The sequence below is a fragment of the Pinus tabuliformis genome, chromosome J, assembly GCF_031772625.1.
Source record: "Pinus tabuliformis cultivar Carrire ecotype Pingquan chromosome J, CPIR1, whole genome shotgun sequence".
Classification (NCBI taxonomy): domain Eukaryota; kingdom Viridiplantae; phylum Streptophyta; class Pinopsida; order Pinales; family Pinaceae; genus Pinus; species Pinus tabuliformis.
In genome coordinates, this window is record NC_142295.1 from 813278041 (window position 1) to 813566398 (window position 288358).

The 288358-nt window shown below is 36.3% G+C and overlaps 2 pseudogenes; both read right to left on the minus strand.

Moving 5' to 3' along the window:
- Window positions 1–48309: 48309 nt before the first annotated feature.
- Window positions 48310–176176, minus strand: LOC149229187 (xanthotoxin 5-hydroxylase CYP82C4-like; annotated as a pseudogene).
- Window positions 176177–189033: 12857 nt separating this feature from the next.
- On the minus strand, window positions 189034–190054 carry LOC149229188 (LRR receptor kinase SERK2 pseudogene; annotated as a pseudogene).
- Window positions 190055–288358: the final 98304 nt, after the last annotated feature.

The following is a 288358-nucleotide window of genomic DNA, read 5'->3' on the forward strand; positions in this document are numbered from 1 at the left end:
ATTGACCCGTTTCAACCACATTTAATAATGTGGTTGTGGATGTAATTGTTGATTGATATACGCCTATCCATTTATACCAACAACATTTATTAAATAAATGTGGTTGTACTAGTATATTTTCAATGTGCTTGTTTTAATATTTATATAAGGAATCAAGATTATTCATTGCCACCTAAAAGATGAATATTATTTATTTTCTTTAGGAGAAGTAAATAAATTACATATGAATAAAGATTCTCGGAAGGCTTTTGAGGAGCATAAGCATGCCCTACTTTCTTTAGTTGTCGCTACTATTGTTGTGGATTGTGAACATGTTCATTCTAGTAAATAAAAATATTTAAAACATGTGGTCTTTTTGAAAATTAGTATAACAACAAGTTAATAAATAAAAATATTAATTTGGAAATTAATATAATTATATTTCTGTTAATATAAATTAGAGATTTTTTCCTATTAATAATTTCTTTTGCTTTTGGTTTTGAAATGTAAAAATATATTTTTATATAATAAAGTCAAAATGTTTTTAAATTTAGAATTATTTAAGAAATTAAAATGTTGTGAATGGTCAAAATTAAAAAACGATTCATTATTTAAAATTTTTATTATGAAAATTGTTTTTTTTTATTACTTTTTTTTTTAAATGAACACACTATATCAATGAAATAGTGATTAATAAATCGTCAATAATGATGAATGAAGTTATATATATATATATATATATATATATATATATATATATATATATATATATATAGTATAATACAATTTTAAACAAGAGTATGATATCTTGTTTTTTAAAATGCACTTTCAATGAAATAAATAAATCAAAACCCTAAAAACTCATTAGACAATGAAACTTTGCGAGCTAAACAACTTCAATTTATAATTCTTAAAATTCTCTTCTAGATTTTGGACAAAGTTGATAAGAAACAAGTGCCCAAAGAAGGACAATTTTGTTTATTGATTAGACTAAACATGTGAGTTCACACACACATATTCCATTTTTATTACATTATATTTAAAGTTGTTATTAATATTAATATTAAAGTTTAATAACTTAATTTATAATATTAATAACTTAATAAGAATTTCCTAAAGGAGGGTGTCCCCAAACAAGCATACCCTCAGATTTGATATGATGCTAGTTAACACAAAAGAGAGTTGTGGATATCACTTTTCTTGATGCATTGCATGCAATCTTGTCATTCCATCGATTAGAAGTGGACACAATATTAATCTACATTTGAATATTGTTGGCTACATAGGCATGTATAGGAGGAATCAGGAGGAAACTTTTATCACATTGGTAGAGATGGAAGAAAATATTCACAATATATAATGCAACTCACCCTTTTATCTACGAGATTAACCAACATCTCCTTCTCCTTGGATGAGTATAGTGAGAAACAAGCGTAGATTCTTAGAGATTTTTCTCAATAATTGTTATGACTAGCTCATTTTTTTCTTGCAACACTAGTAGTATTTTTTATCTTCCCATGTCGATGCATGTCAAATTTTGGTACAAATAGTTTTCTTTTATAATTTTCTATGTGCAAGATGTTCTCATTAGACAAGGTCATACCCTCTTAAAGAATCTAAATTAAGTTACTAGTCTAGTTTTCATTTGGGCTGTGGGGTAGCTAAATTTTTTAGTGTGTGTAATCTTTATTTTCATTTGCGCACTCCCAAAACAATTTTTTTTTAAGGTGTGTAATCCTCATTTTAATTTGCGAAGTCGGACGAAAAAGATTGTTTAGTGTGTGTAATATTCATTTAAGGTAATGCAAAGTGTCTAACTTTAAAAAAAGTTAAAAAGAATTAATAATTCTATTTAAACTTGATGATATAATTACACTTGCTGATATAGTCAAACATAGTTAATATTTGTAGTCAACTTTTATAATCAATATTAAATAGTCAACTATGATCAACACTAATCAACCATAACTTTACCATAACCAACCATAATAAACCTTGTTCATCTATAGTGAATGGTTAATCAACTATATTCAACTATAGTAAATCTTACTAAACTATAGTCAAAATTTTACATATTTTTAATAATATTAAGATATTTTAAAGTACATTTACTAAAATGATGAAAATTAAATAAGATCTCTTTTTTATAGAGTTTAAAATTGTTTAATAATATTGATATTAATATTAATAAATTTTGCCCACGGGGTTTTGGATTGACGGTGAATGGGTGTGCTGTTAAGGCACTCCTTGTGATAAGTCACCTGTTCAAATCCCCCGTGGGTACTTAGGTTAGTCTTAACTAGAAAAAAAAAAAAATATTAATAAATTTTAAAAGAATTTATCAATAACATTAATATTGAAATTTATTAATAAGTTTCAATAGATTTCATTTATAATGTGTAAAAATGTTTAATAATATTGATATTAATATTAATAAGATATTAAAAATTTATTAATATTTATAAATTTCAATAAGATTTTATTAATAATGCATTATATTCAATAATAAATAAAAATCAAAATTTATTTAAGGTTTAATTTTAAATAAGATGAAAAAAATATTTAAAATATTATTATTTATATTCATATTTATAAGGTTTGCTAATAATATTGAATAAATTGTAATGTTTGTATTTAATAAGGTTTATTTAATATTTTAAGACTCTTATATATTTATTCTTAGATATGACTTTTCTTACTTACAATCGTATTTAATTCAATGATGGTTATCTATGGTCATTATGGTAATCCATGGCCAACATGGTCAACCATATTTATCTATAGTTAAACATTAACAACCATGGTCAACAATGTACACCCATAATCAACTACAATTGGCCATATACAACAATGCATATAAATTGACATTGCAATATGACAAATAAATATCAACATGGCAATGCGTGAGGCAAAAATTAACATAACAATATAATAAAAAAAACTTGGCATCATAATGTTGTGAATAATAATTATGTATTACTTGTGGAAAGACTTATTATGTGACTATTATTTATTTATGGTTTGAGTAAAATAATAATGAATGAGAATTTATGTTAGTATAATAATCTTATGAGAAATATGTGATGGCGGGGGTGCAGGCGTTAGGGACAGTCTCCCTAATCTGCCAACAATCTCTTCAACTTCTTCGTCAATTTCCTTTTCTTCAGGCCTGAGCGCATCAGTCATCAAACTTATATTTCATTAAAAAAAAAACCCGCCGTTGAGCCTTACCGTCAAACCGTGGCTTTTGAGGGAATTCTTAAAAGAGATACTCCATTGGAGCCTATGTGCACAACATATATGTATCCACTTTATACATATATATCCAGTGCACATTTATTATCAACAAAGGCTCGTGAATATATATTATATTGACCTTACCATAGGCAAGAATCACGCCATACATATATCCCTGTTCTCTTTATCACTCTCGGTCATTATACACGTATACATCATTTTATATATATCGCACCTCAATTTGAGCTTGGCCGATGTATAATCGAACCGGCGATCTATCAACAATGGCTTCTACTTTCGGACCCGATCCTCCTATAATCAATGGTTAAGATTTCACCAGTTCCGTTGTTCGCAATCACTCCAGCGATGGTCTTCCGCTCCTCCGGACCCGATACTAGTATATGCAATGTTTTAATACTTCGGCGGCTCCACTATTCGGTGGTTGTCTTACTAAACAATTGTTCCACCTCCGAATGCCGGACCTGGCGATACAATTGTATAGCGGTTTATATTAATTCGCCTCCAAGTTTGGAACTCGGTCCCCTGTTGCGATAAGACTCCTTTCGGACGGAAGACTTTGCAATTTGAGCGTATAATTAACAATTTCAACAAACCTCTCTACGCTAATATGCCTCAGAACCACGATGGTAAGGGGATTACGTTTATAAGGTTCTAAATCCACTACAGTCACTTTAAGGAAGTCGCAAGAGGCTTAACACAAACAGAGACAGATGCGCTAATGAAACTCAAGCCAGCATAACCAGAAACGCAAGGAAATGATTTCAATAATTTATATACAGTAGTAGCAACGGAAGGAATTAGAACTATTTAACACCATCTATCTCATAATCTATGCATGCATATACAGAATCATCGATAAGAGACACTGAGAGAACAAATTTTCAAAACAATACTATGGCACTCGCCCCTCTCCTCTGTCTGATGAGAGCTTTGTTGCCATTTTATTTATAATTAAGGATAGGCCCTCTCGTCCTTATCCAATACAAGAAAAGCATGCTTTACAGGTGATTTTAAAGCTTGAAAGCTCTGTTATAAATAGCATGATTTATTGCTAGTTTTTATTCTATTTTTAACTAAGAAAACATAGAAAGTGCAGGCTAAAGGACCCCACTCCCTTGCATGTAAATTTTTTTGGATTTTTGGAATAATTTGGAAGATTCTTCCCCTCTGAGTCACATGCTCCCGCATCAGACTCCTGAGGACAAAATTCTTCATGGGCTCCTGTCCATGAGCTCATCTACAGATTTGCCCAATTTCTGTAGAATGTCTTCTGTAACCCAAGTAGCTTCAGTAATCGGCTGTCCCTTCCATTTCACCAGATACTGGAAATACTCTCGTGCCCTTGTCTTCTTGTATACTTTCTTGTCCAGAATTCTTTCTGGCTGTAAATTCTTGGCTGTGGGTAACTGTTTTACCCAGTCAATCTCTGGAGTCTCTTGATCCTGTGCTGTGTCATCTGCAACTTCATTCTCATACTTGTACAGGTCTGCAACATTAAAAATTGGTGATATTCCCACACCAGGTGGTAATTCAATCTCATAAGCATTTGCAGAGAATTTCCTCAGTATCCTGCATGGTCCAATTTTCTTGGATTTTAATTTATTATATTCTCCCTTTGGAAATCTCTCTTTTCTGAGGTGTGCTAAAACCAAGTCTCCAACTTCAAAATTCATTTCTCTTCTCCTCATGTCTGCTCTGGTTTTATATTTGATGTTGCTGTCCTGTAGCTGCTGTTTCACCTGCTCATGTATTGCCTGCATTCTTGAAGCAAAGTCTTCACCTTCTGCACTTCTCATTTCTTCTTTTCCCAAATTCCTTAATTTAGATATCCCCCTTGGGTGCATTCCATAAACAATATGGAATGGGCTTTGTCCTGTGCTTCTGTTCGGTGAATCATTATATGCATATTCAACTTGTGGTAGCACTTGATCCCACTGCTTTGGATGCTCTGCTGTAAAGCTCCTCAAAAGATTGCCTAAACTTCTATTCACAACCTCAGTCTGTCCATCAGTCTGTGGATGATAGGCATAACTGAAATTTAATTTAGTTCCCAGCTTCTTCCATAGTGTCCTCCAGAAATGTCCAACAAACTTTGAATCCCTGTCTGAAACAATGCTTTTGGGCAATCCATGTAACCTTACAATTTCTTTAAAAAACAAGTTAGCAATATGAGAAGCATCACTAGTTTTATAACATGGAATAAAGTGTGCCATTTTTGAAAATATGTCCACTACCACAAAAATTGAATCATAGCCTCTTTGAGTCTTTGGCAATCCTAGCACAAAATCCATACTTACCATATCCCAAGGCCTATCTGGAATTGGCAATGGAATATACAACCCTGTGTTCTGGCTCCTTCCTTTTGCATACTGACAGACTTTACAATTTCTTACATACTTCTCTACTTCAGATTTCATTTTCGGCCAGAAGTAGAATCTGTTGAGCTGTTCAAAGGTCTTCTCTCTACCAAAATGTCCTGCAAGTCCTCCACTATGCTTCTCTTTGATTAAATTTTCTCTCATTGAACAGTTGGGTATGCACAACTGATTTTTCTTAAATAACAGTCCATCTTGTATAAAATAATCCAGCCACTTGCTTCTGTCCGCTAAAACAGGATTCTTACAAGCCTCATATGCCTCCTTAAAATCTGAATCGGTCTCATATAATTCCTTAAGAAAATCAAAACCCAACACTTGGATTTGACTTTCTTGCAGCAATATATTCCTCCTACTTAAGGCATCTGCAACTTTGTTTGACTGTCCAGTTATATGTTTCAACACAAAATGAAAGCCTTGAAGATATTCTACCCATTTAGCATGTCTCTGGCTGAGTTTTGGCTGCTGCATTATAAACTGCAATGCATGATTATCTGAGTAAAGAATAAATTCCTTCGACATTAAATAATGCCTCCACTTCTTTAGTGCCTGTACAACTGCATAAAACTCTTTATCATAAGAAGAATACTTTCTTTTTGCCTCATTTAGCTTTTCACTGAAGTAAGCTATTGGTCTATCTTCTTGGCTCAAAACTCCTCCAATTGCTTCTGCGCTGGCATCACACTTAACTTGAAAAGTCTTGTTAAAATCAGGAAGAACCAAAACAGGCTTTTCAGTTATTTTCCTCTTTAACAGCTGAAAATTTCTCTCTGCTTCAGCAGTCCACTTGAATGGCTGTTTATCTTTCTTTATGGTCTCAATAATAGGTGCATTAATCTTACTAAAATTCTTAATGAATTTTCTGTAAAAACTAGCAAGACCATGAAAACTCCTTACCTCAAAAATACTCTTGGGTGAAGGCCACTCCACAATTGCTTTGATCTTTTCTGGATCCATTTTCAATCCTTCAGCTGAGATAACAAATCCCAAGTACACCAGCTCTTCTTTAAAAAATAAACATTTCTTTAGATTCAATAATAATTTTTCTTGCTGCAGCTTCTGTAGAACATAATTTAAATGCCTCAAGTGTTCTTCCTTGGATCTGCTATAGACTAATATATCATCCAGATATACGATTACAAATTTACCAATGAATTCTTTAAGGACTTCATTCATAAGCCTCATGAATGTACTTGGTGCATTGGACAGCCCAAAAGGCATCACTCTCCATTCATATAATCCCTCATTGGTCTTAAAAGCGGTTTTCCATTCATCCCCTTCTCTTATCCTTATCTAATGATAACCACTCTTAAGATCTAACTTTGAAAAATATTTTGCGCCAGATAAACAATCCAGTAAATCTTCAATTCTGGGTAATGGAAATTTGTACCTGATTGTAATCTTATTGATGGCTCTTGAATCTGTACACATTCTCCAGCCTCCATCTTTCTTCGGGCTCAGCACTGTAGGCACCGCACAAGGACTCAGGCTTTCTTTAATCAACCCCTTTTCAATCAATTCTTGCACCTGTTTCTTAACTTCCTCATTTTCTGCAGGAGTCATTCTATATGCTGCTTTATTAGGTAGACTTGCTCCAGGAATCAAGTCTATATGGTGACTGATTTTTCGAATTGGCGGTAATTCATTAGGCAAATCATCAACAATAATATCACAATAATTCTCCAGTATTTCTTGAATTTCAATGGGTAATTCAGAAATTTTAGTAGAAGTCAATATCACCTTGGGCTTGCAAATCACAACAAAATTTACCTCATTTTCTTCAATCTGCTTTAAGTATTCCTTCCCTCCAAGCAACAGAGTTTTTGGATCAGTCTTCTGTCCCGGTACATCTTCTTCTTGCAAAGGCAACAATGTATGATTAACACCATCTTTTCCAAACTTGTAGGTGTTTCGCTTCCCGTCATGTATGGCTCCTCTGTCATATTGCCAAGGCCTCCCAAGCAATATGTGACACACGTCCATAGGCATCACATCACAAACAATTTTATCCTTGTACTTGCCCACTTGAAATTCCACTTCACACTGTTCACTTACCAACAGTTGATGTCCCTTTTGTAACCATGACACCTTATAAGGTGTTGGATGCTTCATTGTCTTCAGCCTCAATTTCTCCACTACCTCTGTAGAGACCAAATTATCAGTGCTGCCACTATCAATGATCATCTGGCAACATTTCCCTTGGACTTTGCACACTGTCCTGAACAAAGTTTTCCTTTGTGGCGGTTCAGCAGCCACCTCTTTCACTGGCTTAAGTAGAACTTTATTTACCACCAGAGATTCTCCCCTTTCTGGTGTGTTTTCTTCTTCTACTACCGCTGCCGCTGGTGCTTCTACTTCAGCTGGAGCAACAATTGCATTCCTCTGCTTTGTGTCTGCATTCTCTGGGCACTCAAAAGCTCTATGTCCCAGTTTGTTACACCTGTAACATCTTATTTCTCTGCCTCTTCCTCTGCCTCTTGCATCACCTTCTCTGGGTGCATGCGGGGTTGAGCTACTGCTAGCTCCATCTCTAGGTGCTGTAGATCTACCTCTACCACCTTGACTTCCTTTTCCTCTGAAAGTCCCTCTCCCTTTGGCAGACTGCTTCCTTATGAGCTTTTCCTCCGCTTTCAGCGCTATCTGATAAGCTTCTTCTACTGTTTTAGGAGACAGCAGGCTTATTTCATCCCGAATGTCCATTCTGAGGCCATTCATATATCTAGCTACCTTCTCATCTGTGTCTTGGGCTTCTCCAGCTCTTATACTCACTTTATAAAACTCTTCTGTATATTCTTTTACTGTTAAAGCTCTCTGTCTAAGATTTTGCATTTGTCTAAACAATGTTTGCTGATAATTACTTGGCAAGAACTTACCTCTTAACTTTGCTACCATTCGGCTCCAGTTCTTGATTGGCTACTTACCAAGTTTCTTCCTTTCCACCTGCACACTATCCCACCAGAGCGCTGCATGGCCTTTTAACTTGGTGGCAGCAAACTTTACCTTCTTCTCGTCCTCTTTTTCCTCGTAATCGAAGAATTTCTCCATGCTGTTGATCCAGTCGATTAATTCTTCTGGATTCAATCCTCCTTGATATACTGGTACTAATTGGTTCCATGGCCTGGCTGTGGATTTTAACACTGACTGAAAGAATCTCATCTCAGGAGTAACCTGTACAGCTTCCTCTTCTTCAGCAGCTTCCATTTCAGGCTCACTGACATCTCCATCATCTATATTTCTATCTGAAGTTAATGCATCCACTCTAGCTCGCAGCTCTTCCACTGTTTCCAATAGTTCAGCATTTGCAACAAGTTGTCCTCTTCCACCACGTCCTCGTCCTCTTCCAACTCTGAATTCCATCCTTCTTCTGCTCCTGAGATTCAATTCAATGTCATTTGTGGGCTCTGATACCACTAATGATGGCGGGGGTGCAGGCGTTAGGGACAGTCTCCCTAATCTGCCAACAAGCTCTTCAACGTCTTCGTCAATTTCCTTTTCTTCAGGCCTGAGCGCATCAGTCATCAAACTTATATTTCATTAAAAAAAAACCCACCGTTGAGCCTTACCGTCAAACCGTGGCTTTTGAGGGAATTCTTAAAAGAGATACCCCATTGGAGCCTATGCGCACAACATATATATATCCACTTTATACATATATATCCACGGCACGTTTATTATCAACAAAGGCTCGTGTATATATATTATATTGACCTTACCATAGGCAAGACTCACGCCATACATATATCCCTGTTCTCTTTATCACTCTCGGTCAGTATACACGTATACAGCGTTTTATATATATCGCACCTCAATTTGAGCTTGGCCGATGTATAATCGAACCGGCGATCGATCAACAATGGCTTCTACTTCCGGACCCGATCCTCCTATAATCAACGTTTAAGACTTCGCCAGTTCCGTTGTTCGCAATCACTCCAGCGATGGTCTTCCGCTCCTCCGGACCCGATACTATTATATGCAATGTTTTAATACTTCGGCGGCTCCACTATTCGGTGGTTGTCTTACTTAACAATTGTTCCACCTCCGAATGCCGGACCTGGCGATACAATTATGTAGCGGTTTATATTAATTCACCTCCAAGTTTGGAACTCGGTCCCCTGTTGCGATATGATTCCTTTCGGACGGAAGACTTTGCAATTTGAGCGTATAATTAACAATTTTCAACGAACCTCTTTACGCTAATATGCCTCAGAACCACGATGGTAAGGGAATTACGTTTATAAGGTTCTAAATCCACTACAGCCACTTAAGGAAGTCGCAAGAGGCTTCACACAAACAGAGACAGATGTGCTAATGAAACTCAAGCCAGCATAACCAGAAACGCAAGGAAATGATTTCAATAATTTATATACAGTAGTTGCAACGGAAGGAATTAGAACCATTTAACACCATCTATCTCATAATCTATGCATGCATATACAGAATCATTGATAAGAGACACTGAGAGAACAAATTTTCAAAACAATACTATGGCACTCGCCCCTCTCCTCTGTCTGATGAGAGCTTTGCTGCCATTTTATTTATAATTAAGGATAGGCCCTCTCGTCCTTATCCAATACAAGAAAAGCATGCTTTACAGGTGATTTTAAAGCTTGAAAGCTCTGTTATAAATAGCATGATTTATTGCTAGTTTTTATTCTATTTTTAACTAAGAAAACATAGAAAGTGCAGGCTAAAGGACCCCACTCCCTTGCCTGTAATTTTTTTTGGATTTTTGGAATAATTTGGAAGATTCTTCCCCTTTGAGTCACATGCTCCCGCATCAATATGTTAGAGGATAACATGAGAGATTAATCCCTAACCATCATGAAAAAATAGTTGAAGTTTGTTATGCGTAAGGAGGAAGAAACAAAAAGAAAAATCCTCCTCTTGTCTCTTTTTTCTAGAGGATCTCAACGAGAAACAAGAAAAAAAAATAGATAAGACACATAACACACCCCATTAAAATTTACAAGTGTGGAGAGAAATACCCTGTGGTGGAATTTGTACAAGGTATTGTGGATATAACTATAGCATCTTGGAAACATACCAATGGGAGAGAAAGTATGGTAAACCAAAAGAAGGGTTAGCGCATGCTGCAAAAGGTTGTGGATATAGATAATTGAAATCATTCTTCTTCCTAGTTTTACCTAATAGTTAGAGGGAGAGCTAGAGAGGAACTGAACTTACAAGTCACTTCAAGGCTAGGAGGAATGTGGAAGCTTCTAGCTTATTTATGAAAGGATATAGATAAGTATTAGTACTTGAAGTAGTCAATATAAGCTATGTGGTTAATAATTTGTTGGTAAATGAAAAGTTAAATAAAAGTTATAGTATGAGGTATTTCACAGAATTATATTTGTTTTCACTAACTCTGTGTTGTAAGAAACAAGATATATGAGCCAAACTCAAGTTAGGAGACTTGTTTCTATACATGGAAGTAAAAATGGAGTTATCCATGAACACAAAAAAAGCTCAATTATTAAATAAATAAATAAAAAAGAAAAAACAAAATAAAATATAACCTATATTTGAATGGTAAAAGAAACGTCATTAAAACAGTGACCTCAAAAGCAGTGTTATTAAAAAATAGTGTTTTTTTATTATTGGAAGTAATGACTAAAAAAAAGTATATTTACTATTATAGTAAAGTTATGTCTAGGGTTTTATGCAGAGGTTAGACATATGGAATCCTAAGAGCAATATATCACTATAAAGACTCCACATAGTGGGTGGTAAGCATGAGAAGGCTAGGCCATAGAGAAATGGAGAAATGTTAATAGTTTCCCATTATAAGAATCTATCATGCCTCTACACTAAATAAATAAATATATGCATCTATCATGCTTCTACACTAAATAAATAAATATATGCATAAGTATATGTATATATAGTTATCATAATTGTCATCCTATGTTATTTCTTATTAAGAAAGAAGTATTAAATCTATATAAGAAGTGAGTCTATATAAAAAGAGTCTATGCATTACAATGGAGAAGATACAGAACCAGTAACATAAAAAAATATGATAATATTTGTCCATAACCAAAAACAAAGTTCCTCTATACGAATAACATAAAATTGTAATATCCCATTACCGTAGACATGCAAGAAGTTTCAAGATTATTTTAGTAAATGTAAATATCATATGGACAGTTATAAAACAAGAAAGGGCTCTTTCTACATAAGTTACATGATAGGTTGAAAGCCGTAAATATTTTTTAAATTAAAGTAATCATATTCCATAGCAGAAGACTAAAACAATACATTGAAGAATGTATAATTAAAAATAAACCCTAGGATGGGTTTGGACCTTCAAGTCCTACGTGTATCACTATTATATATTTTCACCACAATATAGACCCTCAGGTCGATGGGCAAGGGAATTAAAAACAAAACCGTTCATACAGTGGAGTAGATAAAGTAAGATTGTGGCCCTTCTATTTTTCTGGGCATGACCTCTCCAATAACGTATGTGAAAACCCCTGGTCTGAGTTACGCTTAACTTTAAACTTTTACAAGTTCTGGTAGCCATGCATGACCTCCGCGTCATGTATGGAAACCAATATAGTATAGCTCTTGAACCTTGTAAAAGAATGGAATATAGGAGGAATTGATACTAATAACTAAATCTATGTGTTGCACTGTTGATGATGAAAGGGCCAAAAACATACATTTGCTAGAATCATAGAAGAGTTATAAGCATATGTATTACAAGTGTAGTTAATGCGAAAGGGAAATATAAATAAATAAATTATGTACCTGTGTATATGTATGAATATTATGTATACATAAGTTGTCTCTTTTCTTTAAAATAAAAGGGTCAAGTGTCTTAGGAAACCAAGCACAAATGCAGCATAAGGAAGAGCCCATCGATAATGGGAACCAAACACAAATGCAGCATAAGGAAGAGCCCTTCGAAGGGTCATGTATTAATAATAAAGGTTTAAAGTATAGTGTGCCAAATTCATATGAAGCAAAGAAAATAAAAGGGATGAAGCTGTCAATTACCAAAGATAATTATTATCAATGATCCGTACAAGCCCTATATGTTATTTTTCGTTGATCTATTATTGAATTTGTCCTTTTAAGTTTTTAAACAAAAATATAAGGAAGAAAGAACTCATAGATTGCATTATTTTATACAATAAAAAAAATCACAAGCTAAGCGAGTATATTGAATAATTTTTACTTTAAAATACGGAGATGTTACACAGTGTAATCAAATGGTGTAACATTGTGACAAACAAAATTTAATGTTCCAATGGGATAAGCAAAAATTTACAAAATAAACATTCAACATCACAATATGATAACCTAAAATCAACATTACAATGTGGCAATTAGACAAATAAAGTTACACCTTCACAAACAAATAACAATGTTACAACTTGATGACATAGTGAAACATAGTCAAGTTTTACAGTTAAATTTTATAGTTAGTGTTTAAATAATCAAGTGTAGTCAACCATATGTATATTATATTCAATGATAGTCAATCATTTTCATGCATAGGCATCCTCGCTCAACCTTGGCCTACCATGTTCAACTATAGTAAAGGAGTGTTAACCATAGTCAACTATAGTCAACCTTACTCAATTGTAATCAAGGTTTAAAATTATTTAATGATATAAATATTGTTGCTAATAAAATTTAAAATAGTTTAATGATAAAGTTTATTAATAAACTTTTATTAATAACATATCATATTAAATAAGGTTTCATAAATTGGTTTGTATTTAATTGTATAAAGTTTATTTAATATTAAATTTTAATGAGGATTAAAAAATTATTATTATTATTATTATTTATAAAATTCATTAATAATATTAATATCAAGATTTTTTAATACTGCTTAATATTTTTATTTAATAAGGCTTATGGTTTCTTTAATATTTAATTGGTACCACAATGTGATGAGCAAAAAAACATAGCATGTGTTGAGAAAAGCATTGACTGTGTGATGAACAAATCTTAGCAACACAATATGAGAGATAATAAATCAACATTGCAATATGACAAACAAAAATCTATGTTGCAAGGTGACAAACAAAAATTCAACATCATAATCGACAACTAAAATCGATATGATAAATAAAGAAATGATGTTAAAATGTGACAAACAAATAAAAATGTTATAATGTGATGACATAGTCTAACATAGTCAACATTTATAGTCAACCAATATAGTCAATGTTTTAATAGGCAACCATGGTCAACCTTACTCAACCATATGTTTACCACAATTAATTACAATCCACCTTTTTAACCTATGCAATCATCCTCATTCATCCTTAGTTGACCATATTCAACTATAGTCAATCCTAGCCAATCTTACTTAGCCATTATGAACTCTACTTAGCTAGAGGAAAAGGTTTTAATTGTTTAATAATATTAATATTAACATTAATAAGATTTAATAATAATACTATATTAGTGTTTATAATAGGGTTCAATAAAGTTTTGATGATGATGATGATGATGATGATGATGATGATGATGATGATGATGATGATGATGATGATGATGATGATGATGATGACGACGACGACGACGACGACGACGATGATGATGAAGAAGAATTATATTTAATATGGTTTTATAATAAGATTTATTAATGTAAGGTTTATTTAATATTTATTTATAAAAAGGTATGATGATGATGATGATGATGATGATGATGAATTATATTTAATATGGTTTTATAATAAGATTTATTAATGTAAGGTTTATTTAATATTTATTTATAAAAAGATATGATGATGATGATGATGATGATGATGATGATGGAGAAGAATTATATTTAATATGGTTTTATAATAAGATTTATTAAAGTTTACATTAATAAGATGAAAGTTTATTTAATATTTATTTATAAAAAGATATGATGATGATGATGATGATTTACTAATATTTATTTATCAAAATATTAATAAAATATGATGATGGTGATGATGATGATGATGATGATGATGATGATGATGATGATTTATTAATATTTATTTATCAAAAGATTAATAAAATATGATGATGATGATGATTGAGTTTTAATACTTATATTTAATATGATTTAAGGTTTAACTAATATTTAAATTTTTCAATATTTATTTTTTACATAATTTATATTGTTTTTTTTGGACAATGTAATTATATTTAACTATTGTTAAACCAACTCAACTATGGTAAATTACGGTCATCATGGTAATCCATGTTTAAGATTATTATCCATATTCATCTATAGGCAAGCATAGACAACCATAGTCAACAATGTTCACTTGTAGTCAACCAAAGTTGACTATAGACAATCATGTTTAAAAGATGACATTGCAATATGAGAAATCATGTATCAAATGAATACCAACGTCAAAACCTAACGAACAAAAATTGACATAATAATGTGATGGACAAAATTTGATATCACACGTGATGAGAAAAAAAATTGCATCACAATGTGACAAACAATAACATGACAAAAAAAGTCAACATTGTAATGTGAAAAACAAAAAGAAAGCTATGGATGGACGTGCTCGACTAAGGTCTACCATAATTAGCTATAGTCACCCATGTCAATCTTAGTCAACTATGGGAAATCATAGTTAATGATGGTTAACCTTTTGTAGACCATAAGTGATCATACTCATCTTCAATCAACCAAAATCAACTATTTTCAACCTTAGTCAACCATGAGTAAGTATGGCCATCTTTAATCAACCATAGTGACTATAGTCAATGACGTTAAAAAATAGTCAACCATTGTTACCATAGTCAATTTGGTAAACCATAGTTAGCAATGGTTGCCATGATTTACTATACTTAATAATGGTTGACCATTATCATCTATGGTAGATCGTAGATAACTATGGTCAACATGGTCCACCATAGTTGAATTTAGTCACCACACAACCACGGTTAGCATGGTTAACGATAGTTGACTCTAGTTGTCATGCAACCATGGTCAGCCATGGTTAACTATAAAATTTAGCTAGCCATGGTCAAGCATAGTCAATGAAAATTAACCATAACCAACCATGGTCATTTATGGTTAACCATAATAAATCTTGGAAAACCATGATGAACCCATGCTCAACATGGAAATCCATGGTCAATCATTGTTAGAATGGTCAAACATGCTCAACCAAGGTCACCATGATCGAACATGCTCGACCATAACCATCCATTGTCAACATGGTTAACCATGATCTGTAATGTAAAACTATGGTCAACCATTGTCAAATTGGTCAAACTATGTTCATTGACGGTCAACATTGTCAACAATGGTTAACATACCCAACTATAGTCAACCATGGGAAACCATGATTAAACCTTAACACCCATGGTCAACCACAATCAATTACATTCTATCATAATCAAGTATATGTAGTTATGGATAAGCATGGTCACTAATAGTCAATTTTGTTGAGATTGCAACAAGATGATGGAGCTTAGTGAAAAGAGTCGCCTTCACTAAGTGGGCCCGCAGGCTATTTTTGGCGCAAGTCTATTTTTAGACTATGTCTATTTTTAGACATATGGATCATGTCTATGGATTGCAGGTTGCTGTTTATGGATGATTGATCAAGTTGGGAAAAAATAGATGGACTTCTATTGATGAAAGTGTGATGAAAAGTGTGAGTGATCAAAGTCTATTTTTAGACTGGCTGTCAAAAATAGAAAAGTCAAATATTACTATCTCACAATAATATTTGGACTATAAACTTAATCTTATTCTCTTGGAGCACTTCAGTTTGAGCTACAGAGGTGGCACATGCAACTGTCAGAAGGAAATACGCTTTTCTTATGAGTCAGTTGAGTTGTTGCATGCATGACTTCAGTTAGAACTCAATCAGTTGAGTTTGGTGGAGTTGATTGTGGAGTTGATGGAGTTGTGTTCAGTTTAGCTTTGTTAAACTGGTTGTATTTAGTCTAACTGGCAAATAGACTAGAGATGAGTTGTGTGAATTAGTTATTAATTAATTCACAAGTTATTAACTCATAATACAACTAATGAATACATCAATTAACTTAGCTGCATGTCAGTGCATGTTCAGTTCAACAGGGACAGGTGGTAGAGAATCAAATTGCTATCAGTTGTGACTATAGTTGTGCACCAGATCTTGCACAATCAAGGGATTGAGTATGCCAATGAGTTTTCTCATGTATTGGCCCACATTATAGCTTGTGCTAACGTCCAACAAAGTGTGAGTGACTATTTTGCAGGTGAAAAACGAGTTTGGTGAGCCATTCTCATCAGTTCTTGAGCAGGTATTGAGCAGTGGAGGCAGGCAAGCAGTGGAAGAGATTTGGAGATCAGATCTGAGCTGTATTGTGTGTAACAGAAGTGGAGATACTTGTGAGAAGTATTATGCTGTGTAATGTTACATGAATCAATCATTAATATACAGATAGTTGGGGTTTTTAGCGAGATGCTTTCCCCGGGATACATACTGTGTTAATGAGTGAATGCTCTTGATGTTTTATTGTTATTGATGCTGCTATATTGATGATCAATGTAGAGGAGCTTATGTATTGTGTATGTATTCCGCAATAGTACATGATCAGGATAATCTCTGTTGAATATGTGTTAAATTATTCAAAATTTCTGCATGGTATCAGAGCTGCTTGATTTGTAGAAGAGATTTTTACAGGATATCAAGCGAGGATTGATCATCAGATCTACTATTCAGGAAGTGTTTACATTCTATTTCTTCAGGCAGAGTCTGTAATCGGGCCAGGTAGCCTCTGGATTCATCCTTCTTTTGGAAGGTGAGATATCCGCTGAATGCCCGTACAGTCAATCTCTGTACGAGAAATATTGTGTTCTCAAGAATTCTAGATCGGAGGCGGTTAAGTTGGTTGCTGGTGGAATTCGAATTTGCAGCAGTGTTGTTGAAATGCCTTTCAACGGATTGCAAATGTTATTCCAAAGCAAGAGCGACCTGGCGCTCAAGGATAAACTCAGAAACAATAAAGGTGAGAATGGATCTTCATCAAAGGTATCTGATGAAGAGAATTGCGCTTTGGCTGCCAAAGAAAAGAAGGGGAAGAACAAGAAAGCTTCTCAGTCTGGTGCGAAAGGCAAGAAGCAGGACATGTCCAAGGTGAAGTGTTTTCACTGTCACCAGCACGGACACTATGCCACAAATTGTCCGCAGAAGAAGAAGAACAAGCAAGCTGCTGGATCTGCAGGGGGAGAGGTCTTAGCTTCTCAGTTTGAGCTTGATTTTTCATTGATCGCATGCTTGGTTTCAAGTGTGATGGGATCAGTGTGGTTCTTGGACAGTGGTGCGTCTTTTCACATGATGGGAGATAGAGATTTGTTCTCTGATATGGAGGACAAAGATCTTGGAGTGCACATCGAGATGGGCGATGATGGTAGATACAGTGCGACCGGTATTGGTACCATTTCCTTTGAGAGGGAGTCTAGTAAACCCTTTGTATTGAAGGAAGTCATGCATGTTCCAGGATTGAAGAAGAATCTCATCTCAGTGGCGATGTTAGAAGACAAGGGGTATGATGTTGTTTTCAGCGAGGGAAAGGCCTTCCTGCGCAGCAAGACAACTGGTGAGACCCGGAAGATAGGGGTTCGAGTGAGGAACCCTTATCAGTTGCATGTAGATGGATGCGCAACAATGGCAGGCAAGGCAGAAGGATTGGTGAGCTAGGATGATGGCGAGTTGTGGCACAGGAGATTGGGTCACCTTCACCATGGAGCCTTGAAGATACTGCAGCAGATCACTACAGGGCTTCCTAAAGGCACACTTGCGCAGTCAGATCAGTGCAAGGGGTGTACTTTGGGGAAGTTTGTGAAAGCCACCTTTCACGAGAAGGATAGTCACGCCACGACGATCCTTGAGAGAATTCACACAGACGTGTGTGGACCTTTCTCAGTTGCTTCGACAACAAAACACAGGTATTATGTGATTTTTGTTGATGATTTCTCTCGTAAGTGCTGGATCTTCTTCATGCAGAAGAAGAGCGAGACATATTCAAAGTTCTATGAATTCAAAGCACTGGTCGAGAAGGAGTCGGGGAAGAAGGTGAAGGCTCTTAGGAGCGATAATGGTGGTGAATACATCTCGGACGAGTTCAAGGATTTCTGCAAGGCAGAAGGGATTCGTAGAGAGCTCATAGCTCCCCATAACCCACAGCAGAATGGGGTAGCTGAGCAGAAGAATAGAACGATTTTGGGTGCTGCACGGGCAATGTTGCATGATCAGGGCCTACCCCTTCACTTGTGGGCGGAAGCATGCAATACAACAGTTTATGTGCAGAACCGTTGTCCTCATAGGATACTTGGCATGAGTACACCCGAGGAGGCTTATTCTGGTAAGAAGCCTGATCTTTCTCATTTGAGGATTTTTGGTGCTAACGTTTACATGCATGTGACGAAGGATGCCAGGAAGAAGTTGGAGCCGACCACAGAGGTTGGGATATTTGTGGGGTACACTGATACACCCCACAACTATCGTGTGTATTTGCCAGACAGTGGTAAAACTGTTGTGCGACGGGATATAAAATTTCAGGAGGAGAAAGCCATGAAGTGTTCGCTTGAGAGGGAGCTACACTTGCATGCAGATGAGGAGCTATTAGTTCCTAAGGATGAGCTTTAGGACGTGGATCAGCCACAGGACGAGGTTCATGGAGTGGAAGAGACCACTCATGCAGCGCCAACCATCAGAGGGCGAAAGCGCTTGACAGAAGCTGAGCGACTGGCTCAAGATGCAGAGAAAGTTGTAGGACCACCTACAGCCCAACGCAGGCAGAGACAGTCACCTGATCGGTACACTGGATACATGGCTCTTATGAGCAAGTGTGTTGTGACTGAGCCATCCTCTTTCGAGGAAGCTGTGGAGGATCCCGCATGGGTAGACGCCATGGTGGAAGAGTATGATTCTATTGTCAGAAACAGTGCATGGGAGATTGTTCCTAGACCGGAAGGGAAATCAGTGGTGGGTTCGAGATGGATCTACAAAGTTAAGCAGGCAGCTGACGGGAGTGTGGAGAAGTACAAGGCAAGATTTGTTACCCGAGGCTTTTCACAGATTGAGGGGATCGATTATGAGGAGACCTTTGCACCTGTCGCAAGGTATTCTTCCATACGGACGATTCTTGCTCTCTCAGCGCAGATGGGATGGCACATTCATCGGATGGATGTGAAGACTGCGTTCCTCAACGGAGTCATTGAGGAGGAGGTGTACATTGAGCAACCCGAAGGCTTTGAAGTCTTCAGCAGCGAGTCGCATGTGTGCAGGCTCAAGAGACCGTTGTATGGGTTGAAGCAAGCACCACGTGCTTGGTACACACGGATAGGCAGCTATTTCACAGGACTTGGATTCTCCAAGAGCGAGGCGGATCCGAACCTATACCAGATTGTGGTGGAGGGTAAGTTGCTTATCATTGTACTGTATGTTGATGATTTGATTCTAACGGGTGATGAGCTGTTGATACTGTCATGCAAGAAGGATCTTGCTACAAAGTTTGAGATGAAGGATTTGGGCCTCCTTCACTATTTCCTAGGATTGGAAATATGGCAGCGTAGTGGTGGACTGTTTGTTTCTCAGGGCAAGTATGCTCGGGAGATACTGGAGAAGTTCAACATGCATGGCTGCAAGCCTATTGATACTCCTCTTCCTGGAGGTTGGAGGAAGGAGGATGCCACTTCGGGAGAAGAAGTGGATGCCACTGTTTATCGACAGTTGGTGGGGTCGCTGATGTATTTGGTCAATACACGACCTGATATATGCTATGCAGTTAACCAGCTTTCACAAGCTATGGTTAAGCTTACCAAGCTCTTCTGGAAGGTGGGCAAGCATGTATTGCGCTACTTGAGAGGCACATCGGGATATGGTTTGTGGTACAGACAGGAGGATGAGGTGAAGCTATGTGGCTTCACGGATGCAGATTGGGCAGGGAGCCCAACAGACAGAAAGAGCACATCAGGAGGGGTCTTCAGTATTGGATCGACAGTAGTTTCTTGGTACAGCAGGAAGCAGAGATCTGTGTGGATGAGGATGATCCTGGTCGAGTTTTTCGGGTCCAAGCACATCAGGTACCATCATATCAGAGATTGTGTGCAACGGAGGATCATGTTACTTTCATACATTCCAACGGAGGATCAGGATGCTGATATTCTGATGAAGGCTCTCACCAGGAGCAAATTCGAGTACCACTGAGGCAGGATAGGGGTTGCTGATAATCCATATCTTGTCGAGAGGGAGTGTTGAGATTGCAACAAGATGATGGAGCTTAGTGAAAAGAGTCGCCTTCACTAAGTGGGCCCGCAGGCTATTTTTGGCGCAAGTCTATTTTTAGACATATGGATCATGTCTATGGATTGCAGGTTGCTGTTTATGGATGATTGATCAAGTTGGGAAAAAATAGATGGACTTCTATTTTTGATGAAAGTGTGAGTGATCACAGTGTGAGTGATCAAAGTCTATTTTTAGACTGGCTGTCAAAAATAGAAAAGTCAAATATTATTATCTCACAGTAATATTTGGACTATAAACTTAATCTTATTCTCTTGGAGCACTTCAGTTTGAGCTACAGAGGTGGCACATGCAGCTGTCAGAAGGAAATACGCTTTTCTTATGAGTCAGTTGAGTTGTTGCATGCATGACTTCAGTTAGAACTCAATCAGTTGAGTTTGGTGGAGTTGATTGTGGAGTTGATGGAGTTGTGTTCAGTTTAGCTTTGTTAAACTGGTTGTATTTAGTCTAACTGGCAAATAGACTAGAGATGAGTTGTGTGAATTAGTTATTAATTAATTCACAAGTTATTAACTCATAATACAACTAATGAATACATCAGTTAACTCAGTTGCATGTCAGTGCATGTTCAGTTCAACAGGGACAGGTGGTAGAGAATCAAATTGCTATCAGTTGTGACTATAGTTGTGCACCAGATCTTGCACAATCAAGGGATTGAGTATGCCAATGAGTTTGCTCACGTATTGGCCCACATTATAGCTTGTGCTCATGTCCAACAAAGTGTGAGTGACTATTTTGCAGGTGAAAAACGAGTTTGGTGAGCCATTCTCATCAGTTCTTGAGCAGGTATTGAGCAGTGGAGGTAGGCAAGCAGTGGAAGAGATTTGGAGATCAAATCTGAGCTGTATTGTGTGTAACAGAAGTGGAGATACTTGTGAGAAGTATTATGTTGTGTAATGTTACATGAATCAATCATTAATATACAGATAGTTGGGGTTTTTAGCGAGATGCTTTCCCCGAGATACATACTGTGTTAATGTGTGAATGCTCTTGATGTTTTATTGTTATTGATGCTGCTATATTGATGATCAATGTAGAGGAGCTTATGTATTGTGTATGTATTCCGCAATAGTACATGATCAGGATAATCTCTGTTGAATATGTGTTAAATTATTCAAAATTTCTACAAATTTATATTAAGCAAAATAAATAATCATTAACAATAACTTTAACATATGTAGCCATAGTCAACCATAATTAACCATTGTGTACTAACCCCCGATGCATGTCAACGATCTTGTAGTGCAACCACATTAGTAAATGTGGTTGATATACATTGGTTAGTGGCATTTTAAACCACTTATACGCCAATAGGAATATGAAAAAAATGTCCAATGCATGTCAATGCATATGGTTATAGCACTAGCAGTTCTATTTTACTTTCCATGTCAATGCATGTCAATGTTTGGGACAACCAACCTATTTTTATAAGTTTCTATGTACAAGATGCTCCACCTAAAGGAGGACATAGCTACCTCAAGACTTTGAACTTATGTTAGGTATGTTTTCCCTTTTTGCAGACCAATATCATAAATTTTTGATTTATGTAATCCTCATTTGACGTAAAGCAAAGTTCCTAACTTAAAAAAATAAAATCATAATAATATTATTTAAAACGGATGATATAATCAAACATAAGGACTTAGTCAAACATAGTTAACCTTTATAGTCAGCCTTTATAAATAATGTTCAATAATCAACCATATGCTTACCATAACCAATGATTGAGAAGTTTTTTCGGCGAAAATCACATCATAATTCATTTGTTGACGCATTTCGAACCAACAAGTGTGGTTCATCGTCAGGACAAGTTGAAGAACCAGATCATGGCAGCGGTTTAAATAGAGAGAGCAAATCATCCAACGGTTATATTTGACCATGAAATGACTATATTTGACCAGGAAATGACTATATTTCACTGGGAAACTGTACTGGACTGAGGGATAGGGATAGGTAAATTCAATAAATTCAAGAGTTAGTTTTGTTATATTTATTACTATATTTGATTAAATTTAACTGTTTATATTTAATGAGAATAAACTAATAATAGATTTATTATTATTATTAAAGCTATATAGATTAAATACAAACTAATATTATTAAATGAAATAATAAGGAAAAATTAATAAGAAAAATTAAAATTGTTTATTAAAGGCTAACCTACTTAGCTAGTTAGATACTAAATCAAAGGACCTAATAGAATTGAATAGGTGGCAATTTCTCATTAAAATTATTTTAAAGTTATTGGGGAACTATTAGTTAAATTCATTATTGAATTCTTATTTATTTATATTAAAGTTATAATGGGATAATTGGCATCATTCTTTAAAATTCTTTTATTAAGGTAAATTTTTTATTATATTAATTATTATACTAACTAACTAAAGCTTAATTTAACTGTATATATTTAATGAGTATAAAATAATAGATTTATTATTATAATTAAAGCTATATAGATTAAATACAAAATAATATTATTAATATTAAATAATAAGAAAAAATAAAATTGTTAATTAAAAACTAACCTACCTAGTTAGATAATTAACTTAATACTAAAATAAAGGACCTACTAGAACTGAATAGGGGGCAAAAATTTATTTTAAAGTTATTGAGGAACTACTGAGAAAAAAATGGCAGTTTCTAATCAGTTAAATTCATTAGTGAATTCTATTTATTTATATTAAAGTTGAAATGGGATAATTAGCATCATTCTTTAAAATTCCTTTATTAAGGTAAAAAAATACTATATTAATTATTCCACTATGTTAATTAACTAAGGCTTAAAAGGATTTTTACTACTTATATAAAAAACATCTTATTCTAAGTAATGTTAAAATAAAATGTTAAATCTTTATTAAAATCAAAGAGAAGAGAAGGACTAAAGGACAACACATAGTCCAGAAGACGAGAGAATATCACAATAAAAGAACAACACAAGGGGCAGGGGACAGTGCGGCGACGAGGGCGGGGGCAGCTAGGAAGAAAGGGCAGGGATCCAACATCTGCTATTCTTCCATCCATCATCCTTATTGAGATAGGTCGGCCTTTTTCCAATTTCTATGGCCTCCCTAAACTTTTGGTGATGAAAAGGTGAAATCTTGGCAATAACACGGGCCTCCTCAATACAAACATGATGCTTAGTTTTTTCCGTGTGTTCTTCTAGGGAGGAAGACCAGGTCCTCCCATGTTTTAGGTCGGCTAAGTTTTCATGAATCCTTTGATTAATAGAGCGCCCAGTCTCACCAATATAGAGGGTCCCACAAGAACAAGGAATAACATATAGACCTTTCATGTCCTTGGGGTCAATGCGGTCTTTAACTGATCTAAGAGAGCTACAGATGGTGTTAAGGGATCTAAAGGAAGAAGGCACATTATGCCTCCTGAGGATTCTCACAATCTTATCAGTGGTCCCCTGGATGAACGGGAGACAAACCCCTCAGACTCGATCCTTATGGTCTTTCTTAACCTTGGGACCTTTGCTGGATTTCAGGAAAGCTTCTAGAAATTGGTGCCTACTATAACCATTATTAACAAAAGCATTAAGGAGATGGGCTTTCTCCCTCTCAAGGCATTTTCATCGAAGATTCGCAGTGCACGGGTCACTAGCATGTTGAGAACACCCAACTTTTGAGTAGGGAAATGATGGGAGCTGGCATGAAGATACTGCTCAGTGTGAGTTTTCTTCCTAAACACTTGGTGGGAGAAAGAACCATCATCACTTTTTGAAATGAGAACATCAAGGAAAGGAAAACATACATCAACTTCTTGCTCCATGGTGAACTTAATGGAAGGGGATTGATTGTTGAGATGTTGAAAAAAGAGATCTAACTCGTCTTGAACATGAGACCAGATGACACCAGTTTTGTCAACAAATCTTTTCCAAAGCTTGGGCAAGAGATGCGGAGAGGCCAAAGCCTTGGATTCAATAGGGATGATGGCTGGAAGATTAGCAGATTTTGGATCCCTACCCTTTCTTCCTAGCCGCCCCTGCCTTGTCTGCCGCCCCTTGTGTTGTTCTTTTACTGTGATATTCTCTTGTCTTCTGGACCGTGTATTGTCCTTTATTCCTTCTCTTCTCTTTGATTTTAATAAAGATTTAACATTTTATTTTAACATTACTTAGAATAAGATTTTTGTTTATATAGGTGGTAAAAATCCTTTTAAGCCTTAGTTAATTAGCATAATGGAATAATTAATATAGTATTTTTTTTACCTTAATAAAGGAATTTTAAAGAATGATACTAATTATCCCATTTTAACTTTAATCTAAATAAATAGAAATTCATTAATGAATTTAACTGATTAGAAACTGCCATCTTTTTTCTCAATAGTTCCTCAATAACTTTAAAATAATTTTTTGTCTCCTATTCAATTCTGGTAGGTCGTTTATTTTAGTATTAAGTTAATTATGCAACTAACTAGGTAGGTTAGCTTTTAATTAACAATTTTATTTTTTCTTATTATTTAATATTAATACTATTATTTTGTAGTTAATCTATATAGCTTTAATTATAATAATAAATCTATTATTTTATACTCATTAAATATATACTTTTAAATTAAGCCTTAGTTGGTTAGTATAATAATTAATACAATAAAATTTTTACTTAATAAAAGAATTTTAAAGAATGATGCTAATTATCCCATTATAACTTTAATATAAATAAATAAGAATTCAAGAATGAATTTAACTAATAGTTGTCCAATAACTTTAAAATAATTTTAATGAGAAATTGCCACCTATTCAATTCTATTAGGTGCTTTGAATAAGTATCTAACTAGCTAAGTAGGTTAACCTTTAATAAACAATTTTAATTTTTCTTATTAATTTTTCCTTATTATTTCATTTAATAATATTAGTTTGTATTTAATTTATATAACTTTAATAATAATAATAAATCTATTATTAGTTTATTCTCATTAAATGTAAACAGTTAAATTTAATCAAATATAGTAATAAATATAGCAAAACTAACTCTTGAATTTATTGAATTTTCCTTTTCCTATCCCTCGGTCTAGTACAATTTCCCCGTGAAATATAGTTGTTTCCTGGTCAAATATAACCATTTCCTAGTCAAATATAACCATTGGATGATCTTCTCTCTCTATTTAAACTGCTGCCATGATCTGGTCCTTCAACTTGTCCTGACGATGAACCACACTTGTTGGTTCGAAACGCATTGACAAATGAATTATGATGTGATTTTTGCCGAAAAATCTTCAATAATAACCAATAATTGTCAACCTTGTTCACCCATAATCATCCTTACTAAACGTTAATCAACTATATTTAACTATAATCAACCATAATAAACTTAATGAAACTATAATCAAAGTTTACCAATATTTAATAATATTAATATGGTAAAAAATACATTTACTAATTTTTAATAAATTTAAATAAACTTTTTATTTTTATATGATATTCCTATTAATATAAATGAAGACTTTAAATGTGTATTAACCACATTAATATCAAGATATATATGATTCAATAATATTTTATTTATAAATTTTAATATTGTTCAACAATAATCAAAAGTTTAATAATAAAATTTATTAATATTCATAAATTTCAATAGGTTTAAATAAAGTTATATTTAATAATTTTTATTTAATAATAATAATAATAATATTATTATTATTATTTATAAGGTTTATTAATAATATTATTATTATTATTATTTATAAGGTTTATTAATAATATTAATACGAAAGTGTTTCTTTAAGATTTATTATATAGTTCAATAAAAATTTATTTATAAAGTTTAAGATTGTTCCATAATATTTATAAGATCTTGAAAGGTTTAATCGTAAAGCTTATTAATATTCATAAGTTTAAATAATTTTGAATAAAGTATGGTATTTAATAACATTTATTTTTTTATAATAATAATAATTTATTTATATATTTCTAAAGTTTACTAATAATATTAATATTAAAATTTTTGAATAAGGTTTAAGGTTTATTTAATGTTTAAGATTTTTTAATATTATATTTTTAATATATTTTCTCAATAATATAATTATATTTAGCTATAATTAAATCAATTTAATGATAATTATTATGGCCATTATGATAATTCATGCTTAATATAGTTAGTCATATTCATCTATAGTTAAACATTAACAATTATGGTTAACAATTTTCAACTATAATAAACAACAAATTAACTATGACCAATCATGCTTATAAATTGACATTACATGTGATAAATAAATATAACCGTTGCAATGTATGAAGTGAAAATCAACATCACAATATATTAAAAAAACCTTGGCATCACAATATCATAAAAAAAATTAGCATTAATTCACGTCACCTTGTGACAAACAAAACTCAATATTGCAATATGACAAATAAAACAATAAATCGAAATATAAAAAACAATATTCTACATCGCAATGTGACAAACAAAAACCCAACATCACACTTTGACAAATTGAAATCAACATCGCAGTGTGATCATTAAAACATTGATGTCACACCTTGATAAACAAATAATAATGTTACAACATGATGACATAGTCAAACACAATTAAGTTTTAAAGTTGACTTTTATACTCAATGTTTAAATACACAACCATGATCAATATTAGTCAACCATATGTGTACTATACTCAACAATAGTCAACCTTGGTTGACCATATTCAACTATAGTCAACCATGGTTGACCATTTTCAACCATAATCAACTTTCCTTAATCATAATTAAGGTTTAAAATTATTTAATAATATTATTATTATTACTAATAAGATTTAAAATGGTTTAATGATAAACTTTATCACGACATTAATATTAAATTTTATTAATAAGTTTCAATATGATTTTATTAATAAGGTATGATATTTATTAAGTTTTATATTTAATAAAATTTAAAATTTATTTACTATTAAAATTTAGCAAGGATTATAAAATATATTGTTATTGATATTAATAAAGTTTATTAATAGTATTAATAGGAAGGTTTTTGAATAAGGTTGAATGTTTATATGTAATAAGGTTTAAGGTTTGATGTTACACTTTGATAAAAAAATAATAATGTTACAATATTATGACATAGTTAAACACAATTAAGTTTTATAGTTGATTTTTATACTCAATGTTTAAATACACAACCATGGTTAATATTAGCCAACCATATGTTTACTATATTCAACAATAGTCAACTTTAGTCGACCATATTCAACTATAGTCAAACCATGATTGACTATTTCAACCATAATCAACTTTCCTTAACATAATTAAGGTTTAAATATATTTATTAATATTGATATTATTTCTAATAAAATTTAAAATAGTTTAATGAGAAGGTTTATCAATATATTAATATAAAAATTTATTAATAAGTTTCTGTATGATTTTATTGATAAAGATATCATATTTAATAACTTTTTATATTTAATAAAAATTTAAAATTTATTTATAAAGATATAATATTTAATAATTTTTATATTTGATAAAATTTAAAATTTATTTATTATTAAATTTTAACAAGGATTATAAAATATATTAATATTCATATTAATAAAGTTTATTAATAGTATTAATATGAAGGTTTTTGAATAAGTTTTAATGTTTATATGTAATAGGGTTTGAGGTTTTTTTAATATTTAGTTATTATCATAATTTGATGAACACAAATTAATATTGTATGTGTTGATTAAAACGTTAACAATATCATCACTATGTAACGAACAAAATTCAATGTCACAATATGATAGAGAAAAAATAACATTGCAATACGACAAACAAAAAATTATATCACAATATTTTAGGCAAAATTTCAACATCACAATATAACAAATTGAACTCAATAACACAATGTGACAAGAAAAGAAATGTTGTAGCATTATGACGAAAAAATCATAATGGTAGAATGTGACGACATAGTAAACTATTATAGCCAATGTTTAAATAGCCAACTATATGTTTCCCATAATCAATGATAGTAAACCTTGTTCACTATAATCATCCTCAGTCAACTTTAGTAGACCACATTCAACTATTGTCAGCCATACTCAACCTTATTTAGTCACAATTAAGGTTTAAAATTGTTTAATAGTATTGATATTAATAAGGCTCATTAAGTTTTTATGAATAATATATTATATTTAATAAATTTTTATAGTAAAATTTATTAAAGTTTATATTTAGCAAGATTTAAGATTTTTTAATATCCAATTTGAATCAAACTAAATGATGATGATGATGATATTTACTATGTTTTAAGGTTTATTTAATATTTAAGTTTTTTCAATATTTAATTTTTAATATAAATTTTATGATTTTCTAGAGAATGCAACCATAGCTAGTTATAGTTAAACAATGTCAATTATGGTTAACCATGGTAATCTATCTTTAACATAGTCATCCGTATTCATTTATACTTAAACATTGACAACCATAGTCAACAATGTTCACCCATAGTCAACTATATTTAACCATACACAATCATATTTAAAAGTTGAGATTGGAATATGACAAATAAATATCAATGTCAAAGGCTATCAAAAAGATATTAATGTCACAATATAATGAACAAAAATTAGCATCACACTGTCATGAATAAACATTGACATCACATGTAATGAGAAAAAAATCGCATCACAATGTGATAAACAATAACCAACATTATAGTGTGACAAATAAAAAATCAACATTGTGTTGTGATAAACCAAAAACAAAGTATGGTTGACTATGATTGAGTAAGGTTTACTATTGGTGTAGGATCATTCTCTATTTCGTATTTATTTATTTAATTTGGAGAATTCTAGAAATTCTAGATATTGCCGAGACTTCTAAAAATTTCTGGAAATTAAGTAGTTAGGATAGATTTCTAGAATTGAGAAGATTTCTCTTAACTTCCTCCAAATATCCAGGAAGGAGTTTTCTCTTTGAAGAATTAGAGAGTTAAATAACCATATAATTTATTTGTAAATCCAAATTTAAAAAGAAAAAGAAAAATGATTTAATAAATGTTATGTTGTTATTATTATTAATTCCTCATCCCATCTCTACCTTAAATTTTGGTATCAGAGCAGAGGGGACTCTCCCTGGATTTTGTGTGCACAGAGAATGAAGGACAAAAAGTGTGTTTGGTTTTACTGCTGGTTATGGTAGGCTGCGTATCCCTGCTACCATTGGCGGTGATATCATATGTGCTGGTATCTTTGTCATTGTTTGTACTGTGGTCGTGGTTGTCCTCTGTTGTGATCGAGTATTGCTCACTGAGCGGTGAAAATGTTTGCCACTATTATTATCATTGTTATTACTATTCGATCTCTGGAGAAGACCGTCTTGCCTGCTTTCCATTTCTGAGGTTGATTGAGGCATCACGGAAATGCAATTGGAAATGTTGAAGGTGTTTCAAATTATTTTAAGGGACGAGTAGATTTTTGCACTCGAATCCCACGTCTCCACCATGCAATTTTGAAGATGTCGCTCACAGTAAAAGAGAGGAGAGAAAACAGAAGAGACCGGAGAACGTGTTGTCCAATCAAGGAATCTGTTCTGTCTTATACCTCAATACTTCACCATAGCTACAGAATATTGAAGAGCAGCGTGGAGATCTGCGTATGATGGTCGAAACCATGCAACCGGGAACCTGTGCAACATAAGTTGAGGAGCAGAAATGATAATTGAATGTGGAACTCTGTGTGAGAAGGATCCAAAAAAACATTATGATCTGGAGCGATGAAACCGTGGGACATTTTCTGTGTGGAGACTGTACGTAGATGTCATGAAGCGTGTTGGCCTTCCTGTGGGTAAAGTCGAGAACAAGAACTACGTAAGAGGATTTATTTTTTAAAATGATAAGCCACTAGTTTTAAAAAAGTGTTCTATAAATAAAACCATATACGTATTAGTGGATAAGAATAAATGTATTGTTTTATATATGTTGGTGCTTCCTATTTAATATTCTAATTGCATATACGTATTTGGTAAAAAGTTTATTATAAAAGTACTTCATTTAATTCCAAAAGGAAGGTGCTTTGTACCTTTATATTATTGTCACTAAATTATTAATTCCAAAAATAAGGTGTTTTGGTTAGAGAATTTAAATTATAAAGTTCCAGAGTTATTGTTTTTAAGATGGCACAAAGAGTTAGAGGAGCAAAGTAGCCAAGTGAACTGGAATTAGTCGAGGAAGACCATTTGCTAACCAAGTCTTACTCGATGAAGTAATACATATTTGAATTAGATTAGATGCATTGGAGACAACACACATAAGAGACGTCGACACTCATGACATCAATGAAGAAGAAGCAACCTTAGAAAAAGAAGTTGACGCTGAAGAAGAAACTCCATAAGAGAATATGGTCAAGATGATCACACAATAAAGCATCAAGCCTCAATTGGAAGCGCCTATGTACGAGGGAAACTTAAATCCTGAATAACTGATCGACTAGATTAGCGCCATGGATAAATATTTTGACTATGAAAATGTAGTTGAAGATAAGAAAGTCAAGTTCACAGTGACCAGATTAAAAGGACATGCTGCACTATGGTGGGATAGCGTGCAAGCTGAGTGGAGAAGTAAAAGAAAAGGGAAGATCACTAGTTGGGATCAGATGGTAGCCAAGCTCAAAGGTAAATTTCTTCCTCGAGACTATCAGTTAAATATTTTTCGACAGATGCAAAATCTCAAGCAGAAATTCATGTATGTAAAAGAATATACAAAATAATTTTATAAATTAAGTATAAGGTATGGTCACGCGGAAGTAGATGATGAAAAGTTAGTTAGATTTTTAACGGCCTAAGATTTGAAATACAATATGAATTAAATATTTTATCTTTGAAAAATCTTGAAGAATCCTACTAGATAACCCTTAACATAGAAGATAAATTGGCAAGGAAACAAAGTCAAAGAGGAAGAGGATGCAGTACAGTAAGGAGTATAGGAAAATCAAGTAGAGGATATTCAAGCAGAAGATTTCCCATTCAAAAAGAAGATGGCAACATTTCACATCAGGCAGAATCATCATCAAGAGAATATTTCAGAGGGCGGAGACCATATCAAAGAGGTAGAGGTAGATATTTTGTGGTAAGATGTTATACATGTAATAAAGTCGGCCATAAATTTGATGAATTTCCAGAAATATCTTCTAGTTAGGGTAGCATACATGTGGCACAAACTGATACATAAAGTGTACAATCCTCTACTCATGAAAATGCACTTGAAACTAGTGTATCCTTAATGATGAAAATAATTTCATTAAAATCTCCTAAAGAAGTAAAGGTATCTACCATAGGAAAACATTGTTCAAAATTATTTGTAAATCAGGAGGAAAATGTTGTAAAGTTATTATTGATAGTGGGAGTACTGATAATCTAGTATCCACAGAAATGGTAGAAAAGTTAAATTTAAGGAAAACTAAACATCCTACTCCCTACAAAGTCTCATGGTTGCAAAAGGGACATTAGATACTATTTAATGAACAATGTGAAGTGGAGTTCTAGATAGGATTCTATAAAGATAAAGTTCTTTGTGATGTTATGCCTATTGATGTGCATCATAATTTGCTTGGAAGACTATGGCAATGTGACAGGAAAGCAATACATGATGGAAGGAGAAACACCTATACTTTTGAAAAGGATGGAGAAAAACATGTACTCTTGCCTTTGAAGAATGAAAAAGCACCAGAAGAAGACCAATCCAAGGTAATGTTACTTAGTGGAAAAGAGTTCCTTCAGGAAATCAAGCAAGAGGAGATAAATTTTTCTTTGATTGGTAAACCAAAAGTAGTCCTCACAAGAAAAAATATGAATGGTCTTCTAGAAGAAATTAAAAATATTTTGAATCAATTCATTGATATTGTAGTGGAAGACTTGCGTGATAAGTTTCCTCCCATTCGAAGTATCAACCTTCATATTGATCTCATTCTAGGTGCCATCCTTCCAAAAAAATAGCCTACAAAATGACTCCAAGGGAGAATGAACAGATTAAAAATCAAGTGCAAAAATTGTTGGATAAGGGTCTCATCTGAGATAGATTAAGCTTGTGTCCTATTTCCAACAATGTTAACTCCAAATGAGGATGGTAGATGGATAATGCGTACATATTGTAGAGAAATAAACAAAATCACAATCTGGTATAGATTTCCATTACCTCGTATTGATGATATTATATATTGTTTAAGTGGTGTTGCATATTTCTCTAAAATTGATTTAAATAGTGGATATCATCAGATCAGAATCAAGGAAGGTGACAAATGGAAAATAACATTCAAAACTAATAATGGGTTATATGAATGGTTGGTAATACCTTTCAGACTTACCAATGCTCCTAGTACCTTTACGATGTTAATGAATGAGGTCTTAAAAGAATTCATTGGAAAATTTGTCATAGTTTATCTTGATGATATCTTAATTTATAGTCAGTCAAAATAAGAGCACCTAAGACATCTTAAGATGGTTTTGAAGAAGTTACAACAAGAAAAATTGTTAATCAATTTAAAGAAGTGTAGTTTCATGAAAAAAACATTATTGTACTTGGGTTATGTGATTTTAAGGAAGGATTATAGATGGATCGAGAGAAAGCGGAGGTCATAATCAATTGGCCAACCCCAAGAAGCATTTCATAGGTAAGAAGTTTTCATGGATTGGCAAGTTTTTACAGAAACTTTATCAAACATTTCAATGGTATATGTTCTCCAGTTGTAGAAATCATCAAAGGAAGCAATAAATCATTCCATTGGACAAAAGAAGCTAATAGAAGTTTCAAATTCTTAAAGAAAAATATTACAAAAAAACCTACTTTAGCATTGCCAGATTTCAACAAGTTGTTCCAGGTTGAGATCAATGCCAGTGGAACTTTAATAGGAGTTGTTCTAAGTCAAGAGGGAATATCAGTCGCCTACTACAATGAAAAACTCAATGAAGGCAAGCAAAATAACTCTTCTTATCATAAAGAATTCTATGCCATCATACAAAATTTAAAAAATGGAGACATTATCTTATGCCAAAAGAGTTCATCCTTTACACATATAATTGACATGATTTACAATACATAAACAATCAGAAAAAATTGACTCAAACACATGTTAAATGGATTGAATTCTTACAAAATTTTACATTTGTTATCACACATAAAAGTTGACATTCAAATAAAGTAGCAGATGCATTAAGCATGATCAATTTAATTCTGCAAGAATTCTGAGTGAATGTCTTACAATTTGATGAGCTAAACGATATGTATAAAGATGATCCAGATTTCAAAGAAGCTTATGCATCTTGTGAAAATCTTGTAAATAAAGATAGAACTCCATGGTTAGATTACATGATATAGTAAGGAATTTTGTTTAAAGGAAGACAATTATGCATTCCAAGATGTTCGATGAGAGAAAATATATTAAAAGAAAAACATAGTGGAGGCTTAATAAGCCATTTTGGGCAAGATAAAACTCTAACACAATTACAAGTATTCTATTATTGGTCTCACATGCAAGAATATGTAAGAATATTTGTTGAAAGATGAAGGATATGTCAATATGAAAAAGGAAGAAGTCAGAAAAATGGACTGTATCAACCTTTTTCAATACCAAATCGACCATGGTACTCTATAAGCATGGATTTTGTACTAGGATTTCCCAAAACACAAAGAGGAAGTAACTCAATGTTTGTTGTTATGGATAGATTCTAAAAAATGGTACAGTTTATAGCCTATAAAAAGACAAATGATGCAAGTAACATAGAAAACTTGTTCTTCAAAGAAATAGTTAGATTGCATGGATTACCTACAAGTATTGTTTTTGACAAAGAAACGAGGTTTGTGGGCTATTTTTGGAGAACTTTATCGAAAAAGTTACAAACCAATATCATCTTTAGTTCAGCATCTCATCCCCAGATTGATGGTAAGATAGAGGTAGTACATAGAAATCTTGGAAATATCTTAAGGAGTTTAGTAAGTTAGCATCCCAAACAATGGGACCAAATACTTGATCAGGCACAATTTGCATAGAATGACTCACCTAACAGAAGCAAAGGATTAAGATCATTCCAAATTGTTTATGAAATGCATCCAAGAGGAATTTATGAGTTAAGGAACCTTGTAAAAAATAATTTAGAAGTGCACATGGTGAAGATTTTGCAGTGAGTATGCAAGAAATGCAGGACCGAGTCAAGCAACAATTACAAGAAAGCAGAGGAAAGTATAAACGAAGAGTAGATCTCAAAACATGACAATTAGATTTTAAATTTGGGGACTTGGTTATGGCACATGTTCGGAAAGAAAGATTTCCTAAAGGGGAATATAATAAGTTAAAATTGAAAAAGATTGGACGATACAAAAGTTTGAGGAAAGTTTCATCGAATGCTTATGAAATAGAACTAACCTAAGGCTTTGGCATTTCACCAATATTTAATGCTTAAGATCTATACCCCTTTAAGGAACCAGTAAATGATCCTAAAGATGCACCTACTAATGATAAAATTCAGTAGGAGAAATAACTACCTTTAGCACTAACAAAGAAGATTGAATCAATCATCGATAAAATGGTGGCTAAAAGGATTAGGAATCAAGAGTATTTTTCAATACTTGGTCAAATGGAAGAATCAACCAGTCGAAGATGCTAATTGGATGAAAATAATAGAGATTTTAAAATATCATACCAATATTGAAGAACTACATAAGCAAAGCATATGAATGTATCTTTTCCTCCCATTTAGTAAGATGTAGGAGCATCCTCTATTTTGTATTTACTTATTTAATTAGGATAATTTTAGAAAATTATAGATTTTGTAAAGACTTCTATAAATTTTTGGAGATTAAGTAGTTGAGATAGATTCATAGAATTAAGAGGATTTCTCTCAACTTCCTCCAAATATCCAAGAAGGAGTTTTCTCTTTGAGGAATTCGAGATTTTTCTTCCACCAAAATAAATAGCCATGTAATTCATTTGTAAACTCATGTTTGGAGAGAAAAATGATTTAATAAATGTTATGTTTATTTTCTTTGATGAATTCCTCATATGGTCTCTGCTTCAACTATAGTGATCCATTATCATCGATATAAATCTTAATCAACCATAACCAACCATGGAAAATCACAGTCAACTACGACCAAACTTAGTAGACCATAAGGAACCATAGTCATATTCAATCAACCAAAGTCACCATATAGTCAACCATGGTCAACTATTATCCACCTAAGCTGAGCATGAGCAACCATAGTCATCTCCAATGAACCATATTAAAAAAATTTCAGCCATAGTCAATGGTCAACCATATTTTACTCTAGTCACCATACAACCATGGTCAACCATAGTCAATGTTGATCAACCATGACCAACCATGGTCATCTCTAGTTGACCCTAGTCAACATTGGAAAACCATGGTGAACCTATCCTTAACATTTGTAGTGCCCACTCTATTTGTGTGACCCTGATATGACATCCTCGATACATTATTCTCTTAGGAACTGAGGTTGAAGATCTAGATGTTTGAGCCTTACTATGAGTTGATGTGATAATAATTATTTTTCCAATTTGATTTTATGATGATATTAATTATGATGGACATCTTCTATGACTATGTCTAATTGTGTGATGGATTCATTATGTGTCTGTTTACATTAGTTTTTTCTCTTAGTTACAAAGATGTGATGATTTCATGATGATGATTTATCATATGAAATTATATTGGTGACTAATATTATGAATCAAATATTACTGATGAGAATTGAGTGTGGCAGGAGACCACCTAGAGGAATTGCATGGGATGAGTGAGCAACCTCTAGATTGGTTTGAATTACATACTATCGTCTTAAGAAGTTTCTAAAGCTCAATTTAAATTTTTTTGTATGAATTCTAATGACATGATAACAACTATAGGCACATGTTAGTTTCTTGGTTGAAAAACTCACACATGCGTGATGGGGTTTTGCAGATAAATGGAACTTCATGAGAGGGGTGGCACAGTGTCCCTAGTCTCACTTGCTAGCACTCATATTGTTACTTCAGTTGGAAGGTGTTGGGATACCTTCACCTTATCCTTGACTCATTATTCTTTGAGGACCTCAAGTTGAGGATCTAGATGTTTGACTCTCACTATGAGTGGATGTGATAATAATTGTTTTTTCTAGTTGATTTTATGATGATAATAATTATGATGGACATGTTTTGTGATTGTCTAATTGTATGATGGATTCATTATGTGTCTACTTACATTAGTTCTTGTTGTCAATTACGAATATGTGATGATGATATCATGACAATGATTTAGCATTCAAAATTATATTGATGACTAATATAAAAACTCAAATATTTTATGGTAATCATTGAATGTGGAAGGAGACCACCGAAACCATTGCATTTGATGGTTTGAATTACATACTATTATCTCAAGAAATTTCTAAAGTTCAATTTAAAATTATGCTATGAATTATAATGATAGGATAATGGTTGCAAACACAAATTATATGCTTGATCGAACGATTCACACATGGGTGATGGGGTTGTGTAGATAGATGGAACATAATGGAAGGGGTGGGACAACATCCTTGATCTTAGCCACTAGCACTCCTACTGTGATTTGGGCTAGAAGGTGTTGGGATACCTTTGCCTTGAACATCAAGGTATTGTGGGGGAAGATCTAGGATTGGGCTCCACAAAAGGATTTTACTGGGGGGAGTGCATCAAGGAATATTACTTGATATACAACACCATTAGTCTCACAATAGTGGGTGACATAGGAGAGGATAATGTTCTCCATCATTGTACCAAGTTTTTCACCTCGTAGTCACTTGATGCTTGAAGGGAAAGTGACATGGCATCCTTGGAAATTCAAGGGAAGTTCTTGAAGGGAACGACCAACTTGGAACCCTTGGAATCGAGAAGAAACTGATTGGTGTGGAACTCTTGAAACTTTGAAGAGAAGTTCTTAAAGGTCATGATCAACTTGACATCCTTTGCATCAAGAAGAAACCATTGAAATATAATGAAGGTTTGATAATCATACAAATTCACATAATGGGGTAAATGAGGTTTTCAAACCAAGGTATTTAAATCAAGAATAAAACTTGGGGTAAAGGGGGAATATAATAAATAAAAATAGTGTACCACTTGAGACGTTTACCCTTCCCATGTTTGGAAGATATTTGTAGATAATGTGCATAAGTGTTCTATAGGAAAAGGGGGGAAGGGAAATAGAGTTAATTAGAAAGATCAATCCTAAAATAGTTTTACCTCACTAAGAAAATAGGGTGGTAAATAAAAATAAATATTAATAAATTAATTTAGAGAAAATTTAGAGAACCCCCATGTGGAAAAATCAAACACAAGGATTACCATTTAAGAGTCAAATTAGAGTTAAACTAGGATGTAGTGGGGTGACCAAATCTGAGACCTATCAATTGACTTAAATAATGAACACAAATTTAGAAGTATAAAAGGGGGATGAAGAGAAAACTAGGAGAAGAAATAGGGAGTCATTTTGGGGTGAGGAAAAATATTAGTTTTGATCGAAAATTTAAGTAAATAATTTTGTAGAGCCTTGGTGAGAAGGTGAGACATGGGTAGGTAAATAATCAAACTTTTGGATTAATCAAAGTTATTTTTCATGCATGAAGTATCAAGTGTCACCTATGAAGCCTCATGTAAAAGAAGGGGTAATATATGGTTAAAGTCACCCTTCCTGCCTTATTGTTGGATGAATGAGATAATGTTAATTTGAAAATGAATATCACTATAATGAATTTGGTATAGTGGAGGTTTTCTTTTGAGAGGGGAACTCTTGAGCAAAAATTTCTCTCTTCCATTGGCTAGCACTTCTCACTATATTATAGCCCCATTGCAGCTCAGGGGTCCATGGGGAGGAAGAGTAGCCAAGAAGAAGGTTGGGAGGTCATTTGGTGAGTTGACAACATTTGGCCAGGGACACTACATCGTTCACACCTATATGTGTACAATCACAAGGGCGCACAAGAATCAATAAAGTCAAGTCAGATCTCCATCCATTTGGTGAATGGTACTTAGGGTTACATAAATTTCCACTACATCTTTATTGTATTGCATTAAATTGTATAATTGAATTATGGGTGTATTGATCATAAAGTGTTATGTGTATTTCATATTGATGTGTCATTTCTTATGTGATTCACCTATAGTAATTGTTCATGGATAAATCAATGTCAAAAGGAAATTCTTAATTTGCCTCATTCATGGTAATATAGTATCTTAGGATTGTCTCTTTATTTCATTAAAACAATCTATAGTGTCTTGTATTCCTTAAATTGTCATTCACCCATGTTGCATGGGGTTAATATAATAATAAAAAAGAGTTTTTGGGTAAATAACATTATAGGTGTAGCCATTACACTTTGTATTAGAGCTTTAGTTCATCGTCTAGGACCTCTGGTAGTGTATACATGTCAGACAGAACTCAACTTCTTTATCCCATGTTATGACTAGTGAACACACTCCCGCCATAAGAAAATGAGGTTGCACCATATGGATGCTTGAAGGTTGGGTTGTTGTACATGACATGTAGAGACAATGAAATATTTGGAAGAAAACTTGCATAGTTGAAAAATGAAAGTCATAATTATCAAGTTTTTATTATTTAAAAACACTTTTATTCCAATAAATTTTCACAAAACGTTTATGTCAAGTAAGTATTCCTTCGCACAAAACATTTGTGTCAAGTATATATATATATTGAGAATAAAGATAAGCTACAATATACAAGCTAAAATCATTCCAAAAAAGTTCAAATAAAAAATTCAAAATAAATATGATCCAACTATTGTCATAGAGAAAGAAGAATAAATTATGTAAATGTGAAACTTGGCTAAGGTTTATCAACAAATACTTTTTCCAAAAGTAATTAATTTTAATCAATTGCAAGGATAAGGAAAAGTAAATTTTTCCTCCTAAGGGAATCAAAGTTATTCATAGTAGATCAAAACAAATTTCTTTAATTTTTCCATATTGCAAAGAGTTTATGTTGTTTTCAGATTAGTGTAGGATATATGCACTGATCTATTTCCTCATCCATTGATATTGTGGCTCAAAATATTCTTGAATTTGCAAAAGGCTTTAAGGATATGAAGAAGTTTCCTTATTTGAAAGATGATTAAGGTTAAGTTTATTCTAGACATTGTGATGCTAAAGAAATGTTTTAGATTTGAATAGCAGGATGAACAAAGACCTAAAACACCCACACCATTTGATTTACAAACTAAGAATTTGACATACTATAGTCATTTTGGGATTTGAAATTCGAGCTACCTGACCTACCATACCACTCCACTTTACGTGATGTCAGTATAATAATAACTCCTATGGTGTATTTTCTAGATGTAATGCTACATAAGGTGCATCCCTTATTATTATTTCTTCTAATTTTTTAATAAATGGCATGAATACGTTTGTATCTAGCATCATGAGTATGTTTGTCCACATTTTTATTAGTCGTGTGTTTATAATCAAAGTTCCCCTTACCTAACGCTCCTCTAACTTTGGTGATGTCTATTCCACTTATGTTTGAGTTAGACCTATATCTAAGCTCTGTTATTACATTCAAGGTGCAATATGGATGCAATATATGGTTCTTCCCATTATATGCACAACACTGAATTCAAGTTAATAAACTATATGCAATCCCTTGTTCTATAGTCAACAAGTATGTGTATAACAATGGTTTCATAGTTAATAACTATATGTGTAATATTTCTTTCAAGATCAATGTCACATGTAATTGGCTCCTCTTCATGGTTTGGTACGCTAGCATGAGACTATGTTTAATTCCTAGTTATCTGCCACAGTGGTCCTACACCCTCACCACACCTCCAACTAGCTCATTACATGTGTCCCAGCCCATGTGAAATAGGTACCATGTCACATGGACCTCACGATGGTCGAGGTGATGGAACACCAACAACCAAAATCTCTTTCTTTTAATCAACGATGTAAAAATTCTTTTCAAACCCTAGTCCTTTGCTTGGTCTACCCTCCTTTCATTTGGTCTATTGTTTTACCACTAGAGTTTAGGGTTCTGCAACAATGAATTGTGGCCTCACCCGCTATGACCACCGCATACTTCTGTTGTCGTCGTTTCCCATTGCAGGGTGTCCATGTTTAAGCCACCCTTGTGCCATGATTTATAGTTTTTCTGGAGTTGAGGTGGCTCGATTCGCTATTCTTATTATGCCTTCGCCTTTTCTACCAATGTCAAAATTCTAGGTTGATATAAGAGAGGTCCCTCAAATTGTTTCAATTTTCACAAGTAATTTTCTTTCTCACTCTCTATAGTGATATACTTATAGGTAAACCCCTTTTTCTTTAGCGTCGTTCTCAGTTTTCTTTTTTTGCATAGGAATGGACACGATAATTGCTACAGGATCATCTTGGGGTTCCAACGACCAGTAGGAATTCACCCTTGGTCTTCCAACTAGTATCTCAGGTAAATAAATTCCCACCTCTATAATCGTGGCTTGCTTGTTCACTCATTTTACAAATTCCTTTACTCTACCAATCATTTTGGGGGATTTTTTGTGAAGGTTTCTCTATAGGAATGAGGCCTTTTTCTATGACCGATACACAGGTAATAGTTATTTTCCTCAATCCTCCAGTTCGTTGGGTATAGATTCTTTGTTAATTTCGATTGGGGTTGTTCCTATTCAATAATTTGTTGTTCGCTGTTGGTTTGACTATTACGGGTATGCTGGCAACATTTCCTTAGCCATATACTATGATTTCCATGGCTTGGATAGCACTAATCGGTCCCTCGTTAATTCCAGGTTGGTTTCCCATGCATGATTCCTCTCTTCCAGGATCTTCCTACCATAGTTGTGTGACTGGGAAAAACCTAGGGTTTTCCTAGGCTAGCTTGCTATTCCCAAAGCTGGGTCTACTGATTATTTGCAAATTTGTTGTTGTTGAAAAGCTTTCTAAATTTTACAGGGGCCAAGAGCTAAGCGCTCGATAAACTCCCATATGTATGTATTGTACTTAAAACTTATGACAGAGTTTGAACCCTTGTTCTAGGTTTTTTTTTTGTACTGTGGATAGTATTTTTTCATGCCCTATTTAACATGGCAAATATTGTGACAGTATCTACTAATGAAGAATTAATTTTATCGTATGTTACGTTGGCATCTTCATTTCATCTCGTATTTATATGATTGTCTTATGTTCTGCTATGTTGAAGGTTGGTGATAAGAGTGCGTCTTTATTTTTAGTTTGTGATCGTGAATAAGTATTTTCTTCGATTGTGTATGAAACTGGCGATAAGAGGGAGCCCTGCTCTTTGGTTTGCTATCTTGAATATATAATTAATTCTTCATTAATTTTATAGATTTGAGAGCTAGGATCAGTGTGAATCGTGCTCTTAGTTTATTAATAACATTTCCTTCAGTATGTTGAGATTTTGCAATGAGCTAGTGGCATATTCTCTTGTCAGTTAACTTGATTCACTATTCACCATATATATATATATATATATATATACTGGTAACTCGTCATACACTAGCCTGCAACATGATTTCTTCTCTGGCTTGTTACTGCTCTTGTTTTCCCCTTTTGACAGTGTTGATTACACTGACCCTTGCTAACTTTAATAATTTTCTCTACACATGGTTATATTGTAATATATAATTCAAATAAGGAATTTCATTTATGTGACTGTGTGTATATCTAAGCATGTTGTGCTATGAAAAATATCTTCCTTAAATTCATGTGTTTTGGGCTTGAATTTCTATAGTCTTAGCAACCTTCTTTATGGGTTTGCTTTGGTATTTTTCTCCCCATTACCACATTTCTTAGGGAGTTTTTTTTGACTACGGTAATCAAGATATTACGTAAACAAATCTACAATCAGTAAATAAAGTTATTTCATAATGAAGTCTACAGTTAATAAGTAGAATTTGATTCCTTGTGATTATCACTAGTCGATAAGGTGAACTACGGTCATTAGCTCGGTATTTTGGGTTTAACATTCTTAAACTATAATAACAGTCTATTACGAATAGGTCACATTCTTCTGCCTATTAATTTATTTTTTTAATGGAATAATACGAGATGGGATTTATTCTAGTAATATTTTGGTTACCAGCCAGGTGAGGATTTGTGTGGCTAGATGGCATAATTTCTCTTGTTTCCACTACCCCTCAAATTAACCTTTTCCACTTGATTGGGTGTTTCCTTTAATGGTTATTGAAACCCTGCATGTCAACTCGCTCCTATTCCAACCCCCATAATCATTCACCTTCTAACTTGGGTCATTTAAAATTTAAGTGATCATGTGCTGATACACTTGGGGAAAGTACTTACCCCTCAACCCTTCGAAAAGTTCTTGTAGTAGGTTCCATTTGTCCATGTAGCAGATCCCTACAATTCACATTTCTTCCCTTTCCTTACCCCTGTGTCTCTAAGCCATGCTATACAGATAGATCATAGCTCTAGTTTACATTCCTTCCTTTAACATTTAAATACAAAAGTGTGCTCATAAATATGAGTAATTCAATAAGTTACACATTCATAAACCAGGGTTTAATAACTCCTACTAGGTAACTAATCACACGCTTCATACCCAACTCCAATTTTAATCATGTAACTGCATATGCAGTTACACATGCGACCCCAATCTTCAGGTAATGTTAATAGAGCTTTTATGTGAACCACTACCCTTATATTATCTTATCTTTGTTGTTGTAATCATACATATATTAATATCTATGCTCTCCTAACCAAAGCAACTGGCATTACTCGCATAACATAACATTACGATAAAATAACCAAAGCAACTGGCATTACTCGCATAACATAACATTACGATAAAATACTCATTGCAGAAACTCATCTTCATGAAAGTAAAATTACCGAGAACATTCTTATAATAGAAATTAACATTAATTCTAAGGATGCAACAATTATAATTAACACCAATCCCTAATTTGAACAATAACAATAAACATAATCTCTAACTAGTAATTAAATATGTAAATCGTGCCTAAGACAACACTAATCCACCCAACCTTGGACCAACCTCTGATCCCCATTGAGCTAAGGTGGTATGTCCTGGAATCAATAGCCCCCTCATCCCCATAATGTGGCTTTTAACCTTATTTTCCAATAGATTTCCTTACCGGTGTCCTGCCTTTCAGGGATCGTCCCACCCTTCAACCTAAGAATTTCTTTTATTTTTCCTCATAAAGCCTACTTTTCTCTCTCGCAGTGCTTTTCTTAGTATTTATTTTCAACTGAGTATATTTATTAAAGGAATATTAAATGAAAATTTTATCTAATTCATTGGTATTTAGATTTCGCAACCATCTTTTTACTCTAGTGTTTCTCTCCACATAATTTTCGGCTTTATTCATCAAATTTAATTCTCTAATTACATCAACTTTTCCTTCATAATCGGTTCATCATGGCTCATCAACCACCAATATAATAATATATATTACAAAATAAAGTATTTCCATAACAATGGAGGGGTATTACATGAAATGTGTAGGAACCTAGAAGAATCATGGTTGTCTATCTATTTTCCGTGAACAATCAAATTGTAGCACTTTACATGGGATTGATAGGAAAGGGCATAATGAGAGAGGAGAATCTTGATGGTAAGAGAAAGAGGTATTATCACCTGGGATTTAATCAGTAAGTACACACACACACACACACATATATAGAGAGAGATATACTCTCTATTTGTAACGAGGGTTCCAATCCTTCTCAATCTGTCACTACAAAATGGTGGATATGGTTGTAGGAGCCCTATAATTTCATTTCCTTCAATCTCTCTCTGAATGACGAGTTTTTTCTAGAGAAGCAAAAAAAAAGAGAAGATATGGCAGTCACTAGTTACGACAGAGACTTTGAATTTTGTGTGTCAAGTTGGAATTACAATGGTTGGAATTCAACCTTGAAGAATCTATCCTCGTTGTTGCCAATCAATTGTTCATGGACAATACAATTCTACTTTTGATTCCTAACTCTATTAAACCACAACCAATAACCATTGCTCGACACCTTCATCTTGAAATATCATGGCCTTGGTCATTGGTACCATCCACCACCCATCCTCCTTCGAGTATTAATGAGGGATTCCTATGTTAACTGTTTTTGTCACTAGAGCTTGAACAATAGCCAAGTGGTCTCGTAGTCATATTAAGTGGAAATATTGAACCATGATTTAGCAGTAAGTCGAGGTTCAAAATCCACAACCACATTTAGTTAATGGAAGTATATAACACCATGTGTTGATAAGTCTAACACAACTCTTAAAATTGGCTTAATTTGCATGCACAATTGTGATTCAAATGGTGTGGTCAAAATATGGCCAATTTCTTTCCAAGTCATAATGACATGATGGATAGTCAATGGTTGTTTTGGTTGATAACTTGTACAATGAAATCCACCTACGACATAAATACACTAACCTTTTAGGTAAACTATTTAAAAATCACACTCGAAAGATTCAACTCTGTAATTTAATGTCCTTGCATGAGGAAAGTGAGGGAGCTTGAAATTAAAACACTTCATTAGGTAACAATGCCAGTAAAACTTGGCGTGGTAGCTCTTCAAATCTAGGCATAATTAATAGTACATTTGAAAAGTGTGTTATAAGACCAACACTTGTATGCCAAACTATTACTTGACTTGAGAGATCTTTCTGCCCAAGATTATTCTTTCTTTATTGGCCTTATTCCACCACTTCTTTGGTCTTAATGTTGAGTTAGGTATTATGGAGTGCGACATCTTATTGATATTATTGAATCATAATTACAATGATCAAAATGGCTTCCATATCAATCAGTTTCTTCTTGATTCCAATGGTTCCAAGTCAGTCATTCCCTCCAATAACTTCCCTTAAACATTCAAGGGTGCCACACCACTTGCCCTTCATGAATCTAGTGACTACGAGGGGAAAAACTAGGTGTGATGATGGAAACCGCTATCCTCTCCTATGTCACCAGCTATAGTGAGATTAATCATGCTAGGGATTAAAGAATATTCCTTGATGCATGCCACATAGTAAAATCCTCATGAGTGGCCTAGTATTGGGTTTCCCTTCACAACATTATGATCTTTAAGATGAAGGTATCCCAACACCTTCTAGCCTAAGTCACAACGGGAGTGCTAGCGAGTGAGATAAAGGATGTTGTTCCACCCCTCCCATGAAGGTTCATCTATCTACACAATCCCATCACCCATGTGTGAGTCATCTGACCAACCAACTTGTGCTCATAGCCATTATCATGTCATTATAATTCATAGCAGGATTTTTAATTGAACTTTAAAAAATTCATGAGGCAATAGTATTTAAATGAACCCAAACCATGGGTTTCCATGCCATCACATATAGTACATTTAAGTGGTCTCCTACCACACTCAATGATCATTGGTAATATTTGATTCATAATACTAGTCACCAATATAAGTGTGTATACTAAATCATCATCACAAATTTGTAACTGAGAGCAAAAAATAAGGTAAACAAACACATAATGAATCCATCATACTATTAGACATAGCCATAAAACATGTCCATCACAATTATTATCATCATAACATCAAACTTGAATTTTTTTTATAAACATTTCCACTCATAGTAAGAGTCAAACATATGGATCCTCAACTTGAGGTTGTCAAAGAATAATGTATCAATGATAATGTCATATCAAGGCTAGATAATTAGAGTGGGAACTTCAACATTGCAAACCATGGTAAACCATAGGTAGAATGATTAAACATGAGCAATCAAGGACACCATGGTCAAATATGGTCAACCATGGCCATCTATTATCAACATGGACAACCATAATATATAATAGAAAATTATGGTCAACCATTATCAAATTGATCAAACCATGCTTACTCCAAGTCAACATTGTCAACCTTGGTTAACTTACCTAATCATAATCAACCATGGGAAGCCATGGTTAACCATGATTAAACTTGAACACCCATGGTCAATCGTAGTCTATCACAATCTATCATAGTCAACTATAGTTAGTTGTGGACAGCCATGCTGACCCATAGTGAAATATATATTAAGCATAAGAAACACTCATTAACCATAAGTTTAACATACTTAATTGTAGTCAATCATAGTAAAAAGGGTGCAATAATCCTCCCCTGGCACACCATCCATCTATTAGCACAACCACATTAGTAAATATGGATTATATACATTGATCGGTGGTAGTTTTCACATCTTATACACCAATTGACATATAATAAAGACATCGATCGACATATATCAACCACATTTAAGAATGTAGTTGTGCTAATTATGCTACTAGGTTTGTCTATTTTGGAATAATACTTCCAGAATTTTAATTTAAGTAGAAAAAAATCATGTGGATGGTTGAGATTTAACTTCCACAAAAGATTCTAAAATATTTTTATTACTATACACAAATCAAAGGTTCAGATTTATCTTCAAAGTAGTTATGTCCTTTAATCATTCTAATTAAATTGATTAAGTAAATAAAATTTCATATGAAAGGTGTCATAGAAAATATTATTATTCTTTTTTGGGCATGTGGTATTGATAAGCCATGATATCCACCCCTAGCATTGCAATAAATCCTATTTTCAAATAGGGTAACTTGTGAAGATAAACATTTATAGGTAAAAATATTTATAAATTAGTTAATTTTTGAGAATTTTATTTTATTTTATTTTATATATATATATATATATATTTTTAATGAACAATTAATTTTATCTATATAACTAGACTAATATTAATTTTATTTATATAACTCGACTATTATTAACTTTATTTATATAAATGGACTATTTTTTTTTTTTTTTTTAAATTTAACTGTAGAAAACCTTTATGGAAAAATATTTTTTTGATCTAACAAATAAATGGTTGTCACTTCTTAGAGGTAGGTTTCGTGAGATGAAAGTCTACACTCCAAAAAATCACCATTATTTTGATCCAATCAACAAAAAAGAAGTGGTACTCACTTTGAGAGGTATGTTCCTTGACACAAAAGTCTACACTCCAAAACATCACCACTCATGGGGGAAATATAGACATGGTGGTCCAAAATAAGGGTCCCATTCGAAAAGAAAGTGAGAATATTAGCTAACTCACAGAATCGACTGCCAACGTTAAACAATAAACCCAATTATAAGAATTATAAGAACAATGTGCATCAAGACTAGCATCATGACTATCGTAATAAAGACATTGCAGAGCTTGTAACACAATAGAATTGATGAGGGAGGCATGGCTTAATTACGACCTTCAATGGAGCCTCTTTCGATAGTGTAATGACACACCCTTCAATCATGTCTACTCCAACTCTAGGTGGAATGTTCCAATCGAAACTGTGCAATATTTTCATCACAGTGAACTTCAACATGCACATGGCCATAAACACACCCGAGAAGGCTCTCCTCCCATACCCAAATGACATATATTTGAAATCATGCCTAGTCACATATGGGCTACAAAAATTCATAAACCTTTATGGCTCCAATTCTAGTGGGTATTCCCTTTCAGTGGGATCTCTTTGAATACCCGACACATTTACGAAAAGTTGAGTGTTCGTCGGCACATGATACCCTCCAACTGTGCACACTTCCTTAGCCATGTAAGGAAGGAGCAAAGGTCCTGTGGGATAAAGTCAAAGATTCTCTTTAACTATCACCTCCAATTATTTGAAGTCGGGGAGATCTAACTCCTCTAACATGCACTCTCTTTCAACTACTACGTCCAATTCTTCCTAAGCCCTTTTCAGCGCCTCTAAGCATCACATCAGCAATAAAATTTCCCATTTTGTTGTGTTGGTTTTTATATCTATTACTCCGAGAAGCATGTTCTACATAATAAGAGACATCTCATTTACATTTTACCAAAAAAATTCATGAAAGGAGTAGATAAAATTTCCTTCAATATCGACATGAAGGAGGCACATACCATAATGACACTCTTGACACTAGTATCGTCGTTACAGAAATCTCAGGCTTTATGAAAGGAATATATAAGCATATCAATCAAAATCTCATCAGTTTCCTTCTTTAGACAAAGACAATACTTATCTATCACTCTCTGCAAAATATCATCCCTTCGTCTGCTATAGTTCTTCATTACGCTCTCACGACCATGGAGATCCATCTATTTGAGGAAGGGATTATAATCCCCCATATTAAATGCTCCCAATAGTTTGAAATTATTGGAAAGGAAGAGGAGGCAAGGCATAAAATAATACAAATAAATAACACACAATAACATGAGCTGCGACTCTTCTATTGATCACGCAAAAACTTGATGATTACAATGAACCCGGTGAAGGGTATTTAACCTTTTATGACTAATGACTCACCTAAAATAACTTGACATGCAACCACAAAGTAAATTCGACTATGACTTAACTCGGCTTGACTTTACTTAACTTGACTCACTAAATTTATCCAACTCTTCATGTGTGAGTAATTAGCTTATTTTAACACTCACCCTTAATTACGACCACTAAACTAAGACTGAATCATAACAACTCAAACATCTCTGCTGGTCTATGTCTCAGTTAGGCTTACAACACCCTAGTTTCTTCTATGAAACTCAAACACATATTTTCCTAATGACTTAGAAAATATATCAACTAATTAATCATTAGATTAGGAAGGCTTAAAGTGAACTTCTCCATTACTCACAAATCTCAAATAAAATGATATCTAGTACCAGTATGCTTTCCCTTTTGATGAAACATGGTATTCTTGGATAGTGCAATCCCTGAGGTGTTGTCACAATATATTGTTGTTGATCCTTGTTGTTTCTACTTGATTCCATCAAATACTCTTCATATCCATACTGATTGACATGTTGCTGCTAGATATTTTTCTTCTACTAATGATAGTATTATAATAGGTTGCTTCTTAGATACCCATGAAATCACACCTGAACCAAGATGGCACACATAACCAGAAGTGCTCTTCCTATCATCCAAAATACATGCAAAATCATTGTCGGTGTATCCAATCAAATCCTTCTTCTCTATGCTTGCATACGTTATGCCATAATCTCTAGTTCTTGCTATGTATCTCAAAATTATTTTTCCTACTCTCCAATGTGTGTATTTTGGAGTCTCCATAGATCTGGAAATCAAACTCCTTGCATAATATACAGTCTTATAGCTATGAGATACATGAGGCTTCCAACCAATCTTTTGAATATAGTTCGATTACCATCTGATACTTCATCATCCTTGCTTAAATTTGTACCTATTGCAACGAGTGTAGGGATAGGCTTGCAATTTTCCATCCTAAATATTTTTAGCAAATACCTAACATATTTATTTTGACAAATAATAATTACTTTTTAGATTTCTCAACTTGTATGTCAAGAAAATATCTAATGAGAATAAGATATGTCATCTCAAATGCTTTTATCATGGTTGCTTTAAATTCATCCAATTCAAAGTCACTTTTATAAATCATGTCATCAACATATAAGGAAACAATCAAAATTTATCCATGCTCATTTACCTTTGTGTACAATGTAGGCTCAATGTTGCTTCTGCAAAATCCATTCTTGATCATGTAGCTTCTTCTCGTTTTTTCCAACACTTGTACCACAAGTACTTCAGAAGATATAGAATCCTCCTAGAGACAACCTTGGGTTGAAGGGGGACACCAATACTTAGGACATCTTAAAGAGTTCTTTACATATTTATATTAAAGACTTGTAACACTTCGGTTTGTCACAAATAATGAAAATGGATTTGATTTAGAACCATTCATAAAGGTACAATAAATAAAGTAGCTTGTACATAGGAGAACTCTGTAAATAATATTCCACCCACAGGTGGCCAAATAAAATTAGGAATGTGTAGTGATTTAATTATTGAAACATAGGTACTGGGAGAACACAGTATAATGGAGTCCATCATATAAAGCTTAAGGTCTAATAATTCTATATATGAAGACTCATAGAAAAACGAGTGAGAGAGAGTGCTCTGAAATTCTAAGATACATGGAGCACTTTTTAAAGATTCAATTTCCAACATGAAATAGGAATTATCCATCAATGTTTTGATTTAAATGAATATGCATTTGAAGGGAAATACAACTAGCTGCTACTTTACATGCAATCTGTGAAGAATTTTAAACATATATGAAGAAACAAAGAGAAAATAACATACTCCAAATCTAATAAGTTGGAATCACTTGGAACTTTGTATTAATATCTGTAAGAAAATCAATATACAACAAGCTTCAGACAGGCCTTTAGAAAAATGGGCAAAGGTCCCATAAGAGAGAAGTCTTTCCCAAAAATTTTGAACCTTTGTTAAGTGTTTCTTCCTTCCTTTTATAAGGAGAGGGAGACCTTGGAAATTAGTTATAAAAATATCTCAGGCATGAGCATCCAACTATCTACTTGAATAGTTGTCTCAGCATGTAGGCTTTGCCGCCTCAAATTATTACAACAGAAAGATGCCTTTCTTTGAAACAAAATAACAAAAACAATCAAAATCAACAAAATAGAATTAACATGTGAAACTGAAATGATGGTCCTGTAAAGATATCTCTATGCCACTTCCTTTGTTTTCCTTTGGTCCAACCACGTTTCTGCCACATTACGCCCCATACTCTCTCGGTCGGTTCCCTGTTGCTTTCAGTCTTAACATCTTTAATCACTAGTACAAAATGAATAATTAATTACTAAAAAAATGACTAAAATCTACATATAAATGACCATTTTTTATTCAGTGACCAATAGTAACTAATTTACATTATCTTATAACATGACCAAATTTTAATCGTTTTTAACTTAGTCATTAATTGGTTGTCTCAATTTTATCTTCTAGTAGTATATTTAGTCATAAATTTGGTCATTAATTTAGTCATTAATTGTCACAATTAATTGCCAAATATACAACAAAATATATTACTATATTATCGCCCAAGAAAACATATTAATGAAAAAAAAAAATATGACCAAAATGTTGGTCGTGTTATAAGATATTGTAAATTAGCTACTAATAGTCATATATATGCAAATTTTAGTCATTGTTTGAAACAAATTAATGACCAGCGAAATATGGCTAAATTTTGGTCGTGTTATAAGATACTGTAAATTAGCTAATAATAGTCGTATATATGCAAAATGTAGTCATCATTTGCAATCACAAATTTATCATTTTCAGTAGTCATTTATCTTTTTTTTGGTAGTTTCATATTCATTATATGAATGACTAATTTAGTAGTTTATATTCATTTCATTTACTTTCATTATAACTGACTAATTTAGTCATATATTCATTTTTTTATCTGTGTTCATTATTAATCAATATAAACTACTAATTTAGTAGTTTTAGATTGATTTTATTGGTTCATTATTAATCAACATGAACTAATTTGTATTTTTTTTTTTAATTTTTTTTTTGAAGCTGTGGTTCATGAACACCTTGGTCAATGGGTGGTCGCTATGTCCATGGAAAAATATGGGCTGATTGACCTCGAAGGGAATCTAGCCCCGCGGCCCACTAGCAAGGTCTAACCCCAAGGGCTTTGGGCAGAATGGATCCTGTGACCTCTTGAACGACGAGGCATTGATTTTGACCAACTGAGCTAACCATTGGGGCTATGAATTAATTTGTATTATTTTGCGACTAAATTTAAAAAATGCCATACAATGTGAATGTTCTTCTAATATGAAAACACAAGGTTGCATGTTAATTACAATACTAAACAATATCAAATACAACTATAAATAATTTCAACCACAAATTATATTATATGAAATGTTAAAGTATTACAATATGAATTTCCAACTTAATATTGGTTGGACTACAATTTACACATGAAATGATGTTTCATTGCTTCAAATCATTATCATTGTGTTTCCAAGGCATTGTAGGTGAATTCACCAACTCTGAATACTTGAACATCAATCTCTATGTGTGTGGCTTATGTGGGATATTGACTCTAAGGGTATCACTAGATCGGTTCTCTTCTCTTTCTCTTTTTGTATTTGTCGCTCCATTTTTAATGATCTCAGCCTCTTTCTTCAATTCCTACTTTTTACCATCAATACTGATCAGTTCCTCTCCTCAAAACAAAAAAAGATACAATGCAAAGTATAAGACATGAAAGGTGATGAATAATGGAATATAAAATAAAGTAGACTATAAAATATTTATACAACATATAACTCAACATCAGTAATGACAATGCCATTTTCCCCCATAAAAGTAAAAAACTCGAACAAGTTTTCTTCACTTGGGTGAAAGTGGTCGTTATGTGGCCAGATGACCTATATAAAAAAAGCAAATAGAACATCACCATAGAAAATAACACCTTAATAACTTAGTATTTAACATTCATAAAAAGCTTAAGCACAATCATGTCAACTTACATGTTAAAAAATTCAGGATGTGGATAATTTGTAAAAACAAATAATCTTATGTGTGATGTCTAATCCTTGTTGTCTTATTTGCAAAAACATTTCATTCTCTAACACATGAACATGGTCAAGTATATAGACAACTTGTGCTCAAATAACAACATGAAAGTAACCTTTTCTAATAGTCATGAAAATCTAAAAAGAGAGGATATCATGGAATGGACATTGCAATTATAAAAAATATGTTTACTTGTCCACCGGTGTCTTGTCTATCATTCCTAAAACATTTGTTTGCCCAAAATAACCATGAGGTGAAAGAATCACAACATTAAAAACCATAGTAATCCCTACTTGAAACATTTCCAAAGTTCATGGCTCAAGTGCCTTAGCTCCTCTTGTATTGGCAAACCATATGATGTACAAAGTGAACTTCCATATGCTATTTTTTCCAGCAAATCCTTCACAGTTTAATTTGGAGGTAGTTCTTGCATAGTCATCTTAACAGCAATAAGCAATCATTTATTCATGAAATTTATATGATGATATAAATTTAAAACAACATACATAGAAAATTGTGTAAAAGATCAACAAATGAATTTCAAAACAAGCATATTAGTTACTAATGGAAACACAATATGAATTTCAAAGAAAATAAATGAGAAAATCAATTCATATTATGTTACTAATGGCTAATGAATTTCGAAACAAGCAAATTAGCAAATGAATTCATACTGTGTTTCCAAGGCATTGTTCTCTTCTTTCTTGAATTCTTGCTTCTTCCCATCAGTTCCACTTCAAAAAATGAATGAAGATACAATGAAAAGTATAAGATATAAAAGAAAATGAACACTATAATATAATCTAAAGTATACTATATATATTTTATAATAGTAAATTGTCAAGAAAATTACAAAGATAAAAATAGTCAACAGATTAATAAAAATCTCATTTATATGTTGACTCCTATTTAGCCTTTCATTTTTCAATGTCCAAAATTAGCCTTATAGATTATTTGGCTACTCAAAAATCGAAAACAATAAACATAGTGTTATATTCATTAGGAGTTTCCAACTTAGGGCTAAATTCCACTGAAATTATCCAAAAAGTGCTTCCTCTACTTTATTACAAACGTTGCCACACTTAGGGGCTGACTATTTCCATGATATGTATATCGTTGTCCTCATATGTAGAGCATGTTGGTAGTTATGTAGGTTGTATTTGTACATAAATGAACAAAAGACGCCAAAAATGCTTGAAATTAACTAACTTGCAAGGTATTTTTCCTATCATTAAAAATTATAAGTGGTTTTATTTCTTATTATTTTTCTTTCTTTTTATAAACAAAGGCATAATCAACAATTAGGGGGATTGGAAACACCCTATGGGTTGGAAAGAAAAATATGTTCTTTGGAAACATTTCTGGTAGTTTTTGAGGCATTTCTAAGGTGTTTTGGTTTACATTTCTAATGGTGAAATATTGGTGGGGGAGGAGTTTCCCACTACTTAGCTATTGAAAAATTCATTCCCTCCTATCTTAGAGGTTTTCTTATCTAAGCTTTCTTGGAAAGAATGTTTTAACTTGTTAGCAATATTTTCTTAAGTCTTATTTTTACTAAAGTTGCACATAACATGCACACACAAAATTATTGTAGAGTGTGTGTCTGAGAGACCATGTTTGAGAATTTTTGGAACGAAATTGGAGGAAGTTGACCATGAATCTCTTGACATTCAATGTAAAGGAAAGAGCTCAATTATCACATATTGGTGCCTTGGGGGAGGGTGGTGGTGGGGAAAGCTACTGGCTAATGCCAAGAGTTGTGGAGAGATGAGGTGCATGGTTTCAGTGATCTAAATTTGGAAATATATGATGTATTTGTTAAAGAAAAGAGCATATACATCATGATAAGAGATACTCATCCTCATCATAGACACACTCTCAAGCTCACAATAGAATTAATAGTGTAAGTGGAGGAGGAAGATGAAGGCATCTCTTCCAAGCCACAATTGACATATAAGGAGGCAATACACATTAGGGACATGCTTTCTCAGGTTGAGAAGACTATCAATAACAGTCTCTTGGTTTGGAGCTATTATTATCTCTTCCATTAGAAAATAAGATCATTTTCACTAAGTTTTATAGATAGTGCTACTTCTCCCTTGATTAAAACTTCCACAGATGTAATGAACATATCTCACCTCCCAAAACCCTTCACATTCAACTCATCTCATAGGAACACTAAGATTACCATTGTTACTTGTAATTTATATTTTCTCACTTTTCTCCTTAGCACACATTCTACATGGGGTATTGAAATTTCGATAGCATTATATTCCAATTAAATTATCACAAATAGTTTGAAATTTCTTTGTACAGAAACTCTACCATTTACCATTTATGTGCAATTATGGATTTAACTCAAAGTTCAAATTCAAAACATATTTCAAGTTTCAATAAAAGTTGTATCTTTGAGAATAAATGCTAACAATACATTTTCTCTTTATTGTTGAGATCAATTTATTCTTACCTATTCATAGTGCCATGCCACAAAAGTGGGGAAGCATCAAAATTTGAGTGAAGGGATCCTAATGAACAATTGAAACTTGAGATACACCCAATGCTCCATGCAAGTATTAACAAAGTGGCCAGCTTCTAGTCTCCAATATTGCTCTCTGCAAATTAGAAAAAATACCTGACAAAATTGCTAAAAATAAACAAGGACAAAACACCCATCAAAATTGCTAAAAATAAACCACGATAAAACACCCATCAAAATTGCTAATAAAAACCACTTAGGCAAACATGGTGCTGCAAACAATGATGAAAATGCACATAAGATTTAGTGACTCTGTGCTTTACCATTTTTTCCAACATTCAGTACATATGGGTTTCAAGAAAAAACACAAATCAAATGCATTTGGAATTTTTAAATCACTAAAACTCCATCATCAATGTTTTAACAATTTTATTCATAGAAACTTCAATATAACTGCAAAGAATTCATGGAAAATATAGAGCAAAATGTTAAGAAACTTCAATGTGACTACAAAGAGTCCATGGAGAATTTACATAAAAAAATTTGGGAATTTATATTGAGACAATGGACTAATATTGTTGAAGCTCACTTCTAAATTCCGCTGAGCAACCTAGTAGGGAAAGAAATATATATTGGAGGAGTTTAGCCAAGCACTGTATCCCTTGCATTTCATTTTTGTAGGAATTAGTTTACATAAGTATATCACTTAACTATATGTGATGTGTCTCTCTTAAACTTAAACACACCAATTGATTTAGAGGGGTTACATGTAATAATTACATGGCACAGTGAGTAAGGAAATTTCCAAAAGAAACAAATTGTCAAAAATAATTTTTGACCTTAGATGATTTGTGATCTATGATGGCCAATCAATCATATTAACCATATTTGATGGTCAAGATGCATTTTTCCAAGATATTTTCTGCTCATTGCTGCCATTAATGGTGCTTTACTTGACACTTTTTGAGGTACTAAAAATCTCACTATTGAGAATTATAGCTCGGACATGAACTTTTGCACAGGTTCAATGTGAACATAAGAAGTAGTTTGAGATAATTTTAAAAAATAATTATATTTTTGGAAAATTAATTCTATTTTGTAATTCACTTTAGTAAAAAAAGTGAAATTCTTATGTTTAGCAGTTGAGCCTAAGATTGTATCTCATGCATAACTTAGACTAGGAGGAATCTTAAAAATAGATTCTCTGCTAAAAGTATATAGATAGGTCAAGGTAGAGGCTTTCAACACACTTGGGAAGTTGAGTAGGTTGAGCAACATAGAGGTTGAGAGAGCAAGTAACTAGGAAAGAGATGTTTCCAACAACACTCAGTCCCATATGATAGCATGGATAGCACAACATGGATTTGTACAGTCATACAAAAAATATTTTTTAAATCCATACAATTATATAAATAGTCCATACATGTGTCCATACATTTTGTATGGGTAGGAAAAACATCTATATAGCAGTTGTTTTTCTCAGTCCAATGTGTGTTTGGTATCCATACATGTGTCTATATAGTTTATATGGGCAAGACAGATCTAGTGAAAGTATGATTATATTTGTAACTTAATATGACCTAAGGAACTAGTGACAATCAACAATTTTAGCCAAACAAAATATAGGAGGGAAAAATAAAAGCCCCTTTAAAATGAAATAAACAATGAACATAAAATGATCAACATAGATGTATAGGAGTGTTGTCCTGAGAAGGAAAACCCTAGAAAGTGAGGAAGGTGCAGTAAAAGAAGTGTTGCTTGAACTAAGGTTCCACTACCACTAGGGGATGTATACATTCCTTCTCATCATCCAACTTAATGGTATGGACATGAACACCATGTTTCTGCCAAATAATTTCCTCTAGAAAGATTCATGGACTAATAGGGTTGTGGTGAGTAATCCTCGCTGACATCAAACTACTCTTGTTTATTGGTTGAAGTGGAGGTAGAAGAAGAAGTAGAACCACTTCTTACATACAAGGTTGAATAACTCCTACAAGATGGGGATAAATTGGTAATGCTTCTCTAAGTAGGCGTTTTGTAGTGGTGATGCTTCTAAGCAGCTTTGCTTCTCACAGGTGCCCTCAATGTGGCACAGTCTGGAGCCTTGGTGGTGCGAGCTAGGGAGCAATGCTGGATGGTTCTTGCATTATCCAACCAAGTTTCATGAAGAATTTCAATCCTCCATTGTCCTAGATTTGATGAAAAGAGGAGGCACTATGGGTAGCTTCTCTAGAATTTCTCTGAAATAGGCACAATCTGAGAGAAAATGTATCTCTAATTTTCAAGGCAAGGCATTACTAACACAAGTGTTTGAACAATGTTGATAAATTTCTACCCAAGTCCCTGTAGATGTAATAAAATCTGCCTCTTATCTCATTTAGACATGAGATTTAAACATAAAGTTCTCCTTAGTCTCTACCTTAGGCAAAGAGCAAAGTCTGCAAATCATTTCTGCCAGGGGAAGATGGTGATCTGTCTCAACCCTCAACTGATGTGAGCACATCTGAAGCTTCTAAGAGGAAAGGGAAGCCCAACAGATGGAACTGGAGATAGTATGGCCAAACAAAGGAGAGAATTGTGCCTTCTGTTGTTCAGTTCTTGTCCCATATTTCTAACAAATAAGTGATTAAAGATGTATAAAGGAGAGAAATACATCTTTTTATATTCACTTCTTGTTCCATATTTCCAACTCATTCCTGCTCGATCAAGACATTTATTATGTCTCATGATTACCCTAATAATCGTGACTATGATACTGCATTAGTGCCACCATACCCAAGCCTTCTTGTTGCTGTCTGTTATTAGTTACGATATGGTTTCAGTTGATGGGGCTCCCATCTCATGGGTTGCTGAAACAAATTTTGATTCATTGTATAGTCCTTTTATATAAGATCCATAAAAATTGACAGGCTATCCACTTTGTCCTCCATGCCAACTTTGTCTCTACTGCCCACATCTCCCATTGGGGATCAATGCCCAAGCTAGTAGGTGGCATTTTCCAACCAGTGTTTGAATATGAATTTGCATGAAGTACTCATGATGAATCCATGTTGAGGGTATCCTAAATTTAGGTACATGCAACCAAATCAGTAGTCACTTATAAAGTCTAGTTTAAAGTTTAAACACTGCGATTCATAACTTGGAATGTAAACACATTTTCTCATATATATCAAGTTGCAACCAAGATAGCTATTCTTTGTGTTTACATGGACTTTGTCATTTGATTCCAATGAACTGTAGGATCCCCTGGTATTTTCCTTCTGCATGGATAGCAATACATATTTGTACAATCATACAGACAATATTGTTCGAATCCATACAATTATATAGACAATCCATACATGTGTCCATATAGTTTGTATGGGCATGCCAAACATATATATAGTAGTTGTTTTGCTTAGTCCAATGTGTGTTTGGTATCCATACATATGTCTGTACAACTCGTATGGGTAGGACAAATTTGGTCAAAGTTTGATTAGATTTGTAGCTTAATATGACCTAAGGAGCTAGTGACAACCAAAAATTGTAGCCAAAAAAAATATAGGAGGAAAAAACAAAACCCCCCTTGAAATGAAATGAACAATGAGTACAAGAGAAACATGAAATGAGATAAATATAGATGTACAGGAGTGTTGTCCCAAGAAGGAAAACCCTAGAAAGTGAAGAAGGGGCAATAAAAGAAGCATTGCTTGAACTAACGTGTTACTACCACTAGAGGAGGTATAAAGTCCTTTTCATCATCCAAATTAATGGTATGGACATCAACACCACATGTGCGCCTAGTAATTTCCTCTAGAAAGATGTCTAGAATAATAGTTTTATGGTGAGTAATCCTAGATGACATCAAACTACTCTTAATTATTGATTGGAGTGGAGGCAGAAGAAGAAGTAGAACCACTCCTCACATACAGGTTTGAAGAACTTCTAAAATATGGGGAGAAATTGGTAATGCTTCTTTGAGTAGGTGTCCTAGAGTGGTGATGCTTCTGAGTAGCTTTGTTTCTCATGGGTGCCCTCAACTTGGAACAGTCTGGAGCCTTGGTGGTGTGGTCCAGGGAGAAATGCTAGATGGTTATTGCATTTTAGAACCAAGTGCCATGAATAATATAAATCCCCAATTGTCCAAGATCTGATGAAAAGAGGAGGCGTTGGGGTAGCTGCTCTAGAATGGCTCTGAAATAGGCACAATTTGAGAGAAAATGTATCTCTAATTTGCAAGGCAAAGCATTGCTGATTAAAGTGTTTGAATAATGTTGATACAATTATGCCCAAGTCCTTGTAGATGTAATAAAACTTCCCTCTTATTTTATTTAGATAGGAGATTTAAACATAAATTGCTCCTTAGTCTCTACCTCAGGCAAAAATAAAAGTCTACAAATCATTTCTGGCAGGGGAAGATGGTGATCTGTCTTAACCCTCAATTGATGTGAGCATATTTGAAGATTCCAAGAGGAAAGGGAAGCCCAACAAATGGAACTGGAGATAGTATGGCCAAACAAAGGAGATAAATGTGCCTTTTGTTGTTTAGTTCTTGTCCCATATCTCTGACAGATAAGTGATTAAATATGTATAAAAGAGAGAACTACACCTATTTATATTCACTTCTTGTTCCATATTCCCAACTCATTTGTGCTCGAGAAAGGCATTTATTCTATCTCATGATTACCCTTATAATCATGATTGTGATACTACATTAGTGCCACCATACCCAAGCCTTCTCGTTACTATCTGTTATAAGTTATGGTCTGGTTTCAATTGACGAGGCTCCCATCTCATGGGTTGCTAAAACTGAATTTTCATTCATTTTCCAATCCCTTTCTATAAGATCCATCAAAATTGACAGTCTATCCACTTTGTCCTCCATGCTGACTTTACCTCTACTACCCACATCTCCCATGGGCATCAATGCCCAAACTAGTAGGTGGCATTTTCCAACTAGTGTTTAGATATGAATTTGCATGAATTCCTCATGACTAATCCATGTTGAGGGAAACCTGCATCTAGGTACATGCAACTGGATCAGTAGTCACTTGGAAAGTCCAGTTTAAATTTTAAACACTACGATTCATAGCTTGGAATGTAAACACATTATCTCATATATAGCAAACTACAACCAAGATGGCTATTCTTTGTGTTTACATGGACTTTGTCATTTGATTCCAATGAACTGTAGGATCTCTTGGTATTTTCCTTCTACAAGATTTAGACAACATAGTTGTTGAGCACAAAGAAAATGGCATAGTGCACAAAACACATGAATGTAACAAGTGACTAGAATGTACAAGGATATAATAGGTAATATAACATCTCCAAGCATAAGACCAAAACCAAGCCTTATCAATCCAACATAATGCACAAGAAGACATAGAACAACAACCAAAAGCATTATGGACAGAGGAGACTACGGCGAGTAGGAAGTTCAAGCACAAAATTATACTTTTAAGGGAAGAATTTATGTGATCCCATTCCCCAGAATATATTTATAACAACATTGCATGCTACTATTTATATAATCTGAATACATGTTATAATAAACATCACAAATAGTAAATAGAAAAAATGAAATGAAAAGAAAAATTAGATGTCCTTTAAAACTTCTTACCTGTTCATCCCCTTCAGAATGAGAAAAATAATCTCCCACACATTCTGACTTGCACTTAGCATGGATGATAGGACCCAACTTAGACCCGTATATGCCTTCATTGCTCCCACTGGGAGCCTACATATACACTACTCCTTTATACATCCATCCATTTGTTTCATTGCTATAGAAATAATCAAAGAGTTCTCCACATAGAACACAAAAACTATGTTTGTCATTAGTAGGCACTGCCACTTCCTCACTCTTTTTTATCCAAAGTTGTTTCCACAAGGAAAAAAGTAGAAACAACCTCAGATGTTGACACCTCTTTTCCACTAAGTCATTCCTTGGCACTCAAAAAAACCATTTAAAATTTCTTACCTGTTCATCCTCTTCAGAATAAAAAAAAGAAGCTCCCACGGATTTTGACTTGCACTTAGCATGGATGATAGGACCCAACTTAGACTCGTATATGCCTTCATTTCTCCCACTGGGAGCCTGCATATACACTACTCCTTTATATCATTTCTATAGAAATAATCATAGTTCTCCACATAGAACACAGACACTATGTTTGTCATTAGTAGGTACTACCACTTCCTCACTCTTTTTTATCTAAAGTTGTTTCCACAAGGAAAAAAGTAGAAACAACCTCATATGTTGACACCTCTTTTCCACTAATTCATTCCTTGGAACTCACAAAAACCATTTAAAATTTCTTACCTATTCATCATCTTCAGAATCAGCAAAAGAAGCTCCCACGGATTCTCACTTGCACTTAGCATGGATTATAGGACCCAACTTAGACCCATATATGCCTTCATTGCTCCCAATGGTATTCTGCATATACATTTCTCCTTTATACATCCATCCATTTGTTTCATTGCTATAGAAATAATCAGAGTTCTCGACATAGAAAATAGACACTATGTTTGTCATTAGTAGGAACTACTACTTCCTCACTCTTTTTTATCCAAAGTTGTTTCCACAAGGAAAAAATTAGAAACAACCTTAGATGTTGACACCTATTTTCCACTAAGCCATTTCTTGGCACTCATAAAAACCATTTTCGAGACACTAATTGTGGTACTTTTGCTTACAAATCTTAGATAAAATTTGATTTCGAGACACATGCCAATCCATGTGATTGTTATGCTCTTCTTGAAACTTGAAGTGCTAACCACATGTTGTGCATTGTCTTGGCAAATCCTCATACAATGCACTAAGAAAAAATTCATGACAAACTTTGAGTATATCTTAATTGAATTGAGTTCCAATGATATCTTGAGCAACAACCAGTGCTTTAGCTGGAATTGACTTTGGAGGTGTTGCATTCAAAGATGGGGCTGGAAATAAGGATGTTGTAATATAATGACATGTATAGTTGCATTTTTATCTAAGGATAGATTTGGTGTAGCTAAAGAAACATGTATAGATGGATTAGAAGAAGAGGCAGCTTAATTTTCTGTACATATTACACCCTGTTCCATTAGTGACCATAAAAGAGATGATACATTGCCTATCGAATATGGTAATGTGGTGTTTGAAGTTGTCAATTGTGATTTTGTGATGTTGATGCTACCAATAATGAAGCTGGTGGTGGGCCAGGAGATAGAGGAGGCTGCACTCCTAAAACATAGGAAGACACGTTATTGGACAATATAGGAAGTAAAGAAGGACTTGATGCTAAGCTTGAATTAAGATTCGTCATGCTACTACTCACAACAAATCCCCTTGTTTCGGATGCTCCATAACTTAACTGTGATTGTTGTGGAGGTTGGGATTGCGTCAATGCTACCTAAGATGAAGTAATCTGTTGAAATGGAGTAAGGAGAATTGGTTGTACTTCCTGAGGTATTGGTAACTGCTATGGAATTTGGTTACCTTGTGAAAGAATGTGTGATAACTGATTCAACAAATTTGGAGTAGCTTGGGATTGTGACACTTGTTGTAACTATGGTAGCTATTGAGGAATTTGTTGAATAGGTTGTGATTGAAGTGGATATTGTTGAAAGGACTGTGAATAATGACCTTGGGAATGGAGAGAAGGAAGTTGAACTTGTGATTGACCAGGCTTCATGAAATTAGTTTGAGGCTGATGGTTTAGTGGTTGAAATTGATGATGTTGAAGGGGTGGTGCAGATGGAGGTATAGGTGGAAACATTTGCATAGAAGGCTGTATAGATTGTGTGATAGGAGACAAAGAAGCAAGTATCTGTGATTATTTTATTAGTGATAAAGAAATGTTGCTTGATGATGGTGTCATAGGTGACATGAATTCGAAGCTCGGAGGATCATAGCTAAGGGAAGATCTAGAATTTTCCTGAGATTTTGGTACCATTCCTAATGGAAATTTTGTACCTACTCACCTAGATTCAATTATTGAAGCTGCAAGGTGAGCAACAAAATGTGTTAAATTAAATGAATATTCTAAGCAAGAACTTGAATTTTTGTGGCCATGAATAGAAAATTCAAGTTTTCTTAGCCTTGATTGTGAAGTTGGGCTATTATTTTGATGTGTCAGGTGAGGAGGCCGACCCATTATAGGTTGATGTCCTAATGCACCTTGACTACCTTGCATCAAAGATGATGTCTCAGTGGAAGTATCTCTAATATTTCAAGACACAATACTTGATTTCTTTGTTGTCTCAGTGGATGTATCTTTGATATTTCAAGACACAATACCTGATTGCAAAAGAGAAGATGGCTAGCGCTCTTCAAACTCCTACATTAAGAAAAATAGCATTTTGCCAAACATCCTTCATCTTTACATGCTAAGGAAATCACTAAAAAGGAAAAAATGAAATGGGGAATAATTTTTCATCAAACTAATTAGATAAAAAAGGATAGTAGGGAGAAAAGAAGGTTACCCTTCTAGAAGGTCATCTCTTTGTCTCAATCATAAGTCTATCCATATAAGACAAGGGTCCATGCATCTGCTAATCATTGTCAGGAAGAGAAAGTTCCAAACAAAATGGCTATTCCTGACTGGAAAATGCAACATAAACCACCACACTCTTGGTTGCTGCACTAAGTGATCTTGTATCATCACGATGTCAATTGGGAACTACCAAAACCTTCACAAGAGTCACATAGAATGATTACATTGTAGACACAAACTTATTCCTAATCTCAAAATATGTGAGATCATGTGACTTCCTTTTAATTTCTTGGGCTTGAGATGTTTCACTTGCACTTACAAAACCTCTAATGTCAACCTATGATGCATCTTCATGTCACCCAAGCTGACCAAGACACATTATTGAAATCCCTTCAATACCATGGACCCTTCTTCTATGGTGATGAAGTCCTGTTTGTATAACATAAATATATTTAGGTTCAATGGACCAATGAGAAGCAATTCCATTCTTCATAGACATTGGGTTAACATACCAAACAACTGAAACTCTGTTATTGTCACTGCCAACTTCTATACCTACTGCATTTGGTGCCAAATTTCTAGTTGCGGGTCCTTGTTCATCCTCTTTCTTGACATCTATTTTTGAATCATTAATAAGAGATATCTGGCAGACTATTTCTTTGTACACCTTCCCTACATGCCTTAGTATATCTACATCCCCAAAATGAATTTCAGGCATCATTGTTGTTGTGCTTTTCAATAGATGTGTCGAAAAAGATAAAACACCATCTAGACTTGAAAGGCATCTCAAAATTCTAATGTGTTGTGCTACCTCAATATCTGCCAGCTTACTAGCTAGCTCTCATTGAAGGCTCTCATTTGGAGCTAGGTTTCCACGTCTTAGGAAAGCACCATGAGCAACAACCTGAAACAAGCATCTTCTGTGTGCTGGTATGGCTACACAAGTAAATTCAATAAGATTAGCAAATTAAAATGGATGGATTTTCAAAATACTTTTCAGGTTTGTAAATTAAAAGGGAGGGTTTTTCAAAATACTTTTTAGATTAGTAAATTAAAATGAAGGTATTTTCAAAATTATTTTCTCTAAAAACAATTTGTTGCCTTAAATAATGCAACCAAAAGCAAGGGAATCTATCACACCAAACTCAATGGAATGTAGAATTCCATAAAGATTTAAATGTTTTCTTTAAAAAAACTTGTTTTTGAATAAATAAGCACAAGTTCCCACTAGCCTATCATGTTTCCTTGTGAAGGAATTCGAATCAATTAACCAAACAATCAAACCTAGTAAATAAAAAACAAATATATAATATGCTGCATTGACTATTAAACATTCCAAATACTTCACACAGTTGGAGGAAATGAAAAGTTCAAACTCATTCCAAATACTTCACACAGTTGGAGGCAATTAAAAGTTTAAACTCATTCCAAATACTTCATATAGTTGGAGGCAATTAAAAATTCAAACTCATTCCAAATACTTCACACAGTTAGAGGCAATTATCTGTCTCCTGGTTTCAAGAAACTACAATCCCCTGGCGGAGAAGTAGATCCATATCAACTGTTAGCATTGGTCAAGTCTCAAGTATAATAATTAGAAATCCCATGATGGTTTAATAGTTATCTAGTAACCTATATTTATTTGATGGACTCTTATCACCCATATATAGTAATGAATTCAGGATCTAAAAAGCCTTAAATTCTATTTGAGAGTCCCTTGGTGGGAAATGGTCCCAATGAGTTAGAGAGTTGATCCAAGTTTTTTTTAGCTTAGGTGGAACACAGTTATATATGTAGTTGATGAAACTAAACTATATGTCCCTTATATAGCCTTATTCCCTAACGAAACCTCTAGGTTCTCCATTAGCCACTGCCAAAATAACAACTAGGGGATGAGAATCCCTAACATCTACGATGCTAAGAACCTAGGTGACATGGGTGCTAGAAAATTCAGGTAATCTATTGTGGTCCCTTTCTTTTACTTTGTCTTTGGATGTTTATGCTATAAATATGATTCCCATTTCAAATGCGGATATTCCTAAATTTTAGTTTGCAAATTAATAAACTACATAGGCTTCAATCCTAAGGATCATACTAGGCTTCAATTCTAAGGATCCTTAGTAAAGTAGATGTATATACAAGTTTGGTTAATGAACATCATGTCTATTTGCATTTGGGAATAGTGATATCTCATGTATTATTGAATTGACTTTGGGCATAGGTGTGACTAGAAAATTCCAGTGTTTGTGTGTCATTTGGAAATAAATAAGGTTTCAATTCTACATGAATATGAAAATTAAAGGATATACTTTGTCATAGCTGGTTGAGGATTGTGAATTTGTACGTACTTGGGCTAGTTGGTTAAACTCCCACGCTATCCAATCATGGATGAGATTTAAAATTTTTTCTTAGCACAAGGTACAAGAAATAAGGTGCAATAGATGACTCTACTGAGGAAATATTAAGTGAGTTCCGTAGATACCTAGAAAAGGCTCTACCTATAGGGGTCTCGTATAGGCAAAAGCAACAAGAATGAGAATTCAAACTACTTCACACAGTTAGAGGCAATTAAAAGTTCAAACTCATTCCAAAAACTTCACAACAATCTACTTACAGAGCTCTTGTTTAAGTAGAAGCAACACGAATGTTTTGTTCTTTCAACAACAAACCTTTCTTACAATGTGAACTTTGCCTTCTATGTGGGTGCGAATTGCATGAAAAATATAAGCACGACAGTTTTTCTTGCAAAGTATAATTTATTTTAAAGCTACTGTCTTCTCCATAAAGCTTGATGCAATGACTTTCAAGGATCTTATTATCATGTACTTACAAAAAAGGATTCACCAAAACATAAACAGTTCCTCTGGCATAAATTTTTTTGGGATACGTTCATTCTTATTATCATGTACTTACAAAAAAGGATTCACCAAAACATAAATAGTTCCTCTGAATTTTGGGATACCTTCATGTGATTGTCAAATTTCAACCACGATCATTTGTTTTGGTGCTTGTATGGAATTTTATTTTGTCGAATTTTAGTGTATTTTAATGATTTTTCTAGTGTATGATTTTGTAGTGATATGAAATTATGTAAAATTTCCGGAAAATTAGATTGGTTATATCAGATTTCAATGCAAAACAAAAAATTCACCTCTTTGATGGGAGGTTTTTCAGATCTTAAGTCTATGAATTTTCAACCTTAGGGCTGTTGTCAAGTAGTGTAAAAAAAAACACCAGATTAAGTACATTATATAACTTCCAAACAATCTAAACTTCTAGGAGATCCAAGGAGAAAAGATATCAAACAAACATGGATGCATTCCAGTACTCCGGGGCATCTTATTCCACATGATCCATATATGAAAATCTATGTTACAGAAATTATAACATCAGTATACTAGTAGGTATAGCAGCAACAAAACATCCCTTTAGATTCCTCAATGAAGATGTTAAATGACTCAACAATTGTCCTTACATGTCAAATCATCAATATATATATATATATATATATATATAGTTCTAAATAATAATACATAAAGAACATATATGGTTGAGAATCAAATCTGGAATTTTTTTTTTACCAATGTTGCAAGAAGTGGGGATGCAAAAACATCATTTCTAAAAAATCTACAGAATATAATGAATTTCGAATGTCTGGATGTTGTAAGCCCTGACCAAACCATCTACATATGCAACATACAAGAGTGGGCTCCATTGATGGTAGGGAAAATTAACAAGTTTCTTTCCAAATAAACTGATTGTCCTCACCAATAATATGCATATACTGAGAATGCCCATGAATCACCCATTACAACAAATATCCTTTAGGAATTCTGGGCATAAATCTATATATGATTAGTTAAAGAGTTATTTACATGGTCAATATAAACAAATGGAAGTGCTACAACAATATCCACATAGATACCTAAAACGATGTATGTCAAATTTGCTTTCTAAAAGATATATCGTGAACATGTTACATTCAGAAAAAACATTGCTAGGATATAGGGACAAAAAATTGGTAGGATATAGGGACCAACCGGATTGTAAGCCTTCATTTTCACTTCATGTGATCCGCTTGACATCCAAAATTTTGCTGCAACAAATGAAAGGAGTTGATCAATATGCTGCTAAAGAGACAAACTTCCCATCTAATTCGAAATGGATGAAAACGAAATGGATGGGGTTGTGTCCCGTCTTTGATGCCCTACGTGGTGATGGCGAGGTTTTATGTTTAGGATCGGTTGGACCAATATATGGGGAGAATGGGTTTGCAAGAGTTCTAAAGTTTCAAGTGGGTGTACAAAGAGGTCCCATAAAGGTTTTGAAGCACTGAGAAGATAGAGAGGGACATGCAAAGGAAGCTAATGTTGATACTAAAGGTTGTATGTGGAAAAAGGACACAATTGGACATGATAATGATGATGAAATTACTGGAAAATCCTTCAAATACCAAAAATGGACACACAAGAGACACACAGATAGAGATATGGCCAAGGGAATGTAAAACCATAGTAGGGCACATATTTTACAAGACCAAGGCACAGATATGACAAGTTCCGGGAGCACCTAGGATCTAATACCACTATCAGGTTGAGCCTCACTGAAAATTAGAGAGAAATATAAGCATGGAATACATTTTATTAACAGATGTACGTATAAATGCAATTTCCTATGACTGTTGGCTTCATATTCCAAGGTCCCTTGGACTCCTCATGATGGTTCATATTCCACACCATAACCTTTACAGATTAGGTGTCTGGCAGCTAGAATATGTCTGTGTTTCCTATCATCTTAGTTTTTGCAGTTGTTTCTCACAAAAAGTGAAGAATTTATCTCCAAATCACTTACCAATTGAAGTTGACCTACTGAAGCCAGAACATATTTGTGTTTTCTTGATGACTGTATGAAATAATTTGCAATTTTTTATTTAGTATCATACAATGTGTAGGTGAGAAAAGTATAAAATTTGGAAGCCAAAAAGAAAAATGTGAAAGCATCAAAGAAAAAGGCGAAAGAAAAAAGTCTAAAAGTGTAAAAGAAAACCAAAATAAAATGAAGCAAAAAATGCTACAGAAAGGTGAGTGCATGGAAACGAAAGTGTCAAAGCAAAAAGAGAAAGTAGGAAAGAAAATTATAAGAGTTAGAACCAAAATCAGGTAAGTAAACACATCAAAACTAAAAACACAACATTTGAACACAAGAAAGCACAAAAGATAAAAGAAAAAGTTAGAAATTGAAATGCTCCATTTTATTTAAGGCCGGTCCCAATGATGGGAAAAATATTGCACTATTTCCACAACAATGAAAAGTTTTCCTATAGGTACAAAATAATGAGAGTTATCCACAAAAAAATAAAACACTCAAACAACTTCTGAAGGCTTATAGTATGGGTACCAAAAAGGGCTAAACAACTAACTTTTGAAATCAATAGAAGCTAGCATGGAGCTTCATTTGGAGCAAAACCAGTTGTAAGAAATATCTTACATAGAAGAGTGAAACTAAGAGGTTTAATTGTTCAAATCTGTAGCATATCGGATTACCGAGCTCAACCAAATTGACATTAACCCAATTTTAATTTTTGTATGCCAAAGTTACAAAATCAGTGTAGCTGCCAACTTCTCAAGGGTGAAGAAGGTTGCAAGAACATTCACTTCCAGCAAATTTGTTCGCTTTCAAAGAAGAGAAAGAGGAAAAGAGACATGAATTTTTCAAAATTTTCATAAATCCATGTAGAGAAGAGCCTCCAAGATAATTTTGACCAATTTCGCTAAGTGTGTGGTTGCGTATCAAAACACTCAACACTTTGCAAGTGAAGAAGACAAAACTATGGAAGCTTCATTAGATAGGGATTTGGTCAAGACCATGAGGAGTTTGCAGGATCAAAATCCATTATTATAAGGTATATTCATATTGCATATTAACCAAATCATGCACAAATGGACATTCAAGACAAATCATGCAGGTGAGACAAGGAGGATGCATCTCGAGTAAAACATCAAGGATGAATTCTTCCTAATCAAATTCAACTCCTGTAAAGCATCATGTTAGAATTATTCTTTAACAAAATAACCAACAAGGAGGTCTTCTTCCATTGATAGGAGCACCTGACGTGATTCGAAAAGAGACTATACTTCCAACTTTAGGTGCATAAGGAGCAAAAAAGAGAAAGCTTCCATGGAAAAGAAAATTCAGAAAGTGAAGGCACATGCCTTTGATTGGAGACAAATAAATCATTTGAAACTCAATGATTTTTCTAACAATGTGAAGGCCAAGGTAGAAATTTATAACTCAACTATAATGATATCCCTATGGTGGGACAATCAAAATAAATTTAAGAAGATCCAAGAAAAGGATTCGTCCTCATGAAAATTCAATTAGTTCAGATAGTACTTATCTAAACACTAAGGTAAGGTAACAATGACTTCCACCTCTATCAAAATTAAGGAGCTATTCATAATTACATATCAGTTCATGTAGTCACTAAGGGTGGGCTTAAAGCAAGCAAACTAGAGTAACCATAGTTAGTGGAAATATTTGGAAAGATACAGAAACCAATCAGAGAGATGATTCTCAAATGGGTAGTGAAATTGAACAGATTCACCACTTTGGAAAACTTGTGTATTCCACCTAGGGTTGTATGCTGCCGTAATTGGACTAGATTAACATGTACCTCATCAAAATAAGGTGAATTGCTACAAGAAGATCCTATAATGTATTGATGATTAAGGGAAAATAAAACATGTCTAAGAAAAGTAAGCCCATCTCCTCTTGAAAGAGATTTTCAATGAAGGTGAAGAGATATTTGATACAAGGTTATCATCTTTATGTCATGCATGTTATTGATCCTTCAAATAATACATGTTCTAGCCTTCAATATTATTGAGTCTTTCAAGGATTCATCTAATGTGTTCCCAAACAAGGTCTCAAAACTTACTCCAATGAAGAAAGTAGGTTTTTCCATGGTGTTTTCGATTGAGCCCATATCCAAGGTTCCTTATAGAATGAATTCACAACAATTGTCAAATTTGCAAATGAAAATACAATTGCTACTAGAGAGAGGATACATTAGACCTAACTCTTCATGAAGAAGGATGTCACACTCAGGTTGTACTTTGACTACCGAATAAAATCAAGGGTAAAAACATTTATAAGACATAGTTCAAAACACGTTATGCATACTAGATTCTGTAGCGCTATCCCTTAGGCTACCCAATGCCCCAGCTACATTCACGTGCCTAATAAATAATATTTTCAACAAGTTCCTAGATCAGTTTGTCCTCACATTCTTGGGTGAAATTTCGATACATTCAAGATTTGTAGAAGAACATGAAAAATACAATGTATTATTTTGAAACTATATTATAGATTACATCTTTGGTAGGGAGTAAATCATGGAGAAATACTTGGTTTATTTTGATGACAATGAATACAAGGGCCTCGCGATAAGGGCATGCCCTAGAGTCAAATAGTTTTAAAATGGGTAAGAATGGTGGGGGGGGGGGGTGAGGTGTAAGAAGTGTCTAGGTGAATCTATAATCTTGGACAAGTTAGTTAATGAATCTTCACGACAAAGGACAAAGTTGGATGAGGTGTCAAGAATTATGATGGATCTGAGTTTTTTTTGTTGGCATGTGGAGAAGCCACAAGAAAGGGGGTAGAATCAAGTGCAAAAATGATCCAAGGGAATTTATGAAAAGAATGTGAGCCAATTCATGCCTTGTCGTGCAGGTAGTTTAAGTGTTATCCCAATGATTCTACTTAAACGAGATTCTTATAGTTAAAAGATGTGAAGGGTGGGTCTTCTGATCCGATGAATGGTAGCGTAAATGTACTTCTCTCTCTCTCTCTTGGCTCTAACCTTATTTGACCGAGTACTACTTTTGAGATTCTACTCTCCTCTTTCGAGCACCTTTAACTCTGTCCCAAAAAACCCCTTGATTGGCCTTTACCTTCTATGCGTACTTTTTATCTATACAAATCTTCCTACTAGATAGAAAATATATACCAACAAAATGAATATATTTTCTAGACATTTGTCTCTACTCCTAAAACTATCTAACATCTGAACCTTAAATTTGTCATTTTTACAAGGGTCCACTTGGAAAAAACACCAACTCACCTAACAGCCTAACAACCTAGATTATTTTAGAGTCTGGACACTTGTATTTATATAAAAAATCCTAATTTTATACAAATCACATTTTAGGGAATTTCTTCCCCTTTGGAGAACTTATGTAAAAATGGTTTACCTCAAGTCAATGCCCCTGCATCATTTTGTAAGTGCCTTTTTGGGCTTTGAGGAGTTGCGTGGTGTGCCACTAGGGTTTTTGCAAGCAACTTTGAAGGATAATCCCTTGATAGATGATGCTTACAATACCAGACTTACCCCTTCGTTAAATCATGTTAACGAAGGTGTTGCTAAGAGATTGAAAATGAAAATTGTGCTAAAATATGCAAAGACTCTATGAACCTATTTCTTGGAATAGGAATAAAGCTAAATGAGGTTGAAAATATGAGTAAAAGGGCCTTGGTAGGGTGTTATCAAGGATCACCCATTGGAGAAAAACTCTTACAAATAGTGGGAAAACTGTAATTTTCAACCAGTAGTCAAATATTCTCCCTAGTGTATGGTTATATTAAAGGGATGGATAGATTTTGTTGTATGACCAAAGAAAGACACAAAGAAGGTCTTGACTAATTGTTGGAAACTAAGGCTTAAACATCCACTATTAAAAATTTAGCCCTAGTCTTTCAATGTTATGTAAAAACTAATCCCAATTTAGGTTTACCTACTGAAATAGCCATTGGATTTTTTGTATGAGGATGTTTTTAGAGAAACTAGAAACACCATATGGGTTTTATATGAGTAATATTTGATATTTTAGTCCCTGAGATGAAACTTGCTTACATACTAGTAGGGATAGAGTTGAAGAATGACCTAGAAAAAAGTATAGGTTTTACAAAAGGTGATTTGGAGGTTGTCCAAGTTCTCGATTATTAAGGGATTCCCATTAGGTGCAGACAATGCCATTCCTATGGTCATGTGTTGATTTAACATCAAACTCCACATTAGAAGAAAACATTGGTAAAGAAATATTATTAAAAGGAAGGGCGGGGAAGAGAATAAAAAGCCCAACTTCAAAATGAAGAGGGGAAATATGAGTTCCAAAACCATTGTTATTGTGGAAGTGGTTGTGTGAATGAAAGAAGAAATGGTTATCATTAGTGGAGCTATGCCAAATTTGTGAATTGTGAGTGTCCTCCAATTTTAAAAGACTTAAGCCTTCAACATAATTTTTTAGAGAGATTTTCAGGTCAAAAAGACTGTTTTCCTTCCCTTATAAGTCATATTTCTAGGGAATTAGGATTTAGTACTAACTACCAAAGATATTGTTAGTGATTGTGACCCAAAATTTATCAATAATTTTTGAAGGAGGTGTTTATAGTTTATACCTGTTGGCACCACCTGAAAGCCAAGTACTAGCTATCATCCCAAACATATAGGCATACAAAGATCATGAATAAGTGTGTAAATGGATTTTTGAGAAACTATGTTACAATACAACAAGCTTCTTGAATCTTTCCAAAATAGTTACACTTGGAAGAAAATTGATACAATAGTATATACACACAACCATTAGAATGTTGCCACTTAAAGCCCTTTAAAGTTGTGACCCCCATTTTCTAGTTGATTTGAGATTATCATTTAGCTTCTTTAATTTATGTTGGCTTTCCTCTAGGAACTTTAATTTATGTTGGCTTCTTTAATTCTAGTGGGAATTTCTAGTGGGAGATTGGGTCTTGTTGAGACTACAACCTTACAAGAAGTTGTCTTTTAAAGGTAAAAGGGTGGTGTTGTAGCATCCATTGTTATTTAAGTTTTATTTTTAGTTTTATCACAAAATGAAAGAAAAACCAAATATTATGTTATAACGGAAATAAAAAGAAATGCGGAGATTTGAAGGAAATGGTTGATTTTATATTATTAATGGATTTTGAAAGTGATAAAACTGCGAGAAGATCTGGGCCGTCCGATCAACAGGCCACAAATCTGATGAAAATCGTGTAGTTAACTAGAATGGGGTTTATTTCGGAGATTGGACGCAATGCTATATGAAATACAGTTTAATCCGTTGAAGTCCGGGCCAATCGCAACTGTCCATCGAAAGGGATAGGATCCAATGGATATCACGTCAAAAAGTAATAGGGTTTTATTTTTAAAATCAGACCCGATAAATCATTAAATGGAAGTTTTATTTCTTATCAGATCTGTATGGGAGTCAAAGGGTCGTTGAAAAAGCAAATGCGATATGGTTTAGCTCAACAGGTTTAAAGTTTTGTTGAGTTCCGAAGGATCAGACCATTTATTGAATGTGTGATTGGATGGTGATCACACATAACTTAGGTAGACATGATAAGTTTACAAAATAGAGTCTAAATCATTTTCAGTTCTGTGGTAAGCTATATTCCGTGTAAATTTATCAATTTCATTGTTTTAGCAAAATAACCAAAGTTAGAGGCATATGAATAAAACTCCAAAGAAAAGGTGATTGGCCAGGTTTCTTAGTGTTTTCGCCAATCAGATCACTCCCGATATATATGTGGGCCATAAGGGTTTCTTTATGTTTTATCCAATCAGAACATTTTCGATACATACGTGGGCCCAAGTCCACACACGGAGTTCTTGTACAGTTGCAGTTTGCTGTGTTAAAATAGTCTAACTGTCATCAGGACGTCTACAGCCCTAGAACTTGCAGAATAACACTCAAACCACATACTCAAGCCATAGGTTCGAACAACGAAAAACCATCACCTTCTAATTTATGTTATTTCCTGTTGTTTTATTTTCTTGAGAATGAGGTGTCTTTTACCCTCTATGTAATATTCTATAATAAATTTTACTTTAGACAATTAGGAGAATAGTTAAGTAGTTTGATAGTTTTGGTGATTACCAACTATCTCATAATATATAAAAAGAGGAAAATTTACAGAGAAAGGGTTCGAACTTTGGAGACTAGGTCACTGTATTCTTGATAAAATTGTTGATTAATGAAAGAATCAAAAGTTTTCTACACATTGTTGGGTATGATTCTGTGACTTCTTTGTAATGTGTCATTAAATGTTTTCTTCCTTTAAGTATGGTAATGAAGATGCAAGTCTTTATTTTCTTATGTAAATGAAGTTGAAATCCCTTAAAAGATCGCTCCTATACTTGAAGTTTCCACCTCTGCAATTCTTCTAAGTTACAGATAGTAGTTTCCGTGTAAGACAACATATTATCTTTAACTTCTCCATGTGTCATAGATAATAGATTCTGTGTAAAACAACATATTATCTATGACTTCTTCAAGCTTTCTTAATTCATCATTTATATTTAGTAGTCAAATGGAATTCTGAGATTTTCATGTCACCTAAGTATTGAGGGTTTAAAACCAAGTCTTTCAGGTCCTTCATTTGAGAATACAACATACAATTAAGTGACAAACAAGTGAAAATAATTATAAACATTAATGTCTTAAGCACAATTTCTACACAACCAAGAAATTGGTTTCTTAAGGGACAACATGTGGAGAAACTTGGGCCTAGATATTATGCTCCTTGTAAGGTTCTAGCATGGGTGGGACATGTTGCATAGACTCTTGAACTTCCAACAGAGTCACAAGTGCATACCAAATTTCATATTTCATACTTGAAGAAAGTGGTAGGGAAAATATCAATATTTCAGATATCTTGCATCATAGTTTACTCAATTCTAATTTAAGAACATGTACATTGAAGGATGTTCCATGTGCATTCTGGGTTGTCTCAAGCTTGGAGTAGTAGGGAAAAATGATAAAATTTCAGATATCTTGTGTCATAGTGTATATTTCCCCTTAATAACATGTATGCTAAAGGTTTCTCCATGTGGTCTCTAGATTTCATTGTTTATTATCACCTCATGTGCTTTGTGAAGTGTGAAATTTCTAAAAAATATAAAGAATTTAATATTTATGATGAAAAACATTCTTGAAGCTCCAGAAAATAGTAACTTTTCTTGTCCTCACTCACCTACCGGTTTGAAACAATATTAATTTGATTAAATATTGTGTTTAATTCTCTTCCTTATAAATTGAATTATGATGGAACTTACATTGGAGTTTTCTTAATATATATGACTAAACTCTAATTTAATTCAATTAAATACAATGTCAGTACAAAGCAAGCCTACACGTATGTTCCTGACACACTGTAATATCAAATGAGCTTTAACTTGTAATTTAAGCTAACATTTTTGAGACACTCCATTATTATACTAAATTTAACATACTGCAACTTACTTTAACATAATGCCAAGTAATTTCGAGCCCTCGTTTAAGAAATTTCTATGAAGTAAACAATAAAAGGGCTAAAATACTAGTTTAAAGACCAAATCTAAGTAGAATAAAATGAATAGAAAGATAATCGAAGCCAATGACTTAAGAAAATAAAAAATAACAATATATACTGTTGAGTGGGATCGTCTTTTGTAGTGGCCATCACACCCCCTTGAGCGTCCCATGACTACAAAATTCTTCTAATGAAAATGTCGTCAATTGGAAATCATCTTAGGTTACAAGTGAACCCTTCTCGAAACCCGATTACCGAACATTATAGAATTTCACAAATTGCAAATCTAATGATATATGGAAATGACACACAGAAAGCATTAGACTTTAATAGAAATTATCTTTGCTCTTCGAGCTCTTGTCAAACCTTCAAATAGTCCTTTGAAACCAGGATGGGAGGAAATCTTTAAGGCTTTTCCTGAAATTCATAGGCATTGCATTGCGTGAATTACAGAGGTTTTCATCCACCCAATAGAGATCTCCCATAAATGGCATGCTTTTTTAGATTAAATTTGGCCACAATGCAACCCTCAAACGCTACCAGTTGAACCTTGCCATCAAATCCTTGTTTCACCTACGATGTATAATGTAATATTAGATTAAATTAGTCATAGTAATTTTTAGTTGTATCACTATTCTCCGAGATCTTGTCAAACCTTCAAAGTGTCCCTCAAAACCAAGATGGGAAGAAATATCCCATAAATGGCATGCTTTGTTAGATTAAATTTGACCACAATGCAACCCTCAAACGCTACCAGCTGAACCTTGCCATCAAATCCTTGTTTCACATACGATGTATAATGTAATATTAGACTAAAAAATTATAGTAAATTTTAGTTGTATCACTATTCTTCGAGCTCTTGTCAAACCTTCAAAGTGTCCCTCAAAACCAAGATGGGAAGAAATCAATAAGGCTTTTCTTGAAATTCATAGGCATTGCATTGCGTGACTTATAGAGGTTGTCATCTGCCAACAAAGATCTCCCATAAATGGCATGCTTTCTTAGACTAAATTTGACCACAATGAAACCCTCAAATGCTACCTATCGAACCCTACCATCAAATCCTTGTTTCACTTGTGATGTATAATGTAATCTTAGACTAAATTAGTCACAGTAATTTTTAGTTGTATTAGTTATTAGTTAGTAGTATATTTGAACCCAGAATTAAATTAGTCATTTATGTTAGTCATTTTTAATTAGGGAACTTAATATTGTTCAATTTTAGTAGTATTTCACTTGGAAAAGTTATGGTGACTAATGTTCACATAGTCACTAATTTCATCATTTTCTACTAGTGAATTCTTGACTTACACGAACCGGGAGTGATCACCCAAGATGGCCATAACATGTCCTAAGCACAACTACCAACTCATTTGTCCCCTTTCCTTCCTTTATCAATCCACTGGAACTTAGTCTGCCCCATGAAATGATCATACAAGTGTATTGGAGCTCAGGCTATTTGGGGGCTTCAAACTGAATATACTTGACAAAACTGTGAATGCTGATCTCTAATTGGCCCCCTCTCCCTTAGCCCTAGGGCTTAGGTGGAAACTACATGAGAGAGTCCTGGGGACCCAGGGAAAAACCCTTTAGGGGATTAAAACCCTTTAGATAGGATGGGGGCCAATTGTTTGAATCGTTATGTCACTAACGGTCCCCATGTGCAACACATAGGACCACACACGTATGCGCTTAGGCCCCCTTTGGAATATCAAAATTCAGATATTGGTGATTTCACAACATTTCCTTCGGTTTCACCCTCCCAAAACTTGTGAATGTGGTGCATGACGTGGCCCAATCCACGTGTATAGGGGTTGAGGGAGGCCCCACACCAAATCTTGAACACATAAAAAACATTTTATAAACTTTTCCCTCTTTATAAAAAAATGTTATTAACATTTCGCTGAACCATTGGTAGAAACACACAACACACACATGTTTATGTCGACCACCTTATGCCACATGTCTGCATCACTTTGAGCCCATGGTATTAGGTGTTTCTCTTGTATGCATATCAAAAGAAACCCCGATACACTCCTCTATGAAATGTCGATATCACAATGTTTGCGATCACTAATATTCCATGACCTCCGATATTGCAGGACCTCCGATAACGCAAAACCTTGATATTGCGAGACCTCTAATTTGCAGGACCTCTAACATATGGGACCACCGATATGCTATGGTGTGAAATCGCAAATCATCGATATGTCAAGACCTCCGATATTGCGATCATTGATTTGTGATCTCACATCATCCTCTGCCACATGTCAGCTTGTGTGTGGTGACATGTGTCACCCTTTTTTGGACCCTTAAGACCCCTTAAACACCGAATTTGCATGCCACATGTCGACCATACTGCCACATCACACTAGTACAAAATGGTTAATTAGTTACTAAAAAAATGACTAAAAGTTTCATATAAATGACTATTTTTTAGTGAGTGACCAATAGTAGCTAATTTACAGTATCTTATAATATGACCAACTTTTAGTTATTTTTAGCTTATTCATTAATTTGTTGTCTCAATTTTGTTGTCTAGTAGTATATTTGGTCATTTATTTAGTCATTAATTTAGTCATTGATTTGGTAATTAATTGTCACAATTAATAACAAAATATATTACTAAATGATTGTCCGATAAAACCAATTAATGACCAAAGAAATATGACCAAAATGTTGGTTGTGTTATAAGATACTGTAAATTAGCTACTAATAGTCATATATATGAAAATGTTAGTCATCATTTGAAACCAATTAATGACCAAATAAATATGACTAAATTTTGGTCGTGTTATAAGATATTGTAAATTAGCTACTAATAGTCATATATATGCAAAATTTAGGCATCATTTTCAATAACAAATTGATCATTTGCAGTAGTCATTTATTGTTTTTGGGTGGTTTTATACTCATTATTTGGTCAACTTAATATTCTTAAATTGCAAGCATAAGTTATCGATTGGAGTTTGTAAACCTATGAAGTGTAGGTGCACTATATATGCTAGAAGCCTATTCTTTCGATTAGTAAGATGATGGTTATGTTTGTTTTGAGATTTTCATTGTTATCTAGATTTTTATTAGAGTTAGATTTCTACAAATTAATACTTGAAAGTTAAACTACTGTTAGAATAAATGAGAGTTAAGATATTGTTAGATTAATCTACCAGGTCACATCTATTCGAATATCATCCTAGAATATCTTATGTTATTAATCCAAAATTATGAATCTATATAAACACCTTGCTACTATGAAACAAAGTATTGGAATTCAAACAAAAGCTTGTCTACAAAATATATATATACAAATTATGATCTTAAAGAGCATGAAAGAAATCTCTAATTACAAACTGCAGAGTAGATACAAGTTCTAATTCTAAAAAAGCATGAAAATACTAACTTTAATGAAGCAAAACAAGTTGAAGAACTAAACTATTAAACAACTGTAAGCATAAACAAAATACGAAATGGTAAACAAGATAATTGAGTTATATGAAATAATGAAAATAGTGAAGTAACTAAACTAGAATGTAGTGATAACAAAAAGCAATTAAATGAAAACAATTATAAAGCAAAGAAATGAAATAAACTAAAAACCTTGACTATCTGCAAGGGCCCTCTGCGTCCAGTAGGTATGATTCACACTCATATACACATCGAATCATAGAAATGTAACTTCAAATTTAGATAAGAATGAAGGCTTGTTTCACAATTCTTCAGAAATTAACTATTACATCTTCTCTGATATCGTTTACAAAGGATACATATTTATATAAAATGCATGCTCAACAGTTTGAGACTTCTACACCTACAGGTATGTTGTTCAATCCTTATTCAAATTTGAAACTAAACAGAAAAGCGTAATTTCATCGATTTTCAATTTGGAAAGAAAATCGAAGAAATGTGATGCACTCTGAATTTTGTTGCTACGTGTTTTACCTGTGTCTTTGACGGACCATTGTGTGATTCCTTCGGTGAATTGGCTCGAGTGAATAGGAGGATATCCATGAGGGGATTGATCCTCAACTACCCATGTGCTTAGTTGCTTCATTGGTTCACCAGAACCCCGCGAACCATGGAGGTAGCTGCAGATTTATAAATAGCTGCAAAATCTCGTTAATTCCGTAGCTAATGAAATATTTAACATAACAATAAGGAACATTAAAAAATATGAAAAATAAGACATGTAAGATTTTCTACCTTATCAAAATATATGATTTATTACCTTTATTGAGTTGATAGTGATGATGAAAAAGAGGAAACTGGAGGAAAAAGGATGTCAAAACAAAACAGTTATGGAACTCTACATTCCCCCACACTGAATATTTTGTATGTCCTCATACAAACTGCAAAATTGATATCTTGAACTGATGCATTTTCTTGGACACTTCTACTAGTACGTCTAACTTCATCTTTTTCACTTTCTTTCCAGTAATTTCCATCCTTGGTTTGCTCATCAAGATCTTGTATTTCAAGTTTATAACCTATTTCTGTAAAGCCTTGTTTTTATTCTTCATTTTCTTATTATTATTAAACCATAGACTTAGATGTAAGAGGACATTGTCACTCTTATCTATTTGAATTTTGTTTTGTGCTTTCAAGGCACAATTTTCAATTTTAATTTACTTGTTTAATGTCTCAAGTTAAAAGATTTCCTATTTCAATATATTGAATATTGGAGGTTCGTGTAGCTCATTAAACTGACTTTCTTCTTCCTTGTGAATTGGAATTGATGTTCTTATTGCGTCCCTTTTCTCCAAGGACTCAATATAATCATAGATCTCTAGCTGAACTAGATCAATCTCTGGCATTCTTTGTCTTGGACTCTGAGGAGGTGAGGTGATAGTTGGTGATGAAACCCTCAATGGTGAAACTCTTGGTGATGAAACCCTTGGAGGAGTTCCTGAATCTTCTTCTTTTACCTCTGAGTTTTCTTCTATTTCTATATTGACATGTTCTGTGATTTTTTAGGGTAGTCCTTTTGTTGAGTTGATTCTAGTACTCCTTCTTAAACCTATTACAGGGGTCTTTTTATTTTTCTTCCTTTCTATTTTAGGCTTCTTTTATTGTGGTGAAATCTTTGTTTCTTTTATGGATTTATTTCTTCTAACATTTCTTTTATTTATTTTCTCTAAAACTTATGCAAGAGGGATGTCATCTCCTGATAGTTTTTGTGGCTGCTATGGTTCTTGTTCCTCAGTCTTATCAATTTTTATTTTCCTTCCCCTCTTAGGTTTGATGCTATTTGGCTACCCATGAGTTTATTCCTGAAAGTGATTTCTTACTAAAATGCTCTCCCAATTATCACCTATGTTATGGAGATGAGATTCAAAAAGTATTTTGACTAGACTGTGGTGATACATTTTATTATCTATAAACTGAATTCTCCTCTGAACATTTCTTGACATCTCTCTAAGACCATTCAACAAGAAATACAAAAGTTTTATCTCACTTTTTTCAAGAAAATTCATTAACAGCCGAATATGATAGAAAAACATACATCCAGACCTTCCTTCACAGGCAACAAATTTTTGGATTATTAGAAGTAGGTTCCTCCACTTACTTTTCAAAGTCATGCTTGGGATTCCCTTCTTAAAAATGGTGGTGTCCATGCTTGGTGTCTTCAAGAAAACCTTCTAGTATTCTGTTTCAATACCTTTGTTCTTGAACCATTTCTCTCCAATCCACAACAGTCTAGTGGCTTTGCCTATAAATGACTCTATCACTTTGAATTTGATGTCCCCTATCTCCACTTCAACTCCATCAAAGGCCATGGCGAAGGATTTGGTCACTTCTCTATGGAAGCCATCGAATTACTCTACAAATTCTAGCCATTTCACTTTCTACAATTTATTTATTTATTTTCTGTGGATACCTGTCCAAAAATCTCTTCCCTGTTGGCTCTGTTCTAACTATCACACGCATGGACAAGAAGCTTTGTTTCAAGATTGTTTTGTTTGACAGTGTAGGATGGCTTGGTAGCGTTTTTAGAGTGGAGAGGCCGGGAGTGTGAGTGATGGAATAATGAGAGGATAGGTAATGATATTATAAGGGAATGAGGTAGAATCTATCCATTAAGATCATTCATGTGTATGTTTTAGGCGACTGATTCAATGGATCAGAATATGAGTTATGATGATTGGAGTGAATGGCGGATTATGCAACATTTGACATGACACGACCAACTCTTTGCAATAATGATTTTGATTTTTTGGTAGCATTATGTCTTACAATTCATATATGTAATGTTTTGATCCCTATTATTAAATTAAAGAAGTGCATACCTTTGATTTATTTGATTGTTAACCTTTGGTTTCCTTTTATGTTGTCTTCAGGTACTTTGCAGTGGAAGGAGTCAATCATTACTTCAATTGTATGATCAAAGATGTCTGTAAAATTGGCTATAGAAAGTCATCAGAGCTGCAAAAACTCAATAATTTTGTAGTTATTTATTCTTTTTGAAAAAAAAGGGATAAAAGAAGATGGAATTCTAGAAAATGGGATACAAATAAAATTTAAGATGCCAACAATTCTTGGTTTTCATATTGAATTTTCTGCATAAACATGCCAACAATTGTTGGTGTTCACGTTTATACATATTTATTATTATTATTATTAATATATATATATATATATATATATATATATATATTTTTAATATAAGAAAAAAGAAAATTTTAAGGTGGAGAAGAAGAAGAATTCTTCTTAACCAACTTGAAATTAGAGTTGTCCTGAAATATCTTTACAAATTACTCCTTTGTCACTGGCTTGTGATAGATCCTGAGTCAATGTCCATTCACTAAGAGAGGAACTTTTTCTTCATCAATAGTCCTAATTCTGTCTGCTCCATTATCAAAAACATTTTCAATCTCATAAGGCCCAAGCCATTGAGTTTGAATTTTCCTTGGAAATTTTTGAACTTTGAATCAAAGAGCAATGCCCAGTCTCTTGGCCGAAATTTTCTTTCTTTGATGTATTTATCATGCCATCTAGATCTTTGTTACTGGACTAAACTAGTCTTCTAAATAACATATTGACTTATTTCATCAAGCTCATTGAGTTGTCCCATTCTTTTCTTTTGTGCTTCTGATAATTCAAGTCCCAACTTGACTGTTGTCTTGTAGGTCTGAATCTGGAACTCAATTGGTAATAAGACTTTCTTCCCATAAACAAGTTCATAGGGAGTATGTCCTGTTGTGTTTCTCCATGTGGTACGGTATGCCCATAAAGCTTCTGGAGGATTTTTTGCCCAGTCCCTTTTGTGCAAGTGAACTGTCTTGGTGAGGATTGATTCAATCACTTTGTTGGTAGACTCTACTTGTCCATTTTCTTGTGGATGGTATGGATTAGAATTTCGATGCTTGATTTTATATTCTTCCACTATCTTTTGCACTACTCTGGATGTAAATTGCTTTCCTTAATGTGTTACAATTTCTCTTGGGACACTAAAACAAGTAAAAATATCCTCAAAAAGAAATGAAACTACAACATTTTCAGTAGCAAAAGAAAGTTCTTTAACTTCTACCCATTTAGTAACATAATCAGCATATACAAGGATATATTTTTGTTTGTTTGTTTTGAAGATGGATTAATTGGTCCAACAAAATCCAAAGCCCATTCTTCAAAGGGTTTGATGAGTACCTAAGGTTGTAGTGGCATTTCATCTGAAGGAACAAGTTTCCCCATTCTTTGACAACTGTCACACCTCTTAACATATTCCTTGGCATCCTTAAAAAGAGAAGGCCAATAATATCCTAAGAGGATTTTATAAGCAGTTCTTTTGTGAGAAAAATGACCCCCACATGGTTCATCATGGTATGTTTTTAAGTACTTCAGGTATTTCATCTTCTCTTACACACCTTCATATGATGAGATATGGTCTTATCTTGTATAATTTTTCATTTATCCATGAATAAGATGCATTTGTTTGGATTATTATTCTCTTTTCTCTTGGAAATAAATAAGAGGGTAACTTTCCTGAAACAAAATATTTGGAAATATATGCAAACCAAGGTGATTTAATAGACATTTCAAAAACATATTCATAAGGAAACTTATCCTCTACAGGTGTATCATTGTTATCATTTTTAATTCTAGATAAAAAGTTAGCAATTGTGTTTTGTTTTGCAGGTCGGTCTAGAATGGTAATATTGAATTCTTGTAACAATAATAGCCATCTTTTTACTCTACCATTAGTAACTGGTTTATTCATTAAATATCTAATATCAGGATGGTCTATATGAATGAAAGTTTCATAGCCAATATTGTAATGTCTAAATTTATTAATGGCATGAATGACAACTAAAAACTCCTTTTTAGTTACAGTATAATTTAGCTCTGTAGGAGTTAAATTTTTACTGGTATAATAAACAACATAAGGAGTGATGTCTTTTTGTCCTAATACAGCTCCTAGAGTTGTGTCTGAAGCATCAGTTGATATATGAAAAGAAAATTTCCAATTAGGTCCTTTTAAGATAGGTTCTTCAAAGATCTTCTTTTTCAAAGTTTCAAAAGCCTTCTGACAATCAGATTTCCAACTAAATTCACAATCTTTGGTGAGTAATTTGAAGAGAGGAGATGCAATTTTTGTGAATTTTTCTATGAATCTTCTATAATATCCAGTAAAATCAGGAAGACTCCTAACATATCGTTGAAAACTTGGAATTGATAATTTGGAAATAATTTCTACCTTAGAGGAGTATACCTTAATTCCATTTCCTGAAATATGGTGACCTAAAAGTATTCCTTCATTAAACATCATAAAATGTTTTTCATGACTTAATGAAAGATTTTCATCTTTTCATCTTACGAGAACTTTTTCTAAATTTTCAAGTGCTTCTTCAAAAGAATTTCCATAAATTGTAAAATCATCCATATACACTTCCACACAATCATGAATAAGATCAAACAAAATTCCTAGTACTGCTCTTTGGAATGTTGCTGGAGGATTGCATAATCCAAAAGGAATTACTTGGTAAGCATAAGTCCCCCATGGACAGGTGAATGTGGTTTTGTCTTGATCTTTAAGTGCTACCTGAATCTGATTATACCCACTAAAACCATCCAAAAATGAGAAATATTTTTTTCTTGCTAATGTATCTAAAACTTGATCTATGAAAGGAAGTGGAAAGTGATCTTTCAAAGTTGCTTTATTGAATTCCCTATAATCAATGCATACTTTCCATTTTCCATTTTTCTTAGGAATGATTACTAGGGGTGAAACCCGTTGACTCTCTGGTATTGAATATATGAAATTTAAATTTAACAGTTTCTACAATTCCTCTTTAACAATTTATTTTAAGTTTGGATTCATTCTTCTTTGTGGTTGTCAAATTCGTCTAGCATTTTCTTCAATATAGATGTGATGCATGCAGGTTTTAGGATTAGTTCCTTTCATATCATTGTATTCCCATGCATATGCAAAAGAGTGTTTTTACAATATTTCTACCAGTTTCTTTTTTTTTGTAATTCTTCCAGGTTTTCTTTGATGTTCAATATTTTTCCTGGAAAAAATTCTATTGAAGAATTTACAAATTTTTCCATAGAATGTAAATACATTTTTCTAGATGATTCAATATTACATTTTTCTTGAAAATTTTGACTATCGCCACAATCTAAATAGGGTTCATTATTTTCTATTGAATTTAAAATTTGATCCTACTCATTTATTTGTGCAATAGTGAAAACTGGTTGTATATCATTATCTTCATCCATCCATTCTTCATTTTGTACATCTATCATTATTTTTGCAGGTGGGTACAATGTAAATTTCTTTGTCGAGCTTCCATCTGAGATAAACATGTTTCATGATCTACAATTGATAAAAGCATTAGTTGTGGCTAACCATGGCCTTCCTAATTTAATGGATGTCCTCCTAAATTATTCTTGGGTGTTAGAATCATGAAATCAAGAGGATATTCCCAAGAATATAAGGATTCATATATATCTTCTAACCAACCATCGGGTTTAATTATAGATTTGTCTACTAATTGTAACAATGTTGGTGTATATTGAAGATTAGGAAGCTTCAATTTATCCATAGTTTGTTTGCTCATTATGTTTATGGCTGCTCCTAGATCAATCAATGTGTTTGATATTTCAGTTCCATTGATGTGTGTTTTCACAATGGGGCTTCCTGGATCTAAATATTTTTGAATTATTGTTTTCCCCATCATTATATTTGAAATTTTCCTGACTAGTTGTATTCTGTTTATTTCTTTTCTTTTTCTTCTTGATCCTTTAATACTCAATTCCTTAATTGTTTTTGCAAAAATATGTATTTCTTTTATTGCTTGTAATAAAGGAATTTTTATACATACATTTTTTAATTCATCTAGCATATCATAATCAGGAAATATGATTTTTTTTTTCTAATCCTTTATCAATTTTCAACCTTTCAAGAAAATGTGGTCTTGAGATAGATAATGTAGGTTATTCTATAATAGGAGTATTATTAGAATGTGTGATATTTTTGTCTGTTTCAATATTTTCTTTCTAAGGAAGGGAAATCTATTCTTCAAAGTTATTATTATTTTTTTGAGAATTCTTTTATGTTTCCTAAATAACAACAAATGGTTTCTTCCTTTCTAATACTCTACCAGACCTTAATTGAACATTACTAAGATCTAATGGAGTTATCATATAATTTTGAGGATGTTGTCCTTCTAAGTTGTAAACAGGTTGTGAACTTTTATTGTTTGGATATGAGAGTGGTAGAATGGGTAATTGACTTAGTCTTTGTGAAAATGGTAAAGAAAGTTGTGGATTTGTATTTTGAGCTTGAGCTTGAGGTATCTGGTTGGTCTGAGTGAAGTATTGTGGTGGAAAATTTGAATAAATGGGGCATATATTGTTGATATTGGGAATATATTCCATAAGGATTTTTCCATCCTTGATTCCAAGATTATGGTGGTTGAACCCAAGGTTGCCATGGCATAGGTGGATTCCAATTATTTTCTGAAGATTGTACAAATTGTTGAGGATTAAAACCTTGATTTTGATTTGTTTTCAAGGATTTTGCCATGGTATTTTGGCAATAAAGTAAAGGGGGTATAGCTGATTTGATATCCCTTCTTCACTAAACACAACCTTAAGACCTGGTATATAGGGACATTCTTTTGTATCGTGATTTTATGCACATATAACATAGGTTTCTATGATTTTTAAATCTAAAGCACATTCTCTCAGAGCGTGTTTCTTTTTACACCTAGGACAAAAGATGGATAATGCAACATTTTCATCTTTCTACTTGTTTTTTATTTTAAGGGTGTCAATTTTCTCACTGGGACTCCCTAAAATATCTGTTTTAAAATTATCAAGAAAACTGCGTATTTTTTCCCTACTTACTGTCTTGGCTGCAAATTTATTTACTCTTGATAAAAGAGGATCCCTTCAACTTTTTCGTGTTCTTGCTTTACCTCTTGAAATATGTACACATAGATCATAAATATCTGCAAATGGTAACTGAGAAATATCTCCTTTTCCCATTAGATTAAGAAGATCAATCCACTCATCTTTAATGGATTTAAGTAAGAGAGCTTTCAAAATTTCCTCATCGAGATTATTCATTTTTTCCCTTTTGATATTATATACGAATCTTTCGACAAAGTCCTCAAGATTCTCATCTTCTTTTTGTACTATTTTGAAGACTACATATTTGATGCTATGGGGCTTGCAATTATCCTTATATTTCTCTAAGATTCATCTTTCATTTGTGCCCATGTCCTTATAGAATTTTTTTCTAAACTCATAAACCACTTTAATGGTGCATCCTTTAAGGTGGCAGGGAACAATTTTAGTTTTGGAGCATCATGCAGATAATCATATGATCTACATAATACTTCAAATTCTTTGAGAAATTTCTTTGGGTTTTCACTTCATATTCCATGAAAATTGGGGAGAATAGGAGGCGAGATGTTTTTCATTGTTAATGTTGTATCCTCATCAAGGATAGGGAATCCAAAAGGTCCTGGATCTCCTCTTCCTCTACCTATACCACCCCCTCTTCCACCTCCTCTGTTTCCTCCTCCTCTTCCTCCAATATTATGTTGTTCACCATTGACATTGTGTACTTCTCCTTCTCCTTCTTTAGCCATGATGGATTCCTCAGAAGAGATATCTAGTTCTACAACAATATTACCTACTTTTGCTTCTAGTTATTCCAGTTCCTCTATCAATGGTTTGAATTAAGTTTCTTCCTCTTCTTCATGAGAAGGAACTTCCAACTCTTGAGCTAGAAGTTGTTCTCTAGCTGAATATAGAAAAATTATTCCAGTTGTTGGAGATGTAGGATCTACTTCTATCACAACCTCTGTTGATAAAGTTGGTGAACCTTTAGATTTGATTTCAGATCTTAAGACTTCAGGAAGTCTAAATTGGCCTGCTATGGATGGAATTTGAGTTTGTGTGGGTGGTGTGGTATTACAAGGTCATGATATTTTCGTTGTTATCTAGATTTTTATTATAGTTATATTTATAAAAATTAATACTTGAAAGTTAAACTACTGTTAGAATAAATGAGAGTTAAGCTATTGTTAGATTAATCTACCAGGTCATATCTATTTGAGTATCATCCTAGAATATCTTATGTTATTCATCTAAAATTATGAATCTATATAAACACCTTGTTGCTATGAAACAAAATATTGGAATTCAAACAAAATATTGTCTACAGAATATATACATACAAATTTTGATCTTAAAGAGCATGAAAGAAATCTCTAATTGCATACTGCAGAGTAGAAACAAATTCTAATTCTAAAAAAATATGGAAATACTAGTTGTAATGAAGCAAAAAACGTTGTAGAAATAAACTATTGAATGATTGTAAGAATGAACAAAATATGAAATGGTAAATGAGATAACTGAGTTATATGAAATAATGAAAACAATGAAGTAACTAAACTAGAATGCAGTGATAACAAAAAGAAAAAAAATGAAAACAATTATAAAGCAATGAAATGAAATAAACTAAAAACCTTGATTGTCTGTAGGGGCCCTCTGCATCTAGTACACATGATTCACACTTACATATGGATCAAATCATAGAAAGGTAACTTCAAATTAAGATAAGAATGAAGGTCTGTTTCACAATTCTTTAGAAATTAACTATTACGTCCTCTTGATATCACTTACAGAGGATACGTACTTATATAAAATTTGTGCTCAACATTTTGAGACTTCTACACCTACAAGTCTATTTTTCAATCCTTATTCAAATTTGAAACTAAACAGAAAAGCGTAATTTCGTCGATTTGCTATTTGGAAAGCGAATCGACAAAACATGATGCACTCAGACTTTTGCTGCTATGTGTTTGATTTGTGTCTTTGACTGCACCATTGTGTGATTCCTTTGGTGAATTGGCTCAAGTGAATAGGAGGAGATCCATGAGCGGATCGATCCTCAACTACCCATGTGCTTAGTTGCTTCATTAGTGCACCAAAACCCCACGAACTATGGAGGTAGCTGTAGATTTATTAAATAGCCGTAGGATCATGTTAATTCTGTAGCTAATGCAATATTTAACATAACAATAACGAACATTAAATAATATGAAAAATAAGACATGTAAGATTTGTTACCCTATCAAAATCTATGACTTACTGCCTTTATTGAGTTGATAGTGATGATGAAAAAGAGGAAAATGGAGGAAAAAGGGTGTCAAAACAAAACAGTTATGGAACTCTACACTCATTATATAAATGACTACTTTAGTATTTTACATTCATTTCATTTACTTTCATTAAAAATCGTTATAAGAAACTAATTTAGTCATATATTCATTTTATTTGTGTTCATCATTAATAAGCTTAAATTACTAATTTAGTAGTCTTAGATTGGTTTTATGTGTTTATTGTTAATCAACATAAATTAATTAGTATGATTTTTCAAGTAAATTAAAAAAATTAATGGCATACAATGTACATGTTTATCTAATATGAAAACACAAAGTTACATATGTTAATTACAATACTAAATAATATCAAGTGCAACTATAAATAATTTCAACCACATAAATTATATTATATAAAATCTCAAGTATTAAAATATGAGTTTCCAACTTAATATTGCCTGGAACACAACTTACACATGAATATTATTTCATCACTTCAAAAAATTATCATTGTGTTGCCAAGCCATTGCAGGTGAATTCACCGACTTTGAATACTTGGCCATCAATCTCTATGTGTGTGTCTTATGTGAGATATTGTGTTTACGGGTACCACTAGACCAACTCTCTTATCTCTCTCTTTAATTTTCATTTTGTAGTCTAGCGATATTGTTCTCCTCTTTCTTCAATCCATGCTTCTTACCATCAATATTGAATTCCTTTTCTGAAAGAAAAGAAGAAGATACAATGTAGAGTATAAGACATGAAAGTCGATGAACACTAGAATATAAACTAAAGTAGACTATAAAGGATTTATATGATATATACCTCAACATCAACAATATTGTTAATGTTATTTTTCCCATAAAAGCAATAAACTTGAACAAGTTTTCTTCAGTTGGGAAATAATGGCTGTTATGTGGCCAGATGACCTGTATAAACAAAGCAAATAAAATGTCACCATAAAATAAATTTTGTACTTACTGTTTTCTGCTTGTACAACATTTTTTGATGAAATTTTATCTTCAATGAAAGTAAGAAATGAAAATAGACGCACACATTTCTATCCCAATATTTCGAATTCCCATGCCTATGGTACATTGAAATTTTGATTTGATCCAACATAATGAAACACAACATAGCTAGCAATTTCTACTAAGAATTTCTCATGCTCCACTTTTGTAGTTGTATTGTTTCCTCTAGTTATCTTTAAGAAGTAGTGACACTTCAACAATAAAACTGGTCATTAGAAATCTAATGAGTGGAGAAAAGTATTCTTGACACAATATTACAACAACAAACTAAAAAAGGAATAAGAAAAGACTTTGAAAATTGTGATACTAATTGGGAATATAACTTCAATATAGTAACTTTCAATTGTCAGTGTACTATTCCAACGGAAAAGGAATCTAATTCCCAAAAGCCAACAAATTATGTATGCCCCTTTCTTTCCTTGTAATCAATTTAGCAAGATTAGTACATGCAATTTCCATTTAAAATCTCTGAAATGATTCTATAAATATTCAAAGAAAACTTAATATTACTCATTCATTTTTCTTTGATGCATATAAAACTGAATATGCTAATCCGTTTTTGAGTTGGAGAGTTATGTAATTCATTGTGTCCAAAGTCATCGCTTATTGTCATGACTACTTTTTTTTTAATGATTAGATAACAGGCCTATATTTGATCAGAAATATTTCCAATTCAAAGCTAAATTTCCTTCCATTTTATGACATTCAAACAAATCGAAATCTATTTCCTTTAACAAGTCACTATTGTAATATACTACTAAATAGACATCTATGTAATGAATTTATTAGTGGTGGAATACTAATAAATAACAAATAAAGGAAAGAAATAACACTAATATGTCTTAGGCATGCCAATTCTTTATTCTCTTGGTTGGAAATATTACTTCATGAAAACAACATATTTGAAAAAGAGAACTTTTCTAAAACTAACGACGCCAATGTATCCAACAAGATTGACATTTCTATTGGCCTGCCCTCAAAATGTGTGGAAGTATCAAACAAGAGTAGTGCACTTCCCTATACACACTCCTCTTTATTCATGTGTCTTTGTAGGAAGCCCTCAAGTTTTATACGCCTGCAAGTATTGCTACAAAGTTCTATCTCTAATGGCACTCAGATTTCTAATAGATGAACATATTGTGTCTTGATTCTAAATGATAGACACAGTGATGGAAGCATCAACTAATCCTAAACTCAATTATATGTCGCTATGAAATAACATTACAGAGATTTTTTCTATTTAGCTTTAGGTACAACTCAACTTGGACAAAGAAACAAGGTTTGACTTAAAATCAGGCAAGATTTTAGAGTTAATTCAGTAAATTTGGTCAAAAGAAAATAACTTGGACAAAAATTTTGTTTTTTATCTGTTAAGTTTTACCCGATTCTTGCCCAAGCCCAAGTCAAATCCTGAGATAATTCTACTCAAGTCTGTGGCAGACCTTGAATTATGTCCAAGTTAAGCTTCGACTCCATATGATATGCTCAGATTTAGATCTTAGTCGAGTCATACTAGCCAAGTTAACTCATTTGTGTCCGGTAACTATGGCTACAAGTATCTTTACCAGTTAAGGTAACAACGACCCAGACGCGATATGAAAAATAAATACAATGTGATGAATCACTTCGTATGATTTAGGATTGATACATTTCAGATGATGGAAATGTTATGTTGTCATGTATGGATAGGGTTGATAAGGATATGGTGAAATGTTCAAAGGCTTTAGGTTATCACAAATAATGGTACTGTAATTCATGACCACAACATAACAATATCGCAAGTAAATAAGAGCATAACAATATCACAAGTAATTATCAACATAAGAAAATATTTCTACCTTTCCGATTTTCTAACAAAAAATAACAAGTTTTTATATCATTTTTTAATATCCTGTCAAGCCCACTATAATTTTCTTCATAAAAACATCATTATGGTTGTGGGGAAAATTTGCTTTATGGATCCCATAATGATTGGGCACAAGATGGATCATAAACATCCTTTCCCACCAATTGTATTTCTATCCACAAGGCATTGTTAGTTGTTTGGTGGCAACCATTAGCTATTTGAAAAATATTGGGTTTGTGCAAAGAGCTTCATTATCAAGAATCATATTTGTATCATATAGAAAAATGAGAATTCCACCAATAAAACAAATTTAAACAGAGACATGTAGTAGAAATGATAAAAATCCAAAATTATATTAGCGTAGTTGTGTAATTTAATTGGTTTGGAGTCTAATAAAGTTATTTTCCCAAGGAAAATCATAGTCAATTGAACATACACTGACTAGAAAACCTTGAAGTAACTAAGAACATAGACACCCTTCACAAGCCCATGGTGTTGCACAAGAATGGAAAATGAAATATACTAAAATATTTTCTGAAGGTGTCCCTTGTAATATTAAGATATTGAATGACATCAAATAATATTTGGTGTATCTTGTAATAGTAATATATTGAACGACATCCCATAAGATTCTACAATGTTATTGTTGATGTCATTGATCTACAAAGTTATCCATGTAGCCATTATGCATTTATAAAGCATTTGGCTAGAATGGAAGGCATAAGTACTTGTATTTAAGCAGATAAAATCAACGTTCATTTGTAATTTCATGCTTATCAAGAACCAACATTCTCACCATGGATTTGGAGATACGCCCATAAATATATCCTAATCGTAGTTAAGACTCAAGAAAAAGTAACTATAGACGTCAACAGGGTCTTTGTATGATGATAAAGAGGGTGTGTTTCATACCCTAATTGAGGTAAGAAATCTCAGATCCCTTTGCCTCCCATGGGCCATCTCAGCCATCCAAGAAATTCATCATGCCCGTGTATGCAAGTCTTGTTGGATATGGGACCAGTGGCAAGCCCTTGGATATCTGGCAGAGAAAAATCCCCATATTTGGCTTCTTAACCAAGATATTCTTTTAAAGGTTGTAAACCAACTATATTTCATCGTAATATTCTCATACTGGAAAAGGACATGCCTGCAACAAAGTTGAATTACCCAAATAAATAAAAATAATTTAATGTCCATAGTTGTACAAAAATATGCCAATTAGCTGGATAAATTGAGATAAATGCCATATGTGTTGTGATAAAAAATCAACCCAAATATTTAAAGCCCATGCAATATTGATCAACTAAGATTTTCCTTGTTTAAAACAAAAGGTAAGAAGGGAACACTAAAATCTCACCATGGAGATTGTTGAAAGGAATGTGAAGAATGAGCTTAGGAGTAGAGAGAGAAGGAAGTTGAACTTTTGATTGACTAGGCTTCATGAAATTAGTCTAATGTTGATGGTTTAGTGTTTGAAACTATTGATGTTGAAGGGGTGGTGCAGATGGAGGTAGATGTGGTAAATTTTGCATAGAAGGCCATACATGTTATGTGATAGGAGACATAGAAGAAAGTATTTGTGATTGTTGCCTTTGTGAGAATTGAATGTTGCTTGATGATGGTGTCAAATACAACAAGAATTCAAAGCTCAGGGTATCAGATCCAAGGGAAGATCCAACATTTTCACGAAATGTTCATACCATTCCTAATGGAATTTATGCACCTGCTAACCTAGAGTCATTCACTAAAGCCACAGGGTGACCATCATAATATGTTAAACTGAATGAAGATGCCAAGCTAGAACTTGAATTGTTGTCACCAGGAACAAAACCTTGAAGTGTTTTCGACCTTGATTGTGAATTTGGGCTATTATTTTGATGTGATTGGTGAGGAGGCCAACCCATTACAGGTTGATGTTTTAATGCACCTTGACTACTTTGCAGCAAAGATGATATCTCCGTGGAAGTATCTCTGATATTTCGAGACACAATACTTGATTGCAGAAGAGAAGATGGTTGGTGATATTAAGACTCCTACATTAATAAAAATATCTTTGTCAGACATCCTTTATCTTTACATGCTAAGGAAATCACTAAAACAACAAGAATGAAAAAATGAAATGGGTAATAATTTGTCATTGTAATAATTAGATCAAAAAAGAGAGCAGGGAGAAAAGAAGCCTACCCTTCTAGGAGGTCATCTCTCCTTCTCACTCATCATAGGTCTATCCACATGAGACAAGGGTCCATGAAAATTCCAATCACTATTAGGAAGAGTGGGTTCCAGACCCATTCTTTTCTCTCTCTCTCTCTAAGCCTAACCACTTATTTAGATCACCCGGAAAATAATCATATTTCATTGAGTTATCACTTCATCTTCCATGATTTTCCAATCTTGGGCTCATATCCTCCCATAAGTATTCTTCTTCCTTGGAATTTCACCATTTTTTAGACACCATTCTACTGCATATTATATCATTTTTCTGAGGTGGTTGTACAAGTGAAAGTAGTCCATGTAGAGATATCTAGCCCCTGTAATTTCCATAGTCATCAATTAGAGCACCATGCATTGGTTGATGCCTCCAATCATAGCCATTCCATGAACCATATTCCTCACTCGTATTAGCAGCGTCAAGTTGTGTGAGGCGATCTCCATCACCTTTACAACCCAAGGCCTTTCCCACCCATTATCCTTCTCTGAATTCCTATCATTCACCCTTCCAACAGTCCTTGATGGAGAAGGATTCTTCCAACTCCAATTCTTGATGATGCGAGAGGAGCACTCATCCCAAAAACACTTAATAGAGAAGGACCGATTCCAACTCTAACTCTTGGTGGAGAGGTAACCCTTCCAGATCTTAACCTAGAGAGTGGAGAGGAAGGTTTTCTAACTACAATTCTTGACAAATGAGAGAGAGGCCTTCCAAGTCTAATCCTTTATGGAGAAACATTGAAATTGTAATCATTATAGCTTGTAGTAGGCTTCTTTCCATATCCAATTCAAGACTCATATCCATACTAGAGAAATTCATGTTAGCTTGTATAAAGGATTTTCTTCATTTCTTGTAACTTCTATTTCTTTTAGCTACAATACAGAAAAATGACTACCTTGTGAAATTAATCTCTTTCATTTTAGTTTATCACAACTTACAACTTGAAGAAGATTATAAATAATGGCATGGAAATGCATTATCCTGTCAAGCCCATTGGAATTTTATTCGTAAAAAGATCATTATGATTGTGGTGAACATTTGTTCTATGGATCCGAGAATGATTGGGCACAATATGGATCATAAACATCCCTTCCCACCAATGGTATTTCCAGCCACAAGGCATTGTTAGTTGTTTGATGGAAGCCTTTAGCTATTTGAAAAATATTGGGCCTATGAAAAGAGCTTCATTATCAAGAATTAGATTCGTATTAGACAAAAAAATGAGAATTCCACCAATAAAGGGAATTTAAATAGAGACACATAGTAGAAATTAAAATATTCCAAAATTATATTAGCGTAGTGGTGAAATTTAATTGGTTTGGAGTCTAATAAAGTTATTTTCCCAAGGAAAATTGTATTCGAGTAAACATACACTGACTAGCAAACCTTGAAGTAACTAATAACAAAGTTACCCTTCACAAGGCCATGGTGTTGCACAAGAATGGCAAATCAAATATGCTAAAATATTTTCCAAAGGTGTGCCTAGTAATAGTAAGATATTGAATGACTTCAAATAAGATTATGTTAGGCATGTAATAGTAATATATTGAATGACATCCAATAATATTCTACAATATTATTGCTGATGTCATTGATCTATAGAAGTTATCCATGTAGCCATAATGCATTTCTCAAGAATTTGGCTAGTATGGAAGGCATAATTTTTCTTTTAAGAAAACAAAGTGAGCATTCATTTGTAATTTCATGCTTATCAGGCACCCACATTCTCACCATGGCTTTAGAGATCTACCCATAAATATTTCCTAATGGCAGTTAAAACTCAATCAAAAGTAACTATAGTGGTCAAGAGGGTCTTGGTATGATGATAAAGAGGGTGTGTTTCATACCCTAACTGAGGTATGAAATCTCAGATCCCTTTTCCTCCCATGGGCCATCTTTTCCATCCAAGAAAGTCATCATGCCTTTGTATGAAAGTCTTGTTGGATATGGGACTAGGTGCAAGCCCTTGGCCTATCTGGCAAAGCAGAATCCCGATTTTTGGTTTCTTAACCATGAGATTCTTTCAAAGGTTGTAAACCAACTATATTTCATCATAATATTCCCATACTGGAAAATGACATGCTTGTAACGAAGTCTAATTACCCAAATAAATAGAAATAATTTAGTCTTTATAATTGTACAAAAAGATCCCAAATAAATGGACAAATCCAGATAAATGGCATATGTATTGTGATAAAAAATCAACACAACTATCTAAAGCCCATGTAGTCTTAATCCACTATGATTTTCCCCATTTAAAACAAAAAGTAAGAAGGGAACACTAAAATCTCACCATGGATATTGTTGAAAGGACTATGAAGAATGACCTTGGGAATAAAGAGAAGGAAGTTGAACTTTTGATTGACTAGGCTTCATGAAATTAGTCTAATTTTGATGGTTTAGTGTTTGAAAATATTGATGTTGAAGGGGTGGTTCAAATGGAGGTAGAGGTGGCAGAGTTTGTATAGAAGGCCATACAGATTGTGTGATAGGAGACAAAGAAGAAAGTCTTTGTGATTGCTGCCTTTGTGAGAATGGAATGTTGGTTGATAATGGTATCACAGGAAACAGGAACTCAAATCTCTAGGTATCAGAGCCAAGGGAAGATCCATCATTTTCTGAGATTTTGGTACCATTCCTAATGGTATTTCTGTACCTGTTGACCTAGAGTCACTCACTAAAGCTAAAGGGTGACTAGCACAATATGTTAAATTAAATGAAGATGCTGAGATAGAACTTGATTTGTTGTCACCCGAACAAAAAATTGAAGTGTTCTCAACATTGATTGTGAAGTTGGGCTATTATTTTGATGTGACTGGTGAGGAGGTTGACCCATTACAGGTCAAACTTCTAATGCACCTTGACTACTTTGTAGCAAAGATGATATCTCTGTGGAAGTACCTTTGATATTTTGAGACACAATATCTGATTGCAGAAGACAAGATGGTTGGCACTCTTTAGACTCCAACATTAAAAAAAAATATCATTTTTAGACATCCTTTATCTTTACATGCTAAGGGAATCACTAAAACAACAAGAATGAAAAAAGGAAATGGGTAATAATTTGTCATTGAAATAATTAGATAAAAAAAGAGAGTAGGGAAAAAGTAATCCTACCCTTCTAGGAGGTCATCTCTCCTTCTCACTCATCATAGGTCTATCCACATGAGACAAGGGTCCATGCATATGTCAATCACTGTCAGGAAGAGCAAGTTCTAGACCCGTCCTTTTTTCTCTCTCTCTCTAAGCCTAACCACTTCTTTAGATAACTAGGAAAATAATCATCTTTCCTTGAGTTATCACTTCCTCTTTCATGATTTTCCAATATTGGACTCAGATCCTCCCACAAGTATTCTTCTTCCTAATTTTTTTTCCAATTTCTAGACACCATTCTACTGTGTATTATATCAATTTCCTGAGGTGGTTGTACAAGTGAAAGTAGTCCATGCAGAGATCTCTAGCCCCTGTTATTTCAATAGGCATAAATTAGAGCACCATGCATTGGTTGATTCCTCCAATCATAGCCATTCCTTGAACCATATTCCACACTTGTATTAGCAGTGTCAAGTTGCTTGAGGTGAGCTCCATCACCTTTCCAACACAAGGAATTTCCCACTCATTATCATTCTCTGCAGTCCTTTCATTCAACCTTCCAACATTACTTGATGGAGAAGGAGTCCTTCCAACTCCAATCCTTGAAGATTCCAAAGGAGCACTTCCAAATCTTGGTGGAGAGGCAATCCTTCCACCTCTTAACCTAGAGAGTGGAGAGGAATATTTTCCAACTCCAATCCTTGAAAAAGGAGAGAGAGGCCTTCCAAATCTAATGATTTATGGAGAAACATTGAAATTGTAATCACTATAGCTTATAGAAGGCTTCTGTCCATATCTAGGTTCAAGACTCATATCCATACTAGATAAATTCATGTTAGCCTCTATAAAGGATTTTATTCATTTCTTGCAACTTCACTCTTCTTTCAGCTATAATACAGAAACATGACTACCTAATTAATCTCTTTCATTTCAGTCTATCACAACTTACAACTTGAAGCATATTATAAAGAATGGCATTGAAATGCATTATCCTGTCAAGCCCACTAGAATTGTCTTAGTAAAAATATCATTATGGTTATGGTGAACATTTTTTCTATGGATCCCAGAATGTTGAGAACAAGCTGGATTATAAACATCCCTTCCCACCAATGGTATTTGTAGCCACAAGGAACTGTTAATTGTTTGGTGGTATCCATTAGTTATTTGAAAAATATAGGGCTTGTGCAAAGAGCTTGATTATAAAGAATCAGATTTGTATCAGACAACAAAATGATAATTCCACCAATAAAGGGAATTAAACAAAGACACGTAGTAGAAATTAAACAAATTCCAAAATTTTATTAGTGTAGTTATGCAATTTAATTATTTTAGAGTCTAATAAAGTTAATTTCCCAAGGACAATTGTAGTCAAGTGAACATATGTTGACTAACAAACCTTAAAGTAACTAAGAACAGAGACACCCTTCACGAGCCCATGGTGTTGCAGAAGAATAAAGTTGATAGGTAAGATCCTCCAGCACATTTCAACATAACCATGGGTAAGATCCTTTGTAGTCTCATCAGATATCTTGGGATGTCTATGTTGTATTGTATGATTGATATTAATGAAGTTAGGGTTGATACATCCAATGTGTCCACTCTTAGGTCATGTAACGAGAAATGATGTAATTTCAGTAATGGAAACTAGAATAATGCCCTACAAGTACCATATGAAGCCATACCAAGCAGTAGACATAATTCATCACCTTAGGCTCTTCATAATGCAATGCAATAAGATGCCTTGCAAAGTGTCGGTCAGTTTACTCATCAAATTTACTAAGAACCAAGTAAATAAAATCAAACCTATAGGTGTAAACCATAAATTTGTGGATTTGTAAAGTAAGAAAAACTTGTAAGGACTCGTACCATGCCCATAAAAATGACTAAACTTTACTTGGAGAACAATGTTGGAGGAAGTTGGATATTGTCAATGATGGAAAGTCTTTGATTGTAGTGTGAACCACTAGGGTTAACACATGCTAACATATATGTTCCAACATTAAGGGTTTCTATGATCCCAGCGTTGGCAAATGACATGCTCTGTTGTTCCATCACCTGCCTCAAATAGCATACCACATTAAGAAATGACAAAAAAGTGTAGGAAATACAATAGAATGTGGGTAAGCTTGATCAAGAGAAAACCACCGAATGAATAATATTTAGTTAACTGATTTGAAGAGGGAAATCCCACCTCATATAGCATCCTTCGAGAATTAAATGACATATTGTCAAAATAATTTATGTAACAAATGCCTCTATCACTCAATACTAGTACTCCACTTTCCAATGCCTATTAAATTAAAAAACTAATCAATAATCCAGAATTTCAATGGATGTGACAGTTCCATTGCTGCTTATTAAACTATTCAATGATGCAACATCAGAGTCATTAAACATACAATTTCACCAGCTTCAAGTTTTTTTGACACATAAGCAGTCAATTCAACTGCAGAGCTTCCTCAACCACTTATATAAATACCTCAAGGAGCCAACTTGTGTACATACTGCAGTAGTTGATACTTACTCGTACTTGGGTCCTCAACAAGCAAAATGTTGATGTCACCACGAAAAGTGACACCTGTGGGTAACTTTACTAGCATTCCCCCAAAAATTTATTTCCTGCAACAATAGTAACTTCAAGGGTTCGATCATAGTATAGGTACAAGAAATTACTAGAAATGAAAGAGATAAAGAGCTAGCAACCTGGTTGACTTCTCGTAGATATCAGGCTGCCATGATAGCTCTTTCAACTTATCAAACTAAAAATCAGAAATACATGTTAATGAATTCAGTAAATGTATTAGTATGGTGAAAAGGTGAAGATGAGACTAAATCTATACCTTGGCTTCATACTGAGTAGCTGAAATATCACCTTCCTGAAAAGAAGCAAAGTTGTCACTAGTAGCATCACACTCCATTAGATCTTCATCTTGCAGTCGTGTCTATTATTCCTTCTTTAAGCAAAGGAAATCGATGTAAGTATGCAAACATACAACATTTATAGCTTTCATTTATTATGCATAGTAAGAAGAAAAAATATCCAAGCATATGAAAAACAACTTTGGAATAGGATTATACCTTAAAAGGGGATTTTTTTGTCCTTTAGTTTGGTCCTAATCTAACACTCATGGCCCTGAAGATTCTAGTTACTTGCAAAATATTCACAAGTCATGATCAAAACTCCTTGCACAACAATATTTTTTCTACAAAAACCAATTTCTAGAAATCACTCTCTACCTCAACTCTATCACTATGTTTGGCAACACCTACTAGCTTGTCATGCATTAACAAGTTGATTGTATGTGGGGTTTGGCACTTTGGAATAGCATTGGGGCTTTCTTGCAGCCTTACAATCTATTTGTCAACAAACTTGACCCCAAAATAAATGAGGAGGAGAACGTTGTAATAATGCAAATTCAACAGCTAGATTACTATTTAACTCAACTATATTGACAGTTACCAACGACTATTATGAGCCAAAGTCATGAAGTTCATAGTAGCACATTTTGGCCTTCCACGTTGAGTAGGTTCATCAATTCGACCTGGTATTCAAGTTATGAGTAAAAACATGAGTTTCCAAATACATTTTTGAACCTCTTTTGAGACACAACCATGTTCGAATTCAAGCTTCTATGATCCATATCATAATGTATAGAGATTTTTTCGAAAGAAATCACATCGAAGATTTTGGTTGACGCGTTTCAAACTAGCGAGCTTCATTAGGACATGATGAAGAAATAGATCTAGGATGAAGGTTAAATAGAGAGATAGGTCAACCTAACAGCTAGAAGATAACATCTATATTTGACTAGGAGAGGGATAGGGGAATGTTTAATAATATTTAAATAAATTTTATTAGCTTAATATATATATATATATATATATATATATATATATATATATATATATATATATATATAACTTAATGACTATATTTGTTAATGGTTTTAATTTATGAATATAATACTCAAAGGATAACTAACCAATTTTTATTGAACTATATTCAATCAAATTATAATATATTAATAAATAATAATATATTTAAATATATATATATATATATATATATATAGGTTATATATATATATATATATATATATATATATATAATAATAAGTTTAATCTAAATATAAAGAATTAAAATTAATTATTAAAAACGATCCATATATGAAAAACTAAAGATTAGGGAATAAGAAATATTTGATTCTTTTTATATATGTGGTAATGGTTTTAATTTATGAATATAATAATAAAAGAATAAAAATATTAACGACTCATTTTTTTTATTGAACTATATTCAATTAAATTATAATATATTAATAAAATAAATATTTAAATTAATATCGAAAATATATATAAATTTATACTATGGTTATTTAAAACGATATATATCTATCTATCTATCTATCTATATATATATATATATATATATATATATATATATATATATATATATAACATAATATGTTTAATCTAAATATAAAGAATCAAAATTAATTTTTAATAACAATCTATAGGTGAAAAACTAAATATTAGGGTTTTAGAAATATTTCTAAAAAAATCTTTAGTTTTATTAATAATTAATTTTGATTCTTTATATTTAGATTAAACATATATATATATATATATATCGTTTTAAATAACCATAGTATAAATTTATATATATTTTCGATATTAATTTAAATATTTATTTTATTAATATATTATAATTTAATTGAATATAGTTCAATAAAAATATGAGTAGTTAATATTTTTATTCTTTTATTATTATATTCATAAATTAAAACCATTAACAAATATAGTCGTTAAATAATATACCTATATATATTTTTAATAAAATAAGCTAATAAAATTTATTTAAATATTATTAAACATTCCCTCGTCCCTCCCTCGGTCAAATATAGTTGTTATCTTTTAGCTGTTAGGTTGACCTATCTCCCTATTTAACCTTCGTCCTAGATATGTTTCTCATTGTGTCCTAATGATGAACCACACTTGCTGGTTCGAAACGCATCGCCCAAAACATTCAATGTGATTTCTTCTGAAAACTTCTCTATACATTACACAACCATGTTCATAGACAATGAGCAGTATTCACTAAGAGAGGTTGAGGACTGTTTCCAGTGGCATGAATAAATCATGAACATTGATGCATCACTCTAAAATTGAATTATTTTCCCTTTAGTATAAATTCCATTCTATGTGAGCAACTATAAAATAATGAAGAAACACAAGCTACAATCAAAACCTATACTTATAGAACAAAATTATAGTTGCACTCAAGCATATGAATACCTCTATCAATGGGCATCAGTGGTAGAGCATAGCCACAAAAAAGGCATCTGAAAAAGCCTCTTTGATTTCTAAAATTATTGAGTTACAATGTATAATCACCCTTTTCATTGAAATAATTTTCTCAATATCTAGATTTCAAGGCAAACACAACCCAGGCGTATTTTCTACCAAAAAGGGGCATTGAACAAAATGGCTAAAGAGATTAGATAGCATTAAAAAAAATGCACTGGTCACCAAAGCCTATTTGAGGGATTCAAATCTCGCATGTTAACTGTATCTTTGAGATTGAATATTCTTTCTTAAATAAAAAAACAATTATGTAAATAAAAATAAATATTTTAAACAATTTTGTGGGCGGTCAATTTGAAACCACCATGCAAATGACACCATAAGCTTAAAATGAGATATAGACCTGACACATGAAATTTGATAAGATTGCAGTTCGCCCACTTATATGTGCTTCTCCCATAAAGCTTTAAGGAAAATACCAACATCCATCAAAATTATATCAAAAATAAAAAGAAATTCAAGGGGGTATATAACCATCTTCCCATAAAGGTCTTCATCATAATCCAATATGTTCATTGCATCAATGTTCAAAGAACTGCCTTCTACTTCCATTGTTAGTAGGGGTTGTCAACTAAATGTAGTCAATAAAAAATATAAGACATCCACCCAAAGAATATATAGCAGGTAGAAAATGTTAATAAGTGGAGAACGATTAAAAATAAAATCACAAAAAATTGTGACCTGCTTTAAAATCTGCATGTAGTTTCCCTCAAGATATGAAGGATCATCTCTATAATTCCTAAGAAAATGTTGAACTGCTTTATTAGCATCTTGAACACTGATGTTAGTCCCCCAGACAAACCTAGAAGGGTTCCCATCAAGATCACTCTCAGAAGATTGATGCATATGCATATACCAACCCAAAATGTTTACTATCTATTTAACATTATGTCTACCATGACGAAAAAAATGATCAGCTAAATTGACAATAATATACAAAAGATTCTTGCTTATTTGTAATTGTTTGCAAGTTACCTCCCTATTTGTAATGCTAGTTGGCATCAATGTTCAATTAAGTGAATTGTGAATATATAATCTTGTGAACGATTGACCAAATATTATCATAAATTTGTTGTTTCATTCCAAAACTTGGGATCATTCATGACTTAGATACTAGGACACCAAACACAACATCAGAAAATTATTGTTTAATGCAACAAATTGAATCGAGAAAACTATATCTATTAACACTTCTCATTAATATTTAATTCTAGACTCTATAATGAGAAAATTTACTAGAGTAAGGTCATGACCTTCAACTTCTCTATGACTATTCAAGGCTATGACAACCAGAACTCCAACTAGCCTCAAGTCAAGTTAGTTTTCCAAACAACTTTCTTTCTCCAAACAATGTTTCATCAGATACATCAAACAAAAGAATCCATGGTGTGATGATGAAGACCTCATCCTCCATTCTTATTGAGAGGGGAAAATCTATTTTTCTCTCACATAGAGATATTTTTAGCATATACACGAAATTATAACATGTCAAAGGATTTTTACCCTAAAAAAAAAAAGTAAGCCCCGATAATAACTAGTGTTATTAGAACTGGGATTGAAACAAATAACATTTCTTAGTTTTTTCATAATTTTGGCATCTTTTCCCATTCTTTTCCTGACTTATTTTTCAAATCCTTGTTGATTTATCATTGTACACTCTTTTTTAAACATCAAAAATAAGATAATAACCCACTAAATGTCTTTGTCTTCTGTAATGGGAAGAAAGGCATAAAGTGTGAGAAAATCATATATTTACAAGGTTAGAAACTTACCACAATATTGACTAATGGTCAAAATGACTCAAAAAATAATGGCTCTTTACATATCCTAAGCTTATGAGAATTTGTCATGAATGTGAGACAAATCTAGTAGTAGATAATGAAATAGTTACAATCTTACGATCAATATTGCATTGAGCCTTCTCAATACTGAAAGATTCATGTGGATGTTAGAAAGTTTGTTAAACTCCCTTAAATATTGCATAATTTAAGTTATTTAAACTCAATATTTTTATTTCTGTGGTCTTGCATTTTACGCCCTCTACCTGAATGTTAGGAAATGGTTTTTCCTTCAAACCATTTTCTTATTTATGGTTTACCTTTATTCCATGTCAATAAATTTCATGCTGCGAATTTAATGTTGTACCTGTATTTAGAAGGATTAGGGAAATTCTTATGGTAGCAGGGAGAATAAATATATGCATATTTTTTTATTAAAAGGAAGATGTCAATGATTAAAAGAAGATGACATATTCCAACACTCCTCTGTTCAACGGTCGACAATCTACGGTAGGGTCTCTCCCCACCTTTGGTTTTACCATCTAATCTTTAAAGATCTTGTCAATGTTTGAATGGTGGTAAAAAGGCCATCTCTAATCTGGTGAGGTCTAATACATGTGAAGTTTCTAATAAATAAAAAGAAACAAGAAAAGGGTGCCTCCAACAAAATTATGATATTTTTCCACCCATATACACACAATTTTGTAGAAACTTTAAGAATGCATGAGAAACAAAAAAGGGTCAATGTTGTACATTATAATATGGACTATTAATGGCACATGATTTTTCTACTATTGTACAAAGAAATATAATGGTTTTAGATCACAATTCATCATGTACCTGCATTTGTATCTTCTGGGCATGCATTTCCCCAATTAATTTTGTCAAACCTTATACTTACAAGGAGGATGAGAACAACCCTCCACGATCCATTTTCTAAAATTTGAACCATCAAAATAATGGCATAACCCTTGTTTCAAATTATTATTCCTTCCATTGTTTACAGATAAAAATTTAAATGGAGGGTGTGTAATTAGACCTTGTGTGCATATATGGGTTGAAGGTCAGGTATAATGGAGGTGAAGTAGTAGATTTCAATCTGTATGACCATAGTGGACCTCTAATCAATCCATAAGTGGTACAAAAACTTGCAAATGAAATAGGATCTCCCTTGGCTTGGGTTTTCTTAGTCATCTTTGTTGGATGGAAAATTATGCAGAACTCCAAGAAGCTTTGGATTCAAATAATACTTCTTTATGTGAGCCCATGGCCAACCCCTACTATGAAGGCAAACCTATGATAATTTGAGTGGGAGTTGTAACTACATCTCTTGGAATTTTAATCAATTTTGAGGATGTGTACAAGATTTGGGCTTTTGTGGAAAAGTTTCTCAATGCAAGTTTTACAGAAGGAAATCGATCTGAGTTAGTTTTGTAATCTGGAAGAAGGTAAGGAAACTATTAATTTTGGAAAATAGGGCCAAGCTTCACATTGGAAAACTCATATGAGGAAACTCATATTTTTCTTTGATTCCTCTCTCCAAGAGGTTTAGGATTGATCTAAAGATCATCCCATTCTGACATGTACAAATGGAATTATGAATTTATTTTGAGTATGGAAAAATTGTCAAGATCCTCGAGAAAACTCATGTAGGTTCAGAAGTCTAACAGTCATGTCTATTCATCCTCAACATTTGCATATAAATACATGATGCCTCCTCATTTTCGACACTTCACTCACTCACATATTCTCTCTCCTTCATTGATTGGGTATGAAATTCAAAGGTTGCTCTCCACATGCGTGAAGAAAAGGAACGGTTTTTGTTTCATCCGTTGACCAGAGTTGATCGAAATTGCAGAGGCTATTTTGACTTGTGTTGACCAAGAGTTGACATGTTATAGTGCGGTTTTGTGTGGAGATTTCTGTTTGAGCAGGCCATAGTTTTGGGCACAAAATCTAAGGCATCTTTGACTCCTGTTTGACCAACATTGACTGTGCTAGGGATGGTTGTAGCATTGACCTTTGTTGACCACGTTTGATTGGACTTTTTTGGATTGTTTTTGGGCTGATTAGACTTGTTGTTGGAGGCCGAAGTTGACTGGGTTTGACCGAGCTGAATTAAGGAAGAATTCTGCCCTCTTGACCAGTGTTGACTTTCTGGTTAGGGAATTATGTTTTTGTTGTTTGACTGATCATATTTTCACTGTAATTGGACAAGTGAATATTATACATTGTACTCTCTCTACTGATCTTTTGAAAAATTATAAGAAGAATTGATTAAGGGTTCCCCACATTTGGGTTTGTCCTTGACAGGTACCATATATTTTTTCCTCTTGTCTTGGCTAGTCTTCTACTATTATTGTTTATGTTCTATCTGCATTTTACTATCATGTTGATGTGATTTCTAAACTAGATATTTATATTGGGCTAGTAAAGAAATTGAAGTAAAATTTCTCTAGGCATAGAACATACCATTGTTATCCTAAAATTAACATGGTATTAGAATTGAGGTGAAGACAAAGCCCAAGCAAGAGTGAAAAAAGCAATCACCAAGAGGAGCAATCACTGATCAAAGACAAGATTCAATGGCTTCCACATCCTACTTCAAGTCTGATGATAATCTTCATGATAAGTATGATTATCATGCATGGAAGATGTCTCTTGATTTGACATTAGAAGAGCAAGATGTGATGGACTATGTGCAGGGAAATATTTCAGAACTTCCTTCTAATGAACCGGCTATTGCTAAGACCAAGTACAAGAAGGGTGAAGTCAAATCCAAGAAGATAATTAGGAATTCTATTTATAAGCATTTATTTGCTTACATTTCTGATTTGAACACTTCAAAGGAGATATATGACAGGTTGGTTGGCATGTTCAAATCTAGCAATGCAAATCAAATTCTTTTCCTCAAGAACAAGATGAAGGATATAAAAAAAGGAAGAAATGAAGATATTCAATCCTACTTCATGATGATTACAGAGATAAAAAATGGTCTTCTTTCAATTGGAGAAGTTATTGCTGATAGGGAGCTTACCCTCATTTCCCTTGGAGGACTCCCTCATGAATAGCACATGTTAAACACTACTATTATTAACAACGACATGATTCCAGGTTTTGAAGAATTGATGACTAGATTCTCTCAAGAATAAATAAGGATAATGGAACTAGATATACCTTCAAATAGGAATGATCCTACTGCATTCTCTGCTCATGCTAAAAATAAGAACAATGTAGGTTCAAAGAAGCAATGTCAATGAAGGTCGGGTTTCAAAAATGGAAGGAATGGAAGATGCTTCATTTGCAACAAGTTTGGTCACTATGCTAGTAGAAGGGATACTTCTCATGATGATGACAACCACAACAACAATAATTTTAGGGGCAACAGCAATCAAAGGAATGGCGGCTTCAACAACCCAGGAAAAATGAATGCTCCCTCTTCTCATCTAGGAAATGGTGGCCCTACCAAGAGGTCAAGAAACATTAGGTATGATGAATCTAATGTTGTTGATAACAAGAAAAAATAATTCTATATTATTTTCCTTTTCTACTACATCTCCTTCGGACACTCTGGGAAATTGGTTGATTGATAGTGGTGCCTCAAGGCACTTCATCGGGAATAAGGAAGCTCTTTCAAATTTGATTGAAAGGGATACAAATTTAGAAATTATCCTTAGAGACAATGACACCTATCCCGTGAAGGGAGTTGGGAATGTTACTATTCAATTGAATCAGGGTAATACCATTCATCTATAAGAAGTACTATATGTACCTGATCTAAAGAAGAACCTAGTATCTATCTCGACGATGGAGGTCAAAGGATTCAAGGTGGCATTCTTCGATGGAAAGGTACGTGTGTGGAATAAAAATTTCAAATATTCATTTATGCTTGGCTTTAGGGTTGATAGCCTATATCAAGTTGGAGGAATCCCATTGGGATCTATGTCTTGCGACACATCACTTCAATTTGAATTATGGCATCGAAGGTATGCTCATCTACATTATAAGGCTCTACCCGATGCGAGGAAGATGTTGACAAGTATGCCCGAATTTAAATTAGAACATGAAGGTGTTTGTCAAGGGTGTGTCGAAGGAAAGCATACAAGGGGACCATTCCCCTCAAGTTATCGCAAGACTACTAACATATTGTAATTGATTCATTCTGATCCATCTGGTGCAATGTTTGTGAACTCTTTGGGAGGATATTTATATTATGCCATATTTATGGATGATTTCTCTCGCAATAATTAGATATATTTGTTGAAGAATAAGGATGAAGTATTCTCATGGTTCCATTCTTTCAAATATTTGGTTGAAAATTAAACTGGGAAGAAGATCAAAATATTGAGGAAAGATAATGGAACCGAATACGAATCAAATGCGTTCAAACATTATTGTAGAGAAGTTGGCATTAAGAGGGAGACTACTACTGCATATAGTCCTAAGAAAAATGGTGTTTCTGAAAGGAAGAACAATTCTATAGTAGAAGTCACTCGTGCCATGCTTCATGATCAAAGCCTTCTAAAGTTCTTATGGGCTGAAGCTGGAAATACCAACGTGTATGTTCAAAATAGATGCCCTCATCAAGCTTTTGACTCCAAAACTCTCGAAGAAGATTTCACCTATAAGAAACATGATGTTTCTCACTTTATAATTTTTGGTAGTCCCATATATTTTCATATGCTCAAAGAAAAGAGAAGAAAATTGGATGCTTCTGGGAAGAAAGGAACATTTGGGGGATACAATGAAACTTCTAAGGGATATAGAATCTATGTGCTTGCTATAAGAGAAGTGGATATAATTCACGATTTCAATTTTGATGAGGATGATGCCCTTGGGAAGATTAGTAACCTTCCTCTTCCAAGGAAGGACAAAGAAGAAAATTCTAGAAAGCAGGGAGAACCGAAGGATGAGCAGATGCCCCATGCTGAAGGACCAATGGATCTCACTGATCCATCCCTTCATGAGCTCTCCTCCTTGAAAGGGAAACCTCATGGCTTAGGGAGACTCTCTAAGATGAAAAGAGACATGTTGCACCTAGGGGGACATTTCATGAAAGCAAGAGGTCGAATAGGTACCAAGGTTACTTAACTCCTATGAGCACCATTGTTCAATCTGAGCCTTGCACATTCGAAGAAGCTACAGAAAACCAAGTTTGGAAGGATGAAATGAATGAAGACTATGAGTCTATTATGAAGAATGATGTTTGGGATGTTTCCCCAGACCCAAGGACAAATATGTTGTCACCTCGAAATGGTTCTTCAAGATCAAGCATGGAGTTGATGGAAGTGTTGAAAATTTCAAGGCCAGATTCATTTGTCGAGGCTTCTCTCAAAACAAAGTTGTAGATTATGATGAGATATTTGCACTAGTTTCCCGCTACACCACCATATATTTGATTATAGCCCTCATTGCCTCACAAGGATGGAATCTTCATCAGATGGATGTCAAGACTTCCTTCTTGCATGGTTCACTTAAGGAGGAATTCTATGCAGAACAACCTGAGGGGTTCGAAGTTCAAGACCATCAGACACATGTATGCAGGTTGAAGAAATCCCTCTATGGGTTGAAGCAAATACCCCAGGCTTGGTATGAGAGGATCAATAGCTATCTAATGAAGCTGGGATTTACAAGAAGTGAAGCTGATCCAAACCTTTACTTTAAGGTTGAGAATAATATACCTCTCATCTTCGTACTCTATGTGGAAGAGATCTTTTTGACAGGTGCAGACCCTCATATTCATCAATGTAAGAGGGAGTTGGCTTCCAAATTCAAGATGAAGGACCTAGGATTGATGCATTACTTCCTAGGGTTGTAGGTCTGGAAAAATCTAGGTGAGATTTTTGATGGGCCTCTAAATTAGACATAATTTAAGGCCCATGCCTCGAATTTAAAACATAAATTAAGGCCCATGCCTCTAATTTAAAACATAAATTAAGGCTCTGACCATCCTTTAGCACATTAAACCTCTTTTTTTGCATTAGATAATTTATTTTTAACTTTAATATATTCATTAGGAAGGTTTATGAATAATTGAATATTTGTGCTTAATATTCTTTATTTTTTGTGGAAAATTATGAGAATATTGGGCAGATTATGAAGAGTTGGAGGAGGAGATAATTTAGGGAATTGTTCCCTACTTTTGGAGGATCAATAATAAATAATAAGTCAACAATATCTTATGGAATTATGGCACAAATTGTGGAACTCCAATGATTGAGAAAATATAAGAATGTGTTCCACTAATCAAGGGAGTAGATCTACCAATCAAGGGAGCAGATCCACTAATCAAGGGATTTCAGTGGGAAAAGCTTCCTCCATCCATGGGGAATTATTATTAATTATATTTTATAAGTACCAAGTCGAATTTGCATCTAGGGAATGCTTGAAAAAATCTAGGAATTTATTCCCTTCCATTTAATGAAAATTCCTAGTATTGGGGACTAGATCCACTAATTGAGAGATTTTGGTGGGGAAAGCTTCCTCCATTCATGGGGAATGATTCCTAATCATTTTTTATAAGTACCAAGTCGAATTTTCCTCTAGGGATAGATTTCCATTAGTGTTATTGTGGAGAGAGCTTGTAGTTTTGCAGCTCCATTGTATTTTCTTGCAGGGATGTAATTCTATTGATGAAAATAATGAAGATTGGTGTCATTTTCAGCTTTTAAATATTGTTCTCCTCCATAGGTCTCTGAGTTTCCTTGGGCTTGGCCATCCCAGGAACCTCAGAGACCTTTTGTATCATTTTCTTTCCTTCTTTTCATTACTTATTCACATGCATCTCTAGTTTTTATTTCTTTCTATTTCTGCATTTAGTATTAATGATTTCTTGTTGTAGGATTGAGTTAAATGGTTGATGTAAGTTATTTTGCAGGATAAAAAGCATTATTTAATCCTTGGAAAATCTTTGGAAGTTCATAATAATCATTTAGTTTCTTGGATTAGTCTTTTCATTCCCAAATCTAGATTGTTGGACCTCCTTTTAGCAAAGAACAATAAATTTTTGCTATTTTTTAGAACATGTTAACGAGCTTCAATTGAATTGATTCCAATTGGATTAGATCACAAAAACATTCTAGTTCATAAAAAAATTACCCCATTTCATTCACAATTGATTTGGCTAGGCATTTTTCAGATTTACTAGCTCACTAGTTCTCGAATTTCTAGATTTTCGACTAGTAATGTTTTTGATTTTTTTTGCATGGGTTAACAGAGGTATTTTTGAGTGATTCCACTTGGAATAGGGACCTAAGATACCCTAATTAATAAAAAAATTTGTCCCATCAAATTTGGATTTGATTTTTTTGGTCATTCGATGAATTATTGTAAATCTGTACATCCTGTAGGAAATCATGGGATCCTATAGGAAAGCACTGTAGGCTACAGTCTGTAGCATCCTGTAGGAAAGCTTGTTTTGAGACCTGATTGAGGAAAAATCCTCTTGGAAGATAGAAAGGGTACCTACTTGTCTCCCAAGCCTTCTGACCATTCACCATTATCTCCAAGCCACCTACCACATCACCAAAAGAGATTATCATTCACACTCTCACATGAAAAAGACAAAAAGAAAAACAAATTTATTTTATTCATTTACATGCATAGTAGTAGAATGTTTGATGGTTTGAATCTACATGCTTAGGATAGTAAAATTTCATACATGTTAACTTAGCATTCTTTTGAAGAAAAACCTCTTAGGAGTTAGTTAGAAAATGGTGTGTTTTAGCATTTGATTTCATTCTCTTTCATTGTACTTTCTTTCTTGCAATAGGTTAAGATTCCATTTCGAACATTTCATTTTCTTTAATTAGTTTAGGATTTGAATTCAGTACATACACTCCATTACATTATGATAGCAAAGGAAGGACACATTTTATGCTGCACATATAGTGCCGATACCTCTTAAGTTTGTATGAACCCCTGGTTGATAATTAAAGTCGGTAGCCTTGAGAGTTGCAGCATTCTTGTTGCAATACTGAGGCTCACCACTTTTCCTTTCTCAAGGAAAATATATTTTGAATATAATTGAAAGGTTTGGGATGGTGGACTGCAAGTCCGTGACTACTCCGATGTAACTTCACTTCAAAAAGTTATGCAGAAGTGTTGTTGGGCCTGATTTGGGAAATCCTTCTGAGTATCATCAACTTGTGGGGGCTGTGATGTTCTTGGTGAACTGTTGTTCAGACATATGTTTTGCAGTGAATACATTGAGCTAGTTTATGGTTGAGCCTCATCACATACATTAGATTGCTGCCAAGAATGCCTTGAGATATCTTTGGGGCACAATCACTTATGGACTGAGATATACTGTCAGGAATGTGAGTATCCATGGTTACTCTAATGCAGACTGGGCTGGCAGTGTGGTGGATTGTAAAAGCACATTTGGATGTTTCTTCTCTCTAGGTTCTGCTTTGATATCATGGATGAGTAGGAAGCAAAAGTTAGTTTCCTTGAGCACCACTGAGGCTGAATACGTTGCTGCTAATTTGGCCTCTTGTGAAGCTATTTTCTTGAGGAAGCTCTTTAGTGAGCTGTTTGGACATGTACTGGATACCACCATGATATTCTGCAAAAAGCAGAGTGGGATTCGTCTTTCAGAGAATATTGTGTTTCATGACTGCTCCAATCAATTGATATCAGGTACCATTTTATCTGGGATATGGTACAACAAGGAGAAATAAGGCTCCAAAAAATTGGGACTGATTATCAGGTTGCCGATAATATTACAAATCCCCTAGGGAAGGTCAAATTCTTAACCTTATGTGAATGACTTGGAGTCATAGAGACACCCTCTTATGAGGGATCTATATGAGATGGATGTTGAGCTCTAAGAGATTTAGGGGGCTTGGGGTACTTCTTGGAGCAATGAGTGACCATAGGGTGAGTGGTTCACCTTCCCCTAGTGGTGTGCGATGTACATGGTGAATGGTTCACTTTCCCCTATGATACCCCATGGTGGCATATGCATAGGATGAGTGGTTCACCTTCTCCTATGGAATATGAGTAGGATGAGTGGTTCACCTTCTCCTGCCAGCAAATCCTACCCATGTAGTCTGTGAATCATGGGAATTACCTCTCATCTAGCCAATGAGTAGGAAAATGAGGATAGGAACCATAGTACTACCGATGGATGCATCGTGTACTACTGTACTCCCTATGCTAGGATGCTGATATTGATCTGGGATCAATGGAAACTCACTTCGAGTCAGTTAAGAGTGGTATGCCACACTGTCTATTATTGGAGACTGACTTCAGGTTAGTGGAGAATGGTATGATACATTCTTGATCATTTCTTATTTCTTCATAGTTCAAAGAGTAGAGAAGAGATAGTGATGGTACAGATTGTTAGACAATTTTGGAGGTGTAGTTCTCCCTAGTTGAGAGGGAGTGTTAATTTTGGAAACTAGGGCCAAACTTCACATTGTATAGCTCATATTTTTCTTGGATTCCTCTCATCGAGAGGTGTAGGATTGATCTAAATATCATCCCATTATGACCTGTACAAATGGAATTATGAATTTATTTTGATTATGTACAAATTGTCAAGGTCCACCAGCAATCTCATGTAGGCTCAGAAGCCCAACAGTCACGTTTATTCATCCCCAACTTTTTCATATAAATACATGATGCCTCCTTCTCAGTTTGGACACTTCATTCGCTCACATCTTCTCTCTCCTTCATTGTTTGGGTACGAAATTCAGAGGCTTCTCTCCACACGTACGAAGGAAAGGAAGGGTTTTCTATTTCAGTCATTGACTAGAGTTCACTGAAATTACAGAGATTGCTTTGACTTGCGTTGACCAAGAATTGATCTATTTTGGTGTAGTTTTGCATGGGGGATTTCTGTTTGAGCAGGCCATAGTTCTGGGCACGAAATATGAGATAGGTTTCACTTATGGTTGACCAACATTGATTGTGCTAAGGCTGGCTACATCGTTGACCTTTATTGACTAGGTTTGACTGGACTTTTTCAGACTGTTTTTGGGCTAATTATAACTGTTGTTGGAGGCCGAAGTTGACTGGGTATGATTGAGCTGAATTAAGGAAGAATTATGCCCTGTTAACCAACGTTGAATTTATGGTTGGGGATTTCTGTTTTTGTTGTTTGATTGATCATATTTTCACTGTAATTGGACAAGTGAATATCAAACATTTTACTTTCTCTCTGTACTGAACTTTTGAATAATTATTATACGAATTGATCAAGGATTCCCCACATTGGGGTTTGTCCATGGATGGTGCCATATCTTGTGTCCTCTTGTCTTGGCTAGTCTTCTAATGTTATTGTTTATATTCTGTCTTCATTTTACTATCATGTTGACGTGATTGCGAAATTGGATATTGATATTGGGCTAGTAAGGAAATTGAAGTAAAATTTCTCTAAGCATAGAACATATCATTTTTATCCTAAAATTCACAGAAGCGATAGTAACTTGATTATAGAACAACAAATTTTATGGCCAAGCTAGATAAGGGAACATGTCACTTTAGTGAAAATCCAATTCTAATGATAGTGACCTCCAAACCCTTCTTGGGTTGAAAACGAATCCTCATCCAAAGCATGGGTCATGCTGCAAAATCAAGGTATGGTACCTTTGGATTGGTGATTGTATTGGAGGGTGTTATCTTTTGCATCTAACCAAGAATATTTTGAAGATGCAGTTTGTACCATATCGAATTGAATTATAGCTCGTTCTAGAAAAAAAATGAGTTGATATCCTTAATGAGGTGGCTTTCCCTAGATCCTCAATGTGATATGTTTGATAACAGTGATTTGGGGAGTGAGAAAGGCCATTAGTACATTAGAATTAAATTGTAGGGAGATGGTAGGAGCACAAATCAGTTGAACAATCCAGAATATGGAGATAAGAAATATGGTGAGAGTCTATTTTCTGATCAAGGAGTAATGAATCATATGTTGAAAAGTGTGCAACAAGAAATGCTTGTTGAGAATGCAACAAGATGATGGAGCTTAGTGGAAAGGAGTTGCCTTCACTAAATGGTCCTGCAGGCAAGTTTTGGCGCAAAGTCTATTTTTAGACTATGTCTAATTTTAGACATATGGATCATGGTCTATGAGTTGCAATTTGTTGTTTATGGATGATTGGTCATGTTGGGAAAAATAGATGGACTTCTATTTTTGGATCACATCAGGAGTGATCAGAGTCTATTTTTAGACTGTTAGTAAAAAATAGAAAAGTCAAATATTATTGTTTCATAATAATATTTAGACTATAAACTTTATCTTATCCTCTTGGAGCACTTTAGTTTGAGCTACATATGTGGCACATGCAGCTGTCAGAAGGAAATATGCTTTCTTTGTGGGTCATTTGAGCTATTGCATGCATGACATCAGTTATAACTCATGTGGTTGAGTTCTGTGGAGTTGGATGAGCAGTTAATGGAGTTGTGTTCAGTTTGACTTAGTTGAACTAGTTGTATTTAGTCTAACTGGCCAATAGACTAAGTGATGAGTTGTGTGAATTAGTTATTAATTAATTCACTAATTATTAACTCATAATGCAACTGAAGAATACATCAGTTAACTCAGTGCATGTACAGTTCAGTGGAGACAGGTGTTAGAGGTTGAGATTGCTATCAGTTGTGACTATAGTTGTGCATGAGATCTTGCACAATCAAAGGATTGAGTATGCCCATGAGAATTGCATATGCCCAGTGATATAGCCTGTGCTCATGTGATTTCCAGTGTGAGTGATTTTCCAAGGTAAATAGAACTTGGAACGAGTTTGGATTCATTTCATTCTCTTGCAGGATTGTGCAGTGGAGGCAGGCAAAGCAGTGGGGGAGATTTGGAGATCAGATCTGAGCTGTATTGTGTGTAATAGGTGGAGATAGTGCTGGATACTTGTGAGGAGTATTGTACGATGTAATGTTACATGTTCTCAATCATTAATATACAGATAGTGTGGGGTTTTTAGCTATAAGCTTTCCCTGGGTTACATACTGTGTTAATGTGTGCATGCGAATGATGTTTCATTGTTTTTGATGTTGCTAAATTGATGATCAACGTAGAAGAGGTTGTGTATTATGCATGTATTCCGCAATAGTGTATAATCGGGATAATCTTTGTGAATAAGTGTTTATTATTCAAAATTTTTACATGGTATCAGAGCTAGTTTATTTGTAGAAAAAGTTCTACAAGTATCAGAGTTGATCATCAGATCTATTATTCAGAAAGTGTTTACATTTTATTTCTTCAGGCAGAGTCTGTAATTGGGCCAGGTAACTTCTAGATTCATCCTCCCTTTGGAAGGTGAGATATATGGTAAAAGCCCATACAGTCGATCTTTGTACAAGAAATACTTTGTTCTCACGAATTTTAGATCAGAAGCAGTTGAGTTTTTTGAGCTGGTGGAATTCGAATTTGCAGCAATGTTTTCTTAGTGTCAATGTTGCAATGTCTTTCAACGGATTGCGATTGGAGTATGCTCTTGAGGGCAACTCGAATTATATTGCATGGAAAGACAAGATGGATACGATGTTAGATGACAATGGGTTGAAGGATTTCATAGATGCTGAAGTCCCAAAACCTACTGATGCTGCTGAAGCTATGGTCTGGCAAAAGAAGACAGCAAAGTGTCGAAGGATTCTATTGGAGGGCGTGAGGGATCACATTGTGTCCAACCTCCATGGAAAGGCTTCTCCATATTTGATGTGGAAAATGTTGACAAAATTATTCCAAAGCAAGAGCGACTAGAGGAAGTTGGCGCTCAAGGATAAACTCAGAAACATTAGGTGTGAGAATGGAGATAGAATGCCCCAGTATCTCACGAAGTTCACCCAATTCCGGGATGAGCTGGGAAGTGTGGGGGTAATTGTTGAGGATGAGGATATGGTGAGTCTAACACTCCTTGGCCTTCCTAAGAGTTGGAATAGCTACTAGGACTCGGTGAATGGAAGGGAGAAATTTCCAGGATGGGAGATACTTTGGTTGGATCTTGTGCAGGAGGAGATCAGATGGAGCACCAGAGACAGTTCTTCATGCATACATGATGAGGAGAATTGTACCTTAGCAAGTAAGGTGAAGAAGGGGAAGGAGAAGGGTTCTATTTCTGAATCCAGTTCTTCCAATGATGGGAAGAAGGTTGACAAGTCGAAGGTGAGATGCTTTCGTTGTCATGATTTGGGTGATTATGCTACTAATTGCCTAAAGAAGAAATCCAAGAAGGGATCCGGGGAAGGATCTGAAGGTGAGGCACTTGCTTCACAATTCGAGTTGGATTTCACACTCTTCGCATGTATGGTTTCATCCATGGTGAGAAGTGGTTGGTTTCTTAATAGTGGAGCTTCTTTCCAGATGACCGACGACAAAAGTTTGTTCAATAATTTGGAGGAGAAAGATCTATAGATACTCATAGGGATGGGTAATGATGAGAAGTATAGTGTCTCAGGTGTAGGCATGGTTATTTTTTAGAGGGAGCATGGAGCTCGCCTTACCTTGACCGATGTCAAGTATGTACCAAGACTGAAGAGAAACTTGGTGTCGATCGCGATGTTGGAAGACAAAGGATATGATGTAGTCTTCAATAAGGGAAAGGTTTTCCTTAGACACATCATCACTAGACAGGTGAAGCAGATTGGTTCACGGGTCAAGAACCTGTATGCTCTTGAGGTTCAAGATGCATGCAAAGCCTTGAGCAGTGAGGAAACTGATGGAGACTTGGTGGTTGAGAGGGAGCGTATATTACCTCTCAACTTGCAGAGCCAGAAGAAGTCTCAGACGATTGTGGAGGAGCCACAATTGGTGCAGCAACTTCAGGAGGTTGTGGAGTAGCCACAACAAGGGAAGTTGAGAGGAGATCTAGTAGAGACATCTACTCATGCAGAGACCTCCAGTAGGGGGAAACTTCGAGCCAGGTGGGCAGAGGGATTGCATGCAGCAATACCTCTAGGTAGGAGGTGGGGTGATGTGGATTGATCGCCCCAAGGAGGAGGGGCAGGATCCTTGAGGCACCAAACCTCTTGGATGAGACCTTGCTACGGGAGCCCCAATGTGGAGTAGCAGGAACTGACTGATTGGGTAGAGACAGATGCGGATGGAGCAGCAGAGAGAGCGACAGTGTAGGGAATCCCATGACAACATATAGCATGCAGGTTGCAGCAATGCGAGAGGCACAAGTGTTTTGCACAGTGCTAGCTCGCACAGAGAGGTGTGCAATGGTGCGAGATGCATGGAGATGTTGTAGTAGCGCAGATCTCAGAGAGGGAGCACTTGTCAGTAGCAGTAGAGCTTAAGCATCAGAGTATGTTCCTAGCCCAACAGAGTGGTCAGTTGGGAGTGTTTTTATTCCAAGTGTTGTTGGAGCAAAGTGGACCGGGCAGATGTGTTGCATGCAAAACATTCCAGAGTTACGAGATCGGGTTTGAGAGGAAGCCTTTCTTGTTGAGAGGGAGTGCTGAAAAGTGTGCAACAATAAATTCTTGTTGAGAATGCAACAAGATGATGGAGCTTAGTCAAAAGGAGTCGCCTTCGCTAAGTGGTCCCGCAGGAAAGTTTTGGCGCAAAGTCTATTTTTAGACTATGTCTATTTTTAGACATATGGATCATGGTCTATGAGTTGCAGTTTGTTGTTTATGGATGATTGGTCACGTTGGGAAAAATAGATGGACTTCTATTTTTGGATCACAGCAGGAGTGATTAGAGTCTATTTTTAGACTGCTAGTCAAAAATAGAAAAGTCAAATATTATTATCTCATAATAATATTTAGACTATAAACTTTATCTTATCCTCTTGGAGCACTTTAGTTTGAGCTACATATGTGGCACATGCAGCTGTCAAAAGGAAATACACTTTCTTTGTGGGTCAGTTGAGCTATTGCATGCAGGACATCAGTTAGAACTCATGTGGTTGAGTTCTGTGGAGTTGGATGAGCAGTTAATGGAGTTGTGTTCAGTTTGACTTAGTTGAACTAGTTGTATTTAGTCTATCTGGCCAATAGACTAAGTGATGAGTTTTGTGAATTAGTTATTAATTAATTCACTAATTATTAACTCATAATGCAATTGAAGAATACATCAGTTAACTCAGTGCATGTACAGTTCAGTGGAGACATGTGTTAGAGGTTGAGATTGCTATCAGTTATGACCATGAGAATTGCATGTGCCCAGTGATATAGCATGTGCTCATGTGATTTCCAGTGTGAGTGATTTTCCAAGGTAAATAGAACTTGGAACAAGTTTGGATTCATTTCATTCTCTTGTAGGATTGTGCAGTGGAGGCAGGCAAAGCAGCGGGGGAGATTTGGAGATCAGATCTGAGCTATATTGTGTGTAACAGGTGGAGATAGTGCTGGATACTTGTGAGGAGTATTGTACTATGTAATGTTACATGTTCTTAATCATTAATATATAGATAGTGTGGGGTTTTTAGCTGTAAGCTTTCCCCGGGTTACATACTGTGTTAATGTGTGCATGCGATTGATGTTTCAATTTTTTTGATGCTGCTAAATTGATGATCAACGTAGAGGAGGTTATGTATTATGCATGTATTTCGTAATAGTGTATAATCGGGATAATCTCTGTGAATAAGTGTTTAATATTCAAAATTTCTACATCATATGGATGGGAAAGATATTGGTTGCTTCCATCTCAAAATGTGTGACATGTCTTCATATCTGACATTGAAATCTATATATTGAGGTTATTAGATCGTTAAAGGTTTCTTCTACTTCAATAAAAAGTTCAACATTTTGTCTTGGCAAATGTTTGGTTGAGTATATTTACTAATTTCATGATGCATTAGTGATGTGTTCAATTTTTTCATTTTTAAATATGTCATAGGTATAACCCTTTTATTGGAAATTGGAAAGGTTCATGAGACTGGCAATGCCCACAATTTTGTTGTCCTTCTAGTTCAGCAACATTTTGATTTGGCTTGATTGGCAATTTTGAACATGGATACATAACAAGAATGACATTCCATTAGATTCCTGTGATTCACCAACAGAAAATCATAAACACAATGAAACTCATCCAGCTACAAGAATGGTTATATTGTTGGTTAATTGGAAGATTCCAATATCAAAAGAGTAAACAATGCTTAACTTCTTTAAATGAGTTTGAGGTAAAGTAAGAACCAGAAAGAAATGTGCAGTTGTGAGTACTGAGGAGATCAATCAGCAGTTGTAGGGCTTCACAAGATTAAAAATTAATACAGAGATAGAATGTTCACGATCAGATCCCAAAGAAAGAAAAATTCCAGTTGAGAAGTTGCAAATATGGTCAAGCATTTAAAAGGAAATACAATGGCATCCCAACATTGAGGAATGCATCCATCTTCCAACTAGCAGACTTTAAACAAATCAAATCAAGTAGGCTGAGACAAGCTTCCCTGCACTCATACAAACTTTAGTGGCCCAAGGAAACAACCACATATCCAAGTAGAGCACTTTATAAAGACACATCTTTGTTGGTATTATGTTATGAGAGGAATTCTGTTACAAAATATGAAAGAATCCAACTATTATGGTTATTTAATTTGGATTGAGTTTTTTTTCCCACATCCCAACACAGTGAGGAATGCATCCATCTTCTAGCTAGTAGACTTTAAACATTTCAAATCAAGTAGGCTGAGACAAGATTCCCTACACTCATACAAACTTGAGTGGCTTGAGGAAACAACCACATCTCCAAGTAGAGCGCTTTATAAAGACACATATTTGTTGGTATTAGGTTATGAGAGGAATTTTGCTAAAACATCTGAAAGAATCCAACTATTCTGGTTATTTAATTTGTCTTGAGTTTTTTTTCCCTCTATTTCAAGCCATTCTTTCATGTTTTGATCTTTTCAAGGGATTTATGTTTAGTCTCCATATTGCTGGAGTGTTTTTTATAAGGTTGAAATTATTGATAGCTATTGTGTGTAAAGATCATGATGTAGTTTTGAGTTGTAAAGCACAACATCGTAGATATTTTTGTGACCTCTGTACAAAGCCACTATGAGCGGCCTCTTCATCTTGGGTCTGAGGAGATCAATCATCAATTTTATGGCTTCACAAGCTTAACAATTAATACACATACAAAATGTTCACAATCAGATCCCAAAGAAAGCTCACTACCAACTAGGAAGTTGAAAAGACAGTCAATCATTTAAAAGGAAATAAAATGGCATCCCAACACTATGAGGAATGCATCCATCTTCCAACTAGTGAACTTTAAACATTTCAAATCAAGTAGGTTGAGAGAAGATTCCTTGCACTCATACAAACTTGAGTGGCCTGAAGAAACAACCATGTCTCCAGGCAGAGCACTTTATAAAGACACATATTTGCTGGTATTAGTTTATGAGAGGAATTTTGCTACAAAATCTGAAAGAATCCAGCTATTTTGGTTATTTAATTTGCATTGATTCTTTTCTTTCCTCTATTTCAATCCATTCTTTCATGTTTTGATATTTTCAAGGAATTGATGTTGAGTCTCCATATTGTTGGAGTGTTGTTTATAAGATTTAAGTTATTGATAACAATTGTGTGTAAAGACCGTGATGTAGTTTTGAGTTGGAAAACACAACATTTTAGATATTTTTGTTACCTATGTACAAAGGCATTGTGAGCATATTCTTTGTCTTGGGTCTTTTGATGGAAATTGAGAGAACTAGTGGAGATCTTGATGTGTTCCAGGACTTCTGCGTGGAAAATACCAAGTCCTTTGTTTTATCAATGGAAGGCCCTTCTTGAATACCAATGAAGTTTCTGAAACACTTCATGACTTCAAACCTGCACAACCCAAGGAACATATCACAAAATCCCTTGGGATATAGAATCATTGCTACTTTTTTGCTATATATGTTGGGACTCAACAATCTAGTATAAATGATGGTACATCTCCCCTCATGGTTTTCACCCATCCCCTCTGGAAAAAACAAGTTTTTAGAACCAATATCGACAGACCCTTTATGTTGAGCCTCACCATTTAGCGCGTAGAAAAATTATCAGCAACCATTGTTCAAGAGCAGGAATCCTCCTTGTTCTCATTCCAATTCCATGTGTCAAATTCCTCCCACCACTGCTCCTGGCCGATTGTATAAGAGAAATAATTCCCTCCAATATTTCCAATGAATTAATTTTTAAATTATTTTTAAATTTATTTTTTTATGTTATCTTAAAAGTTTTTTTGAGAAAATAATCTTTTTAACTATTATATTCATGTATAAAAAGTAATTTATCACCACAAATATGTGTATGTTGAATCAATTTGGATTCATTTTAATCATGGATATAAAGTGAATATGAAGGAATTAAGATTTTTTTTAACATTTAGAAAATGTATGGTTAAGAGGTATCAATATGTAAAGTGAATTTTCACTTGTATATTATTATCAAGTTAAAGAAAAGATGGAAGAATTTTACATTGGAAAATATGAAATGGATATAATTCTATCAAGTTTAATAAAATATTGAAAGCTTGGAACTTTTTTCTTGGATCTCATACTAAAGATCTATTTCAGAAGTTTTAATACAACAAAAAGTGAATTCATGATTAGTTATTTTAATTCTACATTTCTGTCAATTGAATCCATTTACCTAAATTTTAACATTGCAAACAGATTTAGAGACTCTCTAAATTTTAACATTTCAGATGGATTTAGAGACCCCTTTGTCACTAAATTTTAACACTGCATATGGATCTAGAGACCACTTTTTCTCTAAATTTTAACATTGCAGATAGATTCAAAGGGGGTCTTTGAATCCATCTATAGTGTTAAAACTTAATTAAATGTAACACTTCAATATCAAAATTTCAATTTTCCATTCTCAGAGTGACAATTAAAAATTATTATCATAAATGACTAGTTCATATACTTGTTGTACTTGTTAGTTGGTCATATTTTTATTCTTGGACTATAAGAGTCGTTTATGTTAATCATTTTTATTTTTGTCACTTACTATCTAGTCATATATAATTTTAGACTTGGACTAAATTAGTCATTTAAGTTAGTCTCTTTTAGTTGGGTCACTTATTATCGCGTCATATATTTTATCCCTAGACTAAGTTAGTCATTTAGGTTAGTCATTTTTAGTTGGGTCTCTTAATACTGCTAATTTTTTGTAGTATTTCACTTGGCAAAGTTATGGTGACAAACGTTTTTAGTCACCTAGTCACTAATTTCACCATTTTTAACTAGTGTCATGATGACGTCAAACACCCCATAGATTTATCGGGACCAATGGTATTCAACCACGTGGCCCTCTAGAGTAGAGAGAAAAGGCTCACCCTATTCTAGTTTTGTAGTTGAATTCCTTTGTAAATGCTTGAAGGCATTCTCCTGGTAGTTTACACTATCGTCACTTTTCCCCATAATTCCTTTATAGTGGTCCCTCAAGGATTGTTGATTGCAAACTTGCGACATCCTCAACACTATTGCGATTGGTGACCATCGATTTTAGACCAAACCTATGATTTGCCTCATCCCTACCAGGGACCTCTGATCTCTAATGTACCATATGCCTTAGCTTCTGATCACCGATTGCTGATTGGACACGTGGTGGCTGGATGCAAACTCAAACTTAGAATTTTTCAAGTTTTCCCTTTGTCTTCTGGTTTTGAGAGGCAGAACTTCAACTTTCTCTAACATTTGATCCAGAAGTCCATTCTAGGACTTCCACATACCGTTAGAAATATTGTTCATAGCACTTTCTTTTGGAGAGGGTCCAATTTGGGCTTTGTGTGCTTCTATGGCTTGGAATATGGTTGTAAACCTATATGCTCCTTTGCACTCGGTTTTACAATTGGAACACTTTTTGCAGAAGGTGACAATATTGGCTCCAACTAGGGACAGTGCCTTGCTAGCAAGGTGCTAAGAACTTGCAGACTAGAAACCTTCTATCTATTGGGAATGGAGTCATTTTATTCATGTATACAAAAATAAAAACATAAATATAAAGAACTGAAAGCATAGCTAATATTTTACAATGGCTCACTCATATGTACAATGGGTGATAACTGAGCCTCTTAATGTTGGAAATAAAGCTTGAGGAATTTCCCATTTATAGGCAACTCAAGCATTTCACCCTCTCAGATCTCCAACATAAAAGTATTGTTTCCTTTAGTATCAACAACCTTGAAGGGTACAAACCATAACAGATCAAATTTACCATGTTCCCTTTGTCTTATCTTCTTAGATCCCACCTCAGAACTAGATCTCTTGGTGGAGAGGCCTCTCTTTAGCTTTCTTATCAAACAAGGAATTCATTATTTGTTGGTAGTTGTCTAACCTGTGATTTACCTATTCTCTGGTCTCGTGGAGCTCCACTAATTGATTTATCCTTCTAGTCAGGGAGTTAGGTTCTTCTTCCACATCTTGTAACATCTTAGTAACTGGCATAACAAGGTGTATATGGAATACAACTTCTTTTCCATAGACCAACTCAAAAGGTGATTTACCCGTAGATATTTTTGGAGTGACCTTGTTTTCCCATTGCATAAATTTTAGTTGAGAATCCTAATTTCTCTATATTTTTGAAATTGTCTTCTTCAGGATCCTCAACACCATTTTCTTGGAAGACTCAGCCAACCCATTTCCTTGAGGATATTAGGTAGTAGAGTGTCAAACTATGATGTTAAATTTCTAATGAAAGGTGCTAAATTTTGCAGACTTAAAATCCTAGGGGTTATCAGTCACAATCTTCACAAGACATCTAAACCTCGCCAAGTTATTCTCCTCCAAAAATTTTATTATCATAGTATCAGTTGCATTCTTGGTTGGGATTGCTTCTACCCACTTAGTGAAATAGTCTGTGGCTATGAGGATCCACTTATGTTGGTCGTTGGAAGGGGATGTATCTCTTCGGTAAAGTCTAATCCCCATTTCCTTAAGGGTTCTTCTACACAAACGAGGATCAAGGGGAGTGGAGCTAATTTCTTCCTTTCAGAAAACACTTGACATTATTGACAGGACCTAACATAAGAGTGAAAATCTTGGAATAGTTTGGGCCTATATAACCCTCATTTCAATATCTTATGCACAATGGTCTTCTAGTTGTGGTGGCCCCCACAAATGGCACTATGGAACTCATCCATCACCCTTTGTGTTTCTTTCTAAACTAGACATAGTAATAGAATTCCAATCGGGTCTTTCCAGTATAGCTCCCCATTAGATATAATGAACTTCTAGTGTTGGGCTCTTAATGCTCTGTACTTGGACTTTTCCACCTTCGTTGGGCACCTCAAAATAATAGATAGTGGATGACATTTTGATAGCAAGAAGAAGTTTCATATTTGATGTCAATCTTTTGGACTAAAGTCTTAATAATGGGTTGTGTCCCCTCTTCATCTTCTTCTATTAAAAATTTGATCCCTAAGTGTTATCACAAAAAATTAATCATCTAGCCATAATGTACTAGATGGATTGAAGTAGACCATGTAGGGCCAATTTTACCATTGTAAAATTGCTTTCACTGTGAGAAATTACTTAATAAACCACATTTGTTAAGTCATTTATAATTAAACCCATGAAGAATAATTAAATCAATCACTATTTATTTGATTATCTTCTAGGAATAATTAATTAAACCATTGTTTAATTAATGTTCCTTGTCACATTTGACCCAGTTATGAGAAATAAATAGATAAATCATTAATTATATTATTTTTCTCAAGGAATAATTAATTAATCACTAATTAGTTATTATTCCTTGTCAATTTTGACCAAATTCCTTAGGAATAATTAAATAAATCATTATTTGTTTATTATTCCTTAACCATATTTCTTGAGATGATAAATAAATCATTTATTTATCTATTATTTCTAAATAAAAGTTTAAATACTTTTTCCCTCTAACCAAATATGAAAAAATATTCCAAATGGTTAATTCTAGAATGGGGTTAATAATATTTTAGTATTTTCTTATTATTCAATGACAACCCAATATTTTGTTATAAATAGAAGGGTTTTACATTCATTCTTCACTTTCGATTATTTTCATTGTTGCACTCACTGTTGCAACTCTGATTATTATCATTGTCGCTCACCATTTTCTTTTCCATTTGAGTTCTCACTAAGCTCAAACATTTTATTTGTTGGGTTTACACATTATAGAGGAGAGAGACTCTATAAAAGCTAAAGACATTTGAGGATAGCCAAGAACCCATCCCACAGAGGGGGATTGGTAACATTATTTGTTCCTTTCATAGGTGTTGTTTAATAAAATATACTCTTTATATATTTGGTTTCCATTGGATTATTGGAGTTACTTGCACTTATTTTGCTATTCCATTTTCTGTTTAACTATGACTGTGGCATAGATCAGAGCTTTGGCAGGTTTTGTTTCTATCATTTTTTGTATATCTACAATGTTTAGCAGCCATTTTCATTGTTAGGGTTGTTTTTCAACCACAGCCTGAAGTTCTTTATTTTTGTACACATTCGAGAAGAAAACACAACAAAAATTTGGTGACTCCACTAGGTTTTTAATTCTGATTCGAAAACCTGGGTGATCTTCAGTTTTCAACTTAGGGTTTTTCTTTTTCAGTCTCTTAATGTTGTTTTCTAGCTTTCTAACCCTAGATCAGTGAAATTTATAACTTCTGTAAGTTTTCTGGTCTTTTTTGTAAGTCACAGAAACTAACCATGACAGAGACGACAAATTCTTCTGACTTTCCGACCGAGAATCAAGGAGCAGAAATCACATTTTTCTTCCCCAAAAGTGCGATATGGAGGTCCAAAGTTCACTTTCTAGCCTAAAAAGTGTGATATCCGAAGAATCAGGTAGGTACCTTTGATTTTTAGAGTTTTTGGGATTTTTCCGATCTATTTTTGAGTTTTTCCGAGAGATGTCTACTGGGTTGGTTGACCATTGCCTTACCCTGCTTAGGCCTTGATCTACTCTAATTTGCTCGTCGAAGTCAAATTTATCCACTTAGGGCTTCTAGTATGCTTCCACCTTTATAGGAGGATTTTAGCAGAGTAAGCAGTCTGAGTTTTTTGGAGAGATTTTAGCCATATTTTCCATATTTGTACCTTCTTGTTTCAAATCTTCAAAGATAGGTTCTTTCCATCCAAAGTTTCATCTCAAACCTTGTTTATTCATTTTCCTTAGGGTCCCATTGGTTTCCATAAGTTTCATGCCCATCTCCCTTGTTTTTTGATGTTGCTTCACCACTTTCTAGGAACATAGTGTCATTTGATCCTAGTCACACCGATGCTTAGATCTATTGGCCTTTTTCGTGTGTTTTTAGTTGATTTTTCCACCAACTAGCACAGTGTTTGCAAACCCAGTTTGGGTGGGGTTTGAAAAGTTGATTTTCTATTTTTAATTTTAGTTAATTTCAGAAATCTTTTTCTTTATTCAAACATGATCTGGGCTTAATTAATAAACACATTTACACACACAAGCACACCTTAAGTGAAGGGCGCTTGGTTTACACCACCAAGCCAAGACTTAAGTTAATTAACCTATCTCCCCACATAGAGACAAAAAACATCTTGTTGACCTCCCTTCACCATTTACATGTCACTTGTGTCTTATAGCCATTATGCCACCAAGGCATTTGTCGTAGAGACTCTTAGGCCTTCATCCCCAGTTTCCACTTAGGCATATTAATCCCCCCCACAGGGTTCAAGTTCATAGTCCCCCAAGTCCCCATACTAACTCCTCCTTTGGTTCACCTGATTCCTCATATGATCCAAGCCTCCTTCATTGCATACCGTCATCATGTCAAGACCCACTGTAGGTGTAGGAACCTAACTGGTGTTGGCTCCGGTTTTACCCCGATGGTCACATCTAGCATAACTGTCTCATGAACCGTTCCGACAGCTCTCATGCTATCTTTCATGGTTGGGTTAAGCCTCCCAGATTTTAGCCAGTTGATCAATGACCTTATACACCACGATGCTAGTTGGTGAGCTACGCTGACTAAGCTTCCCTCCGACATTCCTAAGTTTGAAGGTAAGCTTGGAGAGGACCCCACCAATCATGTCCGCTCCTTCCATATGTTGTTTTCATCCAATTCCATCATCAATGATTCCATTTGTCTTCGGTTGTTCCAACGCACGCTCATTGGAGATGCTGTGAAGTGGTATGTTCACCAGCCCGCTACCTCTCATTCCATTTTCGAGATGTTTGCTAAAGCGTTCCTCTCATATTTTTAGTTATGTCTCCAATGCGACATTGGTATAGAGCTCTTGACCGCATTCCATCAATCCTCTGCCACTCGTCTTTTCAATCATGTCTAGGAATGGCATAGAAGGAGGAGCATGTGTCATGCTTGCCTTTCAAAGACCGTGTCTACATAGATTAATTCCTTAGAACTCTTTTAGCGCACATTTCCAAAGATTTCATGTCTCATTTTTGTTAGACAGAGGAAGAGGCTCTCCAGACTTCTCTGAGATATGACTTGATTTATGCTCAATTCGGTTATGTTTATACCATTATAATAGACCTCCCCTGTCCTGGTGGTGACAATGCACTGGGGGCATCTCACGCTATCGACGGTATCATTGGACCTATTTCACATCCTTCACCATACACTCAACAGAGTTATGGCTATCCATAGGGGGGCACTAGTTCCTCCAACACTTATGCCCCTCCTGCCAGCAACGTGTATTCAAGAAAAATAACCTCTTATGAGTTTACCCAACCACATCAGTAGATGTCAGGGCTAGCTAGTGCTCAACTTATTTACCAAACTATTTCCCCTTCACCATCATATACCTCTGCACTGCCAAGCGATCCATCCCCTCAGGAATTAGTGTCACAGTCTCCTATGCATCCTCAGCCCCAGCAACCATCGCCCCCTCAGGGTTAAATGTTTGCACAATAGTGTGCAACCAATCCTCCAAACTTGAAGAAAAAGAATAAGGGAAAAGGTGACAGGGGTAACCAGGGAAACCAAGGTAATCAACCTAATGAACCCTAGGGGAATCATCCTAACACTAACAACCAGCAATAGGGCGACCAACCCAAGCAGAATAAGGCTATTCGTATGAACAAGTCTTGTGCATGCTATGGTGTACATGTCCATTATACTCATGAGTGTCCTCTCTTACCCCAGATGTGCCAAAAGCACAAGAAGCTTCTAGAGGTCAATCGCCCATGCAGCAACTGCCTCAGAATCCTGTGCCATCTCAACCGGTCGTGCTCACAAATCCTTTTCCTCAACATATATTTGTTGCTACTCAACCTCAACAAGGTCAGGAAGCCCACCTTCCCCAACCTTCTGGTACTGGTGACTACCAGATCCTTATGATGAATTCTGAAGAGGTCAATCCCTCTAATATCAACTTGAAAACTCAATCGCATCAATATGACAAGCCATCGACTTCGTCCGACACTGAGTCCAAAACAAAAGCATCTACTAAGCCTCTTACAACACCAATGGTCCACTACAGACCCCTCAACCTAAAGTTGAGTCAATAACAAGAATCCCCAAGGGATCATTACATCGTAACGTAGCTTCTAACTAAGCTGCCCATACATACAATATAGTAGACAACTTGGCACAATCCCCTGCTTCCATGTCGATGCTGGAAGTTCTCCAGTCATTCCCATCTCAAAAGAAGGCTCTACTAACTTCTTTGGGCTCAATAGATCCTTCAAACGATCGTTTGATTGTATTTCCTGTTGATAAGTCAAAACATCCTCGATTACCTCCATCTGTTGCTTTCCAGATACCAGTCCAAGTCCATAATGCCATCATCTCTAGATGCATTATTGACGAAGATGTATCCACCTGCGTGATGTCTACTATTGTTTGGAAGCAACTCAAGTCACTTGAGTTGTTCCCATCAACCATCAATTTGTGTGTTTGGGACAGTCACTCCTCCCTATTGGGATGGGGTCCCCTGGGTTAGTTTTGGGGTTAAAATAACCCAATTTTTATGTATTTTTTGTAAATAATGTAAAGTCTCTGCGATTTATGGATGTGGAGCACATAGATGATTAGAAGTCAAAGGGGTTTTAGCCCCTTGTTTATGTAAAGTTTCAGTCTGTTTTGAGGACCATGGGATTGTATGTAAAAGGGTATAAATAGGTGTGCCTTAAGGAGTCTAAGGCATGTCTATGTGGATAATGGATGGAGTCTTAGAAGTGATAGCGTAGAGAAGTGGGTCAGATAGGAGAGAAAGGCCCTACAACTGAGTGCACAGAGGCTTAAGTAGAGTCCACAGCTAAGTGTGTGGACCCCTGCAGTTGGGTGCGCAGGGAATTTTTGAGTTTGTATTCTGAACTGGAAATCAATAAAGAGTTGTTTCTAAATAAATCTTGTGTATTGTTGTTTACTTATGTTTATGACATATGATGTTGATGAATAATATGTTTATGGAATATTGATCTAATGATTTGTGATTCTCTTTAATAATACGTAATAATTGTATGCAATGCATGTTAAGTACTTTCGCGAAGAATTGGATGAATTTTGTTATGTTTAATAATAACCTAAGTAGATTTGCACGAAAACTAATTTAGGGTTGTTTTCTAGTGCACGTAAGTGGATAAATCAATTGTTAAGGGTCCGCAAAGACCAATCGCAGACCTTCATGAAGGTTAAATGCTGTTTAAACAGAGTTGCAGTACCGAGCCCTAAGGGCTTATCAAACTGTGCGAAGGTAGATCTGAGGCACTGAAAGACATCACACTCCTCTCTAGATGCAGAAACCTAGTTCTAGCATCCCCCCATACTACTTCAGCTGAGACTTCAGCCTGTGCTACGTTGTTTGTTTTCGAAAGGGCCATTAGTCTAGGGATTTGTTGGTTGGTGAAAACTAACTCTAAACCTAGGTCAGGACCCCTTAAGCCAACAAATAGTTCTATTTCCAGGACCGAGATCTACTTGAAAGATATTTGTTATGTTGCATCACTAGAATTTGACCAAGAAAGAAATTGAAAAGTGGTTGAATCAGAAGATTCACGAGTTTGTGGCGCAAGAAAATAGAAATCTACGTCTGTCAAAAGAACAATGGTTGAATAGGTATCTATATACAAAAATACACAAGATCTTCTTCTGCGCCTTTCCCATTGAACTGTATGAGTGGTTAGCTAAATTGATGGCCAACCAACGAAGGTGGAAGCTTGATAATCCTATAATGTGGACCCCTGAATTAGTGCGACGATTAGAAGCCTCTAAAAATCAAATCGTGTGGGCTGTTGATCATTGGCTCAATCTGTTGTAGATCTGACCCAGAAATATATGACAATGGAAATAAACCCAGAAACAATAAGAGAGAAATAGATAGAAATGCTTCTTTATTATCAAACCCTTAAGGTAGGGCAACACCATACATTCACTCCTTAAGGAAGGAGAACACTCCACAAGCCATATGCTTGTTCATACAATAATCCTTGACTATTCCTTTACATGGATTCTCTAGCCTCTATATAGGCCTCATACATACAATACCATGGGTCATTACCATGGTTCCCTCATACCATCAACTAATACCATGGGCCCATTACATTATTATTAACTACTTGTGGTCCCTTACATGATATGGGTTAACCACCTTATTTATTACTATGGCCCATCCCATTATTACATTATTACCTTGGGTACCTCCCTTGGTACCCCATATTATCCCCCCTAGGTATATAACATTCCACCCCCCTAAGCATGTTTCGTCCCCGAAACATGGGAAGGACACAAATAATAAGATCTACTCAAAAGAGTAGTCCACTGATACCATGCACGTGCATCTAGCCATCCAAGAGAAAGGTGAACCCTCGATCTCGCTGATGCCTCGCTCGCTTGAGATGGAAGTTGACCGTGGCAGCTCTTCTGTGTTGATGTGTAGTAGGTGGATCTTCTCTCCTCACTATCCGTCATACGGGGGTTGTTGTCCTTGTGACTACTTGGTTTCCATCTTGATGGTTATCTTGCGGGGTGATGTGGGTGATGATATGTTGAAGTTTTAACCCACGATGTCTTTTTCTTTAATTCACCCTGCTGTGGTGCCTGTTGTGGTGTCTTCTTTTCCAATATGACTTCAACCACTGAACCCTCATCATATGTGTCAGCACCTATTACCTTTTCGGCTTCAGCCTCTGTTTGTGTTTGATTGTTGACCATCAACTGCTCATCATCTGATATGTCAGTCCCTGGAACATCTTCTGCGTCAACCTCCGTGGAATCTACCTGTTTATTGATGGAAATATCCTGTAATGTAATTTTCTTCTTTTTATACTAGAGCTTCAGGAATTTCTTCTGCACATTAATATTGATAGTACCCACAGATTCCATCCAAGGATATCCCAAAAAAACATCCATATTATCCATCTCTGAAGTATAAAAATCACCATGCAACACATACTTATCCATAGAAATCTTCAAATCCTTACACACTTGAACATCCTCATCCTCCACCTGTGTATTTTTAATTTGTTTTGTTGGAACTTGCAATTTTTTTGCCAAATTAACATTGATGAAATTATGCTTGCAACGAGGATTTATAGAAACATTGATCTTCTCTTTCTGAATCAATCCATGAACCTGCAATAAGGAGACACCTGTAGCCAATAACCCGTTATGTGTCTCATTCTCCTTTTTTCTAGCCCGAGACCATTTGTCCAAAAAGACTTTTTCAAATTCTGCATCTGAAAGTTTGGTCAATTGCTTGTAGTCAAGTGATAAATTCCATTTTTGAGCCTCATCTCTCATATGAAGCCCCATTGGAAGCTTCCAATATGTCCCATGTGTGGACTTGCATCTTTGTATGAATTCCTCAATATTAGGACCATCATCTTTTCCTGTAAAATATAGAACCTTGCTAGAAGCCATGAAGAGAGTTTTGAAAAAAAATTCACTTACTTGGCGAAAATTTGAAATTGTCACAGTTTAGTCAATATTGCTCAGAATCCCTATTATGACCTATTTTTGGAAATGAACAACCATTCTGCATCTGCCCATGTGATAGAAATTTTGATCCAGGCAATGAAATTTCAAATCTGCATTGCAACTCTCCCGTCGTCACCAAAATTTCTGCAAAAAAGAGCTGATTTTAAATCAACGATATCTCCCTCATCCGGACTCCGATTCGACTGATTTTTTTTTTTTAAATTGGGTAATTTTTCTCAAACAATCCAGATTTACAATTAGATTTTGCAGATCTTGCACCAGGACGTCCATATCTGCGCGACCAATTCGCTGCCCTGAAAAATTGTTTGCAACCCCACTGATTTTTAGATCAGCAATATCTCCTTCATCCGGACTCCGATTCAACCGATTTTTTTTTTGAAATCGGCTATTTTTTCACAAAGAATACAGATCTGCAATTATATTTTTCAGATATTGCACCAAAACATACAGATCTGATCTTCAAACTCGCCGCCCCTGAAATCCTCCAAAAAATAAAAAAAAAATTCTCCACTTTTGTGCCCAAGAAAGTGCTATGATACCACTTGTTATAGCTCTGATACCACTTGTTATAAATCTAACCCAGAAATATTATGATAATAAAAATAACCCAAGAATAACAAGATAGAAATGTATAGAAATGCTTCTTTATTATCAAACCCTTAAGGTAGGGCAACACCATACATTCACTCCTTAAGGAAGGAGAACACTCCACAAGCCATATGCTTGTTCATACAATAATCCTTGACTATTCCTTTACATGGAGTCTCTAGCCTCTATATAGGCCTCATACATACAATACCATGGGTCATTACCATGGTTCCCTCATACCATCAACTAATACCATGGGCCCATTACATTATTATTAACTACTTCTGGTCCCTTACATGATATGGGTTAACCACCTTATTTATTACTATGGCCCATCCCATTATTACATTATTACCTTGGGTACCTCCCTTGGTACCCCATATTATCCCCCCTAGGTATATAACACAATCAGATTCTGGGAGGATTTGTTACAGAATTTGCAATTGATACCTCAGTTAGCTACAACAAACCAGAGCAGGTATTTTTCAAAGGATCGCGACGTAAGTATTTAAGGTCTTTGAATACTTGGATTAAAATGTTGTTGTGTGAAAAACAAGTGATGTTGTTACCTTGATGTTTGGAACTACATGAAGTGGACGATTCTTTAGAAATCGTGAAGGATCAGGATAGGAGTATAGTCCATTGATTGGGCTCCCTCCAAGTGACAACGAAGGGGAAGAACGAGCTCTACCATGAAGTGTTGTTTAGTTGATAACACAGGGTTTTCCGTGAACACATCAGCCATCCACTCCGCCTCCACCTCCACCTCCACCGCATACACCTTCGCCCACACGTCCACCACCACCACCGCCATTCAACATGTCAAACACAATGAAGCTACCGATTTTCAAGGGCAGAGGGAGTGAAGATACATATAAGTTTTGGTTTTTTGCGAATGTTGCTTGGATAGTGTAGCAGATTATTGATGACAATATAAAGATGACACAATTGGTTACCATTCTGCAGGATTGCAGACTGACTTGGTATGTTAAGTACTTTATGATAACCCTCTGGCATCGCTAGCAAATACTAAGGCTGGTTTAAACAAGGAGTTTAGTAAGCCTAAGTTTGACTCATAGTCAGTAGTTGGATTTAAGGAAATGATGATGAGGGTTGATGAGACGCATTGTGAATTAGATCAAAGGTTGAAATGTGTGACTCGAGAAGCTAACATGCAGCTCACAGATGGTTAGCATCGCGAGTGGTTTATAGCTTCGCTTATGCCCCACCTGAGGATTTCTCTATCACAACAGAAGATAGGAACTTGGGAAGAATCCTTCGAAATTGCGATGAGGTTGCATGAAACACCCATTTAGGATGTGACTTTGGGGGTACAATAGATTCAATCTCAGTTACAGAGCCTTTGCTTAGAATTACAGAGCTTGAAGAAAGACAAGGAGACTAAACTAGAGGTGCATGCAGAAGTCTGGTAACTGAAGTGTAAGAGCCAGGGACATGATAAAGACCACTTTCCCGTATTCGTGAATTATATTACAGGAGGGGGCCAATTCCCCTGAGGCCAGAAGCTCCAATAGGACCGAGTGTGGGGGCTGCGCTATGGTGTGCTATTTATTAGGTTGTTGGACAACATGTGACGGACAATTGTTATTTGCTTCAAAATTTTGTCTAGACCCCTGAGCAATTGTTCTATACCTTTTGCAAATCAGTGGGCCATGATGAGCGCCACTATAGTTGATTATGGAAAGAACACCTACATACCGGATGCAAGCAGAAACTCGGCCTCTAAAGCAAAGTGATGGAGGAGTGCATGGAGGTTATCAAGGAAGAGGATGAGGCTGTAGAGGAGGAGGACCTGGTATAGGTCACGGTCAGGTTATCTGCTACAACTGCGGAACGTGAGGGCACTATGCACAAGAATGCCAGAATCAAACATGCCTGTCATGTCAATACTACAGTCAGTTTGACCATACTATAAAGGAATGCCAAGTGCTGATAGCCAAAATGCAAGAGAAGGAAGCGCAACCTCAGCAGCCTACGAAAAACTTATAGATGATGAGAGCCGAACCCCACGAGTAGGATCAAAGTGTGAATATAGTGCTAAGGAGTGGAATAACGATTGGTGATGATAAGGGTAAACAACTTGAAGAGGACGTATGGGTTTACAAGGCCCCAGAGATGGAAGTTGGTTTTGATCTGGCACATGCCAAGGAAACTTTTATGGAAGCTAAGAAGAGCTTCGCTGAGACCTCCACCTCAGGAAGCTAGAACAAGGAGCAAGAAACTAGCGTGCCTGCAGAGGTTGATCCTTCTGTGCTTACTATGTTGTTGGAAACCTGCATAAAACTATTGCACGACATCAAAGCTGTGGAAGGTCTGTAGGAGTTAATAAAAAAATGTGCCAGCAAGGAGAAGGTCCCTGATGGACACCACATAGTCAGAAAAATTGGCCAACATAAGGCACGAACAGGGTGCGAGATCAGGCTCACTGCGCATATAGGATACTCTGAAATGGATCAGGTAATTTCGGATCTGTGATCTGATGCGAACGTGTTTCCAAAGAAAACATGGGAAAGGATGGGGATAATTACACTGCAGTGGTCTCCAATTCAACTCAAAATGGTCAACCAGCATAAAATCATCCTTATGGGACAATTATATGGGTTAAAAGTTGATATAGAAGGTGTGAGCGCGATGGCCGAGTTTGAGGTGATAGAGATTGTTGATGATAGTAATCCATACCCTGTGCTCCTAGGAATTGACTGGGACATTGACATGAATGGGGTCATCAATTTGAAGAAGAAGACAATGTCATTTGAAAAGAAATTGCTTTGTGTTGTAGTATTGCTGAACCCTGCAGAAGGAGCACGCTATATTGAACCAGTCCGCGATTATGAGGAGAGTGATGATGAATTGGATTAGATCTATAAAACAATAGTGCGAGACTAGGACTGGATCAATCTGATGGTAGATGGACAAATTGTATGGGATTGGGAGAGTTCCTGCACCTTTGATTCAGATGAAGAGTTGGAACATTGGTAGAATCGATTGCATGAAGTATCCACGTTGTGATACAATATGATGACAAAATCGTTGCATTGTGTTTCGTCGAAGGTAATAAAATCACCCTATTATGATGGTTTAACACATGTAGATAAGTTTATGGATGCATTTGAGTGGGAAGTCCCTAAGAAACATTGCTTCAAAGCACTAGATTTGGCGTTGCGCGCTATGCCCGCATGATGGTGAGGTACGCACAAGGATAGCTTTGATGGATTACGAGATTACAAAAGAATGATGGGGTTATGGTTTGGGTGTATTAGCACTAGATTGACTGAGAAATATGGCAGGAAGGATGATCTGCATGATCACCTAACATAATGGACTAGAGCATGGGGGATAGAACCACATCCAGAGTGGGTACACATATTCTGCCATACTTTGGACACAATTCCCACGAATTGGTATCTAGAAATGGAGCTTTGCCATGGCACTGTGGAGTGGTAAGTATTGAAGGAAGGATTCTTATTGACCTTCACTGTTGAAGATGGCTTCACGAGCATTGATGAAGTGCTGCAAGAGATCAAGGTGGCTATCTTCAGAATGCCGCAAGAACCCATGGAGTGGATCCAACCAGATTGGAGCACCTAGCTGCGCCATGCACTGGAATGCTATAATGTGACTACCGAAGAGGATGATAAGGATCCAAGGAACTGTAATATCCCATAAGAAGAAGGGTATCACGAAGTCAAAGGTTTGCAAATAGAGAACAAGGACATCACCGCACCGTTGAAGACAAAGCAAGTAAACATTAGTATTGAAGCAGAACCAAAGTTTTCAAAGATTGGGGATTATTGGGATGACACCACTGTGGATAAAGTTGTTGAGCTACTCTGTGAGTGCCAAGATCTTTTTCCTACCAAGTTTCGACCTGAAGGACATAATAGGTGACTTGGGTGTTATGAAGATTACTTTGAAGCCGAACGCGAAGCCTATTAAGAAAATGTCATATTGTCTTAATCCCAAATACAAGGAAAAGGTTCGTCAGGAGTTGGATAAGATGTTGGAGGCAGGCATCATATAACTTGTGGAGGAATCTGATTGGGTGAGTCCAACGGTGGTTTAGGAGAAGAAATAAAAGAGTGAGATAAGGATTTGCATAGATCTGAGGAAGCTTAACAATGCATATGTCCATCATCCATTCCTGATGCTGTTTATAGCCAAAGTATTGGATAACGTTGGAGGCCAAGAGACCTATTCATTTACTGATGGGTTTTCAGGGTATCATCAAATCAAGATCACGCCAGAAGATACGAGAAAAAAAACCTTCGCAATAGAATGGGGTTGTTTCCATTATACTGTGTGTCATTTGGAATCAAGAATGCACCTGCGATATTCTCTTGCATAGTTATAGTAGTGTTTAAGGAGTTCATCCATAAGTTCTTGAAAGTATACTTTGATGATTAGATGGTGTTCGGATTAGTAAAGCGCTATGTAGCAAGTCTGTACCTCATGTTGGATACATGTCATAGATATCAGATCGCGTTGAATCTGAAGAAATTCTTATTCTATGTTCCCTTTGGGATTTTGCTGGGTCACGTCATATGCAAGAAAGGATTGATGGTGGACCTTGCAAAGATTGCGGTGATAGTGAATTTAGAGGCCCCAAGGAGCGTTAAGGAGTTGCGCGCGATGCTAGGACATACGAGATATTACAAGAAATTCATCAAAGATTGTGGTCAGATTACTGTGCCCATGGAGAAATTGCTGAAAAAGGACGTAGCATTCTGTTGGGATGAAGAATGTCAACACAACTTGGATGTATTGAAAGAAAATATGGTCACCGCGCTGATCTTGGTCTTCCCTAATTGGAAAGAGAAATTTCATGTACATGTGGATGCCTCTTGTATTGTGTTGGGTGCAGTGTTAATGCAAGCTGGTGAAGGAGCAATGGACCATCCTATAGCCTTCACGAGTGGGAAATTATCAAAGGCCGAGAAGAATTATTTAGTGACTGAGCGCGAAGGATTTGCCATGGTGTACACACTGTAGAAATTTAGGCACTATCTGTTAGGAGGGAATTTCAAGATGTACATAGATCATTCTACCTTGAAATTCCTGGTCAATAAGCTTTTGTTGGGGTGGGGGGGGGGAGATCTGCAGGTGGTTGCTACTATTCCAAGAGTATGAATTTGATGTAATTGTGAAGCCAAGGAGGTTAAATGCAGGGCTTGACCATCTGTCGCAGATAGAAACAAGAGAGGAGCCCAACTATTTGGAGGAAGGGTTGCCAGATGCGTAGCTCTTTGTGGTGTGTGTAGAAGATAATCATTTTTCTGATATTATTCACTTCTTGACTATAGGGATGACACCAGAAGGGTATACGAGTCAGCAAAAGAAGGAATTAGTAGTGCGCGTGATAGATTTCTCAGTTATTGTGGGATATCTATATAAGATGGGTACAGATGAGATATTGTGAAGATATGTGTCAGATTTTGAAAGGGATAACATTCTTGTTGAAGCTCATGGAGGAGCTGTGGGAAGTCATTATGCAGGAAAGGAAACTGTGTAGAAGATTTTACGCACAGGGCTATGGTGGCTAACCTTCCACAAAGATAACAAGGCATATTGTAGGGCATGCGATGCATGTTAAAGAACTGGCAGACCATCGTAGAGGGATGAATTTCCACTATAGCCTCAAGTGTCCTTACAACCATTTGAAAAATGGGAAATTGATTTTGTTGGGCCAATTCAACCCTCGGGGAAGAAAATAGGTGCGCGCTATATCATCACCGCGACAGAATATTTAACCAGATGGGCAGAAGCACAACCAGTTAAGGATTGTATAGGGGCTACAATAACATAATTTTTGTTTAAGTATGTCTTAACCAGATTTGGATGCCCAAAAGTGTTGATTAGAAACAAAGGTACGCACTTTCTGAACAAAATAATCAATGCATTGACTGAAAAATTTCAGGTCTACCACCAGAAGAGTACATTGTATCACCCACAGGCCAATGGAACTGTTTAAGCCTTCAACGAGATTTTGGAGAACACGCTGACAAAGATCTGTAAAACGTAGCGAAATGAATGGGATGTGTGTGTACCTACAGTACTATGGACGTATAGGACTACTTACAAGAATCTAACAGGACAAACACTGTTCAGATTGGTCTATGGTGTAGAAGCTGTAATGTCGATGTAGCATGTTGTGCATAGCCTGTGCATAACAGCTCCCATAGGTATGGCAGATCATGAAGCCTTGGAGAAATAGATCACATAGCTAATGGAGCTTGAAGAGGATTGATTCTTGGTAAGATTCCATCAGCAAGTACAGAAGGAACGTGAAAAAGCATGGCATGATAGCCACATCAATCTTTGCACATTCAAGGTAAATGATCTTGTCCTGTTATATAATAGTAAATTCACTAATTTTCTAGGGAAATTTTAGATGCATTGGTTAGGGCCATATATTATCAAAGAAATTATAGATGGAGGCACAGTTCAGCTTGTGAAGCTGAATGGAGAACCTTTTCTGGGAAGAGTGAATGGGAGCAGATTGAAGTTGTATACAGGTGATCCTACACAATGACTATATGGTACCAGGACAATCTCAGTGCTCCAAGCAGTTGCAAGGGAGTGCAGGACTATAAATTGCACTGCCAAGGACAAAGGACTACGTAGCAGGTGGGCTGCATGGAAAATGGTGAAGTGGGCACATATGAAGTTGTGCACAGGAAGTTGTTGTGGGGAAAAGTATCCGATGCGGATGACCCTATCCCTACTCTAAAGGTGACAGTCTTTAGCAACAACTGAAAGTAAAGTTTTGATGATTTCCTTTATGAAAGTACAGAGAGAATGAAGAAAGATTAACCAACCTGGTGTCTTTCGCTTAGTCGATCCTTGTCCTCTCTCTTTGTCTCTTGTTCCCAGCTCCTTGCTCTCTTTGCCGGTCCAGCTACACACAGATCCTGCACAAAACAAGAGAGCAAACTACAAGATACATGTACTCATAACTGAAGCATGGATTAGGATGAATCAAATATACATGTAAATACAATACATCAATGCAATACAAGTATATAGGAGAACATGCAAAACTTTATTGATAGAAGTAACAGGGTTCTGAGAAGGTTACAACCAATGATGGCTCCAATCCAGTAGCACCTCCCCAGCAGCAAGAACTCTCCTCTTCACCTCTAGTAAAACAATCACCCAATAGCTCTAACTGTAAACCAACAGCACCTCCTTGCTTTACACAAAATTCCAGCCTCCTTAGACCTCATAGAAGAGCTCTATATATAGGAGAGAAGAAGAGAGGATGAGTCAGCTTGAGGCTGGCATAGAGCTGACTAGTGTCCTCTCCCTCTTCAGTTAATCTTCAGTTCTTGAGTCCACTTGGAGATCCTTGCTTACACATGGTGATCAAGTACCTCTTACTCATCACAGGGCGAATCTCATGAACCAAGTGTCAGTTTGGAAGCTTCCTGGGCAGTTGACACCTTGCAGAATGACTGTGCCACTTGGCCAATCTCGCCCAGCGCAGGTAGCCTTCATTAAATTTGACTTCCAGCGCAGGTACAAGGAGGGACAGTTGCATTCCAGCGCAGAAGCTCAGTGGAGCAGCTGACATGATCCAAAATAAGCCTGTTTTGAAGTGTTTTCAGGTGGAGAACTGATTGGAAGTGCTGTTGTTTGATGACCTTGCTCTTTTAGGGGTAAGAACAACATGTTTAGGGACCGAGGATCCCTGTAATTATGGACATTTCATGCTCCATGCTGTGAGGCACAAAAATGTCTATAACAGTTGCCCCCTAAAGTATGAGGCCGTTTATCGGGTGAAATGCTTTATCTAGAGGGTCCGAAGTTCGTTCCAGTGCTGAGGAGGCGCCCTGTAATACAATACAATACAATACATTATTTTTCATTCTTTTTTCATGATCTAGCTGAGGCGGGCATTCCCATGCTCAGCTTTTATAAATACATTTTGGTACATATGACAGACGATCGTCTGAAGGTAGACTGATAATTTTCTGCTGAAATTATCATCCTTTGAATAGGATGATCATCTGTTGCAATGATGTACATGACAAATGCTTTTATATTTCCTGAATATATATCGCAGCCCGGATGGATGAAACTAGATCCGGGGTCTTCAAACTCGTTCGATCTTCACTCTAAGTACAAGTCGATCCATGTGAGAATTGCGCTGAAGTCGAACATGAAAAGACATCGCTTGATTACCGGTCAATAATGAAAACCGTTAACAAGCGCGAGAGGAATCACCAATAATGACGATGACCCTCAAGGTACTGCAGTACAATTCACGTGGCGTGAATAAAGGACTTGGCGTCGAACGCCACGCAAAATCTTCTGGTCGAAGGTCATTGATGTATACCTGTCGCCGGAAGTGAGAAACTTGCCATTGAGGCATGCAAGCTTCAAAGTACTGATGGGGGTGTTCCTAGATCAACTTCTTGGATAATGAGCTGAAGTCGACAAGAAGCGATCCGTCAAAGGAGGGCCTTAATGAATCCCACAGCAATGACACGGAACGGAGCTAATGATTTTAGTGGAGGTGAAAACAAACTGTGACATATGATTCAGGGTGGCGATCATGAATGGATGAAGGATAATGTATGGCAGTGGATGGGACACGGTTGACACTTTCAGAATGACCCCTCTTGAACATATAACGACACTGATGCGATGGATCGGTAGCATTACCCCAAATGTGGATGGTTTGGCGAGGACCATGGTGATGAGACCGGTGAATGAAACAACCCAACCCGATGTGGTACGGAGGAAAAGTGTCATGTTCAAGAGTGACTTGCTACCATTAAGCTTTGATGTTCTCCCAATTTTTCCCCAGTCATTTCTGACCAGTACCTCTTTATTTTTGTCAAGCTTGAGGAGGATAACATATGCTTGTTCTATAACCTGCCCTTCGGGCAAGCCCATCGCTATGATTTAACGAGCTTAGCGATAGGGAAACTCGTTCTCGTCTAAAGACAAGTTTGTCGCTATTTAATCATTTTAACGAGTCTAACGACAAGGAAAACTCGGTCCTTTTCATTTTTAGAGAGTCTGAAAAGATACAGAAAGTCAACTCCATGATTCCTTTTTCGTCAGCAAATCCCTTAAGTCCGAAAAAGTATAAAACAATACAGAAGGGATGGCTGTTCGGTACTTTTAACGAGCCGAACAAGACAAGCGCTCGATCCTTTTGTGCAATAATCCCTCAGGTCCAAAAAGATTAAAATTTAGAGGAGGGATAGCGTTCCGGTCATTTAACGAGCTGGAAGGCCAAAACTCGGCAAACTTTTCATATTTTACGAGTCAGTGAAAAGAGCTGAAAGAAGACTCGTCTTTTGAGGAACGAGTGATAAACAGGGATAGCAATTGATTCCAGGTACAAATTGGAATTTTCCAATCACGGCAGTGTCACAAGGATGGCTAGGTGAAATCACTCTTCGCAGCTGTTTCTCAAAAGAGGTAAACACACAAATGGAAGTGAATGATCGGCCAAATGAACAGTGGAGGTGATGGATGAAAACACGATCAAGGTTCTTATGGCTAATGAATTTACGATCTCAAAAGGTTATTTACCGGTTCATTTTTTCCATGAGCTTGAACTCTGGGGGAAACTTTTGCTCACACTTTTCTATTTTTTAACGAGCATAAATTCAGTCATAAAACTGCTCGAAATTTGCGTTTATTTTTTAACGAGCATGAACTATATGCTAAAACTGCTCGATATACCAGTCATAAAAAGAACGCCTCCCGTAAGGACCAATTTTTATAGAGCTTATGCCTTACCACAGCTATGCTCACTTTTGGCAAATTTTACTTTTGCCCCACAGGCTTCTTTCATGCAAGTTTGGAAACGGCTAATCTTAAAACCAGATAAATAACCGCCCCTAGCTTGCACTCCAGAAGGTTTGCATGCCCCCAGGTATAGGATAGAATTTCGAGGCTGCCCCTCCTCTCCCCTACCTCTGCTTTTCTTTGGGTGTTCACAGTTACTTGTCATCTTGCCAATCTAATGTTAACGATACTTGTCTTCTCGTTATTCTAAGGGGTCTTACGCAGTACTCAGGCTTCCCGTCGGCCCACTTTTAACAAACAGCTATTTGTGACAATGGAAGAACACTACTCAAAGATAAAACATTGGTATTATTGAGGGAGGCTTGCTTCTTTCTTATTATCCGAAGAGGGTTCTATTTGCTGCCGCAAATCAATCTCTTTCTTCGGCGATGTCTAACGTTGGGTTACTAAAGATGGTGACCACCCGTTGTAGCAATAGAATCTCTTTGAAGGCTGCCCCTGCTTATCCTTCAAAACATTTGTTTTAATGGGCGAGGCTTGAATTCAAAGACGGTTACTACTTGTTACCGCAAACGGTCTTCATCTTCGGTGTCCCTATTACCTAGACAAGGGGAGTGAGAAGCCAATTATCTCACTCACATAACTTTGACAAAAGAATATTATTCCAGAACAACCCCACTTCCTTCCACGGACGGGGTACGGACTAGTCATATTCTTCTGCGGAAATTCTTCCTTATACCCGGGGTTTCTTCTGCCCGAAGCAGACCAGGGTGCATGCCCCCTGGGTTCCAGTCTTTCTTTCCGAATCACTCGCACTCATCGGGAAGAAGGACTGGGGGTGGAGGCGAATCTTGAGTGAACAGACCATTTAGGAATGGTATTTGACTATTTGCGATGCGAGATCCCGGAAATGAAAGTTGGTCTACGAGCTTGACCACCCTTCCTTCGTGTGGAAAACACATTACTCTAAAGAGTGAGGAGACTATCGCTCCCATGCAATAAATATAGTCCCGTCCAAGGAGTAGGTTATAATCCAAAGGTCCTTGGACGACCATCACGTTCATCTCGACGGTCTTCCCTTTCAATGTAACAGGTACATTGGGGAGGATCCCTAATGGTCGACTGGTTCCTTTATCAAAACCTGAGAGATTTCTCAACTCAGGTAAAAGCGCTGGGGAACCCAGTGCTTTCCAAGCAACAGAGGAAAGGATACTCACAGACGCCCCTTCATCAATGATAGTACCAGCCATGATCATTCTATAGATCTGGACAATGATTCTGAATGGTACACTGGCTGGTAACCGGGGTCTGCCTAGTTGATTCCAATCAAAGGATACAACCAGGTTGCTTGGTGGTGGGACCGAATATACGGCCGGATATGACTCTGATGATGTTCCTTCCTGCGATAAAGGAATGGGCGCATTGCCCTGACGCTCATCGGAGTCGGTGCTGATGAAAAGAACCTGGATGGTGTCATCCTTATTCTCTTCAGTGAGGGTGTCGCATGAAGACGACTCTTCGGCGACGGTGTCATTTGAAGACGGGTCTTCAATGACGGAGTCATTGGACGATAGAACCTCTGAAGGAAGAACCGGGTCAACTGCCGTTTCGACCTTTAGACTTTCGTCTGGTCTGGATTCAGTAGGTTCATTCTCAATGACCGACACTTCAGCTGACCACTTGAGCGGGCCAGCTGGATTTTCAACTATCGAGGGATTAGGCACGAGTTTTTGGTATCCAGGAGGAAGTCGTAACGGTGATACCGGACGATCTTCCAAAACTCTCTTTGCCTTATCTAAGAATGGACATTTGTGGATGGCATGATTGCCTTCACACAATAGACAGGGTGATCTTGGTCCCCTTCTTCGTCCTTCACTCTCATTAGTCGACGGATTGCAATCAACATGACAACCAGAGGTTGATGCTACCGGATTGTGCAACCTTGGGGACCAGTCCCTTAGTATCCGGGGAATACAAGGACAATCACGATGGAAGTGGATCCCTTTGCAAATGACACATGGCGATTTAGGCCCGGTCGGTGCAGTGTGTGGGTTTTTGTCAGCTTTCTTCTGCTTGCCCCCAGTCGCCTTCGCCAGAGGCTCCTTCTGCTTCTTTTCTCTCTTCTTCTTTTCCTTCTTCTCCTTGGGATGCTGACTTTTGCCAGCTCTACCTTGGGAAGATGAAGGATCAGAGGAAGTATCATAAGAAGTGGAAGGCTGGTGGGTAGTTCTAGATTGTTCTGACTGTTGATTCGACTGCTCAGGATTAGTGGCGATCTGGACTACATTAGTTGAAAAGAGCCATACAGGGAGGCCGATTGTCAATCCTGGAAGTGACAATGTAGCCATATGAGGCGCACCAACATCTCCCCAAGAGGAGAAGGGATTTGGACTTCCGCCAAGGTTACTTCCTTGGTTGGTGGGCTCCATACTTTTCAACTGAAAGATCAACGTGGGAATAATAGGTGATTATGTTCCGCTTAAAATAAATTTTATTAACGACGCTTTTAGACACAAACTTGCTTTTTCATGTTTTAAGAGTCGAGAAAAAGCTAAAGATGACTCTAGTCGCCTTCGATGTATTAACGAGCCCGAAGTGACAAATGCTCGGTTGGACTTTTTCAGTTATAGAGTTTGAAAAAGGCCAAAAGAAACTGCTCTGGAGATCTAGGCAGAGGGTGTGCCAAACCTTTCGCGAAACCACAGAATACGTTTTACGGTACGGGTGGTCGATCTTCGTGAATGCTGTGTTCACTGCATCGCGATCAGTAGGGCGGCCGACACGGTTTCCTAAGGATAAAGGATAAAAGCCTATAGGGGTCTCCCAATATACGCGACGGTACGCGGGAGCTCAAGTCCGTGTTAGTGCCACCGACTCTCAGGAGGAATCACCCACCTTCGTAGAGATCGACAGTCACTATGTTTAACGACGCCGGAACACGTCTCTACCTAGACCTCTAGATGTTTGCGTTATGTTACAAAGCGTTGTTATGTAAATTGGGTTTATTTTAATGTTGATCTTGCTTAACAGTTTGCCTTTCAGGTTCGCCACGAGATGTATATATACAACTTCCTATATGCAATCTAAGAATGAGAAGCAAATCTTTTCAATCTTTCAACTTTGAAAACCTTAATCTACTTGAGGGAAAAGAAAGACACAACTTTTTCCACAGATCAAAGAACACACACTAAAATGCACATCTTCCTAAATCGTCAAGCATACAGTCAAATGCAAAATGCACAATGCATGTATTTCTTTTCGTTATCCTTAATGTTGATGCTAGACAGAAAGGAAACTGTTGTATAATTTTGAATCTAATTTCAAGTAGAAATAAACAAGCTTGTCCACAATCAAAAAGACACCTTATGATAGACTTGTTTAAAACACAGGAAATGTATAGATTCAAACCATAAAATGAAAAACAAACAAACTCAAACAGCCATGAACAGTAATAAAACTAGCTCTTAAGATCACAAAGACACTTTTACAGTTCAGGATCTAAGAGGCCACAGCTATACTGGTTCGCTTTTCACAATGGGAAACTGTAACTGAAGCAAGAAATACTGAAAGAACATTCACAGTTTCATCACACAACTGAGGCGGAATAATGTCAAGGAGAAGTGGTCTACAGCAAGTACAATGACCAGCAAGCAATCAGCTAAAAATCAGTGAAAACAGGGCCAAGACACAATGGGAAAACTGAGCAAGACAATGGCTAACTGGACCAGCGCAGGCTCTGGTCTGTCAGTTTGACTCTCAGCGCAGTTCCCGAAGGGAGTACCTGCGCTGTAATGCAGACTGCCTGTGGACAGCCTGCACTGACACACGAGAGTTGCGTCTGCAAAGAATTCCGGGTCATAAAAAGCTCAAAAATGCACTGTTTTTGCTGAAATAAAAAGCTATAGGTCAAGTACAGGCTAAGGGATGATCAAGAGGATGAAGATCTATCACAAAGAGTAAAGAGTCTTTTGTAGATAAGTTCTTCAAATCTTGAATTTGCTCAGTAAATGAGCAAGAGTAGCAGACCCTCTACTTCGCTTTTGATATAGTCAAAAGCTTTTCGATTTGGTACTCTTTTCTTCAAGAAATGAATAGCAAAATACTACAAACACCAACAAGATACTAGGCTCCCCAGCGGAGTCGCCAGTTTGTTGTGGGGAAAAGTATCCGATGCGGATGACCCTATCCCTACTCTAAAGGTGACAGTCTTTAGCAACAACTGAAAGTAAAGTTTTGATGATTTCCTTTATGAAAGTACAGAGAGAATGAAGAAAGATTAACCAACCTGGTGTCTTTCGCTTAGTCGATCCTTGTCCTCTCTCTTTGTCTCTTGTTCCCAGCTCCTTGCTCTCTTTGCCGGTCCAGCTACACACAGATCCTGCACAAAACAAGAGAGCAAACTACAAGATACATGTACTCATAACTGAAGCATGGATTAGGATGAATCAAATATACATGTAAATACAATACATCAATGCAATACAAGTATATAGGAGAACATGCAAAACTTTATTGATAGAAGTAACAGGGTTCTGAGAAGGTTACAACCAATGATGGCTCCAATCCAGCAGCACCTCCCCAGCAGCAAGAACTCTCCTCTTCACCTCTAGTAAAACAATCACCCAATAGCTCTAACTGTAAACCAACAGCACCTCCTTGCTTTACACAAAATTCCAGCCTCCTTAGACCTCATAGAAGAGCTCTATATATAGGAGAGAAGAAGAGAGGATGAGTCAGCTTGAGGCTGGCATAGAGCTGACTAGTGTCCTCTCCCTCTTCAGTTAATCTTCAGTTCTTGAGTCCACTTGGAGATCCTTGCTTACACATGGTGATCAAGTACCTCTTACTCATCACAGGGCGAATCTCATGAACCAAGTGTCAGTTTGGAAGCTTCCTGGGCAGTTGACACCTTGCAGAATGACTGTGCCACTTGGCCAATCTCGCCCAGCGCAGGTAGCCTTCATTAAATTTGACTTCCAGCGCAGGTACAAGGAGGGACAGTTGCATTCCAGCGCAGAAGCTCAGTGGAGCAGCTGACATGATCCAAAATAAGCCTGTTTTGAAGTGTTTTCAGGTGGAGAACTGATTGGAAGTGCTGTTGTTTGATGACCTTGCTCTTTTAGGGGTAAGAACAACATGTTTAGGGACCGAGGATCCCTGTAATTATGGACATTTCATGCTCCATGCTGTGAGGCACAAAAATGTCTATAACAGAAGTTGTGCCATGGAGAGAGGCACCGCACAACACATCAGAAAAGGGATTGTTGGAGTCACTATTCATGACATGATAGCCAGAAGAGGGTTAAGAGGACCGGGCTGGTAGCATTTAAGGAAAAAGTGTTCGAAGATCTATCACCAAAACAACATTAATTGTCAAAAGTTTGGTGGAATAGTTGGATTTGAATTTAAAACCCCCTATAAATTTTGCATGTTGGCCCAATAGAGAGCACTTTGAATCCTTAGATTTGTTGTTGAAATTTTCTGCCTATCGCTGATGAGCCAAGCGTTTTGGGAGGAATTCTTCACACACACAAACATTTCTCATGAATCCCATGAGTTTTTTATGGAGAGGATGATTGCCACCAACCCCACCGAAGCCTTGAGTGTGGAAGCAACTATATCTGACACTCTAGGACGTGAAGTATCCAATGTTGAAGCTACGCCCACAGTGCCCATGGCTTCATGGTCACTAAGGCCAAAATAACCCATGGCAAAAGAAAAGCAACCTGCAACAAAGGAAAAGTAGAAAACATTGGTGTAGGTACAAACTTCCCTAAGGAAGCATACCACAACACCAACACAGAAGCAAGATAAATAACCAGCAAAAGGTAAGGAGAAGGTTGTAGACCTGGAGGTAGAAGAAGGCTAGGGAATGAAAGATATTGACATTGAAGGAGAGGAACCTATAACCAAGCCACATGGGTATATCCCACCTCCAAGAAATGGAAAGGCAAAGATCACAAATGATCTGGACTCAGATAAATTCACCCTTTCCATGCCCCTGCTACCTGAGCAGGTTCCTTTTGAATGTCTGCGGCTTGCGCGAGTCCCACTATTGAAGATGGAGGATTGGGACCTCGCGGATCATGTTAAGATCCCACATTTAGCGACAAATAAATACATGAAAAGAGTTTATTATGAGGAAATAAGTGTTACATCACTGGAAATGGAGGAATGGGTCTGTGGTGTTGAGCAATCAGGATTTCTCAACTTGTTATAGGTGCCACATTACCACTGCACCCCCATTAACACAATTCGTATAGGCCAGCTACTTACATTGATTCATGATGGGTGCTTATGGCTAGGAGGACCTATACCCATCATAGATATGCTCATTCATAGTATTACACACATGCCATATGAAGGTCCGAACCCAGCCAAGGAGTTTGGTGGAAAGACGGGGAGAAGGAGCTGGTAAAAAGAATGAAGAAAGATTACGAGCTTGTAAAGAAGTCATGCGGGTACTCAATTTTATCTATCTTAGAACCCACAGCTCAATTGGCCATGCAGATATTAGTAGGAAAGGTGTTGAGAAAGTGTTGTGCGAATGAAGTCTCGACACCTGTAGTGTCCCTGGCTACTTAGTAAGCGAAAGGCGTACTGTTCAAATGGTCCAAATACCTGTGTTAGGAATTCCTCGTGAATTGTTGCGAGGCCCAGGATGAAACCAAGTCGTTTCATTACGCTTGGTTATTGTTGTCTATTGTTTTTGTTGCATGGGAAATGCCAGAGGATAGCCAGTTTCCTCCACTTGAAGAAGGATTGTCAGAGGCGACATTGTTCGCCTCCTTATGGGTTACCAAGGACCCTATGCAGATGACAAAGATGAAAATATTTTGGGTCCTGATGGAAGAAAATTTCTGCATGGCTATTAACTAGCATCTAAGATTGTCCCCAACCTTGTAAATGCAGTTGTTAGTCTACACAACATTCAAGGCTGACTTTCACAGGGTGTATATCCAGGTGCGAAGGATCCAGCGCAGAAGTGGCATGACTTTCCATATTTGGTAACAAAGACAGATGTACAAGAGGTGGTACCAATATGGCCCACAGAGTGGCGTACACCTTCAGATCTCATTGTTGGGCCAAGAATGGGTGTGGAGAGTGCTGCCGAGAAGAAAAGGAAGGAGGCAGATAAGAAGGTTGCATAGAACTTGGCTGTGCAGAAAAAGAAGGATGTTGTAGAGAAGGCCTGTGTTGATAAGGAATGTGCTGCCAAGGAGAAGGCAGAATAAGAGTAGCGTGAGTCGCAGAAAGGTGACAAGTCACCTTCTCGAGAAACATAAATGGAAGAGCTTATAGGACAAGGCAATAGAGGTGACGAAGGGAAGCACACCCCCTTCATTCTGAAAAGGTGTGAACTAGAGCAGCAAGGTGGATCGTGGAAGAAGCAGAAAGCTCAGAAAATATAGGTAGATCCCATGGTGCTCACAGAAAGAAATCTAGATGAGATCAGTGATAAATTCAAGGACACCACAATAGAAGTACTGCAATAGTTGGAATAGGAGTACATGCAAACATTGAGAGGAGTTCAGAAGGATCTCTGAGAGTTGCAGCTCCAAGCAATCAAGATCCAAGAAGATGTTGGGAAGGTGAGGGGTGCACAAGGAAGTTTGGCATGGGGTAAAGGTACAGCCACGGGATGGTTCCGTGGCTGCAAGATGTGCGAGTCTTCCCCTTTCCTGCAGGTTCAATCTGCGTCGACACTGAGGAACAATGTTCCCTCCTTGACAAGGTCCCAAATATGGGTCTAAACCTTGTTGCGATATCACTGGAGTCATTACATGCATTACTACAGGAAGTTGTGGAAGAGCTTCGCATTAAGGAACAATGAGCACTCAATGCTGTCAGAGAAATCAATGTCAATGATCAGTAGTTGTTCACTGAAAATACGTAGGCTCTGCAGGAGAAGGAGATGCTCCAGGCGCATAGTTCACAACTGGAGTCAACAGTCATGGAGGCATGTAGGACAGTGCCTGAGATTCATATCTCTGAGGATGCATAGCCAGAAGAAAAGATCATAAAACTGGCTTCTGGTGTGCGCAAAGCCAAAGCAGAGGTTAACCGAGTTCATTTTGAGCCCAACATGAAGATCATCAAGTTGTAATTAAAGTTGTAGCCCACTACTCCACTAGAAGTCGAGAGCAGTGTAGAGCTGTGATCAAGGAAGGAATGGCCACTGTGGATGCCACAGATGCAAACTGCACATCATTATTTGAGCAAGCCATGGATTTGGTAACAAATCTATAGGAGGATACAATCCTTCAGACATTGAATACACAAGTTAGGGAGTTGTAGCTACAGTATGAGAAGTTAGGGCAACGACGCGCTCCATTGCATTGGCATAATGCATAGCTAAATTATAGGAGGGGAAGCAGCTCCTCGCATAGGTAGAAGAAGCACAGAAGAAGGAGGCCTTGCTAAAGGCTAGGTTGTAACCATGGATGGAAGAGGCTTATCAAGTCATGGCAACCATCCAGGACAATCTTCAAGGCTTGCAGCAGACATAATAGATAATGAAGTTGGCCACAGAAGGACCAGCTATCGAAAAGTTAGTGGAGAAAGTCAATCAGGCAGCTAGGCAGAGCACTGCCGAGGTTGTAGTAATTACGGTAGGGTTGGGGGATCTTCGTAACAAGATTGCAGTGCAAGCCGAGTGACTTGAGGGTGAATCATGACCTTTGTCTTTGGGGCCTGTTGGGATGGGGTCCCCTGGGTTAGTTTTGGGGTTAAAATAACCCAAGTTTTGATGTATTTTTTGTAAATAATGTAAATCCTTCCTGATTTGTGGATACGGAGCAGATAGATGATTAGAAGTCAAAGGGGTTTTAACTCCTTGTTTATGTAAATTTTGAGTCGATTTTGAGATCCACCCATGGTCTGCGGACCATGGGATTGTATGTAAAAGGGTATAAATAGGTGTGTCTTTAGGAGTCTAATGCATGTCTATGTCGATAATGGATGGAGTCTTAGAAGTGATAGTGTAGATAAGTGGGTTAGATAGGAGAGAAAGGCTCTGCAGCTGAGTGTGTAGAGGCCTAAGTAGAGTTCGTAGCTGAGTGCGTAGACCCCTGCAGTTCAGTGCGCATGGGAGTTTTGAGTCTGTATTCTAAACTAGAAATCAATAAAGAGCTGTTTATGAAGAAATCTTGTGTATTGTCATTTACTTCTGTTTATGACATATGTTGTTGATGAATAATATGTTTATGGAATATTTATCTAATGATGCGCGATTCTCTTTAATAACGCGTAATAATTGTACATAATGCATGTTAAGTACTTTCATGAAGACTCAGATGAATTTTGTTATGTTTAATAATAACCTAAGTAGATCTGTGTGAACACTAATTTATGGTTGTTTTCTAGTGCATGTAAGTGGATAAATCGACTGTTAAGGGTTCGCAAAGACCAATCACAGACCTTCGTGAAGGTTTAAAGGTTGTTTAAATAGAGTTGAAGTACCAGGCCCTAAGGGCTTATCGATCTGTGTGAAGGCAGATCTGTGGTGCTAAAAGAAATCACACTCCTCTCTAGATGCAAAAACTTGGTTCTAGTATCCCCCCATACTGCTTTGGGTGAGACTGCAACCTGCGCTATTCAGGTTGTTTCCGAAAGGGACAATAGTGTAGGGATTTGTTGGTTGGCGTAAACTAACTCTAAACCTGGGTGAGGACCCCCTATGCCAACACTCCCAGCCTCTCGACATGTATTACAATTCCAGTGAATCTTGCAGGCAAGACTGTTCATGTAAACATCGAGGTTACTGATGCCCCTCTATATTATAACATTCTTTTATGTCATAGTTACACTTATGCCATGTCAGTCGTCGCGTCTACAGTTTTTTGCAAGATGTGCTTCCCCCATAAAGGGAAGATCATCACCATCGATCAGTTGACATACTATGAGCCAGCATCCTTGACCTCCCCTGAGTCCATTATCTCATTGATTGCTGACAAGGAATCTTCTACCCCTCTCATTGGTGTTTCACCTGGAGTCTACAAAGACTCCTCATTATTAGGTTCTTTCCCTAGTTCTCCACCTCCTATCTCCGAGCCTAGTTCTTTGAGTGTTTGCATGCTACAAGCATCATGGGTTGCTCAAAAGTAGTCTGGTACATCTGATCTGCAACCAACTCCTTAGCAACCCACAGTTACCATCTTAGCCAAGCCATCTTGATCCACCCCCCCAAGACCTCCTCCTTTTATGGGTGCCTCCCCTTTGCTCACACCAGGAATTATTCCTCCAAGTCTCAACCATCCAGGATTTGTTCCTTCAGGACATTACCCTATAGGACATATACTTTTCTTGTTTCCTCCTTTGGGAATCTTTTCTATCCCTATCATATCTTCATTAGTTCTACCTAATATGACTTTGGGGATCCTAGTGTGGTACATTGATCCCCCAGCAAACACTCTGCTTGGTTAGCTTAGACCATATCATGCTTTGACCCCGGTTCAGTCAGTCCCTACGACCCCTGTCACTTCTCCCGTTCCACCGCAACATCAACAGGAACCCACTCCTATTGTGAAATCATCTAGATAAGGGGGCAAAACCAAGAAGAAGGAACCTAAGGACAAGGCTCCCCATGCAACTCCATCTCTTAAAGCTTTAAAGTCGACACTTCTTTACACTTTGTGCAAGGTTGTTGGTCATGCCACCAATAATTTTCATGAGCTTCCTCATCTTAAACCTTTGGTTCATGAAGCATTCCCTGGGTCAAATATCCCTGAGGTCCAAGTTACCTTACTGGGACTAGCCAAGAAACTCAAAACGTTTCGCACAAATCACCCTTCTTCCTTGTGCGATCATTATGGTCATTATTCCCATTGTTTCCCTCGTCTCTAGGAATTTCATGATTGCCTCCAAGTACTTTGCGACTTTGAGGCCACTCGTAGTGGATCATCTACTCCTCTCAGGGAAAATTTTAGGGGCTAATATTCACCCATGGGCTAATTTTCTATACTTAAAAAAAAATATTCGCTAATCTCCATTTTTTTGTAAAAATGATTCGCCCAAATTTTATAGAATGAAATTATTTTACCCTAAAAATTGCCAAAAAATTATATATAGACTATATAGAAATATTATAAATTTGAATATTTTTACAAAAATATCTCCAAATATTTTATAGATTTCATATTATGGACTTGTGGGATTCGCCAAGGTTTCTAAACTTTAAGATAAATTTCCATCCTTAAAATTTTCCCTCACTCCTCTACTTGTGGATTCTGTTACCACTAGTACACTCGAACAGGGGGACTTTTGTCCCACCATCATGACCCATCCCCCCGATGTCAAGATGATAGACTCCACAGTCCATATCCTTTACTTGTTGTCATCCTTGCGTTCCTCGCATGAAAACCCCTCTAAGGTTTCTACGCGCGCTTCTATCGAACCTCCTTTATTAGAATTCTAGGTCTCAAAATCAGTAGAATTTCCATCTACTAGCTCATCGTATACTAGTTTAGATGATGCATATGTGAACCTTATTTCTCAAGATGATGCACCAGGTACCATCGCTACATCATGTGGTCAATCTTCCTCTTGTTCGCCCATCTTCCATTCCGATGAGGAAATCATGGAAGTCATGACTACCCTTGATTATCCTTTGAAAAATATGCACCATGTTGTGTACTTCCTCCCATATTTGGAGTCCACAACTCTAAATACATTGAGTATGCTCATAACATAAGGGAGAATTTTGGCCAACCTTTGTCCTTTAACGAGTTTAGTGGGATTTAGATCCATGTTATACTCTCGGATTTTTGCAATCCACTTACCCCTTCTTATGCTATGATGTGCCCCAACAACTTGCCTTCGTTCAAAGCGAAATAAAATTTCTTGGGATTTAGAGATATCCCATACTTCCTGCACTTATCAAAGGTGAGTTTTAGATGTTCAATATGATCCTCATCTATTTTGGAGAAAATGGTGATATCATCTATATAAACCACCACGAATTTGTCCTTCTCTCCCACGAATGTTATATCCATTTCCTTGTGGAAATTTTCTTCTACATTTATAAGGCCAAATGGCATCCATGCATGCATGAAGGTCCCCCAAGGTGTAGTGAAAGAGGTTTTCTTTTGATCATTAGGATGCACTGCTACCTAATTATACCCTAATAAACCATACATCATAGACATCTGAGCAGAGCCAACTACCTTTTGTAACATATGGTCCATTTTAGGTAATGGGTAATTGTCCTTTAAAGAAGCTTTGTTGAGGTTCTTGAAATCTATGCACAATATTATTTCTCCATTCTTCTTCCTAACAGGAACCAGATTTGCAACCCATTCTGAGTACCTCGGTGGCGTTATCCTCTACAATGCCCCAGGCTGAGAGGAATCGACATAGGTAACCATAGACCAAGATTTTAGTTTGGTAGCTAGCCCTACCAAACCATAGAGGGCTCTCTCTATGAAATCATAGCCAAGATATGACTAGAATGTAAAGGATTTTAGGCTAGATATGTTTAGATCAGGGTTTAACTTGATTTTGATTGTTTGCTAGATGGTGGCTTAGGTTTAAGGAGTTAGGTCTAGGCTTTGAGAATAAGATTTGCAAAGTTGTAATGGGGCAAGGTAGGCACACACTTTAGCACTTTAGGGTTGTCATTGTGTATATGGGAGATAGGTAGGGTTTCTAAATGAGCATGAATTTCATGAATTCATTTATATCAGAAGATAAATGAATGATAATGTGAAAGCTTCTCCAAAATAGAGCATTACATGAATGAATTATGTTTATTATCTTAGGAGAAAAGCACATGAAACATGGAAATGGAAATGAATGATACAATTCATTCAAAATTATGGTCACAGAAGGAAATACACTACTAAAACACATACCACAAGAATCCCACTACAATAGTTGCAAACTCTGTCTTTTGGTTTCCAAAAATGTCAAATACCTACTACAATGGTTCTCTCCTCAAATGTCAAAACCATGGAAAATGATTAAAAAAGGTCTCATATAGGCTCTGAAGTCGAAATACTCACTAGGAGGTCGAATTTCTAGCAAAGAAAGTCAAATACATGCACCTATCTCATCACTGCTACATACTAGGGAGGTTACTCAACTATTTCCTCTTTTATCTAACTATCAAAAGATATTTATCCAAAGCATTAAATGGAGGATACAACACCTATTTACGCATATATTAACCCATTTAAATTGACATTTTACCATTTACATTCATCCACTTTCACCTTTTGAATTTCACAAAAGTCAAACAAGAAACTCTGAAAAATTACACAGTGAAAATTTTAATTAAAATCTCAGAAAATTGCAAAAGCGTAGTGCCAAGTTTAAGGAAATTTTTAGGTGCCTTATTGAAGCCAAAATTGAAACCTAAAAGAATGGTAAACTAGCCTTGTCTTTCTATCCATAACATCTTGAATGTTTGAAAATGACCCATGGTAAGGCCTCCAAAACTATATTCTCTAGAAGGGTTGCGTCAGAACCAGAAGGGTCGCCCCAAAACCAGAAGGGTCATGCCAAGTTTGAGGCCATTTTTAGGTGCCTTCCTAAAGTCAAAATTGAAATCTGAAAGAATGATAAACTATATTTGTTTGTCTAGTTTCCAAAAAATCTTGAATTTTTGAAAATGACCCATGGGAAGGCCTCCAAAAACTCATTCTCCCAAGGTGTCTCCAGAACGGTCACACCAGAACTAGAAGGGTTGCGCTTCTAATCAAAAGGGTCACAGTTCTCCTCAAAAAGGTCACATTTATCCTAAAAGGGTCACACTTCTACATAGAAAGGTCGCATTTCTCTATAGAAAGGTCACATTTCTCTCAAAATGCAACAAAACCCTAAATTTTCACAAAGTTTTCTCCTGCACGATGATGCCTGAGAGATGCTTGAAATTTTAAGAGTGGAAATGAGTTAAAAACAACTCATCTTACCCTTTTAAACTTAAATTTGGAACCTTGACACTTTATGACCTTTGAAATTTGAAATTTGGTAGCTTTATGGCTTTCTTGAGACATTGAATCTTTTTGGAACTTTGAACTGCAACCTTTGGAACTTGGAAATTTGAAGTACTTACTACATATAAAAACATAAAATTTTATTTGATGTCAAAATTTATTGAACATAATTTCTTATTACCACTCCTCCTTTGCTGGATTTTATGCATGAAATGAGAGATTTAGCGACCTTGAAACCATAATGAACTAATGGAGACACTCAACTGAATGAAATCATGATGGTGATGACTGACATGATGATGATTCTTAATGATGATACACCTAGCTGAGTGATGAAAGTGACCGGCATGTGAAATTATTGAGACAGTGAAAATAACCCTAGACACACTAACCAATGACTAAAGGTTTTGAATGGAAGACCTAGTGAAATGACAAAAAATTAACCTTAAAACCCTAATGGACATTCTGAAAGAGAGAATTTGATCACTGGTGGAAGGAAACATTGACTAACACTAACAGGTGGTACAATGATATTAGCCTAAATTAACTTCGTCACTTCCTTCTCAATGGATGGGAGTGGAAGGAGTTGATCTATTTTAGTTTTCACTTACAAGGCTTCATCCCACTCTTTAAAGGAATATTATGTTGAATGAAATTTATATCAAAAGTATTTAAATCATCACAAGACCAAGAAAAAACATATTTATAAGCTTTTAAGAGATTTAAGTACCTTTGTTTGTATTACTAAGGGATCCATTTTGAAAACTTGATCATCTGGGGTTCATTCTCTGAGCCTATGTTGTAATCCTCCACTTGTTCATTAGCTTCCTGTTTAAAAGGTTTAGAAGCCACGTCATTGGATTTGAATATCCTCTCCAAAGTAACTAGACCCTATGGAATGGTATTTCCCTTCAACTATAGAACTCTATGTCTTGCAATATTTTCCTCCCATGTACTTGGTTGTTATTCTTTCACATCTTCTTCTTCTTGGCCAATCAAAGAGTTTTAAAATTCCCTAATGACTTCCATTAATATCTTTATTTGTTCATCATCCTCAAACACTTGTCAGTGTTTCACATTGTCAGGAACTGAGGGTTTGTAACTAACTTCAATTTCATAAATGTGTAGTGGATTTTGTGGTGGCTTGAAGTTGCTAGAAGTTATAGCTAAAGAATCAACCATTCGATTTCCTTCCCTTGAAATAATTGGACTTTAAAAGTTCAGAAGAATTTTTTTATGAAGTCCCAAACCTCATTTCTATAAGCCCTCAACCAGGGGTGCTTGGTTTTTCATTGGTCCTTGATTTGCTTCAGTACCAGTTCTGAGCCTCTAATATAATCACGTAGCCAATGTTTAGATTCTTTGCTGCTTGCAAGCCTAATAACAATACCTCATACTCTGTCACATTGTTGGTTGCTTCAAATTATAATTTGAAAGAGAGGGGAATCAAGCTACCCTATAGAGATATCAACAATACCCCTACTCTACTTTCTTCTTTAGAGTTTGAACCATCAAAATATAATTTCCAGAATTTGCTACAATATTTGAGTTGTTGGTCTGATTTGACTGTGGGTTGTACCTGTGTTTATTCTAGAATGAAGTCATATTCTTCTAGCATGAAGTCGTAGATATCCCTTTTTGTCCCATACATAGGAGAATTATTTGAGAAATTAGGTCTTGTGACTATTCTGACGAATCTGGATTCTATGTACATTCTCCTTTCCTCTCCACCAAAGATAGGAATGGTAGCATAAGTAAGATCCAGCTTGATGGAACCTCCGATCTGTGATCGCCAAGACCATGACAAAAGCATACCATTGGAATTTCTTCAACAGGAGGTCCAAAGACTACCACTCGCCTTTCTTCTTGCAGGCTTAAACTGTCAAATGGTTGGACTGAAGTGAAAGGAAACATAAAATTAGATACTTGGGCCTTATAGGTGGGTTGTTTCAAGAGCTCGGACAATGGGACTGGGATCTTGAATTTCTCAAGCTCTTTCTGAAGGTTAAAGATGGTAGGGCCTTTCTTTACAGTGCTAATCTCTACAAGTTCCTTTTCTTTTTCATGGATGAATCTAGTAGGGGGAGGTGATTTACCTTGTTTTATGACTTCAAGCTTATAGAAGTTCGGATATGAGGAATCTTTCTTTCTTCGAATAATTGGATCTACAGGTCCCTTCCCCTTGTTAGCAGGCTTAAGAGGGTCCTGGGAGGGAGTACCTTCATTCTGATCTTGTCCTCTTGATCTCTTTCTAGATGATCATAGATAATATTTCTTATGCGGCTGAGCCTACATGAAATCAATTAATAGCCATTGTTAGGTCCCTATAATACTAGTGTAATCCCTTATTGTTATTAGTGCAACCCCTTACTATATTGTTGTGCCCATGTAGTCCCCATATTATTATTATTGTTCCCCATAGAAGCCCAATATTGTTATTTTTGTGCCCTTACATTGTTATTGTTATGTCGGCTCTGATTGTATTATGACCCGTTAGACTCATATATATAGAAAAGAGGTTTGGTCAATTGTATCATCCAAGAATTATTCATTTGTGTAATGTAAAGGAGGTTTCCCCCTCAGAGAGTCTAATTTTAAAGTCATTGATCTATATTTGATATCTTTTTGTGAGCTGGTTTCATAACATTTGGTATCAGAGCTTCAGATTCTAGGGTTTCGCTTTTCAAAATAGGACATGGTGGAATTGTCGCTACAAATTTTTCTCTACAAAGTTTCAGAAGCTAAAAAAAAAAACCCATTTGAGATGAAATCTCGGTGAAGCTCGGGCACTAAATTCAAATCTTTTTTCGCTACATTTTCAAAGATACGGTACAAGAAATTTAGGGTTTCTGTAAGCTCCCAAATTACATCCCAAACATGTAATTCATCATAACTTTCTCTCTAAGAATCATCTTGAAATTTTGTAAGACGTTATATAAAGAGGACGAACTGTAATTTTATATGTATTGTTTTCAGGTCCGAAGTTTGAAACACTGACACGTGAAACTTTGTACGAATTCACTCTACTGAAAACGTATATAATCAAGTCATCTTGGGAGATTGAGCATAACTCTTTGTTGGAGAATACAATTTCGATTAGACTTGTGGAACTGGAAAGAGGACACATAAGGATAATTCATATTGTAATTGCAGACCTTGGAGATCTGAAATTTTAGAGATACAACAGATTCAAGATTGAGTTTCTAAAATCAAGAAAAATAATGTCTCGAATCAGGAAAATAGAAACACATAGTAAGAAAAATTGGAAGGATGATTTGAAGAATGCGATCAAAGCTAAGATAAATAGTTTTATATGTGCCATGGAAGCTAATATCATGCTAGGGAATAATATTTTAAGAAAGACATGGAATATTTGAAGAAAGACATGAAAGGTTTGAAGGAAGGTGGGATAAAGCTACTACAAGAAAGGCCTCCTAATGACGAAAAGCTAGTAGAGGAAACTCATGATGAGAACAAAAGTAATTTAAATCATGATTTCATAGAATCTAAAATTGGATTGAAGACCCAACATATTCCAAAGATCGATATGAGGAAGTTTGATGGAAAGGATCCCATAACATGGATACTACAGATGGAGAAATATTTTGATGTACATGATGTGAAACAGTTACAAAAAGTACATATTTCATATTTATATTTAGAACCGAATCAATTTTTATCGTATAAATGGTTATGTTCTCATAAACCACTTGTCACTTGGTCAATTTTCATGGAGGAAATGATAGCACATTATGAGGATACAAAGAGCAACACCTTCTTTAGCCAATTGATAAATCTCAAACTAAAGGGTTCAATGGTAGAGCACATTGAGGACTTCCAAAAGTTTAATATAAGGGTAAATGATATTCCAGAGAAGTAGATGATTGATGTGTTCATAGGGACCTTAAAGAATAACATTCAACATGAGGTTCGTGTTGAAAATGGCAACTAGAAATGCTAAAAATAACATTGCTATAAATAACATTTCAGGATAGATTCCAATTTTATTTAGTCCCTGAATTAAAATTTGAATTTGGTCTCAGCATCTGTTTGAAAAATAATTAATTAATTCATCTTGAGTTAATTAGTTGGAGAAAATCAAACATGAAGTCTATGTGAAGACATGCAACAATTATCCCTTTGATTGAGGAAGTTATCCCTTAATTAAGGAAATAAGGATGAGTTGTATTTGAGTTGTAATTAGATAGCTCAGTTAACTGAGTTAAGTCTAGTTAAATTAGTTCCAAACAGTTGGAGGAACTAATTTTGAGTTCAGTCAATTAATGCATGCATGCATGCAACTAGTGTTCTCCAGATAACTGAATATTTTCTCATAAATAACTCATGCATGTTAGTTTAGATAGAGACCCAGTTGAGATTAAAGGAAGGGACAATGTACTATCCATTGGAGGATTTTTCCTATAAATGAAACTCATCCATGCAAAAGGAATTATCTCCTTCAAGATTGCACAGTTATTTATGAGTTTGGTGAGTTGTGTGAGAGGTGAATTCACACAGGTGGCAGCCAGAGGACCCACAAGAAACTATGCAAGGAAATAGGAGGCTTGGAGGGCATAGGAAAAGGTTTGTGAGAATCCTTTTACTATCTATGAGCAACAGTGCTAGCTTGTACTGAGAGCTGGATAGCTTGTGAGCTAAAGCTTTGTGGAATCCAGACATATTTCCACTTGTATGATAATACAAAGATTGGGGTTTTTAGCTGAGGCTTTCCCCAGAGTATTATTCTGTGTTCATGTGTGATTGATTTCTCATTCTTTGTTACATGTGTTCTATTTGATCTTGCTCAGAATCGATTAATCTTCCGCAAGTTTGTTTGTAGAAGTAGATCAAGTATTTTTCTTTAGTATATTGCATTATCAGTTGATCTACAGTGGGAAATTATACATGGTATCATAAAAAAGGTGATCAAAGCAGAGAATAGTATACAAAGAAGGGAGAAGTTCGAAGTTTGAAGTTCTTGATTATAGAAATCGAATTCTTATCACATCTCAAAGTTCACCAATGGCATTCAACAGTTTGAGACTCGAGTATGCCATAGATGGTAGCTCGAATTATATAGCCTGGAAGGATCGCATGGAAGCGGTATTAGAGTACAATGGTTTGAAGGACTTCATTGACCAAGAAGTCCCCAAGCCAATAGCAGCTAATGCCCAAGAATTGACAGAATGGAAGAAACTATGCAAGGAAATAGGAGGCTTTGAGGGCAGAAGAGAAGGTTTGTGAGAAGCCTTTGACTGTCTATGAGCAACAGTGCTGGATTGTACTGAGAGCTGGATAGCTTGTGAGCTAAAACTTTGTGTAATTCGAACATATTTCCACTTGTATGATAATACAAAGATCGGGGTTTTTAGCTGAGGCTTTCCCAGAGTATTCTTTTTTGTTCGTGTGTGATTGATTTCTCATTCTTTGTTATATGTGTTCTGTTTGATCTTGCTCAAAATCGATTAAGCTTCTACAAGTTTGTTTGTAGAAGTAGATCAAGTATTTTGCTTTAGTATATTGCATTATCAACTGATCTACAGTGGGAAATTCTACATGATATTCCAGAGAAGTAGAGGATTGATGTCTTCATAGGGACTTTAAAGGATAACATTCAACATGAGATTTGTCTTTGGGAACATGACTCATTGGGAGAAGGCATTCAGGCTGGAAAGAAAAATTGAAATCTAAATTATGGCAACAAGAAATTCTACCACGCACAATTATAAAGATGGAATTTTTGTTGCTCCTAGCCTTCCAAAACCTACAAGGTTGACACCACAAAAATTGGAAGAAAAAGGAGAAAATGACCTTTGTTAAAGTTGTGATAGCAAATACACTAAAGGTCATAAGTGTGCTGAGAAGAAATTATTTTACATTGATTGTGAAGAGGAGGAAGAAAAGGATCAAGAAACGTCAAAAGAAGAGGATATACACCAGGAACCAACCCCAGAGAAAGAAGAAATGAACCTGACTATATCTTGTAATGCATTGGTAGGAATTACCACTCCTCAAACTCTGAAGATAGAAGGACATATCAAGAAGAAAAATGATAACTTCACTTTCGCGCAGAATCAAATGAAACAATAGGAAGATCAACATCGCAGCGAAAAAAGTTTTGATATAAGTGACGGGGTAATTTTACGAATGCATCCATACAAACAAATGTCCCTCAAGAAAGCTACGAAGGATAATAAATTATCACCAAAGTAATATGGTCCTTACAAGGTGCTACAAAAGATCGGTACTATGGCATACAAATTGGAGCTTCCCGCATCTTCACAAGTGCCCCTAGTTTTCCATGTTTCATGCTTAAAGAAGGTTATAGGTGACAAGCTCCCAGTTCAAACAATATTTCCAACTTGACAGGGAAGGAAAAATCATATTGGAACCTGAAGCAGTCATGGAAAAAAGAACATGATAACTACGAAATCAATCAATTTCAGAGTATCTCATCAAGTGGAAGAACTTACCTGCTAAAGATTCCATGTGGGAGGACGAGACGTTTGTACAGAAGCGTCCAGAACTACTCAAGCATTGATGAATTTTCTTTTTGAAGGAGAGGGGCATGTTAGGTCCCTATACTACTAGTGTAACCCCTTATTTTTATTAGTGAAACCCCCTTATTATATTGTTGTGCCCATGTAGTCTCCATACTGCTATTATTGTGCCCCATAGAAGCCCGCTATTGTTATTGTTGTGCCCTTAAATTATTATTGTTATGTCGGCTCTAATTATTTTATGACCCCTTATGATCCTATATATAGAAAGGAGGTTTAGTCATTTGTATCATCCAAGAATTGTTCATTTATGTAATGTAAGGGAGGATTTCCCCTCGAAGAAGCTGATTTTGAAGTCATTGATCTATATTTTCTATTTTTTTGTGAGCTGATTTCATAACAGTCATCAATCTCGTCATCATCTTGTGTTGCATCAAGCTCCTCCTCCTCTTCTTCATATGTTCTGAGTTCTTGTCCTTCATCGGAGAAAGAGGACTACAAGTTCCCGTCAACATCACTTGTATCCATTATCAGTTCCTCCATATCATCTTCTATATACAATGGAGGATGAATGTGGTATTGTTTCTCTTTCCTATCCCTTTTCATTATTTGTAGGGGAGACATTTTGTATTGGGGATTGAAACCCTGATTAGTAGCTGCAAAGATATGGTCTACAACCTACAAGGTTGACACCACAACAATTGGAAGAAAAAGGAGAAAACGAACTTTGTTACAATTGTGATAGAAAATACACTAAAGGTCATAAGTGTGTTGAGAAGAAATTATTTTACATTGATTGTGAAGAGGAGGAAGAAAGGGTTTGAAAAACATCAAAAGAAGAGGATATACACCAGGAACCAACCCTAGAGAAAGAAGAAATGAATCCGACCATATCTTGTAATTCATTGGCAGGAATTACCACTCCTCAAACTCTCAAGATAGAAGGACATATCAATAAGAAAAAGGATAACCTCACTTTTGTGCAAAATCAAATGAAACAACAGGCAGATCAACATCGCAGCGAAAAAAGTTTTGATATAGGTGACTGGGTATTTTTACGAATACAACCATACAAACAAATGTCCCTCAAGCAAGCTAAGAAGGATAATAAATTATCACCAATGTATTATGGTCCTTACAAGGTGCTGCAAAAGATTGGTACTATGGCATACAAATTAGAGCTTCCTGCATCTTCTTGAGTGCCTCCAGCTTTCCATGTTTCATGATTAAACAAGGTTATAGGTGACAAGCTCCTAGTTCAAACAATATTTTCAACTTGATGACGAAGGAAAAATCATATTGGAACCTGAAGCAGTCATGGAAACAAACCTGACAGCTACAAAATAGATCAATTTCAGAGTATCTCATCAAGTGGAAGAACTTACCCGCTGAAGATTCCACATGAGAGGATGATAATTTTATGCAGAAGCATCCAAAACTACTCAAGCGTTGAGGAAAACAATTTTTGAAGGAGAGGGGTATGTTAGGTCCCTATACTACTAGAGTAACCCCTTATTTTTATTAGTGCAACCCCCTTATTATATTGTTGTGCCCATATAGTCCCCATATTTTCATTATTGTGCCCCATAGAAGCCCACTATTGTTATTGTTGTGCCCTTAAATTATTATTGTTATGTCGACTCTGATTATATTATGACCCCTTAGACTCCTATATATAGAAAGGAGGTCTGGTCATTTGTATCATCCAAGAATTTTTCATTTGTGTAATGTAAAGGAGGTTTCCCCCTCGAAGAGGCTGATTTTGAATTCGTTGATCTATATTTTCTATCTTTTCCTGAGTTGGTTTCATAACAAGCATCAACCTTGTCATTATCCAGTGTTGCATCAAGCTCCTCCTCCTCTTCTTCATATGTTCTGAGTTCTTGTCCTTTAAAGAGGAATACAAGTTCCCCTGAACATCAGTTGTATTTGGTATCATATTGTCCATATCATCTTCTATATATAATGGAGGATGAATGTGGTATTGTTTCTCTTTCCTATCCCTTTATGTTATTTGTAGGGGAGACCTTTTGTATTGGGGATTAAAACCCTGATTAGCAGCTGTGAAGTTCTATCTTTGAAGGTTATTCTCGAGCTCCATTTTTTTAGTTATCCTCTATTCTTGAGATTCTCTTCCTTGACTTGTGGAAGATGCTCCTCTTTCCCCATTTTCTTATTCCAAAGTCAATTATTCTTCTTGACTTCCCTGTAGAGGTAAAGTTTTCTTCTACCTCAAGGGCATTAGTTTGAATTTGGTCCAAGGTAGGAGACTTCCTCTCTTTGAGAGTAAAACCAAATTCTAAATCAAAGGCCCCAGCAAAGACTACTCGGGTAGCAACCTGTGAAGGTTTGATTTCAACAGGGAGATTGTTGTATATTTTATTAAGTCTTTTAATAAAATCTTAGATATCCTCACCTGATTTCTTCTTGATAGTGTTAAACTCAGTGAGAATGTATCCATGGTCTCTCTTCTCACCCCATTTCTGCATAAAGGAGTTCTCCATTTCTTCCCAAGTGTTAATGGTAGCATTTGGCAAGGATTTAACTATTGGACGAAAAGACTCAACACTACATTTGGGTGTTCAACATTAAGATTTTCTGCAAAGGCACATAAAATTTCTATGTGTCTCTGCGCTGTTATATTAGCTTCTTCAGTATACCTGGGTAGGACCTTGAGATAGTCCTATGGCATTGCATTTAAAGGTTAAGGGAGGTTTAAGGGAGAATATTTGTTTAACACGAAGCCTGGGACAACCATTTGGATTAGAGGTGGTGGTGCTTGAATTACTGGAGGAGTTTGAGGTATTACCAATGGTAACACAATTGACTGACAGTGGAATGAGAAATTGTTCACACTATGGGTAGGGCTGCTTTGTTGTTTATCTTTATCTCCTCAAATTATTCTTTGACCACTAGGGACACGGTATTGAGCAGATGACCACTTTCTGGAGGATATACCAGAACTCTAGGAGGAAATTCAAAACAATGAATTACAACCTTCTATGAACTAGATGAATATGTTTCGGGAGATGTAAAGACAATAACATCAATATTTGGAGTCTTTTCTTTCCAAATCCTTCTGAGTATTATTCTTTTTGGGTCAAATACAGATGGTGTTTTTTTTTGAGAGGTATCTGAGTGGGTATGAGGTCTCTTATAAGCTAGAATATAGACAGTGGAGTCACCAAGGTGTTTATAAATGAATTCAAAAAGTGGAGTCACCAAGGTGAGGGATCTTCAACCCACACTTCCCTTGCTCACCTGATAGAGAGAATGCAAATATTTTTCATGCCCAGGGAAAATTGTTTCACATTCGTTTGCTAACAACGATGCCTATAAGATGTTTTCGCTTTTTATAGAACTTGTAGCATAAGTTCTTCAGAAGATATAGAAGCCTCTTTGAGACAACCTCAGGTTGAAGGGGGAGAACAGTGCCTAGGACATCTTAAAGAGTGCTTGACATATTTATATTAAATGCTTGCAACACTTTTGTTTGTAACAAATAATTAAAATGGGTTTGATTAAGAACCATTGATAAAGGTATAATATATGAAGTAGCTTGTACACAGGAGTATTCAGGAAATAATATTCAACTCACAGGTGGCCAAATCATTAGGAATGTGCAATAATTTAATTATTGAAACATAGGTAATGGAAGAAGACAGTAGAAGAGGAGTCCATCATATAAATCTTAAGTTCTAAGAATTATATATATCAAGACTCAGATAGAAACGAGTGAGAGAGAGTGCTGTGAAATTCTAAGATGCATGGAGCTCTTTTTAAAGACTCTATTTCCACCATGAAACAAGCATTATCCATCAATGTTTTGGTTTAAATGGATCTTCATCTGAAGGGAAATACAACTAGATTATACTTTTAAACATATATGAAGAAATAAAGAGAGAATAACATACTACAAATCTAATAATTTGGAATCTTTTGTAACTTTGTATTAATCTCTTGAATAAAACCAACATACAACAAGCTTTAGACATGCCTTTAGGAAAATAGGAAAGGTCCCGTAAGAGAGAAGTCTTTCCCAAAATTTTTGAACCTTTGTTAAGTGTTTCTTTCTTTCTTTTATAAGGAGAGGGAGAACTTGGAAATCAGTTACAATAATATCTCAGGCTTGAGGATCCAGCTGTTTTCTTAACTAGATATCTTGGCGTGCAGGCTCTGTTGCCTCAATTTATTACAACAGAAAGATGCCTTTCTTTAAAATAGAATAACAAAAACAGTCAAAATAAGAAAAACAAAATTAACATGTGAAACTGAAATGATGGTCCTATAAAGATATCTCCACGCCACTTTCTTTTCTGGCCTCTGGTCTAGCCACGTTTTTCTCACATTATGCCTCGTACTATCTCGGCTAGTTCTCTGTCACTTTCAATATTAACAACTTTAATTCTTCACTTAAAGGAACCAAGAGTAATCACCCATGACGGCCATAACATGTCCTAAGCACAGCTTCCAACTCATCCATCCCCTTTCCTTCCTTTATCAATCCACTGGAACTAAGTCTGCCCCATGAAATGATTATACAAGTGTATCAGAGCTCAGGATATTCATGGGCTTCAAACTAAACAAACTTGACAAAACTGCGATGTCGATCTCCAATTCACCCCCTCTACCTTAGCCCTGGGTCTTAGGTGGAAACTACATGATAGAGGCATGGGGACTCAGGGCCAAAGCCTTTAGGGGCTTAAAACCCTTTAGCTAGGATGGGGATCTATTCTTTGAATCATTACATCAATAGCGGTCCCCATGTGTAACACATAGGACCACACACTTATGCGCGTGGGCCCACTTTGGAATATCAGAATTTAGAGATCAAGGATTTCACAACCTTGCCTTCGATTGCACCATCCCAAAACTTGTGATTGCAACGTGTGACGTTGCCCGATCCATGTATAGAGGGAATGAGGGAGGGCTTGTGCCAAATCTTGAATACATAAAAAAACCTTTGATAAACTTTTCCTACTTTATAAAAAAAATTATCAACCTTCTGCCCAACCATTGGTCAAAAGACACAATATGTTGCCTACCTTATGCCACCTATCCGCATTGCTTTGGGCCCATGGTATCAAGTGTTTTCCCAATATGCATATCGAAAGAAACCCCGATATGCTCCTCTATGAAATGTCGATATCACACTGTTTGCAATTGTTGATATTGCATGACCTCCGATATTGCAGGACCTTCGATATTGCAGGACCTTCGATATTGCGGGACCTATGATTTGTAGGACCTTTCATATACAGGACATCTAATTTGCGATCACCGATATGCTATGGCGTGCAATCATGGATAGATGATATGCTTGGAACTTCAATATTTCAATTGCCAATTTGCGACCTGACATCATCCTCTGTCGCGAGTCACCTTGTGAGTGGTGACACGCCGCCCTATTTTGGCCCTTATGACCCCTTAAAACACGGAATGTACATACCACGTGTCCACCGTACTTCCACATCATGATGACGTAAGACACCATGTGGCTTTATCAGGACCAATGGTATTCAACCACGCGACCCTCTGGAGGAGAGAGAAAAGTCCTGCCCACTTCTAGTTTTGCAGCTAAATTCCTTTGTAAATGCTTCAAGGCATTTTCCCGACAGTTTACACTATCGACACTTTTCTCCGCAATTTCTATATAGTGGTCCCTCAAGGATTGTCGATTGTTTATTTGCGACATGCTGAGCATTTTTGTGATTGGTGATCATTGATTTTCCTCATCACTGTCAGGGACCTCCGAAATCCAATGTATCATATGCCTCCACTTCTGATTGGACACGTGGCGGATGGACACAAACTCAAACTTAGAATTTTTCAAGTTTTCCCTTTGTCTTTTGGTTTTGAGAGGTAGAACTTCAACTTGCTCTAACTTTTGACCCAGAAGTCCACTCTAGGACTTTCGAGTATCGTTGGAAAGCTTGTTTAGAGAAATTTCCTTTGGAGAGGGTCTAATTTGGGCTTTGTGTGCTTCTATGACTTGGAATATGGCTGAAAATATCTTTGCTCCTTTGCACTCATTTTTACGTCGAGAACATGTTTTGCAAAAGGTCACAACATAGCTAATAATTCTCCTATACCATCTCTAGGCGCTTGCTTGAGTCCATAGAGCGCTTTCTTCAACCTGTAAAATTTATCTTCTTTACCTTCAACTTCATATCCTAGAGGCCGCTAGACATAAATTTCTTCTTCTAGAATTCCATTCAAGAAGGTTGATTTCACATCCATCTTATACAAATTCCACTCGTTCTGAGTTATTGTGGCTAGAACTCTTCTTACAATATCCAATCTGGATACTAGAGAAAATGTTTCTCCAAAATCTATTCTCAGTTGCTGTGAGAATCCTTTTTCAACACGTCTTGCTTTAAATCTATCAATTTCACCTTTCTCATTCATCTTTGTCTTGTACACCCAATTTACAGCATTGATATTTTTATCTTTTGGTAAATCAACCAAATCCCATGTATCATTCTTTTCAATAGCTTCAATTTCTTCATCCATGGCTTGCACCCAATTTTCATTTATGATTTCTTCTTCAAACAAAGAAGTTTGGAATGAAAACAATGCAAAATTTGAACTAACATCCAAATCATCATAAATATCTTTCACACTTATCATATTTCTCTTACCATTGCTTGATTCATCACCTGATTAGTTGTGTGCAGAATTATTGTCTGTTGATCTGCTTGAAGATCCATGTTGCTCAAAAAATCTTGGAGTCCTTGTTGGTGTGTCTATGTTTGTTGTCTTCACCTGTGATACTTGTTGCTCCTTTTCTCCTACATCATCTTCTTCCGTCAGAGGCACTTGTGCATCAATTGTTTTGTCTATACTACCATTCCATGATCCTTGTTATTTGAACACATCATATCTACTAATTATGGTCTTCTTAGTAATAGGGTTATAAAAATTGTAAGCTTTTGACTGCTCATTATAAGCAGTAAATATGCGTTTTTCACTTTTATCATCCAATTTTGCTCTTAGCTCTATAAGCAGTTGGGCATAGGCTACACATCCAAATACTCTAAGATGAGATATGCCACAAGACATACCTAACCATGCTTCTTCTAGTACTCTATTCATCACACTGTTTGTAAGAGATATGTTTATCACATAAACAACACATGCAACTGCTTCTGCCCAATACACATTATACAAGTTTATTCCTTTCAACATACTTATTTCCATGTTCATAATTGTCCTGTTCTTTCTCTATTCTACACCATTCTTCTACAGTGTGTACCTGGTTATAAACAGTCTTCTGATTCCATATTGTTTGCAGCAATCATGGAATTCCTTCGAGTGATATTCTCCACCATGATCTCACCTCAGTACCTTGATATGTCGATCACTTTGGTTCTCTGCTAAGGCTTTGAATTCCTTGACCTTTGCAAAAGTTTGAGACTTCTACTTCAAGAAGTAAACCCAAGCCTTTCTTCTATAGTTATCAATGAAAGTGAGGAAGTAAAAACTTCCACCAATCGATTGTGTCCTCATAGGTCCACACAAGTCTATATGGACTAGATCAAGAGGTTGCTTTGCCTTGTATGCAACTCCCTTTGGAAAAATTTCATGGTGTTGCCTTCCCAGGATGCAACACTCACAAGTACTAGAAGGTTCTTTGATGGGAGGTAGTCTTCTAGCCATATGTTTCTACTGCAACAATATTAGACTAGAAAAGTGCAAGTTTCCAAACCAAAAGTGTCATAACCAATAATCATTAAAACATGCAATAGTAAAAGAACTGATTTGATCACTGTAATTCATAACTAGAGGAAAGAGTTTGTTCCTCGTCATCTACACCTTCTCTATTAGTTAGTTGCTTGGGGGCTTGTCATATATAACACATCCCTGTCCTTGAAAGATAACTCTGTATGACTTCTCTGTCAATTTACCAACATTTATAAAATTATGTTTGAGACCAGGAACATAATATGTCTCTGAGATTATCTCCGGCTCCCCTTGCTTGGTCAGAATGTTGACCACTCCTTTTCCATATACATCCACAGTCTTGTCAGTCCCCAAATTTACCTCTATCTTCACAGATTTATCCAAATTAACCAAATTCTTGTTGTGTGTCACGTGGTTACTCCAACCACTATCTAATAGCCACACATTATCAGAAGGTTCATGCATGGTATGGAAAGCTAGGAACATGGAGTTAGTACTATCTATAATGACATTATCTCTCTGGTTCCCTTGATCAGCTAACCTCTTCTTGCAATCACAGTCATAGTAACCAAATTTAATGCAATAATAACATCTCACCTTTGATTTGTCAGCTCTTTGATTATTGTTGAAGCTTCTATTGTTGTGTCTGATTTCATGTTCGTTCCCTTCTCAGTCATCTCTCTGACCCCCCTGTCTTTTGCATCGTCCTTTGTCTCTTGATCTACTTCTACCTTGAGATATGTCTCTTGAAATATAAACCTAACTTTTGAAAGCAGTTTCTAAAGTGAAATCCTTATTTTTGTCAATCCTTGGCTCATGTGATAGAAGTGGTCCCATCAACTCATCAACTTTTAATGATGTCAAATCCTTGGTTGCTTCTGTGGCTGCTACCATAACATCAAATTTTGTAGACAATGATTTGAGGACCTTATCCACCATTGTTTGATCTTTATTTTCATCACCATAATTTTTTAACCGATTTACGACATTCATGACCTGATTCATGAAAGAATCGATGTCCTATGTCTCCATCTGCAAACCTTCAAAATCTCTCTTAGTATTTTGCAACTTGGCAATATTAACTTTGGCCATATGCTTATAGCTTGTTGCCAAGGTCACCCATGTTTTCCATGACTCCCTCCTAGATAAGCTACAATGCTTGTGCAGTCTTCTGTTTGTCTTTCTTCCATAGATTCATCTTTGCATTAGTGAGAGCTTGTTCTTCTGCTTCATCTTTAGGTTCTCAAAACCCAAACTAGTCATGATCCTAAACATCATGAGCCTTCAACGTGGTCTCCATTTTAATGGCCCACACATCATAATCCTTTCATGTAAATAGAGGAAATTGCGACTAGAAACTAGACAAAGTCATCTTTCTTTTAAAAAAAATTCTCTTATGAAACCCTAAATTTCTACTTTTATAATCTTTGCAAAGCCTTTATAAATAATCCCTTTATTATAAACCACTCACACTATATAATGTCCGAAAATACTATATGAAAAACTTTATAGAACCTTTTTTAAAAACTATATAAAAAACTTTATGAAACTTTATAATTTTTTTATAAAACCCTTTTAATAAAAACCTTGAATTACTTTTTTTTTTTTAATACTTTTATAATGAGCCCCTCCTTAAAAAACACATATCACCTTTAACACTCGATAGTTTCCAACTTTAAAACAAACTTTGACCTTAAAAAACACATATCACCTTTAACACTCGATAGTTTCCAACTTTAAAACAAACTTTGACGTTGTACTGAACAACGTAGTTTGCTTTTTTTTCAACTTTTTGCTTGCTTACGAGATGTGTGCACTCCCGACATAACCTAGCTTCGCAGATAACTTGAATTTTCAAAGCATCTTAAGTTTGACGAAAATTACGCAGTTTTTGTACTAATTAGGTGTGAATTTTGCACCTACTTGTGCACTTGTCATCGCTTAACAGTATTAGTATGACAATACCACTGGCCTTCTTCTCTTGCCCTCTTCTCACTGAGGCTATAGGCACCACAAATCTTGTCATCCTCCCTCCCTCAACACCGATACCATATTGTCTGAAAAGTAGAGAAGCAAAGGCAGAAAATAACACAAATAAATCACACAAAATGAAAAGTAGAGAAAGTAAGGTAGAAAATAACACAAATAAATTACAAATAAGAACACGATGCTTGATGATTACAAAGAATTGAGTAAAAGGTATTTAATTTTTTCCCACTGAAGACCCGCCTAAAATAACTTGACATACAACCACATATCATTTTTTGGAATTCAACTGCTTTAAATAAGTCATTCATCTATGACCATTGCCATGAGATGTATTCGTAATTGAATAATTTCTCATGATTTTTGAATAGTCCACTTAGCACTCATTGCATCAGTTGATGCTCACAAGGGTGAAGAAGTGGGATTGAAACTAGTGAAATAACAATCATCACTTCTGGGGCTTGTACCTAGTAACTAGGATTTCCCGAGAGGTCACCCATCCGAGATCGCCTCTAGTTCAAGCGGGCTTAACAATGGAGTTTTCCCATAATCAAGCCCACTTAACTTGCTACCCCATTTGCAAAATCTTGACACTTATTGTGCAGGATGAACCATCCAAATAAAGTTCCGTTCACTCTTTAAACGAAAGCCCTGATACTTAATACAATCACATACTAAATTTGACTATGACTTCACTCGACTTGCTTTAAGTTGAGTCCTTAAATTTAACTCAGTAATTAACTTATTTTAAAAGAAATAGATGTGGATCATATCCTTTAAAAGAAATAGATGTGGATCATATCCTTCCACTCTTCCACGTCTTCTGCGCTGCCACGTAACATTAGTCGTACAATAATATCAAAGAAAATATCAACCATCATCGATGTGACGTCCACAATAGCCTACGCCTCGGCTTTAATTCCTATCTGGAACAGGCGACGCACAAACTTGGACACCTCCTCCCTTCGAATCTTTTGAGATGACTCCACCCTCGAAGTGGATAAAAGGTGCGATGTGTAGATCCTACGAAGGTTTCTACACCGTCCGTCACATGGATTGAGACCCAGCAGCGTGCAATCGTAGCCTAAATACTCAGTTCCGGAGAAACGTGGTCTGGAGGCGAAGTTCTCGTCGTGGATAGTGGGACATTCCCTGGCTAACTCCAAGGACGTCACTACCAAGACCTTACAAGAGCCGAGTTGGAGGAGAATGATGTGGCAATAGCGCCGAGCGAGATGGTAAAGGGTTTGATGAAGAGGTCGATTCTTGTCCAGCACATGAATGTGCCCATGGCCAGGCCAGAGGCCCTAGAGGCATGTACACACGCTTTTGGAATAACAACCTTTTAGCCTAATGAATTATTAGAAGCAGAATGATACCTGCAAAGGCAAAATCGGCCATGGCCTCCTAAGGACCTCCTTCAATTAACCTAGGTATTCTCACCATTCAAACTACACGTTAAAAAAACAAATTAAGGACCTCCTTCAGTTAACCTAGGTATTCTCACCATTCAAACTACACGTTAAAAAAACAAATTAAGGACCTCCTTCAGTTAACCTAGGTATTCTCACCATTCAAACTACACGTTAAAAAAACAAATTGAGAAATCTAATAGAATAGATAAAGGCAAGACAGGATATCTATAAGAATATATAAAAAGGTAAGACAGGATACTAAAATCAGCTAATGGTTATAATTTGATTTAAAAAATAGTATAGATTTATTTTAAATATGGATCTAACATGAATTAAGAGGAATCAAATTAAGAGGAATCAAAGGCAAGACAGGATACCCAAAATCAGCTAATGGTTATAATTCGATTTAAAAATTAATATAAATTTATTTTAAATATGGATCTAACATGAATTAAGAGGAATCAAATTTTTTTCATATACAAATTTCTTTAGAATACAAAATATAATGTGTAATATTTTATGGTTTAAATTGTATTTTTGAATGCTATATAAATAAAACAAATAAATAAAATAGTGATATATACATAGAAAATTTTAAATGATATGTAATATAACATAAATGCCATTAAAATATTTTACATAATATATACATATATTTTATGAGCACAAATTAAAATGGTTAATTTGTATTAAAATATTTTATTAATAACTCACATTAAATATTATTTTATAGAAAACAATAAAATATATTATTTTAAAAAACATGAAATTGATATCAACGTAAACTAGTTAACAAAAATTTTCAAATATTTTATTTAAATATTTTTTAAAAGTATAAAGATTAAATATTTTTCTTTTACTTATAATCACTTTACAATATATTTATTTTTTATAATAAATATTATTTTTTTATTTAAAATATAATTTTATTTTATTTTAAATAATTATAGGTCAACTCTTAAAAAAACAAACTACAAACTAAGAGACGTGCACATTTTCCGTACTAAATTATAAAATAAACCTCTACTAAGAGGTCGATTCTTGTCCAGCATATGGATGTGCCCAATAAATTGCCAGGCCAGAGGCCCTAGAGGCATGTACACACGCTTTTGGAATAACAACTTTTTAGCATAATGAATATTAGAAGCAGAATGATACTTGCAAAAGGCAAAATCGGCCATGGCCTCCTAAGGACTTCCTTCAAGTAACCTAGGTATTCTCACCATTCAAACGACAGGTAAAATCAAATTAAAAAAGGAATGAGAAATCCAATAGAATAGATAAAAAGACAGGATATATAAAAGAATATATAAAAAGGGAAACAGGATACTTAAAATTTGGTTATGATTTGATTTAAATATTAGTATAGATTTATTTTAAATATGAATCTAATTGAGATAATTAAGAGGAATCAAATTTTTTAGAATACAAAATATAATGTGTAATATTTTATTGTTTAAATTGTATTTTTAATATATATATATATATATATATATATATATATATATATATATATATGGGGTAAATTAATGTTTTAACTATAAATAAAAAATAAAATAAAATAAATAAATAAAATTGTGATATACATATAAATTTTTTAATTGATATGTAATATAACATAGATGACATTAAAATATTTTATATAATATATACATATATTTTATGAGCACAAATTAAAATGGTTAATTTGTATTAAAATATTTTATTGATAACTTAATTAAATATTATTTTATAGAAAACAATAAAATATATTATTTTAGAAAATATGAAATTGACATCAACATAAATTAGTTCAAACATTTTATTTAAATATCTTATTGAGATATTTTTGAAAAATATAAAAATTAAATATCTTTTTTTTTTTTACTTATAATTACTTTATATATTCATTTTTAATAATTAATATTAATTTTGAGGAATTTAGACTTCTGTGATCCATAATATTGTAAGATAAGATAAGATTCATTATGTGATTTTGCCGAAGATTATCTTATAATATTAATTTTCTATTTAAAATATAATTTATATTTAAAAAAAAAAACGTATTTCCGAAAAAAACAAACTAAAAGACTTACACATCTCTTCTACACAATATAAAATAAACCTCTACTCAATCAACATTAAATGTATGGTATACTCTTCCTGGAAAATAAAATGGGAATTAGTGACCACTATCAGCTTGTCCCGATCAAACGTATATTTTGGATATATATATGGAATGGGTGAGGACAAAAGTCGATATCTATAATATGTATATCATATGCAACTTAGATAAAAATATGTATAATGGGTAGAGAAAGATAAAAACATTTGTATGTATAGAATTTATAATTTACATAAAAATATTTAATAGATGTATCTATTTTATAATAAAGTCTTCATATTTTTAATAATTAACGAGAAACAGATTCCAAAAATCACTTTAATCGCCACCGTGAAGGACGCTCCTTGTGAGCCGGATTCGATTTGACTTTGGCTTCTGAGCCCCGGAACCATGGCTTCACGAGAAATAATATTGGCAATATGGCCTTTTAGCCGATATTTCACACTGGAACGTGACAACATAGTGGAATATTATTTTTCTTCTACACTATCAAACCGTTGATTTGTCGGCTTGGTAAATCTGTATATCGGTCAAAGTTGGAAAATCAAATTAATGCCTGTTCAGTCGTTGCACATTTTGCCGTAAAAGCTGGAAAATCAAATCAAATTAATGCCTCTTTAGCCGTGACACAGTTTGCCGTAAAGGTTGGACAATCAAAATCATTGACCGAAGACCAGACACCTCGTGACATATTTCGCCATCAAATTGCAATAAGCGCGCCGCACAGCGAAACCTGTGTAGAAGACACATGCATGCAGAAAAGGCAGATTTATCTATGAGGCTGTTTTGCCATATCCTTATTTAGTGCCGCGGGTTCAATCTTAAATTTTGCGATCAGGGATTTTTAAATTATACGTGGGAAATTTGTGATTAGGTTTATAAGTTTGTTTATTTTGGAATATAATTTTGATAATTATATTTTAATTAGTTTGGTGGGTTTGTTTGATTTATTGAGTTTAAGTGTCTTATTAATGGGAGATTATTTGATCAATTATTTTCCACGTTTTTAGGATTAGATTTTGATAATATGTATGAGAAATGATCACTATTAATAATTATTTTATACATAGTAGGTATTTAACTTGTATGTTTATCTAGATAGTAAGATAATTGTATAAAGGGTTGAATTGCTCTGGTATTTTATGGATTCTAGTAGATAGCTAACTCTATACATTCATTTTGTAAAGTGACCCATTCTATAGGACAGAGTCACTACGCTCTGCAACTATGGGTAGAAGGCGGATGGTGGGTATTTAACTTGTATGCTTATTTAGATAGTAAGATAATTGTATGAAGCGCTAAATCGTTCTAGTGTTTTATGGATTCTAGTAGATAGCTAACTCTACACATTCAATTTGTAATTAATCAATAGATCTCAGACATTTTGGATATGTTATGGATGATGATAGTATAATCACTTACTACAACTATGTACTACAACCTAATAAAATTTGTTCATATTTAGTATATGCTTATCCAGCCTATGTTAAGATCTAAGCTATTATATCTTAGAGCTTGATAGATCCAAGCTTAAGATGAATTTAGCTTAAGTATTTGATAGTTTTCTCTTATCTACAACCAAACTTATATCTATGAGAATGATACATTACACAAGTGGTACTTTTCCATTTAGATTTCTCTCTCTCACTATCTAAAATATTTTAAATTCCTTCCCTATTTACCAAACATGCCCACCCCAAGCCATCCATAACCACATAAATACCACTAGAAGTTGTGACCATTAGTCACTACAACTTTAGGTTTATAGTTGACAGTGAAGGGTTATGACACCATTTTCCAATGTCTTTGTCAAATGTAATAACCATACTCCATTAAATAAAATTATCTTGCATTATCCTGATTTCTTGTTTGATTAAAAAGAAAAATAGAATTTTAATTATTTTGATGGGTTGAATTTTTGTGTTTCCCTTCGCAAATTTTGTCAAATTTGGATTTCAATATCATTCATCATTGACATCAAACAAATAAACAAAAACTTGTATAACAACACATTATTATAAAAAAATCAAGAACAATAGGTAATTCATTGTACATGTCTAAAATTGTGTACCAATATTCAAAATTCGCCCAATTGGACATATTTTAATACATAACACATCATGCCCAAGAAACATAATGATACCACATTCTTATAGTGGAAATTAATTCCATGTCATGAATTAGTGGAAATTAATGCCCAAGAAACATAATGATACCATATTCTTATAGGCATGATGTAATGATACATCATGCCTAAGGTACATAATGGGTCCGTGGTGGAACATCACCACTCTCAACACTACAAGGCATATCTCTAAATATGGCCTTACTCTTCTTGGGGCTTGAGAAAACCTAAGTCTTCTTATATCAAGAAGCTACAAACTCTTCTAGAAAGTAGAAAGGAAACAATATTCATATTTTTTATTTTCAAAAATTTTAAGAGTTAAAATAATTACAAAATGTAAATAGAATTTATTATAATGAAAAACAAAATAGAAGACACCACTGGTCTTGATGATGTTCCCCTCATTTCTAACCCAATCCTCTCCACAATGCCTCCTTGAAACAATTACTAGAATCAACTAATGAAAAATTGAAACTACCAAAATCCAATTCTATATATGCTAGATAAGAATTTCATAACTAATGATGTCATTGTGAATATCATAAACAATGGTGGAAATTCAAGTGTAACCTCGAAAATATGCTATGAGGCAACAATTGGGGATGTGATAGAAGTAGATGCAATAACAATAGATGTAACAATTTTAGATGCAATGGCAGTTGCAACATGTGGTTTGTAGAAAATGTGTGTAGTACAAATAAATGTAGCGATACTATAAGGTGAATTTAAAATGGAGGTGCAAGTGAGTGGCAATTAAATATAATAAGCGAAGAAAGCAAAATATAAAGGGATGAGGTTGGGTGACTACAAAAAAGATCCACCCTACTATGTGGGATTTATAGAGAAGGTGTGGGATGAATGGAGATAGGTGGTCATGGTGAATGAAAGGAGGTTAATGGTGCCTGTAAAAATGCTTCTAATATTCTAGATTACTACAAAACCATGAAAAATTATAAAACATGAAAAAAATCACATTAAAACCATATTTAACTCAACACATAAAGTTGAGTATCAGGTTATTTGTTGACCTCAAGTAGAAATAGTTTATCCGTTTCTTTTTTTGTAACATATAGAAATACGACATCATAATTGATTTATCATAAATATTTTTGATATTTTCAAAACAAAAGATATAAAAATATTCCTCCCAAACCAATGTTTCTTCAATTTTAGTATTTACCCATGATGAAAAGTAATTATGTAGGAAACAAAATATATTCACATTGTAATAATTACGCCCAATTCAACCATTACCATATATCCAGATTTTTGTAGGGATACCCTTCTCAAATTAGATTTAATGCAAATCTTAAGTAAAGAGAAGATTTACTAAATCTATTATATCGTATATGAAGATATGACCCACTTATAGCCATAGTAGGGTGGTCTACCATCAATTGTCAATGGAATAGCCATGGTTTAAATCCATAACCATGATAGTTTAATTCATGATGTATGAAACCACAAGGAAATGCTTGAAAATGAGACAACGAAATTATAAAATGAGAAAATGTGTTCATCACCACTTAACTCCTTTGAAATATTTAGCAAGCCCAAATCAACAAGGTTTCTTATGGACAATGATATGTGTGGAGACTAAAACATTCAAGATTTCCCACCTTTTTATATGATTGATATGAAATAAATGTGCCATCATCCTTCCTCCTACCAAAATGATAATTTTTCCATGATAAACTACATCGAAACAACACCAAACACTAAAAAAACTAGAGGAAAACACCATGTAGAATGAAAAGAGGAAGATTAATTTAAAAAATAAGGTTCAGGCAATGAAATATTAAGAGAAATATTTGTAAAAGAAAACATAATTCTCAAAAAAAGAGGTGTCGATTAGCACACAATGTTTTTGAGATGACTCGCACATCTAAATTAGTAAGCTCCCCCATGTGCAAGGAAGAAGTGAGGAGATGAAATGAATTTGTTGTTTCCAACTTTCTTGAGATGAGTGGCATGGAATAAATGAGATGCCACCCTCACATATATCAAAATGATGGGGTTTCCAATACAAGCCATTAGGAAGGAAGATGAAATGTTAAATGGAAGAAAAAGAAAACACCATGCAAAATAAGAAGAGGAATATGGAGGTGAACAACAAGGTGGAAAAAATGAAACCATGAAGGGGCACCTGTTAAAATAGCACCAAAATATTCAAATAAGGAGATTTGTTTACCGCTACCTAATTATTTTTAGTTGAATTAAGAGTACCCATATTGGTAGGCTTTCCCAAATGTAAATTAGAAGTGAGGATACCAAATATATTTGGGGTTTCCCACTTCTTGAGATGAATGACATGTGATAAAAAATAAAAAAAAATTTACCATCCTTATACCTACAAAAGTTATGGGGTTTTGAAGGTGATTTGTAATACATGAAGAACAAACACTCAATGAAACACAAGGAAAATGCCATGGGGAATAGGAAGAGGGAGACAAAAGAAAGAAGCAAGGTGGAAGGAACAAAACTAGGCATGCTTGGTAAAATGACAACAAAGTTATCAAATAAGTAGACGACTTGGTCACCATTTGAAATTTTTGAGGATACTTAGAAGCCAAAATTTCCAAATAGGCATGTGCCCAAGGAAGAGATCTGAATACCAAATGACTTTAGGGTTTCCCACTTCCTTCACATGATAGACATGTAATAAATGAGAAACCATGATTACACCTACTAAAATTTAGATGGAATTTCCAAGACAAACTACAATGCAATGAGAAGAAATAGCACATGAATAATAAGGAAAAAAATTGGGTTGAATGAGAAGATGAATATAAAGGTGAATGACAAATTGGAGGCAATAAAATCATAAGGCAACACTTGGAAAAAAAACAACAAAATTGTTATATAAGAAAATGCCTTGGTCACCACTTCACTCTTTTGAGATGAATTTCAAGCTCAATTGGCAATACCATTTGTGGATAAGGAGGAATTGGGGATACCAAATGAATTTGTGTTTCCCACTTCCTTGAGATGAGTTTCATTGGTAAATGAACTTCCATCCCTACAACTATAAACAGTATGGGGTTTCCAGGACAATGCTCAAGGCAAGAAGATGAAACAATAAATAAAACGAAAGGAAAACACCATACAAAATGGAAATATGAAGACAAAGATGAAGAATAAGGTGTAGGAAACCAAACCACAAGGGATCACCTAGTAAAATGGCAATAAAAATGTAAAATAAGAAGAGTTACTAGTGATCACCTAATTTTGTTTTGTGACAAATTGTGAACCCAAATTGGTAATCTAAACCACGTGTAGGGAAGAAGTGAGGAGACCAAATTAATTTGGGATGTTCCATTTCCATGAGATAAATGGAATAAGTACATTGTCATCCTTACACCTACCAAAAAGGTGGGATTTCTAAGACAATCCACAAGACAAGAAGAATAAACACTAAAGGAAACAAAAGGAAAATGTCATGTGGAATGAAAAGAGGAATACGAAGGTGAACAACAAGGTGGAGGTAATGAAATCACATCCAAGAATTTAGTAAAAGGAGAACTAAATTACCAAATGAGGAGAGGTATTGGTAACCATTTATTTTTTTAGATAAATTTCAAACCCAAATTGGAGATCCCACGTGAGCATAAGGAAGAAGTAAGGAAACAAAAAAAAATTAGGGTTTCACACTTCCTTGGTGTGAGTAGCATAGACTAAGTGAACCATTGTCATTACACCTACGAAAAAGACATGATTTCCAAGACAAGTTACAAGAAAAGAAGATCAAACATTAAATAACACAGAAAGAAAATCCCATGTACAATGGAAACATGAATATGAAGGGGAAGAATAAGGTGGAGGAAAAAAAAAACATTAAGGAGCATTTGTAAAAAGAAAACATAATTGTTAAATAAGGAGTGGTATTGATCACCACTTAAATTTTTTGTGATGTTCTTTGTTATTTGAAACAAAATATTCAAAAAATATAGATGGGATATGGTCATTGAAAGCACATAAACAACTAAATATAGATAAAAATATAGTCGTGAAAAGCTAATTAATAGAAATACATCTAGAAATTAATAACAATAAGAAAATATCTATTAATAATCAAATTGTATATAATATTCACTTTCCTATTCAAGAGGAAAACCTCAATAAGAGTAGAACTATAAGTATAGTAATATTTACTTCAAAACTAACTACATGCCTTATAACTTTTACTTAATGAAAATTCTAACCACCCAATAAGCCTCCATGAACGAGGCTTCAACTTCTAATTAATGGACCATATTTAATGGAACCACTTATATTTACCGAATTCATGCTTTGCGATCTGATGGGACCTTTTTTGTAAGAGACTTCCCTAAGTCTGCTAATAGATCTAATTTCTTCTGAAATTAAATGCGATATGAGGCTTAAACTTACCTACTTACATGGCTTTTAAACAAATAAAATTTGAACATTTACATTATAATCAACATAAATTAAGGTGAATATTTCATTCTAATTAACTTTACAAGAGTAGCCTATGGAAGAATACCTGTACCAGTGGCTAATGGAGATACCTCTATCTTGCTGCTCCTGCTGAACGCTCCTCTTGACGGACCCAACCGGATTTACCTCCCAGCCAACTAGGAAATAATCCCTAGCCCAGGAAACCTCCACAGGTTCCCTAGCCCTCCAAGCCCAAGTCCAACCAGATGTAGTGTGTGTGTCCAAATGAAAGATTCAGACCAAGATAACAATACTTCCCTCCTCTCAACAACCCAAGAAACCTCCACAGGTTCCTAAGGTTCCCAAAAACACAACAAGTCCAAACAATCACAACCAACCCCACAATCCTAAGCAAGACCCAACCTCCCCTTTTCTCCCTTCCCCCTTCCCTTTTATACCCTCCTTCCCTTCTCCATCTCAACCACCTCTCATTAATGTCATTAACTTCTCATCCATCCTTACAATTGACTTCTCTTCTCCCAAGTAAGCTGGGATTACATTTGGAAATGTGACATGAATATAAAATTGAGAATTTAATGGGAAAGGACCATGTCTTCTCCCAAGTAAATCTGAAAAGTACATTTGGGAATGTGAGGTGAATATATATATTGATAATTAAATGGAGAGGACTATGTCTTCTCCCAAGTAAATGTGAGGGTACATTGGGGAATGTGAGATGTAATTACATGGAGAGGACCATGTCTTCTCCTTAGTAATGTGAGGGTATATTGGGGAATGTGAAATGAATATATATATTGATAATGAGATGGAGAGGACTATGTCTTCTCCCAAGTAAATATGAGGGTACATTGGGGAATGTGAGATGTAATTACATGGAGAGGACCATGTCTTCTCCTTAGTAAATGTGAGGGTACATTGGGGAATGTGAGATGTAATTACATATATTTTTGAAATAATGGAAGGAGACCATATCCTACCTAATATTCAATTTGAGGAGGTAAGTGGGGAATTTGAATAATGGAAATCATGAATTTTATATTAAACCAATATTTCTCAATATTTTCAGATAATGTAAACATTAACAAAATTTGTAGGATAAGATTTAAGTGGGGCATTACATACACCCCTCCTTCAGAAAACTTCGTCTCGAAGTTAGAATGAAAAGATACAAGGAGTTTGAAAACATAGAAAATTAGAGAGTGTTATAGCAATAAAATTTGATAAGTCAGACAATGACATTACTTCCCATCAAGAGTCTCCAACTGATCTATATCCTCCTATCCATCCTGACCTACTTCCGTCCCCACCCTATCCGTCCTCTGCTGCTTTATCAGTGGCAACGGCCATACTAACCACTGATAAAACTGACATGGTGGAAGCGTCGAATACATCGACCTAACTTCCCCAGCAGGCAACTGGCAATCGTCATCACACGTCTAGGGGAGCGTGTCCACCACTGCCCTCCCACGATTCTAGGTTTCGGAGGATACACGGTGGGAAATGCCTCCACCCCTCCTTCAGAACTAGGGTCAATGCCTTAACACAAACCACACTATAGCACTGGTTGGACTTGTCATCGAATAATCCAGTCAGGTCGTCTTGCCACCTATCATTTGCATTTTACTCATGTCATAAGAGTGCATATCAAGTAGATACCAAATGTAATAGAACAATGTACATCATACCTTTCCTCATTGGTTGTCTCGACCTTCTCCAATGGAATAGTAGATCTTGGTTATCATTCAGTTCTTTCCAATCTGTAGTTTAGTTCTCATCCATGCATATATATAACCACAAAATAGATATAGATACATGATCTTAAACATCATGTTTATTAGGCCCACTGTCCACATGTCAATTTTTGTTGTTCATACTGGAAATAAATCTTACATTAGATAAATCATAATTTCACTAAGTCATTGATTAGATAAATCATATCTATATAAGCCTATATGATGCAACAATAACTTTGACAAGTCATGCACTAGATAAATTGTAAGCAAGTAAGTCATACATTTGGTCATACATCCAATATTTCCATCATTAATACCAAATCCATCAATTGATTTTCACGTGTCCAACCAAATGTATATAATGTTCATAAATAACATGGAACTACAAAATAGAACCTTAACATAGGTGGCTATCTATGTTAAAATGGGCATCATAAACGCTCATGTGACATCCTTGTGGAACCCCTTAATAACAATTAGAGTTGAAACAGATTTAACTGTCCGTCATGGAAAATAGCATTTGAACCCGGATATGCTATAAGGTGGTACCAAAACCAAAATAATGGCAAGCAACGGATTCGTGCACTATCAATTCCACTAGAAGGTGCTAGTATAAGTTTCATGCATATAATTTCTTTAATACCTTAGTGAATATAAAAGTCCCACTCTTCCAATTTGTTGGTTTTTTTCATCTTCCAACCCAATTAGTTAATCTTGACAATAAAAGACTCAAAACTTCAGAAATTGTTTCCAGCATGATTTTCATACTCTTTTTTTTTGTAATTTGAGAGAAATGTCCTTTACATATCAAAGGTTCAATTTTTTATTTATTTATTTATTTATTTTTTAATCATTGTTTACTAGTACTAAAACAATTTCATGATATATAATGAAGCTCACAATATGAGCCGTCAAATGAGAAATAATTAAACAAATGGAATAATTGCCTATATTAAAGATGTTTTTAAAGTAGAGTTGATTTTGAAATTTTTGTGTTTATATTTATATAATAATAAGCCATGTTTCCAAACAACTAAGAGGTTACATGGTTATTTTAATGCAAGAACCAAGAAGATATTAGCATAAACTGAACATAAACGGATTTTTGGAATAAGATCAATATGATTCCACAATATTCACCATCCAACAAATCTATGCATTTTATGCATATTAATGTTTGTGGAGAAGAGAAGATGAATTTATAAAATCTTCACCCTAATATGATGCATGGCCACAACACATAACTTATACAATATCACTAAGATACCGCAGTACATAAATGCCGCTGACAAGAGATGACACTTAATTTCATAAGGTTAAAATTTGATTTGATAAAACTAAGGTCCAAGAATCAATGTTGTTTTGTTCAAACTATAAATGACACCCTTGTAACACGTACCACATGAAAAATAAATGAATATTGCATATTTATTATTAAAAAAAAACAGACTAGTCAATTGGTTAGGCATTTTGATTAGGAGAACCAGCATTGGCATTCAAATCCCACAAAAAAAAACAGTCAGTTTTCATTATATTTTGGACACTGCCCTCTTTCAATCCTCTCTTTATTTATGTTCATGTGACTAAGGCCTCAAAAAAAAAGGAGCTAAGAATTGTACATCAAGCAACAATTTGTGTCCAAATACAAACAAAAACTGCATCATCTTGATGCCCTCGGATACTCTTTCTTGTGTGAGCCTCCTATTCAGGGGCTTTTATTAAAAGCTTTCCTAAAGCATCATATTCTTGTCATATCTTCTACAGTCAACTTTGTCTCTCTGCATAATTCTCAAAAATGTTGTACAAGGGAAAACGGCTATAGGCTGCCATGTGACAAGAGCACCCCTCTCCAGTGTGGTAGGTGCCTTTATAATATTGTATAAGGGCATGGGTTGTTTGGAATTATTCTCATCATTCCGTTCATACTTCCTATGCTGCATAACAATGTTTTGCTTCCATTAGTACTTAGCTGAACAACCAGTGAGTGGGATGATTTTCATTTCGTTCTTGAAAATAAGCAAATAAATTTGAACTCAACCAGGGTAAACTGGTCGTTGGAAGTGACACTCACCCAAAACAATGAGATCCCTTAGAAAGGAAAAACATTTAATTTTATCTTTTCACATTACATCAAGGAATTATTCCAATTCAAACAACCAACTTTGGAGATTAGTATTCCATGATAAATACAAACACTATAATATTGTTGGATATAATTTCCTCATCATAATCCAGATCTCTCCTGGTTAACGAAAGTCAGGGTTTTCCTGGTATTCAGATGTTCAAGGATACCTAGGTGAATATCTAATGTACACGATTGCAAATGGACAACAGCATGATTGGAGATTTCCTTTTGATGAAGCAGGGATTTAAAATGCATTTGAGTATCGTTGAACAAGCAGTCACACCTTGCTTACAAAAGTGAAAGAACAGGTAAATAAAATCTTACGACCTTAAAAACCGCTTTTACAGTTCCAATAATGATATATTTGAAGAAAACTGTAAAATGTTCCAAGTTACAAAAATATGAGACACCAAAGCCCATGTTGATCATCTTCCACCAGAGAGTTCGATTGCATCCTGGTTATATACAGAATCCTCAGCCCACTCAAACCTTCGAGGCATTAGTTCATATTCTTGTTGACGAATGACTTCAACCTGCTGCCACTCTTCCCAACGTTCATCCAAACCCTCTCCTTCCAACATGCGCACAACTTCTGTCATTTTGGGTCGATCTTCCGGTGAGGTCTATGTGCACAACAATGCTACCTGAATCATTGCCTCAACTTCTTTAACATCATTGTTCTGCTTTAGGTTTGCATCTACAATAGCATCTAATTTTTTCTCTCTTTGTAACTTCTTAACATGATCCAATAATAGAATGTCATCCTCTTCCTCGAGACGTGAAAAATCTATAGCACGTTGTCTAGTGACAAGCTCCAAAAGAGTAATACCATAACCAAACACATCTGTCCTCTCTGAGGATCTTCCAGTTGATAAGTATTCAGGAGCAATGTGACCCATGGTTCCACGGACTTGAGTTGTAACATGAGTTTTCCTAGCATCAACCAATTTCGCTAGCCCAAAATCACCAACAACAACTTCGAAGTCTTCATCTAGCAAGACATTAGCAACTTTCACATCCCGATGAATGATTTTAGGATTGTAGTGCTCACGAAGGTACTCCAAACCACGGGCTGCACCTAAGGCTACATTTTTCCGAGCAGGCCAGTCTAATGGCTTTTCTGTAGGTTTGAGCTCCCTTAGCCTGTATGCAACACTAAGGTTTTGCATATATGGATAGACTAGAAGCCGCTCTGATGGTGCAACACAAAATCCTATCAAGCGCAGAAGGTTGCGGTGGATTGCCACACTGATCATCTCAACCTCCCGTAGAAATGCTTGCTCCCCACCAGGGCTATGATAGTCAGTCAATCGTTTCACTGCAACCTTTGTATTGTCTACCAGCACTCCTTTATATACTTTGCCCGTTGTTTTAAAATATTTAGTTTTTATTTATCATTTTTCTTGTACGCACATCACCTCTAAAAGCCTCTATTGCTTTCACGTTCTGTTGTTAAATGCCTACACTTGGGTAACCCCAGTAATTTGTCCACATGGTCTAAAATAAACTAGGTGTAGAATTCAATTATTTAGTTTTGATCAACGGTTACAACGCAATAATTGCCATTGAATATTTCTACCGGATAAGAAAAAAACAGAGGCCCAGAGGCAAAGGGTAGATGTAATTCTCATAGGCATCCCTGAGGAATGCTAGATTTGGAGCAGGGCAATTTGGGTTCAGTCTAGTAATTAATGACTGGTAAAGGATAAACCAGTGACCAAAATAGGAAATCATATGGAGGTATTTCATGCATTCATACAACACAGGGCTACAGTTCAAAGATGGTTGAATTATAGTATAAATGAGCTTCCTTAAAATACAACAGGTGTAAAACTAGAAAAAGGGGATTCGGTTGAATGATATATGTAGGAAACATGAAGCAGTAATCCTGATTTTAAGTAATCGCCTCTAAAGGAAAAAGAAGTTGTACAACAAACCAGTCGAGATGAACACAAGCTCTGGCTGCAAAACTTAATGAATTGGGATTGACCTAATTGTCGATTAAAGCACTTATAGCAGTGGCCACTACGCCCCATCTCATGAGTCATTTTACTTGCACACAACACAGGCCTCAATGCCAAAATGATTGCTATATAGTGATGGAGAGGATGAATCCTTGTAATGGAGCTGGATGTAGAACTCTATCCAGTCATTACCCGCTTGCACACAAGGCATGCTAAACGCCAAATTTGGATGTACAATGTTGCACTTGAGCTTCCTTCAAACACAACAGAAAATTAAACCATCCAGGGAAATCACCAACACACTATGCATAATGGACATAAGGACAATTGCAGATGTTCCCCAACTAGATATATATATATATATATATATATATATATATCAGGTACGACAAGTTCTCTAGGTTAGGGTAGAGGGAGGTTTCAAAAAGTTCAGGATTAAAAAAAAAACAGATCTAAAGAATTGAATGTATGGAAACATAAAAAAGATTCACTTGAAAGTATACACATTACTCAGAATTTTATTTGACGTAAAATGCAGGCCTGGGAACCAACAACAAAGTAAAATGTTATGTTGTATGGATCTTAATGAAAACCCACTGAAGACAAAGAATTCAAAAGACTACAAGTTCTGGGAGATTCAAAATGAGTGATGTCCTCGACTAAGACAATTGCCAAAGCAAAAATTTGACTCTTGGGCCCATCATGAACAGAGTATTGGAAATAAAAGATTTCTTTGATGTTATCTCTTTCACTCACATCAACAGAGAGTTCAACTGAAAAACAAATTAAAAATCTTCAGAGAGTTCAACTCAAAAGTAGATTATCTCTGTGAATCACCACTTACACTGCAGGAAGAAACCTTAATCATTCAAGAATACAAGGAGGACCCTTTGTCCACTGAATCTTCTCTCCTTTTTTTATCCAAGCTGGAATCAAGGTTTTGTCGGAAACAAGAGAATTGTTTACTGTGGGACCTGCTTAAGGGCTTGCTCTGTTTTTGTTGCTGATTAACTGAAGACAGGAATGAAGGGCACTTGAACCCAATCTGCTGGGATGGATGATTGTAATACGTAGACTAAAATAAGACACGGAGTGGTTATGAAATTTGATCGTGAGCTGTAAGGTTAAGCTGATCTATATTTTGATTTCAAGCAGTGGGGCCAAGATATTTAGAGTTATACTGTTGTCTTCCTATCTGTCATGCATTTCTACAAACAGATAATCAGTGACTATAAAAGATAACTATTTCCTTCTATTCATGTTCACATTCTAAGAAATTAATGAGAGTAGTTGCTGGTTTATAAAGATCCTCTCAAAGCCAACTTTTGCTAGAAGTATCTATCATGCTGCCTTTCCACACAACATCTTGGGTTGTAAAAAGACAATAAGCGTCCTAAGAAAACAGATGGCAATTATTTTGAAGTAGCTTAACATGAATGCATTTGTACAGGGCTAAAACATTGCAACTACAATGTTGAACATAATCAATTATACCGGTTAGATGCTTTACCAGAAAAAGGTAACCCCAAAAAAAAGGACGCAAATACTGTATGAATGCACTTCACTTTAATGGCATCAAAATCAACAAGAACAAGTTTTGCATTTCTCACTAGACAGCTTATTGATAATCTCTAAAATTTGGTTTCTCATCTCTCCGACTGTAGATGCTGTCACTCGGTTCTTCAAGATAGATTCCCAATCATCACCAAAAATATTTCCTTCATATGCACACAACTCTTTCACTATGGCTAAGACAAATAAACCACAGTCATGGATTGACCAGCTCTTGTAAGATATTTAGGTCGAAATAGCCAAAAAAACCTAGTGGCATCACAGAATTCTTGCCATCATACCTATATATGAGCCTAAATACAAAATTGGACAGGTATTGGCAAGGAACTTCCAGACTTTAATTATCAACCACTTACCCACTTGTAGTTGACCAAGTTGGCCACTCTGTATTTAAGAAATGCCATCCCAAAATTCAGTGCTGCTTCATCATACAAGGCATCGTTATACTGATTACAGTCTTGCATTTGTAGCTATTATCCAGTATTCATCTGGTCAATTCCCACAGAACTGTAACATTCATTATGAATATACGGGCTACAGAGAATCAAGATTGATCCCTCCAAACTTTATATGCAGGTGAGATATATTAACTGTTGGTTGTAGTTCTTCATGTTATACTTTAAGGGCATGATTATTGTTCGATCACTCACAATCTCAACTACATGCGTACCTAAGGCACTATTATGGATGAAATTAAGTTGATACCAATACAACTAGAAATTGGTACATAAAAGCAAACCATGAAATATTAATTGAACCAACAAGGTCAAGGATGGCTTAGACAAAAGAAAAGGTTCACTCTTGGAATTCTTCATTTGTAAACACTGTTAGCTGTTCACTTACCAAGCTTGTAAAAATGTAAAGTAAATGTGAGTACAAAGGTCTTATGTTCAAATCCCCTATTATTTACCTGTGAACACCTGCTGGGGGTGGCCCTGTTCACCCAGCAGTTATAATGGTAGCTGTTATAGTGGTAGTAGTAGGGTAGGAATCGACCCCATATCACACAAGTATGGGACCGGCCCAGTTGCTGATTCATCTAATATTGCTAGCCAAGAATGGAAGTCAAATTGGAATTTCCATCTTTTCATTTGACAATGTTATGATTGTCACTACCCACAAAAGAAATATAGCAAGACACAGGTAAAGATATTAGCATGTCCCTGGTGATATGATAACCATAGCAAGATAGGAAACAGTTTGAAACAACTTATGTTTCTTGCCAGATGTAAATATTGGATATACAACTATACTATATAGACATACCGACAATTAAGCTAGTGTTATGGTTTTTTGAAAAGTCAATTTATTCAGAGTGGCATGTTTCAAAATGCTGCAATGACTGGAGTCAACCAGGATGCTAAGAAGAACTGTGATTTATATTCATATATGCTTAGAAAATACTCCATCAAAGCTTGCAACATACATGGTAGCCACGCCCACACACAATACTTTCTCACGGTTTAGTTACATGTTCACTGTAAATTTTGGAAGCAAATCAGTTACCAGTATCTTTAGTTAACACGCTAATATGACAAAACAGTAGAACATGGGTCAAAGCAAAACAGGATTAACATAAGTACAAAATTGGGATCGATCTCTTTCAAAAGTTACTTTTCCAACATATATGCATTTCACGAATCTGCCCTCTCTTCAGGCTATGCAGAGATATAATAATGGGCTCTTACCATTCACACTTTCTTTCAGGAAGCTTTGTTGGATCCTTTTGGGAGTGATTCGGAGAACCTCCAGATCACAGAGACAGTTATGAGAAAAATATAAATGGATAGACTATGATAATTGATTGTTTGTAAGCAGCAAATGCACACCTTCAACAAAATGATAATTTAGATGCCTAATAAGCATGCAGTTGCAATCAAGGCATGAGCAGAAAGCTCTGGCACGGTTGCATGGGTGTACCTAGTTCTTAGGATTTTTGGCTTAAAAATGGCCACAAATCATATGAATTTGCATCAAATTTTCTTATGCATTTTAACTTCAATGTACATTTATATCGTAGCTCCTAGATAGAAACAGAAACCCAAAACACTGGATTCGAGATAGCTTGGTTTCAGCTCTCATGGGCCATCATATTCAGGAGCTCTTGAGTTTGAATCCAAGGAAACAAGGAATGAAAAGGCAAAAGCCAAGAAAACCCCGAACCATAACAGGTTTCGTTGAAACAAGGTTGGATCTACTCACTCACTCGGTGAGAAATTCAGAAACGCACCCAGGCAGACCAAAGTTTTCCCGTCTTCTGGGCAATGTGGCCTATATAGTGCATACCCAAATTTATAGTGCATATGTGACTACAATCCTGCAGGCTGATGGCACCCTTGAAGCAAAAGAAGTTTTCCCTGAAGGATTACAGCAAGGTGAAAACCGACTCCAGCTACTAACTTAACTGCTATAAGTGAATGAATATGTAACGTTGTTTTTGCCAACATGCTCTATTTAGCTATTTTGTCAAAAAGAAACCCTTTTGGGAGATTTCAAGAACCACCAGTGAGTTTGATGTAGTATTTCAATACATAGATTTTAAGAGGAAATCCAAGAGTTCCTATTTTCTTATGCCTATGCACCTGTGGTTGTGCAATTTCTTTAGATAATGTATTTATGTAACCAGTTAACAGAATCTCAATGGCATCAATCAGTTTTTCTTGTCAAGTGAACGAAGAGGAAAATTATAGGTAAGTTCGCCGAATCTATGTAGATACATGGATATTATGATTTCACAAGTGTAAAAGTGGAGACTTGGACACAATATACAGAACAGAGGGGTATCATAGACCCATGTGCATGTATTCTGATTTCACTGTTCTAAAAGAGGAGACGACAAAGATATACGTAAGAGGAATGCTATGATATTCTCCCCCATTGACACAAGGAGATATGTGCAGTAGTGAAATAGGGACCTGAAAAATCAATTTAAAATTGAACAACAAATCAAATTGTCTCTCTACAGGGAAAATCAATCCAGCCAACCGAGAAAAACGAGTAGTAAATGCAGCCACAACCAAAGGGGAGGTTGGACTTAAATTGAGGAATAAGCAGGAGTAAGGGGATTTCAATCGACATTATCATAGTAGCAGTTTGAATAGGATCCTGTGATTTCTCACAACATATTAATATTTATCTAATAACAATTTGAGATCGAAGTCGAAAACTCTAATGCGTTCAATTTTACACTTAAACACGTATGGTCTCTATTTATTTGATCAAACTTGCAGGTATATATATGTATATATATAGCCTCAGAACTGTGATACTTTGCCACAATTTCTCGTCTTTTATGGCATTATACAAGACTGCTAAATATACCTTAAATAAGGTGACTGTAATTTGATGATCGTTCTTGAGTGACTGTAATTTGACTTTAACAGAAGAGCTACTCTATATTTGCTATGTGAAACCATAAAATCGATCATCCACTGATGCATATGATGTTTCGGATCTCATAGATGGTTCAGAATTCGGATCTCTTAAATGCTTGAAAATTTTCTTAAATGATGAGACCCTTTGTTAACTTTGTCAATGCCCTTAATCACACATAAATGTGCACAAAATTCTGAGCTTCGGATTGAGGTAGCTCAGAGGATTTGATTCTCAAGGGTAAAGACAGACCTCATCTATTGTGTCCAGAATTGTGCTCTCCTTACCAGGATATTCGGTCATATTTGGGCTCTAGAACTGGCCCCTCGGTTTTCTAAAACAGGGTTTTATATGATCTTTATCTTGATCCACAAAATTGCAGCCTAATCACTGTTTGCAAAAGTCCCCAAAACTGCATTCATATAGGAGCTCGGTCCAGATTTTTTTTTGATTTCTATAATATTATTTATTCTGTCAGGAATTTTACAGGCGCATTTAAGTTGAAGCAAAACACTAGCTCTGTCATATCCCTAGGCACTAAGCCATTGGACTGCCGTTGAAACATTTTGACATTCTATTTTTTTTGGATTTTCAACTATTTAGTAAGAAATTTGATTATGGAATAGCTATTTAGTGGGCTTTGGGTCCAGATTTTGAACCAAAGCTCTGATACCATGTGTAAGAGACCTCCCTAAGTCTGCTAATAGATCTAATTTCTTCTGAAATTAAATGCGATATGAGGCTTAAACTTACCTACTTACACGGCTTTTAAACAAATAAAATTTGAACATTTACATTATAATCAACATAAATTAAGGTGAATATTTCATTCTAATTAACTTTACAAGAGTAGTCTATGGAAGAATACCTGTACCGGTGGCTAATGAAGATACCTCTGTCTTGCTGCTCCTGCTGAACGCTCCTCTTGACGGACCCAACCGGATTTACCTCCCAACCAACTAGGAAATAATTCCTAGCCCAGGAAACCTCCACAGGTTCCCTAGCCCTTCGAGCCCAAGTCCAACCAGATGTAGTCCCTCCTCTCAACAACCCAAGAAACCTCCACAGGTTCCTAAGGTTCCCAAAAACACAACAAGTCCAAACAATCACAACCAACCCCACAATCCTAAGCAAGACCCAACCTCCCCTTTTCTCCCTTCCCCCTTCCCTTTTATACCCTCCTTCCCTTCTCCATCTCAACCACCTCTCATTAATGTCATTAACTTCTCATCCATCCTTACAATTGACTTCTCTTCTCCCAAGTAAGCTGGGAGTACATTTGGAAATGTGACATGAATATAAAATTGAGAATTTAATGGGAAAGGACCATGTCTTCTCCCAAGTAAATCTGAAAAGTACATTTGGGAATGTGAGGTGAATATATATATATTGATAATTAAATGGAGAGGACTATGTTTTCTCCCAAGTAAATGTGAGGGTACATTGGGGAATGTGAGATGTAATTACATGGAGAGGACCATGTCTTCTCCTTAGTAATGTGAGGGTATATTGGAGAATGTGAAATGAATATATATATATTGATAATGAGATGGAGAGGACTATGTCTTCTCCCAAGTAAATGTGAGGGTACATTGGGGAATGTGAGATGTAATTACATGGAGAGGACCATGTCTTCTCCTTAGTAAATGTGAGGGTACATTGGGGAATGTGAGATGTAATTACATATATTTTTGAAATAATGGAAGGAGACCATATCCTACCTAATATTCAATTTGAGGAGGTAAGTGGGGAATTTGAATAATGGAAATCATGAATTTTATATTAAACCAATATTTCTCAATATTTTCAGATAATGTAAACATTAACAAAATTTGTAGGATAAGATTTAAGTGGGGCATTACATTTTTTTATTTAAAATTCCCTCGATACATAAGTAGCAATATATTCCAATAATTGGGAGGGTTAGGGTGGATCCTAACATTTTTTGAGACAACATGGAAGCTGAAATTCGCAAATTCATCTATGCACAACGATGATGTGAGGATACCAAACAAATATAAGGTTTACAAGTTCCTTGAGGTGAGTGGAATGGAACAAACAATCGACCATTCTGAAACCTAGTAAAAAGCTCTAGATGCTAAGAAAAGCAGCATGATATGAGGTCCAAAGACTAAGTGAAACATAAGGCAAGGAATACACAAAATTATAAGAGGAAGATGGAAGTGAAAAACAAGGTGAAGACAATAAAACTATAATAAAATTCTTTGAAAAATGAGAACAAAATTTCAAATAAAGAAAAGGCATTGTCACCATTTAATTTTTTTGAGATGACTTACTAGTCTAATTTTACAAGCTGACATATAAATAAAAAATAAATTAAAAATCCAAATGAAGTTGAGATTTCCCGTTTCCTTAATATTAGTAAAATAAAATAAATGAATTACCATTCTTACACTTACTAAAAAACATAAAATTACTGTGATAAACCACAAACAAAAAAATCCCAACAAAACATCAATGGAACTCCCAATATTATTAGTAACATGAAATAAATTAACTACCATTCTTACACCTACTAAAAAGATGGAGTTACTATGATAGAGCACAAGCAAAGAAAGTCCCAACAAAACATCAATGGAACTCCCTTATTGAGAAAACAAACTTATGGAAAAGTCTTAGAGTAAATATTCAAAATGTATGTTAGTTGTTCCTACTTTGTTTAATATTGAAGATAACAATTACGTGATTTATGTACATATTCGTATAGGTAAATGACAGTAATTCCCATTGCCCAACATATATTGGCATTGCACTTAATTATGGTCTAAGTAAAGGATGAACGTGATTTTTAGTAAAGGATGAACGTGATTTTTATAAGTTATTTATGGTTACATTTATACACATCTATGGCTTATCACTTTACTTATACTATATAAGGAAAACTAATATAAAGTCATCTAAATCATCATTTGTGAGGTGCCTCATTTGTGCACATTATTTCACTTACTACGTCAATTTTAAGAGAAATGCACTTTACCATTTATATTTAATCACTTTTTTACTTTAAGATTAAAGTTCTAACATTTTTACTTGTGGTATTAAAAATTGAAATCATGCTCATGGAAAGCTTTCAAATTCTAACCATTTTTTCAATAACATTTTTTTCCAATAAAATTGTTAAATAGCATTGTTAAAGATAAAATAATATGATTCAAAATAACTTTAAAAATTTAACATTTTTTAGTCATATAATTAAAACTAAATAAGATGAATACTAAGAACTTTAAAATTTCAATATTTTTTTAGTGATGGCATTATAAACTAAATATGACAAGTATAAAAAACATTACAATTCAACACCTAAATGAAAGAGTAATTATATCTAGAGTAATTTTTTACCACTTGACCTATTTTTCAAAAACACTAAATTTGTAATATTTTCTAACCATTTCTCATAAAATTATTATTAACGTATATGATGAAAAAACTTTTAAAGAAAAAAATTGACATAACACAATTTTTTTAAATTTGTTTATATACATATTATTTTCTTTTAACCAATTAAATAATTTTAAAAAAGCATAGTGCAAAAAAAATTTAAAAATATATAAAAAAAAGATTAAAATAGAAAAATTAATATAATTTGAAAGAGAGAAATTGTTAAAATTATTTTTCAAGAATCAATAATTAATTTTTTTTTTTTTATAAAAACAATAATGATGAAAAATAAGATTAAAAAATCTATATATTAAAAAATATAATTAAAAAAAACATCAAATATATATATATATATATAAATGAAAAATAATAAAAATTTATATTAACAAACAATAAGGGAAAAAATGGAAAATAAATAAAATTAAAAAAGATGAGAGAAAAAAAACATTAAAAAACAAATATATTATAAATTAAAAAATAAATAGTTCAAAAAACATAATAAAAAAATAAATAATTAAAACAAAAAAAAGTCTTGGCCCAAGGGTGATGCCAATAATTGCCCCTCTGCTCACAGGCACTGTGATGTAGCTGCCTGATTTGAATGGGAAAATTATTTTTGTTGTGGTAAATTTCTCTTCATAATATGTTAAAGTGCTTAAGGATTCATGAGGTTAATTGCAAGTTTTAACATGAGTTTTTGAGTGTTTTTATGTAAATTTCATGTACAAATTAACATAAACAAATGACTAAACAACGTAGTATAACATACATGAGTATCACCAAAACAATATCACAACAACACATGATGAAGGCATTTGCCCCGCTTGGGCTACGTCTCCTTGGTCCATCTTCTAATGGCTTGACCCTCTCTATTATGCTTAAAAGTGTGGATACATCAGTTTACAATGCTCAATTGCTCTAAAACTTGTTCCAATGGCTCTAGAATGCCTAAAAATGCCTGTCTAGCCTCTTTTTGCTCTTGATTTGATAAAAAATGAAGAAGTTATGGCTATCACACTTCAATTTCCCCAAAACCCAGCAACATCCTACAAATTTTCCTCCAATTCGGCTAACCGAGTGCCGATTTCACCTAATTTCGGGCGAAATTGTCGGACGCATTAAATGTCATATAAGGCTTAAAATCCAAAAAGTTTGGAGATGTGGGGGGCCACGTGCCTGGGGCTAAGGCTAACAAGCCGACCTCGTTGGACGGGCCCCCACTTCGCTCTAATGTGGTTCTGTGGGGTGGCACGCACCCAAGGGATGACCTTCGTGGCTGGCCCTTTCCTCGGAATGCACCAAACTTAAACATTAAATATGTGTCAACAACCATATATTATAAGAACTAATGTATTGTGTGTTGGTAGGAGGCTTGGAATTATTGCTTGGAGGTTGTGGGTTCAACCCCCACTTGCTACCGCTTGGACCTTAACCAGATTTTTAGTGTCCCTCGGGATGCCACGTGGCGGCCTCTGGCTGGGCCACATGGTAGCTTGTGGTTGGCCACCAACCAACCAATGAAACTCGTCCAAACTGCATCAATAATATTGTGCCACTTAGCACCACACCATTCGCCAGAGGTCAAAAATCACTTGCATAGTTACCCCTGCCACGTAGGCATGCCCATTTAGTGCCACATTAGTAGTACAGACTATTGACTGGGCTATCTACATTTTTTTTTAATTTCACTTGTTTAGGAAAATGAACAAAACACATTTCTAGGAGCATACCGAGTTCATTTTGCACGAAATGAGTTGCACTGGATTTAGGATGACGAGAAATAAACAGTCATTTAGGTTCCACACTGATCTAACAACTTTGAATTTTGAGCATATTTTTGAGAACTTGATCATTCCTCCTGTTAGAGTCGGTCTTTACATCCCTCCGTTAGAGATCATTTCTATTTTTGCATTTCATTTTTAGGTGTCTCGCTCGATTCACTTAGTTGCATTCCGCTAGGAGCATGCCATAAATCTGATGGAAGGGTCTTGTTATTCATTACCCCTCATGCCTATCCATGCAAGCTCAGGTCTGTTCATCAAAATCAAGTTTTAAAGTCACTTACAGTCCTATTTCAGTTTCTAGATCACAAGAGTCATGTCAATCATAGGTTTAGGGTTTCACAAATTGAGTCGTTAAAGTGTCCAAATGCCAGCAGGCCAGAGGGAGGTTCTACACATGTTTTATATTTCACAATTTTCATCGTCATATTGATGGATTATGACTGTTCTTCAAAACTTTGTTTTGAAGAAAAGTCGACATTTTGTCTTTTGTAACATTTTGAAAAGTTTTTCAGTTGATTTCTTTAGTCGTAGCCTTGGTCTCCTTTGCCAAATTCCATGTCAGCTATCCCTGCAAAAAATCGCCAAGAATTTCATCATTTCAGTCAAAAAATCAAAAAGGAAATTTAAAATAGAGTTGTATTAAAATGGAAAAAGTGCCAATGCCAAAACATTACAAAGATGGATCTTGGAGAGTCAAAAATCAAACCCATGCCTTTATAAAGATATTTTTATGAATATCAATGTCATTTGCATGCCAAGACCAAAGAGAAGCCACTCAAAGCAAATTGGTTGAGTTAGTGTGCGATTTGGGTGAAGTTGGAGGAAACTTGGCCGGCGCGGCGCATAGAGCAGGTGGCATGGCGCACTGGGGAGGCACGACGCACTGGGAGAAGTTGTCTAGTGTAATTCTGAACGGACGTGGCACATTGGGATGGCGCGGCGTGTTGGGTATGCGGCACGGCGCATACACATGAAATCCCGAAAACGTTTGAAATTTCTCCAAATTGCCATTTATTTGCGTGGATTTGCCAGGTAGGGTCGACATCTTGATGTTTCATCCATTTTTGTGCTGAGTGATGGTGGTTTATGGATGCTAATGATTGAAACAAAAATCCAAACCCTACTTCAACGTGCCTCAAAAGAAATTGCTGTGGGTTTCAAAATCAGTGTTTTGCTACCAAAGTTGTCACTCCTCCTTCCCTTTCCTCCCTTGTATTTATCATTCCCTAATTTCCTACCCCCCTAAGCTCATTAATTCCTTCCCCTAAATGCCCTGTCCCAAATTCTTCAATCTCACACCTCAAACCCTACACAACAATTCCTAACCCTATACATCAAATCCCTGAAAACCATCCTACATTTCCCTAACCCCTATAGTCCCAATAGTCCCTAATCCCTTACTACTTTCCCTATTCCTAACAGTCCCTTGTTTCATTTGTTTCCCCTTGGTGGCAGAATTTGAACACATCACTAAAGGAGCAGTTCAGCACAGTTTTCCTACACCAGCATCTTTTTCTCCAAGGCAGTTTGAGAAACAGCAGTCATGGCATCTGATCATTCATCGGATTATGAAATGAAAACCCAAAGTGACTCCCCCATGGAGGAACATGCACCCTGGAGGCCTCACAGAGGAGGTAGACATATCCAAGAAGAACCAGTCACCCTCACTAAATTACAGTCCTGCCCTCTTGCTATGTTTTGTTTCCAGCATCAGTCATGCTATGAGTTTTGTCAAAAGGTGGCTAGTGTACAATTTCATCATGAGTTGGCTCGTCTATTTGTACTTCATTTACATGGAGATCAGGCTACCTTAGCCGGTGTCACCTTCACACTTACACCAGAATCTGTCTCACTAGCAACCGGCATACCAAACATTGGGGAACCATGGACCAAGAGGAAGAAGATTGACCGGTAGCATTATGAGCCATACATTAAAACCGGTTTCTTGAGGCAGCTCAAGAGAGTGTTTCCATTCCGATATCTGAAAGATGAATATGCTCCACTAATGAAATTGATCATGAAATATTTTAGCTGTGAGGGACGGTTCTCTCGTCTATATGCTTATCACATCAGGTTGCTCATGCATTTCACCAGGGTACAGATGATGAACATTCCGTATTTCATTTGCCGGAATATAGAGAGGATGACCACATTTGCGCAGCATAAAACCCCTCAGTAGCAACTTAACAGTGTTTATCATTTTGCTCTTATTAAGATTTTGGTGGTTCATCAGCTTGGATTACAGGGCATCACTTGGGATGATTTCATCTCTCGTGACTTCTTCAGAGCTTCACAGGGATTATCAGAGGTCAAGCATCAGGCAGGTGGACCTTCTCATAAGTATGAGCGCCATGAGACCGCTAGTGTGCCGGTATTCATCACCTATAAGAGGGGCACTAGACATTTGTTTGCGGCGACGAAGCGAGTGTTATCTCCACCCGGTGTGGAAGAGGCCTCGCTTCCGACATCAGCACCACAGGTATAGGACAAAGACAAGAGACCAATGCAGGATGAGGAGCCTTCAGGTGAACAAGAGACCAACTTCATTCTCATTCATGATGATGATACAGATACGGGCCCACAAAGTGCCAAGCTTATGGAGATCATCCAGGAGCAGCAAACAGAGATCCAAGCCTTATCCCTTGACTTGGAGAGAGCTAAGTGGACCATGAAGTATTTGGAGCAGAGGAACAAATAGCTTGAAAATTAGCAAGTAATCATGGAGTTACAAAACATCCGTGAGAATCGCCAAGCTGCACAAAGAAGAAGAATTGAGCTCACGTCATTGGAGCAAGAGATTAATGAGGATCGGGAATCAAATCTCGAGAGAATCAACATCCACTTGGAGAGACTGCTGGACAAGGCCGATAAGCACCATGCATTGCTGAGAGACATGGCTTTCCACTACATGGCATAGAACAAGGTCTGCAAGGCATGAATCAGGAATTTAAAGGCAAAATTGAGGAAGGCAATAAGGAAGAAAAAGAGGCAAAGGGAGCTTGATCATCTTTAGATATTGGCCGAAGCCTCTTTAGCCTAGCATGACACTTAATGAAGAAGATCCAGCCCAAACTTCAAGAACTTTGGGGCATTTTTGGCATTTTGACAAATTTTGGCACAAAAAACAGGGTTTTTCTCCCTATGCGCCGTGCCACGTGGCGCGTGCTTTTTCTAGGGAGCTCCAAATCACAAAAAGTTTACATTTATGGATTTTTCATGAAAAATCATGGTTGTTGGTGCATAGAAAAGAAATTTGGGCAAGTTTTGAGTCCCCAGGAGGTCAAAAACACTCAAAAAATGACCTCACTGCCCCTATTTTGACACACAGGAAACAGTCTTGGGAGATTGAATTTTTGGAGGGGAAAATGACATCCAAATTCAGAAATTCCACTTGGGTTGGAAAGTAGATAGGCAGGGCTTTCCAACAAGCACACTTGTGCTTAATTTGGACTTCCAGAAGTGCCTCAAACTCAGCCTCAAAGTGGCATGATGCATACAGGATTTGGCGAAGCGCATAGAGGATTTTTGCTCAATTTTTCACCTTCCAGCTCAGAAATTCAGCCAGTTTGACTAGTTTTGCTTTTTGATGTAATTTTTGATCTATCTTGATGTAATTGGATAAACACGATGTAATTTTGGCACTTATTTACTTGTTCTTGAGGATTCATTCACTAAAAAGTGAAAATTTAATGAATGAATCACTTTCCTACCTTATAGAGGCAAGTTGTTTTGATTGCCTAGATTTTAGTGCTTTGTTTAGAATTGGTTGAAAAAACTCCTAGAATGATGAGCTCGACCCCTATAGGCAAGGGAATGGGTTTGGCTTGTCTATATTATGTAATTTCTAATTCATTTTCATGGTTTGACACTAGGGATTGCTTTTGCATATCATTGTACATTCTATCTCTGCATTTTTGGCAAAGGAATGACTAGGGTTTTGTAGCACTGTTTGGGATCCATGTGGCTTTATGTTTTAAAGGTGTTTTTCTCTAAGTAATTGTAAGTTCATTAGTGTTATGTGTATAATTTTCCTGTCTCTTCTTCTGAATTTGAACAAATGAGTGATTAAGGTAGAATCCATTAACTGCTATGCTCTGCCTTTGAATTTGTTTAAATTTCCATGTTTTCGTTTGTTTAAGGAGAAGCTTGAGACTCTCTTGCTCTCCTCCTCACCAGTCTGATCTATCCATTCACTCACTTTAAAGCATCAAAACGATTTCCTTCCTTGCGCCAATCAAAACTCTGTAGAAACTGTGCCTCATCCCCGAGCCAAATTTTCCTTTCCCTGTTTCTAGCACAAAATCCTAAAAAAAACTCAAATCAAACCCTTGTACTTAATACCTAGCCTAATATCAGTTGTTAAACAGTCATCTCAAGCTCCATCGATTATCTTTCGCTGAGATTGACCCGGAGAGAGCCCTCTCCTGTCCTCGTAGGGCTAGCTACGAGGCTGAGCGTGGTTTGATGTGGACCTAGAACCTTGTATTTTTAGCCTGAGGAAAATCTAGGCTCTAACACCTCCCCACTATAAGCTTTTCAAACCCAAAATATCACTTTGAGTTGTTCAGTAAGTGAGGGTACAATTCCATCACCTTTCTAATCTCGATCCATTTAGCTTTGGAAAGATTTCTTCCGTTGAGCCCCACATGAAGGTAATCCACATTCCCTCATTTTGAAGACCTTGTTCTTTTGTCAGGAATGGTGTCTTGTTGTAGTTCATCAAGGTATTCAGGGGAAAAATACTCAATGGAATGAATCTTGACATTTTCTCCTTGATCTTCAATCAAAGGAGGCTCATACAACATTAAGTTCTCAACATTAACAACAACATAAATTTGCATATATGAAGGCAAATCTAACCTGAAGGCATTGTCACCAATCTTTTCCAGAATTCTGATTAGACCATATCTAATTGGTTTCAACATTTTACCTTCTCCTTGGAGCCTCTATTTGCTAATGTGAAGCCAAATTTCATCACTGACTTGGAACTCGTGATCTACCAGATGCTTGTCGGGCCTTGTCTTTTACTTGCCTTGGTTCTTTTCCAACTGTTCTTGAACTCTTTGGTGCGCTAATTGGATTTGTTTAATGGACCTTCTTGCTTTGTCTATGTCACTATGACCATCAATAGCAACATCCTTTCCAAAAATGAAATCCAAAGGAGACTTAGGCAAGTATCCCAAACATGCTTCAAAAGGCAATGTTTGAGTTTAAGAGTGCTTGGCCTAGTTGTAAGCATGGTGAATGTAGTGAAAATGATCATCCCACAAATTAGGATGCTTGCTGCAATACCCATGAAGAAGATGTATCACTGTTCTTTTCACCACCTCTGTTTGACCATATGTTTGCAGATGAAATGTTGTACTCTTTTTCAATTTGGTCTCCATGAATCCCCGCAAGCTTGACCAAAAGTCCTGAACAAAGCAAAAATCTCGATCACTAACAATGGATGCGGGTAATCCAAAATGCACCCACACATTCTGAAAGAATAATTGAGTAGTTTGTTCAGCTGTAATTTTCTTTTTACGTAGCAAAAAAATACACATTTTGTTGAACCTATCCACAACTACATATAAATAATCATGACCTCTTTTTAACAATGGAAGACCACCTACAAAACCCATGGAAACACTCTCCCATAGTCGTGAAGGTATCATAAGTGGTGTGTACAATCCTAACTTCCTATTGCTAGGCTTACTAACTGCACATAATGAACATCCTTTAATAAAACGTGACACACTTTCAAGCATACGAGGCCAATAACAATACCTTTGTAGATGTGCCATCATCTTACTTACACTAAAATGACCAACAATAAGAGAAGTATGTGCCTCTCTTATGATGTTGACTCTTTCTCCTTGTGGAATAGAAAGATTACCAAGATGGTACAATAAGTTAACTTGCAAATGATAATCCAATTCATCTACCTGGTTACCTTGACTCAAGCTTGCATAAACATCTTGAAAGTCATTGTCGTATGCATACTTCTCAATATAACTTTGATGCAAAACAAAATTATGCTTGAGTAAAGTAGTTTCACTAATAATAGGTCTAGAAAGCATATGAACAACTTTATTGTAGATACCTTTCTTATACCTTATTACCAAGTGGTATTGTTGAAGAAAACCCATCCATCGAAAGTGCCATGATTGCTGCAACTTAGATTGAGATTACAAGTATTGCAATGGATGATGATCAGTGTGAGTGATTGTTTCCTTACCCATCAAGTAGCGTTTCCATGCTTTCACACTTTGCAAAAATGCATACAGTTCCTTGTCATATGTAGGATAATTAATCACTACACCATTGAAAGTTTCCAAATAAAAAAAAATAGGCTTACCATGTTGCATGAGGACTGCACGCAAGGCATAGTCACTAGCATCAGTCTAGATATGAAATGACTATCTCAAGTCTGGAAGTGAAATTACTAGGGCTGAACTGATCTTTTCCTTCAATGCATTAAAATCCTTCTGTTGATTTCCTCCCCACTGAAAAACCTTTTTCACACTAGTCAATACATGCAAAGGAGTTTCTATAGAAGAAAAGTTAGCAATGAATTTCCTCCAATATTGGGTTGCTCCAATTTTTTTACCTCAATAACTGTCTTGGGCCATGGCCAATTCAAAATGACATCAAACTTGGAGGGATCTATTTTCATCTCACCTCCTCCAACAATATGACTCAAGTAAACTAAAGACGTTTTTCCAAACTCACACTTTAACATCTTTAAATACAATTGTTCTTTATTTAAGGCATCTAATACTTTTCTCACATGCATGACATGTTCATCACGAGATTTATTGAAAATTAAGATGTCATCTAAGTAGACTATAACAAACTCATTAGGAAATGGCCTCAATACATCATTCATCACATGCATGAAGGTGGTAGGAGCATTACATAAACCAAAAGGCATAACTAGCCATTCAAACAAACCTTGTTTTGTCTTGAATTTTGTCTTCTAAATGTCTCCTTCAGCAATTCTAATTTTATGGTAGCCACTCAAGTACAAATTAGTAAAATACTTTGCATCTTTCAATTGATGAAGTAAATAATCTATTCTAGGTAGTGGGTAATAGTTCCTTACCATAATCTTGTTCAATGCACGGAAGTCCACACACATGTGCCATGTTCCGTCCTTCTTTGGCACCAAAACAATAGGTGACCCACATGGCTAATAACTTGGCCTGATGATCCCTTTATCCAACAAATCTTGAAATTTCTTTTTAATTTCTACACTTTCCATCACTGACATTCTATACATGCCAATGTTAGGAAGAGGACTATCTTGCTGCAACTCTATATCATGTTGGATTACTCTCTTGGGAGGAAGTCCTTTTGGTTCCTAAAACATCTCATCATATTGGTTAACAACGACAGCCAATTCATAGTTCAATATTGAGTCACAACCTTGAAAATATTCATTATCAATATCATTCTTGGGCTTGATCATTAGAAGCACAAAATTCTTACTAGAATTCACTAGTATTTCCATCTGCCTCACATTTACAAGTGAAAGATTTAGTTTCTTGTTATGGGCTCTTACAATGTATTTTACTCCATCTTTTAGCAAATGGTATTTGTTTTCATGTCTATGGAATATAACATTTCTGTCATAGAGATATAGGTTGCCCAAAACTATACCACATATGTCTAATGGCACAACATCAAGTTCCACTTCATCTATGAAATTTGCAGTAATGGCGAATTTTAGTCTACACTTTCGAGTTACTTGCAATTGTGGATTGTCACACACCCATCCTAATGGATATGGCTTATGATGTGGAATGGTTTCCAAGTTTAAAATTTTGACAATGTTTTCAGAGATGAGATTGGCTTGAGAGCCACTATCAAAAAGAGTATCAATTTTTCTATGTTTTGAGATTACCCTTATGTGAAAAAGTTATATCCTCTTCTTTTCATTTGGAGTTTCATTGTGTAAATTTGAAGTACTAGTGCTAGCAATGGATTCGTTTCCTTTTATACCCATGGCTGTAATTTTAGTTTCATCACCTGAATCGGATCCCAAATCCTATTGAGTGGTTGCAGTTGTCTTTTGTTTTCCCTTGTTTTTGAATTTCTTTAGTTTCATCTCAAGATGAAGCTTCCAACAATGATCTTGATCGTGACCCTTTTTGGAATAATGCTTGCATGTTATTTTATCTCCTTCCTTCTTAATGGATGCATTTTTCTTTACTTTTCCTTTGAAGCCCTTTTCTTTTCCTTTGCTCTTAAACGACTTCTTACTACCCTCTTCTGGAGTATTCTTCCCTCTTGCTTCAAGACGAGTGGCTTTCACATAGACTTCATCTAGATTATTGGGATTAACATAAGGATAGTATGCATTAGGTAATTTTGTAAACCCCATATATACTTCAGCAACGTGTCTTGTAATTGCAAATCTACACCTAAAATTAGAGATATTCTAAATTCTCTGGTGTAACCTTTCACAGTTTGACCTTTAAGTTGTCTAAAGTTCTGCCAATTCATGATGGCTTTCTACATATATGCTAGATCGTAAAATTGTCTTTTAATTGCAGCTATGAAATCAAACCAAGAAATTGAGATCTTACCATGTTTTTTAATCTCTTCTTTTGTCTTGGCTTCCCACCATACTGGTGTTTCACCTTCCAGTCTCAAGGAAGCTAGCTGAATATTTGTGTCATCATCTTGAAGGTTTTGTATTCTGCAATAGACCTCCAATTGACAAATCCAATTTTCAAGCTTCTATACATTCACTTCACCATTATACATGGGCAGTTCAAATTTAACATCAAGTTTTAACAGGGGTGTTTTACAAGTTCCTTTTGAGGTATGTTGATGAGTATGAGTAAGGGTTGTATTAGTGGAAGAGGGTGAAGATGCACGTGAAGATGAAGATGAAGATCATGGTGGCAAGGTTGGAGGTTTACCTCCATTTACATTACCTGCTTGTCCAGAAGAACCTTATCATTTTGGAGGCTTGGAGTTTTCACCCTACAGTCTTGTATTCCTCTCTTCATAGAGGATTTTCACCATCTCTATCATGTCAGAGAAAGAATTCCTAATAAATTTCTCATCTTTAGTCATATTTGTAGGCTCTCCTTCATGTGACATGCTCACTCAAGCTTCAACTGCAACTTGAGGTAGAACTAGTGGTGGAGATTGTGACAACCTTGCACTCCTTCTCCTTGACCACACTTTAGGGCCTTCAACTAGCTCTCCTTCTCCTCTCTTGAGATTCATCCTTGTAAGCATCAAATTCACTTGCAAATAGTTAAATCCTCATTGCACAAAGAAAACCAAGAGCCATAATACCAAAACTTGATCTGAATGGGAAATTAGTTTTGCTATGCTAAATTTCTCTTCATAATATGTTAAAATGATTAACGATTCATGAGGTTAATTGAAAGTTTTAACATGAGTTTTTGAGTGTTTTTATGTAACTTTCATGAATAAATTAACATAAACAAATGACTGAATAACAACATATAACAGACATCAACATCACCAAAACAGTATCACAACAACACATGATGAAGGAGTTCACCCCGCCTGGGCTACATCTCCTTGGTCCAGCTTCCAATGAATTGACGCTCTCTATTATGCTCAAAAGTGTGAATACATTAGTTTCCAATGCTCAGATAGCTTTGAAACCTATTCCAATAGCTCCAGAATTCCCAAAAATGTCTCTCTAGCCTCTTTCTACACCTGATTTGGTAAAAAACTGAATACGTTATGGCTTCCCGAAGTCTTTCTACTAACCACACTGCAATTTCCCCAGAATCTAGCACCATCCTACAAATTTGCCTCCAATTTTGCCAACCAAGCACCGATTTCGCCTAATTCTAGGTGAAATTGTTGGATGCACTAAATGTCCTATAAGGCCTAAAATCTAAAAATTTTGGACATATGGGGGGCCACATGCCCGAGGCTAAGGCCAACAGACCTCCCTTACAGGCTGGGCCCCCACTTCGCTTCGTCGTGGTCCCGTGGGGTGGCACGCGCCCAAATGATGGCCCTTTCCTCGGAATGTGCCAAACTTAAACATTAAATAAGTTCTGACAACCATATATAACAAGAACTAATGTATGGCATGTTGGTAGGAGGCTTGGACTCGTTACTTGCAGGTCGCAAGTTCAACCCCCACCCGTTGCTGCTAAGAAATTAACCCGATTTCTGGTGGTCCTCAGGCTACCATGTGGTGACCTCTAGCTAGGCCATGTGGTAGTGTGTTGTTGGCCACCAACCAACCAGTGAAACTCATCCAAACTACACCATTGACATCGTGCCACTTGGCACCACATGTTGGCTTGTGGGGGCCTGACCCAGGTTTAGCGTTAATTAGCCAAACAAATCCCTGCACTACTAGCCCTTTCAGCATCAACCCATGGTGCATGGACCGAAGTCTCATTCGAAGTAGTATGGGGGGATGCTGGAACCAAGTTTTCGCACCCTGAGATGGTTGTGATGTCGGTTTATTCCTTTTATTCCTGTCTTTGCATAGGTCGCTCCACTCTAGGGTGAGCCCCCTATTCCAACCTTCAATACATCTGCGAAAAGGTACGATTGACCTTCACGCAACCCTAAACTGCGGCTCAGGTACTTTTTCATTTCTATGGCAGCGTACCATACAGATTCCCAAACTAGGCTAAGTGTCTTACTCGTCTTATTAAACAATTATAGTTAGCACCACGTAAACAAATATTCTTATTTGTGTTTAGTTATCCAACATAATTATACACATTCCCACATCACATAAGCATTATAGAGGGGATTCATACATAGAATGACAAGATGCATCAATCGTAATAAAGACATAGAAATTGTAGAATACTTCTCTTTATTGATATCTTCCAAGTGATTACAGACTCTATCCACCTTGCGAACACAACTGTAGGGGTCCACGCACTTAGCTACAGACTTCCACCCTAGGCCTCTGCACACTCAGCTGCAGAACCTCTACCTAAACTACAATCCAAAACTTAGACTTCTTACTTTAGAGCTACAACTCTCTTACACGATATTTCTATTGATGTCTCCAAAACTACTTAGAGCTTAGCTCTTTTTATACAATCCCATGGTCTGCGGACCATGGGTGGATCTTTTACAACCAAATTTTACTTTAAAAAACTAAGGGCAGACAATCCTTTATGACTTATGACACTTTCATGCTCTGCAACCACAAAATGTGGAGTCTTTACAAGTTTATTCCAAAATCTAACAAAAACATGGGCTTTTAGCCCCAAAACTATCCTTTTGGGGATCCCGTTCCCAACAGGCGCCCAACAAAAACATCGCGACTTGCCCTCGAGTCACTCGGTAGGTGTGGAGATCTTTGTGTGAAGCCATTCCAGTTCGACTCATATGACTGCAACCTCATCCGTGCATTGTGCGACTACCTGCTTCGCGTATTCTACTGTCTACTTAGTCACTGCTCCTGCACTGTCGGCTTGAAGATTTTGCTACGTCACTTACAGAGTTTCAAGATTGAATTCAATAGATCTTGTCATGGTGTAAGCCTCATCCAGCTAGGGCTTCAGTCTTTCCTTCAGGACTTCTTCCTTGTGTAGCGCTGCATCCACCTGTTCCTTTAGTTGCTTGGCCTCCTACAGCTTGGCCAGTGTCCGTGTCAGCGCAATGGTTCGCGTTGTGCCCTTAACCTCTTCATAGTGCTGTTGTAGCTCACACGCTTTCGTCCCTTTCTGTTGTACATTGGATTCCTCTTGCAAGTTGGTCAGGACCTTAAATGACTGCTCAAACAATTGCGTGCAGTCTGCTACTGCACTATCCACCACCGCTACTACTTATGTGACAGTGGTCACTTGTTGTTCCTTCACTTATGGTGGAGTTGAAGGCTGGTTCCTCAACTGTAACTCTTTAATTTGTAGGTTTAACTCCAACTGAACTGACGCCATCTTAGTATGAGTGTCGCGTACCCCTGTGGCCAGCTTGTGGATGCATATCTCGACTGATTCCTCCTCCAGAATGGATAACATTAGGACCATTCGACATGCTTCCTCAATGACTTGCATAATGTGCTTTCTCTAACTTGTCACCTTGGTCTCAATGACAATGGCAACATTTCTTTGTAGTGCCATATGATCGTTGTTGATCCTCTATTCACTAATCACCTAGAGGGAGCAGTGCTCACTGGCCCTCAGCTCTGTAATCACTCCATCCTACAAGAGGTGGAGCGCTTCACACAAAGGCACTGCTAGGTTCAACCCTGCTCCCTTTAGGGCGCTGATAGTGAGCCTGTCATCCTCATTCTTTGTGGTCAGTGCTCCATCAAGTAGCATTATTGCATTGGAGGCCTTCGCGTGTAGCATATCGATAACCTATGAAGTGCCGATGGCTAGGTTGGTAGACATTGTGCCAGCCTGTGAAGCGCGGGTCTATAGCTCCTGCAACCCTGTCTGGATAGTCCCCAAGATGATCTACTATTGCTGCTCAAATTGTTATAGGGCCTCTATGGTGACATCCCTCATTGTGTCATTGATATCATGCAAGTCGCCCTCTGTTAGTGTGATAGGGTCCAGTGATGTCTTGGTCGCCTTTGATTTCTCCCTGGGCCCTCCTTTATCCAGCTCCCTTGGGCGCTTGATGCAGGAAGACGTCTACTGAGGGTTCACACCATGCTGTTATGTCTCCTCCTCTGTTTCAGGTGAAGGCGACCTCGCGCCTTTGTCAGAGCCTCACTCTGTTCCACTTATCTACTTCCTTGTTTGCTGTGCGGCCTCATGCTCTGCTTGGGCCTTATCACTAGCCTCCTTTTCTCTCTTTTCAGCTACCTGTGTCATCTTAAGCTTGGCCTCTTCCTTCTTCTTTTGCATGTCAGACTTGCTTCCTCCCACCGCTAAGTCTGTGGTAGTGCGCCACTCTCCCGACCATTGATCAAGCACCACATCAATGGCATCATTCATTGCTAGATACACCAAGTCATACCATTTCTGCATAGGGTCCTTTTACACCCTAATGGATAATCGATGGAAGTCTACCTTAAATTCAGCGTAGCCCTGCAGGTTGGTGTACACCATAGGTGACAATTAAGGTTTGCGGTTGATGGCCATTCAGATGTTCATCTCCATCAATATCCAAAAGATCTTGTTGTTCCTCACTCGCTACGCATCCTTGGTCATCCACAACGAAGTGTACTTCACTACTTCTGGGAGGTCTGGCGTGATCGCAGGGAATTGGTTGTCCTCTAGCAGCTCTCATGCTACCAACACAATTGACAGCAAGAGCCACGTGTAGTGGAATGTCTTGTTGAGCTCTTGTGATTTGTGGTAGTTTGCCAGGAACTCTCGCGAAAGTAGTTTGACTAGTTGAACTAGACTCCTTCAGTGCACTATGCTGCTAGCGCGATGATAAGAACCGATGCCTCATCAATGCGACACTTCCTCATCACTTTCCCTACGAGGATTTGTGTGGCTACCTTCATAGCAGGGTCACAGATGCTGGATATAGCGTATCCATACGACTTCTTCACTAGCTTAAATTTTTCCTTCATAGACTCCACGTGAGCTTGTTCCCCACCTTTTCTACCAAATATCATGGCCAGGTTCTTGCCTGTATATGACAATCGTGTTATCCTATGAATAAACCTATCTATGATGGGTATTGGCTCCTCCAGCCACAGACACCCATTATGCTCCAAGCAAAGCAGCTGCTTGATGACAAAAACTATCACTGGGGTGCGGTTGTAGTGTGGCACCTAGAGAAAATTTTAAGGATGGATATTTATCTTAAAGTTTAGAAACCTTGGCGAATCCCACTAGTCCATAATATGAAATTTATAAAATGTTTGGATATATTTTTGTAAAAATATTCAATTTTATAATATTTTTATATAGTATATATATAATTTTTTGGCAATTTTTAAGGTAAAATAATTTCATTATATAAAATTTGGGTGAATCATTTTTACAAAAAAATTGGAAATTAGAGAATCATTTTTTTGGAAAAAGTATAGAAAATTATCCCATGGGTGAATATTAGCCCCTAAAATTTTCCTTGGTGGCACCCAAAGCAGGTTGAGCAACCCCACTTTGTCTACTCCTCAGAGCCACCTCCGCGGCTCCAATTCAGTCATTCCAGAGCTTGTATCAATGATACAAGGTATCAGTTGATCAGTCGCCAGGTATGGGAACTTCTCATGATCGGCCAAGTCCCAGTCTTCAAGTTTTAGTAGTGGCACTCGTGCTAAGCATGGTCCATCGAAGACAGTTTCATCTGGCAGCAGAGGGATTTGTAGGGGAGTCTTACTCTCATTGATTTCCTTCAACACCTTGGTCTTGGGCTTGCATGGAGGGACATACTCCAGTAATCGAGTAATAGGGTCTGCACCCTGGGTTTCAATAACTTCTACTTCAACTCCCACATCCTCATTGTCCATTGGGATGTCTTCAATGTCTTCCTCCTCTATCTCCAAATTTATGGCCTTGCTTTTCTGCTGTGCAGTGGGTTTGGGCGGGTTTCTTCTCGGCGATGCATGCACTGGTGTGGAAGGCTGCTTGCCCTTCTTGTCCTTCATGATTTCCTTGGTTGGGACTAGCTTTGGTCTCGGCATCCTTAGCTATTTAGGGACCTCTACCAATTCTTTGGCCACTGCTGGAGAAAATTCCTCTACCTCTACCTCCATTTTTGACGCCGACTCCTCTACTATTTCTTTGTTATTGATAGTTTCTATTGGTTCTAACATAACGCTTTCCAACAATACTCGTGACATCTCTGGTAAGTTTGGAAATGCTAGAGTCTCTTTCAAAGCCTCAAAGAATTCTCGGTTCATGAGTGCTTGAAATCTTAACAACTCAATTCTCAAAATGCCAAGTGTTTCTCGCTGGACAACCACTTGTAATTTATAGGGCATTTTGAATTCAAATCTGACCGTTCCCCCCAAATTTGGTCCATTAATGCCAGATTGGCGATAGATTTTCAAGGATCTGAGCCATAGATTTCATCTTAAATGTCGGCCGACCACTCCATTTGGTCACATTTCTATCATCAAATCATGAATAGTGACCTTAACGATCACTTTCCAGCTAACCTGCGTATTTCTCCCTAGGTAGCGTAGCTCTCTTCATGCTGCCACGAACCCTGTGACACTTCCTTGCTTCACACAATCCTCTAATCGCGTAGCTCCCCAACCCGGGTAGTGTAGTTTATAGTCCCGTGCCTCATTTAAGCTGCCTGGAGCTCTAAGACTGTGCTACCTTCATCTAGTCACATGGCTGGACTGCCAGTGTATGGCTTCAAGCAACTTCCATTCATCTTGCTTGGGAAGGGATCTCCATTCAATTTGACTAGCTGTACTGCTCCTTTGTTGGTAATATTCTTAATGGCTTAGGGCCCTAACTAGTGCATTTTGAATTTCCCTGGAAATTTATCAAACTTACTGTCATATAACAAAACTAGATCATCTACCTTAAAGTTCACAGCTTAATGTGTCGATCATGCCAGGATTTTTCGCACTACTTTTGGACTTGTTGGTGAAATCCATCTAGGAATCCTTCCTCCTCAAACTCATCTAGCTGTGCGATCCTTTCCTCCAGGGCTCTGTGATTCATCATACCTGTGAGCACCACTATGCGTAGACTAGGCACAATATATCCATAGGCATTATTGCTTCAACACCATAGACCAGCCTAAAGGGAGTTTGTCTAGTCAACTTCTTGCATGTCCCCCAAATTAGTGGGCTCTTCCCCTGTTTTGATGTGCGACAGATGGTATGGTCCCGCGTTTAGTCATCCAGGCTTCAGAATAACTTCAAAATCATATTCCTGGAACAATAACAACCACCTGCAGATTCTCCCCCCCCCAACATAGGCTTATTGACAAGGTACTTTAGCGTGGAATGATCTATATACATCTTAAAATGGCCTCACAGTAAGTAGTGCCTAAACTTCTAGAGTGCGTATACCATAGCTAACCCTTCGTGCTCAGTGGTGGAATAGTTCTTCTCTACCTTGGATAACCTTCTGCTTACAAAAACAATAGGATGGTCCAAGTCTTGTCCACTAGCCTGTGTCAGTACTGCACCCAGCGCTATACACAACTCATCGACATGTGCATGAAACTCCTTCTTCCAATCCGGGAAGACTAGGATTGGCACAATGACCATATTTTCTTTCAATACATCTAGGCTCTTCTTACAGTCCTCATTCCAGCAGAATGTGACATCCTTCTTCAACAATTTTTCCATAGCCATAGTGATCTGGGCATAGCCTTTGATAAACTTTCTATAATATCCCATGTGTCCTAGGGTGGTGCGCAATTGTTTCACACCCCTTGGCTCTTCCAAGTTTAGTATCATTGCGATCTTCACGGGATCTACCATCAGTCCCTGTCTACAAACCACATGACCCCGCAGGGTCCCAAAAGGAACACAAAACATACACTTCTTCATATTGAGTGCGACTTGGCATCTTCGACAGGTATCCAGCATCATGCACAGGCTTGCTATATCCAATCATCAAAGTATACTTCTAGGAACTTATGAATAAACTCTTTGAATGCAGAAATGACTACGCGCGAGAAAATGCAGGCACATTCTTCAACCCAAATAGCATTACAGTGTACGAGAAACAACTACACTCAGTAACGAAGGTTGTCTTACTCCTATCCTCTGGCGCAATTTTGATCTGGTGGTACCTCGAGAACCCATCAATGAAGGAATATGCTTCTTGGCCACCTACATTGTCCAACACTTCAACAGTGAACGGAGTCAGGAAAGGATCATGTACGCAAGCGTCATTCAACTTTCTGAGATCCACACATATCCTTATTTCATCCTTCTACTTCTTCTCCTGTACCACCGTTGGGCTTACCCGGTCATATTCTTCCACATGCTCAATAATACCTGCCGCGAGTATCTTGTCTAGCTCCAAGTAGACATTTTCCTTATACTTCAAATTGAGATGGTAAGGCCTTTTCTTGACTGGCGTCATGTCAGGCTTCAACATGATCTTCATAACACCTAGGTCTCCAATTATCCCTTTTAGATCCGTAAACTTGGTAGGGAAGAACTCTTGGTATTCACGGAGCAATTCAGCTATCTTATCCACCATCGTGTCATCCCAGTAATCATTAATCTTCATGAGTTTGGGCTCTGCTTCTGCACCAATGTTTACTTGCTTGATTTTTAGTGACGGAGTTATATCAAGATTCTCAACCTGTGGTCCTTCAACCTCGCAGTGACCCTCTGTTTCTAGGATGTTAATATTTTACAGATCCTCATCCTCTTCTTCAGTGGTTACATTATAGCATTCTAGCGCATGACTTAGCTGAGTAGCCCACTCAGGTTGAATCAAGTCTAAAGGATCCCACGGTATCCTAAATATTACTAATTTCACCTCTTGTAACGCCTCATCAATACAATCAAACATGTCTTAAAAACTGAATGTCATTATGAATCCTTCGCGCAAAATATCCCATTCACCTGTACCATGGTAGAGCTATGTTTCTACATACCAATTCATTGGGACGACATCTAGGGTGTGATAGAACAAGTGCACCCATTCAGGCTGGGGCTTCTCTCCATAAGCCTGAGCCCATTTGGCCAAGTGTGTGCATGGGTCATCCTACCCATCATACTTGTCTTTCATTCACACCTTCGGCTTCCCAAAGCATGTTATCATCATTCTCCTACATTTGCACCAATCATCAAAGCTTCCCTTGCGCGTACCCCACTACCTTGTGGGCATAGCACATAGTGCCTAGTCCAACACCTGGAAGTGCTGCTTTTCTAGTACCTCCCTCTCAAATGCATCCAAAAAAATATCTACATCATTCAGGCCATCATAAGTAGGCATATTTCTTACCTCTAATGACACATAGTGCAATGACCGGGTCATCATGTTGTAGCTCAGTGTAGTCACATCATGTAGCCGATTCTGCCAGTGCTCTAATTCTTCATCAGAGTCCAAGCTGTAGGAAATCTTGCGATCCCATGTAGTTCATCCATTCGTGGTGGGATTCACCCAATCTTGGTCTCGTGCTATTATCTTATAGATATAGTCCAGATCTTCATCCCTCTCATAATAGCGGACTGGTTCAGTATAGTGTGATCCTTCAGCATGATCTAAGGGTACTATGACGCATAGCGATTTCTTCTCAAATGTCATCTTCCGCTTCTTTAGGTTGATTACCCCATTCATATCAGTAGCCCAATCAATTCCAAGTAGCGCAGGGTAGGGGTTGCTGTCATCCACAATTTCTATCACTTCAAAATTAGCCAGCACGCTCGCACCTTCAATATCTACAGTCACCCCCTGCAGTCACCCCATAGGTATGATCTTCTACTGATTCACCATCCTTAGCTGAATGAGAGACCACTGCAGCATGGGTCTCCCCATCTGTTCCCAAGTCTGCTTCGGTAGGACGTTTGCATCTGACCCTAGGTCCAAGATAACCTGATCCATTTCATACTCTCCTATCTGTGCAGTCAGTGTCATCTCCTGTCCTGTTCTTGTTTTATGCTTGCCAATCTTTCACACTATGTGTGACTCACCCAGAGCATTTCCGACGCATATGTTTATGATCTCTTGTAATCCCTTCACAACCTTCCTATTCCGCAGTAGCTTCATGCAGGTCTCCAAGAAGGTTGTAAGCATACAAGGATCCATCTCCTAATTAGGCTTATCCTTGCTTCTTGAGGTGGAGGCCTCAGCGAAGCTCTTTGTTGCCTCCATGAATGTTTCATGTGCGCGCTCCAGATCAAACTCAGTCTCCTTTGCTGGAGCTCTATGAACCCATCTACTATCTTCGGGCTGTTTCCCCTTGTCATCTTCTATTGTGACTCTAGTTTGGAGCACTGTATTCACGTTTGGATCCTCTTCGCGTGGCTCAGACCTCATCATCTGCAGGTTCTGAGTTGGCAGAGGTGGTAGTGCCCCTTTGTCACGTATCCTAGTTATCAGCGTAGCACACTCTTTCATTTCATGATCAAATAGAGTGCAATACTTGCACGATGGACATGTTGGGTTAGTGAAGTCGCTGGCATAATGTCCTGGTCCTCTACAATTGTAGTAGATCAACTGTCCCCGACCTCTTCCAGGTCCTCCTTCGGCTCAGCTTCATCGGTGCCCCTGAAATCCTGTTCGTGCCATCCTTGCACTATGGTCAGGGGGCCGCGTTTTTTCTTGGACCCTATAGGTAGGAGTTCTATCCATCATCAACTTGTAACTTCTATAGTTACGGTTATCATTCCCTACCAATCTACAAAAGTTGTAGAACAGTTTTTGCGGTGTCTGTACAAAATTTTGCAACAAATGACAATTATCTGTGGCATGCTTTCCTGCTACCTGACATATAGCGCACCACAATGTAGGCCCCACGCTCAGTCTTGCTTGAGCTTCCAGCCTCAAAGGTATTGATCGTCCTCCTGCAATATAGTTCACAAAGACCGGACAATGGTCTTTGTCATGCCCCTGACTCTTGCATTTTGGACACCATACCTCTTCGCGCACCTCTATTCGAACTGTTCTGTTCTGCTTTGAACTTTGCATCTCAAGGAAAATATTTTTCAAATGCACATGGATCTGCTAAACCCCCAGATTTGGATCTTGCATAGGTGTTTCATGCAGCCTCATGGAAATCTGGAAGGCCTCTGCCTGAGTTGTTTTCTTCTACTGTGACAACGCAACCCTTAAGTGTGGCAGGAGCAAAGCCACAAACAACTCGCGATGCTGCCTGTATGTCAAGTTCATATTAGCTTCGTGGATTTTACACTTCAACCTCTGATCTAATTCCCAAGGTGTCTCGCCTGGTTGCATTACGATTTCCTTGAACCCCACAATAGACTATGCTTCAGACTTAGGTCTATTAAATTCTTTATTTAGTGCTGTCTAGATGTCTGCCACTCCAGCATTTGGGTTATCATTAGAGTACTTGATGTACCAGGATAGTGTGTAATCCTGTAGAGCACTAACCAATGTCGCCTTCTTCATGTTATCATCTGTAATGCCTTAAGCTTCCCATACAAATTTTACAATGAACCAGAATTGGTTCGAGTTCTCATTCCCCAAGCCTTTGAACAAAGGCAGCTTCATTGAATTTTCCATACTGAACTGCGGTGGAGGTGGAGGTGGTATGGGTGAAGTCGCAGGTGATGGTGGTGAAGTTGGAAGTGGAGTGGGTGGAGGTGGTGGTCACAAGAATCCTTGTCTTATTAACTAAATAACACTTCATGGAGAAACCTGCGCTATTCCCTCTTCGGCACCTTGCGGTGGTCAAATCAATGGACTATATTCAGGACCTTTTCTTTCTTCATTCCTGTAAGTTTTCCCACTTCGTGTAGCTCCAAACATCAAGGTAGCTGCATAACCCATTTTTTGCACAATAACATTTTAATATAGGTATTCAAATATTTCACGTACTTACCTTGCGGTCCTTTGAAAAGCGCCGATTCACCTCGCTGTAGCTGACTGAGGTATCGACCATGAATTGAGTTACAAATCCTCCTATGACGTGATTGATCCAATGATTGACAATACAGGTGATCTTGTCCTCAGATGCTTCCAATTTCTGTACTAGCTTTGGGGTCCAAACAATAGGACCATCAAGTTTCCACCTTCCTTGGTTGTCTGCTAGCTTTGCAATCCACTCATATAGCTCAACTGAAAAGGAATTAAAAAAGACTTCATGTATTTTTGTATATAGGTACCTGTCCAACCGTTGTTCCTTTGTTAGTCGCAGACTTCTGTTCTCCGGCGCTACAAATTCCTGGATATTTTTATCCAAACAGTCTTCGATCTCTTTCTTAGTTGGATTCTAATGATACGACATCACACATCTCTTATGTAGATTCTGGTCCCGGCAACGGAACCATTTGTTAGCTTATGGGGGCCTGACCCAGGTTCAATGTTAATTAGCTAACCAAATCCCTACACTACTCGCCCTTTTGGCATCAGCCTGGGGAGCACGGACCAAAGTCTCACCTAAAGCAGTATGGGAGGATGCTAGCACCAAGTTTCCGCACCCTAAGATGGTCGTTATGTCGTTTTATTCCTTTTATTCTTCTATTTGCACAGGTCGCTTTGCTCTAGGGTGAGCCCTCTATTCTGCCCTTCAATACCTTCGCAAAAAGGTATGATTGACCTTCGCGTAGCCCTAACCTGCGGCTCAGGTACTTTCGTGTTGCTATGGCAGCGTACCGTATAGATTCCCAAACTAGTCTAAGTGTCTTACTCGTCTTATTAAAAAATTATAGTTAGCACTGTGTAAATAGATATTCTTATTTGCGTTCAGTTATCCAACATAATTATACATATTCACACATCACATAAGCATTATAAAGGAAATTCATACATAAAATGACAAGATGCATCAATTGGAATAGAGACACAGAAATTGAAGAATACTTCTCTTTATTGATATCTTCCAAGTGATTACGGACTCTATCCACCATACACACACAACTGCAGGGGTCTATGCACTCAGCTACGGACTTCCACCCTAGGCCTCTGCGCACTCAGCTATAGAGCCTCTACCTACACTACAACCTGAAACTTAGACTTCTTACTAGAATTTGGAAATTCGAGAAACTTTCTAAGCACTTGATCACCGCCTCATGGCCTAGTTTGGTGACTCACATGGGTAGAGAGGGATGATCGGAATTTCCCTTGACAGCCATTATGCACCATACACTAATCCAATCATTAGCTTAGTGCATGATATATCACCATATGCCTTCATAAATTAATTCACATCATGAATATATTGAGGGATTATGAATGATGTATCATGGTGAGGGAGTATGAAAATGATGAGGGATTATAAACTATGTATGGTGGTAATGAAGTATGCAAACAAGGACACATCAAATCATGTCATTTTTAGAGGTAGAGGGTTAGAGGTAATAGATACCATATCCAGATCCCATCACACCATTCATTCCCACATAGTCAAATCCCATCATGCCATTTTTCCCCACCTACTATGAATGAATATCTACCACCTACATCAATACCATGAACAAGCCATTTAGTTGAATTCATCTTAAGCCATGCTTTGCTTCGACATGTTGTAGTGCCCAAAGCTCACTCTCCTTTAGTGAACTCACTCTGTTAATAGTTTATGAACTCTCTATTCTCCACCATGCTGTGAAAACTTATTTTACTTGAACTTAGCACTTCTGCATTCTGCTCCATCTCATCACTTCCATTGCAAGTAACGTACACAATGCTCCATCTCATCACTTCCATTGCAAGTAACATACACAATCATGTTTGTTTAAATAAACAAAATTGTCTTGTAACAATAGAACATATATGTCAAACAATATAAATTAGAAAAAAACTATGTATCATATAGTACCTTATTTAACTTGTATATTAGGTTCTACCGTTAAATCCAATTGTTGTATTATTTTTAAAAAACCCTTAGGTAGCCTTATAATCTAGATAGAATTAAAGAAACAAAATAAAATCATCTCTGAAAACAATGTAGGTTTAAAATCATTTGAAAATTTCACAAGCTATCAAAATTCTATGGAAACCAAGAATAGAAAAATGTATTCCAAACCATACTTTAACCTTTCCACATATATGAAAACCAATTCGAAATATAGGGGTAGGAAGAGACTTCTATGAGGAGATTTCTTGTAATATACAAAGTCTTACTATTCTTAGAAAGTAAAATGCCATATTACTTTCCATATATGTATCTTTTTTTAATACCAATCCTGGGTCCTTGTGCCTCTATGACAGTTCGCTGAAATCTTGAATTAGTCAATCACCATCATTTCACAATATCCGATCTCAACCACAATGTTTAAAAAATAATAATAAAACATAGTAAAATAGAGAATGTAGGGATGATATGAATAACATTCGAGGTGTTTATACTTCACTCATACAAAATATAAACCAAATCCTACAAATTTTTAAAATGGGGGCATACCTCTATCTCTTCCCATGTTTCTCTAAAATCTGAAAACATCCAACACAAAGAGGTGTATAGATAAATATTGAATTCACCTTGTTGTATTACAGTGTTATCAACCCCTCCAAGGCCACAATTGTAGTCCATTTCTAATGGATTTTCATTCTTAGAAATTATTTATTTCCCTTTCTTATCTTCTCCTTCATGCATTCACTGAAACTCGAATGAATTTGAAGCTACATGATTGAATGATTGTAGGATAGTGAAGAGCATAGGAGAAAGTGTGATAGATATTAAGAGGGAATATTAGGGATTCTATGTTTTGTAAACCTAGTAATACTTATAAGTTCAAAATGAATTCTGCAAGGAATATGATGAGAAATAATGTATAGGTGTGTTTTTTAGTTAGAGGAAAGCTCATTCACCATTCCATACTCCAAGAAAGGACCAAAAGTCATAGACTCATGAGTGGAATGACTTGCAACAAATTCATCTTGCAAAGTGTTGTGTTAATAGTTTCATGCTTCTTAGCCACATGTTCTGTTAATAACAAAGATCATCTGCAGGTTTCTCACTATGTCATAAATTCATTTTTTTGTTTTTAATCATGATGACATTCTGTATTAATACTCTATTTTATGATCACCAAGTTTGTAGGGAATAATTCTTTAAGAAAAAAAAATCATGTTATGCATCTTAATTTTACTTAAATGTTTCTCTTAATTTATTTTCATTCAGTTTCATATTATTCTATTATTATTCTCTTTAGGTGCAACTCTTTGCGCTCCATATATTTAATCCATATCTTGGATTGATTTCGATGAAAATCTATTTTTCACCAAAAAAACTAGTTATAAGCCACTAATGGTTCATTTCACTCTTGTTTGCTCCACAAAATATTGGAGTCAAGTCAAAACTATTTTTTTCCACTGAAAAACATATTTTTATTTGTGAGAACAAAAAGTATAATCTTGTTACATAGACAAAATTTGAAAAGTACCTTGAGGATGAGACAAAACAAAAACACTAGCATATAACACCTTCAAGACTAAAGAGAGTGCCCATGAACTATAGACAACTAAGTTGAGAGAGGAAAAATTAACCTTGGAGCATACACAAAGCATTACATGCCCCAAAGGAGTGCCCACTGATAGTATAAGACACAACTATTAGAAACTAAAAATGTCTTAGAACGTATACCGAATTTAAAAAACCAAGGCCAAATTTTTACACGCAACATCAACCTTATTCAAGAAGAAACACATATTTTGAATGAAGATTAGCTACACTGTTGTGTTCCTGAAACACATGTGGACCTCAATGACATTGAATTCCTCCTGAAAGGGACCTGAGCATATTCTTCCAAATATCAAAACGAAGAACCCTAAGCTTTTATCTACCATTAAACCATTCCAAAATCACTTTTGAGTCCCAAAAAATACGAATACATTTTATGCCTTTGAGGAGAGAAATTTTCATAATACCCCATAATGCAAAAAGTTCAACTTATGTATTGGTTCTTAGGCCAACTCCCGCTTTTCCTTTGAAACAACAATCATGGGTGAGATACAGAATCCATTTAGCACCAAAAGTATAGTTTGCACAAGCCCCATCAAAAAAACCCCATGAATTGTGATCTAGCACCATAGAAGGAACCAAAGTCCTAGTCTTCTCAAATTTGGGAGGGGCTCAATACTCCATAACAAATACCCAAATTTTGTGGATCACTTCAACACATTGATCTGCTAGTTTTCAAATAGACATTTATTCCTTTACAGTGAGATACCCTAAATTATGAAGGTGAGAAAGTATTTAAAAACAATGAATAATATACTCAGCCAAGCCCTGAAGAATTTCTTGTAGATTGGAACCCATCCAAGAGGTTTTAATATAAAACCGAGACAAGGAAAAATACCATATTTGTCTAGAAAGCAAGAAGGAAATGAATAGATGATTAACATTTTCCTCACTCTATTTGCATAGGATATAGGTATTAGGGCCATTTCATTCTTTCTTGGGGAAATTTTCCCACGTCAGAATTTTTTATTCCAAGGCTAGCCACAGGAAGAGTCTGCACTTCAAGGGTGCCTAACCTACCCACATATAACTAAACTACTATTTGGAAACACATAGTTTAGAATTTTGAATAAGAATAAGCTTCTAAAGTAATGATAGTATTGTTAGAAAGATTTCTTCCCCATATAATCTAATTCTTAGTAAATTCTCATAAACATATTATATTCTTATTAATTTTTATGATATATCATTCCCATTCAAGCTGATAATATTCTAGGAGTCATATTTCATGACCAGACATCCGTAGCTTTCCACCTATACATAGCCAATCTGAAGAAGCAAATGTAAGAGTTTGCAGACTTTGGCATTAAGGAAATCACATAGCTGATCTAAAAAACATAAATCTTGTCCACACCCTAATCAAAGATCCTTTCAAAGACAAATATAACTCCCATCCCATTTTTTTAAAGAACCCAATTATCAACTGCTAGAAAGGATCTTGAAAGGATCCTACAAAATATGGACCCCTTATTACAACTTTTTATGGGCATCCTAGTCCACTCTCCCATATAAGAACTTAGAAATAATTTCTCATCATTAAAAGACTCCAACGACTCTTACCGAAGTTAACTCTCTAGGTTTACTTAGTTTATAATGTAATAGAGAATTGTTTCAAGCTCAACAAACCAAATCCAACTAGATTTTTGGGAAGATCTTGCTTCTCCCATTTCATTAGCAAAATACCTTTCTTTCTTGGCTTTCCTCCCCAAGGGGAAAAAGTGTAAAGAATTTAAATATTCTGAAATATGCTAGTAATAAGACGACCTAACGTCATCTAATAGATAAGAATACTATCTAAAATAATTTTTATAAGAATAAGACACCCTCCCAAGGAGACCCAATGATTTCACCATAAATTATTTTTTTCCGACATCCTCTTGATTATCTAGTATTAATTAGAAACTCTGTAATTTTTAGGTTTAATATAGTGTTAACGGTGCTAGAAACCACCAACATATATGGGGTCTCCCATATATGAAGTCCCAACTAGATTTCACGCCGATTGGAGTAGGAGCACCATTCGAGAAATAGGCTTGGCTATTATAATCTCAATGATTTGTTTTGCTTGCAATCAAAAAATTAGAGAGTACACACATAGTTTCAAGATAAGTAAGCGAGTTATCATTGTGAAGTACTCAACTACAATGTGTATAAAGGTCTTTTGACAAATGAAAAAGAGAAAGTGATTCTTTAGAAGAAAATTAATAGTATTATCCTAATAAAGAGACACACATATATCGAAAAGAATCATTAATTGTCTTGCAAAATAGTTCGAAAAGAAACAACGATGATGAAAATAAGAGATGCACAATTCAAGGATGCATACTAAAGCCAACGAAATGGTTCATTTTCCTTAGCATATATAAACACAATCATATATCACAAACGATGAAAGAATAGTCTTACAACAGTCACGATACATGCATGAAAGTGCATCGACTCTGAGAGCTTCAAATCATTAAGTGAAAGTTCCAAGATACACAATTACAATGATACATCGCTAGGTCCAATAGTGGAATTTTAAGCCATGACATGCTCCTTAAAAGGATGATTTTCTCTCCTATGCTTAACTTGAGAAACCAAGGTGAAAAGTCCTTTGCTTTAGCTATGAGAGTGTATTTATAACAAATGAGGTGACTCTCCACTTCCCTTGTGACTCTTGAGCTCCCTCATTACTCTTGAGCTTTTATGTGACCTTTGAGCCCTACATGAATCTATGACTTCTTAGTAACTTTCCACATTACACGTGTGACCCTTGGGCTTCCAACACATTTTACATTTTCTCATTTTTTTTGGAAATACAAAATTACAATCCACAAATTATTGCAAAATACAAGGATAACATAAGACTTTTGTGATGACATTTTGAGAAGCCATAATTTAGCAACTATGACATAAGACTTCATTGTAGTGTAACAATGCCAAGTTCTTCTCTTTGCTGCTATGTCTTCTTATACTTCATGATAGATCTTTCTTGTACTTCTTCTTCACCCTCCAAAATAGAGTGTGGTTATAGTATTAGAGTATTCCATGTCATGTCGGTATTCGCCCATATGTTGTGGTTCATAGATCCTTTGTCTCCTTGTTTGATAGTGCCTTTGTGTCTCACATCCATAAATGTCTTTCACAACTCCTCCTTGATGACCTTTGCTGTAACTTTTTATGACACCAAGAAAAGTTGCAAAAAATTTCAAAATTTCTTCCTAGCCAGAGTCCTGGATACATACGTATTTTGGGATAAATGGTTTAATATAGGATGTTGTATTATTATTTCTTCTAAAAATAATAATTTTTATTTTAAATAATTTTAATTTTATTAAAATATATAATTATATATATTTCTATAAAATTATTATTATTTCTTTTAAAATTATTATTCAAAATTATCGGGCCAAACTCAATTTCCAAATCCATGTTATATATGTTAGCCAATGAAAACAATTCACAAGTCAAATCAAACCTATGTCCCCACCCCGCATTTCACACATTAAAATGCCATTATATAAATTACATCGAGATGTGTGAAGTAACAAATCTATGGTTTGCGGGGGGGGCTGCGCATCCCACTTTTAACCTACCCCCACCCCACAAAACATAGATTAAAAGTTTAAAAGTAATAAAGTGTGTATCGAGGGAAATAATTGAGGGATAATTTTTATAATCGCATTTTTCTGGAATGAGCTCATAGGTGAAAGCTTGAGGTAAGAAAAGGCTAGGTCAACTATTAAAAAATATTTTCATGCAAGTAAAATGAAAATACACATTTCAGAATTACATTTCAATACAAATCATGGAATTTCCAATGTTCCATGTGGAATAATTTTACGGAGGAGACAAATCAATGCTTTTAACTATGGATATAAGGAGGAAAATAATTATAAAGAGAAAAATGTACATGAAGAAAAAATTTGGATAATTGTTTATCCAAAATTTTTATAGAAGTAGAAAAGGGGGAGTTGAGAAGTAATTTTCATAATTTACAAAATATGGTTGGAGGCATGATTTTGAAAACCATGGGAAGCAAAATAGTAGATGATTTATAGAGAAAAATGAGAATTATTTATGAAGTTTCATTAATTCATAAGTGTACCAAAAGTGGCCAAAACTAAATATAAAAATGATGGATGGTTTTGGGTAAATATTTGTAAATTTCATTTATGAAATTCATAAACAGATAAATGCTACAATGGAGAAGTATTACAGGACATAGTTTTCAAAATCATGGATGTGTTTACAGAGAAATATTTTTGGATTTGATTTATATATTTCATGATGAAAGGAACAATTTTATAGGTCAAAATAAGACATCGATTTCAAATAATGAATGATTTTATGGGATAAAATCATTTCAAGAAATATTTTGAGTTTTCATTTATGGAATTCATGGAAATATGGAAATATGATTTTATAATTTTTTGGGAAATATTTTTATCAAAATATCTTATTCCCTAAAGTTTAAGATTTATATTTTTGAAAATTAAAGAGACAAAAAATCTATGTTTTCCAAATCATTTTCAAATTTCTCAACAATGATTAAGCACCTCAAGGATAATTAAGATAATTGAATTATCAAATAAATTTATCAAAAGACACAGATTACTTAATTCTATAAAAATGGATCAGTCAACCGGATTACTAGCATATTAATTTAGTTTTAGGTAGCTTCTTCAACAACCTCTAGATTCTTAGGTAAAACAACATCAGGGAGAAGATTAAGGAAGATTTGTAACAAAAACTGGGCAACCAGTTTCAAGAATAAAGGAAATCAATCAGCAATTAGTGAACCAATTTCCAGATTTGAGGGAACAAAATCAAGAATCAAGCAATCATTTCCAGATTTATAGGGAAAAATCTTAAACAACTTTATATTTCTTAGAAGAAGAATTAGAAACTAAAGGATCACTCTGCTATTTAAAGGCTTACGACTTTCTGCAACATATTATATTTTTAGTTTATTTGATAGAATTTGTTTCCTATAGACAAGTGACAGTTTGAGGATGATGTTTTGCTATATATTATTTCATTTTCATTGTAAAAGTGTTGGAGTTTGAAACTAGAACCCTTCCATTTTTGTAAAGACTTTTATTACAAGAATTTTAATTAAAGTATTCTGACTTTAGTTTCATGATAGAAATTATTTTTCATGTATGCCTTTCCTTGCTATTCCATAATCTGTTTCTGTATGTTCAAGGTAAAATATGAGTTAGGGCATGGCTAGGTTTGAGTATCAACCTCTCTGATAGCCCACTGCAAAGTTATCATCTACATTGAGATAGCTAATTTAATAGTCTATTTAAATTAGCTCTTCTGCATCATTTAATTGTTTCCTTCTATCATCTCTTGAATGTATATATGTTTGGCTTTAGAATTCTTATACACACATCTACTATATTTGGTTGATGAATTATTGAGTATGAGTACTTATCTGATTTCTCTTCTATTCCTCCACCAAACTTTTTAAGCTATGTTTTCTTTTTGAATTAGATGTTGTCACTTTGATTAAGTTTCAACAAGAGAAATTTGTTTCTGAGCAGAGAATGGATAATCATTAGCAACAACCTACAACAAATAATAGATTTTTCCATTGCGCTTCAAAGGTTGTTGTCTAGTGATAGTGAACAACATTAAAAAAAATCCTCGTAACAGGTGAGGGAGCCCCCTCTAGTTCGAGGGCCATCTTGAACCTAAATTTTGGTCGAGTTGGTTTCCTGTTGTAGTTTCACAGCCAAGAACTGCCTTCGAGAAATAGATACAAAATTTTGCGTTGTTGCCAGGGATAAAAGTAACGAAGAAATCTTTCCTTGGGTTACGATCATAATTAGATCTATTCTATGCTGGTGAAATAAGATTAGACATTTGATATTTGTTGCATTTATTTCACATGGTGTCTCTACTTTTTTTATATGGCAAATCGATTAGATTCTAGATGTTGCTGGATCAAAATGACAAGTGCATCTCTTGCTATGATAATGGCATCCAGCAACATGTTTTTCTTCCTTATGAAAATGATCAGAAATTTCAAACATCAATAAAGGGCGTAGTCTTCAATTTTAAGTTGTAAGTATTAGCTACTCAAATAATTTGAATTTTATATTGTAAATATTTTTCATGTTTTCAGCTGCATGAAGTGATATGCTAGTTAATCTGCTTCCCACATGGTTGCACTGGAAGCATGATTACACCTAACAATGCATATTTTTAACTCAGTTAAATAGAGGCATGTTAGATTGAATTAGTACATCATTCAATTTTAGTGTGTAGTAGATCATTCAGTTTTAGTGTGCAATTTATAAATGGTTTTTATTTTCAACAGTTGTTTCAGTTTGAATTCCAGTTGAAGTATGTAGTTTGGTTTGCTAGAAGTGAAATAATTTGCAAGAGATGGGAAGATGAACAACTTTTGACTATTGACTCCACTAGACCAATGGATTAAGCAGTGTTGTACTTACTTTTACTTGCAACAACTGATAATTTGATTTTAGTTGGTATTTTATAGGTTTCAGGCCACAGAATGCAGATTTCAAATTGTTGGTTACAAGATTTTATCACAGGTTGTAGACAATTAATTTTGATAATGACCCCATGCCCAACAGAATCAAAGAAGTTGGTCTACTATTTATCTGCATCCCACAGGTTGAGGCAATCCCTAGTTGGAGCCTGATGTTGTAACTTTTTCTAACACCAAGAAAAGTTACAAAAAAAATTCAAACTTTCTTCCTAGCCAGAGTCCTCAATACATAAGGATTTTGTGCTAAACGGTTTAGTACAAGACGTTCTATTATTATTTCTTCTAAAAATAATAATTTTAATTTTAAATAATTTTAATTTCAATAAAATATATCATTATCTATATATATATAATATATATATATATATATATATATATATATATATATATATATATATATATATATATATATATATATATATATAAAGTTATTATTATTTCTTTTAAGATTATTATTAAAAATTCTCGGGCCAAACCCAATTTCCAAATCCATGTTATATATGTTATAAAACAAAAATAACTCACAAGTCAAACTAAAAGTAAAATCAAACCTATGTCGCTACCCTCCATTTCACACATTAAAATACCATTATATAAATTACCTCCAGATGTGTGAAGTAGGGGTGGCTGCCTATTCGACTTTTAACCTATCCCCTACCCCTCTTCATTTTTTTTTTACTCTTACCTCTTTTTACAGTTGTCTTAACCTCATGCATTGTGGGAATCCCCCTACCTAAACCATTTACCATATACTACCCCCTTGCAAGACCATTCTAAAACCATTTTTTTACATTGGTTCAAATTTATATATGCCACGTGAGAATTTTTAATAGGTATGCAAGCAAGTTGAAAAGTTATAAAGTGTGTATCGAGAGCAATAATGGAGGGAGCATTTTTATAATCGTATTTTTCTGGAAGGAGCTCATAGGTGAAAGCTTGAGGTAAGAAGAGGCTAGGTCAACTATTGAAAAATATTTTCGTGGAGGTAAAATGAAAATACACGTTCCATAAATACATTTCAATACAAATCACATAGTTTTCAATGTTATAAAGAAATATTTTCTCCTCGTGGAATGATTTTATAGATGTGAAAATGAAATTTTACAGAGCAGACAAATCAATGTTTTTAATTATGGATATAAGGAATAAAATAATTATAAAGAGGAAAAACATACGTGAAGAGAAAATTTCGATAATTTCTTATCCAAAATTTTTACAGAAGTAAAATGGGGGAGATGAGAAGATATTTTCATAATTTACCAAATATGGTTGGAGACATGGTTTTCAAAACCATGGGTAGCAAAATAATAGATGATTTCAAGAGCAAAATGAGATGGGTAAATGTTTGTAAATTTAATTTATGAAATTCATAAAAAAATAAATGCTACAATGGATAAGTATTACAAGACATGGTTTTCAAAACCATGGATGGGTTTACAGAGTAATATTTTAGGATTTTATTTATGAAATTCATGAAGAAAGGAACAATTTTACAAGTCAAAACAAGACATGGATTACAAATAATGAATGGATTTACGGGATAATATGATTTGAGGAAATATTTTGAGTTTTTATTTAAGGAATTGATGGAAATATGGAGATATGATTTTATAAATTTTTGGGAAATAATTTTATAAAAAAATCTTACTCCCATAAATTTAAGATTTATATTTTTTAAAATTAAAGAGGGACAAAACAATGATTTCCAAATCATTTTCAAATTTCTTGACAATGATTAAGCACCTCAAGGATAATTAAGATAATCTAATTATCAAATAATTTTAACAGAGGATGGGGGATTAACCAGTTCTATAGAAAGGGATTAGTCAACCATATTATGGACATATTAACTAAGTTTTAGGGAAAAACTTCAACGACCTCTAGATTTTGAGGTAAAAGATCAACGTGAAGAAGATTAAGGAAGATTTGTGACAAAAAATGGGTAACCAGTTTCAAGAATAAAGGCAATCAATCAGTAATCACTGAGAAAATTTCCATATTTGATGGAACAAAATCAACAATCAAGCAATCATTTCCAAATTTACAGGGAATAATCTTAAACAACTTCAGATTTATTAGTAGAAGAATAAAAAACTAACGGATCCCTCCCATAATTAAAGGCAAAAGACTTTATGTATTTCTCCTAATTTTCTGCAGCATATTGTATTTTTAGTTTATTTGATAGGATTTGTTTCCTATAGACAAGTGATAGTTTGAGGAAGATGCTTTTCTATATATTGTTTGATTTTCATTGTAAAATGGTTGAATTTTGATGCCAAAACCCCACAATTTTTCTGAAGACTTTTATTACAAGAATTTTAATTAAAGTACTTTGGCTTTAGTTTCATGATAGATTTTCTTTATCATGTATGTCTTTCCCTGTTATTACATAATTTGTTTCTGCATATGTTTAAGGTGGCATAGGAGTTAGGGCAAGGCTAGGTTTGAGTATCAAAATCCATGATAGCCCACTACAAATTTACCATCTACACTGAGATTAGATAATTGAACAGTCTCTTTAAATTAGCTCCTCTGCATCATTTAGTTGTTGCCTTCTGTCATATCTTGAATGTATATTTGTTTGGCTGTAGAATTCTTCTACACACATAAAAATATATTTGGTTGATGAAGTATTCAATATGAATACTTAATTATTTGATTTCTCTTCTATTCCTCCACCAAACTCTTTAAGCTATGATTTCTTTCTGAATTGGACGTTGGCACTTTGATTGCGTTTCAGCAAGAGATGGCTTTATTTCTAAGTAGAGATTAGATAATCATCAACAACCACCCATAAAAAGTAATAGATTTGATCATTTTTCTTCAAATTTTATTGTCGAGTAACAATGAATAACATTAAAAAAAAAACCTTGTAACAATTGAGGGAGCCCCTTCTGGATCGAGGGCTAGCTTGAACATAAAGTTTGGTTGAGTTGGTTTCTCAGTGTAGTTTTGCAGCCAAGAAATACCTTCGAGAAACAAGTACAACAACCTCCATGAGCATCATATTTCCATGTTAGGATTGTTAGAAAATTATATATTACGAAGCAATGGAACACATAAAATATTGCAGAAATATAAACACAGAAAATGCACAAAACAAGAGAGACACAGATATACGTGGTTCACCCAGTTTGGGCTACGTCCACCCCGAACAGCCAGTCCTTCCTTTCTATTATCCAGCAAAATGAAGAGACACAACCTACAGCAAATCCGCTGTAATATCCTTTGTTTTCTCTCACAGTCTCACCTCTCTATTCCTCGCTCACCCAATACACATCTATCACACAGCCTCAAATACAATACCCTCATACAAAGAGAGGGGTTGCCTTCTAGGGCAAAAAAACCCTAAACTAAACATAAGTTCTACCGTCAGATCATCTGCCTAATGAACGGCCCAGATTGACTAGAAATTACTATACTTTTACAAGGCAATTTTACAGCTGTTTTTAGCTTCGGGGGCGCTGCCCCCGAAACCCCCCGCCCCCTCGTGGACCCCCCCCGCAGCGAATATTTTACGGGCGGCGTTGCCGCCCCCATTTCAAACTGGGGTCCTATGTGGCGATACCTTTGAATATAGAAGATAATCAGGCTCCACACCCAACAAGGATGATAGCACCTGCTAATGTAGTTCACACATGATAAGGTAATATCAGTCCCAAAATCACATAGTCTACCTTTTTTTCTCATGAAAGATGCTAACTATTATGGGACAATGTGCAAGGGATGAGAGAGATGCCTTCCTGGGCACATCACACATGATTAAAAGCTAAGGAGTGAGAGACTAGGCACTAGGATTGCGTAGTGTAGTGCAAAGGAAGGAGGAGGCAAGCTAGTGTGCATTGCGCAAGTAGCAGAGGTAGAGATGGCATGCTTGCTCATTGAGAATGCACAGTGCAAATTTCTTGAGGAGAATGGTCTAGGGAAAGGGTAGTTGAGCACTACAAGGGATTAAGGATGGCCCCACTACTCACTGGATGTGCACAATGTATAGTGATGGCAAGGTTGGTCAAGGTATTATGCAATGGACAAGTTTAAGAGACAAGGGAGGCAGGCTTGGGAACTATACCTCTGGAGTTCATAGTGGCTGAGAAGGAGGCTCTACTAGTTGCATAGTTGAGCATTGTAAGGGTCCAAAAAGACCGTACTATCCATTGAGATTATGTAATGAAAAATCCGTAGAGGTGAAAGAAAAATCAAATCCTTCCATCCCAAAGTAGGGTGTGTAGCACGAAGGAGGAACATGGTATATGAGGATGCTTGGTTGGAGAAAGAGAAAAATTATCGCAAGGTCTTCTTCAACATGGGAGAAAAAGTGGACAATTTTTTTTGTAGAATATGAGAGAACAATGGAAAAGGTGGAGAAGAAAGAGTTAGATGATCATGTCTCAGTAAATTGAGGAGAAGGAGGAGAGCCTCTTGAACCTCCCTCTCCATAATCTGGTGATAGTTCTTCTACCTCCTCTTCTCATCATTCTAGCATGCATCACAGGAATGCATCTAAAAAGCCATTTTTAAAGCTTGATGCCAAGTTTTATTTTTGCACATATAAGAGAATGTAATGTAGAAAAATTTAACAATTGAATAAGATATATTGAGGTCTATTGCTAGTTTCAGAAAATGATGAAGGTGAGGCCAAGATTCAATTAGCATCTCTTTGGCTAAGTGGCACCACTATTGTCTGGTGGGAGAGCAAGCTGCAGAAAGGTAGCAAAAAATAAGGTAATCTCCTTTCCTATTGGTCCAATTTTATTTCTGCATTAAAATATTAATTCTATTCTTTGGGCTATCAACAAAAAAATTTAATGGAATGGAAATATTTAAGACAAGGCAAGGTTCAAAATGTGTAAATATTCATATAAGAGTTTAGAAAGCAAGGTTTAAATTTGGGCAGTCCACTTGATTCACCAGAAACTGTAACAAAGTATATTGGTGCTTTACATAGTTATATAAGACATTCTTTGTTGTTTTTTGAGCCTACAACCATTGATGTAGCCAGTGTGAAGGTCATTCAACTTGAAAGTAGGGGCAAGTATGCAAAAGAGGATCATCCCAATAAACCATGTTTCAAACCTCATAATGGAAAGTTCAAAGGTAAAGGCAAGGGAAAGGACAAGAAGGCTTCTATAACCAAGAAAGAAGAAGGATAAAAGCCATCTTGCACATATTGCAAGAAGGAAGGCCGTGATGATGAACATTGTTGGAAGTTGCATCTAGAATTGAGGCTACATAGATTTGGTGGAAAGGGAAAACAAAATATGGTGGCAATCGTGTAACATGACCTTGCATCCAACTTCGATGAGGAGACACATATAAAAAAAATGGTCATACAAGGTAAACTTTCTCTTCACACTAGTGAAAATTCTGAAATGCATGCAAATACAAGTTATTCAAATGAGTCTATTGTTAATGAATGAAAGAGGATTGAATTATTCCATATTAGAGTTGGGATGAAACATACTAAAGTGGAAACTTTGTTTGATCTAAGCTCTCAAGTAAATTTGATTTCAGAATCATTGGTTAATAAATTAGGGTTGGAAACTAAGTCATCCAAAACCCTACCTGCTTGATTGGGTGTGTGACAAATAAATATTGCATGTAACCAAATAATGTAGGGATCGATTTGTGATTACATCCAAACTTGTATATGAGGTTGATCTTCATGTTGTACCTTTGGATATATGTGGCATTGTATTGGGGAGTCCATATTTGTATGAGAAGAAAGCCATTTTCTTTCGCCATGAAAACAAGTACCATCTAATGAAAGATGAGGTGGAATACATTTTTAGGGCTCATCATGCCAAGGTCAGTCCAAGTCTTGTAAGTGTAAGTCATATGAAAATATTGATCGATTCCAAAAAAGGGTGCATGCTCATGGCTATGAGAGAAAAAGATGTGGAGACATTTGAATCTTTCCATGGTTGTGATCCCACTCATAAAAAGAATTGTATGAAATTGTTTATAACTAAAATGGGGCTTTTCAGGAACCAAGTGGGTTTCCTCCAAAGCATGACATCCAAAATGAAATTCACTTGCATTAGCATGATTCTTTATCAAATATTGGTATGTATAGGTTTTCATCCATTGAAATGGAGTAGATAAAGAAACAAGTGTAGATATCAATGAACCAAAGAGTCGTAAAGCCAAGTTCTTCTCCATGCGGCTCACCCATCGTGTTGGTTCCAAATAAGGATGACACATGGAGGATGTGCATGGAATACATAGCACTCAACAAAATAATGGTGAAGAATTGGTACCTTCTCCCTTGAATTGATTATTTAATAGACAAATTGAAAAATGTTATCTATTTCACAAAACTGGACTCAGAGAGTGGCTATCATCAAGTCGGGATTGGAGAACAAGATGTATAGAAGACTGCATTCAAGGAAAAATAGGGGTTGTTTGAATGGATAGTGATTTTATTCGGGATTTTCAATGCTTTGACCACGTTCATGTGGGTGATGAATGGCATTTTCATACCTTTTATTGATGATTTTGTACTTGTGTATCTTGATGACGTTCTTGTTTTCAGTAAAACTTGGGAAGATCATGTGAGTCATGTCAAAAAGGTGCTTGATGTTTTGTAAAAAGAAAAATTCTATGTCAAAATGTCTAAGTGTAAATTTGGTAAGATCTATTTGATTTACTTGGTTCATATTGTTGGAAGTGGAAATTAAAAAATAAATCATTCTAAAGTTGATGTGATTGTAAAGTGGCCTAATCCCACCAACGTTACACATTTTCATAGTTTTTTGGGTGCAATACAATATTGGAGAAGATTCACTGCCAACTTCTCCATCATTGCATCACCCTTGCATGCTTTAATGATTGTGAAGCAGACCTTTTAGTGGGGAGGAAAGCAGTAGAAATCCTTTGATACACTAAAATAGAGGACCAGTACCACACCAGTTTTTGCCTTACCTGACCTCCAACAACCTTTTGAAATTGAGATAGATACCAGTGGATATGCCATGGGGGCATGTTGATGTAGAAGAGGAAACATGTATGTTACCATTCAAAGACATTCTCCCAAGTTGTTGTGAACTATCCTACATATGACAAGGATTTGTATGCCTTGGTCCAAAAGCGTGAAGAATTGGAAGAACTATTCAATTGGCAAGGATATCATCATTCACACATATCACTATTCCTTTCAGAACCTCAAGTCACAAATCAATCTTCAAGAGGCATATCTTTTCAGATGGATGGGGTTTCTTTAGCAGTTTCATCTGGTAATAAAGTACAATAAGGGAACTAGTAAAAAAGTGGCATATGTGCTCTCTCATGATTCTATTACTGCATCTATTGTTTTGAAAAATGGTTCACTATATTTTGAAACCTATGTTGAACAATATATTGTTGATGAGGATTTTAAACAGATTTATGCAAAAATAACTCATGGATCACAGGTTGATAATTACAATTTGCAGGGAAAATTGTTGTACCACCTTGGAAAACTTTTTATCCCCACCAGTTAAATATTACATGTAATGAGATAGGCACATACCTCCCTTGTGTCAGTTCATTTTTATGTACAGAAAACGTTGTGTCATTTGCAGATCTTCTGCTATTAGCCTCACATGAAAAACATTGTAACAACATATGTAAAGGGATGTGTGTTTTGTTCAATTTGCAAGCCCACAAATAGAAAATTGTGGCTCTACAAACCACTCCCTGTTCCGAGTCGTCCATGGGAAAGTTTTTCAATGTATTTTATTGGTAGTTTTCCTTTGTCTAGGAGAGGTCACGACTATTTGTATGTTGTTGTGGATCAATTTAGTAAATTGTGTGTCTTAATGGCTTGTAAAAAGCTGATCACTGCAAAGATGACTACTGATATCTTATTCCAATTTTTATGGATCCACTTTGGGTTTCCCACATCCATTATGTCTGATTGAGACTCACATTTCCTTGGAGATTTCTGGACGAGTTCATGGAGAATGATGGACACAAAGTTGAAAAGGAGTACACCATTTCATTGACAGACCAATGGGAAAACAAATTTTGTCAACCGCACAATGATACATTTATTCTGGGGCTATTGTGGCAAGAATCCCAAGTTGTGGGACAAGCAACTTCCTTATGTAAAACATGCATACAACATGGTCATGCATTCATCCACTCAGAACTGACCATTGGATACATGTTTTGTATATTTTCCAAAGGATCCCTTAGACATGGTATTTGGGAAAGATGAAGATTCCAGTGAGAAAAATGATAGGGACAAGGCAAAAATGTTCATTTAGTGGATTCATATGACTCACCAGGCAATGCAGGATAAATTGGAGAAAATATAAGCTCAATACAAGGCCCAACATGATAAGGACCAGGTTGGTTACCAATTTGAAGTTGGAGATAGGGTGTGGCTCCATATCATCAAAGACATAATTAAAGGGGAAGGAAAGAGATTGAGACCAATCTGATATGGTCCTTTCACCATATTAGAGAAGATTGGAGATAATTCGTTTCACCTCGATTTGCCAACATACATGCAAATGTACTTAGTGGTGAACGTTGAAAACTTGAAGCTCTATGAACCTCATTTGATCAAGGACATTGAGATGGTTAGACAATTTCCTCAAGTGGACAATTTTCCACTTAAATACTTTGATAAGTTAATTGAATATATCATTCTTAACATGAGAACTAGGACTTCACGAAGGGGATATGTGTAGTACCTTCATATTAGCTTCAAGGGATTTCATCAAAGTAAGGCCCATTAGATTGAAAAGGATAAAGTGAGGGAGAAATCCCCTCTCTTGCCAATTGAATAATTAGGCTTTGGTGGCCCAAAATTTCATTAGTAGGGAGGAATGATCTAGGAGGATCCTAAAATGAAAAATTTTAAAAGCCCGCTAAAGTTTTTGTGAAACAGCTAATTTTTTTATAGGCAAGACCCACAAGAGGACACATGGCACTGAAATCTATATTACAGATGTTGATTCTATCCATATGGATGATGTGTTAGCATCATGAATTCATAGTACCTTGAAAAGGGAGCCAATAAGGAGACAACACATGGTAGGTGATGTCATCATGACATCAACAACCCAATCAGCGACCCTGTCATTGGTATAGATGAATCACAATGTGCCATGTGCTGCCCAGTCATCAGTTGTCACTTTTTCTTAAGGAGGTGACATTTTTCACCTTCATGGTGGTCAACAATGATGAAATCACCTGATTAATTGTTATAGTGACCCTAAAAATTTGACGAGCAAATAAATAGTTGGTAGGCCTATTATAATAATAATAAAAAGATGTTCTAGAGTTGCCTCTAACAAAAGATGACACTTTGGGGTTCTTTAGAAAATGGGATTGAACACTTCAAAAAACTTAGAGGACAAGAATAGAAAAACCTCAATGACTCAAAGCAACAGTTCACATGATTAATGGAAAGCTCTAAAATTCTAATGTAGGCAAACTTTGGAGGGTGTTATAGTAGTGACAATAATTGGTGATTTACTAGAAAGACAGTAGCTTCTTTGTTCAGGTTTATATTTACATAGAAGGTCTAGCCTTTCAAGATGTTTTGATTCACTATGTGGATCACCTTATCTCCCCCACTTATCCTACTTAAAAGCCTTGAAATTGTTGCATTTAATACACCTTTGTACCCATATGATGCCCTGCATATTCCCACTTTTACATTCTTTTAATGCAATATTGAATATTTACACTTGATTTATATGTTATCTATGAATGCCTTCATTATATTCATCTTTTAGGACTGATGTTCATTAAAATGTTGTTAATGTAGATTGCACAATTCCCGTTGTTGGGAACGGGTTCCCCCAAGGGCAGTTTTGGGGCTAAAAGCCCATGTTTTGGGACATCTTTTGTAATAAAGATGTAACGTCTCTAGATTTTGTGGTTGCGGAGCGCGAAGGTTCAAGAGTCATAAAGGGTTATTTGCGCTTATTTTGTAAAGTGTAAAGTCAGTTGTAAAGATCCATCTATCGTCCATGGACCATGGGATTGTATAAAATGGAGCTAAGTAAATAAGATCTAAGTAGTAAAGAAGGAAAAGAAAGGAAAGAAGTAGCGAAGTAGAGTAGACAAGTCTAAGTGGTCTTGGGTCTTAGTGTAGGTAGAGGCTCTACAATTGAGTGTGCAGAGGCCTAGGGTGGAAGTCTACAGTTGAGTGCACGGACCCCTACAACTGTGTGTATAGGGTGGATAGAGTTTGTATTAAACTGGAAGATATAAATAAAGAGAAGCATTCTGCAATTACTATGTATTTAGTTCTTGTTAATGAATCTGATTATATTGCATTTTGGGTTTAATTTACAATGTTTATTTGATGTGTGAATATATGTGATTGTATCGGTTAATTGAATGTAGGTAAGGATATTAGTTTACATGGTGCTAACTGTGATTGAATAGTAATATAAGTAAAACACTTGGGATAGCTTCAAAAGGCCAAAGTCAAAAGCATAGTCAATCATTGGATTCAAAGAGATCACAATGTTACTAGACGAGACTTCTTAGGAGCTGGATCAAAGATTGAAGTGTATGATTCGTGAAGCTAATATGACTTTGACGGATGGAAAACACCGCGAATGGTTTGTAGCATCACTAATGCCGCATTTCAGGAATGCGTTGTTGCAACAGAGGTTAATTACTCAGGCAGAGGACTTGGAGATCATGATGAGGCTGCATGAGACCCAATACAGGATCATAACTTGGGAGTTCAGCAGATCCACGCGCAGTTGAAAAACTTGTGCCTTGAGATGTAGAGTGTGAAACAGGACAGGAAAACCCGACCAGAAGTGTGTGAAGAGCTGTGGTGCATAAAATGCAAGGGTCAAGGTCATGATAAGGACCACTGCCTTGTGTTTGTGAATTACCTTGTGGGAGGAGAACCGATGCCATTAAGGTGAGAAGCGCAAGCAGGACCTAGGATGACACCTGCTTTCTAGCATGCAATTTGTTAAATAGGAGGAAAGCATGCTACAAACAACTGCATTTGTTATAGAAGTACATGCAAAATTTGCAACAATTGTTTTGTAATTTTTGTAGATCAGTTGGACACGATAGTGCACTTGTATAAGATATAATCTGATGATGGATAGAACTCCCACTTATAGATTTCAGGCCGAAACATGACCCTTAGACCCGAATGTAGGAGTGGCGCGAACCAGATTTCAGCGGCGTGGACATGGATGAGGACAAGGTGGAGGAGGACCTGGATGAGGTTGCAGACAGTTGAAATGCTACAATTGTGGAGGGCTAGGACATTATGCCCTTGATTGTATGAATCCAACGTGTCCATCATGTCTATATTGTACCTTGTTTGATCATGAGATGGAAGATTGTCCTATGCTGATAGCTAGGATATGCGACAAGGGAGCGCTACCGCCTCCCCCGACTCATAACCTGTAGATGGTGAGGTTTAAGCCACGTGAGGAAGATCCAAATGTGAACATTGTGCTTTGAAGTGGAATCGTTATGGGAGATGATAAAGGCAAACAACTCGAAGATAATACTTGGGTTCACAAGGCTCCAAAAAAAGAAGCAGAGTTTGATTTGGAGCACAATAAGGAAACCTTCATGGAAGCTAAGAAGAGCTTCGTTGATGCCTCTACTTCAGAAAGCAAAGATAGAAAAGAACTAGAAATGGACCCATCTATGCTTACAACATTCCTGGAAACATGCATGAAGCTATTGAATGACAAAAAGGTTGTCAAAGGATTGCAGGAACTCATTAACAGATGTGCTGGGACCACGCTAAGAGAAGCGTGCATAGTTAGGAAGATTTTAAAACACAATACTAGGACATGGGGAGAAATGAGGCTAACCACACAGATTAGAGAATATGAGATGGACCAAGTAATTCTAGATTTAGGATCAAGATGTGAACATTCTGCTGAAGTAGACATGGGAGCACATGGGGAGGCCTATGCTGTAATGGTCTCCTATTCAGTTGCGAATGGAAAACTAGAAAAAGATAATACCCATGGGACGATTGTAGGGAATCACCGTGGATATTGAGGGAGCCAACACGTTAGTAGACTTTGAAGTGATAGTGATTGTTAATGACAACAATCCCTACCCTGCACTCTTAGGAATTGATTGGGCCATTGACATGAACAAGGTGATTAATCTGAAGAGACAAAAGATGATTTTTGAGAAGAAGTCTCTGCGTAGTTATACCCCTAGACCCTGCTGAGGGATCACACTACATAGAGCCGGTGTGTGACTATGAAAGTGACAACGATTTGGACTGCATCTACAAGATAACCATGCAAGAGAAAGACTGGGTAAATCCCACCGTTGATGGATGGATCTCATGGGAGCGCGAAAGCTCATGTATGTCGAATTTTGATGAGGAGATAAAGCGATGGTAGAACTAGTTACATGAGGTAACCATGCTAAATTGTAATATGATGACAAGATCATTGCGCAGCGTATCAAAAAAAGTGAGGGATTTGCCTACTTATGATGGGTTAAGTGAGGTAGATACTTTCTTGGACATATTCAAAAGGGAGGTGTCGGAAAGAAATGTTCCTAGGCCTTGAATTGGGTACTGCATGCTACACCCATGAGGTGGTGGGGTGCACACAAAGGGAGCTTTGAGGACTAGCATGAATGCAGGAGAATGATGTGCATATGGTTTGGGAAACCTATAATTCGATTGGCAGATAAATACAATGGATGGGATGGTCCACGCACGCATCTGTCTAGGTGGGTACAGGCATATGGTAAACAACCTGCGTGGATACACATGAATTGCGCATTGGAAAATGTGGTCAATAAGAATGTGTTGGGCAGGAAAATGTGCGAATGGTTCCTCAAGTTGGAACAATAAACTATGGAGAGAATGGGCGAGCACAAGGTTATCCATGCGGAAGCATTTAATGAGGTGTGTGAAGTGATTAGGACTTACATGTACTAGCAGTTTTATGGGCCTATAGGGCGATGTGCAAGAAACTGACTGACCAGACGCCTTCTGAGCTGGACTATGGAGAGAATGTTGTAATTCCAATGGAGTATATCATGCCTAATTCGTGCATAGAAGCACTTATGGATATGACGGATCGCAGAGCCTTGGAAGAAGGGATCATACAGTTGGAAGAACTAGAGGAAGAATGCTTGGGACTTGATGAGGAGCTTTAGTAGGGTGATCTTAGGCTCCAAGAACTCATGAATGAAAGAGTTCAATTGAGGGAGAAAAGCGCCATGGTGGAAGAAGAAGTTAAGAAGCTTGAGGAAGAAATAAAGAAGGACTTTCTTGATAAGAACACTGTGGTGATAAAAGAAGATGCGCACGATTCCGTTGACAAATTTAGGAGCTACCATCGAGAGTTGATCAGTGGGATGCCTTAGATCAAGTTGTATATTACTAAAGGGATCACTAATGGTGACATGATGCAGATGGTAAAGTTCATGATGTGGATAGTAAAGTTAAAAGGAAGAATTTTCCTAGGAATAGTGAATTGCAGCCCGTTGAAGTGATACACGGGTGGCCTGGCTATCTGACTAGCCCATTGAAGCACGGTCTTAGCGCTCCAGGTAGCTGAAAGGAGGCATGGGACTATAAATAGATGCAGGGAATGTAAAAGAAGATATAAGGAAGAATTTCAATAGTCTCTAAACAACGCGTCCAGGAGGTACAGCAGGCAGCTGCTCAGTGCGATGCCGATCTTGTAGCAGTTCAGACAAAGTTGGGAGGTCTTGGCACGAAGATATCCACACTGATAGAGTGACTCGAGGGAGAGTCATGCTATTTGTGTTGGGGGCCTGTTGGGTGCGGGATCCCCCAAGGGAAATTTTGGGGCTTAAAGCCCAGATTTTGACCAAATATGATGTAAAGACTCCACATTTTGTGGGTGAGGAGCGCGAAGATTGTAAATGAGTCATAGGGTTGTCTGCCCTCATTTTTGTAATGTAATGTCAACTTTAGATATATATCCATGGTTTGCGCACCATGGGATTATATAAATAGAGCGAGGCTATAAGTTGTAAGTAAGCGAATGAAGGAGTGGAAGTAATAGATGGAGAACTAAGTCTTATCTAAGTGTTGAGTCGAGTTTTTGGGTCGTAGAGTAGGAGAAGGATCTACAGCTGAGTGCGTAGAGGCCTAGTAGTCCTCAACTAAGTGTCTAGACCCTTGCAGCTGAGTCCGTAGGGTGAGTCGAGTTGTTAACCTTCCAAGAAGTAACAAAGAGAAGTTTTACCTCATTTTTGTGTATCTTTTTCCTATTTTGTGCATTGAATGTGTCGGATATAAATTGTGTTTTTATTGTTTATATGATGCGCGAAATTATATGAATTTGTTGATGAAATGAATATAGGATAAATTATCTGTTTATGCGAATATAACTAACTGTTATAAGAAGATAAGTAAGATACGCAGTGTAACTTTGGGAGGTACTGTAGATTGCTGCTAAGGCAGCACGAAATCACCTTAGCCCCTGGTTAGGGCTATACGAAGGTGATTATAACAGATTGTGAAGGCTTTGCGAGTCAGGATGGTGCACGAAGTGACCTATGTGAAGGTATTCGTAGTTGGACTAAACTGACCCCTCAAACATCTCAAGGGTGTGGAAACTTGCTTGCAGCATCCCCCCAAACTCCTTCGAGTGAGACCTCAGTCCGCGGTCCGCGGGCTGTTGCCGAAAGGGCCAGTAGTGTAGGGAGTTTTTTGGCTAATTAACTCCGAACCTGGGTTAGGCCCCCTCAAGCCAACAATACAAAAATCCATGAGATATTTTTATGTTCATTTCCAGTTCAGTTATATGAGTGGATCGCGAAGCTTGCGGATAGCCAAGGAAGATGGAGGCTGGACGGTCATATTTTCTGGACCCTAGAGTTAGTAGAGAGATTGGAAGTCTCTAAGGATAAGATCGCCCGCACTGTCAATCATTGGCTTGATCATATCATAGGGGGGTTTGTGATAGAATTTGCAGTCGATACCTTAGTTAGTTACAGTGAGGCGGACCGACGCTTTTTCAAAGGTCCACGAGGTAAGTACTTGAAGTCTTTAAATATTTGGATTAAGATGTTATCGTGGAAAAAATAGGTTATGGAGCTACCTTGATGTTTAGAGCTACGCGAAGTAGAAAAACTTACAGGAATGAATAAAGAAAGGGTCCTAAATATAGCCCACTGATTTCACCTCCTTTGAATGACGAAGAGGGAGTAGCACAGGCTTCTCCATGAATTGCAGTTCAGATGATAAAACGAGAGTTCCCGTGACTACCACCTCCACCCATACCACCTCTACCTTCACTAGCATCACCCCTTATGACTTTTCCCACACCACCACCACCTCCACCACAGTTCAACATGGTGAATTCAGTGAAGTTGCCTTTGTTTAAGGGCTTGGGAAATGAGGACCTGGACTAGTTCTGGTTCTTCGTAAAAGTTGTATGGGAAGCTCAGGGCATCACAAACGATCACTTGAAGAAGAAAATGTTGGTTAGTGCTTTACAAGATCGTGCGCTAACTTGGTACATCAAGTACTCTAACGTTAACCCAAACACTGGGCTAACAGGGATCCAGATTGCGCTAAATAAAGAGTTTAGTAGGCCTAAATCCAAGGCGCAGCCGATTGTGGGGTTCAAGGAAATTGCAATGAAAGCACGTGAGACACCTTGGGAACTGGATCAAAGATTGAAGTGAAATCCGTGAAGCTAATATGAACTTAATAGATGGACAACATCGCGAGTGGTTTGTGGCTTTGCTCTTGCCTCACCTAAGGGTTGCATTGTCACAACAGAAGATTACGACTTAGGTAGAGGCCTTGGAGATTGCAATAAGACTGCATGAAACACCGATGCAAGATCCGAATCTAGGGGTTCAACAGATCCATGCGTAGTTGCAAAATCTTTGCCTTGAAATGAAAATTTTGAAGCAGGACAGAATAGTTCAACCAGAGGCGCACGAAGAGATATGGTGCTTGAAATGTAAAGTTTAGGGGCATGAAAAAGACCACTACGTGGTCTTTGCAAATTATATTATAGGAGGAGGACCAATGCCTTTGAGGCTGGAGGGCCAAGCAAGACCGAGCGTGGGGCCTGCATTGCGGTGTGCTATATGTCAGGTAGTAGGGAAACATACAATTGATAACTGTCATTTGTTGCAAAAGTTTGTACAAACACTGCAACAATTGTTCTGCAACTTCTATAGGTTAGTAGCGCATGACGAGTGCAACTACCGAAGCTATGAATTAATGATGGAAAAAAAACCCACCTATAGATTTCATGCAGAAATGCGTCCCCCTGACCAGAGCGTTGGGATGGCGCAAACAGGTTTTCAGGGGCACGGACGAGGCCGAGGTGGAGGAGGACCTAGCATAGGTCGGGGACAACTGATGTGTTACAATTATGGAGGAGAAGGACACTATGCCTATGAATTCACTAATCCAATGCATCCATCATGAAAATATTGTACTCAGTTTGATCATGAGAGAGAGGACTGCCCTACACTGATTGCGAGGATATGTGACAAAGGGGTGCTACCACCGCAGGTGACTCAAAACCTGTAGATGATGAGGGCTGAGCCTCGTGAAGAGGATCTGAATGTGAATATAGTGCTCTAAAGTGGAATTTCAATCGGTGACGATAAGGGGAAACAACTCGAAGATAGAACATGGGTTCGCAAAGCTCCAGTGAAGGAGGCTAAATTTGTTTTGGAGTGCGCACATGAAATCTTCATGGAAGAAAAAAAGATCTTTGCTGAGGTCTCTACCTCAAGGAGTTGGGATAAGCCTATTCAGGAAATGGACCCTTCTATGCTTACGACCTTTCTAGAGACCTGCATGAAGCTGCTACGCGATAGAAAGGATGTGAAGGGGTTACAGGAACTTATAAATAGATGTGTCAGAAATGCTCCGGGTGAACTGCGTATGGTATGAAAGATTGGTAAGCATAAAGCAATGCCAAGGCGTGAGATGAGACTCACCGCGCATATAGGAGAATATGAAATGGATTAGGTTATTCTAGATTTGCGGCAGACACGAATGTTTTGCCAAAGCAAACTTGGGAACAAATGGGGAGACCCGCGCTGCAGTGGTCTCCAATTCAGTTAAGAATGCAAAATCAGCAGAAGATCATCCCCATGGGACGGCTGTAAGGAGTAACTATAGATATTGAAGGTGCGAGTGCATTTGATTTTTTTGAAGTAATAGAAATTATGGATGATAGCAATCCCTACCTTGTGCTCCTTGGAATTGATTGGGCTATTAACATGATCGAGGTAATAGTACCCCTAGATCCTGCTAAAGGATCACGTTATACAGAACCAGTCCATGATTATGAAAGAGATGACGATTTGGACTGCATATATAAGATAAGAACGCGCGACAAAGATTGGGTGAATCCCATAGTGGATGGAAGAATTTCATGGGATCGTGAGAGTTCGTACAACTTAGACTCGGACGAAGAATTAGAGCACTGGTGGAATCGGCTACATGAAGTAACCATGCTGAGCTGTAACATGATGACTCGGTCGCTATGCTGTGTGTCGTTAGAGGTAAGAAATTTTCCCAATTATGATGGCTTGAATGATGTGGATGTCTTTTTGGTTGCATTTGAGAGGGAAGTACTAGAGAACCAGTGCTTCTATGCTTTGGACTGGGCATTGCATGCTACACCCACGAGATGGTGGGGTACACACATGGGTAGTTTTGATGATTGCCATGAGTGTAGGCGGATGATGAGAACATGCTTTGGGAAGATGAAGGTATGAATGATAGAAAATTATGACGGGAAGGATGATTTACGCACACACTTGGCCAAATGGGTTAAGGCCTATGGAACGAAGCCCCAACATGAATGGGTGCACTTGTTCTGTCAAACCTAGGATGTCATCTCGATGAACTGGTACTTGGAGACAGAGCTCCGCCATGGCACAGGTGAATGGGATATTCTACTCGAAGGGTTCATAATGACGTTCAACTTCGAAGACAGGTTTGAGTGTATTGATGAAGTGCTACAAGAAGCTAAAGCATCAATCTTGAGGATACCATAGGATCCTTTGGATCTGATTCAACCCAATTGGACTACTCAGCTGAGCCAAGTGCTGGAATGCTATAATGTGACTGCTGAAGAAGAAGATGAGGATCCATGAAATATTAATATCCCTGAAACTGAGGGTCACTGCGAGGTCATGGGATCGTAGATCGAGAATCCTGATATAACCGTGCCACTGAAAACGAAATAGGTAAATATTGGTACAGAGGTGGAGCCTAAACTCACAAATATTGGAGATTATTGGGATGACGCAACGATAGATAAGGTTGTTGAATTGCTCCGTGAATACCAATATTTGTTCCCTACCATGTTTACGGAGTTAAAGGGGATAATAGGAGACCTGGGCATCATGAAGGTCATGTTAAAACTCGACACGAAGCCGGTTAAGCAAAGACCTTACCATCTCAGTCTGAAGTATAATGAGAAGGTCCACTTAGAGTTAGATAAGATGCTTGTGGTAGGCATCATTGAGCTCGTAGAAGAATTTGATTGGGTAAGACCAATGGTGGTACAGGAAAAGAAGTAGAAGGATGAAATAAGGATATGCGTAGACATCAGGAAGTTGAATGACGCTTGCATGCATGATCCTTTCCCAACTCTATTCACTAATGAGGTATTGGATAATGTAGGTGGCTAGTGTTGGTCACTTTAATTGCTTATTAATTCAAACAACCAAGTGCTACATAAATTGTCAACCTAGGGAAGTCTGTTTATTTCAAAGGAAACTACGTACTGTATGTACTCAATCTTAAAAGCAATAAAAGTTGTATTAAAAACTAGTCACACCTTGTGTAAGAAAACTGATGCTCCACTCTGAGTTACAACAAAAACAATCTATTGTAGACAACTACCAAAGAATGCTTAATTTCATTTAAGGAGTAATGTAATGAAAAAGAATCAATTTGCAAAGGAAAGCACTAGCTATGCTGTAACAAAGAAGAGGACCCTATTCCCAAAGCGGGAATCTTCAGCACCTGTTTCTGATTACCGCGCTGTCAACTCACTCTGTAAACTCAATTGCCAATGAAACACTCATGAATGAACTGTGGATAAATTAAATAATGCAGCAATCAATTGGAAAGAAAATAGAGTTTCAGCAATAGTGTGAAAACAATATTCAGTAAACAGTACTATTAACAAGGTATGGATAAAAGACACACTTAACACTCTGCAGAAATATAATGGGTGAATCTTGTGATGAATGTGGGCCCTATCCTTCTCACAAGATTCCCCAGGAGACGAGAAATAGAAAGAAATGTTCATAACAAGATTTTATTCATCCATCAATATGTCATGTTACAGAAAGATATTCCAGTTCTGTTCCTTCAACTAAACCTTTTCTCGTAGTCTGTTCATCCCCCTCTAATGTAGATGTCTCCTCTTTTTAAAGAGGAGACATATATTACAACAAATTACATTGTAAGTCCTATTTTAAACCTTTATTTAAAAATAGGGAAATCAGTTTTCCCATCAACAAAATGCTATTACAGTAATGCTATCTTTAGATCATGGTCGTTACATCCAGTGTAGCAGCTCCTTCGGTGATCTTCTTCTGTTGCTGTCAAATCTAGACTGCAAATCACAACTGTTCAGCCATGATATTTACACGTCGTTCCTACTGTTTCAGCAACTGTAGAAGTAATCTTCCAATCTCCAGGTAGTTTCAACAACGTGGACTGCACATCGTTCTTTAACCGTTCAACAACTATCAATTCAATGATTAACAAATGAGGATAGCATAATTATATGTAAAATAATTAAACGTATAGTGATGAGAAGAAATATTGTGTACCTTTGGAATAATTGGGTTAAAATAATAACAAGGACTTTAAATATAAGTTGAAAAAGGATGACATCCTAGCAAAATATATGGTCAAAAAGAGATAATATGAGGTCCTAACATCCCCCCCAACTGAAAGGGTTTCATGTCCTCATGCAACTCTTACCCTGAGTCTAAGTCCAAGTATTGGGTTGTACAGTGAAAATTACTTAGACAATAAGTATAGAAGGTGCTATCAACCAAATCTCTAAAACCCTGGACATTCTGTAATCTTTGCCATGCTGCGAGCAACTCCTTTTTAGACAACCTGAAATAAGCCTTATATTGCTGTGTTGGTAGCCATAGAAGAGGGAAGTGAAAATGATATCCTAACCATTTTTTAGAACACTATTGAATGCATTTGACATAGTTAGGTAGCCGTGAAATTGTTGTTTGAAGATTAAGAGGGTTAAAGGGATGATACTCCTTTCGCTCCTTAGGGCAGTGTTCCCAAAATAGATTTTTTGCCTGTAAGGTAAGAGCTCCCTTGACTTTGACATAATGTTGGCAATATTTTAAGACTACTGCCTAAAATTCTCTGATATGCTCAGTAATTCTGGGTTCCCTTAAAAACTGATGATGTTCAGTGATGAAAACAACAACATTCTGTGGTTTGGATTGAATCCACAGAAGGTGATTATCTTCATTGTGTTTTGCTGAAAGGAAGACATTTTTCCACGTGAGCTGATTGGCCAGGAAAGAGACAAAGGCTCTAACCTGAATGTCCCCAACTAGAGGGATCAGATTAAGCTTTCTATCCTCAAGCATGGCTTCATTATGGAGGTATAGTTCACAGAGTAAATTTTGTTCACTGACTGATGCCTATGTGGATGTTTTAACAAACTGTTGAGGTGTAGATACCTCATGAGGTCGTCCATCTCTGATTGCCTTTACTTGGAAGAACACTAAGCGTTTTACAAGAAACATAGAATAATTAAAGGATGGTTTCCTAGTGGCCAATGGTCTTTGAACTAGATCAAACATGAGAGACAATCTATTTTTTAACTGTTTATTTTCCTTGTTTTGCGCGCGAGACTATTCCAAAACTTCCCAATTTGCATATATATGATTTTTCCATGATAATTTGTGTTCCTGCAAGATCCTTTCTTGAGACATAACATATTCCTTCTTCCATATATCCATTTGTGCTTGTGGTCTGAGTGAAGACAGTCTTTGAACGTCGAGGTTCAGTCTAAGTGAACACAATCTTTGTAGGCCTTGGTGTAGGACTTTCAGTTTTAACAACCAGAGTAGGCCGAGATATTTGTGGTTTAATTTTTTTTTCAAAAATATCCGAAAGCCCTGCAGGTTCTTATGTAACAGCAGGGCGTTCCTTTTTAATTGTAATAGAAGTAAGTGCAGGAGTGGCTCTAGGCAATGGAACTTCAACTATCTTATAGCCAACTTGATGATAAATATTACCACATTGGCTACACATGTATTCATTATATCGATATTTATTTACACTTTTCTTAGCTGCAGATGCTACATGAGCTGAAGTATACAAATTAAGATCTCTCTCATAGGATTCCCTTGCCATTATTAATTCCTGCTTATAAACCTCGAGCTCTGATTTAAGAAACTCATTTTCCTGTAGAAGGAAAGCCAAGGTACTGGGCTTTGTGTAGTAGTCACAGTCTCAGTAGTTGATTCCAGTGGATGGAAGGGCTGTTGTTCCATAGCAGCTTCATTATTTGTAGCCTCAGTAGGTGGTTTTTGTGCGACAGCTGCTGAATCATCAGCTGGTTTTTGTGTGACAGCTGCTGAATCAACAACTGGTTCTGTAACAGCTATATCATCCTGAGCATCCAATTTTTTCATATCAGCAGATGGCTCTTATGTGGCAGCTACTGACTGGGTGGCTGGTTCCTGATTATCTGTATTTTTCTTATCAGCAGGTGGTTCTTGTGTACCAATTGTTGAATTAGTAGCTAGTTCTTGTGGGGCAGCTACATCTTGGTCATCAGTTTTATGGACATCAGCAGGTGGTTCTTGTGTGGCAACTACTGAGTCAGTAGCTGGTTCTTGTGGAGAAGCTACGTCCTGGTCATCTGTTTTATGGACATCAGCAGGTGGTTCTTGTGTGGCAACTGTTAAGTCAGTAGTTGGTTCTTGTGGGGCAGCTACGTCCTAGTCATCTGTTTTATGGACATCAGCAGGTGGTTCTTGTGTGAAAACTACTGAGTCAGTAGCTGGTTCTTGTGGGGTAGCTACATGCTGCTCATCATCTTGGGTATCTAAATTTGATGGATCAGAAGCTGGTTATTGTGTGGCAGCTGCTGGATCAGTAGCTGGTTCTTATGTGACAACTACATTTTTCGAAAGGAATGATGTCACAAAATCCTGGGCATTTTGCATTTCAGTACCCAAGGGTGAGGTAGGTAAAGATTCAGGGCCTTGGGACTGTGGTGGGGTATGGGGTTTTAGGATAATAGGTGGGGAATTTAGGGTGGTGGTTTTAGTTGCTACTTCAGAAGATGTCCTCATTCGTCTTAGAGGTAAAAAGGCAGGAAGAACAATGGTTTTTCTTTTATGAGTAGCTTTCTCTGGGGTAGGAGGGTCATCAAGAGTGATAGCTTCTTTGATTGAGGCCCTTGTTCATCTTTTTGGTAGGGGAACAGCCTTTTCTTGCCTTTTTCCTTTTAGCTTAGCAATGGGAATGTTGTCATCAGAATCATCACTAGGGATATGGACAATGGGAATGGATGATTTAGCTAAATTATGGGGTGGGGTCAATGCAGTGGAGGGATCAATTGGATTAACTGTTGCGGGTGGTGGGGAATCAAAGATGGTCCCTGGTTGTTGTGCAGAAGGATTTTCAATTTGATGAGGGATTCTAGGGGTCTGTTGAGGATTTCAGCATTTAATTAGGGAGTTTTGTCTGCTATTTGAGAAATTTCAGTAGTTTCCTGAGGATTTTCGGTTGCTGCTTGAGGAATTTCAGTAGTTCCTTGGGTATTTTCGGTTGTTGCTTGAGGAATTTCAGTAGCTTCATGGGGTTCCGAGGGTGGGTTGTGAAGGGGAGGGGGATTCTGTTGGGAAAAGCCCCTGTGAATTAAAAGCTAGACAAGACGATGATGGGTAAGGGAAAGGTGTGCGTACTTTGCATTCAAACAATAATGTGACATATTCTTTAGACAACCAAGTAGATAATATGGCATATTTAACAGTCGACCATGTCTCAAATGATTCAACAGGACAAAATCATGCTGATAAAATACCTGGTAATGTCCTTCGCAGGTGAGATAGTGCTTGACAAATTCGGCAACCGTCGGCCATGGAAGTGGTAATGAATGAAGTGCCACACCCCTGCCTTTAGGCTCAACCTGCTCTCTTGGTAGAAGGAAGTCCTGTTGTGCATTCAAAATGATGTGTTTACGACTGAACCATCGAATTCCATCAGCAGGTAGGCCTGAAACCTGTGCTATATCATCTTCTAAAACTAGAATTTAGACTCCTTGAATAGTAGAGTAGCCTTCCCGTAAATTACGTGCAAATTCAAGGACTTGCTGAGGATCAAATCCCTGGAGCCTCTAAAAATAATCTACCCAGACAGCCTGCTGAAAAATCTGATATACTTCTGGGTGTAATTCCAACAGAGTTGTTGAGATGGGTTCATTTCGGATAGCAGAACCTCCCATAGTTACTAGCTTCAGTAAAATGCACAGTGCAAAGCCGAGTTACCACACCCGAAATAGAGTAAATTTTGCAAATAAATTTGTGACATAATAGGACAGAGATGGGGTGACAAGATATGATCGTGGTAAAAAAACGACGGTGATTGGCGTATCATGAAATGATTGCATAATTTTGGTATTCCCCCCCAACTGCGGCTAAAATGATGAGTTTGAACGTACGGAGATTGTGGTAATCATGTCACGATCTTCTCATTAACTATAGTTTAATAATATTTACACATAACAAATGCATACCTCATGTTTATCTTTGATTGATATTCTGATGATATAATGTCGTTGCTAACAGATCACCAATGGTTATGGAAAAGGGTTTTGGAATGTGAGGGTATTTATATGAAGGGCCTTTTATAAACATAGGAATAGGTAGTGAAAGAACAAAGTTATAAGGATCAATAGATGGTTCTTACAATGGAAAATAATATGCATTCATCCTTTTGAGAAGACTTGATGTTTCAATTAAGAAAAAATGGGAAAGAAATTGGTGTTTTAAGGAGAATGGGAAAAGTTGGTGTTTCAGCAATGGAAAAAATGGTGTTTCAGCAATGGAGAAAATAGGGAAAAGTTGGTGTTTCAGCAACGGGGAAATGGGGAAAATTGGTGTTTCAGCCACAGAAAAATTGAGAGAGATGTTGCTGTAAAGAAAAATAGGAAAATTTTGCTGAGAGGTAATGTGGGGGAATGAGTTGTGAATTGAGGTGAGATGAGAATATTTCCCAAAATGAAACTTGGTTCTACTTGCAATACAATTGTTCTTTTCAACCAGCTTCCTAATTCGAGACCTGTAAAATAATAAATTGTAACATGGAAACCCTTGACAGGGATTTTTAGTTAAGAAATCTAATCTAATAATAAAAAAATATATAATGCAGAGATTAAATGCAACAAGGGGCAACAGATTCCCCTAAAAAGATATAATGTGAATCTTCCATGCAAGTGGCCTTAAAATTCTCCTTAGAAATAGGTTGCTGGTACAGACGGAGCCGATACCCATTCACTAACAATGGTTTTCTAGAATCATCAATTGTTAGGAGCCTTACTGTTCCATTGGGAAAAATAGTATCTATCTCGTAAGGTCCTAGCCACCTTGTTTGTAATTTTCCTTGAAAATTTTCAAACAGGGAATCATACAATAGAGCCCAATTACCTTTTTGGAACTGCTTATGCTTAATAGTTTTATCATGCCACCCGATTCTTTCCGGTTGAATATAGTTGTTTGATGGATGGCATCCAACCTCTTTTCATCCAATTCCTGAAGTTGCTACGACCTAGCTGTCTGTGCATCAGTCAAATCAAGGTTAACAACTAAAGTAGTTCTTAAGGTTTTAATTTCAAATTCCATAGGAAAAACAACACTTTTACCATAAACCAATTCATAGGGTGAAAAACCTGTAGTGTTCCTCCAGGTAGTTCTATAAGCCCATAATGCCTCAGGCAGCCTTTGAGACCAATCCTTCCTATTCTCCTTCACTGTTTTTGTTAAAATGGCCTTTATGAATTTATTTGTACTTTCCACCTGACCATTAGCTTGGGGGTTGTAAGGTGTAGTCATTTTATGATTAATATGATATTTTTGAAGCATAGCTTTAAAACCATGAGAATTGAAAGGAGGTCCTCCATCTATGACTAGTTCTTTAGGCACTCCAAACCTAACAAAGATTTCTTCAAATAAAAAGGTTAAAACAGATTCCTCATTAGCTCTAGTAAGTGCCTTCGCTTCCACCCATTTAGTCATATAATCTGTACAAACCAATATATAAACTCTTTGACTAGGTGGAGGATTGATGGGTCCTATAAATTATAGAGCCCATATTTCAAAGGGTTCAAGTATTACCTCGGGGTTTAGTGACATTTCATTTCTATGATTAGGTTGACCCATTCTCTGACAGCTATCATAGGCCCTGACATATTTCTTTGAATCCTTGAAAAGTGAGGGCCATTAATAACCCATCCTAAGAATTTTATGTGTTGTTCTCTTATCCGCAAAATGCCCTCCACAAGGGCCATCATGACAAGCCTTCAATATATCATAAACCTCATCTTCTCTAGTGCATCTTCGAATTTCCTGATCAAGTCCTGTATGAAAAAAACACCCACTTATCCAACTATATCGAGCACTTTGTTGAATGATCTTTCTGTTCTCCCAGTGTGATAGGTGTGATGGTAACTTTCCTGCAACCAAATAATTTGCAATGTATGCATACCAAGGTGAGTGAGAAGATACTGCAAATAAGTATTCATCAGGAAAGGAATCATCTACTGGAGTATTATCGTCATTTTTTATCCGAGAAAGGAAGTCAGCAACTACATTTTCTTTACCTGGTCGATCTACAATTGTAATATCAAATTCTTGTAATAATAATAACCATCTGGTAACTCAAGCATTTGTAATAGATTTATTCATTAAATACTTAATGGCCGAGTGATCAGTATGAACAAAAGTAGGGTAACCATTAATGTAATGCCGAAATTTATTAATGGCATAAATGACTGCTAAAAATTCATTTTCGGTAAATGTGTAATTAAGCTCAACAGGGGTCATATTCTTACTAATGAAATAGATAGCATAAGGAATATTATTTTCTTCTTGTCCCAAGACAGCTCCAATTACAGTGTCTGAAGCATCTGAGGATATATGAAAGGGAAGTGCTCGATTAGGTCCCCTTAGAATAGGAGTTGTATACAACTGATCCTTAAGTTCATCAAATTCTTTCTGACAGGCATCAGTCCACTTAAATTCAACATTTTTCATAAGTAACACAAACAAAGGAGAAGCTATTTTAGAGAGATCTTTGATAAATCTCCTGTAATATCCAACATGTCCTAAAAAACTTCTCACATTAGTTTGTGTTTTAGGGATAGGAAGAGTCTGAATTACTTGTACTTTGGATGGATCTACTTGAATCTCTAGGAATGAAAAGAAGTGTCCCAATACAATTCCTTCGTTGATCATCATATGACATTTTTCAGTGCTCAAGGAAAGGTGAGCTTGTATACAATTTTTAAGTACTTTCTCAAGGTTTTGTAATTCATCTTCAAAAGTGACACCATAAGGAGTAAATTCATCCATAAATATCTCCATAGAGTCATTAAGCATATCAGAAAAGATTCCTATCACTGCTCTTTGAAATGTTGCTGTAGCATTACACAGTCCAAAGGGGAGGACTCTATAGGCAAAAGTTCCCCAAGGACTAGTAAAAATGGTCTTGTCTTGGTTTTGGGGTGCAATTTTGATTTGGTTATATCCGCTAAAACCATCTAAAAAGGAAAAGAATCTCTTTCCTGACAAGCTGTCTAGCACATGATCAATAAATGGCAAGGGGAAATGATCTTTTTGAGTGGCTTTGTTTAAGGCTCTATAATCTACACATACTCTCCATTTCCCGTTTTTCTTAGGTACTATCATCAATGGAGAAACCCATTAGCTATCAGATATGGGGTATATAAACCCTGCATTAAGCAATTTTTGAATTCCTTCCTTAACAATTTCCCTCAAATTGGGATTCCTTCGTCGCTGGGGTTGACAGACTGGTTGGCACCCCTCCTTAATATAGATACGATGAGTACATAATTCAGGAGAGATCCCCTTCATGTCTGTGTATTCCCATGCGAATGCTTCCTTGTTTTCACGAAGTAACTTCATTAGCTGTTGTGTTTCAACATCTGATAAATTGGGGTTTATGTTCAATGTTTTGCCAAGTTCAATTTCTACTGTTATGCTTTTAGAGGAGTTAACTTTGATGTTTGAGGTAAATTTTCAGATTTAAGATTTTCCTGGGTTTCAGGTTCCAAAATTGCAGTTTATATGTTTCAGAAGTGACCGAGGAAGGTTCAGAAATAAAATTACTAATTACTTCATCTTCCGTGGTGTCTTTAAGAGTTAAGGCTTATCTGATGGTCAAAATGGGTTGAGTGTCATTATCCTCATAGTCTAACCATACATAATCATCATTGTTAATCATAGGTGTAGCATGAGGGTAAAGAGTAAGCTGCTTGGTTTCACATCCATTAGAAATTGTCATTGAACCTGATCTACAACAGATTAAGGAATCTACTGTAGCCAGCCTGGGTCTCCCCAAAATTAGAGGATGTCCCCCCCAACTTTGTTTTAGTCTGTAATACGACAAAGTCAGCTGTGTAATTCCAGGATTCAACTGAAATGATCAGGTCTTCAATAACCCCTTCTGGTTTGATTGTGCAACGGTCAGCTAATTCCAGGATGGTTGGTGTCTTTCTGATTACATTTTTCAGCTGTAACAATTGTGCAGTTTTAAGGGTCATAATATTTATAGCAGCACCTAAGTATACCAAAACTCGCGAAACAATAGTTTTTCCAACCTATACTATGAACGTTGGATGGCCTGAATCACCATATTTTACAGGAGGAGTTTTTTTTGACATTAAAGCAGCTAGATCACCCATCACATGAACTGTAAGGGGGTATTTAGCTTTACTACCAGGTTTCTTGATGCAAATGTCTCTAACAGTTCTGGCATAAATCGGTACATCCCTGAGTGCTTGTAAAAGTGGAATTTTAACATAAAGATTCTACAATTCCCCTAGAAGATTAAAAGCAGGCAGCTTAGGTGTCTTAGTGAGAGCTAGCCGCTCAGGGAATGGTGGCTCTGCTGTTTCAACAATTTTATTAGAGGGTGGCTCAACTATTTCAACACCCTTATTAGGTAAATTATTGTTCTCTGTCTCTTCTTTGTCAGAGTCAAAAGAGGTAATATCATCAATAATTGGCTCAACTACTCTCCCGGATCATAAATGACTATCATTACACTGCACAGGAGATGTAGGCAGGTTCTAAATATCGATGACTTGCACAACTTTATTATTATTAGGGTTAGGGTTCAGTTGTACAGGTAGTTGGGGTCTCATTGTCTGATTGTTTGGTGGAGCACTTGACGGGAGAGAGAGTGGTTGCTAAAACTGAGGAAATTGGTTTGGGAACGGAATTTGTTGAGCTCTCCAGTTTGGGTTCCATTGATTAAAATAAGATTGCTGTGGAGGCCAAGGAGTCCACATTGTAGGGTCTACAAAGGGAGGGTTTGTTTGTTGCATGGGTGGGAAATTCATTTGATTAAAGGGTGGGTATTGCATTTGGTTGAATGGTGGGTAGTTTTCTTGATTAAAAGAAGGATAATTATTCCAATGATTAAATGTCATACTAGAGTTCGTACCTTGTCCTCGTGGTTGCCATTGCCTCCTCTGTGTTAGCAAATAAACTGCTTCAGCTTCCTCCTCAGTTGGTTGCAACGCTACTTTTATCCCTAGTAAATAAGGGCATTGTTGAGTTTCATGGTCCTTCTCACAAATGGTGCAAATTGGTACCTTGTCTAATGGGCACTCCCTTAGTGGATGTTTTTCTCTGCATTTAGGACATAAGATAGCCAAAGCAGCTTCTGCCTTTGCCTTTTTTCTCTTAACCTACAAGGTATCAATCTATGAAGCAAAAGAGCTTAACATTTCAATTTTAAATTCTTCTAGTAGATTACCTATTTCAGCTCTTGTTTCTCCCCCACTGGTTGATTTTTGGACTCTTGAATATGTATTGTCCCTCCTTTTTGATCTATTTGCAGCTCCTCTTGAACATCTCTTGCAGAGGTTGACAATTTCATCATATGATTATTTAGATATGTCCCATTTACTAAGCATATTTAGCATGTCTAAACAATCATCCCTTACCCCTTTCAATAATATTTTCTTAAGAATATCTTTACTTACATTGGGGTGATCGGATCTCTGCAGATTATACAAGAGTCTTTCCACAAAGTCCTCTAAATTTTCGTCCTCCTTCTGAACCATCTTGAATAGTTCCTCCCTTTTCTCTCTCATTTGGCAATAGTCTTGATATTTGGCGAGAAAGTTCTCCTTCATCTATTCCCATGTTGTGATCACATGACCTTCCATGCTCATAAACCATCTTAGTGCATTTACTTTCAATGTTGCTGGAAATAACTTCAACTTTTGAGAATTAGTAACATAATCATAACTTCTATACAATATATTAAATTCAAAAAGAAACTCATCAGGGTCTTCAGAGGATAAACCATGGAAGTTAGGTAAGGCTGAGAGTGGGATGTTCTTCATAGGAGTTGCTCCTTTGGGAAGTTCCCCAATAGGGAATTCCAAGGTGGAGAGAGAGTTCTCGCCTCTTCCATCTCCTCCTCCATGTCCCCCACCAAAAAGTCCTTCATTGTTTCCATCCATTGGTTGTTCCCCTATTGCACTTTCCCAGTCTTCAGGGCTTTCTGCTGGACTCTCAATGTCCTGAACTGGTTCCTCAACTTCAATATCTTCTATTGGTTCTTCAATGTCCTCCACTGGTTCCTCAGTATGTTCTACTATCTCTTCATCCCTTTCAGGTCCCACTACTTCCTTTGTTTCGTAGTCCGTTTGGAGAGAGTGCTGAGTCTGTGGCCTCCGAGAGCTTAGCCTCTGAGAAGTCTCAGCTTTTGAAATAATCTTATCAGTGAAAGTTTTTCTTCCTCCTCTTCCTTTGCCCTTGCCACTTGTAGGATTAGTTTTCTTGCATCCTCTCATGCATCCTGCATATCTAAAAGAAAATCATCAGTGCTTTTAAAATCTATGATTGCCTTCCCCGGCAACGGTGCCAAAATGTTGGTATTGCTTATTAATTCAAACAACTAAGTGCTACATAAATTGTCAACCCAGGGAAGTTCGTTTATTTCAAAGGAAACTACGTACTGTATGTACTCAATCTTAAAAGCAATAAAAGTTGTAGTAAAAACTAGTCACACCTTGCATAAGCAAACTAAAGCTCCACTTTGAGTTACAACAAAAACAATCTATTGCAGACAACGACCAAAGAATGCTTTATTTCATTAAAGGAGTAATCTAATGAAAAAGAATCAATCTGCAAGGGAAAGCACTAGCTATGTTGTAACAGAGAACATGACCCTATTCCCAGAGCAGGAATCTTTAGCACCTGTTTCTGATTACCACGCTGCCAACTCACTCTATAAACTCAATTGCCAATGAAACACTCATGAATGAACTGTGGATAAATTAAATAATGCAGCAATCAATTGGAAAGAAAATAGAGTTTCAGCAATAGTGTGAAAACAATATTCAATAAACAGTATTGTTAACAAGGTATGGATAAAAGACACACTTAACACTCTGCAGAAATATAATGGGTGAATCTTGTGATGAAGGTGGGCCCTGTCCTTCTCACAAGATTCCCCAGGAGACGAGAACTAGAAAGAAATGTTCAGAACAAGATTTTATTCATCCATCAATATGTCATGTTACAAAAAAAAAGATTCCAGTTCTGTTCCTTCAACTAAACCTTTTCCCGCAGTCTGTTCATCCCCCTCTAATGTAGATGTCTCCTCTTTTTAAAGAGGAGACATCTATTGCAACAGATTACATTGTAAGTCCTATTTTAACCCTTTATACAAAAATAGGGAAATCGGTTTTCCCATAAAAAAAATGCTGTTACAGTAATGCTGTCTTTAGATCATGGTCGTTACATCCAGTGTAGCAGCTCCTTCAGTGATCTTCTTCTGTTGTTGTCAAATCTAGACTGCAAATCACAACTGTTCAGCCACGAGATTTGCGCTTCATTCCTACTGTTTCAACAACTGTAGAAGTAATCTTGCAATCTCCAGGCAGTTTCAGCAACGTGGATTTTACATCGTTCTTTAACCGTTCAGCAACTATCAATTCAATGATTAACAAATGAAGATAGCGTAATTATATGTAAAATAATTAAACGTATAGTGATGAGAAGAAATATTGTGTACCTTTGGAATAATTGGGTAAAATAATAACAAGGAATTTAAATATAACTTGAAAAAGGATGACATCCTAGCAAAATGTATGGTCAAAAAGAGACAATATGAGGTCCTAACAACCAGGAAGCGTACTCCTTCACTGATGGGTTCTATGGGTACCATTAGATCAAAATCACGCCCGGAGATAGAAGCAAGATGACCTTCACCAATGAATGGGGATGTTTCAGTACACTGTAATGCCTTTCAAATTAAAGAATGTGCCTGCAATTTTTTCACGTGTAGTCATTGTTGCATTCAAGGACTTCATTCATAAGCTTCTGGAGGTGTACTTTGATGATTGGGCTGTGTTTGGGTTCATAAAATGACATGCAGCAAGTTTGCTCTTAATGTTAGATACTTGTCAAAGGTGCTAGATTGCGCTAAATTTGAAGAAATGTCTGTTTTGTGTTCCTTTTGAGACTCTGCTGAGTCATGTGGTTTGTAGATAGGGGTTGATGGTAGATCCCGTGAATATTGCAGTGATACTTAACTTGGAGGCGCCAAGGAGTGTGAAATTGCGGGCAAACTTGGGACATACTGGGTACTAAAGGAAGTTTATCAAGGGCTACACCTAGATCACCGCACGTATGGATAAGTTGTTGAAAAAGGATGTCATGTTCTATTGGAACGAGGACTATCTGAAAAACTTGGATGTATTTAAAGGAAAAATGGTCACCGTGCTGATTTTAGTCTTCCTAGATTGGAAAAAGGACTTTCATGTACATGTAAGACACGTCATGTATAGCACTGGGAGTAGTACTGACGTAAGCCGACGAAGGAGAATTGGACCATCCTATAGCATTCAGAAGTAGGAGGTTATACAAGGCTGAGAAGAACTATTCCATCACTGAGCGCAATGGATTAGCCATGATATATGTGATCCAAAAGTTTAGACACTATTTGCTAGGTGGACATTTTAAGATGTATACAAATCATTCTACATTAAAATACCTGGTCAATAAGCTTGTGTTGGGGGGGAGAATTTGTAGGTGGTTGTTATTGTTCCAGGAGTATGATTTTGAATTTATTGTGAAGCCTGAATGACTAAACACCAGTCCAGACCATCAGTCGTGCATTGAAACAGGGGAAGAGCCCACTATTTTGGAGGAGGGATTGCATGATGCGCAACTATTTGCAATACGCATCACAGATGGTCACTTTGAAGACATCATACACTTCCTAACAATAGGAATTGCTCCAGAAGGCTACACCACCCAACAGAAAAAGGAGTTAGTGGTATGCGCGATAGACTTCTCCGTCATTGCCAGACATTTATACAAAATGGGGTATAATGAAGTATTATGTTGATATGTACTAGAGGTTGAAAGGATAAGTATCCTCGCGAACACTCATGGGGGCACTATAGGAGGGAATTAAGGAGGAAGGGCAACCACATAGAAGATTCTACGCATAGGGTTGTGGTGGCCAACCCTCCATCAGGATTCAAAAGCTTATTGCAAGGCGTGTGATGTGTGTCAAAGGACTCGTAGGCCATCACAAAGAGATGAGATGCCTCTGAACCCATAGATGATGCTACAACCTTTCGAGAAATGGGCGATAGATTTTGTGGGACCCATTCAGCCCTAGGGGAAGAAGACGTGAGCATGGTACATTATCACCGTGACTGAGTATTTGACTAGATGGGAGGAGGCATAGCCTGTGAGGGACTACACAGGTGCAACTGCTGCAAAGTTTCTCTTTGAGTATGTATTGACGCAATTTGGGTGTCCAAAGATTTTGATGAGTGATCATGGTATGCACTTTCTGAATGAAACAATCAGCGCGCTAATAGAGGAATTTCAGGTATATCACTAAAAAAGCACGCCTGATCACCCACAAGCTAACGGGACGGTGAAAGCATTCAATAAGGTTATGGATAATGTGCTGGCCAAGGTTTGCAATGCTTAGTGAAGTGATTGGGACCTGTGCATACCCATCGTACTATGGGCCTATTGAACGACATGCAAAAGATTGACTGGAAAAACACCTTTTAGGCTCATATATGGCGTTGAAGCAATGATGCACATGGAATACATTGTGCCTAGTCTATGCATAGTGACACTCACGGGCATGACAGGTAGCAGAGCCCTGGAAGAGAGGCTCTTGCAGCTACTTGAGCTTGAAGAAGAAATATTTTTGGATGGATTTCACCAACAGGTCAAAAAGCACCGTGAAAAAACATGGCATGATCGGCACATTAAGCTCTACACCTTTAAGGTAAATGATCTAGTTGTTTTATATGACATCAAGTTTGATAAATTTCGAGGGAAATTCAGAATGCACTGGCTAGGGCCCTATGTCAATAAGGAGATTACTGATGCTGGAGCAATTCAGTTGGTTAAATTGAATGGATCTCCCTTCCTAGGAAAGGTGAATGGTAGTGGATTGAAGCCATACACCAATGATCTGTCCAGGTGACTATATGAAGGTAGCACAGTATTAACACTCCAGGTAGCTGAAAGGAGGCGCAAGAATATAAACTACATTGCCCAAGTTGGGGAATTGCACTATTTGAGGATTGTGCGGAAGGAGGAAATGTCACAGGGTTCGCGACAACGCGAAGAGAGTTGCATTACCCAGGGAAAAATTGCGCAGGTCAGCCAGAAAGCGACCTTTGAATTCACTATTCATGATTTGACAATAAGAATGTGGCCAAATGGAGCGGGCTGCCAGCATTTAAGGCAAAATTTATGGGTAAGATCCTTGGAAATCTGCCGCCAATCCGGAATTAATGAACTGAATGTGGAGAGAATGTTTGGATTTGAATTCAAAATGGCCTATAAATTACAGGTGGAGGTTGAATGAAAAACACTTGGCATTTTGAACATTGAGTTGGTGAGTTCTCAGACATGCATGACCCATGCATTCTTTGAAGAATTGCTTGACTGCCCAGTGTTTGATCGGTTTCTAGAGTCCAACCGCAATTTCATTTGTGATTTTATCCCAGGATCCGAAGACATGGATGTTGAAGCAGTGGCAACCGAGGGAGCCATGCCAGAGGTTGTTATGGAGGCAGAGGGAGCTGCTCTAGAGGTTGTAGAGGTACTAGCTGAAGTCCCCAAGTCACCATGAACACTTAGACTGAAGCCTACCTAGACCAAGGAGAGTGTGAAGGATAAGAAGGGCAAGCGGGCTACGATATTGGTGTGTGCATCGCCTAGAAGAAACTCGCTGAAGGACAAGCCCAACACACAGGAAAAGGGAAAAGCCATTAACTTGGAGCCAGAGGAGGAAGAAATTGAGGGTTCTGACCCTATCACTAAGTTTCCCGAGTACGTCCCTCCATTCAAAGGCAACACCAAAGTGCCAAAGGACATCGACGAAAGCAAGGTTGCCTTACACATACCTTTGTTGTCGAACAAGATTGTCTTTGAAGGACTATGTTCGGAGCACGTTCCTCTATTGAAACTGAAATATTGGTACTTAGCTAGATATGAGAAGTTCCCACACTTGGAAACATAACAACTAATGCATCGCATTATTCACACAACCACTCGGTTGACTACATTGGAACCACAGAAGTGGCTCAGGGGTGTAGAAAAAGCAGGTCTGCTCAACCTGCTATCAGTGTCGTACTTCAATTGCACACCAATTATAGTATTGGTCATCAAGTAGCTTATATGCTTGGTGCACAATGGGTGTCTATGGCTGGAGGAGTTGATACCCATCACCAACATGTTTATCCATAGGATCACACGGCTGCCCTACACAGGGAAGAATCTAGCCATGATTTCTGGCAGAAAAGGTAGTGAGTAGGTCCTCGTAGAGGCCATGAAGGAGGAATTCAAGCTTGTAAAGAAGCCACGAGGCTATGCCATCTCGAGTATCTACGACCCTGTGTTCAAGGTGGCCACTCAGATCTTTCCAGGAAAAGTTATGAGGAAGTGTTGTGTAGATGAAGTGCAGTCACTAGTCACTACTCTAGCGTCCCAATGCGTCAAAGGAAACCAATTTAATTGGGCACGATATCTCTGCGGTGAGTTTCTTGTGAACTTCCATGAGGCACATGAGCTCAGCAAGACCTTCCACTATGTGTGGCTCCTATTGTCCATTTTTCTGGTAGCCTAGGAGCTACCAGAAGATAGTCAATTCCCCTCGGTCGTGGCAGACCTCCTAGAAGTAGTGAAGCATGCTTCGTTGTGGGTGATTAAGGATGCTTACCGCATTAAGGATACCAAGATCTTCTGGATCTTGATGGAAATGAACATACACATGGATATCAATCACAAACCACAATTTTCACCTACTCTATTTGCAAAACTATAGGAGTACGTGGAGTTCAAGGAAGAATTTCAACGCATATCATTCAGGGCACGGAAGGACCCTAAGGAGAAGTGGCATGATTTGCCTTGGAAACAGATGATGTGATTGATGCAGTTCTTGATCACTGGCTGGAAGAGTAGCGCACTCCCTCATACTTGGTGGTGGGGTTGAGCAAGTTCGCCATCCAGCGCAAAAAGGAGGAGGCCAAGCTCAAGATGGTGCATCTGGTTGAGAAGAGGAAGAAGGAGGCTATTGCCAAGGCCTAGGTGTTACAGGTTAATTTGGGCACATCAATCCCGACTTCTAGATCCATATTATTAGGGTCCATCAAGACCTAATTCAGTTGTTTTCATTTCCTAATGAGGTCAACCTACATCATGCTTGCTTCCCAAGAGTTTCCATGTCACCATTCATCCAAAAAATGCCCCTAGAGAGATTAGCATAGGTGGCCCTTTATCAGGTTGTATTGAAATGCAGGAATTGCACTGTCCGGTGCACTGTAGTGCAGTTGCCCTTTGTTTCACTTGCGTTGAGCGAGATTCATCAAATTTTTGAAATGAATCCATTGGATTCCTCATCCAATGGATGCTTCCGGAAGTTTCTAGATGGATTGAGCTCACTTTTGGATGAGGAAGAGGATGAATGAACCTTAATCCATTATCCCTTCCTCCATGGAACCACTTCCCAATTTTGGCAAAGCATTCATGAAGGCCATTAATGGCTTAACCTCCTCCATTCAACTATAAATTGACCAAGAATTCAAAGGCTGGTCTAGGTTGGAATTTCTGAAGCTAAGGAAATGCTGTTTGAATGAGATTAGTAAGAGTATTGTAGTGATGTCGAATTGTTGCTTCATGAGGAGAGAAGGGTTTGAAGTTGGAAGGATGATACTGAATCGAGCATGAATCTTCATGGGTTGTAATTTTTCCTTCTATTAATAAAGAATTCTAAGTTCTTTCCATTCATGTGTTTATGTGATGTATATCGTATTCTAGATTCTATGATATGTTTAGTTAATAGATCGTTATTGTATGCTTTGATGGGTTTATGTCTCGGCTTATGTGCAGGTACTTTCCAAGCGAGTTAAGTACAGAACGGAGTTGTGAGATCGGTCAAAGGAGAGAGGGATCGAGCGAAAGTTATAGGTTGGTTCCTTTTTCTTCCTTCTCTTATCTGTTAATTATAGGAAAAGAAGCACATTATTTTGTCTGTTGTTTCTAGACTAGCTACTAGGTCTAGAGGGTTAGGCATTTGTAGAAACACTAAATTTGCCTAAAACAAATTGGTGACTCTGCTAGGGATTGTTTTAACCCTTTTAGTAGCTTATCACCTCCTTAGACACCTTAACATACTTTACTTGTTTTAATTCAGCCTTTTGCATTGAATTTTGGTCAAAATTTGAGGTTAGATGACCCTTGAGTGGCCTCACAAGAATCAGTGCAAGCTAGCCTTAGAGACAGTGCATTGCATCACACTTAGGCCTTCTCTGAGCTACACTGATTAACAAAGGAATATTTTAATCAATGTAGTTTTTCCCTATTTGGCCTCCATTGATCAATGCAGATTGGCCCTCTTTGACCTGGACTGATCAGTTTTGAAATCATTGAAATCAGCGTAGTCTTTAGTGAGAGCCAGTGCACTGCAGTGCAGTTAGCCCCTCTTTGACTTGCACTGATCAACCTTAGGTTAAATTCCCACCTTTGGATTGAGTTTTTGCCAAAATTATTCTAATTGCTTGCTTGTTGAAAATCAATGATGTCTTATCTCTGAAAACAATCTTTTCATCTCCTTAGCCAGCCAACCCTACTTTGATTGGATTGATTAATGTTTCTTTAGTGTTTTCTTTGTCATTATCAGTCTATAGTCAAAGTTATTTTTTGGTCTATTGATCCTTGTCGAAAGAAAGTGTCGTAAAGTCGTCTTTTACTTCAAAAACTAAATTGTCGTAAAATCTTCATTCATAAAAGATCGATTGATTGATGTGTGCATTTGATTTGTATTTTCATATAAAGTGTCAAAAATATTCATTTATTTAAAATTGAAAGTGTCTTACAGTCTTCCTTTAAATTGTCACAAATCGTCGTTTTTTATGGAAAGAGTTCTGAATCGTTTGTGCATTTGTTTTTCTTATTGCATAATTCACATTAGGAGAAACTAAAAAGAAATACATGCAATCTTGCATTGAAAAGAGTTTGTGTGTGCTAAATGGAATGGTTTAGGGCATTACATTACTTTGTGCTCTTTGTTTCTTGTTGAAAAAGTACATGTATTCTCTATTCCTTAGAGTTAGGATTTTCATTGTTGAAAACAAATGGAAAGAGGGCTTCTCATTCTACTTGCATTCTTAGGAATTTCGAAAAACATCTTGTGGTGAACCTTCAAAGGCAAAATTTAAGCAAGATAAACTTAAAATTTACATTAATTTATCTAATAATGCATTGGAACCTAACAATAACATCTAGAGTTCTAGGCTAGGGACATGTTCCGGTGTCTTAAAACCTAGTGGCTATCATTTTCATTGAGGTTGGGTGATTCGTTCTCTTTGATTCGATAAGTACTAGTATGGACTTGTGCTCCCTGTACTGTCTAGTATATAGTGGGAGACCCCAATAGGTTGAAATCCTTTATCCCTAGGCAGTCGAGTCTGCTGTCTTATAGATCACAATCCAACGAACACAACATTCAGGAAGACTGACTGCCGTACATTAAATCCTTTGTAATTTCTCTTTCATTTACCACCAAGGTGTATATTGCAGTTTTGTGATTAGTTTGGTAAACCGTCTTGTCTAGAATCTCTAAAGTAGTCACTTTCATTCCTTTTTGACTCTTTAAAATAAAAGGATCATCTGATCACTTGTCCCTTCAGGCTCATTAAACATCGAAGGTGACTAGAGTTATCTTTTACTTTTTCTCAACTCTTTAAAAATGAAAAAGTAAAGTTGTGTTCCAGTGTCATGAAAATTAATTGACCGCGGATAACATCCTCCATGCTCGTTCCTTAGTTGATCTTAGGTTGAAACATATGGTGACAAATCCAGAGTCCACCAATCAAGGAATTCCTTTTGATGGGAATCCTAGTCCTTTTCCTCCATTTGGAAATATTGGTGCTCCATATATGGATACATTTTCCCTTCCGGGATTTACCATTGGCTTGCTAGTATGGTTGTTTTCAACCTCCTTGGTTCAAAATGTCATGATTTGTCCACAGTTGAGTACACCTCCAACTGGGTAAAATCAACCTCCAGCTGATCCTAAGTTTGATCCTTTGCCTTCTTCATTGGTCATTTTTTCCTCCCCTTCTTCCTCTTCGCCTAGTGAAAGTATTGGTACTAGTAACCAAGTGGCTAAGAAGAAGAAGAAAGGGAAGAAGAAGAAGAAGAAACAAATTCAGCAGAGGGGCAACCAAGCAACCATTGCTTTGAATGCAACATCTGATGAGAAACCGTTCGTCAAGCCTCAAAATGTTTGATATCCATGCAAACTTTGTGCAGGAGACCATCTTCTTTGAAATTGTCTTGATATTCCTTAGATCTTAGAAGAATGCTCTTGTCGTTCACATCAGCTTGTGTCATCAATTTCTGGAGATCATGTTGGTGAGACACCATCAACTAGTGGTAGTAAATATCATGGAAAGAAAGGAAAAGTTAAGTTTCCATGTAGGTGATGTGAAGGGAATCACCCATTCACCTTTGTCCCTATCTGGATGAAGCCAAAAGAGTTTTGGATAACCGTCCTGCTTCACCACAAGGACTTCCATCTGGTTACAGGAAACTCTCCCTAAATCCTTCACTACTTGATGAATTGAATGACCAAAATCAATCATCAGTCAAACCCACTCTCTCTAAAAGTGAATCCTAGGAGTCTATACCCGACCTAAATCAACAGGTCGAGGTAACAGTTGACCTGATTTCACCTTCAGTAAATTGTACCTTTCTCGAAGAGGGTGAGCATGATACCACTCAAGTTCTTTTTGTTTCTTTAGATTCTAATGATCTTGGGGCAATCCGCCTGTTCCATCAAGACAGGAGGAAAATCCTCTGTTCTTGTCACTCAAGTGGTTAATCCTCCCTTTTCTTCAGTACCCCCTCCAAGTAGTCTAGTCACTTCCTTTGATTGGAATCGACTGGAAATATTTCGCCTTCCTTCTTATATGCCTTTCCAAATCATAATGCAAGTTTGTAATATGATTGTATCGGGCACTATTATAGATGAAGGTGCATCTGTGAGTATCCTTTCCTCAACTGCTTGGAAAGCGCTCGGTTCGCCGCCACTTGTGCCAGTTGCACATAATCTCTTGGCTATTAACAGAGGAATGAGTCAACCATTAGGGATCCTCCCTCGGTTACCCATTACGTTTGGAGGAAAAACCATTTATCTGAATGTGATGGCAGTCCCAGGACCTTTAGATTACAATTTACTCCTTGGGCGTGACTATGTTTATGACATGGGAGCTATTGTTTCAACACTCTTTCAAGTGATTTGTTTCTTGCATGAAGGCAGAGTTGTCATCATTGACCAGCTTTCATTTCCTAGTCCAAATATGGCTCCTAGTCAACCATCTTCCCTAAATGGTCCTTTTGTGTCAATGGTATCATCCCCACCATGGGATCATTATGTGGCAACCTGTTCCATACCTACATCAACTGACGATCAATTCAGTGATGTTGTACAACATGTACTGGGGGCATTGGAACTAGATCTCGCCCATGACCTCTTATGAGTTGTGATCAGACTGCCGAGGATAGTTTTTTGTCTTGTGTCAACCTCATTAAAAAATGAAGCAAGGGCTCGAGGATAGTTCGTTGCCTTGTGTCAACCTCTTTAAAAGATGAAACAAAGGGTTTGAGGATAGTTCTTGGTCTTGTGTCAACCTCATTAAAAAATGAAACAAGGAGTACGAGGATGGTTATTTTACTGTGTCAACCTCGGTAAAAGATGAAATAGGTCCCACAAGGATAGTTCCTTGTCTTGTGTCAACCTTGTTAAAAAATGAAACCAAGGATATGAGGATAGTTCTTTTACTGTGTCAACCTCATTAAAAAATGAAATAGGTCCATAAGGATAGTTCCTGGTCTTGTGTCAACCTTGTTAAAAAATGAAATAAGGAATCTGAGCAGAGTTCCTTGTCTTATGTCAACCTCATCAAAAAATGAAACAAGGTCCCCTGGAGCAAAGTTCCAAGTCGAGTCTTTGAGTAGATCTCATAAAATCCTAGTCGAGTATTTCACTTGATCTCGTAAAAGAAACTTCATTCCACCCACCTGATAGCCACGAGTAGTCTACTTAGGTGAATGTAATGAAGCTTGGGGGGCATGCACCTAGTGGTAAAGATAAGTTTTCCTGTAGGTTATGTGAAGGGAATCACCCCATTCACCTTTTTCCCTATCTCGACAAAGCCAAAAAGGTGTTGGATAACCATCCTGCTTCACCACAGTGACTTCCATCTGGTTACAGGAGACTCTCCCTTTCATCACGCTAGGGGCATGTAAACCAATTCAAGCAAGTTTTTCATTTTAAGCTTGTGTAAAAATGAAAATGAATCCAAGCATAGTTTGTCATTTCAAGCTTGTGTAAACATGAAACCGAATCCAAGCATAGTTCCCTATGGTTCAAACTTGTGTAAAAATGAACCCATTGCCATTTTAACCCTTGTGATTGCCATTCTATCAGCCTTTTCGTCAGATGAGCCTTGGCTATTTTCATCCCATCGCCACCATCCCTTTGGCTGATCATATGCTTTCACTTGGTTGTTTTACCCTTTTTGAGGGACAGTTGCAATGAGTGGTCTTATTAGCCAGTCGCTTCACATAAATCAACATGTTTTGAGAAGTTCCAACATCAACAGAACCAGTTGCTACCCTAGACACCACTCATTCCTCAAAATGGAGTCCTCTTTAAGCTCTTTTCAGACTCTCTAAACATGAAAAGATTGCCGAGCGCTTGTCCTTTTCAGCTCGTTAACTGTTTGGAAATGATATCTCTCTTGTATTATTTTATTATTTTTCGGACTTGAGAGATTATTTTACGAAAAAGAACTTGGGGAGTTTCGTTTTAGTCCCGTTTTAGACTCTCTAAATATGAAAAGGACCGAGTTATCTTTGTCGTTAAACTCATTAAAAGCATTAAATAGCAACAAACTTGTCCATCTAGATAAGACTGAGTTTTACCTTCACTAGACTCGTTAAAACATCAAATAGCGATGTATTTACCTAAAGGGTGAAATTATACAACAAGAATATGTTATCCTCCTCAAGCTTGATAAAAAATAAAGAGGTACTAATTAGAAATGAATGGGGAAAATGGGAAAAAGCTGGGAACACTTTATGGTAGCAGGTCGCTCTTGAACATGACACTTTCACCTCATCACCGTGACTATGTGGGTTGGGTCATTCAGCTTGATGGTTATCACATCATTGGTCTATCATACCATCCATCACTTTGTTTTGGGTCAATGCTACAAATTCACTTCAGTGTCACCGATATGTTCAAGAGAAGTCATTCAGTTCAAAACTTCATCCTTACAATACTGTAAACCTTCATTCTCATGCCCACCATTCTTGAACCTTGTGTCGTCAATCGATGTTTCATCTCCAAAATCATTTGCCTTGTTTCATGTTGTTGATGTGGGATACATCAAGGCTTGCCTTCGACGAGTCGCTTCTTGTTGACATCAACACATCATCCAAGAAGTTGACTTAGAAACACCTCTTCAGTACCTTGAAGCTTGCATACATCAATGGCAGGTTTCTCGCTTCCTGCGATAGGTTGACATCACTAGCCTTTGACCGAAAGACTTCACCTGGTGTTCGACATCAAATAATTTATTCACACCATGTGAAATGTACTGTAGTACCTTGAGGGTCATTATCATTATTGGTGATTCCTCTCGCATTTGTCAATGGATTACATCATTGGCTGGTAATCAGACGATGTCTCTTCATGTTCGAATTTAGATTATCTATTCACATGGTTAGACTTGTACTTGACTGAAGATGGAACGATATTGAAGACCCCAGATCCAGTTTCATCCATCTGGGCTATGATATATTTTCAGGAGTACTATATCAAATGCACAAATGGCCTTACATTCATGGTCATCCATTCATGAGTCTATATCTATAGACGACTATATTTGTACATGTAATGAAAGTTTATAAGTTGAGCATGGGTATGTCTTCCCTTAGCTGGTTCATGAGAAAAATTTAAAGTATCATGATGTATGTATTGTAACTGATGCAGGTCTCCTTCCATTTCGAAACCTTCTCTCCAAGTGGTAAATCATCTCACTCGACATGTTTATTTTGAACTTCATGCTTTAGGGGGCAACTGTTACAGGTCAAGTTAGGCACATCAATCCGACTTCCACATCCATATTATTAGGGTTCATCAAGCCCTAAGTTAGTTGTTTTCATTCCCTATTAAGGTCAACCTACATATTGCTTGCTTCCCAAGAGTTTCCATGTCACCATTCATCCAAAAAATGCCCCTAGAGAGATCAACATAGGTGGCCCTTTATCAGGTTGCATTGCAATGCAGGAATTGCATTGTCTAGGTGCACTGCAATGTAGTTGCCATTTGTTTCACCTGCGATGAGCGAGATTCATCGAATTTTTGAAATGAATCCATTGGATTCCTCATCCAATGGATGCTTCTGGAAGTTTCTAGATGGATTGATCTCGCTTTTGGATTAGGAAGAGGATGAATGAACCTTAATCCATTATCCCTTCCTCCATGGAGCCACTTCCCAATTTTGGCAAAGCACTCATAAAGTCCATTAATGGTTTAACCTCCTCCATTCATCTATAAATTGACCAAGCATTCAAAGGCTAGTCTAGGTTGGAATTTCTAGAGCTAAGGAAATGTTGTTTGAATGAGATTAGTAAGAGTATTGTAATGATGTCGAATTGTTGCTTCATGAGGAGAGAAGGGTTTGAACCTAGAAGTATGATATTGAATCAAGCATGAATCTTCATGGTTTGTAATCCTTCCTTTTATTAATAAAGAATTCTAAGCCTTTTCCATTCATGTGTTTATGTGATGTATATCGTATTCTGGATTCTATGATATGTTTAGTTAATAGATCGTTATTATATGATTTGATGGGTTTTTGTCTCGGCTTGTGTGCAGGTACTTTCCAAGCGAGTTAAGTAAAGAAAGGAGTGGTGAGATCGATCAAAGGAGAGAGGGATCGAGCGAAAGTTATAGGTTGGTTCCTTTTTCTTCCTTGTCTTATCTGTTAATTATAGGAAAAGCAGCGAATTACTTTGTTTGTTGTTTCTAGACTAGCTACTAGGTTTAGAGGGTTAGGTGTTTGTAGAAACACTAAATTTTCCCAATGGAGTGGGAAAACAAATGGAGCGGGTGGCCAGCATTTAAGACAAAATTTATGGGTAAGATCCTTGGAAATATACCTCCAATCCGGCATTAATGAATCGAATGTGAGGGGAATGGTCGGATTTGAATTCAAAATGGCCTATAAATTACAGGTGGAGGTCAAACGAAAAGCACTTGGCATTTTGAACATTGAGTTGGTGAGTTCTCAGAAGTGCATGACCCATGCATTCTTTGAAGAATTGCTTGACTGCCCAGTGTTTGATCAGTTTCTAGAGTCCAACTGCAATTTCATTTATGATTTTATCACAGGATCCGAAGACATGGACGTCAAAGCAATGGAAACCAAGGGAGCCAGGTCGGAGGTTGTTATGGAGGCAGAGAGAGCTGCTCCAAAGGTTGCAGAGGTACTAGATGATGTCCCCAAGTCACGATGAACACCTAGACTGAAGCCTATCTGGACCAAGGAGAGTGACAAGGATAAGAAGGGCAAGCAGGCTGTGATACTCATGTGCATGTTGCCTATAAGAAACGCACTGAAGGACAAGCCCAACACACATGAAAAGGGAAAAACCATTAAATTGGAGCTAGAGGAGGAAGAAATTGAGGACATACCGATGGATGATGAGGATTTAGCGGTGGAAGTGGAGGAATTTGAAGTCAATGGTTCTGACCCTATCACTAAGTTGCCCGAGTATGTCCCTCCACGCAAAGGTATGACCAAAGTGCCAAAGGACATCAATGAAAGCAAGGTTGCCTTGCACATACCTCTACTGTCAGACAAGATTGTCTTTGAAGGACTGTGTTTGGGGCAAGTTCCTCTGTTGAAACTAAAATATTGGTACCTATCTGACCATGAGAAGTTCCCGCACTTGGCGACATAACAACTAATGCACTGCGTTGTTCACACAACCACTGGGATGACTACATTGGAACCACGCAAGTGGCTCAGGGGTGTAGAAAATGTAGGTCTGCTCAACCTGCTATCGGTATCATACTACAATTGCACACCAATTATAGTATTGGTCATCAAGTAGCTTATATGCTTAGTGCACGATGGGTGTCTGTGGTTGGAGGAGCCAATATCCATCACTAACATGTTTATCCATAGGATCACACGGCAGCCCTACACAGGGGAGAATCTGGCCATGATTTCTAGCAGAAAAGGAGTAAGTCAAGCTTGTAAATAAGCCATGAGGCTATGCCATCTCGAGTATCTATGACCCTGTAGTCAAGGTGGCCACGCAGATCTTGCCAGGAAAAGTTATGAGGAAGTTTTGTGCAGATAAAATGCCGCACCAGTCATCGCTCTAGCATCTCAATACATCGAAGGAGTCCAGTTTAATTGGTCATGATATCTCTGCGGTGAGTTCCTTGCGAACTTCTGCAAGGCACAGGAGCTCAGCAAGACCTTCCACTATGCGTGGCTCTTGCTGTCCATTGTGTTGGTAGCTTGGGAGCTGCTGGAAGATAGTCAATTCCCCTCCGTCACGGTAGACCTTCTAGAAGCAGTGAAGCACACTTCACTGTGGGTGATCAAGGATGCTCATCACATTAAGGATAGCAATATATTTTTGATATTGATGGAAATGAACATACACATGGCTATCAATCACAAACCGCGATTGTCACCTACTTTGTTTGCCAAAATGCAACAGTATGTGGAGTTCAAGGCAGAATTTAAATGCGTATCATTTAGGGCATGGAAGGACCCTAAGTGGAAGTGGCATGACTTGCCTTACTTGGAAACAGATGATGCAATTGATGCAGTCCTTGATCGCTAGCTGGAAGAGTGGCACACTACCTCAGACTTGGCGGTGGGGTCGAGCAAGTTCACCGCACAGTGTAAAAAGGAGGAGTCCAAGCTCAAGATGGTGCAACTGGCTAAGAAGAGGAAGAAGGAGGCCACTTCCAAGACCTAGGCAGAGCATGATGCTGCCCAGAAGGTGGAAAGGCAGACAGGAGAAACAAAGCATGGCTCTGACAAAGGTGCAAGGTCACCTTCGCTCTAAACAGAGGAAGAAATGAATAAGAGAATAGAGCAGCATGGAGCGGACCCACAAACAGTGTTGTACCACATCAAATGTCCAAGATAACAAGAAAAGTGGGACTGTGGAAGAAATCCAAGGCCAATAAGATGTCGTTGGACATAATCACCCTCACAGAGGGAGATTTGAATGACATTGGAGTCACATTGTGGGATGTCACCACAGAGGTACTGCAACAGTTCAAGCAACAAAAACAACAACTCTTGGGGGCCATCCAGATGGGTCTGCATGAGCTGTAGATCCACGCATCACAAGCTGGCATGGTGTCCACCAACCTCGCTTGGTCGGTCCCTATAATACTAGTGATTACCCCATTACTATTGTAGTTATACCCCTTATTTATATTTTTGTGCACCTATTACCCCCATATGGTTATTTCTGTGCCCCATAGAACCCCTCTATTGTTATTTTTGTGGCTTTATATTATTATTGTTAGGTCGGCTGGACTATATTGTGACTCCTTAGACTCCTATATATAGAAAGGAGGTTTTGTCATTTGAATCATCCAAGAATTGTTCATTTATGTAATGTAAAGGAGGTTGCCCCCTCGAAGAGGCTAAATTCTAAGGCGTTGATCTATCTTTTCTATCTTTATTTGAGCTAGTTTCATAACATTTGGTATCAGAGGCTTTGGATTCTAGGGTTTCGCTACTCCAAACAGGTCATTGTGGAATGTTCGCTATAACGTTTTTTCTGTGACGTTTCAAAATTCGCAAAAAAAACCCATTTGAGAAGAAATAGCGCTAAACCTTGGGTCCAAATTTCAGATCATTTCGCGCTATATTTTCGGAGATATGATCTGAGGAAGTTGGTCTTTTTGCAGACTCCTGAATTACATTCTAAACAGGTGACCTGGGGAAAATTGTCATAACTTTCTCTCTGAAGATCAGATTGAAATTTAGTAAGAAGGTACATAAATAGAATGGACTGTAGTTTCTTATATGCATTTTTCAGATCCATAGGTCGAAACAGTGACTTGTGGCATGTCGTACAAGTTTTCTCTACTGAATTAGCCTAAAATCAAGTCACTATGGGAGATTTTGCATAACTCTTCCTTGGAGAATCCAATTTGGGTCAGATTTGTGGCATTGGAAAGAGGACGTAGAAGGATACTACAGGTTGCAATTTCAAAACTGGATGATCTGAAATTACAGAGATACATCAGATTCAATATCAGGCTTCTACAAAGGGAAAAACGATGTGTAGTTATTTTTTAATTTTTGCGTAAGCTTGGTTTGAAGGAATTCAAAGGGCATAGTAAAGCATTATTATCGGTAACTGATGCCCAGAGGAAATAAAATGCGAACACCGAGTAAGGAACCTGAAAGATCTATCATGACTCATGAAGAAGAGGAAGAAATGCTACATGATATATCAAAATTACAAGAACAAGTGCAACAAATGTCACGCTCACAAAAGCTAACAGAAGCTAAGATAAATGGCGTGGAATCTAAGATAAAGGGCATGGAAGCTAAGATGGATGATTCGAACACAGATTTGAAGAGAGACATGGCAGATTTGAAGACAGACATGGACGAATTGAAGATAAATATGAATAAGTTGCTACAAGAAATGGGCACTAAGGATGAAAGGGTACTAAAGGAAACTCATGATGAGAATAAAAGAAATGTTAATCATGATTCCATAGATGCTAATGTTGGATCGAAGACTCACCATATTCCAAAAATTGATATGAGGAAGTTTGATGGCAAGGATCCTGCCACATGGATATTACAGATGGAGCAATTCTTCGATCTCAATAATGTGCAAAACACACAAAAGGTACGTATGGAAACTGTATATTTGGAACCAAATCAATTTGTATGGTATCAATGGCTTTGATCTCGTAAATAATTTATCACTTGGGAAATTTTTACGGAAGAATTGATAGCACATTATGAGGATACAAAAAGCAACACTTTTTTTAGCCAATTGATAAGTCTCAAACAAAAGGGTTCAATAATGGAGCACATTGAGGAGTTCCAAAAATTGAATATAAGGGTAAAAGATATTCCAGCGGAGCATAGGGTTGATGTGTTCATAGGGTCTTTAAAGGATAATATCCAACATGATGTTCACCTTTGGGAACCTGATTCATTAGAGAAGGCATTCAGGTTAGCAAGAAAAATGGAAAGCAAAATTATGGCAACCAGGAAGCATACCACTCACAACTATAAAGATGGAAGTGTTGTTGCCCCTACTTTTCCACAACCTATAAGGTTGACACCACAACAATTGGAAGAAAAAAAAGCAAAAGGGATTTGTTATAGTTGTGATAGAAAATACACTAAAGGTCATAAGTGTGCTGAGAAGAAATTATTCTACATAGATTGTGAAGAGGAAGAAGAAAAGGAGCAAGAAAGGTCAAAATAAGAGGATATACTCCAAGAATAAAGCCTAGATGAAGAACAATTAAATCCGATCATATCTTGTAATGCATTGGCGGGAATTACCACTCCTCAAACCATAAAGATAGAAGGACAAATCAAGAAGAAAAAGGTAATAGTGTTGATTGATTCAGGAAGCACCCACAATTTTATTCATTGTAGGGTAGCAAAAGAATTGAATTGCTTCCTATATCCAGCACCAGAGTGTCAAGTGATGATTGCAAATGGAGGAACAATAAATTTCTCTGGAAGGTGCCATAATATCAAGCTATCCATGGGAGAATATGTATTGACTAGCCAAATGCTTTCCATTCCAATGGGAGGTGCTGATGTTGTACTAGGAGTCCAATGGCTATAATCCTTGGGTACAATAGCTTTTAATTTTCAAGAACTTTTCATCAAATTTTCTACAGAAGGAAAGGAAGTTGGATTAAGGGGTATTGCAGGGAAACTAGGAAAGGTAATCAGCTCTAATGGTATGACAAAGCTTCTAAAAAAGGAGCAAAGAGGTGTAATTGCACAATTATGTTCCCTAGATGTTTCCACATCGGAATCGTCTATTTCTCCAGATCTCCAAAAAGTCCTGGACAATCATTCCAAGGTATTTGAGACTCCCAAAGGTCTCCCACCTAAGGGTGATCATGATCATGCTATTCATCTGATTCCAGGAAGTGTTCCTCCAAACATCAGGCCATATAGATATCCCTATGTCCAAAAAAGTGAAATTGAACGTATGGTTGCAGAAATTCTAGAGGCTGATATAATTCAACCAAGTCAAAGTTCTTTCTCTGCTCCAGTAGTATTGGTGCACAAGAAGGATGGATCATGGCGCATGTGTCCGGATTATAGGGAGCTCAACAAGCTCAATATTAAAGATAAGTTCCCCATTCCTGTCATTGATGAATTACTGGATGAATTGCATGGATCAATTTACTTCACCAAGTTGGATCTTCGTTCGGGATATCATCAAATCAGAATGAAGATTGAAGACATTCCGAAAACAGCATTTAGAACTCATGAGGGTCATTATGAATTTTTGGTCATGCCTTTTGGCCTTATCAATGCACCTTCAACATTTCAAGGTTTGATGAATTCAATTTTCAAACCATTCCTTAGAAAATTTGTGTTAGTATTTTTTGATGATATACTAATCTACAGAAAGTCTTGGAAGGATCATGTTGAACATGTTGACAGGGTGCTACAACTATTGGAGGAGAAACAATTATATGCAAAAAGATCCAAATGTTTCTTTGGAGTCCAGGAGGTGGAATATTTGGGTCATATTGTATCTCTTGAAGGAGTTAAGGTAGACCCTAGCAAAATTAAAGCCATTAAGGAATGGAAAATCCCCACATCCATAAAGCATCTGCGAGGATTTCTTGGGTTGACAGGGTATTATCGCAAGTTTGTTAAGAATTATGGGAGAATAGCAGCACCTCTAACAACATTATTGAAGAAAGATGCATTTTCATGGACTCCGGAAGCAACAAAGGCCTTTGAACATCTTAAAGAGGCAATGTGTCAAGCACCGGTCTTAGCTACACCGGACTTCACAAAAACCTTTATTGTGGAATGTGATGCTTCAGGAAATGGAATTGGTGTTGTTCTAATGCAAGATGAAAGACCCATTGCTTTTGAAAGTCGTTCAATCAAGGGAAAGTTTTTAACCAAATCTATTTATGAGAAGGAAATGTTTCCAATACTCCATGCACTTAAGAAATGGCAACCCTACCTAATGGGAAGACACTTCAAGGTAAAAATGGATCATGATAGCCTTAAATACTTTTTAGAACAAAGATTATCCTCTGAAGAGCAACAAAAGTGGGTCACAAAGATGTTGGGTTATGACTTTGAAATCATCTACAAAAAAGGGAAGCAAAATGTGGTGGTAGATGCACTCTCAAGAAAGGATGAGGATGTGGAAGCATTGTTGTGCACCATTTCTATTATCCAACCAGATTGGATAAATGAAGCAAGGGAGGAATGGAAGAATGACGAAGAAGTTTGGGCACTTATTCGAAAGATACAACAAGATTCTAGTACGTCTGATACATTTAGCTGGCAAAATGATTCGTTATGGTACAAAGATCGCTTATACCTCTGTAAGAATTCCCAGCTAAAACAAAAGATTCTTATGGAATTGCACACTTCTCCCTTAGGAGGGCACTCATGATTTTTAAAAACTTACCACGGGGTTAAGAAGGAATTTTTTTGGGATGGCCTTAAATCAGATATTCAAAAGTTTGTGGCAGAATGTTTGGTTTGCCAACAAAATAAAGTTGAAACAATTAAGACACCAGGTCTACTACAACCTTTATCCATTCCAAGGCAACGTTGGGAGGAGGTTTCAATGGATTTTATCACAGGTTTACCCAAGTCTGAGGGAAAAAGTGTCATCATGGTGGTAGTTGATAGACTTACCAAGTATGCACACTTTTGTGCATTATCACATCCATTTAAAGCCAGTACAGTTTCTACTGCATTTATGGAAACAATTCAAAAGCTACATGGAAACCCAAAGATTATTGTAAGTGAAAGAGATCCCATTTTCACTGGAAATTTTTGGACAAAATTATTTTCTTGTCTTGGTACTCAGTTAGCTCATAGCTCATCTTATCATCCACAATCTGATGGGCAAACTGAGATAGTAAACAAATGTTTGGAAGGATATCTTCATTGCTTTGTATCTGATAAACAGACACAATGGGTCAAATGGTTGCCTTTGGCTGAATGGTGGTATAACACTTCCTTCCATACAGCAACAAAAATGACCCCATTTATGGCACTTTATGGGTATCAACCACCATCCATCACATCATATTTAAGAGAAAATTCTAAGGTTCAGGCAGTGGAACATCAAATCGAACATCAAAAACAAGTCCTCCAACTCTTAAAGGATAACCTCGTGTTGGCACAAAATAGAATGAAACAACAGGCAGATCAACATGGCAGCGAAAGAAGTTTTGATGTAGGTGATTGGGTATTCCTACGGCTACAACCATATAAGCAAATGTCCCTAAAGCAAGCTAAGAAGGATAATAAATTATCACCAAAGTATTATGGTCCGTACAAGGTGTTGCAAAAGATTGGTACTATGGTATACAAATTGGAGCTTCCTGCAGCTTCTCGATTGCACCCAGTTTTCCATGTTTCATGTTTAAAGAAGGTTATAGGTGACAAGCTCCCAGTTCAAACAATATTTCTAGAACTTGACGAGGAAGGAAAAATTATATTGGAACCGGAAGCAGTCACAAAACAAGAACTAGACAGCTACGAAATCGATCAATTTCAGAGTATCTTATCAAGTGGAAGAACTTATCCACTGAAGATTCCACATGGGAGGATGAGAATTTTATGCAGAAGTATCTAGAACTACTCAAGCATTGAGGACAACACTTTTTTGAAGGAGAGGGGCATGTTGGGTCCCTATAATACTAGTGATTACCCCATTACTATTGTAGTTATACCCCTTATCTATATTGTTGTGCCCCTATTACCCCCATATTGTTATTTCTGTGCCCCATAGAACCCCTCTATTGTTATTTTTGTGGCTTTATATTATTATTGTTAGGTCGGCTGGACTATATTGTGACTCCTTAGACTCCTATATATAGAAAGGAGGTTTGGTCATTTGAATCATCCAAGAATTGTTCATTTATGTAATGTAAAGGAGGTTGACCCCTCGAAGAGTCTGAATTCTAAGGCGTTGATCTATCTTTTCTATCTTTATTTGAGCTGGTTTCATAACATCGTTATTGGTACTTTAGAAGCTACCAAGACATTGCGTGCGAAGGACTCCCATGTGATAGTACTGTCAGATGGAGCACTGGGCATAGAAAATGAAGCTAACAGGCCTTCTATTAGTGCCCTCAAGGGAGGTTGGTTGAACTTGGTAGTGCTCCCTGGAGAGGTGCTCCACCTACTGCAGGATGGAGTGATTGCGAAGCTAAGGGCCTGTGAACAACGGGCTATGCAGGAGATGAGTGATCAATAGATTAATAATGTGCAGCTGGCCCTACAACAAGACTCTGCCATCACCGTCGTGACTGAGGTAACTGACCAAAACAAGCGCATAGGTTAGGTCATGGAGGAGACATGTCGAATGGTCTCGGAGTTGGTCATTCTCGAGGGAGAATCGGTCGAGGTGCATATTTGCAAGCTTGCTACAGGGGTGCATGACACTTGCAGAGAGTTGGCTAAGGTTTAGTTGGAGCTAAACCTACAGATTGTAGATTTACAATTGAATGCCCAACCTTCAACTCCACTGGAAGTAAAGGAGCAGCACACAACTGCTATCATAGTGACGATAGCAGCAATAGACAGCGCAGTAGCAGACTGTACACAACTTTTTGAACAGTTGTTCGAGGTCCAAATGAGCCTGCAGGAGGATCCTAATGTAAAATGGCTAGAGACAGAGGTGCGAGAACTGCAGCAGTTCTATGGAAATGTAAAAGGTACAACGCACACCATCGCTCTCACACAAAGACTAGCGAAGCTGCAGGAAACCAAAACATTGAACGAACAGATCGATGCAACGCAGCACAAAGAGGCAATGCTGAAGTCGCGCTTGAAGACTTGGTTGGATGAAAATTATTTGATCATAGCCTCCATTGAAGGTAAGCTTAATAATTTGCAAGAAACTCAGCAGAAGCTTCAAGCCGATAATTCAGGACTAGCGACAGAGCAGTTGGTTGAAGAAGTGAAGCAGGCGGTCGCATAGTGCACCACCGAGGTTGCCATCACATAGGTCGAGCTGGGAGGTCTTCATGCCAATATCTCTGTGCTTGCAGAGTGACTCGAGGGCGAGTCAACATGTTTTTGTTAGGGGCTTGTTGGGAACGGGTTCCCCCAAGGGCAGTTTTGCGGCTAAAGCCCATGTTTTGGGACAATTTTTGTAAAGTCTCCGCATTTTGTCGTCTTGGAGTGAAAAGGTGTCAAGAGTCATAAAGGGTTGTCCACCCTTATTTTGTAAAGTGTAAAAGCTACTGTAAAGATCCACCCATGTTCCGCAGACCATGGGATTGTATAAAAATGAGCTAAGTAAGTAAGCTCTAAGTAGTGAACAAGGAAAAGAAAGGAAAAAAGTAGCGAAGTAGAGTAGAGAAGTCTAAGTGGTCTTGGGTATTAGTGTAGGTAGAGGCTCTGCATTTGAGTGCATAGAGGCCTAGAGTGGAAGTCCACAGCTGAGTGCATAGACCCCTACAACTATGTGTGTAGGGCGGATAGAGTTTGTATTAAACTAGAAGATAATAATAAAGAGAAGTATTCCGCAATTACTGTGTATTTAGTTCCTATTAATGCATCTGATTATATTGCATTTTGGGTTTAATTTACAATGTTTATATGATGCATGAATATATGTGATTGTATTGGTTAATTGAATGCAAGTAAGGATATTAGTTTACATGGCGCTAACTATGATTGAATAGTAAGATAAGTAAAAAACTTGGGATAAGTTGGGAACCTACACAATACATTGTCATAGCTATGAAAAAGTACCCGGACCATGGGTTAGGGTTACGTGAAGGTCAATCATACACCTTCGTGGAGGCACTGAAGGACATAATAAAGGGTAGACTGACAGATTCCTAAGGCTTAGCAACCTACGCGAAAGTAGGGGCAGAGAATATAAACCGACATCACGAGAATCTTAGGGTGTGGAAACTTGGTTCCAACATCCCCCCATATTGCTTCGGTGAGACTTCGGTCTACACTCCATGGGTTGATGCCAAAAGGGCCAGTAGTGTAAGGATTTTTTTGGCTAACTAATGCTATACATGGGTTAGTGTCCACAAAGCCAACACCTGCACTATGCATAAGAGCTCCCACACTGAAGGAATGGACATGTACGTCACTTGGATCATTGAAAAGTACCATGTGGGCTATCGATTACACTTTTCAAGTATAATTTTGAAGATTTGGTCTCGGTAAAATGCACTTTCCCTCATTTATGGTGATTCACTAAATCTTTGGTTTGGCCTGCACTAGTCTAGGGTTCCTCCCCGCACTGATTTTGGGCTTTAATAGACTGACACACTTTTGGGGAAAACCGAAGATTGTTTTGGTAAATAGTGATGTTGTATCACCTCCACATGAGTTAGACTGCACCCAGGTCACACGTATGCATTTCTAGAAGAAAATTGACAAATCAGCCCAAAAATTTGCACAATTTCCAAACTTCCAAATTTCTCCTCGATATATGTGCAGATGAGGGTGAATCTCAAAATTAAAAAAAATGATTTTTAAACAAAATATGGAAAATTAGGCTCACTTTGAATGTTTTTCCAAAATTCATCACAGTTTGGGAGATTCGAAGGGTTCTTTTTGGAAGATTTGTAAAAAATCATGTTAAACCCAGATTTGTAAAATTATCCAAACAATCAACTTCATGAATGATTTTCAAGGCAATAGAGTTGAATAAAAAATTCCAAGACATTTGATCATTGAAAACATGACAAATTAGGCTCCCTATGAATAATTTTCCAAAATTTTCTATGGTTATGAAGATATGAAAGAAGTTTTGGGGCCAATTTGTTAAAAATGCATAATTTTCCAGAATTGAAAAATTGGGTTGTTAGAGCCAAAATACATCTTACAACCTTCATAAAAATACCAACCATGCCTTATGTGAAGGAAGGATGTTATTCTAAATTCACATTGCTGGTTTGGCCATGAGAGCTATTGATGTAAAAGACTCAATTTTTTAATACAAAACTTTTAATGCCAGGTTCCTCTTCTTACTTGTGTATTTCATGATTAATTTTTGCTCTATAATTTAATGTTTTTAAAGAGGGTGAGAACTGGACTGGTAGGGCCCACTAGACCACGTCAACATCCCTCTTGTCATATATTTTTTTGTGTGATTTGTAGATCTTCCATTTGGGTCTATATTGCAGTGGTGTGTTAAGAGTGGAATGTTTTCATGGTTTGATAGATCTGTAAATGCCTCTATTATACTATGTTTTCTTTCTATATGTATGGAACTTTGATGTGTGATTGTTTCAACATTTATATCTGGAAAGATTTGGGTTAACAGATTTAGAATCCTTTCAAGTAATGCATTTCTTTAACTATGTGGCACTTCATGATATTCTTTGGTTTGCATAAAACATAACAAGCATACTAGGTCATGTATGGTTATGTGAAGAGCTGTAACTTCCAAAGATATTTATGGACATTATGGTGGAATTCTTACCCAATCTTATAGATCCTCTTCTACCATTTGAATCTATTAATCCATGTCAAGCATGAGAAACCTTTTTTCTTTGAATGAAATCATGGTTTATAAACTGCATAATAAGGCCTTCAAAATCTTGAAGTATGCCAACAATTTTGATTAAAACTCAATTTGAAGCTCACTACAACAAAAATAACCCTAAGACTAGAAATTGAATTGGAATTTTCATTTAAAATAGTTTAAATCTATAGTAATACTTGGTTCATGATTGATTTACATTAAAAGAGGATATGTTCATTTGACTTGGTTATTTAATCTCTTAACAATCTTTTCTTTGGTTAGTATACATGATTTGACTTGTGCACTTAGATATTTCAACAAGTAACCTTTATTTGTGAGATCCTGCACTAGTAGTGTAGGAATAGGAATTGAAAGAATAATATTGCTCCATGTGATTTTTTTCTTTTATAGTTTCCCATCGGTTTGGTAACGGATGATTCAATTTCTTTTGAATGAATATGGTCACTATAGGTTCCAGTTCTTAAGTTTTTCTTTGAAGAGATTGCTTATTGAAGTGTGTTCTAAGGTTCAAGAAAGCAATAACTTGAAGTGAGTTTGATTTTTCTTATGCACATAGTAAATGATTTTATTTTCAATTCACCTCATTTCATTTATATTATTAAAGGAAGATTTGAGTCATACTTTCAGCTTCTTGTTTACAAACAGGGTGGCATGATTTTGATTTTGTTCGTTACACATAGAGTTCAAAGGAATGAGGATTTAGTGTATGAACTTGAATAGAGATTTCATTTTGATTTAAGTGTCTTGTTTTGCATTAGTAGATCTTCGATTTCTTAAGTTTAAGAAAATATTTATAGTCACTTGGTTTATGCTCATGTTTTCAGGGTGATTTTAGTTAAGGTTTGTTGCTAGTAAGGGTTTACTTCTATTTCAATTACCAATAACTAGGGTTTGCTTACAATTGTTGGTAGACTATATAATGAGTGTTTATGATTTAATTTCTAAAGATTTATTTTGAGTGAAGGATTGAAGTAGGTATTAGAAGAAGTGTAGGAATTCAATGTGTGAGCATTTTCTAGACAAACTAGGGTTTTGTTTTGTAGGTTGTTGAAGTCTCTCTCTCGCATTTCCAATGTTGCATCTTGAAGCCCACAAACCCCAGATTGAAATTTAATTTAGTTTCACTAATCCACCATATACTACACCCTACATTTTGGTGCCATTGTCGGGGAGGTGCTTTGGGGATTGACCTTGGTGGCATGTTGCAGTGTGGTTTGCTCTTAACCTAGTTCCTCTTCCTCGTTTTTTCTCTTTAAATTTATTTCTTTCTTGCACATTTATTTTAAAGGATTTCATTTTTAAGGTGGTGTAAGAATCTCTCGTATCTATATACATTCCCCTGTGCTGACAAAATATATAAACTTTCTTACTGAACATAAATATTATATTTTGAAGAATCTTTAAATGAGAAGTTTTGATGTTGTTGTAAAGATATACAAATGATCCAAAGATGAACTTATGAGTGTAGAAATAAATATTTTTCTTGAAAATTTTAAAAATTATGTTATTTTTTCTCTTATTTCACAAGTGGATGATCTA